This window comes from Drosophila pseudoobscura, chromosome 4, assembly GCF_009870125.1.
Source record: "Drosophila pseudoobscura strain MV-25-SWS-2005 chromosome 4, UCI_Dpse_MV25, whole genome shotgun sequence".
Taxonomy (NCBI): domain Eukaryota; kingdom Metazoa; phylum Arthropoda; class Insecta; order Diptera; family Drosophilidae; genus Drosophila; species Drosophila pseudoobscura.
This window is the reverse complement of record NC_046681.1, coordinates 3,263,373-3,496,306: the sequence shown is the minus strand read 5'-3', so window position 1 is coordinate 3,496,306 and position 232,934 is coordinate 3,263,373. Positions and strand designations below refer to the sequence as shown.

Sequence of the window (232,934 nt, the reverse complement as noted above, 5' to 3'; positions counted from 1 at the left end):
CAAAACTCGGCAAATTGGTTAGGACTATTCGTGTAAATTTGTATATGAAATATTCAGTGTCAATTTTCCAAGTTATTAAATATAAAAGCCTTTGCTATTGTTTGTTATAGGTCCGGTTATGGGTGTTATAGTTCAATATACTAGACAGATTTGAGGAAAAACCTTCATCAAGAATAAATGTTATTTTAGAAGATAATAGTAAAGAAATAAATAGACTATACCGAAAAAGTGAAGTATTAAAGTTCATCAGTTAGCTCTCAATAAATTAATAAAATAAGTTCGCGACAAAAGTACATATATGGAAATGTGCTTTTATTGACTTTAAATATTTTTTCGCATGGTGGACATTTTGGCGGTTCAACAGGATATTAAACGTGCCCGATGATGCATAGGGTATCAAAAATATTCATTTTGTTGGGGAGGATGCCTTTGCCTTAGAATCGAAGCTTGAACTTTGAATCCAACATTCGGCCCACTGTGCAGGAGCATAATGTTCGGCTTGCTCTTTTTCTCTCATTTGGGTTTGGTTTCGTGTGTCCCCCGTCCCGCCTCCCTTCAGCGACTCCATCCGCATTCTCCCCTGCTGCTGCCCTGCCGATGCCTCTGGCTGGGGTCAATTTTGGTGGTGGAATAGCTGCGCTGTTGTGGGTCTGTTCTCTGAAGTAGGCGTTTTTGAATTGCCATGGAGCGCATAAAAAATGGCACACACACATATACAGTCGAGCTTACATAGATACATATACACATTATGCTGCCTCGGCTCCGCCCACTTGGCCATATCTACGAGTATCTATGTACATACATACTTATGTGTGAATGCTTGTACGTACCGTCTGGCCCTCTCTCTACACACACATTCCTACATAGCCGCTTCCGCTGGCCGTCGCCGCGACGGAGCGGAGCGTCATCGTTTCCAGTCCCATTTGGCTGGCCATCGTTTGGTTGGCGCTCAATTGGTCCGGACTGGAAGAGCCGAGGGGCTGTGGTCCCATCCATTGTTCCATTTTCCAGTGCATAAGTCAATGCGAGATGTTTTAGCCCTGATAAGTCGCTCGATTTGTTTTGGCTCGTATATAATACGCGTCTCTCTCTCTCTCTCTCTCTCTCTCTTTCTCCATGGATACACGTAATGTTGTGTGTGTGTGAGAGTATCTGTGTGTTTGTATATCTGTTTGCTCTGTGTAAAGGATTTCAGAGTGCACAGGTGCATTTACTTGCTGAGCCAGCAGAAATGGCCCCGGATACCTTACCAGCCTTCTTCTGTCCTTCTCCGCCCTCCGCCCTCCGCATCCGCATCCGCACCTCCATCCCCATCCTCCCATCCTCCCATCTTGGACATGAGTTTTTCATGTTTTATTTTAATTTGGACCTGTTTTTTTTTTGTTTTGTGCAAATGTTTTGTCTACGTTGGCCAAACAGATTTCCGTGATATAATATTGTTGTGAGATATGAGCTGGGATTGCGAGCTGGGATTCTCTTTTGTTTGTGCAACAAGTTCAATTTTGCTTGAAGGGCCGCCCGGAAGGAGCAGAAAGAGTGGACTTTCAAAAATGGTGGCTATTTAAGTCACGATACATTTTCGAAACGTTATTATACCCGATACTCAAAATGAGTATTGGGGTATATTAGATTTGTGGTAAAAGTGGATGTGTGTAACGTCCAGAAGGAATCGTTTCCGACCCCATAAAGTATATATATTCTTGATCAGCATCAATAGCCGAGTCGATTGAGCCCTGTCTGTCTGTCCGTCCGTCCGTCTGTCCGTCTGTCCGTCCCCTTCAGCGCCTAATGCTCAAAGACTATAAGAGCTAGAGCAACGATGTTTTGGATCCAGACTTCTGTGATATGTCACTGCTCCAAAAATATTTCAAAACTTTGCCCCGCCCACTTCCGCCCCCACAAAGGGCGAAAATCTGTGGCATCCACAATTTCGACGATACGAGAAAACTAAAAACGCAGAATCGTAGAAGATGACTATATCTTCTAGAGTGCAAAATCTGAACCAGATCGTATAATTATTACAGCCAGAATCACGAAAACAATTTCACTCTTTCTCGCTCTGTCTCACTCTAACACACAGGTTTCATGGTCGGTTTTGCCAATTGCAAAATATGAGTTCAAGGATCTCAGAACCTATAAGAGCCAGAGCAACCAAATTTGGTATCCACACTCCTGTGATATCGGACCTTGACCATTTCCTGTCCAAATTTCGCCACACCCCCTTCCGCCCCCGCAAAGGACGAAAATCTGAGGCAACCACAAATCTCAGAGACTATTAAGGCTAGAGTAACCAAATTTGGTGCACACACTCCTTCACTATAAAACGTATATCTCAGAATTTCGCCCCACCCCCATCCGCCCCCACAAAGGACGAAAATCTGTTGCATCCACAATATTGCAGATTTGAGAAAACTAAAAACGCAGAATCATAGATAATGACCATATCTATTAGATTGCTGAATCTGGATCAGATCAGATCATTTTTATAGCCAAAAGGAACAAATCAATTTGCAGTGGCTACGCAGCGCCCGACGTCTCGCTCAGACTGATTTTCTGTCTCTCTCGCACGCACTCTTTGTCGTGTCGTTTAATATTATCGGCGTCTGCCGGAGGAGAGCCATACTGACTTAGTATCGGGTATAACTGTAGAGTTGCGGTGTCCGCAGCAACTCACAACGTTCCCCCTCGTTTTATTATTATAAATATATACGATTTATTTAAGTATCAGGCAGATATGAACTTATTATTACCTCGAACGGATGTACGAAACTTAGTTAAAATATCGATATAAAACCATTTCCCATCAATTTACACATTTGAGATTTGGGGAAGCATCGAAAATCTCCCTTTCTTAAGGGACTAGGCGATTTCGCCTCTATCGTGATTCGAATTTCTCCATATACTGGACTCGAAATACCGGCCCATGATTTTCATAAATCAAATGTTCAACTGAAAACCTTTATACAAAATGTAACCGGTTATTATTTATGAGACTTGTTAACCCCGCACTTGTTAACTCTTTTTGCAACATAAATAAGCATACAATTTGCTGTAAACATTGCATTATAGAGAAATGCTTGAGACTGCATGTATTTGGTTAAGTCTTTCCGTACAACAAAATGTATACATTTAATAAAGACATTTCAGAAATCCCCACTTTATTTGATTTTTCTTTTTCTCGCATACGAATTTTCAATAACCGAAACTCATTTCCCCAAACGGGCCAAAAGCTTGAGAACTATTCTCGTATTTGGTTAACTTGTAAGCCACAAAAGTGACCACAAAAACTTTCATTTGGCTGCTTCTGTAACTGGGTTATCTTCCCCCTTCGGACCATCAGACCATCAGACCCGCAGCTTCTTATTCCCCCCTATCACACCCATTCTCCACGCAATTGTTGTGTCGAGAAAAAATTGGGAAAGGGCGGATGGGAAAGGAAGTAGGAGTGCGAGTGGGAGTGCGAGTGGGAGGGCAAGGAGGCATAAAACATGCTTCTCTTCTGCCAGCAGGAAAAACATAAAACAAAATCAAATCAAGTTTGGTGGGTGGGAGGTGGTTGAGTACTAGTCTTCACTGAAGCTTGTCAAAATTAAATTGAACACAATCGAATTATCCTCTGAATGCTCCATTTGGCTGTCTGCGCTGATTTCTGACGAAAACTGGGGTACGTATGAGCAGAACCACGAGGAAGACAGACCATACATATACATATTCATATAAGAAGAGATTTTTTCAGAGGGAGAGAAGGAGAAAAAGGCGGCTAGGACTACTCTTGCTCCTGCTCCTGCTCCTGCTTCTGCTCTGTGGCAGCACTTGGGCATATTAAAAAGGGTTAAAGGTGTGCAAATATTTATCTGAGGCCAATTAAAAATACTTTTAATAACCAACTCGGAGCGAGTCAGAGCAGTGCGCGGACGGAGTCAGCCACGTGCTAGCCAAGTTTTCTCCAATCTCCACTTTCCAATCTCCATCTCCCGCCACTATTTGCCTTTAACCCTCATGCGGGAAAGTATGCAATGATATATTTCCATCTCTGCTCATTTGCAATCGATTCGATTCCGCCGATTCGTGTTGCGGCGTTGTCGGTCCCTGGAATTCAAATCCAAGTGCAAATATTTGATTCCTTTCAATTGCATTTCAATTGTTGATGATGATTATGCGGACTCCCGCATCTCGTGTCCCGCTCACATGAGTCCCAGCACCAGGAACGCAATTGACAATGTTTATTACGGCGGATTAGGCAGCATTACTCGTACGACTTACAGAAAAAAGACGCTTATTCTTGGTCCTGATGTGATTGACTGTGCCAGGCGGTCTGGTTGTCCCTGCCACCCTGCCACCCTGCCACCATGCAGCATGTCTGCCCTGCCCACTGCACTGAGGAAATTGAATACAATATCTTTGATGATATTGGTACACATTGGTTTTTTGACCTCGTCCTGCACTTTGGGGGCTCCTCCGTCTTGTACAACCGCAATATTCCTATTCATAGAAATTACATTCCATGCATCCACATTTATAATCTACTTCCTACGATATAAAGACGATATTTTCTCCCAGTGTGTGGCGGCTGCGGTTTTAGATCATCGCTTGGAGTGCAGTGCACTTTAAGCATGAAGTAAAGTCGTGTTTTATCACAAATAATTTCCGGTAAATCAACAGAAAATCGATTGGAAATAAAACACCGTACAACACAAATGGGCAAAGCGTTGACATGTGCCTTGCCGCACTTCTCTTTCTCACCACTCTTAATATCCCTCGCCGCATACCCATATCGATGCCCCCTTTCGTTGCACTGCACATCTCTGCGTGAGTGCAGCCCGCCCTGGGGGTCGGTGCCAGGCAATGAAAAATTTCCTCTTCAACGGTCTTCGCTCGGGTTTAATGACATGTGCAAGAGCAGAAGGATCAGAGCCGCGCAGAACAGACCTTGTCTCTATGGGATACAAGTGTTTGAGGCCTATGCCTGCTAAAACATGCTGTCTACGTCCTAAAGGATGGTGTTTTCTTCAATAAATAAATATATTTCTAACTGTGCAGTACGGGTTCTGAACAGCCTGATGGCACCGTGTAATAAACACTTTTGAATATTGATGTAGATCCTACAAATTTCGAAAAGTGAAATGAACATGTGATTACTTTTTATCGTTGGAAAAGCAAAGCATTCATATTGGTCCATCGATTTACTCCACGAATTAAAGTTAAATCTTTCTCCAGTAGCTCCTTGTTTTTAACCATTGATAGAGAATCTCAAAGGATTTTCTATCTCTTATTTGTCAACATATCCAGATGTCTATCCCTCTTAATGTCTCAATTTTGGATAATCCACAATCCACAATGATTTTCTTGGTCACACACGGGTCAATGGCAGCAAGAGGAAAATAAATTTGCCATCCATTTATCAACTTGGGAGGTCGGGCCAGTCCTTCTCTGAGCAAACAGGCAGCGTTCGAGGTCGTGGGTGTCCTGTGATCTGTGGTAGTATCCGTGGTGTCTGCGGTAACCAGGGTCATAACGAGCCACCATTTATTCTGTTTACACCTTCACCTCAGGCGGAAAGACGCACGGAGTCAACAAATTGACAGCAAATATTTCAATTATTCTGCTCCGGACTTTATTTATGAAATCAAAAGGACCCGTTTATGTCTGTTTACAAATCGTTGGACATAATTTATTTGCCCCCATTGTTTTGGTCCGGCTTCGTGCCTGCCAATCGCTGAATGATAAACTGCTTTTGGTGATAAGCCACGATACCACGACCCAAGGCTACCCAAGGCAACCCAAGGCAACCCAAGGCATCTGGGGACTCAGGGGTGTGAGCGAGGGGTTGCTGCCCTTGCCAGATCATTAGGAAGCAATTATATGTTTAGGGTTGCGTTACACCCCTCTATTCGCCCTATCTCTCTCTCTCCCCCCCCCCCCCCCCCTCTCTCTCTCTCTCTCTCTCTCTCTCTGTCACTCTCTTGGACACACTTCGGGAAGAATTGAAGGTCAGGTACGCGTACGTTCTGTCAGATGTCAACGAATGTGAGTGCGACAGTGCAGTGGGCTGTTGACAGCTGCGGCAACGCCCACAAATGTGTTGTCTGAATAATATGGTTAATTTCGGAAGGGAAGTGTAAATTGTAATTGGCAAGTTCTTAAAGGGAACGAATCTCGTTGTTTATTATAGAACATAAAACATAAACCTATGCTATTTAAACGTCCATTATTAATATATACACATATATGTACATACGACAAAGATGTCGGTCTGTCGTTTTCGGATAAACAACAACAGAATAATAATTGACCTTCGCCTATAGGGTTTGGAGATCTTTTCTCAATCGGTACATGCATCTATTGAATTATCATTTATTGGGCAATTAAGTCATAGATAATGAAAGCACCTGCATAAGGCCTGTCTGTCTGCTGGTCATCATCTTTAGTGGTGAGCAGGTTGACCATCAGCGAAAGATATTTCTTTGTTATGACGTTGTTAGCGACTCGTATACGAGATATGTAATGATTAGCACTCTTGGAGATATGGCCATATGCATGCGAAAAGTGTATGTGCAGTGTCCCTTCAGAGTGCACTGTCGAAAGTCCTTCGGAAATATGTACACATTTATCGGCGTCCATCACTGCCAACCAGAGGTGTGTCCGTCCACTGTCCACATCCGTCTGTGGTGTGGTGCATCGTATAGTGACAGTTCTGTGTGCCATATGTTGTAGTTGAGGATTTCCTTAGGGCTCCGTCCCTCTCCACTTTCTTTATTTTTCAATAAAATTCGAATAAATTCAGTTTGCAAGCCATAAATTATGTCCAGTTCAGTCCTGACTCACATGTAAGGCGAGACACGGAGGGAGATACGCACACACACTCACACGTGTTACCAGAAGCCAACTAATAACGGGACATTGGTCGTGCCTCCCAAAATGTAGGCTATGGGATATGTGCTTTTTCTGTGTGTCTGTGTGTGTGTGGGTGGTCGTTCGTTTTTTCTTCCGACTGCTACTGTCCCCCCATAAATATTTGCGCAATAAATTTTTTAATCTTGTCGCTTTAATCGCACAAATGTCGCTGCCTTTTATACGCACAAACACACACCCACACACACACATACCGATTATGTACCCCTCAGCCCCCTCAGGCCTCTCTCCGCGTTAGCAGCAAAATCAATTTCACTATCATTGACCAAAGGGCAGGTCCGAACGAGTGAGGGAGAGCGAAACTTTTTTACTGTTTGTTTGTGAGCCCTGGCACAGACACAGACGGCAACAACTTCCTGTGGGGGTGTGTGGGTGTCAGCAGGGGTAGGGCAAGACAACGGGATTCAATAAAAAATATCAAACATATTTGTAACGGTCAGAGGAATCACACATACTTTCCCTTCTGCCCATCCCGTCCCCCTCACACACCCACAGCATGCCGCGGGTCCTGGCTACGAGTGCAAACATATTTATGGTCGCCGACTGCATTTTATGCGTTGTCCAACACTCAATTACCATAACGGGAACAGTCCACGCCAGCCAGCTGTCTCCTTCCCGCACCTACAGTGATTTTGCATAGAAAACACATAAAACGAACATGTCATCTGTGGCGTGGCGAGGCGTTGTATGGCGTGGCGTGGCGGGAACTGGAGCTGTAGCTGGAGTTGGAGCTTCCTTGACCGGAACAAATTCAGCTTGTGGGCTCGTTTGCTCATTTGATTTGGTTATGCCGGGCCAGATTGTTATTGTCATCGGCCTTTGATGTGACCACTCTACGATGTGGCCGGGTGTATTCTTGCGTTTGTGAGGCCGGCAAATGTGCGAAGCATTAAAATTTATGTCAGCTCCGACCTCAAATTGTTGTGTCCTCCACATAACCTCAAACGAGCTATGAAAGAGCTAGGAGATTTTATTTCGAGTTTTCATTCTTAAACTACAGGAAGGACTGAGAACTGAGAAAGCCTACATTATCCTTATTTTCAATATCCATGCTTCAATTTTCTGTATAGGTACAGACTCCAGCTGTAATAATATTAATAAGGAAACCATCATCATCGCGTCCTAGTCGAAAATAAAGCCCAACTGCTCCATATCCTTTTGCACACTGCTACCAGTGCATTGATCTTTCAGCATGTCCAACCAGAGCGTGTAAGAGTAATCGTCATGCAATCCACCATATCTAAGGGGCACACGAAAGAGACGTAAGAGCTATAGCCAAGAGTATCACGAGTTAAAGAAATTTAGGTAGACTTACCGCTTGGGCAGATGCTCGGGAGCGATGTGCTTGTGCAGGGATCTCATATCACTGCCATGGATGTAGAGCCGCTCTCTCATGGCAGAATTAAGGAAGGGCTTGAACATCTTGAACCCCGCATTGAAGACCCAATTCTGGTTCACAATATGCAGGGCAGAAGTACGAATTGGCATGGAGGTCTTCAATAACAACGAAAATAATTTCATATCATTCATTTATGGCCCCATTTATGGTCCTGATCTGGTTCTTACCACCAGCAGAGCAATCATCTTCTGTGCTACACTGGGACTCAGATGGAGTATATGTTCCAGGCCTAGATCCTTGAGATCAAAGATTCCCACTCCTCCCATAATCTGAGAGATTGGCTCTAGGCTACCCAGCTCCTGCAGGACAATGGTGGCCCTAAAAATATCATCGACCGTGACGCGATTGGGTCGCCAAATTCCGAATCGATAGATGAGTATGCGGTGGCCGTGCTGATCGCGATATGGCGTCACTGTCAGGATGTCTGAATCGCCCAAATGGCGCAGATCTAGGGGACGAACCTTCTCGTAGTAGCCTTTGTTGTGTTCACGAAATTTATAATAGCTGCAGAGCTGTAAAATATAATTTGGCTTAGATAATCATTCGTTAGATTTTTACTTAACAGTTAAACAACTTACCAATCGATAGCTATTTTCGATCTTCCAGTACCGTGCACGTAAAAACTTCTCCAGATATTGGTCATCGTTACGATGTGGCTGGCATTCGTTCCGCTCTGAAGGAAAATTGATTGCTTAGTCTAGAGGAGGAATCTGAGGAATCTGAGGGATCTGGACGTCGACCCACCCAAAATATAACTACGAAACTGTTCGATGGTTTGTTTCTTGGTCTTTGGGCACTCGCCCTGTTCGTTGGCAATGCGACGGATGTGCTCAGGAACCTCTTCCTCGGAGACGTTTAGTTTGTGCTCGACGGCAGGCATGGCTCGGGTTCTGGTACTGCTCGTCTAAAAAATAAGAAAGCGGCAAAGCGTAAAGCTTAATTCTAATTTAGCTATTAAATTGTCTCAAGGTCTCGAGACCTCTACAAGCAGTTTCCACACGGGAGTCACAACACCAGCAACAGAAACAAAAATTATACAAACGTCAAGCTCTGGCTTAGGCCACATAACATTGTATTTGAATGCAATTAGCCTCACGTGTCTCATGGTTAGCCACATATGGGAATTTTCAATCAACTTTGACATTTCAGCTCTTCGTCATACCCCATCCGAACTCCGAACTCCGAGCTCCCAACTTCAACTTCCCAACTATGATTCATTATTTTGTAAGAATTATGGGCGTGGGGTGGGCTTTTCCTTTACCATTTGAACGTTTGTTCTACCGCGATCCGCTCGACTTCAAGTTGGAAACTTGAATCAGGCCAAATGTTCCCAGTCTCATGCAAAGTGTTGTTTGTCGTTACACATGTATGGGGACCATTCCATTGAATATTAAGTATAAACAGTACACAGAGCCGAACAGAACAACAAAGAACACCCCAGAGCTGCGATAGCGGAAAAGAGACAGCAGAGCGACTGTCAAACGAGCGATTATCGCCGGATGGAGCTGCTCCGTTGCTCTGGTGCCCCTGTCCCCTGGAACTGAACCTCGAACCGAACGATTACGTTTTCCCCAATATATTCGACCAGGCCCTGATAAGCCGGCCAGCCCACCACTGTGTTTGCTAATCAGGTCGGTGGGGTCGGTGCAACGTCAACACGCCGATGACAGCGATGCGACCGACCCCAGCACGTACCCCACAGGTGATGATGCCACACCACAGAAATCTCAAAGTGCACACACATACATATGTATATGTATATATGTGAATGAATATCTGGAGATGTGCAAAGTATCCGTGCCAATATTTAAAAGATCATCAACAAATTGCAACTAATTACATGGCTCACATGCCTTTCAAGACGTCTACTAACATTAACACTAAAATGCCCCAGTGACACTTAACCCACTCCCACCAACGACAGCCCGTATGCAGTCGCCCCCATCTCACAGATCCGCGGTTCAAGTGTTAATGAACTCCTTTAGTTGGAGTCGGTAATTGGCTCCGCACTGGCAATTAATTACAGCAAATGCTCAACTCAACAGAGTGCTGGATAATATACACTTATACATAATTGTAAATAATCACTAGACTCTATTTATAATGGCCTCAGAGTCAACACCCGATTTATAACCACACGGTGTGGAATCTCCACTTTCATTACCAGGTAATGGAATATCTGATACACTTTTTTGTTATTATGTATGTACATATATGTACTATGCATACATATATGGCATGCACGTATGTATATTTGTACTTGTATTGTACTTCTGGTATTGCCGCTTATCACGCTTGCTTCTAGTGAGCTCAAGCCAAGTTCCAAGTGGAAACTGACCAAAAGATCGTTCAGAACAAAACGTTTTATGCCCCTCCGAACAGAACTCTCGATACAAAAAAAAAATATATATATATTAAAATTAAGAACCTGTATGTACGAGTGTGGAGCTGAACAAGAAAACGAAGCTGCCAGACCCTTGGCATGGGAATCTTCCATGAGATGACGTTCCGTTCCTCTAGGAGGGTGAATAATAAAGTCCATTTCGGTTTTAAGGTTGTGCTTATACAGAGAGAGGAGAGCGATGCTATGCAGTTAAAGGTTCCCTCTCATCGGATGGAGAGAGAGAAAGAGAGAGTGAGCGAGACCACATGCACTTTTCGCGAGATCTTCTGCTGGATAAGTTCAATGAGCTGCGGTGACGTCACAGAGGGGGAATTCAAAGCTACAGAATGTTCTTTGCTTTTGCAGCTAAACTGGTTTCAGATAACAGAGAAAAGTGCACCAGGAGCACGCGAAATTACGTTGATGACGTCTTGTCTTGTTGGGCAAGGTCAGTGCTAAACCAAACCTGTTCGATCGGCCATGGCTTTGGCTGTTACCTTCGACGAAGTTGGCTTTAATTGCCATTGATTGCAGTCTATCTAAATGCAATTCGCAGGTGGTCAATTGAAGGACAATTATAGGATAGTCAAAAAATATAATTGTTAAATAAACGTTGTGAGTTGCTGCGGGCACCGCAACTCTACATTTATACCCGATACTTAGTCAGTAGGGCTCTCCTCCGGCAGACGCCGCTAATATTAAACGACACGACAAAGAGTGCGTGCGAGAGAGACAGAAAATCAGTCTGAGCGTGACGTCGGGCGCTGCGTAGCGACTGATTTCCTACTTCTGGCTATAAGAATGATCCGATCTGATCCACATTTAGCAATCTGATAGATATGGTCATTATCTATGATTCTGCGTTTTTAGTTTTCTCGTATCCTCAATATTGTGGATGCAACAGATTTTCGTCCTTTGTGGGGGCGAAAGGGGGTGGGGCAAAATTCTAAGATATACGTTTCATAGTGAGATCTAACAGAAGTGCGGATACCAAATTTGGTTACTCTAGCCTTAATAGTCTCTGAGATTTGTGGATGCCCCAGATTTTCATCCTTTGCGGGTGCGGAAGGGGGTGCGGCGAAATTTGGACACAAAACGGTCAAGGTTGCTCTAGCTCTTATAGGTTCTGAGATCCTTGAACTCATATTTTGCAATTGGCAAAACCGACCAAACCGACGAATGAAATTGTTTTCTTGATTCTGGCTATAATAGTTATACGATCTGGTTCAGATGCACTCTAAAAGATATAGACATCCTCTACGATTCTGCGTTTTCTGTTTTCTCTATCTTTAAAATTGTGGATGCCACAGATTTTCGTCCTTTGTGGGGGCGGAAGTGGGCGGGGCGAAGTTTTGAAATATTTTTGTAGCAGTGACCTATTACAGAAGTCTGGATCCAAAACATCGTTGCGCTAGCTCTTATAGTCTTTGAGCACTGGGCACTGAAGGGGACGGACAGACGGACGGACGGACAGACAGACAGGGCTCCATCGACTCGGCTATTGATGCGGATCAAGAATATACATATATACTTTATGGGGCCGGGCCGGACGTTACACACATCCATTCTCACCACAAATCTAATATACCCCAATACTCATTTTGAGTATCGGGTATAAAAAGAATAATGAACTTCGAATTTTAAATCGAAAGGAGTGTGCCAAAATGATGTAGAAATAAACAATTTAATGACATGCATTTTGAATGTCTTACATAACTATTAATAAAGTAATAGAACTGTATTACCCAACAAAAAAACTAGTAAAAATTGCACGTTATATCGGCGGTAGGGGTGGGCGAGGTAGGATATCTCAGTTCTTATATACATACAATGTGGCCCAATGTGCTGTGGGACGATCATTCCATTCGTTGAGGAGAGTGAAGACTTGGCTGTGAACTACGACTAAATCATGTCTGAAGGGTAATTAAAACATTCTTCATTAATTACAGGACAGATTCTGCATGCTCTGAGACCAGCACTATGCACCATGCACCTTTTGGAAAAAATCATGCAGTGATAGTGTGTACCGCTTGAATCAGCCGAGAGAGCTAGTTCGCAGCGCCATCTAGTGGTCGGCACCGTAATGGCCGTGGCAGAGCATACACCCTCTATGGGCTAGGTTTGGGAGGTCACGAAAAGGGGCATAGGAAAGGGTGATAGATTTAACAGCCTAGATTGTCAACTTTCTCTGGCATTTCCCTTGTTCTATGAGAGGGCCCGGAGGTTCTAGCATGTTGAAGGGGCTTGGCTTCGGTCTCTTCCCGTTTTGGCGCTCGACCCGAGCATTCGTTTTCTTTTATCAGAAAAAAAATATATTTTAATCTAAGTGCTTCAGAAACGCGAAAGTCTTGAGTTAATCCGGCGTTAGTTTTTCCAAGCTAGGTAAGATGGAGAAGGGGGATAATTTCATCCGCATAGGACCGGCTATTGGCGCAGTGGATACGGCAAAAGAGGACCGCCGTGACGCCTTATTATACCCGATACTCAAAATGAGTATTGGGGTATATTAGATTTGTGGTGAAAGTAGATGTGTGTAACGTCCAGAAGGAATCGTTTCCGACCCCATAAAGTATATATATTCTTGATCAGCATCAATAGCCGAGTCGATTGAGCCATGTCTGTCTGTCCGTCTGTCCGTCTGTCCGTCTGTCCGTCCGTCCGTCTGTCCGTCCCCTTCAGCGCCTAATGCTCAAAGACTATAAGAGCTAGAGCAACAATGTTTTGGATCCAGACTTCTGTGATATGTCACTGCTCCAAAAATATTTCAAGACTTTGCCCCGCCCACTTCCGCCCCCACAAAGGGCGAAAATCTGTGGCATCCACAATTTTGACGATACGAGAAAACTAAAAACGCAGAATCGTAGAAGATGAATATATCTTACAGAGTGCAAAATCTGAACCAGATCGTATAATTATTATAGCCAGAATCACGAAAACAATTTCACTCTTTCTCGCTCTGTCTCACTCTAACACACAGGTTTCATGGTCGGTTTTGCCAATTCCAAAATATGAGTTCAAGGATCTCAGAACCCATAAGAGCTAGAGCAACCAAATTTGGTATCCACACTCCTGTGATATCGGACCTTGACCGTTTCGTGTCCAAATTTCTCCACACCCCCTTCCGCCCCCGCAAAGGACGAAAATCTGGGGCAACCACAAATCTCAGAGACTATTAAGGCTAGAGTAACCAAATTTGGTACACACACTCCTTTAAGATGTCACTATAAAACGTATATCTCAGAATTTCGCCCCACCCCCATCCGCCCCCACAAAGGACGAAAATCTGTGCCATCCACAATATTGCAGATTTGAGAAAACTAAAAACGCAGAATCATAGAGAATGACCATATCTATCCGGTCGCTGAATTTGGATCAGATCAGGTCATTTTTATAGCCAAAAGGAACAAACCAATTTTCACTGGCTATGCAGCGCCCGACGTCACGCTCAGACTGTTTTTTTGTCTCTCTCGCACACACTCTTTGTCGTGTCGCTTAATATGAGCGCCATCTGCCGGAGGAGAGCCATACTGACTTAGTATCGGGTATAACTGTAGAGTTGCGGTGTCCGCAGCAACTCACAACGTTCCCCCTCGTTTTTATTTCAAAACCGGCCCGGTTCAGCTTCACGGATCCAAAGACGCCGAGGCGTCGAGGAGATGGAGCGGCCGAGGGACGCAAAAGGGGTCCAGAGGAGCAGCCCAAGTACCCGGGCACCAACGACACGCTAGCGAGAGTTGAGTGGTTTTTGGAAGAAAAAAAAACTCAATCGTCTGGTTGGAGAGCGCATTGGACGGCTACCAGGACGACACGCAACCATCCCCCACGTGCGGCCAACCCGAAGGACGACCCCGAAGGAAGAGCCAGAAGAAAAACCCGCGCACCTACCAAACTTTCTACCTTTTAAGAACAATAAAAATAACTCTATCTCTTTTGTTACCTCTCAATCCCCGCCTTATTCTTGAACCACGAGACTCTCTTTCAGCTACCACACCAGGAGATCAAACAAATTTCTGTGGAACCCGGCGCGACGAGCAATACCCCGGCCGAAGCGCCATCACACTGTTGTTGTAGCTGTTGAAAGAAAGATTAGAAAGTTGAATAAAAGATCAACCTAAAAAGATTACTAACTTTGTCATTGCCATGAGAGGCAGCAGAGGAGGAAACCACCAGTTGCACGGGTTGGTTAATCGTTGATCTCCGCTTCGGCGATGGGCCATCCATGTGATTGGGCCGATGATGGTGATGGCGTTGCAAGGAGCTGACCTATTGAATGGATGTCGAAAATGGATTAGAAAGTTGAATAAAAGAGATTATTTGTGGATTACTTACATTGTCATAGAGAACTACGTGGCCATTGCGGAGGCATCCACTGGTACGCCGGTGGAGGATGCAGCGAGAGATCTATGGGTTGTCCCACACTATTCCCAGCTTCGTACGCAAATGCATGTCCGGGTTGTCCATTCTGTTGGCCCTTCGGACTTGCATACGCCATTTGGGCACGTCCGGGTTGTCCATTCTGTTGCCCCATTGGACTTGCATACGCCATTTGGAATAAACAAAAACCAACAAGTGGAAAGTGCTGGCCATCGCAGGATTCAATCTGGATGGCTCTAATTTCAGCTTTCTCCACATGAAAGTGGTAAGTTTATAAATATAATATAATAACAGGCCTTGGGAACGCATCAGGTGATGGGTGATAAACTATCGTTTATCGCAGGTGCTCGCCGAGATCCACCGACGCCGGTTGGATCGTAACCTGATGGCCGTCATCTCTGACTGCTGCCCAGGAGTTCCCAGTGCTCTGGGACGTGAATCATCTCCGGAGTAATCTGGCGCAATCCCATCGATTCATGGACAGAGTGCTGGGACCCCTGTACAACGGTCATTTCAATTCTTCAAATTGGCAGAACTTTGTGTACCCACCGGTACATAAAGATGTACAGGTGCGGATAGCACAAGAGGTAAAAGAAGTAAAAACGAGGGGGAACGTTGTGAGTTGCTGCGGACACCGCAACTCTACTGACTTAGGTCAGTATGAGTCTCCTCCGGCAGACGCCACAATTATGGTTACTCTAGCCTTAATAGTCTCTGAGATTTGTCAATATCCCCAGATTTGCATCCTTTGCGGGGGCGGAAGGGGGTGTGGCGAAATTTTGAAACAAACTCGTCTCGGTCCGATATATTAGGAGTGTGAATACCAAATTTGGTTGCTCTAGCTTTTATAGTCTCTGAGATCTAGGCGCCAATGTTTTACTCTAAGCAAAGCCAGCTATGCTTCTATGTGTATGAAAAAATGAAATTGTTTTCTTGATGCTGGCTATAATAATAATGCGATCCAATTCAGATTCTGCAGTCTAAAAGATATGGCCATTCTCTACGATTCTGCGATAATCGTATCTTTAAAATTGTGGATGCCACAGATTTTCGCCCTTTGTTGTGGCGGAAGTGGGCGGGGCGAAGTTTTGAAATATTTTTGTAGCAGTGACATATCACAGAAGTCTGGATCCAAAACATCGTTGCTCTAGCTCTTATAGTCTTTGAGCATTAGGCGCTGAAGGGGACGGACAGACGGACGGACGGACAGACAGACATGGCTCAATCGACTCGGCTATTGATGCTGATCAAGAATATATGTATATACTTTATGGGGTCGGAAGCGTTTCCTTCTGAGTATCGGGTATAAAAATACCATTTTAGCATAGGACTGCAAAACGAGAAATATATTTCGCTAGGGGCAAGGTGTAACAAGGATTGTAGCTCTGAAGGACGACAATCCATTCTTGCGAAACAAAAATTGCAATCAACACGTCTTTTATCTATTAAATTCCGCTTTGCTTGAGCGCGATTATTAAATTCACTATGTCGTCGACCCTGCCCATTCTTCATTTATTTTTTGGCGGTCAGATCTGTTTATCAGTTGAAGACTCAAACCAAAACCATAATCAAATTTTGGTTCCACCGTGAGAACGCGTGTGCTCCCATACATTTAAATATACTGGAGACACAACAGAAAACAGAATTCAAACCAGCATGAAAACTCTGAAAACGAAAAAGGCATACACTATATATTTCTGGCTGGCTATGGATGCCGAAGACCCTAGGATTCACTTTTTCTATGTTCGATGTGCGACATGTTCGTTGTATGAACAGGCACATCTATGTATTTACTGCTCGTCAATAGTTTAGACGCATCCTTGTATTAAAATTTTAATTATAACTTTTTATTTTTAAAGAATTTTATTTTATGATTCTTTAACTAAATTATTCAAAAAAGTAGAAAGTTTCTTCAAGCTGTGCTAAATAACGTACTAAAACTAATTATTTTTTTCAGATAAAAGTAACTTATATTAAAATTTAATTTTTAGATATTGTAAATCTTAGATTTATTAGAAAAAGAAAAAAAACAATTTCAGGAATGAGTACTGCCTCCCTTGTTTTTAACTTCATACATATATCCGATCCTTCATAGAACGATACAGGGTGTCCAGGTAGCTCGGGGAAATCTCGCTCCAAGCATGTTCAATTGTTGCAGTTAGTGTTTCCTTTTCTTCTTTCTAAATTTTTCAACAAACAAAGGTGAATAAAACAGATTATTTAAAAAAAAAATTCGGTGCCTCTGACCTATGACGCGCAATGTTACAGTACTATTTCTAAATATGTAGAAAATATGAGGTTACACGGCAGTACAATAATTAATTTAGTGGAAATTGTTGTTGACCTGAAATAAAACGGAGCACTAAAATAAGCCAATCTGTTAGGAAATTGATTGATTAATCGGATAAAACTATGTGGGCATGGCTAAATGCTTTATATAGCTAATAATATTTGACGGAACATCAAAATTGAGCAATATGATTTCCAATCCGTAACGGAGAACGATTAACCTATTATAAGCCAAAGGGGTATTGCAATTTTAAACCGCATATAATGAAAATTTAATGTTAGCGCAGTTCATGTGAAACATATATTTGTTTTTTTTTTTAAGTTCGGTTGAAAGATCGCCTGAATCTACAAGAAGAATTAACAATCGTTAATATTTTCCGCAATTTACCTCAAGTCGTTGAACTGCTTAAATAGAGGGGGCTTAAGTGGGCTAAGCTCGGTTTGTCATCATACGAGACGCTATATTGTTGTTAAGGAACCAAAATTGAGGCAAAAATATCAAAATCAAGTATCTAAAATAATCCAGTAGGGCTGGGCAGGGCTAAGAGATCTAGATAAGTAATATTCCACAGAATATACACACAAAATCGAATATAGAGCTTGAATTCGTCAGTATATATACGGTATATTTTTAAAATGAGACGGTATATTTTGGTATATTTCTGAGGATCGGAGGTATGCTTTATAGATAAATCCGCGGTTACACTGCCTTCAACAAAAAGGTGTTTTTTTCCCTGCTCGTCGTCTGGTTGTGTGTTTGGAGTGTTTAAAGGCTTTTAAATGTTTTAATATAATTAATAAGTTCGATCTGAAAATAGCTTCCAGGGCAGTAGAGGCTAGGCCGCGCACGGAAAACGAAAATTGTAGCGCGTCGTCTTCTACTTTGTGTAAAAGAGGCGATTTCGACGAGAATTTTTTTTCGACGGCAGCAACTGAATATACTTAAAACCTCGCAACCAATTAACAAGGTAAGCCGGGTCATAGATAGTTGAATATATAGCTGCGATTAAATTTGTATAGCGAAAACAGGCAGATATTTCCCTATGTGATTCACATTATTCGTGTAGAATTAAATTTTTCCGTGCGCGTCGTTTGTTTTTTGCTCGCAAATTAAAAATGGCGCTGCCGGTATAGACATCAAGAACTGCATTGCGCTGTACAAAAATGTCCCCGTCCCCACTCACCGCAATACAAGTAAATGTATGCACGCTTGCTGTCTAGTGCTATTTATTGAAAAAAAAAAATAAATGGGTGTCAATCGATTCGGTATAACTAAGTTCTGCTTAATTCGGCGAATGCCGGCAAAGACCGATTTACACACAGCACAGGCACGGCGGTACTTTTTCACGAACACACACAAATGCCGCCAAAGCCAGGGTTGTTAGACGCGTTAGACGCCCGCCAGTACAGTAGCAACAATCTTTTATTCAGATATGCATTCATGTGCATATTATATATGCCTTCGATTTTATTTTCATGCATTGTGATATTATAGTTTCCAAACTTTCGACTGCTCACCGTTTCGTGCTTAGGTCTGGTGCAGTCGCAGACTCGTAGGAACCCGAGCGCGAGCTCGTCTGGGCAAGAATGTTCGGCATTGTCCCAATCCACGCGTGATTAATGGCTGTTTAGCGGAGCGTAGGACTTCTACTGGGTACAGTAACCTTGGTTAGATGTTAGATTATAGACGGCACTCAACTCAACAATTCATAATGAACAATTTATTTTAATACAAACAGCTCAACCACACCAGAAGCAGCAGCACGAGCACGAGCAGAATCATGGAGAACGGAAACGCTTTGTCCATCGAGCAGATGTACCAGAAGAAGTCGCAGCTGGAGCACATTCTGCTGCGGCCCGACTCGTACATCGGCTCCGTGGAGTTCACCAAGGAGCTGATGTGGGTCTACGACTTTGAGAAGGCGCGCATGATCCAGCGGGAGATCGCGTTCGTTCCGGGCCTGTACAAGATCTTCGACGAGATCCTGGTCAACGCCGCCGACAACAAGCAGCGCGACAAGTCAATGAACACCATTAAGATTGACATTGATGCCGAGAAAAATGTCGTGTCCATCTGGAACAACGGTCAGGGCATTCCAGTAACCATGCACAAGGAGCAGAAGATGTATGTGCCGACCATGATCTTTGGCCACCTGCTGACTTCGTCCAATTACAACGATGACGAGAAGAAGGTCACCGGCGGCCGCAACGGCTACGGAGCGAAGCTCTGCAACATATTCTCCACCAGCTTCACTGTGGAAACAGCCACCAAGCAGTACAAAAAGAACTTTAAGCAGACCTGGGGATCCAACATGTCCAAGGCTTCTGATGTGACGGTAAACTCCCCCAGCCGCTTATCCTTTATACATATATTCTATAACCTTCTCCTCCCGCCCGCCATACAGATTAAGGACTTCAATGGGACCGACTTTACCCGCATCACATTCAGCCCGGATCTGGCCAAGTTCAAGATGGAGAGGCTGGACGAGGACATCGTGGCCCTAATGTCGCGTCGTGCTTTCGATGTGGCTGCCTCCTCGAAGGGCGTCTCCGTCTTCCTCAATGGCAATAAACTGACGGTGAAGAATTTCAAGGACTACATCGATCTACACGTAAAGAACCAGGACGATGATTGCGGCCAGCCGATAAAGATAGTACACGAGGTGGCCAACGAGCGATGGGAGGTGGCCTGCTGTCCCTCCGACCGCGGCTTCCAGCAGGTGTCGTTTGTGAACTCCATAGCCACCACAAAGGGCGGCAGACATGTCGACCATGTTGTCGACAATGTAATCAAGCAGCTCATCGAGGTTCTGAAGAAGAAAAATAAAGGTAATGCCCGCCTACTAAGCACTAGGATGCTATCGAACTAAATTATCTAATGGTTACGTTTCCCCCGTTATTTCCCTCGGTTAGGCGGAATCAACATCAAACCGTTCCAGGTGCGCAACCATCTGTGGATCTTCGTGAACTGTCTGATCGAGAACCCCACCTTCGACTCGCAAACAAAGGAGAACATGACCCTGCAGGCGAAGGGCTTCGGCTCGAAGTGCACTCTGTCCGAAAAGTTTATATCCAGCTTGTCCAAGTCGGGCATTGTGGAGTCTGTGCTGGCATGGGCCAAATTCAAGGCCCAGAACGACATAGCCAAGACGGGGGGCAGGAAGTCGAGCAAGATCAAGGGCATACCCAAGCTGGAGGATGCCAACGAGGCCGGCGGCAAGAACTCGATCAATTGCACCCTCATCCTGACCGAGGGAGACTCGGCCAAGTCGCTGGCCGTCTCTGGCCTGGGCGTGATTGGGCGCAACTACTACGGGGTGTTCCCACTGCGCGGCAAGCTGCTCAATGTGCGCGAGGCCAACTTCAAACAGCTGTCTGAGAACGCCGAGATCAACAATCTGTGCAAGATCATCGGCCTCCAGTATAAGAAAAAGTATCTGACCGAGGACGATCTGAAGACGCTGCGCTACGGCAAGGTGATGATCATGACGGATCAGGATCAGGACGGCTCCCACATCAAGGGTCTGCTGATCAACTTTGTGCACACCAACTGGCCGGAGCTGTTGCGCCTGCCCTTCCTCGAGGAGTTCATCACGCCCATTGTGAAGGTCACCAAGAAGAACGAGGAGCTCTCTTTCTACTCGCTGCCCGAATTCGAGGAGTGGAAGATGGACACGCCCAATCACCACACGTACAACGTCAAGTACTACAAGGGTCTGGGTACTTCGACCTCTAAGGAGGCAAAGGAGTACTTCCAGGACATGGAGCGCCATCGCATCCTCTTCAAGTACGACGGACAGGTGGATGACGACAACATAATGATGGCCTTCTCCCGCAAGCATATCGAATCGCGAAAGGTCTGGCTCACCAACCACATGGACGAGGTGAAGCGCCGCAGGGAGATGGGTCTACCCGAGCGCTACCTCTACACCAAGGGCACCAAGCACATCAGCTACTCGGACTTCATCAATCTCGAGCTGGTACTCTTCTCCAACGCCGACAACGAGCGCTCCATCCCCAGCCTGGTGGATGGCCTGAAGCCGGGCCAGCGCAAGGTCATGTTCACTTGCTTCAAGCGCAACGACAAGCGCGAGGTAAAGGTGGCCCAGCTGTCTGGCTCCGTGGCGGAGATGTCGGCCTACCACCACGGCGAGGTCTCCCTCCAGATGACTATCGTGAATCTGGCCCAGAACTACGTTGGTTCGAACAACATAAACTTGCTGGAGCCGCGCGGTCAGTTCGGTACTCGGCTGACGGGCGGCAAGGACTGTGCCAGCGCTCGTTACATTTTCACACTGATGTCGCCGCTGACGCGCCTCATCTACCACCCCCTGGACGATCCGCTGCTGGAGTACCAGACCGACGATGGCCAGAGGATCGAGCCATTGTGGTATCTGCCCATCATACCGATGGTTCTGGTGAACGGAGCCGAGGGCATCGGCACTGGATGGTCCACTAAGATAGCAAACTACAATCCCCGCGAGATTACCAGGAATCTGAGGCGCATGATCAACGAGGAGGAGCCCTTGCCGATGCATCCGTGGTACAAAAACTTCACCGGACGCATGGAGTACATCTCAGACGGACGCTACGTGCATACTGGCAACATTCAGATCTTGCCCGGCGAACGAGTCGAGATCACGGAACTGCCCATCGGTGTATGGACGCAGAACTACAAGGAAAACGTCCTCGAAGCGCTCTCGAATGGCACGGAAAAGGTCAAGGCCATTGTGTCGGAATATCGTGAATACCACACGGACACCACAGTCCGATTCGTGATCAGCTTTGCCCCGGGCGAGTTCAGACGCATTCAGTCCGAGGACGGCGGATTCTATCGCGTGTTCAAGCTGAGCTCCACCCTGTCGATCAATCAGATGCACGCCTTCGATCAGAACAATTGCCTGAGGCGGTACGCCTCGTCCACGGACGTGCTGAAAGAGTTCTACCAGCTGCGCGTGGAGTACTACGGCCGCAGGAAGGAGTATTTAGTGGGCCAGCTGACGGCATTGGCGGACCGACTGAGCGATCAGGCTCGCTTTATTCTGGAAAAGTGCGAGAAAACGCTGGTGGTGGAGAACAAGCAGCGCAAGGCCATGTGCGACGAGCTGACGAAGCGCGGGTATCGTCCGGACCCAGTCAAGGAGTGGCAGCGCCGCATCAAGATGGAGGATGCCGAGCCGGAGAACGAGGAGGAGGAGGACGAAGAGGGCGAACAGGCGGCTCCGAGCAGCAGCAAGAAGGATGTCAAAAAGGAGGTCGACCCCGACAAAGCCTTTAAGAAGCTAACGGACGTTAAGAAGTTCGACTACCTCTTAGGCATGTCCATGTGGATGCTGACCGAGGAGAAGAAGAACGAGTTGCTCAAGCAGCGCGACTATAAGCTGAGCGAGCTGGACAACCTGCGCAAGCGGACTCCCCACCAGCTCTGGCTGGATGATCTCGATGCCCTGGAGCAGAAGTTGAACGAGGTTGAGGAGAAGGAGCGACTCGAAGAGCAGGGCGTCAATCTGAAGACAGCCAAGGCCATGAAGGGCCAGAAGACTACCACGGCCAAGGGTAGGAAGGTCAAAGGCGCGGCGGCGGCTCCCACCGGGGACGTATTCCCCGACCCAGATGGCGAGCGTGTCGAGTTCAAGGTAACCGATGAAATTGTCAAGAAGACAGCAGCGGCGGCCAAGCTAGCCACCAGAGCCAAGAAGGAGCCAACGGGCAAAGCAGTCAAATCTGAACCGGGTGAAACTAAGGTCGAGGAGGTGGACGAGTTCGATGCTTTGGTCGAGTCTGGACCAAAAATATCTCCAAAGGCCAAAAAGGCACCAGCCGTCAAAAAGGAGCCGGCCGCCAAGAAGGAACCGGCCGAGAAGAAGCCGCGCCAGAAGAAGGAGAATGGTGGCGCCTTGAAGCAGGGAAAGCTTGATTTCAGCAAGGCCAAGGTGAGCATAAGACATCGAATATAATTCTTATTTATTAATTAATTAAATGTTATATCGCTCCTAGGCCAAGAAAGGACATGGCAATGACAGCTCGGACGATGTCGAATGCGTGGAAGTCGCGGAAGTGGAGCCGCGAGCAGTGCGTCCTGGTCGCAGGGCGGCAAGCAAGAAAATCGATTACAGCGCTCTCATCTCCGATGAAGAGGAATCCGCTGCCGCGGCATCTGATGGGAAGACAAGCGGCGGCGAGGATGATGACGGCGATTCTCCCATTAAACGACCGGTCAAGCGCACACGCGACGAGGACAGCAGTAGCGGATCCAAGAAGAAATCCCAGCCAAAGAAGAAGCGCGCCGTTATCGAGAGCGATGAGGACGATGTAAATGATGATGATGATGATTCCGATTTCGATTTCTGAGGGAAACGAAACGCACAAGAAAATCGTTTCAAGGTCTCCTGTTTCGCATAATTCTATGAAAAGTATTTGGCAAGCATCTCGGAGACTGTCCTGTCCTGTCCCATTGGCAACAATCCGATGGCTTGATTGTTTATACTACCCATTGTCCGCTGAGTCTCCTGCTCCTGCTACCCCCCGATCATCAATCAATGTTTATTTTTGGTATTTTAATTTGTATTTTAGGAAACCACTTCATTACATTCGTCTACTGTAGCTGTTCTCAGTCGGATAGCAGCGAATAATCCACCAGCAGAAATACGCATACACATACTATCGATGTATTAACATGTTTTATAAACATAGTTTTTAGAGTCGTACAATTTTTTCATGTAAATAAATAATTTTACCCAATTCGAGCGCGACTCCTCTCTTTCCATCAGCCAAAGCCATGATGGCACGTCTGAGGACTGCGTGAACGGCCAGGCGCAAGCCGTTCATCTCAGCAGATCTCATTAGAACTAATTGAGTTCTCCTAGTCGCTAGTTGATCGATCTCGCGCTGATGGATTTGGTTATTTCTCTAGGTAAAAACAAAGTGCTAACCATATCAAAAGATTATGACCACATTAAAGGAAAAACAAAAAGTGTAGTCGCATTTTTGACGATTGAAGATACTTTCCGGGGATTGGATTGGGTATTATAATTGTGGCGTGTGATTCAAAAGGTTCATGTCGGAGCGTTGTTTGATCTAGTGTAGTATTGGCCGGAAAGTGCGGTTTTCAGTGTTTTCCTTTGGGCAGAGCATGGTTTTATTCAAACTGTCGGGTGCCGAAATTAAAATAACTATAAATAAGTCATACGCATGTATTTTCTCCAACAAAGGGGAATTTGATCAAATTTAAACTGATTTTGAGTCATAATTTGGGACCAGTTTATGCATCGACTTTATCCAGAAATAGCTTAAATGTATTTTTGATGTTGTCATTGGCGAACTGCGGTTTTTGCAGAGCCTCGCGAAGGGCGTAGCGGCAACTCTTCACATCGTACTCTGTCTTGAACGCCTCTTCGCAGCGCAATAGGCCCAACTGCTTCAGGACATAGTTCACGACACGAGTCTCCTGCTTGGTTTTTACGGCATAGTCGAAGGTGGCCTGGAAGAGCGAAACGGCGAGCTCTAGAGCCGGCTGAGATAACTGCGACAAATGCGCGCACTTCAGTGTGGTGAAGACGAGGAGCAGCAAATGGTTGTCATCGGTGAATTGCTGTGCAAGAAAATAGAGAAGTGAAAGAAAGGCGTGTCAGCGGTGTGGTGAGGCATGTGGGACAAAGGCCAACTCACATTTATAATCGCCTGTAGGGCCTGCAGCTTATTCTCGTCGTCGAGGGACTCGAACTGTTGAAGGGAGCAGGGCGTCTGGCTCAGGCAGAACTGTTCGGGGTTACAGCTCTTGCTGTCGCTGGCTTTGGGGTTTATCGACTCGTTGAACAACTGAATAGATAGATGGGTTACAGGAGAATCATTCGCTTCGGTGCATTGTCGCGGTAACAAACCTTTGTGGTGTATGCAGTGGTGGTCACATAGGCGGTCTCTTCGGCGTACTCCTCGTCATCTTCGTCTGCCTCTTCGGTCGTGTCATTGGCGTGCTCGTGCTCGTCGTACTCGTCGTTTCCTTCATCGTACTCGTCGCCATTTTCCTCCTCTTCCTCCTCCTCCTCCTCAATAGACTCTTCGCCCTCCATCTCACCCTCGTCATTCTCTAAAGGTTGCAGAGCAACAGCATTCGGATACATGGACATCTGCTCGATGATCTGCGCGCAGCCCTCCTCTCCGAAGCAATTGCTATCAATGTTGAGCACACGCAGCTTGGGCTTGTTCTGGATGGCCGTAACCAGCACCAGACCGCCATCAGAGTTGATCTCATTGGAGCTTAGGTCAATCACCTCCAAATCATAATTCGAGTTCTCCAAGGCCTCGGCGATTTGGTAGGCGCCATTCGTGCCTATAAGGCAGTCGCCAAAGTTGATCTCCCGAAGCCTGTGTGGCATAAGTTGCAGGGGGAATAAGTAATTTCATTAGAAAGGATTCCATACAGTACTATACTTACATTGTTAGGCTTTTAATAACTTCGGCGATCTCATCAGCTCCCTTGGACTTCAGGGTGTTGTCGTACATATTAAGCACTCGCAGGTGTGGATTCGCCTTAAAGGAATCAGCCAGAGCTTTAACCCCTTCCAAGTATATAGAGTTCTGTAGCAGGACAATCTCCTGGAACGTTTTCAGAGTGGCAAAGGCGTTGGCCATTGCCTTCGCGCCGGCATCCTCTAGGCGATTACGTCCGCCCATAAAGAGACGGAGCTGGAGCGGCGTTCCCGCCTTTTTCGCATTAGCATGAAGATCGATGAGAGCCCTGGACAACATGGCACCGCCCTCGGAGCCAAGGCCACAGTTGTAGAGGTGCAGCTCCTGAAGCGAGTAACAGACTGGCGAGCGCAGAAACGCTTCCAGTCCACGCATGCCATTGGGGCCGAGGGCATTGTCGCTCAGATCCAAAACCGTCAGTTTTGCTTTTGCTTCAATGAGACCAGCTCCAAGGTGCTTTAAAGCGTCTGGAATTTCATTTTTAAGACGGCTCGTAAACATATTCTTCCACAGCGCCTTGCGGAACTCCGGATGACGCTTCAGGGCCTCCCCAATGGCAACGGCTGCCTCCACTCCCAGCGTGTTGCCATCAAGGATCAGGAAATGAACCTTGGCTTGGTTGTTGAGAGCATCCACCACGTCCTGAACTGTGCAACAGCATAAAGAGCGTAAATTTCAGTCTGCAATGTTTGGCGTCGTTCGCCACTCACCATCCGATGCAGAGTTCCAGGTTTTGCCCTTGTCCTGGAATGATATGCCCTGTTCTTCGGTAATTTGGGCCGCCATGCTCGCAAAGTTGAAGGTAGACATCGACATGATTTAACAATTTTAATATTACTAATTTAATGACACTGTACTTAATGGACGCTTGGGACGCCGGCTGCAAAATTCGTTTTAACCTCGCAAAAAATAGGCGCTAGAATTGGCATTATATACCGTAAATATACCGTCAAATAAACGGCTTCAAATTTGACCTAAAAAATACCTAAAAGTACTAAAAATACCGTACTAAAAGTACGTACTAAAAAATAACGCTTTTCCGGTATTTTCCGGTATTTTGCAGTTCGGCGCAATTCGCTTTGGCAACAATGAGTCTCATTCCATACACAAAAGTTGCGGCAACATTTACTTGAAAACCGTTTTTTGGTCAAAATAAAATACATAAAGGTAATTAAAAGAAGCAATCTTGTAGAAAATGCATTTATCTATGGGATAATGCTAAGTGGGCAAATCTATATAGCTTGAAATATAGGCAATACCCGATTCGGCACAGTTTCGCTATTGCAACAATGAGTCCCATTCCATACACAAACATGTTGCTAATTCCATGCACCATACCCTGGGGCAAATGGATGTTATAGAATTGTGAATACGTTTGTCTTCCAAGGCTTAGTAGGTATCAGGATCGACATAAATATACACAGGATACTAATAATGTACTTGAATATGTCTAAAGAATATCAATTTGAGAAAAGGTCTTAATAAATTTCGTTTGATCTTCATATAAAATTAGCGAAATAGGGTGTACAAAGGGCTATACACGCATCACGTCTTTAAATACCAGCAACATTGCGACTCTTTTTTGTTGAACTTTTTCGTTTAAACCTTTTTTTACAATAAATACAATAAAAGCAAGGATTAAGAATACACCAGTTAAATAGAAAATTGATTCATCAATCGTATAAAATTATGTGGGCATGGCTAAATGTTCTATATAGCTAGTAATATTCGTCGGAATAAAGAATTGAGCAATTGGAATGATACTCGTTTGATTATGCTACTGTTGTATGAACATAAGTGCCTTGTGCGTCTGCCTACAGTGGCTTCAAATGACAGTAAGTCCTGATGTCACAGGGCACTCCCAAAAACAGCCGCTGTTCCACGGCTATTCCGTGCTTTCCACCTTCTTCGCATTTACCCGCCCGCATTTATGCGCCCTTTGGCGCAGTTGTGGCCCACTACTCCCTGCCTCAGCCACCAGAAGACGAATTTCATAGGAAAACAATTGAAAAAGGAGGAAAAAGAACAGACCCTGGACGGCATCTGGACACCGGGTTCTTCAGGATTCTGGCGTCTGGTGCGATGGAAAGACGTGGGGAATGGGGCCTGTTCTCGCGTCGGTCCGATGCGGAGGCTCATCTCATCGAGATCACCCGCGTGGATGGCAGCCGTCGTGCTTTGTGGAAGGGGGGTGGAGAAGCCGCGTTCCCTCGTCCTCGAGACGCGTCGCGGGTGCATGTACTTGAACAGAGTCGCCTCGGACTCCATAAGCCGCGCCACGATGGACGAATCCGAGCTGCAACCATAACCGGGAGCTCATATTCCTCTACTGGATGGCTAGGACTACTGGAGCGACTGGAGCACCGGGGACTTTGATCAAGACTGGCCAGAGTCGCAACCTCGCTAAGGACGTGGCCTGCATCCCTCCCAGCTACGACAGACTGCCCGAATTAGCTGGTGCCGGTGTCCGGCAAGATTATCCGTGCCCAGGTGGAGCTCTCTCTCCCTATTCAGCTGTGTTCTAAAACGTTGCCTCTTATAGCTTCCTGGGCGAACTCGCCGAAGCCTCGAAGCGTCTGCTCTTCTGGACAAATGTCAGCAGCCATCAGGCCATCATTCGGGCCCGAGTCGATGGCAATGAGCATGTGGACCTGGAAGAAGTCACGACTCTGGCCTTAGACCAACAGTCCGATATCCCATGCGTATCGATGTTAGTAAGCAACCAATATTGGACACCTTTGGACACTTGTAATCTCCTGTTCCCCCTTTACAGAAAAATCCGTGCTTGCATGCACATCTCGCAGGTCTCTGCCTTCGGGAGATTTGTGTCGGACGATAAGACCGGACTGGAGAGGAGCGCAATCACACGCAATCACACGCAATCTGCACAGTCGCACAAAGTGTTTCCACATCTGCATGGCCAGCGCAGTATTCACGACGTATGCTCGTGCCAGATTCTGATGCTCTGATGCTACTGGAGGGCAAGGAGAAGTACGGCGTCTATCCGGACAGATAATTTTAAGTGGCGGGAGTAGTGACATAAAGAACGACTGTATATCCGCCTTCTGGCGCTGTGACGAAAGGACTGCCCGGCGGATCAGTTCAGCTGGCAGTCAACCGAGGGCAGAGACAAGACTCTGATCTGCGATGGTACCACCAGTGACAGCTGTGACAATGTCCACGATGAGGCCGACTGCTGCAAGCGACCTGAGAGTTTCAGTGTCCCATCAACCAGGTGAGTGGAAAGACACGATATCTGCCCAAATTCTTAAACTAACAATATTCTACTCCACCTTCCCACAGCTTTGCATCGGCCGCCCTGCTCTGCGATGGCCGTGCCTCGGATATTTTCGCGCACCGAACCAAAAATCGAGCTTTAATGGCTCCATCGAAGAAATTAAGTAACTAGACTTAAGACCGCTAGACCGCTTAGAAATTAAAGACTTTAAAAATGCAATAGAGAACCTGCCGGCTATGCCATATGAGGTGCAACGCGACCAAGCTGCGGATGAAGATGGAGCGAAAGACTATGGATGAGTATGCCAGGCTACTACTACCACAATGCTTTCTACAAGGACCCAAGGTCCGAAGGCGACACCAGTTTAAGGTACGCGCTTGTCCCCAACGAACGAAGGACAAGTTGCTCAGTATGCCAAAAGCGGAAGAGGATGATTCGCCCGAAGAGTTTCAGCATGAATAGGCAAAGTAAGTATAAGTACCACCAATTGTATGACACATTTTTGGCTAATTCTCGACCATTGACAGATTGGGAAAGTTATTTTCTCCGGTAACCTTCTACGCCTTTGCAAAGTACGCGGACAAGGAAACAAAACCGAAACAAATAAGCACGGAAGAAGTCAAGCCTTCTACATATATTCCCTGAGGCAAATCCTGCTTTTATGGCGAAGTTGCTAGCATCTGGCTATCCCGTTAACGAAACAGCAGTCAAGTTTTTAGCGGAGTATGGTCGGAGAGGCATAGGGATCCGTGTACGTCGGACCAGATAGAGCTACGTCGGAGCTCAGTTAAAGGTTGAGCTGGCCAACGCTTTCAGCAATCATGCGGGACCGGATTTATTTATTTATGGTAATAAACTCATTCCACACCACCCAAGAGGTCGAGTTTTTGGCGCTTTTTTTTTTTAAGTGGTATCCCCAATAGGCCTAATCCACTATATTTACTTTTATGGCGGGGCATTGATCGTCGGGGTGTCTGAAAGTATGAAGTTATTAACAATAAATGTAATATTAATCGTCGAATTTGTACTTCGACAGGACCTAGGGCTTCCAGCCAACTTGCAAATTAAGTAAAACGTTGAAAAAGAGATTTTCTACGCGGTTCCTTGAGCTAATAGAGCTAGAGTGCCGACTAAGCGGGCTATAAAATAGAGAGCATCCTCTTGAAATTCATTAGGCTGGCTAATGTGGGATGCATAATCTACAATGTCCGCCGCAAGCCTTTTAATGATGAAACCCATTGCTTCGAGCTTATTGTAATTTATGTCCCTTAGCTCCAATGGGGTTGCGCGCGGAACCAAAAAAAATTTGTCAACCATCATTCTGATGTTGAATAGCTCTGTTGTATAATAATCATGATACTCCGTGGGGACTATTGGGTGATAATCTGGCAAATTATCAAAGACGTCCCTCCAATTCGTTGGCGTGAAGCTCGAATTGTATAAATTTCTAAGAATGATATCGGAGAAGGGCGCTTTTTTGCTGTTGTAAAAAATCATATCTAGATGGGGGAAATCCCACAAAGCTGGAAAATTCCAATTGGCATTTGAGACGGGGGGTTTGGCAACTTAAAGGGAAGGATAGGATGGATCTATAAGAATTTACAATCGTTAATATATTCCGCCATTTACCTCGTGTAGTTGAACTATTTAAATATAGGGGGCTTAAGTGGGCTAAGCTCGGTTTTCCATCATACGAGTCGCTATATTGTTGTTGAGAAACCAAAATTGAGGCAAAAACAAGCAAAGCCAAGTATTTAATGTGCCAGTTAAGTAGAAAATTGATTCATTAATCGGATAAAATTATGTGGGCATGGCTGGGCGTTCTTTCTAGCTAGTAATATTCGACGGAATATCAAAATCAAGGAATATCTAAAATAGAGCTTGAATTCGTTAGTATATTTACGGTATACTTTTAAAATGAAATGGTATATTTTGGTATATTTCTAAGTTTCACAAGAAATCCGCGGTCACACTGGTGCCAAATGTTTAAATAAAAAAATCAAACAAAACATGCAAAACAGCATAGAATTAAGCTGAAATACAGGCTGAAAATGTGCTGCAGCGACACCCATTAGAGAAATTCGGCCGGCGGCTTATCTAGGAAAGTGCTCAATATGTTGATTCTTCTGCGTCCTACACACTGGCTAGTACTCATCGCCCTTTGCATTCTGACCTGTGCTGGCTATTGGTTGCTCTGGTCTGAAATACGCCTGGAAAATGGTTCGTTGTTGTTCTGTTTCCCCCTTATCTGCGATCTTCATCTTACTAAATTGATTGTTTGAGCAGCCTTCAAGCCGTTGACCAAGGTGACGGAGGGTGGCAGTGCGCTGGAACAATCATTGTCTGCTCCTGTGGCGACCGCCGCTGTGGACAGCTTCGACTACGAGGAACAGCTGGTGGTGCTCTATAACCGTGTGCCAAAGACGGGCTCGACCAGCTTCGTCAACATAGCTTACGATCTGTGCAAGCTCAACAAATACCATGTTTTGCACATTAACGTAACTGCCAATATGCACGTTCTGTCGCTTCCAAATCAAATCGCCTTTGTGCGAAATGTCTCCAAGTGGCATGAGATGAAGCCGGCGCTCTACCACGGCCACATGGCGTTTTTGGATTTCTCCAAGTAGGATCAGTATCATATGTCATGAAACCTCTACTTAAGTGTAATTTTTCAGATTCCAAATAGCCCACAAACCCATCTATATAAACCTAGTGCGCAAGCCCCTTGACAGACTTGTCTCCTACTACTACTTCCTACGTTTTGGCGACAACTATCGACCGAATTTAGTGCGGAAGAAGGCGGGCAATAAAATTGTGAGTACTTAACGGGCATCCATCCACAATCACATCCACATTACTTCTCTCGATTCTGTACATAGACGTTCGACGAGTGCGTAGTGCAGAAGCAACCCGACTGTGATCCCAAGAACATGTGGCTGCAGATTCCCTTCTTTTGTGGCCACGCTGCCGAGTGCTGGGAACCCGGCAGCGATTGGGCCCTCGACCAGGCCAAGCGTAATCTGGTCAACGAATACTTTCTAGTCGGAGTCACAGAGCAAATGTATGAATTTGTAGATCTGCTGGAGAGATCGCTACCCAGGTAACGCTGCCCTTTTATCGCTTTGAATCCAAATCACATTGTAAATGCAACTCTCTGACTTCAAGAATCTTCCATGGCTTTCGTGAGCATTATCAAACCTCTAATAAATCTCATTTACGCGTGACGTCCTCAAAGCTTCCGCCCAGCGAATCCACGATCAAAAGCATACAGAAGACCAAGATCTGGCAAATGGAGAACGACCTCTACGAGTTCGCGCTGGCTCAGTTCGAGTTCAACAAGAAGAAACTGATGCAGCCGGACAACAAGCATCTGCAGAAGTTCATGTACGAGAAGATTCGACCAAAATGATTGCGTAGGCGCAGCAGGAGTCGCAGGCGAATCAAGCCGGCTTCCGTTGTGTAGAGTTGCGTTGTGTCCACTCCCCTCCACTCTCCGATGCTTTTGCTGTAAATATCCAAATTAGATTTGATCTGTACTTAATAGCAAGTGAAACGACTTTGTGAAAGACACTAAAGACTTAAGCATTGAATATCGTTGGCATATAAATCGAACATTTTGTATGTATGTAGTCTAAGCCTCAAAACCCCGCTGTGTAACACTCAAGAGCAGAGCGCTTTTCTAGTTGATCGTAAGCAATATCTAGCAACAATTGAATGCACAATATCCTTTGTTTAGTAAAATGTACTCTTTTATACTCGACAATACAAAGATAATTCGTAGTTGGAACCATTGATCTACAGTGTATCGATTTTCCGTAGTTTTCCATAAGTGTAACGATATTTATTGATATTGGACTTGGCCGTAACGTAAGAAACTCTCTCATTAATTGTAACTCTCTCTGTAATCTAACTTAAGCTAAAGACTATTTGAGGGTCTCTCTCTCTCTCATCGAATTTGACTTTCAAATTAAATGCATGTAAATAATTGATAACAATTGAATGTCTATTGTTCTGCTCTGCGTATCAGCAGCTGTCGGCCAGATCGCGTGTTTGTTAATTGATTAATGCCATCATTGGGTTACTTTCAACTTTCAGCAACATGTTGTACTTTGCATAAGCTAATTGCAATTGGTTGCCTGGCGAAATCCCGCTGGACTTTAAGAGCTGACGTAGCTGTACCTCCCGAATGAAGGTGACTGACTGGCTGATAGACTGACTGACAATAAGACGGACTAGCGGTGGCTCAGGTGGGTCGGACAGTACAGAATAGGCTCAGCTCAGGCAAGTGCAAGAAAATGAAATTGAAATACATTTGGAAACAACACAACAACACAGCGAAATACTTAATTAATTGCTCGAGCTTGAAACCAAAGGCAAATGAGTTTGCGTTGCTCGTCACCCGTCAGTTGTTCATTTCATCGTGGATCGCGGGCACGCAGGTCTACATCTGATCGCCACTAGACTTCGGCACGTCTCGCTTACTATATCCAAGACTTGAGAGATCTGGAGGTCTTGAACCAGCAATCCCAGTAGTTGAAATTAATCGCGCGCTGGCCTTTGATTACTAAAGTATTAACTACACTACAGCTGACCGACCGACCGTTTAAGCGACCCGTAAGAGAGATTTATAACAAGTTTTACAAAGATACCCGTACATATACCACATCTATGTATGTATAAGAGTAGGAGTACAAGTACTCATATATGGCAGCCGTACTTACTGGTGATTAGTCTCTAAACTCGTTCTGTTTTCTGAGCGCGTTCAAAAGTTCAAGTCTAATTGCGTTTATGTCGCGTATGTTATGTAAAAAGCCACCAGTAGAAGATGAACAACACTGCGAGAAACTGCCATTAAATTATATTATGTCATATATATGTATTATGTACATATAACAGCCTAGAATGTTAACAGCAAAATGTTAAGTGAAGTGCATATCAGACTACGGAAATTGTAGTACTTTGTACATATGTATACATATATATCTATTATATGGAACGTGTAAGAAAATACCCCACTTCTTCTATTGCATATTTAAGCTATCTTCGATTAGGAAAAGTGACCAAAAAGAAGATTGATTGAATACATTTCTCACGATCAAATCAAATATCAATGATATAACGTGTAGTTGTGGCACAGATCTTATTATTTCAAGACTAGAAATTGCTTTGAAATACTTAAAATGTTGGACTTTTCTGTATGCCTTTTATGTCGTTCAACCATTTTTCGAAATAAGAAATGAGAAAAAAGTGCGTGTAACATGTACATATATGTATATATAAAATGCTTGTTCAGTGCTTTCCGACCCAAGCACACGCGCGACTTTTGAACTTGATTTATGAAAAGAAAACCCAAGACAAGGCAATCGGTAGTTCGTAACCGTGCTCTTTGCCACTGCCACTTTCCTCTCCCTCCGGCTACTTTTAATGGCCTATTAAATGTGGCTTAATATGACAGACTATTCTGACTGGACTGGCGCTCGTTTCTTGATAATTTTGATATAACATACATACATACATATATGTATGTACGAGTACGTGTAATGAGCGTTATTCATAGGCCGGTGGGGTATAAAATGATTTGACAAGCTGCTTTATATTTCCAGTCTATAAACGCGATCCGAGCTAGATATACAATCTGCACCGAGCCCAAGAAGGATCTCTGTACAAACACTTGGATCCCCTACATTTGGATTAGCTGAGCCTTAATTACCTTTCGGTGAGTTTGAGTCTCAACTTATGCACATATCTCACGCTTTCATTACCTCTCTCTGTGGTTTCTTTTGTTCGCTTCGGGCTGTTTTGCTGCTCTTTGAGCTTGAACAATTAGAAATTCAATGTCCGTCTGAGAATAACATAACAATACTCATCCCTCACTTGAGCTTTGTCCGCTAAGCCCCTCTACAGGGTATCACAGCTCAAGCCAGATGTTTGTAACGAACAGCAATGAGATATGTACATACATATGTATGTATATCTAAACAGTGTAACATAGTAAGAGTATCTCAAAGTGAAGCTTTCAAAGTACTATCTCACAGAGCTCCTTTAAAAAAACTAATATTAGTACACCAATTCGGGTACATTAACTTTTGGTGGTCCGCGAAGTGCACGGGTATCGTATCGTATAAACGTCGGTGCTTCAGCTTTCGTGCATTCGTGCATTCGTTCTCCTTTCCTTTTTCATTTCGTTTTTTTGCGAGCATTCCTCCATCCCCCAGCCGGTGCTGTGCTGGTAGATGGTGGCTGGTCGCTGGCGACTGGTTCGCTGTCCGCTCGAGAATCTCATGTAAGGTTCAGTAACTTACTGGCATTGACCCATTTCGAGTGTGCTCGAGCTCGAAGTGACCGGCGCAGCGGTGCAGCGACTTGTACTGCTTAAAATATTTAATTTATTTGCATTCCTAATATCGCAAGTTGCTGGTGCATCGCGTGTTCGTGAGTGGTCCTATAGCCGACGAGCATATCGCATTTGACTGGCATCAGCATGACAATGCTGAGCACTGCAGCCGCAGTCCGCGGCCTGCCCCAACAGCAAACGTCAGCGGCGGTGGCTCTGTCTCGTGTGGCGGCTTTCGATTCGGGTGAGAAACAGTGAAGCCTCGCATGGCGTACAAATTTATACTACCTATACATATATCTTATGCATCTTTACTATGTGCACATACATATACATATGTATGTTTGCATGTGTACGCTGCTTCTACACACCTTCCTACTTGCATGTGTATGTGTACTGTTACCGCATTCCTGCTCTATTGATTTTATTTTTTGGTTAACAACACCCGCTACGCTACTCGTGTACGACTTGGTTTCCGATTTCCCGATTTCCCGACTTTCCATGAAAATACATACATATGTACTATACACAGTTCTCAGAACGAGTACTCATTATACTCGAATGGCATTTCCATCGGGTAAAGTGACGGGACGGTGACGTGAGTCAGTGCTCAAGAAATGCGCCCGACTAGCGGGTATTCCATAGTCGGCAGTACCTTTAACAGGTTATTGTGAATTTCACAGCCAAAAAAACTCGTACTTGTACATATGTATGTACATACATTAATATGTACATATGTACCTTTTGACAGTTTTTTGCAGAGTAAGGTCAAAGCACTTTTTACATTGGAACTGCCCTTGCCATTGCCAGGTCTTAAAACTCCAGTATCTTCCTTTATTTTATGTCTTTTGTTTTTGCCACTTCAAGGAAGGGCATTGCATTCGGTCTTAACCCCAGTCCAGCGTCTCTCTGGTGCTTTGGGAACTCTTTACGTCAGTCACACTATTCTCGGTTTTATGGCAGCCAGCTTGTGGCCGTCTCTCCGTCGCCAGCACAGCTCAGATAAACCAAAAATAGACCAAAAACGAAAACGAGAGTATAACGAAGCGTGAAACCATGAATGGGACTCAAGTCTCTGCACGTGCGATCGTGCGATTGTGCGATTGAGCGATTGACCGACTTGCCCAAAAGCAGGCGAGGCGCCCAGAGATCATGTCTACGGCGTTAGGTGAGGTGAGGTGATGGTCTAGGCTGCGGCTTGGAGACGTGCTAATTATACAAAATATGCCTCGAATATGATTGCTGGACAGGTGTAAGCACTAATTGGCATAGAGCGTAGCGCATCAGCATTGAAACCGGATAGTACAACGTGTTCAGGGTCAACGTCAATTCATGGGAAAGGCCTACCAGCCACTACAGACTACAGACTACAGACTACAGACTGCTCTGCTGTGCTCCACAATTACACTCGAAGAAAACCGAATACGAGTACGAATAGTGGTAGGTCCATGAAATATGCCAGCAGCAGCACAGCATCAGCAGCTGAGAAAACGTTGAAACTGAAATCGAAACCGGCTTTTGCTGGCAATATTTCCCAATGGTGATGCACCCAACTTAGCCCCGTCGGTCTCTCTTTCTGACTGGCACACGTGAATGTCATGCTCAAGTTCAGGCCAGACCGAGCTTCGCTCTCCCAGCTCCAGCTGTAGCTCCGGCTGCGACTCTCTTCCGAATCCAGTTTCGATTCTTGGCCTGGCATAAAATCTCCGCAGCGCGCTTTTGGCCACAACAGTTTCATCTGCGCTTTCGGCCCCGTTGCACGCGTTTCTCCTAGCCCCCTTTTTGTGGCCGCCTTTGGCCAAAATCGCGGTTGTCGAAGTCGCTTACCAAACAAGTTTCCATTTGTGTTGTGCTCTGTGCGTACTACTTAAATTATTCGACTAAACTCTGTATTTCCCAGCCCCAGACACCCATGCACCCATAAGCTATGCATAATTATGTGATATCTGCGAATTGTTTTGATTCGCCAAGCTCCACCTCCGTATGAAAGATCTCGAAGGTATCACCTGGCGGCCCATCTAATCAAAGTGATTCAATGTCAGGCACAGGCGCAGGCACATGCCTCTGATGCTAATTTCCAAGTCTTTTGTTTTGGTTCATGAAGATGTTGGATCTGCGCCACAAGCTGAACAGATTATGGTGTTTGTTCCAATTGTTCCATTTCATTTGAAATATATACATACTATGGTATACACCATACCATACAGATAGATACTTATGTATACGTAATCGAGTACTTGCTTGCACTCGTAATTTAAAACTTGTTCCACCAGAATCTACCCAAGTAGAACTTGTCAAGAGATTCAGCTTTGAATTCCGTTCAAGGTGTTTCGCATTTCGTCTGATCAAAGATCACCTGAGGCCGAGCCTGAGTCGGAGATTAGCAAGAATTGCATTGCGGATATAACCCTCAACGGGAGTCCATGGCTTCCGATGCTGCAAAATCTTTGATCCGCTTTGCTTTGCTTCAATTCAGCTTCCGATACCCATGCGAATGTCAAGGTGAAGGTGAAGGTGAAGGTGGCTGGCCAGGTGATCAATAACGCGATCAATAAGTGGGGAAGTCTTCGATGCAGTTTCCAAGCCGGTTCCGATTCGTTTGTCTAATTAATGAATACAAATTCTCTCTCCTCCTACCTATAAATAGAGTGCACAATTTGTCACAAGGCAAACAGAGATTATTGTGTTCGACACAGCACAGCTATTGAATATTATTACAAAAGAATTTTAGCAGAGAAAAGTAGAGAGCAAATTGCAAAATGAGTAAGTAATTGAAGCGTCATTACACAAATATGGCTAACTAATTGCCAACGTTGCTAATAAATAGTCACTTACTTGGTAGCTTGAAGTTTCAGAGGGGCTTAGACCCTAAACACACACTTCAGAGCTCAAAGTACAGAAGCTTTCGCTTGTTGCATACTAACAGAATTTATTCTCCCTTGCACCTGGTGCGATGTTCTTCCAGGAGTGCCCACAATGCTGTCGGATATCGATCAGCTGCCCTCGATCCAGCTGGGAGAGTACACGCTCCAGTTCGAGCTGGGCGAGCCCACGGCCATGGGCAAGGAGGTGGCCATCAAGGAGCTGCGCGAGAGTCCAGAGCGCCAGAAGGAGGCCGTCAAGGAACTCGCTCGTTTGTTGGAGGGTGAGTGCTGATCAGGAGTTCAATCTGATCTATCTTATTCTGGGGTTTCTGTGATTTCTGAGATGATAGGAGTAATAATAATATTTTCGAAACCTCATTGCCTGACAATCTCATGCCACTAATCACAGGTTATATATTCGAAGGTTATAGTATTGTTGTCTAGCGGTTGCTGTCATGTAATGTTAAGTTCTACGATCTGTGATCGACGATCGTTAGATCTTCATAATTATATATGTACATCGAGAACTTAATCAGCTTAATGTTAGTTTTGGAATTTTATATTTTTGTTACCTTAGAGTTCAAAGTTCAGGGGTGCTAAGTGGCACTGTAGTTTGTAGACTGTAGACCTAGTGATAATGTATCTCCTGAAATACTAATCTGAGCATTCATTGCAGCGGAGACCGATCTGCACTATCCCAAGGACAACGAGGAATGGCTAATACGATTCCTGCGTCCGTGCAAGTATTATCCAGAGAGTGCACGCGATCTGGTAGGAATAAATAAATAATGAATAGCTAAATGAACGATCCTCAATGAACTTTGACTCTTTTGGCAGATCAAACGCTACTACTCCTTCAAGGTAAAGCACTCGGACGTGTACAACAACCTGAAGCCCTCGGGCGAGGCCAACATCTTCAAGAACAACATACTGACCGTTTTTCCCAATCGCGACCAGTGTGGACGCCGCATCCTGGTACTGGAGCTGGGCAGTAAGTGGCACGAGGCTCCCCAGCCTTCGTGGACCTCGGCTATGTAGATTATAATCTCTCGTTGTCCTTGACAGAACGCTGGAAGCACAAGCAGGTGTCACTCGATGAGGTATTCAAGGGAGCGGTCATCTTCCTGGAGGCGGCCATGCTGGAGCCAGAGACGCAGATTCACGGTGCCGTCGTCATCTTCGACATGGATGGCCTGAGTCTGCAGCAGACGTGGCAGTTCACGCCGCCCTTCGCCAAGCGCATAGTCGACTGGTTGCAGGATTCGGTGCCGCTACGCATCAAGGCCATCCACATCGTAAACCAGCCGAAGATGTTCAACGTGGTCTTCGCCCTCTTCAAACCATTCCTTCGCGAGAAGCTGCGCGGGCGCATCATCTTCCACGGCACTGATCGCGACTCCCTGCACAAGTATATGTCGCCCAAGTGCCTGCCCCCTGCCTACGGCGGCATTCTGGAACTCAAGCGCGTGGAAAGCGATCAGTGGTACCAGCTCCTTCTTAAGTGCGACACCGAGTTCGATGCCATTAACTCGTATGGCTACAAAAAAAAGTAACGTGATTGCTCGGTGTGCCTTCCGGGTCTGCAGCAAGTGATAATTTCCTTTCCTTTCCCCAATATGCCCCACAATGCCCGCTCCACTCCACTGCACACTCAAAGTCACGCAAGTTAGGCATATAATAGTTAAGCACTCAGTCTGTTTTACGCTTGTCCCGTTAGCGACAGCGCCTAGAGTTTGCCGTAGTCTTAATCGATCCGATTCCAATCCAGCGAAGTGTTATACATGCTCGTACATATTATATTTAATCCGGGGTAAGCGTATTTATATTGTGTTAATACTTATTATACATGTTAAACAAATCGTTGAAATATAAACACACATCCATATAAAGCATTTTTTTTTGTATACTGTTTATGGAATCAAAGGGATTCAATGTACCATCCGTACACTTTGGTACAGTGTACATGTCCTGGACAGAGACCGTGCATATAACAAAAAATACACTCCGTCATGCTTCTGTTTAAGGCACTTAAAATAAATACAAAATCTATTTTCCTTGTTGTAAGTGGCTTTTCCTCCAAGTGGCTTTTTGTACGAATTAATTTTCATCTATTTATAATAAATGACTGGTTTCTTAGTCGTTATTCGAATGGTTTTTGTATCAGCGGAATACAAAATGCAAAATAGTAGTTCAACCATTTCCGAGGTTGAAGTTATAGACGACAACTAATGGACAGTCATATTTTTTTCTCAAACCGCTATATTGGATAACAAATGTCTGCTATGGTATCTAATAGCTACATGCAGTGTAACATATGATTGGACTGTTCCGCAGTCCAGTCTGTTGTCTTCTCTTACATTAAATTTAATAGTATCAAAAATAATATCAGATTGTTTTTGTTATACCAAACATTGTGCGTACACCACATGAGAATCAATCAATACAAGCAATCTGCATCTCTTATGTTTGCATTGTAGAGGCGGTCAGCGCTTAAACCTAACATTTATGCCTTAGCTTCATTTAGAATCAATCGATTTTTTCCGTACATTTCATACAATTGTACGTTATATCGATTTAATTTTTGGTCTGTGCTTTGACGACTCCTTGTCTCCTCCGTTCCTTGCGGTTGGAATGAATAGCGTGTATAGGAGCCGACCCTAGCCACCCTAGTGGTTAAATTAAGCGTAAATTCACTGACAGCTTCAGTGCTCATAGCCGGTAATTGGTCGCTGGCGCCTTCGGTGCACTGCGCTTCTGTCCGAACAGTTTCTTGGATGGGGTGCGCATGGCGGCGTCATACCCATCCCCATCCCCATTCCCGTCCTTATCGAGGTCCCCGGCGCCACCACCTCCTGTGCAGCAGAGCCGCCGCTGCACGAGCCGTATGGGTCGTGTCAAGTCGATGGTGTCGCCGTTGTGGCGGAGCTCGGCCTCGGCCACGCACTCCATGTGCTTCCACTGGCGCAGGCCGAGCACAAAGGCGTCGCTCACATTCGTCGCCGCCTTCGAGGAGGTCTCGATGTGGGAGACAATCTTCTGCTCCGCGCACCACTGCTGGACACTCTCGTAGCTGACCTGGCGCTTTTGCGGCAGGATGTCGTTCTGCACGTGAGAAGACATTACTGGGGGTTATTGTTTAAGATCGTATTTGGCCTCTTCCACTCACCTTGTTGCCCACCACAATGAAAGGAAACTTATCCGCCTCCACGTCGGCATAGGTCAGAAACTCGTTCCGCCAGAGACCCAGTCCCCTCAAACTATCCCGGTCGTCCAGGGCATAGCAGAGCAGGCAAATGTCCGATCCCCGATAGAAGGGCGTGCGTAGGGCCCGGAATCGTTCCTGGCCAGCCGTGTCCCAAATCTAGATTGTTCGAAAACAAAGAAATTCGTCAATTGTTGTACCTTCAGTGGGCATTCTATTGATATTTGCATCATTGTTCCGTAACTCGTGCGGCATTCAGTGTTCTGAATGTGCTCCCAATTCCCAAGGCATTCAAGAACTACGAGTATGTACCTTGCCAGATATCAGAGTCTCTAGTGACTCATATCATGCCATATTATTTGCTCTACAAATATTCAGTCTCAGAGGTAGTCAGTGCCACCAAATCCAACCCAAAGGACTGATAACGAAGCTTCAGTGATAAGCAAATAAACCAAACAAAATAACTTGAAGCAAATTCAGCCTGTAGTGTGGTTCCAAACGACAACAAATAATGATTTTTCTGAGCATATGTCTTATGCAGTTCGAGAGCGGAATCTACATTAACTAACACGTCATGGAAGGTTCTGTCGGTTCTTAGAAAAAACACTCGTTAAGCAAGTACAGCCCGAAACGTCATAGGGGGGAACCCATTCCACCCATAGTCGGAGAGGATTTCCTGTTTGGTAGTTTCCCTCTGACATGAGAATCGTCGGATTCCCGGTTCTTGTCGGGGTCCAGAATAAGCGAACCGTGAACCGGCATCATTTTCTAGAGCTTACCACAAAAAACACCTCAAATATGTGACATTTCCCGAGCATTACTCATACGAGCTGACATTCTTATGCTTTCCAAAGCGCTTGGTCGGGTCGGGCATCGATTGCATCCATTATAATAATCATTATTCCATTCCGATGCCATTTGCAGCACTTTGCTTACTCACTGAGACGCACTCAATATTCATAAGTTTCCAGAGCTTGACGGTCTGTGTTGTGTGTTTTGGTTCTTCTAATTTCGATGTATCCATGACAGCATAAGGGAAAAACGAACTCGGAGCAGGAAAGGTGGCGGGTGCGACGAATGATGAAATACTCTGATGTCGAGCAAAGGAACTGTTTCCATTATTTCTCATTCTTTTTTTGCAATGCTAAACTGTACGTTAATTGACAACGAATTTGATGTGTGTTTGCGTGTGTGTGTGTGTATGGGGGCAGATGAAACAGATACAACTACAAACACAAGTACTGTGGATGGCACAGAGGGGAAAACAATGCTCGATCGTTGTTCAACTTTTAAACGCTTGCACTGACCAACGAAAACGTTGACTATGTGTGTAATAGTTACGTTACAGTCTCTCCACTGGAAGCTGTCTATACTACTTCCGAAGGGAATATCTTAACTGTTGTTACATCATGATGGATCGAAACAAATAGCTTCAAGTGAACGAAATATGTATGTATACATATGTACATATATAGCTTAGCGATTTCTTCAGCCTGGAATCACTCAACTGTGGCGCAGATTACGAAATATTCTAGGGCAGAGAGACCAGACCAGCCCCACAACCAGACCCACCTGCAGGGTGTATTGCTCCCCGTCGACCACAATATCCTTGTTCATGAACTCGACACCAATCGTATGGAAATTGTTCTCCTCGTAGCGGTTCGATACGAAGCGGGTGAGCAGTGCAGACTTGCCCACGCCCCCATCGCCCAGTATGACGACCTTCAGCAGCTTGGATTTCTGCGGTGGGCGCATGTTTGCCATTTTGTTTGTTTTTCTTCCACACTTAAGCCCGGCAACGGTGCGTAGGATTTGGTCGAACTTTTTTACAATTGCGCAGCTAGCAAAGCCCTCCGGTCTGACTTTGCAATTTGTTCGATTAACTCACGATTTCGCATCGATTTTCTATCACTTGGCCAGATGCATCGAATCTGCACTTTGCCAAATACAAAGTTACGTGAATCGAGTCAAATTTAAATGAAACAAATGCGAAACCGAAAACCGCGCTGTGGGACAAGTCAAATTCGGTTGTGGCGGGCGGTGGGCAATGGGGCTGTCAGCTGACAACTAACAGAGCGGGAAGCACGAAAGAGCGTGGCAGCATGGTCGAATTGCTCGAAAGGTACCTTGGTAGCCTAAGTTGTTTTCCACCCTCTTTTTCTGGCTCTGTCTCCATTGCCCACAAATGCCACTTCCACTAATATTAAAATGAAGCCAGTAGCGATTTAACTGAAATCGTTTTAGATAATTAAGGGAACAAACGTTTGATTCGCAGCCACACGTGCCGCGATCCATATGTAATCTTATGATTTAAGTAACTCATTCCTGTCATATATATTATCTTTCCACCTAATAAGCAATATTCTATCTGATCTGTATCCATACTCTCTTCCTCACTGTACGAGAAACTGATATAGAGGAGCCATCCAATGGCATTTTTTGTTGAATTCTCGTTAACAAGACGTGCTTCTGCGAGATATGGCCATTCTCTACGACTCTACGATCAATGCGGACGGACAGACTGCAGGCAAAACGAACAAAAAATTTAATGTATCTCAGATACTCAATGAAGAGTCCGCTGGCTTAGTGGTTAGCACCTTTAGATTATCCTACCATGCGTGTGTGGGCCAGCAGCCGTGCTGCCAACTTTTTATAAAAAAAAAACTGTTTCTAATTTAAAAAAGCGAAAAAAGCTGAACGATTTCAATAAAATCCAAGAAAAAGCGCAAATAATGGTGTTAACAATTTTGTATTAAAGTGATATTTAATATGTATTTTATAGAATATTCATTAACTCATCCAGCTCTGTGGGGCTAGTTTCTGTTTCGCATTCGTACGACATGGTCGTACCAATAGTAATATCCTTGCACTGACAATACAACCTTACCTTAAGCACAGGACTCAGAATTGGCCATGCTTAGTTTCATGGAATTCATTAGTTTTGTCCTACCCAGAGTAGTGCCCGCTTAAAAGTCTCACTTCAAAACCTAGCTGATATCTTCTCTCTTTAATTAATGAATATATGTAGCTATATTCGCATTTAATTTCTGAATATTTTTAACTTTACTCAAAAATTTTGCTAACTCCAATTTTCTAAGCACACAAGATTTTGTTGACGGAAAAAAGTCAACCTGTTTTAGAATTTCTAAATTATCTGAACATAATGATGAACCGGCAAAATTTGTTTCCACTTTTTATGTAACCGGGGGCAACAGAAAAAAAGCCAAGCACAATAATAAAAAGTCCAGAATTCCCTCTTAATTCACAAATTTTTGCCGCATTTGGTCTTCAAAGTGAGCAGACAGTGCTCCAGTTCTGGGAATATTCAACATTGAAGCTAATAGGGTTCTTTCTCCTTTAAATTTAAATCATCCTCGATTTAATCACAAACATAAATATCTTACGAGTACAGACGCTGTCAGCCCTTAATGACTGCTATTGGTCGCATTTTGATGCACTTCTTGCTAATACCCGCCGCGTGACAGGTGTCAACAACATCGGTTACATCTTTGTACGACTCTGGAGCCTCCTCCATGACTAGCTTGGGTGAGGCTACGCGTATGGCAATGCCGATTTGCTCCAGCTTGTCCAGCACCTCCTTGTAGTCGAGATTACGCCGAGATTTGGCACGTGACAAGGCCCGACCCTAGCAGAAGTCGGAATGGGATGAGATGAGAAAGAACAAAAATCTTTGAGATTGAAAGATAACTTACAGCTCCGTGGCAGGTGCTGCCGAAGGTCTCCTGCATGCCCTGCTCTGTGCCAGTCAGCACGTAGCTGCAGGTGCCCATGGTGCCGCCCACGAGAACGGGCTGGCCAGTCAGCTGATAGTCCACTGGGATCAGTGGATGGTGGGGAGGAAACGCGCGCGTGGAACCCTTGCGGTGCACGAGCAGCTTGCGCTCCTTGCCGTCCACAATGTGGTTCTCCACTTTGGCGATGTTGTGCGAAACATCGTAGATGACGTGCATGTCGAGATCGTCCGGAGTGGTGTTGAACATCTTGGCGAACGCCTGGCGGGTGAGGAAGGTCATGGAGCTGCGATTGACCCAGGCGAAGTTGGCCGCCGCCGCCATGGCCTTCAGGTAGTCCTGTCCCTCAACAGAGTTGATGCGGGCGCAGGCCAGCTGCCGATCGTTGGTCTCAATCTTGTCCCGTTTCATGGCCTTTTCCATTTGCACCAGCGCGTCGGTGGCGACCTGGTGACCAAAGCCGCGGCTTCCAGAGTGTATCATGACGACCACCTGGCCCTTCTCCTCGATGCCCATCTTGGAGGCGCTCCACTTGTCGTAGATTTCGTCCACCACCTGGATTTCGGCGTAGTGGTTGCCCGCGCCCAGTGTTCCAAGCTGCGGCAGCCCACGCTTCTTGGCCCGCATGCTCACTTTGGCGGGATCGGCGTTCAACATGCGGCCGTACTCCTCGCAGTGCTCCTTGTCCTCGGCCCAGACGTAGCCCTCGCGCAGCGACCAGTCCATTCCCATTTCCAGGGCCTCCTCCAGGTCGCGGGCGTTCATCGGAATGATGCCTTTTGAGCCCACGCCGACGGGTATGTGGTCGAACAGAGACTGGGCCAGCTGCTCCTTCACCGGCTGCACGTCCTTCTCGAACAGATTGGTGCGCAGCAGGCGAACCCCGCAATTGATGTCGAAGCCCACGCCACCAGGGCTCACTATCGACAGCGGGTTATCCATGTCGAATGCGGCCATATTGCCGATGGCGAATCCATAGCCTGAGTGTATGTCGGGCAGGCCAATTGAGCGACCCACAATACCGGGAAGGGCGGCCACATTTGCGATTTGCTTGACGCCGGGCAGGAAACCACCGACTGCTCCGGGACGGCACGAATTCTTCAGTTCCTCCAGCATGAGCCGCTCCAGCCGGCTGTTCACATAGAAGCATCCCTCGACGTTCATGTTCGGCTGGAAGCCCTTTTTGATCTTCCAGCAGTGGTCGTTGATCTTCTCAAGATACCCGAGCTCATCATTGTAAGAGCGAACCACCATTGTGAAATCAATTAACTTGACTTTACTGGACGTTGTTTTTATTTAGTTCTCCCTCAACAACAATATGATGAAAAACCGAACTTAGCCCACTTCAGCCCCCTCTATTTAAGCAGTTCAACGACTTGAGGTAAATTGCGGAAAATATTAACGATTGTTAATTCTTCTTGAAGATTCAGGCCATCTTTCCACTGAACCTAAAAAAAAAAACACTATATCATTCACCTGAACTGCGCTAACATTAAATTTTCATTATATGCGGTTTAAAATTGCAATACCCCTTTGGCTTATAATAGGTTAATCGTTCTCCGTTACTGATTGGAAATCATATTGTTCAATTTTGATATTCCGTCGAATATTATAAGCTAGATAGAACATTTAGTTATGTCCACATAATTTTATCCAATCAATAAACCTATTTTCTAATTGACTGGCTTATTTTAAATACTTGGCTTTGATTGTTTTTGCCTAAATGTTTGTTCTTCAACAAAGATATGGCGTTTCGTATGATGAAAAACGAATTTAACCCACTTAAGCCCCCTTTATTTAAACAGTTCAACGACTTGACTTCTTTCTCTTTACTTAAAAAATAAAAAAAGCCAAGAAATCTTTCACCTGAACTGAGCTTAAATTCTTGAAGATTCAAGATTTGAATAACCACTGATCGAGAAATCGGGTCAATTGTTCTCTGTCCATGACTAGAAGACATATTCCTCGTTTTTAATATTCGGTTTAATTTTACGAGCTAGCCAGGACTATTGGGTGATTTGAAATACTCGATATTACGAATTATAAACAAAAAAAACTACCCAGCACAATCGAACTGTTTCAGCGTGAAATGTTTTATTTTGAGATCATTTAAAATGTTACTTAGTAATCCTCAGGGGGTCTTAAAATATTCATGGTAATATTTATAGTAGTCTTGTAAGTAAGCTGGTGGTCCGTAGATTTTGAATTCTCTGTTGATCAAGTCGCTAATCAGGAAGCTAAGATGTGGACACTGCTGGGACAGCTCTTCAGGTGAAAACGGCAAGATTCCGAGGATTGTTATATGGATGAGTTTTAGAGCTGGCACCCTGTTGAGTACATTGTGTTGCAGATAAGAGTCTCCCGTCTGATTGTGCACATGCAGCAGAGCCAGAGCCTCCATCTTATCCGTCGATTCCAAGAGCCGTGTTATCTGATAATCCCGCACATCGCAGTGACGCATGTCCAAGAAGAGCAGGGAACGTGCCACCTTACAGACAGCATTCACGATGTCAGGCGACCACTTGGCATGATCCAATTTGAGGGCCCGAAGGCGCAGGCTCTCCGACGCCCCTTGGCACAGGGGATTCAGATATCGAAGGAAATCTTTGTCGCTGGTCGAGTAACCTACCGTTATGTGCAGGCTGTTCAAATGGCGACCCAGCAACAGCATGAAGCCCTCATGAAAGGGAGGAGGATGCCGCATACTGAACTGCAAATCGCGAAACCGGTGCAGCTGACGTTCAATGGCCTCATCGAAACGTGTATGGAGTTCATTAAACAGCGGCAGTATCTCGTCGAAGCCAAAATGAAGTAAAATATTGTCCAGACAGTCGTCGTGGAGTTCCAAGAAGTTCATCTTAGGTTCTTCTGAAATGGAGCAGGACTATTAGTAATAATGGTATGGGAAACGCATGCGCTGAGAGTGGGATGCATGAAGATATAAATTAAGCCAACAAACAAAACTAATCATAAAACATTGCCAAAATCTAAGACCAACAGAAATTTAATCGAGAGCTTTTAGAGGTCTTCGGCTCTGGGAGCTGTCGCAGCTTGGTACCTTTGCGTTTTCTGAACTGGCACATACGTATGGTTAGTGGCGCGAACGAGTCAGTAGTTCGGTTCGCGAAAGCAGCTGTTACTCTCCCCCATGTATGTGAGTGTGTGCGAGTGTTGATGTTGTATTGTTTATGGCCGCGCCGCTCCAAAATTAGTGATTCATATAAAACTCGTCTCCAACTCGCGGCGAAACTCACGTATCACGTATAGTCGCTCTGCCTCGACAGAAATTTGTTTCGATTCCAAGAGCAGAGTCAAACTCCACGAATCGCGGCGGCGGAGTGCAAATAAAAAGTGTTTGCGTGGATTAAAATTTTCGTTTTGGCTTAGCTTTTACCATCAATCAAAATCAATTAGGTACTCGTGTGCTGGTACCGAATTCCCTGGGTTGACTGTGCGACGAAATTGGAGCAGAAAGCGCTATCCACACACATACACTAGCAAACACAATGGATGACTTAGGTGAGTGAAACAAAACTTCCTGCAACATTCCAGCAGTGCAAGCCACAAACTTATGCTGCGGCTCAAGGTCAACAGTTAATTAGCATTCCGTGCGGGCCCGACAACGGCCGCCAAGTGGCGAATGAATAATTTTGGACAATGGATTCTTATCGTGTTAATCAAGCCAAGTGATAACCAATCAGCCTACTTTTCTTATTCACATTTACTAGCCGGAGTGCCTATTTACATTTGCATTCCGGGCTCTGTTCATTCCTGGAAATTGCACACAAAACGATATCGTCGTGCGAGGGTGTGGTTCTTCCCGATTGCCGAACACGAACGCGAACGCAACGAACCCTTGATTTGCTAATGATCTGGACGAACATCCGACTTAATGTGTTCTTATTTGTCTTTCGTTTTTTCCCTCCTTCCATTTCGATTCTCTGGAACGACCGACACTCCGCGCACACTTTTAGTCATCATCAGCAAAAAAAGTTGTCGTCTCATAAGTGTATCTGGAAGCTTACTTTATTTTCATTATGACACAATTCTTTGCTGTTTTCCAGTTCCTCTGTGTGTTTGTGTGTGTGTGAGCTTGTTTCTGGCTGATCAGACATTCTTGAGAAATGAGTAAAGTAAAGAAAGGCCAGGTCACACACACGCACACACAAGCACGCGCATGCAGCTCCAAAATTCCAGCTGACTGACAATCCACCTACGCACAGTGGGTCGCATACAATTGAAAATTGCAGAGTGCCATCACCAGATCGCGTACATTAAACTGATGCTTCTGCTCCTCGTCTTCTCCGCATTGTGCCACACTTGCATCAATTTCGCAGCCATTAGTGAGCGCGCAGCCACTTCATTGATGGAGCCGTCTACCCACTCGACACGCAATGTCTGCCCAGTCCAGATCTGTTCGTGTTGCGTGTGCGCACTGTAAGAGCTGTTGACTGTGCAGCTGTCTGGTATGATCTTTTGAGATCGGGTTTGTCTGGCTTTAAGGGTCGCTGGCGTTGGGTAGCGAGTGCCACTCTCTAGCTTGGGAGCCCAGCAGCCGCACACTGGTACAAAACGCGATATAAAATGCAACCCTAGACCCCTAAATACCGTCTTTGTCTACCCCACAGGTCATGGAGACCTACAGGGTGGTTCATCAAGAGACAACGAGAATGAACGAATGATTGTTTTGTAATCAACCACTATAACCGCAGCACTCCTCATACCCCGCCAATGCAAATGAATTGACTTACGATTTCCTCTATCCATTTACGGACTGTGGCTTCCTTTCCAAATAACTGTTGGCACACTGTGCACACGCACAAACAACAACCGTACGACAATCTTTGTCTCCGCTTTGGTTTCCTTTTCCGTGTGCCTCCCACTTGCGGTCTGGTCGAGTCGATGCTTCGGCAGCCGCAGGCCCCACGAAACAAAATGAAAAGCGACTGACTCCGAAGGCAAAATGAAAATCGGCTGGCTCTCAGAGCGCTAGAAGATTGTTAACCTCTCTCTCTCTCTCTCTCTCTCTCTGTCTGAAGGGGCTCTCAGAGAGCGGACTATTTCTAATGGAGCCCCCATTTGATGGGGTCGGTTCCATTTCGGTTTTAGTCGCTCGCGACGCCTTTAACTCAATAGAGAGCGCGGTGCGCGCGCGTATCATCGGTTCTAACAAAATATTAGAGACAACAAACTGTCAAAGTGCATTGAAAAGTGCGGAAAAGTGCAATCGTGAGGAAAAACAATAAAAACCAGCAAAAGCCATCCATCAGTCAAGTGTTCAATGCTCGCAGACGCGTAACGAAGCAACAAAAAAGTCAACACAAATTGATGAAAAATCATTGGAACTCGGTTGGTGATATTGCGGCAGGTGGTAGCGTGGGAAATTGTTTACTTTGCTCGGAGGAAAACATCAGAGTAGCAAAGTAAGACAAATAGCAGATAAAAAAAACGAAAAGCAGTGATAAAAGATAAAAGATAGGCGAGGAATGTCGCCAGTAGCTAAAAATCGCATTGGGGATTTGGGATCTACTCAGATTAACGGACAATGTTTTGCTTTCCTTCAAACATCTTAATTTGCACTAATTATGGATCCAATTAGAAAGCTACAAGACATCCAGATAGATGAGGCATTTGCCCCCTTGTGGCAGCGCATAGAGATTTGGTGGCCGTCATTAATTTTGTGGGGGACCGACCGACTGAACGGATTAGATCGTAGGCGTTGAGATGGAAATTTGTTTTGGGTATTTCTGGAGGGGAAATGCTTGAAAAGAAATACAAAATACCAAACACAAAACACAAAACCAATTAAATTGTGCCCACTTAATCTATTAAAATTATGACATATTTCACATATTTTAAGCACTCGAAATGCAGAGAGCAGTGGGGAGGGAGCGAAGGAAGCGTAGCGTTTCCTAGGGGAAAAATTACAAAAGTATCTCGGGTTACGAAAGCAAATGGAAACGCCTGACAAAGTGCTCACAAATAAACATTTCGTTGTTGTTGTGGTGTTCAATCGAATGCACTCATGAGAATCCCCTTTCGGACTGCCCTGGCCTGCCCCTGCCCCTGCCCACCCACGTAAAGCACTTTCTTTGGCCCTGCTGTATCTCTCGAATCTCTCGGATGCGACCGAAGCAGAGCTGATGCCACTGTCTGGCCTGAAGCAAGATCTGTCGATAACTTCCGTTTGAAGCTCCTCTCTCTCGGCTCAGTCCACGCCTAATCTGCCACTACTTAGCACCTCTCCTCAGCTTATTCTTAGTGCAATGAGTTCATCGCTGTTCGAATGTCGAATTTCGATTGCTGCTCAGCAGGTTCCTATTCCTATTCCCTCCATCTCTGCCGATCGCTCTCCGGCCCATTTAACACAATGATTCTTATCTCTAAGCCATTCAATTTCAATTAGTGTTTGTTTCTGTTGCTTCAGAGGGGGGACTTGTTGGCACATTCCTTATGTATTTTCCTTGTAGCTCACTCGTAGCTCACTTTAAAGAGCATTCAAAGCAGGGAAAACTCCAGGAAAATCCCTTGTTAAATACTTGTGTACTTTCTGTAGCAATCCACACCACCATCCACTTCTGTAACGCAAAAGCCCCACTTATCTTATCACCACGCCAGATTCCAGAAGGGTACTCCATGGACAATCCGTTGGGGAATGTACGCCATAAATTGGGCTGGTTTATCGGCAGAAAGGCCGAAAGATATGCCCAGAGATCGGTTAATATATCTGCCCGAAGATCACGAGTCTCGCCGAGTGTTCTCCCTCCTGCTTTTGTTGGGCCCGCTCTCTGTTCTTTTCACCTTCTTGCGCCTTCAGCAAGGTCAACACTCGCAACCCGCATTCACGCACACATTTTATCTACTCGCTAATAAAATATTTATATTGAGATCGCACCGATCTCATGGAATTTCCTTTCGTGCCTTTGACTTTTAGACACGGAGACTCGTAGTAGAAGGCAGACCCCAGACCCCAGACCTCAGACCTCAGATCGTTGGCCGAAACAATTGCCAACGAACGTCATTGCCCATCATCCATCCGCACGGAGTAATGTAATGCCTCCCCTCCCCTCCCCACCCCTCCCCACCACTCCCCATAGGTGTTTCTGTCGGTCGGAGGGAAACTTATTTGTTTATAAAATAGCCTGGAACGTGGATAGTGAGTTTCGCAGGTTTCTTTCACCTTTCTATCTTTCTTTTTTTTTGGCAAGGCTCTGCGGAAATCTATTGCCGCATTTTCAATTAATTCTCCCCCATTCTCCCCAGCTTGGGTCTCCCTTCGTTAGTCACGGGCTCGTTCTGATGCCAGAGAGGAGATCCAAAGACGACGACCGAGACGTCGCCTTTGATTTGCCAGAAATTGTAGTTGTTTTTTGGCTTTGGTTGTATTTTTAGTTGCCAATCATTGGTGTTGACGTAATTGGGCAACCTTGATTCCCCCCTCCCCTGCCTTTCCTTTCCTTTTCTTTCCCTTTCTATCCCATCCCGTTGACGGGTATTTTTGGTATCGCTTTGTTTTTAGTTTCAGAATTTATATTTATTATTTTTTACCTTTTCCAATGTGTCGTCGCTGCGTGTTTTGTTTGAAACAAACGCGAAACGAAACAAAATGTGTGGCCGGGATGTTCGTTTGGGTATTTTTATGATTCCATAAATCTGTCTTTATGGATCGTTTGGCGCTCAACTTGATCTGCGCATAGGTCTAGTATATGTACTATGTATCCGCAGTTGATCGTAAATTCTGTTGGATCCATAGATCATCTATTGAGACTCACCCACCCACCCACGCACGCACCTTCCTTAGCTGATTTATAGATCGTGCTATATGGCTTTTGATCTGGTGATCACATAGATTAAGAGACCTCACCTCACTCCTCCAGGTTCAGTTTATTGGTCTAAGGGATCCCCAGGTAATCTTCTGTCTGCAGATTGTCTGGGGAGAATTTCTTAGGCTGATGAGATATTCCTTTCATCTCAAATCATTCACTGATTGATTACTTCTGATCTCAAACGCTCGCTGGGGATTAATGGTCAATCAGCTGCAGTGATTTTCCATCCAAAATATACCTTTCGTCGCTTCATTCTCTCAAATGCACTCCGAAGGCACACTCCCCAGACAACCATTTGTTGGAGCAGGGAATGGGGCGCCTACAATAGTTTCTTCGTGTATGCTCGGGGGCAAAGCTCTGTCGACAACGACAACAACGACCCATCGACGAAATCCACAAAATCCACACTGACAGGCAGAACTCAATGCAAACAAAACGACAAATCCGTCGTCGAGCCCCGAAAGGCCAAAAATAAAAATGCGCTTATAAATAATTCAAATGAAACTTTTAGCTGCCGTTAGATGAGAGCCAGCCACAAAAGCAGGCAAAATAAAAGAAACACAAACCTCAGATACAAAATAAAAATGTCATTAGACAGTTCCTTGGTTATTTATTGACTTCCCCGCAAAAAAGAACCAGTGAGCTGAAAGCGAATCCCTCCATCGGAACAATGGATAGAACAATGTACGGAAAAATCGACCCAGGAGCACGACAGCCATATCGTACAGCTCGGAGCAAGGGCATCCTGCCTGGCTGTAAGTATCCACAAAAGTATTCCCAATTCCAATTCCCAAGTCCTCTGGCAGGATAGATCTGTTGTCTAGGTGGACGGAAGCGAAAGATGTAGATGACGATGGAGGTTGGAGGACACGATCTATCCACGTAACAGATACAGTACATATCTCCCGGTTTAAATAAAAGAGAAATTGATATGCAATTCTTTCCAATCTTCCCGCTTTGCTCATCTTCCATTGAGATGGAGGATTAAGAAGCCACCCAGTTGTGCAGATCAGAGATCTGCGCGGCATGGTTTCACTCGCAACATACTCGTAATTCCAATAGAATGCACTCGAATCGATTTGAATTGGGCGAGTGCGAGGCATACGATTAAACGAGTTTATGTAAAAGGGATAGGGCATTCGGTTATATGCGCTAGAATGAAGGACGGAAACCGAAATGAAAGAAATCTCATATGGGCGCCACTTGCATTGCTTTTCTAAACTAGACCAGGGAAAAGATCCTTGTGTTTTTTGCTGCAAATATGTATGAAAATGCATTCGAAAAGCAATCGTAATTCTCACACATTCAATTCGTGCTACTTCTTTTAAATGTTGTGCGTCCGAGTCTTGTGTGAGCGCACTCATTCATTCAAACTCTATCTATATGTTATTTTGAATGCCGGTTTTTAGCCATTCTAGAAGACCTCTAGTTCCCACCACGCCAATACCAATAACTACCAGATGGCCAGCAAGACACCAGACACTTTTGTTGTCAAAAGCTAACTTTTGTTAACAAAAGTGAATGTTTGGTTTCTAATAAAAAGTTTAATCCAAAACCATATTTCACCCGTACAATAATTGTATACGAAATTCTTCACACTATTATCGAATTCGACCGATACTCCACCGATCTACTTCCACACAACAATCGATATTGTCTCCAGCTTCGGCGCCTCGCATATAAACCTGAACAGACTGTTTCCATCGTAGGCGCAGGGACGATCGTTCAGTTCGAATCCTTGGGAGTCCTTATATATGTAGCCCAAGTGAATGCAATGCTCTTTGTCGCCCGCGTTGTCGGGTTGTCCGTGAGCCCATCTCAGACTGTTGATCCGCTGGCCATTGGAGAACCACTTGTGGATTCCCGTCTTGCCCAGATCGTTCCCAGAGCTCCAGTAGTTGCCCCGATCTGCATTTGCCTTTAGATACCTGGCAATGGCGTCGAACTCCTCGTCTGTCTCGAAGGTAACCAGCTCGGCTTCCAGCTCCCGGCATTTCTCGTAGGCCACGTACCAGTTCACTGACTCCCTCCCAAAGAAGTAGTATCCATCGTCGATCTTGATGAATGGTGCCGATTTCAGAACAGCTCCAATGTGATTGCCTGTTCCCGCAGAAATTCGTTATTTCCTCCTCGGATTTGTACTTCACTTTTGAGCCTTACCATCATGTGTTTCAATGGTGAACCTTTCGCGGCCCCAGCCTTCCTTTGCGCTGGACACCAACGCGAGGAACAGAACCGTATACTTCAGCATTTCTTTGCCCACTGACTGCTTTGACTGCCTTGACTGCGACTCGAGGCACTACGTGCACGAATTTCTGTTGTATTTCACTTTTGTTTCGTTTTAATTACATTTCGTAATCATTTCACTGAAATACTGATTGTGTTCCTTTTGCTCGATGCGATTTTAAAACAAACAAAGTTCAGAAAGGTTCACTAGAAATAAAGCAATCGAATGTATTGGGAAAGATCGTTATTCATCGTTATTTTCTATTTGTATTTTGTTAATGAGAGCCGAAGGGATGTTCTGTTGGAATTCGGATTAAAGTAGATGGACTCACGGAAAGCATGGACACTAAAGAGAGCACTCGGAATACGTGTGCACACATCCACTCAAATATCAGAAATAGCTGAACAGAATGGCAGGACGAAGAAGAGATGGGACTCGACTCTGCAGCCGAGCAGATTCTAGACATCCAAGCATCACATTCCACGGGGGGAACTCTTTAATTTGTATTTGGGCTCTTTTTGCAAAGCTTCAGGTTTTGGTTTTCCTGCAAGCCAGGGACTTTTTGTATTCATATGTGCAGCGCGTCATCCGGCAGAGCCCCTCGGTCGGGATGTTTCTGACTAGGAGCCGCCTAATTGTGTTAGTATTTTAAGGAGAGGAAGGTAGTTAGTAGTGGATCGGACATTACATTCGTTTGCTGGACACATACATGAGTATTCGGGAGTTTGTTTCACCGAAGGCAGGTCGTTTAAAAAAGTGCGAGAAGCAAGGGTCTAGGAGGTCAATAAAGTTCTTGAAAGGTAAGTTTCCTGGACCAGGGGTGCCTTGAAATCCAGCTTCTTAGATTGGGCGTGGCTGCGGGCACAAGGACCAAGGCTCGTATAAAATTTCCCGTGTGAGATAAGTTTGAATGAAAACAAAATGAACTGCAGTGCTTGTTCAAGTATGTGGGGCATACTTTTGGGGCTTTAAGCAGAAACCATTTCGGTGTAGAACTCATGTGAAAATCGTGTGCAATTCACATTTTGGGGAGTGTCCCAAGCACATAAACGTACGTACTCCTGATCTCCACCAAAATGCGGTCTCGCAACAAAAAGAGGACAGTTTTGATGCAAAATCGTAGTCGTGTAAAGAAGGAGACATGTAGTTGGGATGTAGATAATTGTAGGGAATAAATGTAGCAAACTGTCGAATTTTCATCAGGCATTGCCATTATCATAATAAAATTCCCTGAATTAGACTCTGAAGAGGGTGATGAGATTAGACATCAGACATTAGTCCGCAAAGGAATGGTATTTTCCGTTCTAGCGCTGCTCAACGTACTTGCAGCCGGAATGTCGCAAATCTACGGAGTAAATCGTTAGTCGGGACAGAGCGAGAGAGAGGCATTCAAGCTAACATCAGCCGACACGTCGGCTATGTAAACAAAACTCGCACACACACAGGGGGTGACGTAATTGTAACACAAACGATGCACATCGTCCGCCCCTCTTTTCCCTTGAATCGCCTGTCCGTGGTCTACCTTCCTGTGTTGTTCCTAAAGGTCTATGATAAGGTATGTGTTTGTTGGATCGTAGGACTCTTCTTAGTGTCTGTTTCGGTTGTTCTCAGTGTACTGTGGCCCTTCTTTACTTTATACCTTATAAACCATTTGCATTTAAACCATTTACTTTATACCCTTCTTTCAATTTGAAAGACTCGCTCAAAGAGAGTCGAAAGAGCGGGCTCCTTGATGTTTCCGAGTGCGAGAAAGCTCCATTGGCAGCACATTTACGTTCTCGGAAGACATTATTATTGTTCTACTCTCTATGCGAATGTGCCAGTTTGCTTATGGGAAATTTGTTCGACGCATCCACGTTTTATTCATCCATCGAGTCCCTAGGATCACCTCAACTAGAAGGGTTAAAAGCTTTCGGCTACCTGAAGTTTGCCGCCTCTGAGAGGCTTGGCCATGGAATGCTGCCTGTGCGACTGCTATACTGTTGGCCCACACGCTGGGAGTACTGTTAATTACCCAAAGACGAGCAGCCCCTCGACTGCTTGCCAAGTGAATTCTCCAGCTGTCGGAGCTTCATTTGAATACTTCCAATTCAGTTTGCACTGCGTCGCCGTGCAGTCCTCATCGCATCGTCTGTCTCGTCGGGTCTCTCAACTGCAGCAGAAACAGTCAGAAAAGTGAATCAATTGAAATGAGAATCGGTAAGCGGAGTCTGCTGTGGGCTATGAAGGTGTGGGGCTCACTCGCATTACTATCTGGTATCTGGTAGTCGACGACCTTACTACGCGACTCATTCATTAGATCATTAGATCATTGTTCCCATTGAGGCGACAGCAAAACCAATTCTTGGCAGTGGGCGTTAGTGGTTTCCATTCGAACACTGTTCTATTTATTGCCAGGCACGACACTCTGTTCGCACACATTGTCTGTATGTATTGTATGGACATCCATATGCCTGTAGTGTATAGGTAGCGCGTTTCGAAAGTATCAGACAGGCAAATCCCCCGAAACAATATAAGGCATTAGTGAAATGATGTTAAAAATACACTGAGAATTTAGTATGAATTTAAATATTTATCTTTTCTGTTTTTGAAGTTTTCTGAAGCTTTTAGAGCAAGAGAAACCATCCTGTCCCTCCTGGATATCGCGTAATCTAGTGGCATCCCGAATTTGAAAGATTTATCCGAAATGAAGATTGACAGGTAGAATTACCCCTCCTCCCTGTCAATCTATTTACATATCTCTCCCAATGTGGCTTAGCACGTGTTTTCTGTCGACAATATTCCGTCTGGTTCCAGTTTATGTCCCTAATTATTACTGAGTAAATGAATTGCAAAGCAAGCTCTCCTTTAATTACAATCCCCGCTCATTTGGTCGGATGGTCTTGTAACGCACTGTATATTGGATTCAGTATATACGAGTATTGTGCACCTGTGTAGGGGGATTACGAAAGATATTCTACAATAATTGCTGTGGTGATCGCCTCCGGGCACCGGTTCTGAGCCGCGATTGATTGATTACATTGATATTGATGGGTGATATGATCCCATAAATTAGAGGTCTTACAGTCCCAGTGCGGAAGTCGACTTGGATAAAAGCTCAGAAAACAATGAGTTAAAAAAACACGTCAAGAGCTTATCGGTAATGCAGAACCAGTTCTCATGGTTGACACGGGTAGGTGGGCCTTCGGGCTCTTCTTTTTGATAATCTCGCGCCCATTGTGGAATCCGAGCTGTGGAATCTATGTACGCTGTTAACCTTTGATCCACAAGATCAATTGAGCCAAATCGCGATCAAAACAAAACAGAAGGAATAAAAGCAATTTCAATTTGTTGCTATTTGCTCATTTTCTGTTTTCTGTTTTCTGTGTTCTGCTTTTGTTGTTTTACTAATTTTAGTTTTCGTTTCAAAGTCAAGTGATTCATCTACCGAAAAAAAAAATCACTCAAAACACCAAAAGATCAGAGTGAAAATGAGACACAGAGAAAGAGAGTGAGAGAGATCTCTGTGTCTTATGTTGTCCATTGCTGTGGAAACTGTAAACTGCTCATACCCGGGACTCGTAGAGATCAAGGGTATATGGTGTTGATAGCTATCAGTGTAACACCCAGAATGAAGAGTTTCCCAGAGACCTGTGGAGCTACAGCCACCAATTTTTGGGTGTGCGTCTAGTATGACATCAGATTAGATCAAGTTTTTTTTAGCATATACGGGGACTCGAGCTTGTGGACTCATAAATAGTGCTGTCATCGCTATCGTGTAATTAATGCAGTCAGAATTAGGCTCCCTGGCGACGCTGGCACTCCCGCTCTCCTAGAGCCTGGATAACTATTCAAAAAGTGGTTGGCCACCGAACACTGTGCTTGCAGAAAGTGCATACATATAGTACCCACAATGGCCTCCACTGAGTGCGAGATATCCCGCGGGTCGAGACACTCGACAACATAGCCACGCGAGGCGAGTGAGTTTTCCGTTTGAGTTGGCTATGCTTTGAGTTATTCAGCATCGGCGCCGTTTGTTGTCGGTCGTCGTTTTTACAGTTTGTTCAGTTGCTTTCAAGATTTTGCCGAGCGACTTTGCTTTGACTCGAGAGTCCGCGAATGAGTTCCGCGAGTGCATGAGTGTGCGTGTGTCTGAGAGTGTGGGAGTTTAATTAAACCGTACGCAATCGATCAGCAATTAAAACAACAACAACGGCAACAAACCGAAACCGAAATCGAAACAGAAAGCAAATGAAAACGAAAGTGCCAAAAAAAGGAGCCGCATAAAACACACCAATGCAGAAATACAGAGAAGAGTCGTGGTCGTGGTCGGGGCGTGTGTAAAGTGTGTGGAAGCGAGAAGAGGCAGAACAACAACATTGCTTCACCTGCTCACCCACGCTCTCTCCCTGCATCCACGTCTCTCTCGCTCTCTCCCTCAGTGCACAGCATATTGTGCATGTAGTGGTGCCCTCTCTCTTACTGCAGCATTGTGCAAGCAAGCTGTCATTGCCATCTCAACAGCTGCTGTATGTCATGTGCTCTGCCTCTCCCCTCCTCTCCTCTCCTCTCCGACGCCTTGATTGAGTGAAACTCTGCCCAGCCATCGCTTTCAATTGGTTTTAATTGCAATCGTTCCATTGCATTCCATATAAATAATATTCCGAGTGTCTTTTAAATTCAGTTACATTGGCCCGTCTCCACCGCATAGAATATTCATACAAATGTACATAAATGTTGTGTACATGTACGTATGTACGTGTGTGTCCCCGTCTTCATATTCGACGGTGACCCACTGTTGCGTGACGTTCTGATAACCCTGCCCTGTCCTATTTTTAGACCCCCTTCCCAGACCCAGACACATCCCAGAAAATCGAAAGCCATCTGGGACCCGACCGCCCGACCGCCCGACTGCCCGACCTCCCGACGTACAGACCATACCCACATATGGCGGAATGAGTGATTTCCCCGTCAACCACATGTTCGATCTTCCATTTGATACTATTTATAAGCATATTGCGAAATAAATTGCTCGATCTCGCTTCCCAATATTCCCCCTCGCGCCCTCCCTCCCAGAGGCCCCCTGCTCCCCCACTTTGGATGCTTTTATTATATCCGTTATAGATGTGGCTGCCAAAAAATAATATAAATCGCGTCACACCTTATTTTCCTTTATATAACTCAAAATCGTTTCATTCAATTGAGCGAGTGGGAAATATGTTTACTCTCGGGCTCCCATCCGTTCGCTCTCGCTCTCTGTTTGGCCTACAGGTGTGATGCTGTGTGCTCCCTCTAGAGTCGGACCATCAACTTTTGAACCTTAAGAATTTTGTTAGATTTATCCAAGATTTATTTGATGCCCTAAGCGCCTGCTGTCATGTTTCCCCGCTTTCCCCTCTTTCCCCCTGCTGGTGGATAGTGACTTTGTTGGTGTGTTTGTCTTCGGTGTTGTAGGTGGGTCAAACGGATTGGATGTGTTGGAGTGCGATGAGATGACAGCTGCTTCAAGGTGACGGCTACCCCTGAGAGTTCGTGAGAGCGACTATAAACATACAGCCAACGGAGATATTTCTGTAGAGCTTTCATAGAGTCATCGATGTTTTTTTGCTCTGCATTGCGTTGAAAGGGTATACCCTATCCTGTTCTACAAGTATGATGGAGCCCCACACCCTATCCGAAAACAACATGTTCATGTTTCATAGCCATTTGCCGCCATTTGCCGCCATTTGCCGCCATTTCCTCGGCCATTTGCCCCTTCTCAGCCAAATTATAAGCGAAAAGAATGCAAACAACATTAATTTGATCAAATATGTGTATAGCGTCCATAAGGAATCCACATATTCACAGCCACAGCCACACCAGTGCCAGTACCCATACGCATCAACCAACACACAAGCTCGTAGTATTACGGCATCGCGTAGATTTCGCGATATTTCTAGACTTGGTGCGACTTTTAGCCCGTTCGACAAGTTCGACCCACGAAAACTGAATCAAACAAATATTGTGTGTAGACAGCCGTCGGTGTCCCGTGTCCCGTGTCCGGTGTCCCGTGTCCCTCTCTTGCTGTCTCCGTCGTTGGCCAGTTTTCGGTGTGGCTGCAGTGTGGGTGTCTTTTCGGCTTGACTTTGTTTGGCTTGGTCCAGCTCTGGACCAACTCTTCGAGTTGATTGAGTTTTCAGTGATCACATTTGCTCGGATGGCAACTGAACTCTCGGTTGTTGCTGCCGTTTCTGTTTCTGTGTCTGTGTCTGATTTTGTTGCTGTTTCTGTTGCTGTTGTGCTGCGACTAAACGCATACCGTTTATAGTGGTCCAGTGGAAGTCCGAAGCGGAATTTAGCATACGGCAAAGGCAACAAAGTGCGAATCGAATAAGAGGAATATTTCAACGTCTTCGCTTCTGGCCATATTCGTTAGCTGTTAACTGTGTTTCTGTGTACCTCCTGGCCCGCCCGCGATGCCTGCCAAACTGATATCATCGTCGTTCCACAGTACGCCCCTCAACGACTGCTTCAAAGTGGGCGCGTTTGAGAGACGTTTGGGTAAGTTCGTCGCTCGTGACGTGACTGTTTGTTCGATTCGATGCTGTGGGTGTTAATGTGGGGCTAATGATAAAGTCATTCATGCCCTTTTGCGGGGGCCAACCCGCTCAGTGGCCGTGGGGTCAAGTTCGACAAACAGGCCTACGTCTGCAGCAAGCACGAATGATTAGCTGTAGCTTAAGACTCCAACAAATACTGTATTACAAAACAAGTTAGTTCCTATCAAATTGAAGCTTTATTGCAACTGCAGTTTGCCTAGGATTCTTGACAAACCAAAATGCAATCCATTGATTGGCACGGTTGGCACGTCCTTTCTCCCAGCAGCTCTAATCGCCCTCGTCGCTCCTATAAGACGCGGCACAGTGATGCTCGAGTGATCCTATCTGCGACCATCTCTGGTCATCTGCCGCACTTATGGGGCAAGCTTTCAGTTCCCGCCCTCGCCATTAGCCAAGACACACACCACAGGCGAGAGCTGTGGAAAGGTCCCAAGTTCTTAGCGCTAGTTGGAAAGAAGAGAGAAAACAAACAAACGGAACGTTGCCGATAAGCAACTTTTGTCCGAAGATACTGCCAGGCAGCAACAACAGTCGAGTGAATGGATTCTCCGTTCAGTTATCAAAGAGCTATGCGTCAGAGGCGCAGTGCCAGGTGCTTGGAATTGGGGAGTTAAGCAGAAGTTACGAGAGTTCCCGGAAAGAGTGAATTCACAGTTTCATATGGGCCATGGCCAACTATGGCGATTACGACAATCTTGGTAGCCCCTAAGCCCCTTTCTTTCTATTGCCAAGACCAACTACTTACGAAGTGATTTCCCTCTTTGCAGATGCCCTTCTAGCCGACCTGCAGAACAGTGTTCCGGGTCAACCCCAACAGCCTCAGCCCCAGTATGGAACCGTGCAACCGAAGCAGCAGCAGCAGCAGCAGTTCGTGGACAATACACCAGGCTATGGCAGCCTCAGGGGCAAGGCCCAACCGCAGGTGGTGAGTACAGCGGAGGAGACCCGCGCTACCTTCGCCTAAAGCCACGTCTCTAACCGATCTCCCTTCAGTACCAGGAGCACTATAGCGCAGAGACGCGCTCCCCCACAGTAGGCGACTTCAATGGCTCCTCCTCCATTCCGAGCAACGGCTACCCGAGCCAGGGCGTGGGCTCCCTGCCACGCAAGCCCGCAGCCTCGGCGGTGGGGCAGAACAACTCGGGGTTGTCGGAGCTGGACTCGCTGCTGCAGGATCTGCAGAATGCCCGCTACAACAACGGAGGAGCGGACAAGGGACTGAAGGGTGAGGCCCGACACAACTTAGACTCCATCGAAGGCAATATATGACTCGTATCCTTCTATTCCTCGCAGAAATCGATGTGCCAGCCAACTACAGCACGCCAGTCTCTAAGTACAACACGTTCAACAGCTATGCCACAGTCGAGGAGCGCCCCACCATGGACAGCCTGCTCAACGAGCTGGACAACGCCCACATCTACGCCGTGCCCAATGGGTAAGCAGATCAGACCAGAGCAGAACGAACGGCCACTAAGTCAATTGTTCTCTATTCGCACGCAGATCTGGACACAAGTCCCCAACGCCCGGACGCCATGTCACCATCACAGTGCGCGAAACAAAGACGGAGAAGCTGACAGGACCCGACGGTCCAGGTATTTACCTTGTAATCCCACGGCCGATCAGTCTTAACCCTGCTAATGTGTGTTCTCTCATGTTTGCAGTTGGCTCGCTGGAGGAGCAGATTGTGCAGCAGAAAGATTCGTACACACAGAACAGTGTCGCACCGCGACCTCAGCACCAGCAGCAGCACCAGCAGCAGCAGCAGCAGCAGCACCAGGAATACACATCGCAGGCCACCAAGGAACTGGACGACCTGATGGCATCGCTATCCGACTTTAAGGTGAGTGGCCGGCGACTAGAGACCAGCCAGAGGACGCGTGATTGTTGCAGGAGTAGAACTTTAGTGCGGAATTATGTTTGATCAGAAAAGAACCTAAATGCAAGAAAGAAGAGCACGCACACGCACTCCACAGTAAAAGATAATGAGGAATACCATTGAGACAATGGTTCTATATTAGCATAGCACGAGGAGATAAGATTAAGATAAGAACAAAGCAAAAGTTACTCGGAGGAATGTGGCATCGGATAGACGCAAGATGGCCAGGAAGAAGCGTGGAATGCGATTAACTTGATCTCAGATACCAGTCTAGTTAAATGGAATAGTAGTCTCCCATTTAAGAATTCTAGAACATAGATTCCACTGGGCAATGCCCTTCATTAAATTTAACGAAGCTTACCGATCACAAAATACGTATAAACCAGTCGGAGCAAACCCACGCCAGATGTCCACCGGTAGGTGGAGGGAGAGACCACAAAGCGCACACTTTACTGCTAAGTCACACTGGGAGAGAGTTTTGGCTATGCAATCCGATCCGATCGCAGCGTTTTTTGAGTATCCAGTAGATAGGATCACTCTTATCAATCATCCTTTACTCTCAGTATCCAAAGTTCATTGTGGCATCTAGAGATACCGATCTAGAGGTAGTTTATTGGAGTGCATTTAAATAAACGAATTAGTATCCCAAAGCAATATTCCTTCCATTCTCCTTGAAGCCCAAAAATTGTCTAATGAAATTTGCTGTTAGTTTGTTGCAATCCGAACAAATGTTTTCACTTTTCTCACCTGTCGGAGGGGTGTTCCGCTCACTTTGAACAGCGTCAAAACAAATTGCATATGGCCGGAGAGGGAGGCGGAGGCGGAGTCTCTGCTCCTCTTCAACCGACTCTTTCTCTCGCCCTCAAATAGGTGGATATTAGATATTTTTAGCCCACAACAACACGCCCAATGCTCTGTTGGCGGTAATAAAAACCATAAAACGAACAGATTTATCATCGCAACTCGTGTGACGCAGGCCAACCAAGCGAACCCAATGGACACCGCGGGCCGGTACCCCGACCCAATCCAATCCCACCCCACCCCATCGCAGTCAAGCGCCCTTAGTCGGATGCCACCTCGTCCACATCGTCCTCGTGCCATCGGCAGATGGTTCTTGACTTTGACATCCACAGAAGGTGGATATGATCTTTTTATGGAATACATAAATTGATCTAGCTAATGAGGTCCGATTACTATGATGGCAGGCTTGTTCACTATATTCTTGATTCCCAGAAGCTAAGAAATATCCTCACCATCCATCCACAGTAAATCCACCACCATCCTGATTGGACAGTAAGGGCCACAGGTGGCCATGTATCGACAGGGGTTTACTTTGAATAGCTTGTGCCCGCTCCAATGGGAATCTGTGCAGGGGTACCCCATAGATCCCATCGTTCTTGCTTGTTTATACAGTGTATCTGCAATTCTAATTAAGCCATCAATCAGTTCGAGTAAACAAACCATTCGCTTTATTATTTCTGCGTTGCACATCTTCAAATATGTGTATCCAAAAGATACACAGCCTTCACGCGGATTAGAATATTTTCTTTTTGTACTTCGACGTTCGTTTGTAGAACACAACGTGTACACAACATCTTGAAGATGATGTATCTTAACAGATGTCTTCCGAATTTTATTCGGACATTTTTAAAAATATATTTTTTTTACTGCTGCCCGCTGGCTCCTTTCCTCTTCCTCTCGAAATGGTGCAGTTTTTGGGTCAGGGCTGGAGGGAGGCGTCCTTAGCGTGGATATAGTACGTATTTGATGTATTTATATATAAATATATGTACTTTATGGGGTTGGAGATTTGTATGCCCTTAACATACTCGTAGCCCTGGCACGTCGAAGTCCAGAGACTTTAATTCCCAACTCCATAGCAGATCGATTCTTCCTGAATATCTGTATCTGTATCTTTATAGCCAAATTGCCATATCAAACGCACATATTTGAAAGATTTTGATCCGCCGCAGACCAGCGGACCATTTGATTTATGAAAAATGTTTTATTTTATGTTGATTTTGATAATATTTAAAATGTCAAATGGCTTGTGGTTTATTTGACACTCAAAGTGGTGGCTGTCTTTTAATAGAACTAGATAGCTAGATAGATCCCCTTTCAGAGGGTATAATGATCTGGAGCAGATGTTTGCATCCCACAGAAGGAAGTACATAAGTATCTTCGATGCTGAAAAGTATAAATGTGTACATATTTTCGATCGATTATGTTTGTTGTTTTGTTCCTTTCAAACCGGTCGACCTTTGAAGTGCTAAATAGGATTGGAACAAGTAAACCTCTAAATTCTTCGATTCCAAGCTGCTCTTAGAAGTGATAGCTCTCGAGACTAAACCAGTTAACGTCGAATGGAAGGAGCTTCAGGATAGGATTGGCACTCGTTTTCGACAAATGTCCGGCGTCTCCGAGGCCCTGAGAGGCCCTGGCTCTCTTCCAGGGTATCCCATCTAAAGGATTCTGAAGAGTATCCACTCTTATAGTCCGCACTCTTGTTAACGCTTGAAGACAGTTCTCAGTATTCTGGATGGCGAGAGCCCTTCTGGGAAGGGTAAATCCCTCCTCCGACGGCCTTCGCACTCGTGTGTTCCTTCCAAGCACTTAGCGAGAGGTATGCAGAAGGTATTATCGCTCTGTCGCTTAGTTATTCGAATCGCATTCATTAATAATTAATTATCAAGTGAAATGTATATATTCTTCATTCTTTTGGCAATCGATGCGATGCCGCGCAGCAACAGAATTAGCAGAATCTTGGCTGCAATCAAGCAGACACCGATTGGGGCGAGTGAATGTGTCTGATGTGGAATGGGGGGCAGGGGACAGGGGGCAGGGGGATCTGTGATCTGTGGATCCGAGTAAATTGCAATTCAATGTCATTGACGAGAGAAGACATGTATGTACATATATGTATATATATATATACATATATATGTACATGTGTATATGTAGAGGAGGTCGTGTCTGTTAATTATTTAATATCATTTTCAATTTTCTGCCACACGGCCCCACGGGACTGGTGGGTGCGGGAAGGACAAGGCAAGGCAAGGCGTGTCCGTGACTTTTGTTGATATGATAAATATGAAAATGAAATAGGCTCTCCCTCCATCTCTCTCTCTCTCTATGTGTGCGTGTGTGTGGGGGTGTGTGTGTGGAAAGCGCAAAAAAGAACAAGAAAAACATAAAAATATATTCGGATATAAACAATATTGCACACGGCCCGTGTACATTTTCCGCATTGGATATTCTCGTGGTCCGTTTGGTTCCCCGGCGGAGTGCTGGGTAGAGGGGGGTGAGGGGTCGCCCACACACAACTTTGGTCAGACACAAACGGACAGTTAGTCGGCCGCACTTCCTCCTGCCTCCGCCTGTCCCCCCTGCCACCCCCCCTGCCACCAACCTGCTCCTTCCTGGCCGCTGTCAACACAGAGATTTTCCACAGCGCCGCTTTGCTTTAGTTTTTCATTGCAAATCATTTGCATGGCTATTTTTGAATAGGTCTCTCTTTTTCTATAACCAAATATCCATATAATTATGCGATCTACATACACATGCACACGTACCTGTGTGTTCGTGTGCGTGTGTGTGTTTGTATACGAAAATATATGTATAGATTTTTCTATATTTTAGTTGGCTTTTCATTGCCATCATCGTAATCATCATCAGCACTGCCAGAGTGCCCGAATTTGCATTTCCCCATCTGCTCTTCTCTCTGCTCTCTGCTTTCGCATTGATCGAGATTTCCTCTTCGGCTCCTTCCTGCCATCCTTCCGCCCTTCCGCCCTTCCACCATCCACCATCCTCCCTCTACCCACCACTCGCTAGCGATTGTTTACCGCTTCCATCGTGTTTGGCTGTGGCACACGCCCATGCGCTTTTTATGGGGAAATCCTGTTGGCCAGCCGGTCGGCGTTCATTTTTATTGTCCGCGCCAAGCGACGATTTCGGCTTCTACTTTTGTCTATTTTGTATACGATTTGGGCTTTAAAATAGCACAACGAAATATTGAAAAACGAACAACCCGCCAACGCCATCGCCATCGCCATCGCTATCGCCCAACCCAATGGCAATTGCTTTGGCGACGGTACAGGAGCGGGGCGAGCCCGTTTGCGGGTTGGGCCCCAAAAATGAGACAACAAGACATCTGCCTACACGGTGGATGCCATTGTGGATATTATCGTTATCCAATTACCTGTATTCTATTCCGTTCCACTAGGGAAACTGCAATCTATTCGCTGGACAAATTTCCCATAAGCGAAAGGGGACAATTCGCCACGAGCGATTTCAGATTTTAAAAGGTGAAATCCCGAAATGCACCGATGTTGAGTTAGAAAAAGAGAAATAGTTTCCAAATTGTTCCAACGAATATACGAAAATGCAACTATACGTAGTAGAAGGAGCGAGGGATTTTTTGTTGATTAAACGGACAATCGCCTGTCCCGTTTAAGCGCGGATGCAACATCCCAGTGGAATCAACAGCAGTGTGGACAGGGGCATTTGTGATATTGATCAAATTTGATCTCTTCGCGAGCGCCCAACTGCCCTTCGGGGCCTGTTCCGCACCTGTCGGAAGCAGCATACGCTCAATTAGGCGTCTACTTATGTTGTTAAAAAGAGGCGACACCAACAGCACACTAAATGAAAATGCAAAGTTTATGAAAGAAAAATGAACATTGAAATGGAAACTCGCACAACGACAGACAAGATCCACTTATACACACACACACACACACACATGTACAGACAGAAACACAGATATACAGATGGAAGAAGGCACCTCCCCGCCACCCACCCAAGACCAACCCCGTCCCCGCCCCCACCACAAAGTGTTCGTATTTTTGGCAATGAACAGAATGAAAACTACGTCAACGTGCAAGAAAAATGCTTTTCATATGAGGAGAGCGTCGTGCGCAACGAGATCCACACACAAACACAGACAGAGTTACACGAATACACAGATACAGATACAGATACAGACACAGATACACATACTCATGTAAAGAAATCAGGCAGGAGAATCTATGGAAAGAGGAAGAGAAGAATTATTTTTGATATTTTTTGTGGCTGCGGCTAAAAGCAAAAGTTTTTGTGTTAGCGCTCGCACAAGATTTGATTCAGTCGAGGCAGGCACATCGACGCACGAGTAAGAGCGCAGCACGGCGACGGATGGGTCCAGGATACCGTCTGTCCATCCATGTCGTTTCAGTCATTTCAGTCATTTCAGTCGTTCAGGGGAAGATAGTACTAATTTGTCCACCCTTCCCGCCCCCCACAGGTCAGCGTCAACGGAGGAAGCAACGGAACGAACGGCGCCAGCGGACACTACCCGAACTCGAGCCAGCAGCAGCACTCTTCGACGGTGCAGCACCAGACGGTAACGGACTACGCCAGACCGAACAAGGGCAGCCAGCAGGCACATCTCACGCAGACCATCGAGGAGACGACCATCGTCGAGGACAGTCGCGAGGACCAGCTCGATTCTATGCTAGGGAACCTACAGGCCAACATGAGTCGCCAAGGAGTCAACACAGTGCAGAAGGGCTGCTGCAACGCGTGCGAGAAGCCGATCGTCGGCCAGGTGATCACCGCCCTGGGCAAGACCTGGCACCCGGAGCACTTCACGTGCAACCACTGCAGCCAGGAGCTGGGCACCCGCAACTTCTTCGAGCGCGACGGCTTCCCCTACTGCGAGACGGACTACCACAACCTGTTCAGCCCGCGCTGCGCCTACTGCAACGGCGCCATCCTGGACAAGTGCGTCACCGCCCTGGACAAGACCTGGCACACGGAGCACTTCTTCTGCGCCCAGTGTGGCCAGCAGTTCGGCGAGGAGGGCTTCCACGAGCGCGACGGCAAGCCCTACTGCCGCAACGACTACTTCGAGATGTTTGCCCCCAAGTGCAACGGCTGCAACCGGGCCATCATGGAGAACTACATCTCCGCCCTGAACTCGCAGTGGCATCCGGACTGCTTTGTCTGCCGGGTAAGTGCTGCAGTCATAGACCCTTGATGTCTATATCAAGATGTCCACATATTTACGAGAACATATTAATGTAATTATTCCGCATTCGCACGATCATCCGTCATCCGTCATGCATCCATTATTCATTATCCAGGACTGCAAGAAGGCTGTGCGCGGCAAGTCCTTCTATGCCATGGAGGGCAAGCCCGTGTGTCCACAGTGCGTGGGCGTGGATGAGGAGGAATAGGGAGCCAGATACACACACGCACACACACATCAACAAGAAGCAAGAAGCAAGATACTGTTGTTGAAGTTCAGCAGCCAACAAAAATAGACCCAGAGCCAGATACAGATACGATACAGTCAGACACATTTTTGTACGAGTATGCGCGAGCTGCGTGCCACTTTTTGTGGCCGCTCGCTTTTTACTATCACCACCATCCCCGCTGGGGCAGCAGCTGCCCGCCGTCCGTCTCTGGCTATTTTCGGGTTGCGGGTCTAGGAGCAACTGCAACCACAACCAGAACCACAGCACCGCAGCACCACAGCACCACAGCACCGCAGTATTGGCAACATCCAGCATGCAAGAACCAACTGCGACCGAGCAAGCCCTTACCTGACCTCTATCTGTATCTGTATCTGTATCCCTCTCCAAGCTGGCCCGCTGCCACAGCAGGTGCCGCTGGAGGAACGTATACACACGGATACAGTAGCCACCCTCCATGATGGTCTCTGATTGCCCCTGACCCTGTCCCCCTCTTGACTTGTTGAACTTTTCTATGAAACTTTGGTAGGCTTAAGTCTTTAGGTACTTTTTAAATTTAATCGTTTATGAAGATGAGCAACAATATTGTAATTTGTTTTTGTAAATAAAATTTAAATAATTACATATTAAAACATAAAAAAGGCACAGAAACAACACCAAAGAGTGGTGAAAAGGGGAGAGCAGGGAAAAGTGGAAAAGCCTTTTCTGTTTTTCAAGGCGGAGGCTTCGACGCCCACCTTCCTCCTCCCCCACAGACGACAGACGACAGGCGGACGGACCTCGTGCCAAGGTCAGGGTCAGCGTGTGCTGACCTTGACATGTGTGTCTGCCAGTCGTCTGTCGCTTGTCGCCTCAGTTGTTGCTCTGTTGCTCTGTTGCTCTGCTGCTCTTGTTAAACAAATTACAATATTGTATGCCGTATATGTACTATATATTCGTAGATTTGGATCTTCTGGTCAGCGATCTCGACCTCCCAGCGGAAGCCCGGGGGAATAAATTACTTGTGGAAACTATTTTCGCTGCTTACGTACGAGTATCGTTCCGAGAATCATACGCTCTAGCCTCTGGTGCTCGGCCCTCGGCCGGATCCCATCCCATCCGAGACCCCATCCCTGTCTACTATAAGTGTAGGCGATGGGATTCGCACTGCTTATGGCCCCGATATAATGGGGATCTCGGGGTGTTGATCGAATTGATTGGCCAGACTAAAATCGGACGGATTCGTCCATTCTTGGCCGCTGGAGTGCAAAAGATTCTCAAAATATTTTCCAAAAATAGCCATTCAGAAGTGCAATCGTTAGGATATCACAGATATCATATTGTAGAAATCCCCCATTGACTCTCCCACACTTTGACTCTGGTATATTTCTGCTGTATATTCGGTGTATTCGGTATTGATTGTTTGTTTCGCTCTGTGGCCCACTTTCCAATAATCCACAGAGCACTTTTATGAGATGCCTCAAAGGAAACTGTTGCACCTGTTGTTTATGGAAATTTGATTGATTATAGAGAGAAAGAGAGAGAGGGAGAGGGCAGTGGAACCCGAAAATAGCTACCGAAGCGCTCTCCAATGCCCTCCCATCCATCCGGCTGAATCGGACTCGGCCGACAAAAGAACAGGTTCTTTTGTTCTCGCTCTTCCCATTTCTTTTTCTTTGGAAGTTGGCCAAAAGCGTGCGCAAAATGTTATTGTCTTAAGACTCCTGTTGTTGTTGCTGTTGCTGAAATGTTTTTCCAAAAGCCAAAGAAAATTAAACAAATGCCGGACTCAGAGATCCCATACTATGTGTGTATGAGATTTGTATATTTATCATATTTAAAGTTCATGCTGTCTTGTTTTCTCGTTCTGTTCACTTTTGTGTTGCCAATTAGCCATCCACTGGGGACAGTGGTGCCAGGGCCAGGGGCAGGGGCAGGGTAGGAGCCAGGCTGGGTACGAGTGCTGTCCATTCGAGAATATTTTACTTTGGCACATTTCTTGTCTGAATAAATTGTAATTAGGTTTTTCATGCCAGGCGTAAAAAGTGCCGAAAATATTATATGTACAGCTCGATCGGTTTGCTGGTGGTGGTCGGTCATGCATTATGCCAACTAATTTATGGTCGTAATTAGCCTCGGACGGCGGCTGCACCGCCACTTGGCCCACAATAGATCATCCAAAAAGGCTCTCCTTCTCGCCCAACCCCATCATAATCCTCATGTGCTCATCCTCTCATCTCATCAAGTGCCATTAGATTGTAGTTTCGTTTTTATGACGCAGTAACCATTTCTATTTGTCCGAAGCGGAAGACTTACTGAAATTTGCTTGCATTCTCTTGCAGGACTGTCGGCAACCCTTCCAGGGCGGATCGTTCTTCGACCACGAGGGCCTGCCCTACTGCGAGACGCACTACCACGCCAAGAGGGGATCGCTCTGCGCCGGCTGCTCGAAGCCCATCACCGGACGCTGCATCACGGCCATGTTCAAGAAGTTCCACCCGGAGCACTTCGTCTGCGCCTTCTGCCTCAAGCAGCTGAACAAGGGCACGTTCAAGGAGCAGAAGGACAAGCCCTACTGCCATGTCTGTTTCGATAAGATATTCGGTTGATAGTCGGTCGGACCGCAGCTGCCAAACTATACAATAGCTATGGATATAAACACATAATACTGTTTTTTATACGATTTACGACCTTGTCCCCGACCTCGACCCACACCCAACCCAAACCCAACCCAACCCACGCACTACCCACACACAAACTTGCAGTGCATCTAGAAGTGCTTTGTATAACCGAGTCAAATTAGTAATTTAATTAACGCAGACCGAGATGGAGGGACGAAACGATGGAATCGCCCTGCAATCGTGATCAATTAGCGCGGACACTAATCCCAATCAATTATGTCGGTCACTTAGATATTTCTACTCTTTCAACAAACATACAGAATGACCACAGAATGATAATAAACAAATGAGAAAACTAAGAAAGTCTCGGTCTATTTTATTTGCTCACTTCCACATTTCTAGTTGGGATCATAGTGGTTTTTTTCCTGAAACAGGACATCATCATGGAGCTTTCTCGATCTCGATTGCCTTCGCTATATGCCGATCGACTGCTTCGGGAAAGAGAGGAATACTCAATTTCAGAAGTGTTTAAAAAGCTAAGCTAAGCGGCTAATCCTGGATCTTACCTTAGAAAGTCCCTGGACGGTCCATGCGACATAATCTCTACCTATCGGGAAATCTTTTTAGAGTCCGTTGTATAGTACCCGCAGACTTTCTTCCGTCTCTTCCATATATCATATAAGTTAAATAATCTAATGATTTTCCACACATATGCAATTACATATCGCCGTCACTATAATGCGGGAGCTACGGAGAGCAGAGAGGGGAAAGGAAAGTGTCGGAGGATTAAGGAGGCACAGCTACGCCCCATCACCCCACCAACAAACCACAGACTCAACTCTCAGAACTTGCTGTTAAATTTAATTTATGCACTAGTAGAAGAATAAAAGTAACCGAATGCAATGAACATATCCGAACAAAGCAGTTTTCAGGTTGTTGGTTGTATCCGGCCAAATGGGCATCAAACTACGAGTACACCCGAAAAGTTAATGCCGGATTTCTGTAACAGCGGTGTTTTGCTAATGCGAATCCCCTGAACAAATTTCCCATAAGCGAACCGACATCATTCTTATAAATGGCATGGAGACTAGGCCAAACGAACTTTGTTCTACAAGAGAAGTCCATAAACTAATCCACCATTTAAGGGCTTTACTGCTCTATGAGTTTTTTTGTGTGTACATATGTGTGGATACTGCATCCCAATGAAAGGGACTGTTCTGTGTTCTGTGACAACAAATAATAATATAGTATATTTGAAGCGCACACGTCCGACACGCCAAACCATTAACTTTTCTGCATGAAATCACTCTTTGGGTCTATTTAGATTATACTTCAATAGAGCCGGGTGCAACCCTGTGCGTGGAGCAGCTGACCCACGAAACAAATCTAAATTTAACCATAATCAGTTTCATGAATCCCCTTCATGCTCAGCCAGTCGGTTCAGCTCTGTGGTTTTGTGTATCTTTGTATCTGTATCTTTGCACGTTAACTCACACACACTGACGCTGCTCGACGCCGGCCGGTTTGTTTGCCGCCTCGCTCTCGCTCTCGCACCAGCCACTTGACATTGGGGCAGAATGAAGCGTGGTTCCCCACGAGCATGTGTGCGTGAGGTGCGCCCCTATAAAACGCTGTAGCGCTGTAGGGTTCCCAGCACGTCCGTTTGTTATGAATCAGCAGTCATTCGGAAAGAATCCATCGTCCGGGTCGGTTGCCAGTTTCCAGCGTCGCTCTTCGCCCATCGCTCATCGCTCGTCGTCCGTCGTCCGTCGGTCGTGTGCCGCCTTCTAGTTGTATTTTAGTTATTTTTGTGCCTTTTTTAATTCCGCGTGGGCGTGTTCTGTGAGCTCGTACGAACGTGCGTACTCGACGTCGCATCGTTTGCTTAATTAGCCGTCAGCCAGCCAGCCCAGTGTGTCGTGAGCTCAGCCGGTGCCGGCAGAGACAGCTCCATCGGAAAAGAGCGGGCAGCCAGCATCAAGTGACTCCGGAAGAAGAAGAAGCGCTACAGGTTGGTGGTAGTGGTAGTGTTTGTGCTTGTGTGTGTGTATGTGTGTGTTGGTGTTGGTGTTGGTGTGACCTGTACTCCTCAGGCCTAAAAGAATAAACACAGATACTCACAGACACATCTGTGCGATTATCGAGAATATTTTCCTCAGCCTCTCTCCCTCTCCCACGCTCTCTCTCTGTTGCTCTTACTGCTCGCCAAGGCGTTTCGTTTGCTACCTACTTGTTGTTTTCGCAGTGATGTAATAGCAGTAGGAATAGGAGCCCTTGATAATCCGAGTCCTTAACCAAACATGTAGTAGTCATCGTTGTCCTCATGATATCACTACACCTGACCTGGTCTGGTCTGGCCAAGCCCTGAATCATTGCTGGACAATGGGGAGCAGCGACGGCAATTGGCAATTGGCAATTGGGTGTATTGTGCTCCCAATAGATGGCCCTGCTCCTCCCCCCATATCTGTATCTGTATCTGTATCTGAATCTGTGTGAGAGGGTGGTGATTGTGTGCTAATTTGTCAGCGGTGTGGTGTGTAAATAAAAGTGAAATTAGCAGTGCAGTAGTTATTGTCGCCAGTTGGAAGGCAAATTGCATTATAATTCGTTTAACGGGCCTTCAGTGTTCGTTTCGGGTTCGGACTCGGACTCGGAGTCGGGTCCCGCCTCTCAATTAACGGGGCGAACGAGTAAAAATAAGTTTTGCACTTATTTTCATGTTCAAGGCTAATGGCCACCCCCTCCACCCCTCCCCAGGAGGGGAGGGGAGGGTCCAACGATTTGTGACAATTTCCAACAGCACGCAACAGCTTCGCTCCTCAAGTGGGCCAGCGGAAGGGGTCCGAGGTCTGGTGTACACTATTTTGTTCATTATTTTACATGCAATCTCCACCTGGCCGGCGCTTTAGAGTCGCGCATGTCAGAGTTTCCCCTGGCCCGTGGCCGGGGCCCCTCCTCCCAGAGTGTCACGTAAGGCAGCAGTTTAGCTGGTAGTTGGGGTCTGGGGGCTGCCGAGAGCAACGCTTTCCGGAGCTTATCAGTTATTTTCGGTTCTTTCTGCAGATGTTTGCAAGCAACGATCGAATCGCCCTTGGTGGAGAAGTAACCGTTTCAGACTCTACAAAGTGCTCGCTCAGCTCCAGAGCTTTCGTTGTTGTTTACATATTTATTTGCTTGCTTCTCGTTTGTACCAATTCCCGCCCCTATCTTGGGTTTTCTATTTCAATTAATTCATAAACCAATCCGAGTTTCCTGGAAAATATTTCCGCCATGACTCCCCATCGCATCGGGTAAAGGCAAACAATCGAGCGACTCGAGTGATTCGAGCGTCTTTCCAATGTACTCAAGACTGCGCGTTGCCGGTCCCCGAGTGCATATCTGAGATTACGAACCGCGTCGAGCAATTTAAATGAACCAGTAAACATTCCCAGAAACCCATAAACCTTAACGACTTATGGATGGTTACTTGACAGTCTTCTCGCTCGGGGCCCGAACCTAGACAATGTGCTGTTATCACGGCCATGGCTTAGCTCCGAGCGAGTGCCCGTCACCATTCATTGGGCCATATCATATCTGTTAGTGTTGCATATCATAATTGGCATACTTATAGCTAATTGTCGATCAATCGGTTGGCTTTTGTTCCACCCAGCTGGTGAGTCGGTCCCCAAAACTAGATTTTTCATATTTTTAGGAGCGTCATAACCTGCCTGATCTGTCGCCAAGCTATTCTCGCCCAATTCTTTGTGTGTAAGTTTGTGTGTACAACAGACATATTTTTATTGCCATATTGTCAAAGTACAAAGATTGAGCCCGTAAGAGTAAGTTAAAGGAAAAATTATAAGATTGGCTCGGCAAACTGTGATCATAGCACTATTTTTGCACACTTCTTTGCACTCACTTATCTCACGCGCCTTATCATACTATTTAGCCCGTTTCTTGGAATCCGCTTCTGGAATACCTTACAAACTCACTTGACGATTCTTACAGCTGAGATTGCTTCGGGACCAGCTATCCACCAATCCCATACAGAGGCCCATCTTATCAATTTCGCTGAGCAGTTTCGGTCTCTCTATCGATTTCCCCCCCTATCTGGCCTTGACCATCAATGTTTTTATACCCGATACTCAAAATTAGTATTGGGGTATATTAGATTTGTGGTAAAAGTGGATGTGTGTAACGTCCAGAAGGAATCGTTTCCGACCCCATAAAGTATATATATTCTTGATCAGCATCAATAGCCGAGTCGATTGAGCCATGTCTGTCTGTCCGTCTGTCCGTCCCCTTCAGCGCCTAGTGCTCAAAGACTATAAGAGCTAGATCAACGATGTTTTGGATCCAGACTTCTATGATATGTCACTGCTACAAGAATATTTCAAAACTTTGCCCCGCCCACTTCCGCCCCCACAAAGGGCGAAAATCTGTGGCATCCACAATTTCGACGATACGAGAAAACTAAAAACGCAGAATCGTAGAAGATGACCATATCTTCTAGAGTGCAAAATCTGAACCAAATCGTATAATTATTATAGCCAGAATCAAGAAAGCAATTTCATTCTTTCTCGCTCTGTCTCTCTCTAACACACAGGTTTCATGGTCGGTTTTGCCAATTGCAAAATATGAGTTCAAGGATCTCAGAACCTATAAAATCCAGAGCAACCAAATTTGGTATCCTCACTCCTGTGATATCGGACCTTGACCATTTTGTGTCGAAATTTCGCCACACCCCCTTCCGCCCCCGCAAAGGGCGAAAATCTGAGGCATCCACAAATCTCAGAGACTATTAAGGCTAGAGTAACCAAATTTGGTACACACACTCCTTTAAGATGTCACTATAAAACGTATATCTCAAAATTTCGCCCCACCCCCTTCCGCCCCACAAAGGACGAAAATCGGTTGCATCCACAATATTGCAGATTCGAGAAAACTAAAAACGCAGAATCATAGATAACGACCATATCTATTAGATTGCTGAATCTGGATCAGATCAGATAATTTTTTTAGCCAAAAGGAACAAATCAATTTGCACTGGCTACGCAGCGCCCGACGTCACGCTCAGACTGATTTTCTGTCTCTCTCGCACGCACTCTTTGTCGTGTCGTTTAATATTAGCGGCGTCTGCCGGAGGAGAGCCATACTGACTTAGTATCGGGTATAACTGCAGAGTTGCGGTGTCCGCAGCAACTCACAACGTTCCCCCTCGTTAGACTTTGCACAGAGCTATACAGTTTTGGCCAGAAGTTTGCAGCCCACTGACGGAGTGAATGCACATCTATATAAATATCCTGATTCAGATCGATTAGTTAAAATTGTGGCATTATCAAAGCATGCAGGCGTGCATGATCAGTACATAAAGGCACTTCAAAGCCGTTGTTTTTCAATAAATAAAAATATGATATGCGGATGTGGGGAATATTCAATCATCGCCTTGATTAGCTTCGATACATTCAACATTTACGACCCCAATTGAAGGCACTTCAGTGGGAAGCCCCTAGAACATTCCATGGCTAGCCGTCTGCTCAGGCCGTGAAAAACAGCAGCCCCGCGAATGATTGCCGAAGCCTTTAATCATTACGCTTAGGAAAAACCAATAACAAATAGAATTTTCATGTCATGTCAGAGAAGTCGAAGAGAGTAGGGGAGCTCACACATCGCCCTCTTCCACCTTGAAGACCTTGCGGTCCAGGCCGGTGTAGGAGCTGTCGCTGGCGGGATCCTCCTTTTCCTCGTCGAGCAGGCAGTAGATGTCGTCGGTCTCCTGCTTGATGATCTCGCCCCCGAGCTTCTTCCAGAAAGGACGGCAGCGGTTCTTCCATTGGCGCAGGTTGAAGAAGGCGCAGTACTGCGAGGTGGAGGACTTGAGCATGGCCATGTACAGGGGAGTGATCTCGTCGGCCATCAGCTTGGCCAGAAGGTAGTTTGCCATCTTCAGGCTGTGGACGTCGTTGAAGTCGACGTAGATGCGTCTGGCCTGCTCGTAGCACTTTTTGGCAATGCTCGTCTTCTGCGTGTCCTTGGCGAATATTTTGCCCAGGTAGAGCAGGATCTCAGCCTCAGTGTCCTTGTGTGAGTACAGGCGGGATAGACGGAGAGCTTTCTTGTAGCTGGATATGGCCTTGTCCGGGTTCTCGAATCTGAATAGAGGCGAGAAATCGTCACAGCCCACTTTGAAGTGATTTACTCACATCTCGGCGCACTGTCCGTGGAAGAGGTAGTACTTGATGTTCAGCTTGACGAACTTGTAGTCTGTGCAGGCTATGATCTGGGGTCTGATCTGCTCCAGGCACTGCTGGGCGGCGTTGTAGTTGCCGCTCTCCATCAGAAAGAAGGCCCTCTCCAGGAAGGTGTCGCAGAAGATGTCCAGGTTCTTTTCCCTGCCAACTAAACGGGTTGGGATGGGATGGGGGGTGGGGATAGTCACGGACCAGGGTCGCAGAACAACTTACTTTCCGCAATGAGGACTGTGGCCTTGCGGGCTATGGCTATGGCCTCCTGCGGCTGCTGGCGAACAATCTGCTTGCCGTGGATGAGGAGCTGGCGCGCCAGGTCCTGTGCCACCAGTTCGTGGAGCGTCTGACTGCCGGCGCGCATGTCCACCTGGGCGGTCCACACGTGGCCCCGCACAAGATTCATGGCGATCTGGAAGTAGCTGATCGCGGAGGTGCGCTGGCCCAGGCGGACCAGGTACATGGCATAGGTGTGGTAAATGCGGGCGATCATTTCGGCGGCGTCCCGCTCCTGGCCGTCGATGTTGTGGCACAGCCCCACAATGTGCTCCAGCACCGCGGTCAGGGCGTAGCTGTACTTCTGGCGGTAGGGCTCCAGCAACACCATCGTCTGGTAGAACAGTGAGAAGCACTCCTTGAGGCCCTTCAGCTTGCGCTGGAGCACTGCCAGCTCGGCCTGCTTCAGATTTTCAATCAATGCGTAGAGCAGCGGGCGGTCGTCGGTGATTCGCTCCCGGATGTTAAGGCTGTCGAAGAGGCTCTGCTCCTTCGTGGCCAGGCAGCGCAAGAACTCCGGCAGCATACGGCAACCTGCGCAGCGCAGCTCATCCTCGAGAGCCTCGTAGATCGGACCCTTCACGCGGCGCGCCGCTTCGTATGTCAGTGGAGTGATGCTCTCGCGGATGACCTCCCGGTCGAAGGTGATTTCGCGGAAGGCGCGATGCGGGAATTTAGATTTTATTTGCCGCGAAAGGAGCATCATTTCCTTATGTCGTTGCGCCATGATGATGGTGGAGTAATGCACAAGCAAATTGTTTGACTAGGTATTTCTGTTGTAGCTCTGCTCTGTTGCTTGATTGCTTTATAGCAGGTAAACAGACTACTACTATATACCTATCTAAATACAATAGAACTATGCAAAGTCGAACCCTTACATAAAACTCACTTTTATGGGCATCGATTTTCTTGGAAAAATGTAAAAAACTGGTTCTTTCCATTTTTAACCTGAACTTTTGTTTACTCGTTGTTATATGCATTATATCCTATCCGCGTTCCAGTTAAATCCAGAGAGCCGTAACAACAACCACGTGCTGGCAACACCATCGACACCTTTGAATTTCGCGCTCACCGTCTACTGGACTTTTACGCGTACGCCCAAAAATATGCTACCAATCGGATGTAGTAGTATCGAATAGAATATCGATATGTTACCTGACGCAAGCTGGCCGCCATGAAACAGATAGCAACAAATTTTCAAAAGAGTTCGCGCGCCCAACGTTCATTTTAAATATGGAGAATAAATATTATTATTTTTAGTTTCACAATCCATTATACATATGTATATTTGTTGAAAATGAAAATTTTAATGGTTTAGCAATTTTTTGGCAATTTTCACAACATTTTGTAGGAAGTTTTCTTCACAAATCTAGCAATTTTAGCTTAGAAGATTCTGGCAGCACTGTATGACACAGATAAATAACAATATATATCCGTAATTTATTGAGTGTTCCCTTTCAATGTGGTGTATTACTGCTCACATTGCAGATTTCCTAATCTTTTTTACCGAAAGATTCTCCTTAAAAGCCAAATATCATAGGAAAAGTGACTGAATGGAAGTCGGAAAAGGGCTAATGTCCGCAAAGGTCATATTTGCTGGAAAGCCCCAGTAAAGCCTAGACTATTGCCGTTCCAATTGTTGCAACGGAAAGCACTTGCAATTGTTGCAACGGAAAGACACTGCTCTTGAGGTTGGGGCTTACTATGGCTTCGGCCCACTGCACGCTTGCAGATAATGCTCGACTGGAGTGCTTCCACTTGCGGGCGGGTCGTCGATAGTTAGAAAGATAGTCAGACAGATGTCTAGCGGCGTTGGGCAATTATTAAAGCCACTCGTGCTCGTAGAGCCGGTGAGGGCGCACTTGCTCAGTGATCGGGCAGCTGTCCAAAGTTCAACTCGACTCAACTCAGACAGATTTCGCTTTCTTCCAGCAAACAAAGCAACCACAGCAACCAAACCACAGAATGGCCAACGAGGACACCAGCTTTATTCCCGATCTGCCACCGGGCGGACCTCTATCGGTCTACCGCAAGCGGGCCAATTTTGACTGGAAACGATTGCGTCTGATCTTCGAGAAGGAGCAGGGACTGCGCATCAAGGTGAGTGCGGCGCTGATTCCGCTCAGAGCGAACCCCTGACTAAGCACATTCCCCTGCATTATCCCCTGAAATGCAGTACAAGGTATGGCGTCGCTTGGAGAGCGACCCCCTCTTCGCACATTCCTCGCGCACGCTCCCCATGGACGAGCAGAAGCGGCTGTGCGCCATGCAGGTGAACCGCATGAAGCAGCTGGACCTGGTGCCCAGGGAGATCGAGAGCCTGAGCTTCTCCGCAAAGACCAAGTACCTCATGTACATAAACGAGGCACTAGCCAGCTACTCTCCCAGTCTCTCCGTGAAGATCGCTCTGGGCGTGGGACTGTTCAACAACGCGATTCGGGCGATGGGAACGGAGAAGCACACCAAGTACATCGAGGCGGCCTGGAACCGCGAGGTGATCACCTGCCTGGCTATCACAGAGCTCTCGCACGGCAGCAACACGAAGAGCATCCGTACCACGGCCACCTACGATCCGAGCACACAGGAGTTTGTGATCAACACGCCTGACTTTGAGGCGGCCAAGTGTTGGGTGGGAAACCTAGGAAAGACGGCTACGGTAGCCATGACCTTCGCCAACCTGTATACGGCCGATGGCCAGAACCACGGACTGCACGGCTTCCTCATCCCCGTGCGCGATCCTAAGACACTTCTCTCCTATCCAGGCGTCCTGGTAGGCGACATCGGCGAGAAGTGCGGCCTAAACGGCATCGACAACGGCTTTATGGTCTTCAGTAACTACCGCATTCCACGCGACAACCTTCTCAACCGCACCGGCGACGTCACTCCCGAGGGCGTCTACGAGAGCGTCTTCGCAGAGCCAGGCAAGGCCCTTGGAGCCGCCCTTGAGAGCTTCTCCGCCGGTCGCATCGGCATTATGCAGGAGTCGGCCAACACCCTATGCAGTGCCGCTGTCATCGCCGTCCGCTATGCTGCGGTCCGCAAGCAGTTCGGCCCGGAGCGTCAGGGCGCAGAAATGGCCATCCTGGAGTACCAGTTGCACGTGAGTGGAGTCCTACATGTGTCCTGGGAGGCGTGTCTCATCTGTTTATCCTCTCTATGACCTTAGCAATACCGTATATTCCCGTACCTGGCTGCCGCCTGTGTGCAGAAGATTGCCGTCGAAGAGCTGACCATCACATATCTGGAGATCATAGCCCGCTCCCAGGCGGATTCCAATGGCTTTGATATACTGGTGAGTAACTTAATCCCTTATCCCTCATCCCCCATGTACGATAGTCAGCCCGCTGTAATAACGAATTTAACTCTGCTTTCCTTGCAGACCCAGAACGCTGCGGAGATTCATGCCCTGATCTCGGCATCCAAGCCGCGCATAACTTGGGCAGCACGGGATGCCATTCAGGAGGCGCGTGAAGCCTGCGGTGGCCACGGCTATTTGGCGGCTGCCAAGCTTGGTCAGATGCGGACCGATCACGATCCCCTGTGCACCTACGAGGGCGACAACAACGTGCTGGGCCAGCAGGCGTCGAACTGGCTGCTCCGTCAGTGGGCGGCCAAGGATCTGGAGACGCCAATTGGCAGCGTAAGGTTCCTGGAGCGACGGGAGCATCTCATGAGTCTCAGATACGCTCAACTGGTGGCTCAGAGTCCGCTTTCCAGCTGGGAGTGTGAGTGGAAGATCGCCTAGTCGGGTGTGCTGACTAATTCTTTGTTTCCTTGCAGTCTCGCTCAGGTGCTATGAGTGGCTGCTGTGCCACCTGATGGCCCACACCACGGCCCACATCGAGGGGGAGCTGGCGGCTGGAGGGACCAAGTTCGACGCCCGGAACAACTCCCAGGTGGCAGGAGCTCGCGAGCTTTCTCTCGCCTACGCCGAGTACTTTGCCCTGACCCGGTATGTGGAGCACGTGCGTCGGCTGCAGGTGGAGCCTGCGTATTGCAAGGTGTTGCGCCTGCTCTTCGACGTGTACGCCATGTGGCTGCTGGAGAAGCACATGACCACCTTCTATGTGGGCGGATTTGCCGAAGGAAAGGACTTTTCCGCGGCTGTGCGCAGGCTCCTGCTGGATAGCTGTTTACAGCTGAAGGACGTGGCCGTGAGCGTAGCCGACGCCATTGCCCCCCCCGACTTTGCCCTCAACTCGGTGATTGCCCGAGCCGACGGCCTGCTGTATGAGAATCTGCAAAACGAATTTATGACCAACGAGGGTGCCTTCCAGCGCTCATCTTGGTGGCGCGATGTCATCATACCCCAGCCCCAGCCCCAGGAGAAGTCCAAGCTCTGAAGAAAATCGATCGAGGTCGAGGTCGAGGTCAAGACCGAAACCAAGTGCCTGGTGGTTGTAGTAGTTATTGTTATTGGCTCTTTGGAAATCATGTATATTCCACATACACTACGCCGTACATTCGAGTATTTTAAGATCAAATCTGTTACTAATCGAATCGTAAGATTCAGCAAGTTAAATAAACATTAAATGATATCCCGCGAGGGCAATGGGGAAAGAGCAGCCTCTGTTGAACCACCTTCAAAAAATATTATTTATCATCCACTGTTTGTATTAATCGATGATGCATCAAATACATATATGTAAACTGAAAAGTACACTCGTTACTCCCCTTTTTTGAATCAAAGATGTGGCCATCGCTCCATTTGGAGGATTTTGGTCGGAGCGGTCTGACAATGTTTAAATTGGTAAACAATGCAAAAGCAACATAAAATATAAATAAATTTAAATTTTAGCTAGGATACACCACGGTACAAGTCTGTATACGGAAGGATAGTAAGCCACCAAATAGATACAAAATTCTAAAATGTTTTCTTTAAAGTATTGCTAGCTACTGACCATAAATTGCTATAAGCTTTTTGCCAAATGTAACCCTTTGGATCAAAGACAAGCAAAACAGACGAAACTTTTTTTTTTTTGTATTATAATTAGTCAGCCGTGGAATCGGAGTGAAGTTCCCCTCTCGCATTGATGCTTCCCAGCGAACGAGAAACCGAGTGTTTTTCTAGGCAGTCGCCGAACGACAGTGTCATCGCCGTCGTCATCACCGCCAGCGCAGCCACAGGTGTCGGCCTGGTTATAAGAGGACCTGGTCCCCGATCCGGCTCAGACGTTCCACGGTTGCGGCACAGTGAAGAAGCGCGAGAGAGCGGTCGAGAGAATCCGCCACCGAAATCCAAACTGAACCCGACAGAAAACTGGTCAAGAACCGAATCATAAGCACATCATTAAGTGAGTGGAGGCGAATCGGAGTGTCGGTGCTCGCAGCGTTTCGGGGCTGAGAATAGAACTGTACAGAAGTAACGCTCCCCGAATCGGACAGTCGAGCCGACTCGTCTCTTCCAGCGATCTCTATAGTACACTCGTAATGTTGTTGGTTTTGCCAATTTGTGGCGCAGTTTTTGTTTTGTAGTTGGCCAGTGTCGATTCAGTATGTATGTGGTGTGGTTGGTACTCGTAGAGTGTTCCGGTGCCTGGGTGCCTGGGTGCCTGGGTGCATGGGTGGGGCGGGCGATCGGTGCTTTATCAGCAGAGCGATTGACATGATGCTCTGCGAGTGTCCCAATCAAACAGTTCACTGAGCATCAATGTCATGGCATTGTAAAGGCCAAAGTAGCAGAACGTGTTCTTCTAAAGTGCGACGCGACTCAGTGCCGTTCCTTTGTTCCGACTGTGCTCCCGGCAAAACAGCTCAAGTTGTGCAAAAAGTTGTTAATTACAATTCATATGCAGCACTTAATGTCCGAAATTAGAAAAACCAAATTATAAATCATCTTGCGCGACCGGTTGTTGCCTACTCCAAAAGCCATTCAATTAGAACAGAGCACTTGGAGTACCAAAAAAGAGATACGGATAGAAATCCCCGTTCTCAAGACAACTTGTAGGAAGATCTTCTGTAAAAAACACCAATAAGAACATAAACAAATTCGAATATAAATTCCGCCTAAGGCCCCCAAAACAAACGCTGAACAAATTATTGAGAACCGGTTCGGTCCTCTCTCTGCGGCCGGACAAACAAATTGAGTCAATAATATACATAGTCATATGGAGATCCATTAATTTACATTTTGGGGATTTCCGTTTTCAATTTTGTGGGACTGTCTCTCCATTCTCTGTCTCTTCCCCCCTTCCCAGGCACAGAGTGTCGGTGATTTTTGCAATTTCATTATTGGAAAATCGTGTAAGGGCAATTAAATGCGATTTGGCTGCTGCAAATAGTTAATTATTGGTTACGAATAGGCATCGGGGCTGGGCTTGTCTACGGATGGATGGACCGGGAATGCACTGGGAAGCCAATGCCCTTTCAAGAATCCCCCTTAAGCCCCTGTAGACCCCTTCCCTTTCCATTACACTTGTGCAAGCAGATTTATAGCGTCCGCCTTGAGGGCTGCTAATGATAATGATGGGTGAGAGAGTGTCGGGAAACAATGAGCCCGTCCCAGCCTTTTTCAGATGTGTTTTTCTGCTTACATAAGCTTCCGCTTGGATCAATGTCGCATTTGCGTTTTACACACGCAGAATCCATCTTAAAAATATGCATCTAAGAGTGTAAACCGGTTCGTTTACACTAATTGTCGAACCAGTTTTTCACGACTCGTCTCTCTTTTTCTCTTTTTTCCCTTCAGATCAGACCCAAACCGAATTTCCGTGCGCCAATGCCAATGCGAGTTCAATAGAATGTGGAAGTATCTGTTGATTTGTGTGGTGATGAGTGCCCTCAACGGGGAATCGTCGGCGGGTAAGTCAGAAGTACAGTCCCAGCAGTCCTAGCAGGGCGGGCAACTAACTCTTCTTGTCCTCCTTCTGCAATCCCCACAGCTGGCCAGCAGCCCCGGAGACGTCGTGGATACGCCGGCGGGTATGCCGGGGGCTTTGCCAGCAGCGGAGGAGGAGCCGGTGGCTATACGGGCACCTACAACAGCGGCGGCGGAGGCGTGGGCCACAGCAGCTATGTGGGTACCGGCGGTGGCAGTGGGGGCTACTACGACTACGATGACTACGACGGCAACTCGCCGAACTTTGGCATCATCGACCCGTACCTGTTCCACCAGCAGCTGACCAACCACATCCTGGCCCAGAACTACGCGAACCAACAGTGAGCACTGATCCCGCCTTGGGGGATGATGTTATTTTTGGTAGTCTGTAGTGAGGGATGAGGGTCAACTTAACCGCTTGTTCATCTATTCTTGTAGAGCTATAACGGGTCTGGCCACGGCTGGCAATGCTTTCGCATCTGCGGATGCCTCTCTAGTCGACGACGACGACACGTAATTACTTCTAGCTAATCCTAACCAATCTACCACCTAACCAGAGCTCCAGATCTCCACTGACACTTGAGCAGAATACTAATATAGGTTTCCATATTGTTTTTACCAGTCGCATCCAGCAGCAGATTGCCGCACAGCAGGCCTACCACGACAATCTAGTGCGTCAGAACCGATACAGGGGATCGGGATCGGGATCGGGATCCTCCAGCGGCTCCTACAACTCGCATCGATATGCCCCCAGCTACGCCGCTGCCTCGGGCTCCATTGGACCCAACGGGCACCGCCAAACGGCCTACATCAGCCCCGCTAATCCGGTGAGAGGACAGCGGACCTTCCAGAGCAGCAGTTTTCCTTTAACCTTTTACTTATGAATATACCTTCCTCCCTTCCTCTACAGGCCTCGCCCAACATTGTGAATCGGTTCGGAGGCGGCTCGTCCTCAGGTGGCGGCTACAAAGGTGTCTCCGTCTCCTCCTACAGCCACAGCAATGGCGATGGGACCAGCCGTCGTGGCGCCCAGACCACTGTCAACGACAATGGCAAAGTCACCTCGTACTCAACGCACTCTTAGAGGGATTCGAGAGTCGAGAGTCTTCCCGACTCCTATTGGAAGCTGGCAGACGGCAGCTGGGCCTGGGCTAGCCTCGAATCCAGTCTAACAAAAGCTAACCAATGGCCGTTTTATTTGTATGACAGAAAATATATATTATGTGTATTTTATTATAAATACGATTATATTCGCGGACTTTCTTATCTGTGGGGTTTCCAATATGGAGCTTTCTTTTATTAGAAAGTTGCTCCCTCTCTTTCTATAGGCATGGCACACTCATACGTAACACATTCACATACAAATTCAAAATTCATACAAATGCAAATTTTGAGATGACCTTGATTTTGACTCAGCGGCTGGAAAGAGTCTTGTGTACTATGCTTTACACCTATTCGAGTTGTCGTATTTGTTTATATATATAATGTAGATTGTTTCGTTCTTCTGATTATATTCAAATTGGTTCGCGTTTAGCCCAAGGGTATGCTCGTATGGTGATTGCTTCGCTTTATGCGACTAGCAAGAGAATTTGGTCCCACTTCTTGCTCTTGCAAGTCCACCGGGATCTGTACATCCGTAGACAAGTCTTTTATGTTGGAGCTAATAATTTACTTTGCCATGAAATTCAGAAGAGTAAACGCAAGTGTGATGAACAGGTATCATTCAGTCGGAAAGACCAACTAAAACTCTCACTTGATTTTTTGTGTCCGTTTCTTTGGATTGGTGGGCCTTATCAGGGGTGACAGGAAATGATCTAATACCAAGGGGGCTTATTAAACCATATAAAGTGGCTAAACAGCAAGAAACAAATTTGTGCATTGTGTATTCATCACTAAGATGTCCATTAGTCCACGGGGGCTTCCTTGCGGCCTACGGGAGCTCTCACCACCTTTAGACGAGGTCTGTATTACAGGACGAATGAGAATAAGTATTCGATGATGACTGATTTTTCTTTGTTTAACTGTGCTGTTTTTATACATTTTTGATGGTTGAAATTGTTTACTGAGGTGTGCAATGGGTTTCGGATGCATTCCAATGTCCGTTGCATATTTATTGAGGTCCACCTCCACTATATATCTATTTATTGCGCTATCTATACGATCCTAGCGATAATGCTTAGTCGAAATGGTATTCATGATTATGTGTGAGCACATATCCAACAGACAAGTGTAGAAACACCTTTTTGCCTATTTAACTGTGAGAGTAGTTTCCGTAGAAGCACAACAAATAGACTATATCGGCCCGGCGCTTTGTGCTGATCAAGAATATATTTAACTTATGGGAGCGGGAGCATCGCCGAAAAATCTGAGCTATTCCATAGTTTTTTTCCAGGGTAGCGGCGGCATCTTCCAATCTGATTGAATTGATCGCTATCTCATCGAACCCCTACCGGAAGCTATAAAACTGTATCCAAGTTTGTTTACAAAACAATAACTACAGCCGCAGTCTAAATCGCTGAGAACGAAATTAGTACTTCCTCAAACTGGGCTCAAGGTTGTTTATATGTTTCTTCACCTTACTCTCAATTTTCTAAGTTCAAGCTCAAGCTAATTGCAATCATCTTCCACATACATATGTATACTCTTGCAAGCATACAGACAATCAATGATCTGCTCATTTCCACAATCATACATGGCAACTATATACTATGTAGGAGGCTGACCAAGGTTCTGCGAAACCAACCGGCACAAATGTAAAGTAAAGCATCTATATAGGGAGGTGATGTCGCAATTAACTTTCATCATTCAGCTTTCTGCACCAATTGCGAGCTCCGTTTTGAGGAATATAGTACACATTATCAGTGCCGCGGCCCAGAGTGGCATCCTCTCTAGGTCAAGAATCAATCGGTTCAAGTCTGAGTTGGTATATGGAGCTTATCAGTGATCGCGCCGTGTCTTCGCCGTCTGGGCTTTAAAGCGCGATTCCACTCGCTCGATTCATTAGTACACTTTCAAGCGCGAGCATCGAACGTTTTCCGTACTAAAATCAAATTCTACAAATATGAATAAGCTGCTTATACTGGCGCTTTGCCTGGGCGTGGCTGCTGCAGGTAGACATCTTTGAATATTGAAGGCATGAGAGTGTTGGGAAAAGTGACATTCTGATCCTGTGGTTGTGCATTTTCTTCCTTGGGCACGCTTTTCGTCTTTGCCTCTGCTGGATCCCAAGTGTTGTCATCGCGTATTTTCCCTCAATGAACTACGAGGATTTACACTACACCCTTCAGACCTGTGTAATTTGAGTGTTCGAAACACGTGGCGATAAGAGGCTTTTACGTCTTGTTTTCTAAAACAACTAATGCGGTATTTTGTCTCGATCTTTACAGATTTCCAGGGAGGGTAAGTTGGGCGATAATTACTGCTGAGCTTCGACTTACGATCTCTCTTTTATTCCACAACGATGACGTGTGGGTAGACGACTCAAACGAGACGACTTCCATAGTCGGTAAGTGCCGTGTGGCAATGTTGATGAAAAATACGCTTTTGTTTCCTTTTGAAAAAAATGGCAATTTTCCCATTGGCAAGCAACATGGTACTCCAAAATAGAAATCATTCGGCAGGAGATGTATTGCACCCCAATTTGATTTATCTAATATATCCTTTGCTCAAACTCTTTAGCCACTACACTGCCCACAACCAAGCCATCGCGACCGCCCGCAAGAATGCCTATGCATCCAGTGGTTCGGCCGGACTAGGGGCAGGCGTCGGTGGAGATGCCTCTTTAGCAGGCGGCAGTCTGGGTAACCTGGAGAGCTCCTACGATTCCGTGGGCGCCGTAGAGGCCGCTGAAGGCGCCTCCGGCCAGGGAAGTGCCAGCGAGACTTTTGGTGCTGGCTCTAACTTTGGTCACGAATCTGGTGTCAACTTTGCAGGTAGCAATTCCGCCGGGTTTGGTTCTCAGAACGCTGCTTCCTTCGGCGCCCAGAATGCTGCTTCCTTCGGCTCCCAGAACACGGCCCAGTTTGGGTCTTCGTTCGCTAGCAACGCCGCCTTCAAGACCAGCCACTCGTCCAACTTTGGAGCCTCGTCCGCCCACAACGTGGGCAGCAATGTGGAGTTTGCCGACAACTCGAATGCCGGCGCTGAGGTCAACTTTGGCGGCGCGAACACTTTGAACTCCGAGTCCCAGCTTGTCAATGGAGCCCAACAGACTGTCCATACGGTCCAGGCAGCCCCCGTAAGGAGCGGCGCTAACGTCGAGTACATTCGCCAGGAGAAGATTGTCTCGGCCCCCAGGCAGGTTTTCTACACCGCCCCCTCCGGCGGCACCGAGAAGTATGTCCAGCATGTGGAGCGCATTGTCGAGCAGCAGGCCCCAGTGCAGATCGTCCAGGCCCCAGCCAGCACCCAGCACTACTACCAGCGCAAGGTCACCACCACCGCATCGGCTCCCCAGGTTCTTGTGCAGCAGCAGCCCTCCAGCCGCCTATCCTATGGCTCCAACTATGGCTCCAACTTTGGCTCCAACGCAGCCTTCAGTTCAAACCTTGGCAGCTCCTTCGGCCATTCGGCAGGACTCAACGTCCAGCAAGCCAGCAACTCGCAGCTGCAGCAGCTACTCAACCAGGTACACCAGACCGCTAGACAGCAGGCAGCATCCAGCTCGGTGAGCACTGGTTCCGGACTATCCACGGCCGGCGGCTTCAACAGCGGCCTGACGAGTGGCAACCAAGTCGCGCAGACGCAGACGGGCAGCGGTTACGGCTCGAACGCTGGTTTCGGCTCCAACACCGCATTCAATTCGAACTCGGGCTTTGGCTTCAACTCTGCCAGCTCTCTGAACTCTGCCAGCTCCTTGAACTCTGCCAGCTCCTTGAACGCCGCCAGCTCCTTAAATGCCGGAACCAGCGGTTCTCTCCTGAGTGGCTCCCTACTGAGTGGTTCTCTGTTGGGCGGCAGCCAGGGCTCCCTTCTTGGCGGTCAGAGCAACTTCGGTGTCTCCGGCGGTCTTGCCAGCGGCCAACAGCAGCAGCAGGAGTCGGGTGCTGGTAACTTTGGGGCTAGTGGTGCCGGTTCCGGTGGCTACCAGACCAAGCAATGGGAGAAGCAGTCCAAATGGTCCTCCCAGTCTGAGGTGAGTAGTGCTCGACAGAAGATTTGAGCACATTTATAATCAACGCGGTTCTGTCTCCACAGTTCGACTCGACCGGCCACGTGAAGAACTACAAGGACCTGGCCACTGGTGAGAGCGAGAACTACAACATCAATGGAAAGCAGTTTGGCTACAACGCGGCCACCGCCTCTGTGGATGACAACGGCAAGGTCAGCACCTACAGTGTCCACTCCTAAGCAGTTTACTCTAAGGCAATAATGATTTTGTGAATCAGAGAATGTATAACGAAATGATTAAATGTCTCACATTTAAACCTACATACTTCAACTGACATAAACTTAAAGTGGCCCGTCTGACACGCGGATCCCACGAAAAAAGCAGCCCACCTTCCGCCCAACTGACCGAGGGGCGCTGCCGCATGGCGTGAGGTAACATGCAGGAAAGATAGCTGTTAGGTTATTATTTGAGGAAATCTAGAAACTTGCTAAAATAGCTAAGCATGCATTCAAAATAGAACTACTAATTCGAACTACGAGCAAGGTATGCTAATATTAGTGATTTAAGAAGTGGAAGGGATTTATATGTAGATATTATACGGTAGAGGTCATTATATTCCGAGCATAAGACCCTAAACAATTCATGCAGGAAATAATTCGATCTACAAAACGGAAGGGTCAACGGTATATATAGTTGCTAGAGGATTTAGCAGGAATCGTGAAGTTAATGCGGCTCAACAAGTCAGGTCTACTTCACCCTGGACCAAATTGTGCACATAAATCCCACCAAGCATGGGCTATGGTTTTCTTAAATGCACTTTGCGCAGAAGGTCCATCGTAGCCCCAGTGGCTGATCGACGTCAGGTTTTCTGGAAGACTACCAGGTCTTGAAGGTTGACTCCTGCTTAGCATCTCATATTTGGTATAAGGAAGGAATGTTGCAATATAGAATATTTCTCCTCTAACATTCCAAATGCATATTTTATTAACGACGCCTCCGATAAATGATCCGGAATTATATAACCACCTTGACCTCTATCAGAATACCATGCTTATATCGGCCTATCTTTCTGGTTACCACTAGGTTTTGTTGATGTGCGGAGTTACAATTTTCTCAAACATTTAATGAATAGCGGATAACTTAGATATACCACTAATTCTATGCGTCAAGTTCTACCTGTTCTATGAAGAGGAAATGTAAACTATTCCTTCCAGATCGAGGAAAGCATAAAGAATCAATGGATAGAATGAATAGTTTACCCAAGGGCTTCAGCACAGTACCTAAGTAACATACATAGCCAGGAACTCCGTCTGGACCTGCTGAAAACACCGCTTAGCTAGTCGAAGATTATGAAGCAGAGAGCGGTAATTTTTACAAGGGGCTGATGATGCCAGTGCAACTCGGTAAACCGTATGGGTACGGCTGACCGGAGTAGGATCCCTGAGAATAGGTGGTTTTGAAAAATTGGGCAAAAAGATCGGCGATTGCCTGATCATTAATTGCCGACGAATTAAGAAATTATAGCAAGGATGGGTGTGCGGACGTTTACGCTTACTGTTAACGAAGCTGAAAAACTGTTGAGCGTAATGAGAAAAGCGTAAGAAAAGTTAAACTCCTCCACCTTTGCGTTGTGGGGTCAGGAATCATCACCCACGTGGCTCGAAAACACAGTGCATTTTGCTAGCACTACGCAATCGCAGAGCCAGCAGGTGACACTCGGCTGATCATGGGTGATCTCCTTCTTGCTGGTTTTTGAGACAGCAAAAAACAGAAAATACCGTTATTAACATTTGTTAAAAGAAACCAATTCAAATCGATTTTGTATCAGAGTTAGTAAAAACTCAGAGGAGAGATGATTGCACAGGGTAGCACATACATATGTATTCCAATGATCGCATTTCTCGCGCCTAAGAGGTAAGGAACGACTTCTTTCACCTTACAAATTATGCAAATGATTGGCAATTTTCAATTTATAGCAAAAAATGGACGATTGTCGGTTGTTATATCCCAGTGGATCCAATATCATCCGCGAAGGATATAATATTTATCGTTGTGTCTCATAAAATCTCTCTAGTGCAGTCTACACAGGACTTGAAGTCTGTTGGAATACGACCCCTTGATGGATTCGAGGCATTGTACATTGGGCCAGACGGCCCATATTCTGGCATAAATTCAAGAAATGGCATGAACAAAAAACCGTCCTTTGAATGATTCGTTATCATAATGCATACCCTGGCTAGGAAAACTGCCTTTATATTTTTGATTTTACGTCAGCCCTGAAGTGCTTGCAGCCCTTCAAAGTCAGATGTTCGTACTGCTATGAGTTGGTGTTAAAAAAGCGTTAGCTTGAGTTTATAAGCTTGTAATTGTTCTAAATTTAAAGAACAAGTGAATGGATCGGAAAGGCCGTGGTATGAGAATGTTTATACAAAAAAGGTTTGTTGCCGTTGAAATATCAAACATTTAATTACATGCATTTCGAATGGCTATTGTCTTAAATAACCATTAATAGAAGAATTATATAAATACTCATCACATTATAATATCAATAATACTTTATAGCGCGTTATATGGGCGATAGAGGTGGGCGCGGTCGGATAGGTCTGATATTTATCTCAGTTCTTATATACACTGCCGATCAAGAGAATAGACTCAATATATATTCTATAGAAAAAACTCCTTTAGAAATCAAGATACGAATGAATTTGGAAAAAAAATATTTTTGTAATATTCAAGATTTCATGCATTAATAAAAAAGGTTTCTTTTAATATTTTGATTTGTTTTTGAACCTAAAAAAAGTTAACATTTTTATCGATCAATGGAATAGACTCAAGTTCTTAAAATTAATATATGTAAATGAAAAAGTTTTTCAGAATCTTAATGTTAAAGTGTATTTTTATGATATTTAAAGTCTGTTAATAATAGGTGTAGCCACCTTAATTAGAAATGACTTCGAAATTCGTTTTGGCATTAAATTATAGAGGGACTTAAAATAGTTCAGGGATATTTCGCTCCTGGCGTTTTTGATGGCATGTTTCAATGATTCAACATCTTCAAGGCCATCGTTCTCTATTATATTTAGATCAGGAGAGTAAGGGTGCCACTCCATTAATGCAACATTTTGGTCTTCAATCCACTTCTTTACTACTCTAGCAGTATGGATTGGGGCATTGTCCTGCTTTTATCTTACTCGAAACCAACTGGATTTCAAATGTTCCATAATAAGAGATGGCATCACAAGCCATTATACCCCCTCACGACTATGACGACGGGTCAAATGATGTCCTAACTTTCTTAAACCATGATAGTAATAATTAAACCAATCTGGTCCATCAAAGATAAAGTGTTTTTCATCAGATGAACAACCCATTCTATATTAAAATAATCGAAAAGTGCAAGAGGTATTTAAATGCCACATTTACCGTGTACAGCTTATCAGTAACTGAAACCGCAGCCTCTGAGTCTATTCTAATGATCGCCTAAAAGCCCCTTTTTCGGCATAGGGTAAAGCAGAGTTAAAATAAATCATAGCTGTGCAATTTTTCCACTCTCGGTCCACTTTTGCCAACTGTACTGCTCCAACAAACACAACAAAAATTTCGTCGAAAGCTGAACTCACAAAAATGCAATAAGTCTATTCTATTGATCGATGCAATCAACTGTACCCAAATTCAAGTCTCTAACCTAATTTTTCGATAATTTATGCCAAATTTTCGGTTGCTTGGCTTGAAGCGTCGATCCTAGCTCGTAATATAGATGCAGGAAAGTGAAATACCTAATAGTTTCGATACCAGAAACGCTAAGAGCATATTACTCATATAACTCGCCAAAGAAATAAACATAAAAGTGTGAGTTTTTATTCTGGGAAAAGGTGAAAAGAGAATAAAGTGACAGAATGCTTTATCAAGAGAATGGCCTTTCCAGCTTGCCATCGACCACCTGGACCACCCCACTGTTGATCACTCTCTTGGCTCCATTTCCTATTCCTATTCCTAGTTCCCGACTGGCCTTGCTGTCCCGCCGTCGCCGGTAATCGGTGGAGGACATGCAGTAGCAGGGCTTCCAGCTGGGCCTGCGGTAGATCTGGCTCTGCTCCTGGGGGGCGCGTTCTGTGGTCCAAACAGGAACGTAGTGCGTCCAGGTCTCTCCTGTGCGATGAATACTCCCTGAGTCAGATCCTCGACTGGTATATTCATGCTGAGGATAGTACTGCGGGTAGTACCCGTCTCGACTTCCTCCCTCATAGCCGCGGTGCTCGCTGGAGTAGTTCGGGTTCCACTGCGACTTTGGATCATGGGGCTTTGGGGTCTTGTGCTTTGAGTCGCTGCCCCCGCGGCCCTTGTAGATGGGCACACTGGCGTCCTCTGAAAGTCGAAGGTCCGAAATGGGTTAGACGAGGGCGAAAGTGACTGAGGACTCTCACTTTCTCACTCACCTTTCTCCCCATGGCTCTGGGCCGAACTGGTTTCGTTGCCCTCCCCCTCGGAGGTTATCTCGAACGTGATGTCCGTGTGGATGCCCACCCGCTTCTTGTGCTTGCCGAGGTCCGTAATTTCCACGCTCTCTTTGGACTCTAGATTTTTTGGGATTGCAATTTTTACTTTTACCATGTTCTTTTTTGCATTTCAAGCTTATGCTTTGGTGCGGATGTGGGTGTGGGCCAATCTAATTACCTTTCGTTTGCTGCTGTCCATCGCCCGTATCGACGGTTACCCGCACGCCGTGTATCTTGGGGCGATTGCTGCTGTTTCCGCCGCCGCCTCCTCTTTCATTGGCATTTCCCCTGTCTCCTTCTGCAAAGCCACGACCAGTGCCCTGGTCATAGCTTCCACTCCCGTTTCCACTCTGTCCCTGCATTCCGGGTTGCATCCCTGTCTGGTTGTTGTTGCTGTTGGAGATGCCATCGCTCTCATCGAAATCCAACTTGGATGACACTTTATTCGCCTGACCTGGTTGCACGCCACGTCGTCGTCGTTGTTTGTTTTCGGTTTAGCATAGAAATTAGATTTAGCAGAAATTTAATTAAAGTTATGCAAACACTTGCAACCATCTCCCGTCCCTGACAATCCTCAGCTTCTACTTTAATCAGGTGAATTGGAGCGTGTCCGCCACCGCCACAGCCACCGCCACAGCCACCGCCCGGTCGTCCGTGGCATATACTCGTAAGTGGTGCAATTAGCACACGCTGACTTATTTATGGATGCATCGCTCGTAACCAATCCGGCCGACTGAGCAGAGCAGAGTCGACTGCCTCGATTTGCCACTGCACTCGAATCCTCGTATACGCAAGCGGAATTATAATTATTGGATTTGTCCTAATCAAAATCGGATTAGCAACGGGGAGTGACCTCTATCCAGAGGCCAACCCCTGGGCTCTTGAATTTCATATTTTACGGCTTTCCCAGCCTCTTTCTAAACTGACGACTGAAGGGACGTCAATTATGTTTTAATTTAAAGTTTCGCTCAGTTAAATTACAGGAGCAGTTTTTTATGGTATCGTTTACTAGCAGCTTACTGACTCCCTAAATAATACTTTCGTGTAAAATGTACATGAATTGTACGGTATTTTAAAAACCTAGGTATCTGTTTGTCCTAAAAATAATACAGCATTCGCCATCACAAAGTATAGGCATTACCATACCCATTAGACGAAATAGTTTTGGATGCATCTATTAAAATATCCTTTTGGAAGCCTGGAGGTTCTTTGGGTTCGGCTCCAGATTTTGTGACTCTTTTCCTATACGATCGATGTTTATCGATGTCTAATCACTCATCTGTTAGCAATAATATTTTCGATTCGCAGTGTCGTAGTTCCCCCACGACTGGAATTACCCCCAATTGAAAGAGACACGCAACTATTGCCCTAAAAGTGATCAGATGATTCAGAGGGATCTGCCTGCCACCTGTCGTTTGATTGATTATTAACTACCAATTACTCGTAGCAACCTTGGACACCGCGATGAGTTAACAGAACGCTGCAGAACAACAGCAAGAGGAAGGCGGTGAAAGATCTTGGTATTGGCAGCATCTCGCCTTGGAGCAGAGAACCGAAATAAGTGCTGGCGCACGGGGTATTTTTATTAGGGGTTTTTCTAAGGAGTTTCGTAATAGACACTTGAACTTTGAGCGCGTTCCGTGTGCACACTTGAAAGCCGTCGACAAACAACTAAGCAAAGCGACCAGACTCGAGTCGAGACGAGACGAAACAAAACAAAACAAAACCGAGTCCGAATACCTACAGAGATTCATTAAAATTAACTGGCAAAGCTGGGGAGTAGAAAAAAGTTGCCTTTGCTTCCAATTCTAAGTGTTTCCATTTCAGTGGACTTTTGCTGTTTGCTGTTTCTGGCTCTGCTTCTGCTGTTTGAGCTTTGCAGATAAGATCTTGACTTGATCTTGGTCGCAGGTCTCTAAGTGAGTTGTTGCTGTTGCACTGGAGGCTGAGGCTACGGCAGTGGTGCAGGGGTGCAGGGGTGCAGGTGTAGGTGTGGGTGTAAGGCGGGAGGAGACTGTAGGCCCCGCCGCTCCGTCCAGTAATTGTCTCTAATCGGTTGGCTAGCATCTTTTGTGATTGTTTTGATGTAGTTTCCGTTGTATCTTAAAGATTCCATTCCATTGTGTATCGGGTGAACCTTTTTGTTCTGAGCTTAGTTTTATTTCGCTTCTGTGCTTTGGGTTTTTCATAATGCTCTCATCGTTAATCATGGGACGTGCGTTTATCTATGGGTATCGTCATTATATTCTGCGGCAATTTTGACAGCGCAAAACGATTATCATCATTAGCCACAGATGCGGCGGCAGCCTCCAAAGCGAATATGAAGTTCGGCTCGTCTCAAGTTCAAGTTGGGTCCGAGTCTAAATTGCGTTGTATCTGAAGGTTTATCTGGTTTAATTTTGTTCTTTCCTATCCGCATCTTGGGTTGCATTGTACTATCCTACCCTCGCCAATGTAATTCGACAGTTTCCTCAAGCCTAATGAAGCATTTTCCCATTTGTCAAACTACGCCCCCGAATCAACCACTTTCTCAAGAAAGGAAATTGCATTAGAAGTACCTAGATCTGCCAGGCCAAGCCAGTCCAACCCCCCATAACCGCACATGTTGGAATAATAATGTCAGGCAAAGCAAATGTATAGGCCATAAATTCATCCCCCCATTCAGGGGATCATCCTCCCAAGAACAGGAGTGGTCCAGGTCCAGAGCAATTAATTAGCAATTGCATTTGGTGCTGTCATTACGTGTGATAATTAAAAGGCCTCCCGGCTCTACTCCTCCCATAGAAGGAGCGAAAGAAATCCTGCCAAATGTATGACCATAAATTGTATGCCCTTTGGGCCTGGCTCTTACTGTGGGTGCGGTGCTCCTGGTCTCATTTCCGTTCAGTTCGGTGCGGTTCGGCTGCAAGTGCACTTTAATCTCGAATTTATCAAGCGTAATAGTGGGGTCTCTATGGGAGACCTTTTGTAATCTTAGGGATTAGACAGGCGCTCAGCACAGCATATAGTATGTGGACACGTGGGAGGCGGCGGATAGAAGCGAGTGGGTACTCACACTCGTTGTGTGGCCGAGCCCATTAAACAGATGGATTTCGTTGTCAACTTTTGTAATATACTTTTTGTGGACTCTCGGCTTGGCTGGACTGTAGGCCTGCCGCTGCCACTGCCTCTGACTCTGACTCTGCCTCTGCCTCCCACTCTGAATCGGTTCTGAATGTGCTTTGATATCTGCTCTCGACCTGGCTCTGACTGACAGCTTCTTGTTCTGTGTGTTCGTTGGCAGTGTTTTGCATAAAGTTCTGCCTCTGCTTACATCAACTTAATTTTCATTGTCTCTATGCATTTGTGCTGCACTCGGCGGACCAGAGACCAGAGACCAGCGACCAGATACCAGATACCAGAGAAGTTCAAGTGCGTTTCCAGCGAGTGGCTTGCATAATTCCATGGGTACTTCAAGACCAGAAAAACTTGGTTACTTGACAGAGGGAATTGCGGGGAGGAGAGGGACAGTGCGCCCCTTATAGCACAAAGTATGGTTTGAGCAAATGCAACAAAGGTTTGGGGAATTACTTGCCATTTAAATTTGTTAGTCCCATAAATAATAATTACTCAAATATACATATATTTATTTTAATAGCAGACAGTAGTCTGAATGGCTATTGAGAGCCGCACCGACAGCAACACCTACTCGTAGCAGTATCCAGCAGATGCAGATGCAGATGCTGATGCAGATACAAAGATACAACATGTTCGGCCAGCAAAAGACAATGGTGCCAGGACCTAAACCAGACAGTCGCCGGTCGGCGTTGGTTGGCCTTGTTAGCTTTGCACTGCCAACAATTAAAATGCCAAAATCAAAATCGAAATTTACAAATTTATGCGTCTAGCTGCCATTTACAGTTTCTACAATATGCCTATCCCATCCCCATCCCCATCCCCTATGCCCTCTGCCCGCTCTCCCAGAATAAATTGCGCAATTTTCCAGGGGCATCGCAGAACTAATGAAATAATGGGCCGGCGAATTAAATTATGGCCAAGGTATTCCCAGAGGCCCAGAAGGACCTCTAGACAATAACTAAATTTGCACTCACGATGGGATGGAGTTTTTCTTTTCTATTTTTTTTTTTTTTTGATTGCATTGTTGCCGTTTGATTTGCAACCACTTGAAACCCAGCAACCCAACAACCCACCAACCGAATCACCCACCAAGGGCCATCCGACACCTCGGCGGAACAACCCTCCCCGGCCGATCCCGGCGACCTCACCTCACCGCGATCCGAATCCGCTTCCGCATCCGAGTCCGCCCCCTCCCTCATTGCCTATTTTCACTCGTGTATTTCTATATCGCGCTCTATACGTGTTATTATTATTATTATTTCTATATATAAACTTTTTATTATTTGCTCGTTTACGGATTTTTCTCTCCCCCTCTCTGTCTGCCTGCTCTTTGGATTCGTCTGCTCGGGTTTATCGCTTCTCGTGTAGTGCGAAATTATCACAAAACTCATTGAATTTCCTTTTATTGTTGTCGGCTGCCAACCAGCGGGCTGGCACCCTCCCTTGCCCAAGTGGAAATCATCCGTGCAGCGCAGCGGAAGCCGAAGAGCGTCGGCTGCGTCTGTCGTCTTATCGTCTCCTTTGTTGTGTCGCGGTCGGGAACGTGTGACGGGGGAGGCAGGCACAGTGGGTACAATCCAACTTGAACTGCTCTAAAAATGCAAATATGCAAAAATGTACTGGAGAACCCCTCAATCTCTTGTTTAAATACTCGTACTATCTGAAACTCCGTTTTATCCACAGAACGAGTATCTCCGAGACCCCATTACCACTGCACAGACACATATTATATTCTGTCTGAAAATAATAAATCCTGGATTCAATCAGGAGCGAATTGCTCTATTTAATAGCCTCTATTGTTTCTGAAGATCCACTGAAGGCTTAAAATAGGGTGAGTAATCATATGGCTGAGTTAGGAACAATCAAGATGTAAACCCTATTTGGCTCCTGTATATACTTACAGTGGTAGTTTTCATATCGATATTGAATGGAATTAAAACTGCAGGTAATTTGGTACGAGTTTCAAAACGAAAAAAAGTTATAATTATGTTCCAAAATATACGGCTGTTTAAAGAGTACGAGTAATTCGAATTTGCATAACTATTCGTCCATGTCTGATGCGCTGTCCTCGTCGCAAAAGAGCAGCCTACTCTGCTCCTGCAGCGAGTAAGCCATCTCCAGAAGGTTCTGAATGTCGTGGTAAAACTCCGGGCGCTGGGCAAGGCGTCCTGACGAGAAGTGGACATTTGCTGCATCCTCCCAGCAACTGATTGCCGTACCCAGAGCATGCATTCCCATGACGCCAAGTTCCTGGATGTCTACAGGACGAGGAGCTTTGCACGGGTACTTCCTGCGGCGAAGCATAAAGTGCGAGAGTACCCCTAACACACCCATGCCGGCGGTCAATGAGATCACGATTTTCGTATTGGTGGAGATCGGAAACGGCAGGAGGCTACCAGGCATCTTCAAAACTTCGATGTGGATAATGAGAGCAATAGTACGGTCTGCCCTTTCGAGTCTGTTTGGATTCTAGTCTCTCGAAATAATTTAAGAATGCCTGTCATACTGACATCCTGATTGCTTTGGTTTTGTGCTTTTGCTGTAGAAGTGCATGGGGTCTATTTAAATTAATTTCAGAACAGCTTCTGTACTTTTGCTAATCTTTCCATTTCTAGTGCCAGTTTCTCCATGCGATGTCCCACTGTGCATGCAATGTTTCTCCCATGGTCACCTTCCCCCAAGAGCTGGCAGGTTGCTGGAGTGCAAAAAAGTTGGTTTAAGGTCCTTGAAAATGAAAATGTTCTCTGCCGCAGCCGACAACCTCGTTTCGAGGGCTGCCCCTTCCACTCCTGCCGCTGCGGCTTGGTGACCATCCGCCTTCACCCCTGCGCCTTCCACACCCCGGCACTTAGCTGACAATGAGCAGTGACAGCTACCAGGGGTGGAGCGGATAGGATTCCACCGCCGGGATGTTCTATTGAGAGCCGCTTGCGGTCGTGCCACAGACCCCAAACCCCAGGATTCAGACCCAGACCCAAACCCAGACCCAGACCGTCTGCACGTCTGTTGCATCTGTCGCATGCCGGAACTAAACGACAACAGAGGAACCCGACACAAGGGTAGTCGACTCAACCCCCATAGGGACGAGAATGCAGTCGATAATGATGCGTACGCAGGGGCGATTATGATGAGTTTGATAGAGACAAGAACTCGTCGACTTGACACGCATGATTTAGTGTCCTGTTGAACCTGCCCTGCCCTGCCCCTGCCGCTGGCCGGAGTCTCGTTTCGATTCCATTTCGCAAATTGCAAATAAGTCGTCCAGTGCTGCATGGGTCCCGGACCGTGTCGTGTGACAATTCTCGCAAATTATGTATTTTTTCCCAGCAGCAGCCGCCAACCTAATCCGATTATTGCTCCCGATCCGGGGGACAGGTCCAGGTCCAGGTCCCGCCGCTGTCGCGCTGCACTTTTGTGTATCTCGTTGCCAGCATATGGCGTGCATGGATAGTGGAGGTCGGCACTTACACTCATTGTCCGACGTGGAATCCGGGGTTACACTCGCCCTAGCCCACTTCCAATTCCAATCCCACTCCCACACCAACACGCCCCGCCCCGTAATTGGATTTCGATGACTGCAAATTGGTGATAATTTCGATTTGCTTCCGGGCAGCTTCCACGGAACGCAGCGCGCACGTGATTCGTGAAAATGCGACCAGCTGCGCCCTGCACTCTTTATGTCTGGTCGTGACCGGCTAAACAGGGATTGCAAATGGATGGAATGGCCTCTTTATGTCTGCTCAAACAACACCGATCACAGACAGTGTACTGTCAGTGTACTTAGGCCCGACCCCCCTCCCGGAATGGGGGAAATGGAACGACGAAGGAAAACTAAGCCCGAACCGAGAGAATTTCCTAATCACCCATTAGCTGATAAGACCATGCATATAAATTCGCCTGCATTGCTTCAAATGGACAGACGATAATCAGTACTCAGCCACCATGAAGGGCTTTCTTCAGCTACTCGTCCTGCAGCTAGCTCTCAAGTTCGTCCTAGCTCAGGATCTCAAGTGCTCGGTAGACTATGTCTCTTTGGGAGACAGCGCCTATAAAATAGAACGCGGCAAGGTACTACCATACTCCGTGCTCCAGATGGTACAATCACTGCAATGATAGCCTCCAATTTCAGTTCAACTGGTGGGATGCGGCCAGAAATTGCATGGCCCTGGGAACACAGTTGGCCACCATCGACAGCGAAGAGGAGCTCAATGCCATATCGAAATACCTCAATCAATTGGGTTTCGGTCCAGACGAAGCGGTGTGGTTCTCTGGCTTTGGCATCAAGTCCGGAGCCTGGATCTCGCTGGCGAACTCCAAGATCCAGACGTACTTCAAGTGGGCATCTGCCGAACCCAATGACTTGTACAGTGCGGAAAACTGTCTGGGCATCAAGGCCAACAGTGGTAATTGGTTCATGAATGACCTTAGTTGCTTCAAAGAATACTCATATCTATGCGAGGGTATTCCTAAGAAGACAGAGGACAACGAGTTGGCAGTGTAGAACTATCTTTGAAATGATTAATCGTAACATATCAAGAATGTACATAGATACATGTGTACAGTGTTCATACATGTCCACAACGTTAATTATCCTTAGTTTCCAATAAATTTGTTTGCAATGAAATTAAAATTACTTAAATCACTCTCGTTTATTTTTCCTATATAAGAACTGTGTTATTTTTAGCATTAGGTTTGGAAAACAAAGGATTATGCTTCTGATCGCTGAAAGCAGCCCCATACGTACTCCAATATTGCTTGTAGTAATTTCGTCGGTTAGTACATCCGAAAGAGACCATGAGCTCAATGCCTTTCCAGCAGAATGTATCATGCATCATGTTTTGAGTGCTGGTGAATGCTTACGACACATTCCTTACTATCGCGCCGTTGTAAATATAATCGGTTCTGAACCTATCGATATCAGCTTCGAAGCTTAGCGACTCACACCAAAACCACAAATTGGAATAATTCTTCGTAAAACTGAAGCATTGAGCTAAATTCATGGTTTCGTTTTTCTTTCTTCACGATTTAGTGTGTATTCTCTTCGATATGTCAGATACCGATAAAGACCATCAGCAATGCATCAAGAAAATATATCGTACTAGTTATACGCTCCATTTCTGAAAGATCTGATGCATGAATTTATGCATCATACCCACTATTCATGTGCTTTCACCAACGCTATCGTACGAAACACACGTGATCTTGCAACGACTTTAAAAGAATTCAAAACGATTTGCATTTCGGGATACCTTTATAATAATAGGTAACTTGCAGGACCTAGGGATCCCTCGCATCCCTCAATCAAATTCAAAGTAAATCTTTTAGCTCGAATATATATGTATATTTCCAAATCAGTTGATATACACTCTTGTCGAGTCGAGTTCACAGATGTACGAGAGCTTGACACGGCAGGAGTAATCGTTCATGAACCAGGGCTCCCCGATGCGATATAGGTTCATGCAGTTCTCGCTGTTCAGGTTGTCCGGCTGGCTGATGTACCATTTGGCATAGGGCAGGGGCCGGGCAGGACCAAACTGCAGCCAGCTGCCCTGCCGGCCAAAGCCCCCAATCCAGATCCAGTCGGCGCGATAGCCCATGCTCGTCAAGAAGTCGGTCAGCTCAGTGAACTTGTACTCGGAGTCAACGGTGGCCAGCTGGAGGCCCGACCGAATGCAGCGCTCGTTGGCATCGTACCAGGTGAGCTGGAGAGTTAACGAAAGGGAAGGAAGGGGTTGGGAGATTCCACGCCTATGTAACGGGTACTCACCTTATCCTTGCTCTCCACAAAGTAATGCTTCTCCCCTACTCTGGTCAATGGCAGCGTGCAGTTGAAACCCTCGACGCGAGACAAGCTCATAGCAGCCAGGCTGAGAAGAAGCCCCAAAGCCGAAGCAAATAGTTTCATCTCTTAGTGTGTGGATCGAGTGATGTTCTACTCAGGTAATTTTCTGATTTATATAGAAGACCAACGTTGGGCCTTCTTTGTTCTGCATATTTACTCGAGTCGCGGCATCGACTGATGGAAATTAGGGGCGGCCCCCAGTCCGCAGTCCCCAATCGATAAGACCTCGAGGTGGAGTGGGCAATACTTTCGTTTTCTGCGCTGATGTCTGAAATGCTGATTACATTGGATGGCCCGAATTGTGCCCGCGGGCGTTTCGTGTCAATTTATGCAACTCTCCTGCAATTTCCGGTATATTAAAGCAATTTCCAACCCACTGGCCACAGCGCACGGACACACTGCCACGAGTAAACCGACTCTGTCATGGGCTATGGGCACGACCTAATGGGGGAGTCCTGCATATGACTGCTCTCTATGGATGTGGATGTGTTCGAGCTGTGTGCGTGTGTGCGAAGGAAAAGCCCTCCTGGGCATCGATGTAACTAAAGTGTGGGCGAATTGACGAGCATCAGGAGAGTAAGGCTAGAGTGCATTATGGCAGCAGCGCAAAAATTGATATCACATTTGGATATGGTGCGAGAGAGAGGGGTCTACTTCGATATCTTAACAGGGATAAGTTCACCCAAATCTGGAACGGTCTCAAACTTATTTGACGGAGTCACTTAATGGATTCCTGTATCCAGTCCATCTGCAGCTTCAGGTCTCTTGAATTGTGGAGTTCATCATAACTCACATACAGCTAGAACCCTGATTCGGATGCTACCTGTTATCTATCTCAACCACTTTGGCTCTGTAACTCCAAAGTATTCAATTTTGGACTCTGAAAACTGGGCCTCGAATCTTATTATTTACCCATTTCGAAAGCAATCTTTTGAAAGGATTTACCATCTAAATCAAAGTTTGGGCGCCCTGCAGCGAACCGCTTTCCCAGACCATCCCCGTCCCCATCCCCATTCCCATCCCCGGTCGTGCCCTGCCATTATGGCGACTACTGTCAGTGTGTCTGGGGTCTCGAAGCAATAAAAACCGCTCCTCGAGAAGTGCGTATAAAATGTCAAAACGTTTTACCAGCATTTTGAAGCTGAAGCTGAAGCCGATCCACGGCCAAACAATAAAATGGAAAACTCGAAGCAAGCAAATGCAATTTAGCAAACAGGAGGGTCGTCAAGTGACGCTGCACCCAGGGGGACTGTTTGATTTACCGTCAACAGGAGATTAAAAAAAACGAAATAAAATCGGCAGCGGGGAAAAACACGCTACCAAAAAGTGAATTAAGAACTTGTGTGCTGGAACGACGCTACGCGACGCGACACGACGCGAAGCCAGCAGCCCAGAGGGGTGGCTGGTTTGGTCCGGGTGTGGGGCAAATTGAGTTGCAACACTTGGCAGGTTTTTATCTACGCACCACAATCTACCCACCGACCCACCGACCAACCCAGCAACCAAGCAGCCGAACAACCAGTCTGGAGGGGGGGTCCAGGGAGAGGTCGCAGCCCAGTGTGACCAGAGTGACCATCCATCCCACTATCCGCAAGGAGCAGAACAGAGAACGGACTCCGGACGACTGTTTCGTGTTGGTGCGCGTTGATAACAAGATTTGTTTTTCAAAAATTATGGAGGGTCGTCCTTAATTACGCTGAAAAGCGCAATGAGCAATTTCCAAATGGCAATAGCCAGGAGCTGCGAGATGGGAGAGATGGGAGAGCAACAGCAATAGCAATAGCCATGCCTAAACCACATCCACCCCAAGCAATTTAGGTAAATTAAATTTGGAGTGTACCCATCCTTCGATTTTCAGATGGTGGAGAGTGGGAGAGTACTCAAAAGTCAAAAGTGTGTGGCCCTTTGCTTGATTTTGGCCAGAGATAAGGTTCTGGGGACCAGGGCACAGGATAACGGAAGGCAGACACGGTGGCAGACACAGACACAGCCACGCAGGCAGGCTCGAACGCTGGCAGACGGAGGCCAGAACACCCTCCCGTTAGACAAATGTATCTGCCAGACAGTCAACACTCTACATGGATATTCCATTAAAAGTGCCGCAGTGCATTGAACAATTTCCACTTTATGATTTATGGTAATGAGCTTTTTATTTATGGCACGTTCCTTCAATTGGCTACAAAAAATAAGCATGTACTCACACTCCTACTGGAATCCATTGCAGCGTCTGCCCTTTGTTTTCTGAAAATTAAAAATTAATTAGGCATTTATCACTTGACTGTCTAACAGATGGCGGCTTTCCTGGTGGAGGGGCGGAAACTTGTTCGGGGTAAGTGGAGCGGAACACGAATACTCTGTCAGGCAAGGAGTCCCGTCCCAGTCGAGATCTATGTATCCCGAAAGACCTCACAGATCTTATGGAAATGAGTGTACAGAACAGGGTTTCCGGGAAAGTCTGGGACTAGTCCCAGCCCTCTCAGCTCATGGATTCAGCTTATTGAATGCATGTAACTATGGATTTAATGTACTCTGATTTTAAAATTCACAAAATTAACAATTTCGTTGGATTTTGTTTTAGTAATTCCCTGCCGAAAAACGAAACTTAATAAACTAAAATCGAAACCAAAACTTGATTAGATCGAGATGTCGAATTGATTACGATGGCGCCGGCATCTCGCAGCGGGGAAAGACGCTGCTCTCGTAGGTCGGCACCATGTACTTGATGTTGATAAAGGCGTTCGGACCGCCGCAGTACTCGAGCAGCTTCAGGGTGTCCTCGATGACATCGCCAATGCGCTTGCTGCGGTCCGGGTCGATGCCCGCGCCCAGATTCACGTTGATGTTCTTGTAAATGTTGCACACGGCCAGCAGCTGGCGATAGAACGGCACCAAGGCCTCTCCAACACAGGGACCTAGGGAGCAAGGAGCAAGGACCAAGGACCAAGGACCAAAAAGGGCTATAGATCTTTTTTAATTGGTTTACCAGCAGATCTTACCCAGTCGCACCATTAGCTGGACCACCTGAAGGGCGGAGATGATGATGCGCTTGTCGCGGGTCTGGAAGGCCCGTTTCAGCGGCAGAATCAGTTTTGGCAGCACGGGCAGTACCTTCTTGGGCGACCGAATGATCAGGTCGATGGCTCCGTTGATGGCCAGCAGCCGCGTGTCGCTGTTCATGTCCGCCAGCCCGTCTACGAAGATCGGCAGATAGTAGCAGTAGTCTAGCTCCTCTGGCACGCAGGTCCAGCGCACAGAGCGATCTTTGGTGGGGTCCTGCTTGCTGCTGCGACCGGCCAGGACGCACGGGATGTCCCCGCGACTGAAATAGATCTTAAAAACTGTCTCCTTCACGGGTCGTCGCTTGAAAATGTCGATCCTAAGTGGTGCAGTCGAAGGATCGAGTTCTATAGTCCCACTTCCCTTTCAGCTGTGTATTCGTACTCACTTTGGAGGAGGCTTTACCACAGTGTTCTTCTGCAGAGCCTGATAGGTGAAGGCGGGAACCACGCGATTGGGCTGTTCGAAGAGAAAATGAAATCAATCTGGGAATGCTGGGAACGTAAGAGACCGGTTCGGCCCCACTTTATAGAAATAGAATTCCCTAAAAAGGATATTGCGGTGCGAACATCTTCTCTGAGCTCTTCTTGTGTGGGATTAGCGGTTCAAACCAATTCTAATGCAGTATACTCACCCGCTTCGATCGCAAGTAGAGGAACTCTCGGCACACTCGCCCCGGCTCGTGGGCACGCGTTGCACGTTCCTGAGTATTCGAGCACATTTCACTTTCTTCTGAACAGCAGAAAATATAGAAATATCTGATTTTTTTGTAGAAAAGTATAAAAATCTGGACACTTTTGGAGCTGAAATTCAGATTTGAATTATTGGAAGACTATTTTCGGACTGGGGTTTTTTAGATTTGATATTGGAAATGTACAGCCAAGATGTGATATGAATGGGCTACTAGATACGAATGCCAGTGAGCCTGGCTCGAACTAGTCGAATATCGAAATTGGGGTTGACAGTGGAGTGGAGGATTGCCTCGGTACGGCTCTGGGGCCCCGAAGCACACATCCACATCCCCAAACAGGGCCGAAATTCAGGGCACCCTCAAGCAGCAGACACACATGCCGGAAAATGTAAATAAATTATTCGTATAAATATGAAAATATTTATGTAGCGACACCTTCTTATCAAGACGTCGACACGCCGAGGGTGCGACCCATACCTCCATCACCACTCGCATCCGAATCCGCATCCGCATCCCCAGACCTATACCCATTCCCTGCTCTAAACCAAACAATTTGGGCAGAATAATGCGTTGGGGGCTGTGCGGGCACTTGGGATGGGGATTCCCCCACACCCGCACCCACACACACCGACATCACACCCAAAACTGTTCGCGTCTCTAAAGAGTCATAAAGGGAAAGTGCAAACATTTGCGCACTTTATCATCTTTTCCATTTCCCTGTCAGCGGTGGGCCAGCGGTAAGTGTACGCGTACCGGTAAATATTTTGTAACGCCCGTCAATTAAGGCGTCTGGTGGGGATCGTATCCCTAGCCCTCAGACCCAGACACCGCCTCTCTATCTCTCCATCTCTGCATCACCCATCACAGCATTAACCTACTTGGAACAGGTAAGGCGGAGTGGGGTTGGGGCTGGGGTTGGGGTTGAGGTGCTATCAGTACCTCCATCTCGGCTCTGTTTCGTGTGCTCTGAATTAATTAAAATCCAGCATGCGAATTACATCTCTCCGCCCTTATCCGACTTAGTTTTCAGCCTCGACTTTTCCGGCTTTTCCCCCTCCTTCGCTCTCTAATTGCCCACGCACAGCTTTTCACTTTCATTCAACACATCGTTGCACGTCGCGACTTATCCGCGTTTTAATAATGTGCCCTGGCCTAAGTCAAGACTTGTTACCTCCCTATCCATTTCCCCATTTCCCCCTTTCCACATTTCCATTTCAATTTTTATGTAGCTTCTTGAGCTTTCTGGCATGTAAATTGAGTTGGGAGCATTTACCATTATGGAGCATAAGGACTGGAAGAGTCAAGAGCTGCCAACTCCCTCGCTAATTGCTGAAAAGCTTTTCGGATAATATTACCCTGGAAAATGCTCTCACAAGCCAGAAAATATTTATTGAATAGCCAAATATGAAACAAAGTGGACTGATTGCCGGTTAGAAATCTAGTGAGAGTAATAGATAGAAAGGCAATAATACCATTTATTTTAATTTTTAGTTTTTAACTGAAAAGAGAGCTTCATATAATACGAATAAACATGAATTTTCACGAATGCAAAACATTCGTATAAATTTAAGTACCAGCCAGAGGGAAGCTCCGTAAAGTATGCATACTCATACATATTCTTGATCGGCACCAATAGTCGATACAATAGGGCCACGTCTTCTCTCCGAGTAGGATCATTGTTAAAATTATTATAGCCAGCATGGGCAAAACTCCTGTCGTTTGGCTCTTTTAATACCTGCCATTCCAGCATAATTAGGCGCAATGCAATGCTAGAAAAACGTGCTATTGGGTGCATACTTTTAGGATCCATTGGCAGTGTTTGGTAGCATGGAAAATTTTAAAGACAAACTTTAGATCGGCCAATAGTTGGCATTATGTCATGTAGAAAATAATTATACAATTTTCTCCATTAGGCGCTCGGGCAAAATGGGAAAATGAAATGTTCCCTGAACAAACCAGACAACAATATCACAGGGGCTCCGAGCGCTTACAATGGCCACAGCGCAAATCAGCCAGATCATAATTTATTGGCCCGAAATGGAAGGCCTATAGAACACCAGCTCAAAATAGGCCGAAAGCCGACACAAAGGCTTGCCATGCCAGGATAATGGGTCTGGGGAGGGTTCCATGGGTTAGGTAAGGTGAGGTGAGGTGAGGTGAGGTGGGGTGATGTGATGTGATGTGAGGTGAGTGGATGGTTTGAGTGCGTTTGTCTAGCTGACACTTTCATTAACAAAAAGTCAGAGCGATGACAACGGGCGTCTGCCATCAGGGCGATTGTGTGTGTGTGTGTGTGTGAGTGTGTGTGCGTGTGTGTCTGTGGCCGGGTCTGTGTGTTTTTGCATTGTTACAAAGTGCAATTGTGGGATGGGGGTTCGGACGGGTATGGGTATGAGTATGAGTATGAATGGGTCCTGGGATCAGGACTGGGGGCAGCTGGTCTGTGGGTGTTGTCCATTCATCTGACATGGCTGCAGTGCGGCACGTAAATCTAAACAGCCACTGACAGCTTTCAACTGAAATTCACTCCCACATCCAGAGTCACTCCGACCGGCAACAGCTTTTTATGTGCTGCTCAAAATGGACAGTCGGCAGTCGACAGTCGGGAACAGGGCCCACCATCTTGAATGCCATATAAGCCATACACATATACATATACATATAAATATACATATATTGTATATATCAATATCCTGGTCATCTATCAATATGTACAATGTGCATACATACATACATGTATATGTATATATGTATGTAGATGCGCCTTCGTTGGGTTGTTTGTCTGAAATTGACATCCCATGCAGGAGCTCCCATTTTGGTCTTTATCATTGAACATGGCCGACAGAGTTGCCTTTTGTTTCGACCTGCTCCTCCTCATCGGCCATCGACTCATGGGATGGATGGACCCCGGACCGGACCCCGGGTAGGAGTAGGGCCGAGATTTTATGTTCGCATACATTTTGAGCGCTTTATTGTTTGTCCAATTTCGTGCAACGTCGCCTGTGCCCAAGCCCAGGCCCAGGCCTGGCCCAGCCTGAGAGAGAGTAATCGAGTATCCGTTGTCTGTCCCACGCTGAAGAGAGAGGAGCAGAGTCCTTTCCCTGGCCGCCCTATGGCAGATAGGTGTTAATCTAATAACTGTCAAATGCAGGATGTTGGTAGGGAAATTGCTGCTAACTAACTAACTCGTGTGCAGGGAATAACAAATTGTATTCAGATGTGATCAGCCCTCTGGGGGGCTCAGCTAAAGGGCTTGGGGACTGGCATAGCTGGTTATATTTCCATTATTTAGTTTTTCTAAGCTTATCACATTCATAGATCCCATATGCATGGGCTTTAACATGACTTAGATGCTACTTTAGATAGAGATTTGTTGCTAATTGCAATTGTAATTATAATCATATACAGCTCAAAGTCAAAGATGTATTGTACTGAGAATACAGTGATAGTGGAGCTGGGACGATAGAGGCCAATACGCCATCCAACCTAAGGGTCACTCCTCGGGCATCCATTCAAAGTTCAAGCTTCTTTCACCATTTATAATGGCTTTCACTATGTTTATTTGGTACAAATGCGCCGCCGGCAGCGTACGAATAATTTCTGCATCGCTAAAACCCCATAAAATCAACAACATTGAGACATACAGCTACAGCCCTGCCAACTGGCTTGCAGGAGCAGTCGAGCATTAAATGGCCGCAAGAGAGGCGACTATTGAGGAGCGGAGCAGCATATCTATCCCATGTGAATGGCGGATGGCTGATGGGGGATGGCTGATGGGGGATGGCGGATGGCGGATGGCGAATGGCGGCGACATATAAAAGTATCTCCTCTAACATTTTCATGAGTCGTAAATCGAAGCGATAAAAATCACAAAAAATAAGAAAAGCTAACATGAAAACAGCCCCAGCCTGCAAATACTTACGACCAGAGAGAGCGGTCAGTCAGTCTAGACTCTAGACTGGGCCAGAACGAACGATGGCCGGGCCTGGACCAGGCTGGGTTCCACGTCGTTTCTCTCATAAGTCACACGATAAATTCTGCAACATTGCGCTAATGACAACAGCAGTTCCAGGAAGTTCATTATTGTCAGTGATTAATGCGCGAGAGGCGCAGATGGATGCAACCCGGCACGAGCTCTGTCCAGGGATGATGGGGATCCGTGATGAAGCATCCATTTTAAAATTCATCAGATACCGATGTCGCTCACAAAGTCTACATCAATAAACATGTTAAAACTATCCTCAATTAAGATTGTGGTTGTTCCTGAGACATGGCGATCAGCGGCTCTCTAAAGTGTCTTCAAGTAAAGAAGTACGAATGAAAATTCGTGTATTATCTGTAAAAAAAACTGATATGGAGTGGAAACGACATTGATCGTTGGAAACAGTGCATTTTCTTGAAAACTCTCTTGACTGGATACAATTTTCATATATGTATGTGTTCGTGGTCCTGGTCTGTTCACAGAAATCCTGTCCATCGTATCCTGCTGAATATCGGCGTCTTCTTTGCCATCCCTAGCTCTGAAACGAGCTCTGGCCACATAAGTTAGCTGTTGCTGTCAGTTGGCCCAAACTGCCTTCGCCGGTGGCTGGGTGTAAAAATGGAGAAAAGTGCAGTAGGCAGAACTGCCACAGGCCCTAGCCCCAGCCCCAGCCTGGGACCGGACGACGAGTTGTTGGCATCCCGGAATGTCACTCAGTCCGTCAGTTAGCCAGTTCGGGAAGTGCACTGTCGGCTGCCAAAATGATTAGCGCGTTGATTGCCAAGCGATTGGAGCTCCAAGCCAGAATTTGTGCTTCCTCAACAGCGTTTGACTTGCCAACTCTCTCAGATCGAAAGCACCTCCCTTTAGTCCTTTTGTCCTTTTGTCTCTTCAGACATACATACATATGTATGCAGTGCTAAGCGGCATTGACAACGGCACGCACACATCGTTTGACAAAAGAGAAGTACGGCTCGGGGTTCGAGAAGACCCTTGTGATGGTTCAATGTACGACAACTGAAATTAATTTCAAACAATGCAGTAAACTGTGAAGACAACAAAACAGGAGCTCGGAAGAAAAAGAAGCTAAAGCCCCACGACAGCAAAAGCAAATTAAATAAAAATTCCAACATGAACGCTGATAGCAATAGCAGAGCCGGAACCAGAGAGCTTCCGGAGGAGCAAGTTTCGCTCTCCACATGACAGACTCAATCTACGTGCCCCGAGTCGATGAGTAAGCCAGGCCCAGGGCCAGGGCCAGGCTACCGCCGGGAGAAGGATACAGAGAACGAAAAAAAAGGCAAACCAAACTTGTCGAAAATTATTTCGTTTTAATTATGCCAAAGGGCGTTGTCAAAGGACGTGTCGAAATGTGTCGCCATTTTGCATGCACTCAAAATGAAATCACGTCAACGATTTCTCCCAGGACCAGCACCCCCACAAGCACCACCATCACCCGCTCCTGGAGAGGTTGCCTACAGCTTTTCGTTGTCATTATCAATTTGAGTTAATTGCCGCAGCCATCGTGGGCGGAATGGGCTCCATTGCCGGTCGTGTTGTCGTCACTTCCGGTTTGGGGCGGGACGGCCTTGCCTCTCCGGGCCTCCTGGAGCTCCCAGACGACACGACGACGCATTGTCTGTGACTGTTTAAAAGCGTTTAGTCGAAATTTATTTGTATTACAAGCCAGAACGGCAGACACTTCCAGCACTGCAGGCGTGCGACAGAGAAATCAGGAAGTATAGAGAGCGGAGATAGCCACAAGGAGAGGGAGGGGCCCGGAGGCAAAGAGTGAGAAACATTGAATTATTGAATTAAGTTCTTGTTTGATTATAGCACAAATTCTGTCCAACCGACAAAAGTTTCTCCAAAGGAAAGAGCGTGCTGGTCGAACAGGTGTTGGAGCACTAAGAATAGTGGAGTACAGTGCGTCTCAAAACTATTCGACACTTGGAGGATGTAGTTTCATCGGCAATATTTGGAATAAACAACAGTCCTTATGTATCAGCTATTAATCGAATAAATAATGAAGGTGTTGAGTTACGCACCTCGATGTTAGCAACGATCCATAGATTGTAGCCAGTGGTGAAGCAGTAAAGCAAATCCCTATTATTGTTTAATTTTTGCACTGCCCACTATACCACATTTTAGTGAAATTTAGTCTGGACCTAGCACTCTTTCACTTCTTTCACGTTTATTGGGAATAGCTCTTAAATCCGACACCGTTTTGAATCGAGCTAATGATCAAACAGACTCGTTGTGCTCTCGTCATAGTTTTCGCTATCCCTTCCGACTCTGTATCGCAGTATACATACATATGCCATCACTCAGTATAAACCGTATTAGACCGATCAGTCATCGACTTTTAATATATACAGATATAGATCGCAAAAATACTCTGCTGAGTAACTCAGCAGCTCAACAGAAGGAAAGTCCAGATTCTGTGTCAACTTCTTGCATACCCTTACAGATCCATCGTTTGAGATCTTCGAATGTAGGGACTATGGACTTGGTTATATGGTCTCAGCTGTTGACTCGGCTATCAATTAAATTATTTTTGTTATTTCCTGTGCTTTAGCAATCGTATACTTTTCAACGGCACCATCCAAGCTTGAGTGCAGAGTGAATTTGATTATTTCTTGCTAAAAACTTATCTTCATTCGCTTTGCGGTATTTATGGAAAACGGTTGAAAAGAAACGAATATAAATAGTTTTAATATTGCAATGTTTCTATACCCTTTCCCAACAATGATCCAATCATTTATGTAGAATATTATATGGGCGAATTTCGCTGAGTATAGTCATATAAAAACATTCTTTGTTCTGGCTGTAAGTAAATGTTATTGACGAGTGCATCCACAATCTACTGATAGTTGCAATGCGTAGCGATAACAAAATATATAATATAATATATATAATATGTGTACATATTTACATTATAACCAATGTATAAACTTAATAGAACCACCTATATACAGCTCTTCTAAGTTGATCGTCGATAAATTTGCAATGATGAGGTACTTCAGTAGGACTCGGAGCAAAGATATCCAACAGTTGGTTATCGTAATTAGTTGTTATTACTCAATAACCAGTCAACAATATACGAGCTTTTTTATACTGAACTTTATATTATAGCGACGAGCTCTATAGCACATACCATACGAGTACTTTGCTTAAAACGAGATAAACATTGCTCATTTTGGGGAACATGTTCACTTGTTCACCTAGATTGCTCAGTTGCTCATTGCTCACTTAGATTGCTCAGTTGCTCACTTGCTCACTGTTCACGCACAGATCACTAAGCACCACAGATTTCGACACAAATAAACTATGTTACATTTCAATTTTAATCAAACATTTAAAACTAAACGAGGGGGAACGTTGTGAGTTGCTGCGGACACCGCAACTCTACAGTTATACCCGATACTAAGGCTCTCCTCCGGCAGACGCCGCTAATATTAAATGACACGATAAAGAGTGCGAGAGAGACAGAAAATCCGTCTGAGCGAGACGTCGGGCGCTGCGTAGCCACTGCAAATTGATTTCTTGGTTTTGGCTTCAAAAATGATCCGATCTGATCCAGATTCAGCAACCGGATAGATATGGTCATTCTCTATGATTCTGCGAATCATACTCGAATCTGCAATATTGTGGATGCAACAGATTTTCGTCCTTTGTGCGGGCGGAAGGGGGTGGGGCGAAATTTTGAGATATACGTTTTATAGTGAGATCTAACAGAAGTGCGGATACCAAATTTGGTTACTCTAGCCTTAATAGTCTCTGAGATTTATGAATATCCCCAGGTTTTCATCCTTTACGGGGGCGGAAGGGGGTGTGGCGAAATTTTGAAACAAACTCGTCTCGGTCCGATATATTAGGAGTGTGGATACCAAATTTGGTTGCTCTAGCTTTTATAGTCTCTGAGATCTAGGCGCTAATGTTTTACTCTAAGCAAAGCCGCCTATGCTACGTGTGTGTTAGAGAGAGACAGGGCGAGAAAAAATGAAATTGTTTTCTTGATGCTGGCTATAATAATAATACGATTCAATCAGATTCTGCAGTCTACAAGATATGGTCATTCTCTACGATTCTGCGTTTATGGTTTTCTCGTATCTTTAAAATTGTGGATGCCACAGATTTTCGCCCTTTGTGGGGGCGGAAGTGGGCGGGGCAAAGTTTTGAAATATTTTTGTAGTAGTGACATATCACAGAAGTGTGGCTCAAAACATCGTTGCTCTAGCTCTTATAGTCTTTGACCATTAGGCGCTGAAGGGGACTTTCTTGAATGTATGGGGAAGTCCCTTTTTCGGAAATTTACTACTATTAGTATTCAACTGATTGAGCATCGGGTATGACGGCGTCTCATATCAGCCCTCGCTTTCAATTTAAACGATAGCCCTAATCTGCAGGAAATATCAATCTAAACTAAAAACGCAGAATCATAGATAACGACCATATCTATTAGTTTGCTGAATCTGGATCAGATCGGATAATTTTTGTAGCCAAAAGCAAGAAATCATTTTGAAGTGGCTACGCAGCGCGCGACGTCACGCTCAGACTGATTTTCTGTCTCTCTCGCACTCTTTGTCGTGTCATTTAATATTAGCGGCGTCTGCCGGAGGAGAGCCTTAGTATCGGGTATAACTGTAGAGTTGCGGTGTCCGCAGCAACTCACAACGTTCCCCCTCGTTTTTTTTTTTGATTAAACAATGTATTTGTATTATTTAAAACCTATTACGAACATGGCAACCATCAAATAAAGAAAAAGAAAATTGGTTTTTTCTGCTTTATTTATGAACATTTATGAATGTACATTGTGCGTCATACTGAATCTGCTGTTGACATGAGCTTTTCTTTGTCAGATACTTTTGCCTTCGCTCTTGTCTTTCGACTGCACAAAAATATCATGCAGCGAATGGAAATGAGCACTGAACCTGCCAGTACCATCCAGTTCGTAGTGCTCATTGATAGCCAAAGACGCAGAAGCGCTGGCTGATACTCGCAGATATAGTAGTTGTCGTACCCGAAAGATCTCCTCATATACAATGTCGAGTTGGACAGCACCAGACTGAGATAGCTTTTGGACAGCGGCTTTTCCGTACCGGGCATCCAGCGGGTGAAGGTCAGCGGCTGCTTGACGCCCTCCCAGGAGTAGGGTATTTCACTGTCGAAGCTGTGGCCTGACGTGGCAAAGGTGCTGCCATCGGCGAAGCCCTTGGACAGCGCGTAGTCCTCGAGCGCCTTTAACTCCTCGATCGTTTCCACGGACACTAGCTGGCTGTTGTGCTTCCAGCAGTCTCTTCTCGAATGAAACCAGTCACAGTTTCTTAAAGTCTGAAACGATTGAAACGATTTTAGGTGAAGCCTTTGAATTCCCTTTCCTATATTCCACTTACGCCATCTTCATTGCCTATATAGTAGAGCCCTTTGCCGACCAGATCGAACGTGGCCTCACTCTGCCAAACCGCCAACAGGCAAAGGCATAAAATTGAAAATATTCTCATTTTTTAAGTCATCCGACTGTCGGTTCACTTGCCACAGCGTGTGAGCAACTGATTTGATTTCACTCTCTCAAGGCGTCAACGAACCCCACTTCACAACGTTCCCTCTCGATTTGTTAGTGGTCTACTCTACCTCTCTCTTTTACTCCAGCGATAGCATTTTCCCAGTGAGACTCGTACACGAAAGTATGCAATAAGATCTTTAATATTTTGCAATATCTGATGCCTCGAGCCTAACTGTTATTTGAAACAATACTTATTTCATCGATTTCATGTAGTTGCACAGACCTTTTAAAAATGGAAGCAAGAGAATTTGGAAAGACTGATACTGCCACGCCTGTCTTCTATTAGTGAATAACCGTTCGCGACCCGCTTTCGGTGTTGAGCGTCTGCTCGCAGATATCGACGGCTCGGGTGTAGCACGACTCACTGCTCATGAACAGCTCTCCGGCCCGTAGCGTGAGAATCAGACAGTTACGGCCCATGAGGGGAGTGGGCTCTTCCGGAGCCCAGTTCGAGTAGTTAAGAGCCCGGGCGCGGCCGAAATAGTTCCAGTAGAAGCGCATGTCGCCGGGCCAGCGGTGGCCGGCGCTCCAGAACTGGGTGCCGTTCTGGAAGCCGATCTCGTAGAGGTGCCGCGCCAGGATTCGCATCTCTTCGTCGCTGTCTAGGCAGACGCGCGAAGTCTTTTTGTCCTGGTAGCAGAAGTTGTGGAACGAGGTGTGCTGCAGATCCCGCGAAAAGAGGCTGATATTCGACAAATCATATCGAAGTCCCTAGACGGACAACTGGACCACTACTCACCAGCGGCTCTTCGTCGGCTATGAAGTAGCAGTACTTCTCCTGCACCTTCTCGTAGGGCACCTTGCATCGCATCCCAGCCACTGCTCCCCACTGATCCAAGAAGAGTACCAGGAAGCCGAGCATCCCAAGAAGCAGGTTCTCTTTCTTCCGTGCATTCTGGCCTTTTGGCATTGTGGCTTCGGTAAAACTGTGAATGGGTTGATGTTGATCCACTAGCGCAATCGCCAGCGACCAGCCCATTCGGAGAGGCGTTATGAAACGATTGCTCTGTTTTAGATTCGGGCTTCGCTGATAAGAAGACTTCACCGAACTATTTGGTTCAAGGTCAGAGAATCTACGAATGCTATCAGAATTGAATGACGTCTCAGAGCCTCTCCACATACGCGGAACTGTCGCACAGAGTACAGGTTCAGTCAGATACAGGGCTCTGCTAGTCTGTCCTCCACTTACCACATCTCTTCTGATAGAATTGTGAGTACTACACATCTATGCATCTCATGCTCAATACCGTGCAAATCGTAGAAATCACTAGCTGCAGAAATTTTAGCTTTTGCACCGATCAAACTTTAATTTAATAATATAGTCTGTTGGACACACAGTTGATACAAAAATAGTGGATTATATTTTTATAATTGTTGGAAGCTGGCAGTCAATATACGCTAATGGCAAATACATTTCTACATTGGCACTATGAAAAAGCTGTACTTGCTCTTATTTACTTTTGAATAAGTACAGTAATGATAGAGTAATATCGATATTTTTGGATTAAAAAGAACATCATAATATTTTGAAACAACACAAAGGAGAACCAACACAAACTTTTGTCGCAATGCAATATACGGTGGCGAGGCCTTTTTTTAGTTTAAGCGTAAAATCTATAACCTGTAAAATCTTTAAAAATGAATCAATCCTTGTTTTTTCTTTTGCATAGATTCTTTAATGTAATGATAAAGAAAAAAACAAAATAATTTCAATTCAAAGAGATCGGTTTTCTTACGAAATTTTATTTTTTTCAAAAAAGTCCGTGTGTAAACTTTTGCACGTTTGGAATTTTTTTGCTTTAATCAATTTTTTTAACACATTGTCCAAAAAAATATCCAAACTAAATAAACAAACAATTTGTTTACGAACAAACATGTGCTATCACAAATACATTGTCAGCATGTTCCATCCCGTTGGCAACATTCATTCAGCAGCATGTGTTGCTTCAACAAGTTGCGTACAACAATAATCAAAATTTTGCTGAGAAATATTTTAAACATAAAGAATAGTTTATGTTTTAATTCTGTTTTAACATGAGTGTTTTGCTTTAAACATTGTCATCAAACTTTAAGCATTTTATCGAATATGTTTTGTCAGCATGCTGCAGAAACATGTTCAGTCAAGATTTTGAAGAAACATTTACTGCGGGTATAACAGTTTCATGGCGCCATCTTTACTTTCTAGCCAATCTGTTTTTACCCGATTGATTCTTCCGAATTTAAACCAAAGTAAAGCGAATCAGTTCGTCGAATTTCGCCGAAATCAGCTTTCCATTGTATTTATTTATTTATTTAACAAATATCTGCTAATAATGAAACTTAGTTACAAAAGAAGGAATGAAGAGAAGTTCAAATAGGAGTTATAGTTGTGGCATATACATATAAGCCTAAAAGGTATGGGTAAGCGGATTCTACCCAAGTCCCAGTTTAAGTTACGTTTAAGATTAAGTGCAAAAAATACACATTTCTTTTGAACTGATCCAATAACAACCAGCTGCTCTTTACACTGCGGGCTCCACACACAAGAACGTCTTGTTATCTTATAAACATCTTATATTCAAAGAGGACTCCGAGGTCATTTGAACTCGCTCCAGGAGATGATTTCCTAGAACGTAAGAGACAAAATGTGGGGCGCAACATTAAAATGTCATAAGTTTACATTTGGAAAGGTTCAGAAAAAGAACACCACCAGCTGAACACCACAATAGTAGCTCATTTAGATCCAGTTGAAGGCGTGTGTAGTAGTAGAGTATGTTATAACTTGAGGAAGGTCATTCACAAATAAAACAAACAGAAGCGCGCCCAGATGACTTCCCAGTGGCACTCCGTTAAAAATACTTCACAACACATTGGATCACATTGATCTGCTTCTTACAAGTTTTTTTTTTTGTCGCAGACCACAGCAAATTCCATTTTAAATATTTATTTATTTAAAAATTTGCAACGAAAATTTTAAAACAAATTAGTGTCAGACCAATGTGCCAGACAACGCTCACAGCGGAATTAGTGTAAAAAGAGAGCAGGGAGGAGAGAGGTTATAGCGAGAGCTACTAAGCAGAGAGCGCTATTGCTCAAAAAGTTTAAAGAGTTTAAAGTTTGGGTTTGGATAATGAGAGTGATAGCTAAAGCAAAGTTTACGGTATAAGAGCGGGCAAAACTTAGCGTGAGCTTACTTACGGATAGCAACACACAAACACACGAATAACCAACGCACAGAATAAATATCAAAGTTTTTATGAAAACAGTAGGCATGCACTCGCGTTAAAGAACAGATTTTTTTTATTGTACGTTAATTGGGATTTTACTAAAGGTTTATTTTGAAAAACGCCGGCTGTAACTGCAAAATAAAAGGAAACGAAGCGGAGCGCAAAACAGAAACACGTCTGGTCACTACGAAAGAGAACGAGCGATCGATAATCTCCGTTCATGACTTTCGTCACAGACTAGCACGCAATTAAGAAAAGAACGAGCGTCTTGGCAGTTCCGCCGCAGAAATGGAAATGGAAAAACGCGAGGCCATAAATGCAGAATATTAAATGAAGCGCAGCAGGCCCGCTTTTGCTTTCAAGAGAGAGTGTAGGCGATTGAAACACTGATGCGTGAGAACAGAGCACACCGAAGAAACGATGATCAAAAGCAGACTAGATAAGAGCAATATGATCTGATTGCTGAAAGCCACTGACTCCCTTTGTCTATCTCCTTAAGTGGCATCAATAAATATCATTATAATTATTATTATTATATTGTTAATTAATTATTACTTCACAGCACGTAAAGTAGCCAGACGGAAGTTTTCTTCGTTTTTTATACCCGATACTCAAAATGAGTATTGGGGTATATTAGATTTGTGGTAAAAGTGGATGTGTGTAACGTCCAGAAAGAATCGTTTCCGACCCCATAAAGTATATATATTCTTGATCAGCATCAATAGCCGAGTCGATTGAGCCATGTCTGTCTGTCCGTCTGTCCGTCTGTCCGTCTGTCCGTCCGTCCGTCTGTCCGTCCCCTTCAGCGCCTAATGCTCAAAGACTATAAGAGCTAGAGCAACGATGTTTTGGATCCAGACTTCTGTGATATGTCACTGCTCCAAAAATATTTCAAAACTTTGCCCCGCCCACTTCCGCCCCCACAAAGGGCGAAAATCTGTGGCATCCACAATTTTGACGATACGAGAAAACTAAAAACGCAGAATCGTAGAAGATGACTATATCTTCTAGAGTGCAAAATCTGAACCAGATCGTATAATTATTACAGCCAGAATCACGAAAACAATTTCACTCTTTCTCGCTCTGTCTCACTCTAACACACAGGTTTCATGGTCGGTTTTGCCAATTGCAAAATATGAGTTCAAGGATCTCAGAACCTATAAAAGCCAGAGCAACCAAATTTGGTATCCACACTCCTGTGATATCGGACCTTGACCGTTTCCTGTCCAAATTTCGCCACACCCCCTTCCGCCCCCGCAAAGGACGAAAATCTGAGGCAACCACAAATCTCAGAGACTATTAAGGCTAGAGTAACCAAATTTGGTACACACACTCCTTTAAGATGTCACTATAAAACGTATATCTCAGAATTTCGCTCCACCCCCATCCGCCCCCACAAAGGACGAAAATCTGTTGCATCCACAATATTGCAGATTTGAGAAAACTAAAAACGCAGAATCATAGATAATGACCATATCTATCAGGTTGCTGAATCTGGATCAGATCAGATCATTTTCATAGCCAAAAGGAACAAATCAATTTGCACTGGCTACGCAGCGCCTGACGTCACGCTCAGACTGATTTTCTGTCTCTCTCGCACGCACTCTTTGTCGTGTCGTTAAATATTCGCGGCGTCTGCAGGAGGAGAGCCATACTGACTTAGTATCGGGTATAACCGTAGAGTTGCGGTGTCCGCAGCAACTCACAACGTTCCCCCTCGTTTTTATAAATTCCGTGTATTTTAACCACATTTCCGTTCCGTTCCATTCGTATTACTTTTATTTTACGAATTATTATTACATTTTTCAATTATTATTTATTTTTTACAATAATAAACATTATGATGTCTTTCGAGCGTTTACTGTAATATTTGTATTATTATATTTATTATTGACGTATGAATAATATAAATAATACAACTTTTTTGCCCAATTGAAATAAAACAATTATTCAAATATTTTTAATAAACCCGCTTATTCCCCACCGTAATTTCGCTTAACAATGTTTTGCCCATTTTCGATCACTTATGAACCAATACACTTGAACAAAATCAGCAATCAGCTTGCTGAAAAAACAAACATGCTTGATCGATCAAACTAAGCTGAGCTGATTTCAGCTTTCAGCTCCGATTTCAGCTACAGTATGCGCGAGCCCTTACTCCCGCCAATATACCTGGCAGAACTGAAAAAGTATCTTCTTCTACTCAAAAGTGGTCAAAATTTCACTCAAGTTCAGTTACACTCTGGTTTCACTTATATTCTTTTTAACCGAATGAATGTTTAGATAATTGCTAAAACATTCAGTATGGAATATTATTATTAATTATTTTTATATTTTATATTATTTTATTGAATTGAATATAAGGAAATTGATCAAAAACCATTACTTTTACTCAAAAACTAAGTTTTATGGGCCTACAAGTATAAAAATTAAACGAAAAAAAATTAATATTGCGAAGAAATATAGAAAGTAGGAAAACAGAATACGAAATAAGATGAGAAAGAAGAAAATATACATATATATGTATATGTACATTGTAGATTGTATGTACATTGGTTCGAAAAGTTTCAACGCCTTGTAAACTAAAAAAATAGTTCGATTTTTTTGTAATACTATAATAATATGTAATAATAATAATATAATAATATTAGTCATTTTTGTCGTTTTGAAAACCGAAATTAGACTTTTTAATTCACAGCCGACCCACGGCACGATCACGGGCATCACGGATGAGCGAAAGTCTGATCAGGGGCAAGCGGACCTAATGAAAGTAAGAGAACGAAATAGAGCGATAGTAGGAGAGCGCTAGTTCAGCTCGGGTTACAGCTAAGCTAAGAACGAAAGATAGATGGCACGGGGGAGATCTGCAGGAACGAAGAAGAAGGGTAGGGAGGCGAAAGAACGGCAGCTGTCGCACGTAAGCTTATGCGGTAAAACAATGATTTGGTACAGTGGGCACTGCGAATAGCGAATAATATTGAAGGTTGCCACTCAAAAGATTCGTACCGGATTTTAAAGACGACCATTTGAAACATTTATCGAAAGTGATCAAAAACATGAATCAGATCGACAGTAATTGTGTAATTTTTAATAAAAGACCCCATCTTGAGAAGGCTTGTGGGCTCACTGATCTAGGAGATGATCTTTCGGCTAAGGACCGTATTGATCCACATGTAGCAACAAAAGCGGTCTCGTTTATGATGAGAGAAGGTCTCAATGTGAATTTATATTTGGAATTGCATTTACTTTCCCACACAAAAAAGGTGGAGAAATTGAACAAAATTATTAATAGATTATATGAAAGGTGTACCAAGGTGGGTCCCAACGTTCGTGGAATAATCGCCGAACGAAAATCAATAAGCCACAAACGCACATATTTGTAAAGCTATTTTCTGATACAGTAAGCTTTGCAATTAAAATCTATGCTGATGTGGGAGCATTTGAGCAATCCGCAGCGGCTATTGCCGCATCAAAGTTTGTAAAAGTAATTAGTGTTATACCAAATAGTCTCAAAAATACTTAGTGCCTCCTGTAATGTGAAATAGATGTATCTACAAATGGCCGAATTCATTCAAGTAGTTCCCACTAGTAGTTTATTGTTTCGAATGGACGAACCCCAATTCAAAGGTGTTCGTTCTGGCTGTACATTACAAAAAAGAGAAGTTGATCAATTCCTCCCTCGGTGCCCAGTGCCAGCTGTTTTTGATCCACAGCGGTTAGGCCTATCTTCAGTCCATTCAAAACGTGAATTTTGAATATTTTCCAGTTTTTCTGCATCATTGGCACGCTGGTGCAGGCTCGGTATATGCTGAGATCCACAAGATTCTTGTGTATCTTGTCCACGAGTCTGGCAACGGGCATGGCATCCCGGAACTGGTGACGAGTGCGGTAGTCGAGTTTGATGTCCCATGTCTGGAGATAATTGTCGAGCTTCCCGCGTTCCTCTGGGTACAATAAGTAAATGAAAAATATTTGACATGTTTGATCTGAAAAGTAAGCACCTAATAAAAATCGTGACAACTGAGTAAATGACCATATAGATAAAGGTATATTTTGGAAGTACTTTTGTTCCGTCTAACAGCAAGGTGTCACATGAGTCAACTCATGTTCACGGAAGCTGGCATAGGGATCAAATGGGTTTTCATCTGCCTGGAGAGTATTTTTTTTATTTTTTTCAAAAACAATAAAACCATTTTCGATGTTATACTGTTGCTCTCGTATTTAGACAGTCGGTCACTAAAGTATGCGTCTCTAGTTATCCTCTGTATTCAAGCTCGTTTTTGGTGGTTATTTTACAACGAATTCAATCGTTTTTCGATAGGATGGGGTAAACTAAATATTTATCTAACATAGTTTATCATTATTTTATTTAAATCTTAGTCACTTTATATTTTTTCATATAAAAACAAAAAAATCAACCAATGCCACAAAGATTCTTCTCTTCAGTATTCTGTTTTCTCTTTTTAGTATTTTGTAGGGGCAATCACTTTTTTTTTGGCAATGAGGGCAAATCCAATAAATATATTACTTAGTTGTTCGAACCAAGTGTTTCGACGATTAAGAGTGCCATTTCCCGACTCTTTCTCTTTCTTTAAAGGTAACATAAATTGTTGCTGTGCAAAAATGTGAAAATGAAGAAAAGGAAAATTCGCAGAGAGATTCTTCGAGATCGCCCGATTCTTGGAGAATTTCACCATATGTGAGCAGCCCAGAAGGTTCCCAATAAAGTTTGCCGAATACGCTAGAATGCAGGTGAAGACTTTCGATTACATTTTAAATACAATTGTAACGCTAATTCAAAAGCGGCAGACATTCTTTCGAGATCCAATTGGACCCAAAGAATGACTTTTTGTTACATTGAGGATCGCAAGGGAAGCTCTTTTTATACCCGATACTCAAAATGAGTATTGGGGTATATTAGATTTGTGGTGAAAGTGGATGTGTGTAACGTCCAGAAGGAATCGTTTCCGACCCCATAAAGTATATATAATCTTGATCAGCATCAATAGCCGAGTCGATTGAGCCATGTCTGTCTGTCCGTCTGTCCGTCCGTCCGTCTGTCCGTCTGTCCGTCCCCTTCAGCGCCTAGTGCTCAAAGACTATAAGAGCTAGAGCAACGATGTTTTGCATCCAGACTTCTGTGATATGTCACTGCTACAAAAATATTTCAAAACTTTGCCCCGCCCACTTCCGCCTCCACAAAGGGCGAAAATCGGTGGTATCTCTGGTATCGCCGAGAGGACTTAGGCAATCGCCGGACAGCACCTTCGGGACCCTGGGAACTACTGGGATCAGGCGGTGACACCAACATGCGTCACCGGGAGCGCTTAGACGATCGTCGGATAGCGGCCTAGGGACCCTGCGGGGTCACAAACTACTGGAGGGAATCATGCAGGGGGAACGCCGACAGGTGTCACCGAGAACGCCTAGGCAATCGCCGGACAGCGGCCTCAGGATCCCGTTGGGCTACGAACTACTGGAGGGAATCACGCGGGGCCCCGACGGGCATCCGAAGCGAATACGGATCACCATGTGGGTGCAGCCAAAGAGGGAGACTCGGGCAAGAGGCGTGAGGAAGGGCAGAGAAGGTGAAGACCCGGGCTTCCAGGTTCCCTAGTGTATAGATTGTTGGTGGTCTGTCTATGTTTTCGTTATATTCGTTACATTTCACTTTATTCTTTCTTGGTTCCCTAACTCTCGCACCGCTCAGCAGCCCGTATATACGTCTAGAGACTCGCTTACCCCTGAACTCCCACGCTTGTATTCGTCGAAAGCCTCCTCTTCCCCGTGAGTGCAGCGTCGATGCAGGATCCCCTCTCCGTTAGTGTGGTATCGATGCAGGATGCAGCCGGCGTTCTGCTGGCTCTGCCGATCCAGCGTCAGCGTGGGCGGCTAGCGTCGTCATCCTCGCTGCGGCAGAAGGCTGGCTTCGTTGTTTCCCCTCTCTTTCGGCGTCTGTAGCTGCGCTGTAGCTGCTGGTGCGTCGTTGCTGGATTTGATTGCTGTTCTCAGCGGTCCTCTCAACGGTACCCGTTGCTGCGTTGATGCTGTTATCTTATCTTTTCAGCGCTTCTCCTCTGCCGTTGCTGCGTCGGTGCCGGCGGCTCGCTGTTCTCGGCGTTTCTCTTCTGCCGCTGCCGCGTCGATGCCGGCGGCTCGCTGGATCCCGGTGTTTTCCTCGTGGGATTGACTGTCGTGAAATGGTAAGCGAAACGATATGGGGAAGCTGTCTCTTTATTGATGGTACATTTATCGTATGCATTCTCTGTTCTTAAGGCTAAGTAACGATATATTTAAGAGAAACTAGAGATATAAAAAGGGGATGCAGCGATGCAGCGCGCTGTGACGAACCTTCTTAAGGTTCGTTACAACTGGATGCATCAAATGGACCAATGGTCCAGTGCTTTTATCTCTCCTTCTTCCTCTACAAGGGACGAGATCGGGGCCCCTCCATCAGCTGGTCCAGTGACTCTATCTCTGTCTTTTCCTCTCCAAGAGACGACATCGGGGTCGCCTTCTTCAGCTGGTCCAATGATTGTACCTCCATTTCGTACAATATTTGATAATTTTGTATCGAAAAGGTAAGGTAAGATTTGATATTTGGAGGGCGTATCGTATCGCAACAAAATATCGATACTTTCACAAAGCAACCATACATGCTCCGTTTATTGATTTAACCCAAAACAAAAATTGAAGATGTATGCGAAATTTGGTAAAATCCGAGTGGACGGTTTGGACAGCAACTTTATGCACGATCTATTCGGGGCATATTGCGACCACCTGAATGGGAAACCCAAACGCAACCGCATATTACAAAGAAAAGCTAAAATGAGCGTGACATTTGGCACAATAAAAACCATTTACGAGGTTCGTCCAGCCGATGTGATGAAGTTCTATATTTCTTTCCTGAAGGAAAGTAGTAAAACTAAGTAAAATAACTTTATAAAATAATCTTCTCATAATGTATTGTATTCCAGTCGAGGCCGTTCAGGAACCCGAGTACATGGCTGAGCCGAAGGCCGTCCTGATGCCTGATGCTGCTGAGCCGGAGATCGACGACATGGCCGTCGTGGATGCTGCTGAGCCGGAGATCGACGAGCAGCAGGAGACGGACGAGGAATCGCTCACGTGTGAGTAAAGAAAAAAGTTAAAAAACTTCTATGTAATAATTTTATAATTTACTCACTTCTTTAAAGCCATGTGTATAACAAAGATCGAGAAGCTGCCAGACCCTGCTAATCCTACTCCTGCCAAAAGTACCAGTCCAATTGCGGAAAGTACTACAGTAATGCCGTCCCACAATGAACAGTCGATCGGTGTACAGTGCAAATTATGTAAAAAAGTGATCGCAAAGGCAAGCAATTTAGGCTCCCATATTTTGACGCAACACTACACCGCGCCTAAAGCAATGGTAGCGCAGGACTCGGAAACTATGACTCGGATAAATGAAGCCTTCGATACCAAAAAAATAAACAGTGTTTTAGCACTGTCATGTCAAACGAAGGTGCCGCTGGAATATATGTATGTATGCGGCCTATCATGATGTGCTGCAGCCAATTTAAGAAGGTTGGACGTAAATTGTGGGCCCGCAAGACTGTAGAGGAAATTCTGCTGGAAGAGACGAAAAAAATAAACTGAATTCAATTAAATTATATTTATATATACATATGTATATATATATAAATATATGTAAGATATTATTTAGAGTATTGTTTATTCGTATTATTATCGCGATGGCCTGGTATGTGTGCTTACAAAAGTTCTTAATGTTACGGCTTATTTCTGCTGATTTTCTGCTGCTGCTTGAGTCGCGTCCGTATGCTGCTGTTCTCTCCTTTTCACTGCTTCGCTCTGTTCCTCTTCTTCTCTGTCCGCTGTTGATCTGCTGCTGTTACTACTGCTGTTGCTGCTCATCAGCTGTTCCTCTGCTGCTGTTATTACTGCTGTTGCTGCTCCCCGCTGCCCCTTCAATAGGCCAGCTGGCCCACTCCTTCTTACATATATATAGTCTTACAGTTCGGTACGCGCGAGCCTTACGGGCTGAATGCAAAGCCGTAATGTAAATAACTTACCACACCATACCACATAAAACGTAACGTAATATATTATTATTAATTAATATTAATCAATTAATTATGATTAATAAATGTATTACGTTTATTTAAAAATTTAATAATATATAATATATATTTATTTTATAAAAATATTCTTTCCATACTATTGAATTTGTTTTGTCAATGATGGTTCTCTGAAGCATAGGCAAAAGATCCGTAATGTTACGGCGTTGGCCGCGGAAAAATTCAGGAACAAATGGTGCACCACGGACGGACGGAATTCAAATTTAAAATTTACTCAGGTCATTTTATTTAAATGGAACACCGGCGCGGATTCGGAAACCGATGCACGAACCGTATCGCCTACGGGAACACGACTACGGATAGCCTTCCCAAGTTACCAATTGCATAAACTATTCATCCTATACATTGATACTTCTTGCTCCTCCGATCTGGAAGGAATCGTTTCTGTCCATAAAAAAGGTAACAAGTCTGACGCAAAAAATTATAGAGATTTATCAAAGTAATCCGACATACATGAAATGTTTGAGAAAATTTTGACTCCACACCTGCAACATCTCTGCAAGGCACTGATATCTCCAACTCAGCATGGATTTATAAGGCGGCGATCAACAACCACGAACTTGTTAGAGTTTAACTCTTTAATTAATAAAGACTTTTACACCGACCTTAATAAAGCATTCGACTCTGTAAACCATTCCCTTTTAGCGCATAAACTTGAGCTTTTAGGGTTTCCGCCCAACCTCCTGAGATGGCTTCCCAGCTAAATTTGTTCCAGGTCTCAAAGAGTCCTCTTCAAAAACTCCCTCTCTTCACCAGTAAAGATTGTTGCCATCTAGGCCCCTTACTGTTGACACTCTTTATTAATGACTTGCCTTCGGTATTAACATACTATCGAGTACTTACGTATGCGAATGATGTTAAACTCTGTGTCCAGTATAAGGACATTTCATTTCATTCTCGCTTTCAATCCGATCTCAATAACTGTCAGTCATGGTGTTATGCAAACGTGTTACACCTTAATGCCTCGAAATGCAAAATAATGGCATCTCATCGTTCTAGCCCCTTGTTGGCTCCCTATAACCAATATGGTGGTTCTGTTGAGAGAATTACCCTGGTAGATGACCTTGGCCTTATATTAGACGCCAAGCTAAAGTTTTCTGCGGGTGTTAGACTGCCATCTTACTCTTGTAGACTGCTATTAGTAAACCTCCCATCCTTTGTTAAGCGTAGAAAAATGCTTAGTGCCCTGCTTAGCCCTGATCTGTTGATCTGCACAAACTTCACGATTCATATTAGATTCCCTAGAAACTATACACCGTTGTCTTTTCCACTTAGTTGATCGAATTATTCCTAGCATGAAAGGTTTAGGGTATCCACCACTAATTCCCTTCCTCTTATTCAATTACTAATACTCACATACCTTTCTCGTAATTAGTAATTGTGCTGGTATTTGTATTTTGAATGCATGCTTAGTTCGCCTAGAAATGTTTAGTTATAATTTTCGTCTCATATTAGTCTAGCAGCTATCTTTCCTGCATGTTCGCGTTCGGTTCGGTTAACGCGTCGCTCGTCATGCGGCAGCGCCCCTCGGTCGGTGAGCGGGAGGAGAGCTGCGTTTTGCCTGGGATCCGCGCGTAACAGCTTTCTGATGGTGTCACACGGGCCATTTGACGGTGCAGTAATGCCATTAGAAGGGTGGATTCAGGATTCAGAATGTTGTTCGGCAGAAATTGTCCTAGGATAGTACCATTCAGGCTGAGCCATTTTAATAGTCAAATGCTGGAGACATTCGGAGTTACTTTTAATATGTACATCACATAATATATCCATATAAACTTATTTTTCCATGTGTTTGGGTACCCTTTTCCACAGTTTCAAATATATCGTACATAACGGAACCAGTTTTAAAACGATTTTTGCTTTCGGCCAAAGAAAATTGTCCAAAATGTTCTTCAAACATGCTGCTTTAGCTAAATGTTCATACATGCATACTGTTGAAACATGGAAACATTCAATTATATGGGCCAGAATCATGTATCGAGAAAAGGAGCAGCATGTCCCGCAACATGGACAACATTCTGCATACCCTAGGGGAAAGGGTATTATGGATTTGCGGAAATGTTTGTCATCCCAGACTCTCATGAATGCATAAACTAGTCTCTGTTTAAAAGGTATTTCTCTTAAAGAGACCAAGAATAAGTTTCGGGATCAGGATATACAGGACACTAATGCATGAATACGTCTAAAACATATCATATTGAGAAAATCGTTTTTATTAATTACGTTTTAAAACAGTATCTTTATATCAAATTAACAAAATATGGTATACAAATTACTCCGGTTGACAAGTCTTTTAAATACCAACAATATTGACAAGACAACATTGCGACTGTTTTGTTGTTGAACTTTTTGGTTTAAACCTTGTTTTGGGCAAAATAAAATAAAAACGAGGGGGAACGTTGTGAGTTGCTGCGGACACCGCAACTCTACAATTGTACCCGATACTTAGTCAGTATGGCTCTCCTCCGGCAGAGGCCGCTAATATTAAGCGACACGACAAAGAGTGCGTGCGAGAGAGACAGAAAATCAGTCTGATCGTGACGTCGGGCGCTGCGTAGCCACTGCAAATTGATGTCTTGCATTTGGCTACAAAAATTATGATGCGTTTTTAGTTTTCTCGAATGTGCAATATTGTGGGTGCAACAGATTTTCGTCATTTGTGGGGGCGGAAGGGGGTGGGGCGAAATTCAGAAATATACATACGTTTTATATTGTTTTATATACAGAAGTACGGATACCAAATTTGGTTACTCTAGCTTTAATAGTCTCTGAGATTTGTGGTTGCCCCAGATTTTCGTCCTTTGCGGGGCGGAAGGAGGTGCGGCGAAATTTTGACACAAAATGGTCAAGATCCGATATCACAGGAGTGTGGATACCAAATTTGGTTGCTCTAGCTCTTATGGGTTCTGAGATCCTTGAACTCATATTTTGCAATTGGCAAAACCGACCATGAAACCTATGTGTTAGAGTGAGACAGAGCGAGAAGTGGGCGTGGCGAAGTTTTGAAATATTTTTGTAGCAGTGATATATCACAGAAGTCTGGATCCAAAACATCGTTGCTCTAGCTCTTATAGTCTTTGAGCACTAGGCGCTGAAGGGGACGGACAGACGGACGGACGGACGGACGGACGGACGGACGGACAGACAGACAGGGCTCAATCGACTCGGCTATTGGTGCTGATCAAGAATATATATACTTTATGGGGTCGGAAACGATTCCTTTCGTCTCATATTAGTCTAGCAGCTATCTTTCCTGCATGTTCGCGTTCGGTTCGGTTAACGCGTCGCTCGTCATGCGGCAGCGCCCCTCGGTCGGTGAGCGGGAGGAGAGCTGCGTTTTGCCTGGGATCCGCGCGTAACAGCTTTCTGATGGTGTCACACGGGCCATTTGACGGTGCAGTAATGCCATTAGAAGGGTGGATTCAGGATTCAGAATGTTGTTCGGCAGAAATTGTCCTAGGATAGTACCATTCAGGCTGAGCCATTTTAATAGTCAAATGCTGGAGACATTCGGAGTTACTTTTAATATGTACATCACATAATATATCCATATAAACTTATTTTTCCATGTGTTTGGGTACCCTTTTCCACAGTTTCAAATATATCGTACATAACGGAACCAGTTTTAAAACGATTTTTGCTTTCGGCCAAAGAAAATTGTCCAAAATGTTCTTCAAACATGCTGCTTTAGCTAAATGTTCATACATGCATACTGTTGAAACATGGAAACATTCAATTATATGGGCCAGAATCATGTATCGAGAAAAGGAGCAGCATGTCCCGCAACATGGACAACATTCTGCATACCCTAGGGGAAAGGGTATTATGGATTTGCGGAAATGTTTGTCATCCCAGACTCTCATGAATGCATAAACTAGTCTCTGTTTAAAAGGTATTTCTCTTAAAGAGACCAAGAATAAGTTTCGGGATCAGGATATACAGGACACTAATGCATGAATACGTCTAAAACATATCATATTGAGAAAATCGTTTTTATTAATTACGTTTTAAAACAGTATCTTTATATCAAATTAACAAAATATGGTATACAAATTACTCCGGTTGACAAGTCTTTTAAATACCAACAATATTGACAAGACAACATTGCGACTGTTTTGTTGTTGAACTTTTTGGTTTAAACCTTGTTTTGGGCAAAATAAAATAAAAACGAGGGGGAACGTTGTGAGTTGCTGCGGACACCGCAACTCTACAATTGTACCCGATACTTAGTCAGTATGGCTCTCCTCCGGCAGAGGCCGCTAATATTAAGCGACACGACAAAGAGTGCGTGCGAGAGAGACAGAAAATCAGTCTGATCGTGACGTCGGGCGCTGCGTAGCCACTGCAAATTGATGTCTTGCATTTGGCTACAAAAATTATGATGCGTTTTTAGTTTTCTCGAATGTGCAATATTGTGGGTGCAACAGATTTTCGTCATTTGTGGGGGCGGAAGGGGGTGGGGCGAAATTCAGAAATATACATACGTTTTATATTGTTTTATATACAGAAGTACGGATACCAAATTTGGTTACTCTAGCTTTAATAGTCTCTGAGATTTGTGGTTGCCCCAGATTTTCGTCCTTTGCGGGGCGGAAGGAGGTGCGGCGAAATTTTGACACAAAATGGTCAAGATCCGATATCACAGGAGTGTGGATACCAAATTTGGTTGCTCTAGCTCTTATGGGTTCTGAGATCCTTGAACTCATATTTTGCAATTGGCAAAACCGACCATGAAACCTATGTGTTAGAGTGAGACAGAGCGAGAAGTGGGCGTGGCGAAGTTTTGAAATATTTTTGTAGCAGTGATATATCACAGAAGTCTGGATCCAAAACATCGTTGCTCTAGCTCTTATAGTCTTTGAGCACTAGGCGCTGAAGGGGACGGACAGACGGACGGACGGACGGACGGACGGACGGACGGACAGACAGACAGGGCTCAATCGACTCGGCTATTGGTGCTGATCAAGAATATATATACTTTATGGGGTCGGAAACGATTCCTTCAGGACGTTACACACATCCACTTTTATCACAAATCTAATATACCCCAATACTCATTTGGAGTATCGGGTATAACAAGGACTCAAAACCAGCCAATCTTGTAGAAAATTTATTCATCAATGGGATAAAAATATGTGGGCAGAGCTAAGAGTCTTAGTTAGCCATAACTATTCAACGGAATATCAAAATTGAGTAATAGGAACGTTATTTCTCTTTCGTTTTTTGTTTGTCCTTTTTGGCCAAAGCCTCTTTTTAGAAAAAATCCAATAAAAGGAAGTATTTAAAATGAGCCAGTCAACTAGGAAATTAATTCATCAATCAGGTAAAATTATGTGTTCATTGCTGAGGGTTTTGCCTAGCTAGTTATGTTAAATGAAATATCAAAATCGACGAATTTGACTTCCGATCATGCTCAGAGAACAATTAACCCATTGTTGAGCAGTGGGTATTAAAATATTCTCCACGAATATGATGTCTCTAAAAAAAGTTTCCTCAGTTCAGGTGAAAGATATAGTGGTCTTTTTATTTTGTAAGTAAACTGACAGTATTTACAAGAAGAATTTACAAACAGTATTGTTTTCCGCGGCTTAACTCAAGCTGCACACCTGTTTAAATCAAAGGGGGGTTAAGTGGGTTAAATCTGTTTTTTCATCGGTGTAAATCCATCGATGCTTGGAGCTATCGATGTTTTTGACGGTAGCTTCGATGATTTTCCACCTCTATCGCAAACAACAACACAAGAAAAACAACAAGCGAACCGATCGATGCGTTGAACGAGCGGTGAAAATCGGTTTGACGGAAACGAATAGTTAACTAAATAGAAGTCCGTGAAAAAGTGATAAAAATACAAGATTGTGAAAGCTGGGGGAGAATGTTTTCGTTGCATTTCCGTTGCTAACGTTTGCGCACTCTCTTGCTCTCTCTCTCCCTGTCACTATTGTGCGCGTGCCTGTGTGAGTGCGTCTTGCAGTCAATTGTTTACAAATAAATTGTTGTTACAAACGTGCAAAAGAATTGCCGGAAAATCACGAATTTCCCCATGAATTCCACCGTTAAATGTCGCCCAACAGTGCTGTCGCTGTCGCTGCTGGCGCTGACTGCTCTGCTCCTGCTCCCGGGCAGTGGAGTGTCCGGGCATCTAAATGTCTTCCTGAATCCGGAGGAGGTGATGCGGTTGCTGGGTGAGTACATTGCACATTGAAACAACAGCAACAATGTGTGTCAACGAAGAGGAAACATTAAAGTTTTCATTCAACGTAGGAAGGCACGCTGCTTTTCCCCTGAAAAATTATGTGTACATATTTGTTTTAGCTTAATTTAGATTCCCTCTCTCTGTCTTGCGTCCCTTGAATGCCGTCTGTCTGCTCTCTGTCTCTCTCTCTTTCTATCTTACAGGTGTTGTTAAACAGTAAAATAAATAAACAAACGCAAACAAAAAAAACAACCATGCTGAAGAAATTTTACGCTTCGTAAATCAAAAGAAGAAGAAGCGAAACGAGAAGGAGATGCAAAGAGAGACACGCAAAAATAAGCATTACAATTTTGTATTTTTGAATATTTCTTGGAACTGAAATTCCTTGACTCTGGGGTCCCAGCCTCCACCCCCTTCGCCGGAAACGCGCGAACATGCTGCGAGAGGCAAAGGCAGAGCCAAAACGTGACTTTGTGCAGTGGCGGGAGGGGAATATGCAAGGGGTGGCAGTGGGGGCACGGCATGCAGTGTCAGCTGTGTGTGGGGTGGATGCAAAGGCACAGTGGAACGAATCGAAGGAACAAAGACATTTAACAAAGAGAATTTAAGCATAGTTACACCGTAAATCAGTTAAATATCGAACAATTCCCCCCGTGTTCGTGTTCCATCTTGTTTCATGCCCTCTATTTTTTTTGTACGAGCATCTTTAATACCATCTGCATCCTCTCGTATGCGCACGATAGTTTTGCCCACTGTGCCTGTCAGGGCTCAGCGCTTGTGTTGGGCTCTGCGCTCAGCAGTATTTTTGGCAGTCGTCGTCGCCTTTCGGATGACAAGCCCCTCCCCCGCTCACCCTTCCAGCCCTTCCACCCTTCCCCTGCAGTGATTGTCGTTTCGGTTGTGGCTCTTGTTGTTGCAGCTTTTGGCATGCAACGTGCTGCTGCCGTCCCGCCGCTGCTTGTTAAATCGAAGTTGCCTTTTTCTAGCCAAATGTGTGTGTGGGAGCACTTCTTCGCTCCTTCCGCCGAGCCCCAAACGCCGAACGCGGAACGCCGAACGCCGAACGCCAAGCGATAACTATGGCATGTGCATAATTTTGCGTATTTCGTTTCGGGGGCGTCGCATCAAATATGCAGAATACTCGAATACTCGTTCGAATTCGGATTTCTAACTGTGGCCTCTGTGAGCTCTGTGGGCTCTGTGGGCTCTGTGTGCACCGTGCACCGTGGGCTCAAAACACTCAACATGTGGAACGGGGGAAGGGGGAGGAAAACTTCTTCTGCGTGTGTGTGGGGGGGGGGGGGGGGGGACTGTGGACTGGGGGTATGTAATTAAGACAGAGCTGAAAAGTTTGCAGACCCGCCCGCCCGGAAAATGCGAGCGGTTTATACAATAAAGAAATGCAAACGCACTCCGCGGACTGCCATAAATCAATTAAGCTGCATAATTTGCATTTGATTTGTGTGCAGCGCAGCCGAGGAGCAGAAGAATGCCGGGCAGGGGCAGGGGCGGGGGCAGGGGCGGGGCGGGCGCAGTGCCAGAGAAGGGTTGCCGTTGCGGCAGTTGCCAAAGAAAAAAGGCTTAAATATATTTCATTTGCATTTAATTTATAGCCCGCAGATGATCGCACAGGAGACGAACACAGAGAACATCCAGCTCCTTCCCCTTCTCCATCCCCGTGCAATCCACGGGGGGTGTCTCCGCAAAAGCTCGATGGTAAAAACTTTGAGTCATAAAATCCGTGGGGCAAGGCATCCGACAGCGCAGCGCGACATGAAATACGATCCCCGTCTGATGGGTTGGCCGTACACGATCCACTCCATCCACACGATCCACAAGAGCATCCACTCCCTCCCCGCCGAGTGATTTCCACTTCGATTCCAATCATAAACACCCGAAATAATGCGCGTTGTCGCGTTTGCCGCTGCTGTGACACGCGCTACATTTTAAATACCCAAAAATGCATTCAATTCAAAGTTTAATTTAATTTTACTGCCTTTGGGGTCACTGAAACAATTTCCCCGTAGTTTTCCTCGCCTTTTAATGGCCCTCTTTGGGTGCTTTGGCTGTGCTTTGATTTTTGATGCCATGGAAATTAAACTTAGACTTCAATTAAAGGAAACTTGAAAGTAGACGATCTCCGGAGGAACGAAGTTCTCGGGCACGTTTCTTCACACTTGGCATGGCGTGGAATGGAGTGGAAGGGAATGGAATGGAATGGAATGTAACGCTGCGGTGCTAAAACGCTGCCACGCCCACCAATGGCAGTGCCATGATCGATTGGCGGCCAATCCAAGCCATAAATTAGCTCCCAAACAAACCGGCAATACATTTTGTAGCACAAGAGAAGAGGCAGAGTAGGAGGAGGAGACTCGGGTGCTCGAATGCTCGGATGTGTTAGATCTACCACCAACTGTGTTAAATAAATTGAGAGCTTCGAGTCGCTTGGAGGGGCTTTTGTTTAGGCCAATTTAAATATTTTCATATTTGCATAGGTATCCCCTCCGTCCCCCATTCCGCCAGGTATTGATGGGCTTCGTATTTGAAGTGAGCCGCGGCTAAGCGGCTTACACGGCAAACAAGCTGGCAAGTATCTGTATCTGGGAGATACACACAACGAGCGAGCGCTACTGTGGCAACTTTTAGCACCTATACTGCTGCTGCTGCTGTTGTTCGGAGTATCTGCCGGATGGCCATAACAAGCCACAGGCCCGGCTTGTACGCGTATCTCGTTTATGTTCGAGTCGCAAGAGTCGTGTTCTTGTCGAACGTTGTGCTCCCCGGCTCCTCTCTGCGGCCACTGTCTTGGCCAAGATCGGGCCAAGACGATAATTGGGAAGGAACGAGAGGCAGCCTGCCCCATCTTCCCCACCTTCCCCACTTTATCGTGCTAAAAGCCTTCCACAAACTGCCTCCGATCCCCCGCGAGGCTGCTCTCTCTCTCTCTCTCTCTCTGATATGATCAGGAGGCATGATCTATATTTTAATTGGAGCCTGCTGCAGTGACTCCTAGTGGCTCCTCCACATAATGAAGTGGCCATTAGCTAATGAAGCTGTCGCCCTGTCCCACCCCGAAAGCGGTTTATGAACATCGCGTCACCTTTTGCCACACGATGTGCCGGAGTTAACAGCTCTCCAGACACCCGACAGATCGTAAAGAGTGCTGCAAACAGCTGTCGCTGCTCAACAGATCGTCTATCGTTATCTCCTTGAACCATCAACGTTTCGCTGGAATGGTGCTGCTGATCGGATGATGTCTCCGTTCGTTTATGGCAACTTTGTACGAGTACAGTGAAACGGAAGCTTATCGAACATATTTCTGGATCTCAACTATCTTTACTCTCTCGTGGTGCAAAGTGATTCCACAAGACATCGACCGATTATCTCCGGCCTCCCCGATGATCTATCATCGACCTCTGATCACTTCCTCCGTTCAGTCGTTAGAGATCTTTATCTTTAAGGCTTAGGCCTTTCGTACGTGCCTTGCGCGTCGGCTGCCCAAATGTTTGTTCCCAAATAGATTTGATTTTCAATCAATTTTTAATCGTGTATCTCGGATCGCGGTTCACGGATCATGGATCATGGATCATGAATCGTGGAGGGTGGGGCTTCGGCCTCGTATCGGTTTCAAATCGATTTGATGGCCACTTGGCAGGTCGTAAAGTGGGACAAACCACACCACAGATCTCTGGAGATCTCTAATATCTCTCTCTGAGATTTCTTTCGACTGTGAAGTGTCGCATTACAGAGACATTTGGAATATGTCTTTCTGTATATGTGGCTGCGATGTGATTAGAGGAGGAGCAGAGGGGCGGGGCTGTCGGGCGCCATAAACTTGGCTAAGCCCGCGCTTAAAGCGAATGCCTTTTCCATTTTAATTTCCATTTCCATATGGATTTGCATGCAGAACTATTAATGGCAAAAGAGCGGCATTTAAATAAATGAAAATCGCATAAACCGATTGTGCAGCAATAAAAGCGACTGCCACACTGCCACACTGCCATCGCAAATAAACAAAAGGGTTTTCCGACGCACAGTGGGGGGCGAATGGGAGCGGGAGTGGGAGTGGGAGTGGAAGTGGGTCCAATGTGGGACTCCGCTCGTCAAAGGCTTACATTGAGAGGCGGTTCTGGGTTCTGGGCTGTGGGCTCTGGATTCTGGATTCTGGATTCTGGGGGCTGCGGTTATCACTGAGGAGCACTGACAGTAACTCTGATAACCCCGCCGCGGGGCATGCAGCAGTGGCAGCAACACGGAGCATGTCAATAATAAATATCATCCATTGTTTGCATCCTCTTCCCCTTCCAGTGCCCTCCCCTGCCCTCGTCCCATACGCCGCGTATTTGTACAATCTGTACACGCATCCATCCACAGAATACGAATACGAATACGAGCATACATGCATGTACATATATGCATATAGTATGGCAAAAAGGAATAATCATATTTACATTAAACAACAACAGAGAGGGGTGGTGGGGGGGGGGGGGGGATCCCCCTCTCTCTCTCTGGGACGCGGCTGGAGAGAGAGTTTATTTCCATGTCACATGGATGACATGGGTGCCATGATGGGGGCGTGGCGCTCCATCGAACTTTGTGCAACAGTAAAGATGCAGATGCACGTATCCACGTATCCGCGTATGTGTATATCTATCTGCCGCTCGTCTGTTTATTGAGTTGTACGGGTATGCTGTTTATTTGGGTTACGCGAGTCGCTGTGCCGCTGTGCCGCTGCGTCGCCGTGGGAGTTTTCCGCTGCAGAAAAGCGCCGCTTGCATGGGGCATGCTGCATGGGGAGGGGCAGTGCCACCGGCGGAAGGGCAACGGCACAATGGCAATGGAATGTACATGCATTTGGCCTGTATCTCTGCCACATGCTTCGTTAACTACGCGGCACAGTATCTGGGGGTATCTGTGGGCTGCATGTGAGGCTGCCAACACGATTCGCTTGACAGCCCACAGTTCCCACAATCGATGCGAAATTCGTGATCAAGTTTTGAAGTATTGGAATAGATTGCACTTGCAATGGCAGATACGGATCTCCCGAGATACGAATTTGTGTCTCAGTGTCACCATTTAATGGATGCAGATGCATCTTGGGTGCTCTGTTGCCTGCGGGACGCATTTCCATTCTCAAAAAGAAACAACTACCTTTGGAAGACGCACCGATGCTCGAGAATGGCGAAAACAACATTCATTGCATGTGCATGATTCTGGGACTCGAGTGCTGCTGCTTTCTGTGCTCTACAGATACATTTGCCAACGATACGAATAGATGTGTATCTTTAAATTTGGTGTCTGCTCGAGAGATACTTTTGTATCTTTCTCTGCCAAAGCTATGCCCCTATTCCCACAGACACTCTGCCACTCTGAGGCACAACCAGAAACCGTAAGCTTGTGTCTAATAATATGTTCCATGGCAATGCAGTGGATGTCCCAGTCCCAGTCCAAGTCCAATTATATCTTCACACCACACCACACCACACCACACCACACCACTCTTCGCTCTTGACCCGCATCATCTGCCGCATCTTTCTGACGGCCACTCAACACCGAGCGACAGCCCCCCCCCCCCCCAGACACAGATACGAAAAGCAGCCAAGAAATGACTAACGATTAAGGTTAATTACTATTGATTTTGGCCATTACAATAAGCCGAGCTGCCTAGCCGCCGAGCCGACGAGCCGCCGAATGGAGCGGCCATAACGCTTTTGTCAGCCTCAGCGGCGAGAAAACGTCAACTCGAAAATTTGAATGATTAATTTGAGCTAATTTTGAGAGCCACAGCTAAAGACAGAGCCAAAGCTAGAGCCAAAGACAGAGCCAGCGTCAGTGCCGGAAGGGAGAACGAAATCTGCGCCGCGTTAACTGTGCCAAATCGCTGAAGCTGGAGCTGGAGATGGAGATGGAGCTGGAAATGGCTAATTCCGTTGCCAACAAATTTGTTACAATCAAAAGCCGAAGCCCCAAGCCCGCGGCCGCGGCCGCTGCCGGGCAGGGATCGAGCGGCGCAGGGAGCCGCAGGGAGCGGGACAAAGGAGAGCGAATCAGGGGTATCATTTATCATAACGACGACGTGAGGCAACTGAGCAACGATTCGCAGATACGAGTAGTAGACACTAGATACGGATGCTGGGCAGGAGATGATGTGGCTCGAAAACATGTTAAATGTTGACATGTGGTGGGCGTCCCTGGGGGTGGAGTTGCAGGCCTGGAGGCGAGGTTGTTGTGGGTTGTGCGTGGAGAAGGGTGGGGGCGGGCGGGTCCTGGCAGGCGCCGATCATTTGTTTTATTTATTTTTCGATTTGGGCACAAACTGCACAAAAGAGTCCCAGCCTCAGACACGAAGGGGAGCTGGGGCTGGAGCCAAAGCCCAGGCCAGAGCCAATGCAGCAGCCAAAGTGACATATTAGCCATTAGATGGGGGTTAGAGATGGCGCTGGAGCTGAGGCTGGGTTCAATGCGGTTCACGGCGCAGATGGAGTCCCTGTACATCATTTATCATCTATTGCAATTTGGTCTTGGGTTGGTTATTGGATAAGAGATGAGAGCGGGAGAGAGGGAGAGCGGCAGAGGGTTCGTCGCCTGCCGCCACGCACGGGTTCGTCGTTTGCTGGGCCATCGCTTGAGGGTAGTCCCGGGATGAGCCTGGGATATTTGTCAAATCGGGAAGCTGGTGATAGCAGATACCTTATGCGAACGGATGGATACTTCGATGGCATCGAAGGAGTCATTAGGCCCAGAGGTGGGACACACTTTCCTGGCTTCCTTTCTCTTCTTGGGTATCTACTGGAGGGTTCAGTCCCGCAGACGATACTCGTACTACTCTCTATACATTTCGAGACTCGTTGCAATCGGATCAGTAATACAGACAGAATTGTGAAAACAAGTTTCCCGTCTCTCTCACAAAGTGGCTTAGCACTTAAGAGTGCCATCTCCGACTGGTTTCCGCTGTATCTGTTTGGTTCCCTTTGAATCTGTCTCCTCCCAGATATGTGCTGTATCTTTTGGTACATTTTGTATCTTGTGGTGCCACCAGAAGTGGAGAAGTGGAGGTTGTATCCACTCGCAGTCTTCCGCTTGCAATTCCAAAACACACACACACACACCCACACACACACACGTGTTTCCGCCACATGTTTCCCATTGCCCCACTCCCTGCCCCAGAAGTGCTCCAGAGTTATGAGAATGCTCAGCCGCTGACCCCTGGATGACCCCACAGAAGACTCTGGGCTGAGGCTGGGACTGGGACTGGGACTGGGAAAAATCAGCATAGGAAATCGGCGCTGCGGAAAGCACTTCACGAATTGCAACGCTAATTACATGAAAATGGAAACTAAACCGCAAACACTTTAACATTTTTTGAGTGTCTCCAGAGCTCCAGTTGCAGTTCCTTCTATCTGGTCTCTCGTCGCTCCCCTTCCCCTTCCCCATCCCCATCCCCATCCCAGTGGGGCACGGTGCAACAATGGTCACGACTCCACGCTGTGCAGATACACTCGTACCGCGGCAAGCGCAGTAGCCAGAGAGCTATTAAAAAAAGGTTGCAAAAAGTACTCGCAGCGACAGCGACAGACACAGCCACAGCCACAGCCACATCGACGGCGTCATGACTGCACGCTCTGAAAATTCGACATACGATATACTGGGAGAGAGATCCAAGCCCGACTCGAGGATAGACTCGACTCCTGCCACTGCCCCTGCCCCTGGCCGTGCCGCTCCTTCACGGACAACATGGCACGCCCAGAAAAGAGGCAGAAATACAACAGAGCCGAAGCCGAAGCCGGAGCCAGAGCCAGAGCCAGAGCCAGTTATGAACATGCCGGATAATGCCACATACAAAAGGTTAAAGAAGTTCAAGAGCCGACACATGCGCCGGGCACATGCAAGTGACATTTGCTCGTGACATGAGGCAGACGGAGGCAGCGACGGCGATGCCACTCGAAGACGCCTCGCCTCCTTGGCCCTTGGAGGCCCCTAAGCTCTCCGTTCACCTTCTCCTCGTACAAATGCAATAAAGCGAAACTTTCACATGAACCTGTGAACCCTCAGCCTCAGCCTCAGCCACAGCCACAGCTTCACCTTCAAGCTCCCAGCTCCAGCCCCATGTACCCGCGTGGAGGCAGGGGTCAATGGGAGTGTGCCCCGACGAGGCCTGGCCCGGGCCTGGAGACAGGACGCGTTGCATTTGATTAAGTCATGGGCGCTATTTTTAAAATGCTGGCGAGGAATGTGAACAGACTCGACAGACGACAACGTGCAACATGTTGCACGTTCGCGAGGCAGCCACAGCCAGGGCGCGTCTATATGCAGCAGTGCCTGACACAATTTATATGCCACCCAGTGGAGTCATTTGCCTAGGGGCAACCTCCACTGCCACTGCCACTGCCACTGCCACTGCCACTGCCACTGCCACTGCCACATCTACTCGTACGTCCCATTTCTGGTCTATGTCTGGCCGCTGATTTTTATTGTTATTGCCAGTTGTCAAAGGAGAAAGGAAGAAGGAAGTGCGCTCGTGCCTGCTTCTGCTGCAATTTTCGTAAATTATTTCCTGTGCCACAGTTTGCTGCAAGCCCCCACGGAGCTCCAATCAGGGAGGTGAATGCACTGGCAGGCGAGAAAGATGCGGAATAGGGAAACGAGAGTCCGTCAATCGCGGCTTCGATTCTCTTAAGGGCCTGTGTGTGGTCTTTGAAGGAAGGTCTACCTGCTGCCCCTGCCACTGCCACTGCCACTGCGTCATTATCATTAGCATAAGATATCATAACAAGCCAAATGAGTTGGCAATCGGTGGCAGACATATCCAAGCTGAAGCCGAGGCTCAAGGAAACCCAGCAGCAGAAGCCTCATTAACTCGAGACGGGAGACGCGAGACGCAAGACTCGAGACTGGAACCGGGTCAAACCGCAAAGAACAATATTTTAATAAACCAGAGACAGACAATCCAGGCGGACAATCTACAGATATAGGGATACAGATACAGATACAGATAGAGAGCGAAGAAATCTCAGTTTGTTTGTTCTGTTCTGTTCTGTTCTGTTCTGTACTGCCTCTTGTCTCGTTTTGTTTCTCCTGAAACCCGCTGTGCCACTGCCTGGGCCCGCGTCGTTCTACATAGATGTTCAGCTGCAGATACAGCTACAGGCACAGATAGAGATACGGATAAAACCGAAAATAGTTTCCAAGGAATTCCCTAAAATCTCCCCTCCTCTCCTCCGCACTCCACTCCACTCCCATGTTTATTTATTTATATAAAATGTTGCCAGCGACTGTCGGTGGGATCGGGTTGAGCAAACAAAACCCCAGAAAAGCAACCATGTATGTGTGTATCTTCGGGATAGTATCTCATTGCCGGGAGTGCATCTGCAAGATGGGGTTATGTACAGGCAAGCGGGATGGGAATGAGTATAATCAGGCCCCTGCGCACCCCACAATTAACTCCAGGCTCAAGTTACTTGTCCGATATAATAGTCAGTGGTTCCTAATCGATTGTCGACCTCCTCTTTCCGCAGGTGTATCCGCTGAGGTGTACTACGTGCGCGAGGGACTGATCAACAACTACGCCCTGAACTTCATTGTGCCAGTGCCCGCGAATGTGCGGGACATCAGCTTCACGTGGCAGTCGCTGGCCGGGCGGGGGCTGCCGTACAGCATCAACGTGGTCAGCTCCGACCAGGAGGTGCTGCCGCGGCCGTCGCTGAACGTGTCCCACAGCGGGGAGATCCCCACCTACATCCAGACGTGGGCCATCGAGCTGCGGTGCAGCGGAGTGCGGGCGGCGGAGGTGGACGTGACCGTCAGCCTGGAGGTGGTGCTCAACCGGTCGCTGAACAACGTGACCCATCTGGTGTTCCGGCGGAAAAAGATCTGCCTGCTCAACGATAGCGAGGGGGGGGACGAGGACCAGCAGCAGAGCGGGGCTGGGGAGGACGTGGACGATCCGCTGATGCTGGAGACTGTGCTGTCCCCGCCGACGGGCCTGATCACCCTCGTGGTGGGTGTGTCGGTGGCCATGGGCTCTGTGTGTTTCCTCCTGATGATCGCCTACTGCGTGCGGGGGGCGGCCAACAAGCGGCAGCAGCACCAGCACGGGGGCCAGCCCATGCGGACCTCGAGCTTCCAGCGGCTGAACACCCATCCCTCGATCCATCCCTGCCAGGCCTCCCTGGGCGGAGGCTCCGCCGCATACATGACGCCCTCTATGATTGCCCCCGTGCACGGGTCATCGCTACCGCGCAAGGTGGCGACTTCTGTGGAGCAGCAGCAGCATCCGGAGGAGCTGCATCGCCGCATCTCCGAGCTGACGGTGGAGCGGTGCCGCGTGCGCCTGTCCAGCCTGCTGCAGGAGGGCACCTTCGGGCGCGTCTACCGCGGCACCTACAACGACAACCAGGACGTCCTGGTCAAGACAGTGGCCCAGCACGCCAGCCAGATGCAGGTGCTGCTGCTCCTCCAGGAGGGCATGCTGCTCTACGGGGCCTCCCACCCGGGCATACTCTCGGTCCTGGGCGTCTCCATCGAGGACCACACCACTCCGTTCGTCCTGTACCCCGCCCTGAACAACACGCGCAATCTGAAGCTCTTCCTGCTGGACCCGGCCTGCGCACGCACCGTCACCACCATCCAGATCGTGATGATGGCCTCCCAGCTCTCGATGGCTCTGGACCATCTCCACAGCCATGGGGTGGTCCACAAGGACATTGCCACGAGGAACTGTGTGTAAGTACAGAACACGAACGAGAACGAGTCTTGAGTCTTCCGCTGGGGCCTATGCTGATGGAAATCGGGATCTCTTTTCAGGATCGACGACCAGCTGCGAGTCAAGCTGTCGGACAGCTCTCTGTCGCGCGACCTCTTCCCCTCGGACTACAATTGCCTGGGGGACAGCGAGAACCGGCCCGTCAAGTGGATGTCGCTCGAGGCCCTGCAGCACAAGCAGTTCTCGGAGGCCAGCGACTCGTGGGCCTTCGGGGTGCTCATGTGGGAGCTGTGCACCTCGGCCAAGCAGCCCTACGCCGAGGTGGATCCCTTCGAGATGGAGCACTATCTGAAGGATGGCTATCGCCTGGCCCAGCCCTTCAACTGTCCCGACGAGCTGTGAGTATCTGAATGCGCGCGAGGAGAGAGAGCACTTCCCTTGACTCCCCTCTCTTCCAACAGGTTCACCATCATGGCCTACTGCTGGGCCCTTCTGCCCGGAGAGCGTCCCACCTTCGCCCAGCTGCAGTCCTGCCTCTCCGACTTCTACTCACAGATCACGCGCTATGTCTAGGACGATCTGGAGGGTGTGCCCAAGGCCTGAACCTCTCCATCTGTCTATTTTTAGTTAGTCGAAGTCCTGCAGTCTAATTTAGTTTAGTTTAGTTTCGTTAGCTTTGTAACGATATCTGCCAAATCGAATGTTCGCCTGTATATATACATATATGTAGATTATGGATAGACCTACTCTAAGATCATCGAAGGAAAGACTCAACTTTTATCACACATAGAACGTACAGCATAAAACATTTAATACACATATAACGGTAGATTTCAGATACTTATTTACGTACATATGAACGGCCTCCAGCATCAATCCACTAGCTAAAGAACCTAAAGAACCTACAGAACCGAAAATCAAATATAGTGATATTTATCAATAGCATTTACGAGTAGAGAAACGGAACACGTATTTATCTGAAAAGTGCACATGGATGTGGATCGATAGCATGATCTGAATTTTGGTACATTTACCGTTTATACGAGAGATTAAAACATGATATACACAAATATATACACCACTGAGCCAAAAGACTCCCGCAAATAAGTGTTTTATTCGAGTTTTCGATTTTATTATGGTCTCATGGTTGAACTTTGCAGATCCCGCCCTTGCCCTCTGAACTCAGAGGTTTTCTCACACATTTCTTTCCACTTTTCCAGTGAAAATTGCCCAGCAAATGAGGGAAATTTACGACTCTGCTGGCCGCAGCGTAACTGGGAAATGGGTATGGAAATGCGACAAAAGACAAATGAAACGCAGGCACGTCCCTACTTGAAAAAAAGTGAGCAAGTAAAGGACAGGAAGGGACAGCCAACAAATTCACGTTCACGCACACAAATTAGCCATAAATTTTAATTTTACATGACAATGTTTTGCCAGCGCAGTGACGGAGGGACAGAGGGACAGAGGGAAACCCGAAGGACAGAAGCGCCTACGCCTACGCCTAAGAGGAGGCAGTAAGATGAATCAATTTTCCTGTGTGTGCCTCGTCCTTGGCTAAGTAATGGCCGCCACGGACGAGGTCGAATATATTGTTGCGGGTACTGGGATTGTATCCCGCAAATAGCATGTGCTACACATGTCCTGCGACGTCCTTGCCCGCCCTGGCTGCTGGCTGTTGGATCAGCTATTGTGTGTGCTGTGTGGGTGGTCCTTACGCTTTAGAAGCCAGGCGGCAAGCAGGCAGGCAGGCAGGCAGGCTGGCTGGCTGGCAGGCAAGGCCAGAGGATAGAGACCGGAGACGACGACATATCGTAAATATTTTGACAGAATCGCCTTTTGCTTTTGCTGTTGCTGTTGCTGTTGGCTTGGCGTTTCGGCCATTGTATTGCCAGCTTCTATACGTCTTATCCTTGGCATGAGGCACCTGCTGCCCGAAAGTGTACACAGACCAACAGCAACAGCAACAGCAACAACCACAGCAGGGAACAGTGAACAGTGAACAGCCTTGCAGTGGTAATCCCTGTGTTTGTGTGACTTGACCTGCTTCGTTTGGCCTGGCATTTCTGGTTATAGCCTTAAGCGGCTTTAAAGTTACGTTCGTGCTGCCGCTTTCCTGTTGCCGTTTGCCTGTTGCCTGCTGCCTGCTGCTTTGTGTGACTTGTTTTCAAAGAGCGATATGATACGAGTAGGAGTATGTGCGTGTGTATTCGCCGCATAAAACGACAGGACATTTGGAACCCCAAAGAGCAAACAGTTTGCTTAAGCTCATAGTTTGTTTATAGTTATTAGTGGATAATATGTGTGGCATGTGCAACTGCTCGTGCAATACGAGTGTCAGATGGGAGATTGACTGTCGTTTGCCGTGATATCTGACAGCTGCAGACAGTTGCCTCTTTTCTGTCGGATGTTGGACGTTTCCTCAACGAAAGGATGTCTCCCTAGTTCCCATCAAAAAGGACAGATATGCGGGTATATTATAGGTATAGGTAGCAATGAAGTGTTTAAAGCCCCATACACCACCAGTTTATACTGAATACTATAACAAATCCGCTTGGTTAACCCAAAACTGGATAATCCTGACCATTCAATGCCCAGATTGTATTAGTCATGTCCATTATACATGCATCCGTACGATGCGATTGCTTTGGGAATTTTGAGGATTGATGTCGCTGCCACATTATGATAGGCTTTTGTTTTGGATGGAAACAGTGTGAAATCCGAGATTAATCACAGCCCCAGAAGGTTAATCTCCAAGCACATCCCAGAAGATATTAGAGCCCAAAGAAGATGTTTTTACTGATGATCAAAAATTGGGTAGATCCGTGTGTCCATAAGGGACAAACACAAAGTATCTTTACAGCCGAAAATCTTCAATTTAATGGAATTCTGATGGAACCGTTTACGGAATGATTCGATGGGTGGTTGCATCCTCGAGTCTTCGAGTGCAGGGCATCTCATAGAAGACGCAGTTGTCTAAAGGAATATCCCTGTATATACCCTTGGAAATGGAATATTTTTACCCGATCTATTTATTATCTTCGATGAATAAAGTGCCAGCTATGTCAACTCGTAAATGGAGAACTACTCCCATGATCGCTTCCGATAGTTGTCCGTGTGCGTTTAACATTTCCTCCAATTCATCTGCAGTCCTCGCCGTTCTCTTCGACCTCTCGAAGCACGATGTAAACAAGCTTCCAGTGGATAAGTAAAATACTGTCTTGCGTTTCCGGCTTCAGATCGGGCGCCATCGCCGGAGAAGAGCAACAACGAAATCATTCACAGAGCTGGCGCTGCACTCCTCCTGCACCTCATCAGTGCCTCAGTGCCTCAGTGCATCAGTGCATCAGTGGGATGTATGTTTCGAACATTTCCAGGGAATTGGAAAAGGGGCTACTTGTGGACAGGGTAGGGCGGGGAGTGGGTTGCCACCGTTTCCATTTCAATTTCACATGGCCATGCGATTTCCATGTACATCGCATCGACAGAACGACAACGACTGCCTCAAGTGGCAGCCGCACCCAGCTCCAGCAACAGCTCCAGCTACAGCTACAGCTCCAGTCCCCCACCGACAGCGCTTCGGTGATAATTTCAAAAGTTTATATAGCCAAACTGCCACGGATTGCCGGGGCTGCTGCTGCTGCTGCTGCTGCTGTTTTTCTCCATTCTAATGACAACTTAAATAAACAACTACCGCGCCACACCACGCTACGGCATGGCGTGGCGTGGCGTGGCATGGAATGCCGGGGAAACTTCGGGGGGGAAAGTCCCAAGAAAAAACCAAGCGAACTGGGAAAGAAGTTCAAGTTTCCCATCGACGAGGGCGGGCCATTGTGTGGAAATATTTATTTTCTATAAATTATTTTCGATTATCGCTCCCCGTCCACCATCCACCATCTACCATCCGCTTCCCGAGAACTGAATAAATACTACACTGCACTGCAATTAAAGCTAAACAAAATTCAAAGTTCTGGTCATTTGTCGATAAGGCCCCCTCCTCAACTATATGTTATATAGGCATTATATAGGCAGATCGAATCCCCCTGCTGGCATCGTGGGGCTGTCGGGGGATGGGGCCACAAATTTATGTGCACCGCTTCCGCTAATGGAATTTTAATGTTTCATTTGAAATAGACGCATAAATTTTGCTTTTGGTCAGAAAAAACGAGAATCGGACCCTGTCGGGGGCCTATCGGGGGCCTGTCGGAGGCCTGTCGCGGCTGGAGAAAAACCTCATTGAGAGAGTTTCCAATAAATGTATATTTTTCCCATTCGATGGCTAACAAGTGAAATTGTTGTTATGAGTAAAAGAGTTGGCCCATTTAGTCCGTTGGCGCCGCAATTCCACAGAAATGGGGAAAAACACACAAGAGAAACGAGAAACATTTTTGAATTGGTTTTAATCGGAAGGCACCTGGCACGGGAGGGGGGAGGGGATATCGCAGACAGGTGGATGGGGAAGTGCCGATGCAACTCGTATAAACTATTCCCATTATGCAGAAGGAGGAGCAGAGCTCACTTCAGAGTTTCAGAACAGAACAACAGCTGTACTCAAATTAATTTACATTTAAAAAACTGTCGACAATCTTAAGTGCGAAGAAGAGGTCTAAGGTCCCGAATTCCCCTGTCAACCATTGGTCATATCCTATCTCATCGTATCTCTTTATTGATTTATTTATATTCCTATGCGAGATATGTTGTATCTGTTCAGATGTATTAGCCATTCCACTATTCCACTATCCAGCACGGTGCAGCATGCTCGGGGGTGTTCAGGTCCTATCCCTATCGACCCACCGAACGCGTGTTCTGTTTGGCATTTGTGTGGATAGCACTCGTTGGGCGAACTATTTGGCAGATGGAAAAGTGTAAGTCCTAACTGAGTTATTCACGCAAATCCTTTAATGCCATTTATCATACAAGGCGCACACATTGGAAATTCATGTAAAATACAACGCATCCTGGCACTGGCATTTCTTCGACCGGGTCGGGCGGGTCTGATCTCTGGCAAGCTGGCAAGCAAAAACAACATTAAATTGAAACAAATTGAACATAAAAAGCATTCAAAATAAAGCAAACACCTCGACGATGACGCACAGGAGCAGGCAAGGTGCCAGGAGCCAGGAGGCAGCAGCCCAGAGGCAGGAGCCAGGAGCCAGGAGCCAGGCCGAGGACCCAGACGAAGACGAAGACGAGCTGCTGCCAAAGTAAACACATATAGTACCAGAGCCAGGGACCGTCACCGTCACCGTCCCCGTCACCGACGACGACAACGACGACAGCGACAGCGACAGCGTCACCGAAAACTAGGAGAGAAAGTTCCTTTTCTAGTTGCGAGTCCTTTTTTTACTCTGAAAAATCAAGCAGAGCAAAGGTACACACAACAGAGCAGAGCAGAATGGAGCAGAACAGAACAGAAGAGAAGAGACAGGAGCACAGGCGGAGGATGAAAGGGAAACGGAAGTATTTTCTGTTGATACTGAACTCAATTTAGACGAAATCAAGTCAAACATGGCAGGAACCGAGCCAGAGATGCGGAGATGTGCAGATGGGGAGATGGGGAGATGGGGGGCCGACGAGAGCGGCCACAGGAAATGTTGTAGTAAATCATGTGGGAGCCGTGAGGCAAGAGTGGGAGGAGGAGAAGAGCGTGTGGAGCGGAGGACTTCGGATGTGGGCTGTGGCTGTGGGTGGATTTCCAAAGAAATGCGAGTGCTCAAGACGATGTCCCACACACTTCTTGCAAGAAGTTGACAAAAATACAAGCACCCAAAAAGAAAACCAAACCAAACTCGGGGCTTGATTGATGTTTGTGCTGTTAGTTGTTGTTTGGGCAGGGGTTGAACCTCCCCTGCCCCTGCCCCAGCCACTGCCACTGCCCCTGCCCCTGCCCAAGGAAGGGGCGGCCGCCTTAAAGTTTCGATTAAAGATCTCGACTTTAGGCTGACAGCAAATTGGTTTGTTCATTTGACAGTGGCCACTAATCAAACCCTGCCCAAATATTTATACGAGTATCTCCCAAGCCAGACCGGAGTGAAAGTCACGGAAAAACTAACGAAAAACATGGAAAAACAAAGGGACAACACAGCCACTGGAGCAATGTGCTGTCTTGTGCCACTTCGAGGCCACCAGAAACTCGTTTCGCAAGGACCTCCCTCCGACCGGGGCTCAGCCCGAGATTTAGAGCTAGAGTCGCCTCTCAGCATGTGGTGCAAGGGATTTGGTGTCCTTGCCCGACTCTCCCTCCGTCCCTCCGTCCCTTCGTCCCTCTGTGCCTGTGTCCCTTTGTCCCTGTGTCCGTCCGCACTTTCACTGCACTCCGCGCTCTATTTACAGTTTACGGGTCGGGGGTGTACGTGGACTCCTACTGCTACTCCGAGTACGACTACGACTACGAGTACGAGTATGTGGTGTGGCTGTGGCTGTGGCAAGGGACTAAGGATTTGCCGGAATTGTGTTTGGTAAACATTTTTCGGCTCTCTGTTGTTTTTAATAAGAAAATTGGCCAAAGGCCACACACACACGCTCACACACAATACAGAGCAGAGGAAGAGGGACGAAGGACTCTTCTTCCGGGCAGATTGCTTTTAAATTTTGGCTGGGCTGTTGTTTCTTTTGTTGGTTTGTTTTCTTTACTTTTCCGTTCCGTTCTGTTCTGTTCTGTTGCGTTCTTTATTTTGCTAGTGATTTATGTGTTTGTTTTGGGTCTCTCCGTGGGTCAAGCCGTGGATGAGTGGAACCGTTTATAGGAATTAGTCGGGTAGAAGCGGCGTGGCGGCTCAGCCGAGCTCAGCTCGGCCTCCGGCAGATATTGGCAGGATTTCCAGTGCTGGCTGGCTGAGTAAACAAAAGAAGGAAAGGAGAGCAAGCGAAATTATATTGAGTTGACAATTCCCGACCCTGCCAAGCCCCACTCCACCCCATCGTGTCCCAAAATATACATCGATTCTGATCTCAAAGGAGACTCCCCACCCACTGGAAATATGCATTGAATTTCCCCCGCATTAAAATGTAAATAAATATGGAAAATATGAAATATAAAATACATATCTCGTCCCCGAGAGCAGTCTGGTAGACATGTAGAACATCAAAAGCCAACAAGCGATACGAATCACAGTCGCAATCACAGGGGACTCTGCTCCGGCCTCAGATAGCATCTGTCTGGGGGGATGAGATGGAATGGGATGGGGGCCAACACTTATCTACACAATCTACAACCTACAATCGGCAGGGCCAAGGGGCAAGTCGGGTTAAATTCATTTTAAAACGTACACTAAAACAAAAACACCACGAAAAATGAGGCCTTTACAATTTTTCGCGGTTCCCCTTGCTAGTCTTGCTTTCCAAAATCCATTCTTCGTGGGTTCATATAAAAGTGTAACGAATTGAGAGCTTTTTAAAAAAACAGTTCCCAATAAAGGTAGAACGTATTCCTATCAATCGTATCTAAATATGGAACAACTGATGGACTGACCATGCCGTTTTGCCGTTCAGTTCGCTTTTGTATTATCGAATTACTTTGAATAGTTTCTTCGCTGTTTTTCTCAGTGCAGTCAGGGTCAGAGGCAAGCCGCACGGGTTCTGGGTGTAATCAATTAGGCCGCTCCGAAAAGGTAAACAATTCCCGAGCCATGCCTAGACTCGAAAACTGGTCGGCCATAATGATTGCTGATGATGATGCTGCTGTTGCCGGTGACAGAGGCTCCAGTCCTCCACGGAGGGCACCCTCTGTGGAGACTCCACGCCAAAAGAGAGTTCTAGACGAGACGGAAGGCCTTTCCAGACTCAATTCATTTATCGATAATCTCGGGCTGAGCCTCTTTAGGCCAACTGATTAATGTTGATTATTATTATCAGATCCGCGGCTGGAGGGGCTACTTTTCATTTGTTCCATTTGATTAATGAATGGCAATATGGAAAACCCCTTGTTCTCCCCTAAGACACTCGGCGAGCGTTGAAGGGGTTGGCATTTGGCATTCGGCATTCGGTATTCGGCGGGATAAGGGAGACAATACTCGCATGTAAGGGCTGACCAAACGAGAAAGTGAAAACGCTCAATTAATGACTTCTTATTTTTGGAACTGATTAAAGGGGTATTGGTAGGAAAAACCCAGCGAGAGTCTACACCGAGGAAGGGAGAAAGGACAGTGATGAATGCTTTCAAAATATTAAACTCTTGAGCATTGGGTGTACAAAAATCCAGAAACTCGTCAGAAAAAAGACAGAACCAGAATGTGAAAACGTATCAACAACTTCGGTTCAGCTATCGTGTATTTTTCTAGTCTTTCAACTAAGAGATAGGAAATTATTCCTATGTATGTAAACATAGTATATAATATGGTATGGTACATATGTACAATATAATAATATATTGCCGTTAGCAACTGCATCCCATAATCGAACAGTCCTCAGACTAGATCGGGTTTGTTCATGGTACACACGTTCTCGTACATAGAGATAAACTAATTTCCGTTTGGATAGTCCCACAACTACGAATAGATAATCTCCGACAATAAAGGATTCCATTTAAATCATAAGCAGCTCGCACTCGAAGCACCTTATTTGTCAACTGAGTTGCTCGAAAACATCTTTGACTTGGCATCTCAACCGCACCAGCTCTGCGCTGGGAAATAGCTGGAGAGGAGACGCCACCAACCGGCAGGACCTTCCCTCCAGGCTCGAGTAGAGCCAAACCAACTGACTAAATAAACGTATATTCATACAGTGCGTCTGAAAAGTGTACGAGAGCTGCAGGAAGGTCAGGAATAGGTCCGTGGTTCAGTTGGATCTGATAGCTGAAACAGCTTGACCTTTGGCAGATACAACGTATCTTGACGTTGGGAAAGCGGATTCAAATTAATGACCGCTTTTCCAGTTCTCCTCACACTTAACGCACTTCCAGGCGATCCTCTTTGCACAGTAGAGGCTGGGGAAACGTTCAACTGTGTGGCAGTTATGAAACGCACTGTCTCCAGTCCAAGACGCTGCATACAACTGTCAGCCATCAACGGCGAAAGTGTTGACAAAAGCAGCCGACAACATCAGACGTCAACAGATGCGGTCCACACGAAGAACCAGCCACTTCCTCTCGCCCACACCCACTTCCCCGCCTGCTCCTGCAGCTCCCGCAGCTCCTGCAGCTCCTGCAGCCCCTGCCAACACCCAGCATCCATCCGAACCTACCATCAGGCGGCAAATCCAAGGTATTTTGCAGCGGAAATAAAGTGCACACAGCACAAACTTTTGAGTCTTTATGGCAGCGCGGAAAATTGTCTAGGGGGGAGAGTACGAGTTGAATTTGCCCAAGTTTGTTGAACATATTAAAAAAGTGCAGGGAAAGCGAGAGAGAGGGAGAGAGAGAGAGATGTCTTGGGCGGATAGATAGTACGACTATGTGCTATATATAGAGAAGAGGAACTGTACAAATTCGCTGCACTGCCAGCGGAAATAAAATAAATACGAAAAAATAACTAGCATTAAAAAAAGGGAGGACTTTGAAGTTGGAGTCTCCTAGTTTTCCTTTATGGTTCAGAAGTTTTTTTGCATGCGTTTTTTTCTCTCTTTCTTGTTGCACATTTTCTTCTGTGCAGCTGCTTCAGAGGGTGGGGGGGCATGGCTCTGTGGCTTATTTAGTATTAGCTCTGGCCCGCCTCCCGTTTCGAGCCAGAGCCAGAGAACAAACTCCCAAACATGGCAAACTAATTCCGTATGCAAACTTGGCCCAGGCCGGGCCTTGCCGGCCTCTTCGGGTGGGTCAGAGCAGACCTCCCCAAAATGCTATTGAAATTTTGGAATTTGCAATCCTAGAAATCACGAGAACTAACTGAATTTTATGGCAAAATAATCATTGGCACTCATGTGGCCTATTGATTAGCATTTGCCCAATGCCGATTCCGAGTCCGATGCCTCCGATGCCTCTGATTCTATGATTCTCCCGGCTCCCTGCATCTCCTGCCTGGCCTTATGCAAATTCTCATGTTCATGTTGCAGGTGCAACGCGCTGGCATTTGCATGCAAATTAGTTGACAACTCTCAACACTAGGCTTCGATTGGGTTCGGTTCTGGGGTCGGCCCCACGTGGTGGGGGGCATTGAAGAGGGCTTTACAGGGGTAATACACACAGTTAGGCTTGGAGCCAAAGTTAGAGAATTTCTGTAAACAAACAGGAAATTATCATTTTACAATTGTTGGAACTCTTGACTTCATTTTTGAATAATGGCATATGAAGGTTGTGGTTGGTGATGAATTAATATTAAACAAATAGCCTCGAAAAGAATGAGATCAGAGGAACATTTTTCAATTCATTCAAATCAGAGAAGGTCTCATGAACAAAATATAATAGCTATGTACATGCATATATCTTATGGAAGGTCTATTGTATGGTAGTCTCAAGTAGAGTTTGAAGCTGGCTTGATACATATGTTTTATGTCGGTTTGATGATTTACGATAAGAGCTAGTAGACAAGTTGTTCTCTTCATACAGCTCTGCGGAAACTCCTAACGATTGGGGCTGAACGGAGAACTGTTCAATTATTGGGTCCTAAACACATTGCGTACTGTATGGTCAGTGACAATTGCGATCCGCCCTGCCCATATACTTTGCTTGCAGTAGCCTTAGCCTTTTTTAATTATTCTGGCTTTGGGTCGTGGGTGGTAGAGGGCTCTGATCTAAAGGGTTTTTTTTTTTCGTTTCTGAATATGTAGATGTGGAGTTCTATTCTAGGAGGCTGAGTCCCTAGTGCAGACACAAAACTTAAATCAAATCAAAGTCAAGGCGGGCATAAATGTAAATCTGAAATAAATTTGGGCATGCAAAAGATTTCCTGTTCTGTTTTTTGCTGTTTCTCCTGACGTTGTTGCAGTGCTACCCACGTTGTTGCTTCATTTGCATTGAAAAAGTCCCACACAGGGAAAACTGGGAGGGGAAATCTATGTGTGGCAAGTCCTCAATTTCGTATTCCGCTCGTCGTCTGCTGCCTACTGCAAAGCGCCTTGCAATTCCTTCTTTTTCCAGGCTCTCTCTCGCTCTTTTTTAATCAATTTCTGTCAGTTGGCTGTCAGTTTGGGGCAAAACCCTCTCGGCCTCTCCAAACAGAGCATACACACACACACACACACACACATACACTCGCATTTGCCCACATACCATTGGGTGTGTGTATAAATACATGTGAGGATGAGGACGTACAGGCAGAAATTATGCGCATAGATTTTCCACTTCGTGACACTGTCCGGCAGGAACGGGAAGGATTTGGTGGGTGAACTTGGTGATTTTTAATTATGATAAGTCGCCAGAGACATTTCCGTAGCCGATTAGGATCTAGAGCAAATTGTTGCAAAGAGCTGCAAACAGACAGCTGCAACAGATTTCGAATTCAGATCTATGAAGCCCGCCCTGTTCCGTAGTTGTTCCGTATTTGTCCGGCACGGCATTGAAAAGGTCCCCCGTCCCCGGGGGCACTCATGACTCGCGTTGATGCCACTGACCCAATGAGTTAGTTTTCAGTTTGTTCAACTCGATTGAATAGCAGAAGAGGTCAAGCAGCAGTCCCGGGGCATTCCTACAGGGTGTGCATGGCTTCGTCTTCTAAAAATATCCATTTATTGGAGCACCTTGTGTCAACCCTTTGCAAAGTTTTCTGGCAAAACAAATCTCTGGACCGACCAAATCGAGTGTCTTTTGTCCCGGTTTGCACGGTATGACAAACCCCCAACTAGGACCTCCCAACGGCAGGGGGAAACCGGAGTTCGGCGACTACTTAAGCACCTTAAAGTGCCCCACCGATTGCGTGGGCTGTGTCGGCGTCGGCGTCGGCGTCGGCACCTCCTTCAACTTTGCCTCGTGATCCGCCTTCTCCAACGCCAAAGCCAAATCCAAATACAAATCCAACCCCAACTCCTTCTCATCCTCCTCTACAGGCGTGCGTGACGCACTGCCTCGTTGGCATTATGTGGCTAACGATCGTGTTTGGGAGGCATCTCATCAGACGGGTCCCGTGTTCCGAGTGTGTGGTTGGATGTGGATCTGCCGCACAAGTACGTATGTATATCTGGCTGCCGTCGCAGCCGGAGCTTGTTCGTATCGCGTATCGCGTTACTTATGCAAATAATTTCAGTGGAAATGAGGAGACATGGAATCTTTGCCGCCTCCTCTGCTTCAGCTGCAGCTTCGGGTCCAACTCCAACTCCAACTCCAACTCCATCTTCATTTTTCTCTTGAATAATTTTTGTGTCTTTTTCAGTTTGTGGCCGGGTCCCCGTTGTTGTAATTTAATAACCAGGCAAGTCATATTTTCGCCTCCTGCTGCTTAAGGCCTGCGGCTCCGAAATGAATCGGAGCCCAGCCAGGAGTGGGAGGAGGTGGCGTAGGATGTTGTTGCTGCTGCTGCTGCTGCTGTGGCTTTTAAAGCACTTGTGCAATAAATTAAAAAGGCGATTTCGTGTCGCCGTTGTTGCTGTTTCTGTTTCTGTTGCTGTTGGTGTCTCTGCCTTCAGCTCCCCTGCCCCTGGGGCTGTAGCTGTGACTGTGGCTGGGGCAGCAGCCAGCAAGTGGTGGCAGACATGCAGATTTTTGACATACTTGTTTGCATTTTGCTGCCGTGGCGGCTGCTGCTCCTCCGCTGCTGCTGCTGCTGCAACATCAGCAACATGTCGCAGTCGCTGGCCGGCAGCAGCCTCAAGCTGTGGCGGACGGGGTAGAGGGTCGCACAAGGAAGAAGAAGATCCGTGATGGCCGAAGCTTGGATACCCTTGCCGAAGACAGCAAAGCATCTATCCATCGAGCTATCCCCCAAATGCGCAATTATCAAGAGAAATTTTTATATAAGATGGGCGAATATCTCTCTTTGTTCTCCAAAAGTGTGACAGAAAACGGCCCATGTTGATCAGAGTCGCGAAACTTACGTTGCCCCAGATAGGGTGTTGCTGTCCTCTGAAATGTGCTACGTCATTTCTGTTGAAGCGGTTTTTGCAATGGAGGCACTGAGAGAAATCGTTGCGAACTTGCAAGGACCACAAAGACCCTACCGACAGTTGTCTTTCCTCGCCTCTACGAAAGGCATAGTCCTCGGACCTTTTTACTTCATCCTTTAAAAGATTCCCATGTGATTCTCCTCGCTCTTCCATATACTTCGCTCAGTGTTTGGAGGATGCACGACCAGTGACATGCCACGCCCCACAACATTCCCACTATTGCAGACATGACATTGCGTTTGGTGCTCGTCATCATCATTATCATCATCGTCATCATCATCCTCATCCCCATCCTCGTTCTCATCATCATCCTCGCTGGCGTCTCTGACTCTGAATCCGAATCTGGACAGACGCTTAGTCCCGAGTGTTGGGTCCCCGCCTGGGTATCGTTTGTCAGCTTAGGCATGTCGCCGGCGCCGTCGCCGTCGCCGTTGCCGTTGCCGTCCCTGTTGCCCGTTGCCCGTGTCGTTCCCCCAGCGGGAGCGAGATGTTTAACATACCCGTAGAAAATTGTTTTTCAACTGCAGCGTCAGGATTTATGCGGTCCACGTCCAGTGGGGGTCGGGTCCACTCTCTGCTCCTCGCGTTGGCCATTTAGTGGCTGCCAGTCACGCTATGATTTGACCCACTTTTCGGGGAGACACTTTCCGGGCCGGGGGCCGGGCACCGACACATAAGCCGACACATAATGAGCCCGATGCTAAGCTGAAAAGTGACTACAGTCCACAGTCCTCTCCAGATCCGGAATGGGAGTCTGCACCTGCAGCTGCGATTCACGATGTGATTCTCGATCCACATTGGCACCTGTGGCGGCGGCGGTAACCGAGGGAGACCTTTTGTCCTGTCAGCCGACAATAAGCTTGCGATTCCCCTCTGCCTGCGTCTCGGAACCAACAAACATCCAAAATACAGCTTGGGCCAAAGTCACAGCAGGCCGTCGGATCGGACAAATTGTTGGGTAGTCTGTTGGGTAGTGCTGGGATGCACCCAACTGGAGGGGGGACCAGAGAAAGAAATGCAAAATTATGACAACTGCATTTGCAGTAAGCCAGCCTCGGACTCGGACTCGGACTCGGACTCAGACTCGGCAACAGTGGCAGCCTGGCGGGAGGTCTCCAGTCCGAGTCCCCGGCTCGACTCCCAGTTCTGAGCTCTGAGTTCCGAGCTCCGAGCTCCGAGCTCCAGTTGCAGTTGCAAGTGTCAAAGTTAACTCGAAATTATTGTTGGCTAAACTTTTGTGGCGCTTAGGTCTGCTGCCTCCTGGCTGCTGCTCCTGGCCCCTGCTCGTGACCCTCTGCTTCTACTCTGCACAGAATTTATTGTCTGTGGTGTTGGCCAATTGCAGTTTTTGTCTTGTGTCCCTGGCCCGGGCTTAATCAACTGCAATTGCTGCAGTTTTGCGGTGGTGCTGTCCTCAACAGTTTTGAATTTTCATTCAACTGGCGGGACAAATCTTTTATTCTCTCCGCTCCGTCCTCTTCCGCAATTTCAGGCCTGACTGCAGAAGCATTACAAAGTTTTGATTGTTGCTGCGACACGAACAAGAGAATGTTCTTAGTCCCCCCCCTCCCCCCATCACCTTCCCCCTTCCCCAGGATCCATTTAGTGGCTGCTGGCGAGGCAAGTTTTTATGGCTTTTGGTCTGGATAAATCTGTCACTGGACAGATCTGACCCTTGCAACCGAGGGCTTTGCTAAATCCAAGTCCATCTACCAGAAATCTGTCTTTGTGCCCTAGCAACGTACAGTTCAATCATTATATTCGTAATCATATTTTGATACGGATGCTGGGGTACCCTTGAAAAGGCAATCTTCCACTTAACCCAACGGTTGACCTCAATTAAACCGTATCTAATCCGATTTCCACACACAAACACAAACACAAAAACAAATACAGTCCACATCCCCTCCCAGGCACTCACTTTGTTTTAACCTAATCACCTTGGCAATCACCTTCGATGCTGTGCCCTTCGTCCCCTGCTTTTCTACCTGAGAGGGAAACATTCCAATTCCAATTTTCTATTTCAGAATCGTGACCTTTCATAAAGACAGCGTGACACTTTCAGCGGGCTGACAGGCACGCCCCTTTCGGGAGAATACGTACCAGTACATGGATGTGTGTATTTTTCAATTTTCGAGCTGTCAGCCCTGCTGAGAGGCAATCAGTGTCTGGGCTACGCCTAGGAATCCGACGCACATGCGGGAGGATCATCCGTGACACGGCTTTGTGGTTTCGTGAGCAGCAGCTGGAGGTCTTCTTCAAAGGTTTCCGTTGCTCTTTTAATGGAAATGGATTGGGATATCTCGTTCGGGGGAATCTCTTAACTCTTCCTTTAAGCACCCGTCCAGCCCAGCCCAGCCCGAAACCATTAAACAGAATGCAAAACTCTTTCAAGACGGCACATACGATAAACTCGCATAACATGCGCATAAAAATGCACAAAGTTGCAGGTCCACCGCCAGGACCGGGTCCAGGCCCAGCTCGCACTCAACTCAAACTTTGATAATAATGACGCTGCATAAATTGCATTTTAATGTCAACAAAGAGACAAATATTATAATATCCCCCTGGAGGCAATGGAGACGGGCCGTGAGTGCATCTCAGACCAGACCCGAAAGACCTCCGGTGCCGCGGCAGCCCCAGCCCCAGCCCCAGCCCCAGCCCCAGCCCCAGCCCCAGCTCCCAGCTCCCATCTCCGAGCCGAGCCGAGCCGAGCCCCCGCTCCAACCAGATGTCAAAGTGCGAACGCAAACGTGGAGAATTATTTGCGGTTGGCGAAAGATATTTCCTGTGGCTGGGACAACTTTCCATGCCGCATGCCACATGCAACTTGCCGCAATCTAATGGAAATTTATGTTGAAAGCATGCCTATCCAGCTGCTCTCCTCCCAGCCACCGCCTGCCCGTGCCCCTCCTCTGCATCTGACTAACAGTTGACTGTTGACTGGTTAGCGGACGGCACAGACAACGGCTGCAACAGCAACAGCCACAATTTGTAGGCATTTTCATATTGAACTGACCAAAAAGACAACCTCAGGAATTGCACTGTGCAACCGGCCACGCGGCTGGACTCGGAACTAAGCTAAAAACTGTGTCTTCTCTATTTGAGTATCACACTTTGTCCAGTTGGTAAAGCATCACGGTGCCCGTACTTACGATACGAGCATTCAACCTGTATTTCCTTTGAGGACAGGCTCTTCTGTCGATGCCGATTTTGCTGCTCAGTGTAAATTTCGATACGAGTCTCGGAGGCCGGCGGAAGAAGAGGGGAAATGTAATTTCGCAATTATTTGCTGGCCATGGCCATAACTCACAGACTTGTCAACAGGGGAGGGCTGGGAGGCAGGGAGGCAGGGAGCCCGGGGATGGGAGCGTGGGTGCCGTCACCAGACCTAACCCCGCTGACCCCGCCTTCTCCGCTCGGGCTGGCTGTCTCCCTTGTGGCCAGTGGATTTTTGCGGCCTGCACGTTTCCAATGCCTGAACTTTGACACACATTCTCCGCTTCTCCTCGGACTCCTCTGGCTTTGGCTCTGGCTCCGACTCTTACTCCTACTCTGAGTCCCGCCCAGCTCTTTGTGCAGCGCCCATTTAATTGATAATCGCAGACCAGAGACGGAGAGAAATATGCTCCACGTTGGAGCCTGTGCCTTTGGGGCGTGTGCCGTGAAAGTTTTCCTAGCTTTCGGTGGGAAGCAGGAACAGGGGAATAAGTCTGCCCTGCCTTGGATCTTGGTTTTGGGAAAGGAAAGGGTTTTGCCCATCGGGTGCATGGCATATGGAAGTGGTCTTACTACCTGTGTTCCCCTCCATTTTGTTTCTTTTTCCTCCCATGGCTCTCATGGCTATCTCATGACCCGGAGACCGTCTCCTGACACGATCAGCCTGTTCAGATAAGGATTATAAATCATTTCCACAGTATTTTCCACACAAACAAACACACACCAGACAATAAATCAAAGGGAGAAAACTGTCATTTGGCGCCAGCAACCACCGTAAAGACAATTTTTTGAGATATTCTCACATGTAAGCAGCTCCGAACAGATGATTAATGTAAACGCTACGCGTTTATGATAAACATTCAAAAAGTAATTTGCATAATTATGCGACAGGGCCCTTTGTCTTGGGGAGAATCAGGCAGCACAGGAGTTCGGGCTGGCTGCCGCTACCTTTTTACAATAATGCGCGTTGGCAGCTCCAGCTCCAGCAACGGCTCCAGCAAGGGCTCCAGCAAGGGCTCCAGCCCCCCCGAGTACTTGTAAATTGTCGATAAGCGCATCGATAGCTGCCCTGCACCTGACCATAAATCACGGTCTTTCTTTCGAAGCGCTCTTATCAGGAGCTGCCCTACATGCGCCCTACATGCGATAAGCGAAACGCACACAAAGAGGTAATCGCTGACCCGAAATCTCCTCGAATTGCTTCATTACAGGCCACAGTCCACCTCCTTTCCAGAGAACTTTTTGCCATCCACTCGTAAAAAGATAGCGAGCGGGTCGCTGGGACGAGGGACGCAGGGACGCAGGGACGCAAGGACGGAGAAAAGGTGCTGGCTGACTGCCTTTTTAATTGATTGCTCTCGGCCTCATCCAATGTCTTGCATTATTATCACAACAGGGCAATCTCGCTTTGGAATACAACAAGGGAACAACAGCAAACACGATAAATAACAGCTCGCAGCGGGTACCAGAGAGGCCGACTCGCGACCCTTTCTAGGGTCTGGTTCTGGGTAGGGGTATGGGCATCTTCTTGCTGCTTCGGTCCACACTACGTGCCCGGGCTGCCCAAGGTTTGGGCCATAAAGGCTGCCATAATGAACCCTTTCTCCCCTCGCCAGCCCGTCTCTGGACCGTCTCTGGATCGGGTGCGATAAACATCAAGCATCGTTAGTCTTTCACTCCGTCTTTGAGACCAGTCTCGAGCTCCAACTCAAGCCCCATCTCCATTTCCATCTGGGTTCTTGTTTTGATTGCCAGTCTTGCCTCTCTCTGTCTCAAGAGAGAAAGAGAAAGAGAGAGGGGCAGATCGGGGTGGATTCTCTGTGGGATAACGAGCTTGTACTTGGGCTATCGATTAAGCGATTCCAATCGCCTGGATCCGACCATTTTCACTTATCCACCGGCTCCAGCAGGAAGCGCGTTATTAAGTGTTTTATAATTTGCTCTACCAGACTCCTTCTGGTTGCTCCAAAAAGTTCATCAACTTAATTTTGTTTACAAATTACAGACACTTGGGGCATGGAAGGAAAGGAGGAAGAGATAAAACTGTCTTCTGCCTGCGGCTTAGTCAGCTGTCAGCACTTGATAGTTGGCTGAAGGCCCTGCCCCTGCCCCGCCCCTACCCAGAAACCAGATCGAGCCACACCCAGGGATGGAGCCACCAACATATGTGTCGTCATTCCCTTTCGTCGCTGGCATTATTTTGACAGTTCATTTGTCACATCTCTTGATTTGACGGAGCTGCGGTCGCGGTCGCGGTCTGGTCGGATCTGGTCTGGTTCTGGTTCTGGTGTTGGTGCAGAATAGGAGCAGGGTAGCATCCAACAGAACAATAAGCCCTTATCGCCCCTACCGCTCTTGCCAGATGTGTGAAAATCGCCAGTCACGTCACCATTTTTCTGCCACTTGAATGCAGGAAAAAGGCGTGTCGCGGCCCTTGATCACAAAGGAAATCTTAATTGAAGTTTAACAACAGTTCACGTCTTCATATGCCCCTGTGAAGGGACTTTTCCGTAAACGCATTTAATGCATTCCCCAAAATCGCAGCCACACTGCCAGTCCCTCTCATCCAATGACAATAGCTCATAAAAATTCTAATCAGCCAGAGGCTGGCTCGAACAGAGACCCGGTTAAATGGAAATTTATTGCCCCAACTGGTATTTGTTTACCCCGTCCTTTGTGCGTGCCCTGCCTCATAATCGATGACCCCATCGGTATCCACAGCGGTCTTGTTAGCAAAATCACCTGCAGTGCAGACGACCAACGGGCCAAGCGGGCCAAGCGGGCCAAGCGAAGGAATTAATAATTCTGGCTGGAGCCAGGCCAATGGCTTTGGTTTGGCTCCACACTTCATACTTTCGGATCGGCTGGGAGCTGGGCTGCCTGCAGTGCAATATGTCCGGCAGATTGTGAATGATGTATTCTGCTTACTTCGGGGCTTTTTCAGCTTATTGAAATACGGCAGAGAAGCTGGCCACAGTGTAAGTACTTGATGGAACGCTTTGGATGTGGAAAAAGATTTAAAGTAAACTGTGGCTAGTGGTAGCTAAGTATGACGCGACCCGAGTCAATGATTCAGAATCATTCGTTATAGTTATAGTTTGTATTCCTATGAATACATTCTACGAGAGAACACTTACTTTTAATTGAAACATCAATTCAGACTCAAATTTGAACAATAATCGTTAACTCTGTAATCCCTTTTTTAAGAATTTCCCAGCCATATCCATTGTTAGCTTTTGAAATCAAATCGAACTACATCGTTCGTTTTATGAGCCAAACAGCCCCAAACAGGCACAACACTCGATTTGGGTTCTGCCCCGAAAGAGCATGGAAAATTATGTAAATTTGTGCAGCCAGTGGGCCGGCAATGAGAAAACTGTAAACATGTCGCATAAATTTAATTAATTACAATTTCTTTATCCAATCGACCCAATTTCGTTGGGAGAGACATAGTCCGAGACCCCACTCCCCCAGGGGGGAACGATTGGTAAACGTTTTATGGCCGCACAGCAGCCGCCTACAGATCATCGGAGATTAGGACGAGGAGCTGTAGGACGGTCGACGGTGGACTGTGGACGGGGAGCGGGAGGGGTTACATGGCCAAGGGCCGAAATCACTTGATCACAGGTTCGAGACGTTGTCATCCAATCAAATGCTCTTCGATTGGCTTTCCACATCAGGCTGGGGCCATTTCTTATTCAAATTTGATTTAGTTTTCCATACCACTTGCAGGGGAGTTCATACCTGAATCTGAATCTGAATCTGAATGGCTCGAGCGGGACTGACCGCCTTTGGCAGCTCATTAAGAAAGTTGTTCCGCATTCATTTTTTATCGTCGTTGTTTATCGTGCCGCTTGATTATCTCCCTCTTATTTTTGTAGGCACTTTTCTCTCTTCATTTTGTCGCGCTTTTTATTGTCAGGCGTTTATTCTACCTAAATGTTTTGATAAGTTCCCCCAAAGTCTGCCGGCTCCGTCCCTCGGCCCTTCTGGGCAGGGGGACAATTTATGTGGCATCGTTTGTCATTTGGTTTATGGCTTGTTTAGGTGAGATGAGATGCGATATGGGGGCTTTATAGTTTCGGGATACTCCATATGATAGATTAGCCGCAGAACAATACATACGTACGTATAGCTGGGATCAAGGGTGTTCGGGTATCGTCTGTTGCACCCATATGCACATGTCCAAGTCCCATCAATACTGATTCCGTATCTTATCTACGGTGCGCATCTCTTTCTACTTTCAGCTTTCTCTTCTCTGATGCAAGCTTATCAAGGTTTACTTAATCTAATCTTTGAATTTGCAACGGACTATGTTCTGATCGAACTATCTGGATTGATCGTTACACGAATGCACCAGCTAGATATAAAAATAGGAATCGGAAATTGATCAATGCTCTCTTACATCGAATTGATTATTATTATAATCAGTATTTTATTATTAGCCAACAAATTATGAAAATGTTGTGTTAAAGAGACCCCTTGAAGTACATGGCTATGATTATCTTTGGCACTATTTGGAAGCTTAAAGAGAGGTAAACCAATGCTTATAGAGTCCACACTTCTCGCAGCAAATAAACTTTTCCAACCGAATCGAATAAATGGTTTTGTAAATCACGTCGCTACTTGAAGACACAATTCTTCCGCCGCCACACTCATCATATAATCATCGGGCATATAAACTATAATTTTTTTATGGCCAACATACCCAACCCCCTTGAGCTATAATTTAATCATGAATGCGCCATAAAGGTCTGTAAATTCTTTATTTTTACACATTTTTTATGGACGAATTACGTAAATTTTCATAAAAGAAAAGAATCGAAAGGAAAGTCACCGGAAAAGAGTCAGGCAAAGGAGATGAGAGCAAGGGCCGTGGCCGAGGCCGAGTCCCAAGGAAAATATTTTATTAACACTTCGTTCCAATGAAGATCAATATTTTTTGTAAACGTGAGACTTGCGGAGCGCCGGCTCCCTCCAGCTTCCTCTGAACGGGTTGCGGTGGTTGCTGGGGAGGATTATTGTGGCCCCGGGGTGGGGGCGGAGGCTGGCTGGTGTATTTCAACAGCGTCAAGGGGGAAATTAATTTCCATTTTCTGCCTCCGTACTTGTGGGATCCGATCCGTGCGGCTCTTACACGAGTGCTTTAATTGTGCCATAAACCCGTCAGCGGGCTGCACCGAAACTATTCTGGCGTTGTTTATTTTAATTTATATTTGTTGAAGTTTTTATTTATTTTTGTAGCTTTTTTGTTGCCCAAATCATAAACCGGGAGCGAATTCTAAGAGAGAGAATGAGTCAGTTTATAAACCCATGAATCACTCGGCAAGCGGAAACTTGTGGGCTCTCATTCTCCGCTCTCGCTCTCGCTCTCTCTCCCTCTCTCTTGGGGCAATCTGGAGTTTCTTCTTTCATTTCTGGCAGGGATGGCCAGCTATTAGCTCCATTGCCTCCCTGGCTGTGATGTGCGCCATTTCTCAGGGTCCCCGAACACTCCCCACCGATCCCCACCGCGGGCCCAGGCCCTCAGACTCCGCCTAGGTAATTACCGGTCATTAATAATATGCAGATGCGTCTCCTGCGTCCGGGTCTCCTCCTCATCAACTCGAATTTCACTTTGCCATTTCTTTACTCACAATTTTTCGGTTATGTTCTGTTTATGTTTTTATGTTTTTATGGGCATCGGCCTCTCAGAGTGTGTCTGAGGCACCCAAGTGCCACTTACGGGTGAAAATGGAACAGGATGAGTTCTTCCTTGTCTTTTTCTCATTTACATTTCTTGACCCCACGGGATAGGCAGCAACATTCGTTTTTATTGTGGGAATCTAGGGACCACATCTGCGTCGAGGTTGGAATATCGTGGGATATACTGGGAGGAAATATAAATCACATCCGATCAAAATATGTGGTCCAATTCAGTGGCTTACATCATCGATAACTATTTTCTGCATCTGCTTTCGCATCGTAGTATCTGCTCGGGTCGCCTAATGAATTGTCTCTGGAATAATGGAATAAAATTTGATTATACACAACGCTGCGGCAGCTGTTGCATGCCCCACCCAATGAATAAGTGTAAATTCTAATGAAAAAAGCGTTAAAAAATAGAAGAAAGGGGACGACATAGAGAGAGAGAGAGAAAGAGAGAGGGAGAGAGAACAATGAGAGCATCAAGTGCTGTAAAAGAATGCAAACTATGGCGAAAATTCAATTAAAAATGTAAAACAACTCAAAAGCGCGAAGCCAGAGAGGAAGGCAGAGAGCATTGGCAGCGGAAGACTCAGGATGGAGGATGGAGGATGGAGGCAGCTGATGGAGCGCACGAGAAGCGACAATGCAAACGAGAACCCACTACATGCAATTAGAGAAGGAGAATGAGAATGAGTGGTAGAGGTAGCGGTTGAGGGAGACCGGGAGGAGCAGCTGGCCGTAATAAAGGCGAGGAGCGGTGGATTGGGGCGGGGCGGGGCGGGTCGGGGATTGGAGCTGTAGCTGGAACACAGTTGGCTTTGATTGCTCAATATGCGTGTCCGGTGGGACGGTTGGTTTATTGTATCGTGGCTTTAGTGCGAATACAGAGGCTTCCTTCCTGCCCGGCTCCTACTCCCCCGAACACACATAATGCCCCATGGCATGGTCCATGGATGGACCAGGGCCGTAAAATTGACAAAGAACTTAGTTAAAGCGAACGCAACAACAGAAACAGCAGCCGCAGAGAGCAGCAAGCAGCACTAGGGCTCTGAATGGCTGTGTGGGCTCGGGGCCAAATCGGGATTAGGCACTGAATGGCTACTGCAAATGGCAACTGTGGCATGCTGTTCGGCAGGGCCTGGTCCTAGGAACTGTGAAACTAATATATATTACAGATACATGTGTTCCAGCTTGATTGGCTAAACGTTTTGAAGCATTCAGAAATTCTTTAAAACAAATTATACTTCAGTTTCGACGAAGATTCACCCCAAGACAAGGGCTTCAACGTATACTCCAACTTTTGCAACCCTAAATCCACCACAAGCCGGCTTTCGCAGATGGACAGGATAAGTAAGTATCTCTCTTCTAACATTTTCACTCAACTCAATTAAAGTCTTGGCTCGCGGAGTGGAAATCCCGCCCAGGCTTGAGTCCGGGGCCAACAAATCGCAGTCCTTGCACCCAAGACTTCCATTTATATTGCGGCTAAGGAGGAACAACTCTTTTGTAGCATCGACAAAGATTTATTTGCTGAGATTTGGGGTAGAGTTGTGGCCCCCGTCTCATTGGGTCCCAGCCGCGTGATTATTCAGTGCATTGAACGCGACCAGACATTAATTACCAGCAGCTGTTCGGAACGGAACGCAGCGGTAAGGGACGGGACGAGATCCTCTCCCACACTGCCCTCCCCCTCCGGGGATGCCTTGTCGGAAGGGGTGCAGTGGGGGCTGAGGTTGAGGTTGAGAAACCCAAGCCGCATATTTGCCTATTTATGAAAAATTATTCCACTGTCGTGAGATCGGGGAAAGGAATTTCCATGTCATATTTTGTCACTCCTCTCTCCGACAGAGATGAATTCTGTGTCTCTGTGCGTAGGTGTGGAACTGCTCGGATTTCCATAGTTGTTGTTCCCCAGCTCCAATTTTTAGTTGAAACATTCGTGTGGACTATGCCTTTGTTTATAGTATATAGTATATATATTCATGCTCTTTTCTCAGCTCTGTTCCTTCTGCCCACCCCGTTTAGGGGTGTGCGGTTTTATGGTGCTAAAGACATTAAAACTGTCATAGCATTGGGCACTTAATTTGATATTCGAGCGAGGGATAATTGGAGCAGACCGAGGCATGTGTGCGCGACTGTGGAAACGGGATACGTACGTACGGACGAGTGTACGGTGTACGGTGTACGGTGTACGGGGATCCACACTCTGCTCGTGTGGCTGTGGCTACGGGAAAATCATTTCTGACATATACTTGGCGGGTTCATGGGTGGCCCACACACACAGCACGCAGCAGGAGTATTCAAGGGGAGTTGGGGGGGCAATTTGCTCTATTTTGGGATGCCTGCGGCTGGGAGTTGGGTAAACATTAGCTGGGACACAGCCAGGGGCACTGGTGGCACTGGTGGCACTTGAAGGCACTAGTTTGTATCCGCAGTAATTGAGAAACAAAACAGTGTCATCCAAGAAGATCTCTTCTTTCTCGCATACCTTATAGCGGCAAATTATCCGGTTCATTATTGCTCGAGCATTACTATTCACAGCCAATATCCCGCAGCACATGGACGGAGAACGACTTTCCATCTTGTCGCATCGCTGGCACGTTACTATCGCGGATCTATCGCATAAATCAGAATAGCAGTCATCACTGGCTGTTTGCAATTGCCATGCCCATGGCGGCCCGGGGACTTTTCCCACGCCTTGGCATTGCCGGACGGCCTGCCACCCAGCAGCAGCAGCAGCAGCAGCAGGGGGAGGAGGAGGAGGCAATGGTGGGGTCGTAAACCACGCGTTGTCCCCGTAGGTGGGAAAGGAGGAAGGGAGAGCAGAGCAGCGCCATAAAAAAGGTCTCCTACCATACAATATAATAAACAATTTCCTGATAAATCGTGTAGAGTCGGGTATGGATAGGGCTGTGGGGTTTTGGCTATTTGGCATCGGATTGGGTTCTCTTGCTCATTGGCATGCCGCAAATGGCAGCGACGGCGACGGAGACGAAGACGATGTCGACGACGACGACGACGACGGAAAGGCCATCAAATTTATGGCAAACAAAAATTTATGTATTTTAAAATGCAAGTTAGCCCGGTTGAGAGAGGGAGGGAGATGTACGGGGAGGAAGGAGAGTACATGCGAGTACGTGTCTAATGTGCGAATGGGACGAGGCTCTAATGAGCCAAAGGGCCTGTGCTGCCTCCCCAGTCGCTCCTTGGACGATCTCCCCTTGTTGCATTGTTGCACAAATAACTCAAGTTGCAACTAATTACGACGCATTTCGTACTTAACAACTGTGGCAATAAATTCCGAGCGTGGCCCATGACACGACTGACGTCAACTGGCGGGACTGCGGCGACTGCGGCGACTGCTGGTCGCCATCGCCTGGCAGATTTCAGTCTCTGATTTTTCCTGCCCGTGCCACTGCTGGGGGAACATTTAGCACGCCTCGTCATCATATTCGGAAGCAATACATCATTCCGCAAAGGGCCGAGCCGAGTCGGGCGGCGGACAGGCGGGCAGGCAGGCATCCCATGTCCGCGGCATGTGTCACGATGGCAACCGAGTCACTTGCCGCAAATTGGTTTGCATTTCATCCCATCCTCCCATCTCGTTAGCTGGATACGCAAATGGCCCCCCACAGGAGGAGCAGTGGAGGCTGCATACTCGTAAGTCGGAGACTGCCCTGCGTCAGGTAGCTCGTAAGTTGTAAATGAGGTTGACACAGACGTCGACATGCATCAAGACTTGCACACTGGAGCACGGGCGTCTGGACAAGACGGGCGTGGTTCTCAGTAAAGTCACGAGTACGAAGAGTTAAAGATAAATCTAAATCCAATAGATTACACCTACAGGAGGGACTGTATATAATGGCATGGATAATGGGGATGGATTTTGCCATAGCACAGACGCCAGAAGCACTTATGGCGCCTGACCGCAACAACTGCAGCCTTCGTACTGTACCCCTTTCGCAAACCACCACCCACCACCTGCCACCCAGTGCCCAGCCAGGATAAGTGAATGGTGGTGCAGCTTACAGTGCACTATAAAACACACTGGATACAAATTTGCGACAAATTTGATAATGAGTTGTACATATGTATTCGCTTTTAATTGTAAGTCAAACATCGCAACAACTGCCGGTCACGCACCGCACAGACACCCAGCAGAAAAAGCCAAACCGAAGGCCCGCTCGCTGCCCACAGCTCCCAGCATGGGAGTACGTACGCGTGGGGCTGCATACAAATTGCAGCCACTGTCGCTGTGAGCAGCGGCCACGCCCACCTATCGCCTAATCAGGCAAACACATGGGCGCTCCATAATTACATCGCAGCTGTCTACGTGCCGGCCACCGAAACCCGAAATTAAGAGCAATACAACAACAACAACAACAACAACAACAACAACAACAACAACGACAGTGACAATGGTGGCAACACCAAAAACAACAGCAACTGCACATGCAACGTGAGCAGAAGCAGCAATGGACAACAACACAGCGATATCGTGCATTATTTTGTCGGAAATAACCTGCTCTGAGCCCACAGTGCAAAGGTGTCGCATAGTTGATTCCGTCGGAATGTATCGACGGCATTAGAGCTGGGAAGCGGATCACAGGTAGATCACGGGATCACGGGATGTTACGCATAAAAGACACAATAATTTGCTGTGAAAATGTTCTACTCGGCTATTCATAACTCAATCACCTTTTATATTTTTCACAAATTTAACTCGAGTTGCGATTGCCCTGTCTTTTAAGATTAAAGAGCTAAGTTAGTGATTTAATTTCATCTCCATCCCACTTATCGGAATCCCCCGAAATATAGCGACTGTTTAGTGAACAACCCAAGCCGTCGTTACCGCGTTCATAACTTTTGGCGCTCACTGCTAGATCCTAATCACTAGCTCCCTAATCTCGTTGATTGCGAAATCACCGGCTTTCCTCTAGGTACAGTCCCTCCCCTGGCCATGTCCCAGAACCTTTCTGTGCATCATTACTCGTGCTGCACTCATCACGTGCGAGTGGGAACAACAGCTACAACAATGCCAACAATCGTAGCAGCAACCGCACAATCAGTTGGCAGCCCCCTCCTAGCCCCTTCCGCACTCATTCGGTCGTCGCCGGGTATTGAAGTTTTATTGGGCACCGACGACGAGCGACGAGCGACGAACGACGGACGCCGGACTACGTCTACGTCTGCTGCGCTGCTGTTGGCAATGCCGCCGCCGCTGTCAGCGTTGTCGTCGTTTCCGTTTGACATTTTGTTAACAATTTCGACCACAATGCGTTTCATTGCAGCCAAAAGCCAAAGGGCGGAGCTGGCAGCTGCGTGAAGGGAGGGGGGGGAGTGGAGGGGTAGGCGTGCGTGTGAATGGTGAATGAATGCATGAATGAGCGCGAGCAGCAAAGCGCTGGGGACAGGGCGCGTGGGGCGTGCGGCGACAGAGTTATTGCCCAAGTGAAATCAAACGACAAATGTCATCGAGCTAATGAATTGAAACGTGTCGAAATTGGGCCCAATCCTCTGATAAAGATAATGAAGATGAGGCCCGCTGGTGTGGTACAATGAGGATGTACATTCATTTATACATATGTACGTAGTAGATGCATATAGATTTCCATAGTACCTGCTGTGTGCAGAAACTTCCAGCTATACCATAGCTATCCAACATGCAAAAGTAATAGGGTATAGTCCCTGAGCAGGTTTAGTTTATTTTACTTAGAAAAGGTCAAAGAATTTTCCCGAAATTTGGGCTACCCACAAACACTTTATCTACCGAAGCTTGTTTATTGTTTAGAGTTTGTAGTTTAACTATGATCAGTCAAACTGTGTAGAATGAAGAATGTACACATCATAAATTATCAACTACTGTTTGCTAACACAATTCAATACAGAAGAAAGTAAACTTAAATTATTCATTAAGGAAGATTTGACTTTGGAAGCACAAGTATCAAAGGAAAATAGATGGAAAAATTGATTGTATTCGCGGCAAAGGCTGCGGAAAGATTCATGGTCACAGTGGTTTAAAGCACAGAGAGGATGACGGAGAGGAAAGTGATGCCTAGTCGGGCGGGACGGGACAGCGATACTAATAAGGCTGCTGAGGGCCGTGGATTCAACCTCGCCAAGGAGAAGTTTATGGAGAAATAGAATTCCTTGACAAGTTCAAGAGAGTGCAAGTTAATAAGATGCAGCCGACTCTCATATGAAGGAAGATGTCTAGAAGGGTCCCACTTAAGACCGCGTAGGGCAAAGATATGGAATTGTTTTCGAACGGACTCAAGCAAAACTTCATATTTGTGTTAATATGGGGACCAGACACAGGAACCATATTCTAAGATAGGCCGTACAAGTGACACGTAGAGTAGTTTAGTGGTATGGGGGTCAGAAAATTCCTTAGGCCATCTTTTGACAGGACTTCTTTGGCCTTTCTCGAAATAGCGGATGTAAGAGAATTAAAACATATTACTAAAACTTTGGTGTTTTGATTATATAATTTATTTCAGAACGGTCTAATCTGCTACACTGATCGATCTGCAAGGATATTCGGTTCCTGCTTTGCTTTTCCACTGTTCTATTTCCAGGTGTGTGTTGCCTAAGGAAGTAACAGCTAATGTGTCCGGGCTGTCGCAAAGTCATTGAAATTGGAAAACTCATTAAAGCCCAACAAGAGGTGGCGTGGGGAGGAAGAAGGAAAAGGGCAAATCCTGCCCGGACTAAATAAATGTTAAAACGGAGCGAAGAAGTGTTAAAATATTCACCAACTTTGTAACTCTTTTTAACGAGCGATGCGTAGAAGAGGGCGCCCGGGCTTGGGCTGGGGCTGCGGCTGGGCGTGTGCCAGCCAAAATAAACACATTTAAAGCGGAACTTTATGCAGAGCCAAACTCATTTGCATGTTAAATATTTCCCCAAAACCGAAAGAGCGGGCGGGGGAAGGGTACAACATCTAGTAACCGGAAAATTGTCTCGGAAGTTCACACTTTAAAGCGGCAATGAGGAAAAAACGAGAGAGCGCGAATGCTTAACGAAAATTTTAATTAAAACTTGTCCAAGACGAGGGCGAGTGCGTAATGGAGCTGGCTGGGAAGGCGTGGCATGGAAGGCGTGGCCTCGAAAATGGTGCGTCTCTGGGAATTTCAATTAAATGCGCACATCCCGAAAAGGACACCCAAAGCCAGTTTGGGCCAAGCCACAGAAATCGGAAGGGAGCCGGGGGGAGTGGGGGATCCCATTGGGTTGAGTTCCATCGCGTAAGTGATATAGATAAACACTCGAGTATGGAAAAAGGATTTCTATATCGACTTTGGGTGTCTAAGCTGCTTTCGCGGGCGTGGCATGAAATGGAAATCAGGCAGGACTTTAAGCCAGTGCGACACTTGAGCGGAAAGCAAGCAGCCAGCAAGCAGGGACGACACCAGGCCCCGTCAAGGCTGCACCCACTCAGGAGCTTCTGTTGTCCGCCCGCTCCCACCCTATCTAGCTGTGGCCAAGAGCTGGGGGCTGACTGCAAGTCAACTGTCTACTTTGCGTGTGCCAGGACAACTGTCGGTGTCGTGTTGGGGGCGTCTCCTCTCCTCTCCATCTCCATCTTCATCTCCGTCCCCGACTCGGGGACTGTGACTGCGGCAGCTGGCAGCCACTCGACAGTGCTCAAGTGTTCCGCTGGCATGTTTAAGATTAAAGCTTTGCGCCTTGCAACAAAAGTTGCACTGACAATGGGCGGCCAGCCGTACGACGACGACGCTTACAAGTGGGCCCCAGGCTCCAGGCACGGGACCGGGTCCGGGTCCGGGTCCTGGTCCGGAAAGGAATGGAACCCCTCGTACAGCCCGCACCCACAACGAAAGTGCTTGAAACATTTGCAAAAAAGAATGGCAGGCGGAATTGCAATGTCAGTGCTCTGCTCCAGCAGCAAGCCGAGCTCACGTTGTTGCCACTGATGACGTGGGAGGGCGGCTGTGGGTGGATAAGTGAGTGCACGGCCTTGTCCTTGCTCAACCAGCTGGTGCAGGAAGACCTCTTCCGGACTAAGCCGGGAAATGTCTGACATAAGTAATTTAAGATATCTGCTAAACTAAAGTTGATGGTTACTAAAGTGGTGTGGACCCCATCAGAGGATGGTCTATGCCTGGTCCATGCAACAATATTTAACAGTAGATTTGTTTCTATAAGTATATCCATAATATACGAGTATATTTAAGAAGTTCCAAGCACATCCTAGTCTCTTAGTATTACCTCTAAAGGTAATAGGCTCTAAAACTATGTGTTAATGGAGTCATAACTGAGTGTACTTGCCCTAAGAGTTCAGCCACCTACCATTACAGATAGGTGCTTGCCATCTCCTCAGGAGTGCCCCACGCCCCAATCAATCTGCTTACACTACGTGCCTGTAGAGTGGTGTTTGCGTATCCAAAGCTGGCGCCGCATTGAGTCGAACTCCTAGCCCAACTCTAGTCAAGCATCTCCAGCTTGAAAACTTTTTGCATTAGCAGCTGCCACTAGTCCATCCCCCTCTGCCTCTCCTTTCCCGTCTCATTGTTTCTACCAGTGCTGATGCTGCTGCCGGACCTGATTGCAACTGGTGTCTGTGGCATAATTGATTCGCCAACCACTGAAGCCCAACTGGAGCTGCAGATGGAGCTTCAGCTTCAGCTTCTCCTGAAGTTCATGCTGGTCCTGGTGCTGCGCTGCTGCTGGTGTTGGTGGCTGCTGTTCGAGTATCTCTGCCAATGTGTACTTTGCCACTAAACGTTTTGCTGACAAGCAGCCACTTGTCTGGGCAAGTCACCATCTCTCGCCTCATCCCAGCCAGAGATGGGATGGCCTCCACATCGTCATCGTGTTAGTCAATCAGTGACTTTTCTTTGGCAACAAATTTTCTAAATGAAAATGCAACATCATTTATCAACATCAAAACAGCAAACGGCAGCACATTGGCCGCATCAACTAGGGGCAGCGAGGAAGGGGACAAGCACGGCAAAGGGCCGGCATGAGTTGGGCTTCCTTCTGATTCCTTCTGAAGTGGTATTGCACTCTCAGCAGCAGACTGAGGGGCTCGGGAGCTACAGCATCAACTCGGACCAGACTTGAGGTTGAGGCCCTGATGCCACACCTTTTCTGGCCGCAAACTTGAACTCATTAGAAGGCGCCGGGCTCTGCTTCAAGGGAGACTCACATCAAGGGATTTGCATGCACTTCATTAGCCGCCGTATTCCGACGCCCACATGGCAGCTTAGACCACTTCACACATCCATCCACGATTAGGCCCAGGCCCATGCCCAGGCCAAGGGCCATCTATCCATCTATCCATCTGTCCTCTGGCCACATCAATGACAATCCCAAATTGCAAGTTGTCGCTGCCTGTTTACTCTGTTTCTCCTCTTTCACTCTCCCCGTGGGCCGGGCTAAATCAACACTGTCCAAGTGGAAATAAATTACAGAGGACTTTGTCATGTTGTCCACTCTGCCAAGTCAGCCCTCTTAGCCTTCTTTCTCCCACTCTCCTCTGCCACCGTCATCGCCTCCATAGTTGGACGTTTTGGCTAAATAATTGCAATTTTTATCAGAGAACGCAATAAATGCCAGGCGGGAGCAGGCGACCCCTACTCGAGTGGAATTGCCCAACTATCCACTCACTATCCTGGTTATAATACTCATCGTCATTGGCATCGGAGACAACAATGATGTGTTCGTTTTCGGGGGGCTGGGGAGATACTGGGGATACTCTGCGATGGGGCTAGACGATTGTCATGCACGTTTTGAAAAGTGATATAAAACCAATTGAGAGTGTCTACTACTCTACTATCTAAATAGAACTATGAGATATTTATGTGATACCACATGTTCTCATAAATGTAATTTAGGTATCAGCTTCTCTGGGATTCTGGTTAGAGTATTTAAGCGTCGCGTTCGCCCAGCGCTTGTGTATTTTCTAGTTTCTTATTTGGCAAACTTTCTTGGAGAGACGTCTTGGCTCATATGCCTTGGCACTTAATTGGATTTCTGCTAAAATTGCGTTTATTACTGTGGTCTATCTCGCCAGCGCACATCGTTCGTCCTTATGAGGTGTGAAGGGGCCAATAATCATGGCCCTCCTATGCCCCACTCCTCCATTGCCCCACCCAATACTCATAAGTAGCTGCTGACCAGGCGGTAATTAAGTTTTTGGAATGCTCTCTGTCTATGCATAGCTTGTGGTTTCTGTGGTCTGTGGTCGGAACGGAGCGGAACGGAATGGAACGGATCAAGGTGGGAATAGGGTTGGAGGCGATGGGTGGGAGTGCTTAAAGTCATCTGACGACTAGCTTAAAGGAGACGAGTGGGAAAGTCGAAGAGATATAACACCCTTTGCGAGATGTTAGGTGACTGGCAATTTGTTTGGCTGTCAGTCCATCAGTCCATCACATTGACAACCGAAAAATCTCATGTCAATTGCAGGACATAAATCAGAAACTAGTTGAATTGAGTAGATGTAAATTGCAAGGACTCTGAATGGAGTCATGTTTATCCAGGGCAGGGCTGGGCAGGTCACGACAGAGCTTGACTTGCTGCCAAGGATCTTTTGGGTGCTCCACATCCACATCCACATCGTCTTCGTTTATCCGGCAAATGGCGACAATTTGTAAAAGGAAACGCCTGAATGGGGAGAGAGCTCCCAGGCGGATGTGCACTGTGTAAATACTTTTCACACATGGGGGGATACTTCCCTTTACTGCTCTGCTTTGCTTTGGCTTACCTTTGCTTGGCTTTTTTTATTTGCCTAACCCCGATTCTTTTGGGAGGATGAGTTGACTTGGGGCGACTTGATTACGGTTTTCTATGCGATCTGAATGGCGTTTTGATAGCTCCTAATGCAGCTATCTGGCATCGCGATGCAGTCCACTTAGTGCCAGTTAAGCTGAGTGCACACTCACTCGACCCTCTGGGGGCACTTTCACTTTCACTATCCTGTATTCCGGCTCCCAGCTCACTGCTCTAAGCTTCACTTCACTTCTCTGCAACTACGGCTCCGACACATCTCTGGTATGCAAATGGCAGCCAGTCCTTGAGCCGTGGCCAGCAGGAGCAGCAGCAGTAGCTCTGGCCACTCTTCCTCCTCCGCTGGACTGCCATAATGCACTTGATACGAGCATATATACTTTTGCAGGAACGACACTCAACGTTGTTTCGTTTCGTGACAAAGTGTCAGGAAGGGTCGTCTGTTCTGACATTCCAGCCATATCTCTCTGAGTTATATTAAAAATTACCGCCTATGCTAGCATTCCCGCTCTCTCTTTTTCTTTGCAAGAGGATGAGCACTTGAGATTTATGACCCTGTGATTATTGCTTCACTTGTCTGAAGATATAACAGAATCCATCTCATAAATCCTACGTCAGTTTGGATTGGTTTATTGGCTGTGGGGGCCAAAGCATTCAGAGGTGGCAGGGGAGGTGGAGGCCGGAGGCCGGAGGAGATTTAAACTTATACAACTTCCGGTTACGGTCCCTGACTCCCCCTGACAGACTTTATATTATTATATCTGTTCCATCACCCCCGCGGGCCATACATTTATACAATTAAGCACTTAATTGTCTGACAAGCAAATTGCTTTGTCAATATTTTCCCCAAGTCATACCCCTCATCCTCATCCTCATCCTTCTCCACCCCCACCCATCTGTCTCTATAGCACGCACTTCTGACAGCTTCAAGGAGCGAACTTCATTACCCACTCCAGCTCCCGAATCGAGGGCTCCACCGCCATCTCCGCTGCCAACCATCAAAGAGACTTTCAGGTCTGACCACAAGTGCTGTTGCTGTTGCTAGTGCTGGTGCTGGGTCTGGTGCTGATGGCGTTACCTAAAAAGCTTCCTTTTTCCTCGTCGAGGGGGTGTCTGCCTCGTGTCACTTATAAACTTCACTTTAAGCTGTCAATATTTATAAATATTTACACGCCACGAACGGTGGCAAGACCCGGCAGGATTGGAGCCCCAGCTCTATTGTGGCTTGGAGTGGCTCTTGGTGGTTGTCTATGTATCTAGGTGGATTGTATCAGTGACAGGACCCCCGCAAGTGGGAGAAAGGCCCAGATACGAGAAATCTTACGGGGAGCGGGATTCAAGTCTTATTTTGATGTGGGATACACCTGAAGGTACCTTTCTTTGTTTTTAGCAATTCAGTAAATTTCAAGTACTAATCATCGAAAAATAATAAAAATTTGTCCACATATTTTACACATTCAAAAAACGGCAGGAACGTTGTAAGAAGAGGCCGGTTATACCCGGTACTCAGTAAGGGAGCTTAGGATTTATATAATTTATGCAATATATTTAGTAAACAGGACGAATTGATTGGAAAGGAAAATTTTCAAATATCTAATCTGTTTCCATTTCTCCGATACTGTTTTGTATTCAGCTACATCTGCCTCTTTTTCTCTCTCTCTCACTCTCTACTCACACGAACACCAGCCGTTACGAGAAAGAGAGCGGGATAGCGAGTGATAGAGAGATAGAGAGAGAGAGAGAGGGAGAGGGAATGAGTAAGCGTATGGAAGGGATTTCGTAGCCACTCCAAATTAATTCGTTCATTCTCGCTATAATAATGATTCGATCTGATCCAGATTCGGCAACCTGATAGATAATAATTTTCTTTTATTCTGCGTTTTCGGTTAACTCGTATCTTCCGAAATTGTGGGTGTCACACATGGCAAAATTTTGGCATACACTTAATTAAGTGAGATGAGATGACAGGGATGACACGATCTTACACACAATCGTATAGTCTCTGCGAACTACATATGTGCCAAACAGGACGGATGGATGTACAGGCTTAAAAGGCTGTATAGACTCGGCTATTGATGCTGATCAAGATTATACATATGTATGTACTTTATGGGACTCCAATCGATTCCTTCTGGGTGTTACACACATCCACATCCACCACAATACTAATATCTAACTAAACTCTACCGGAGTCTACGACCTTTGTTTTTTCGATTTCAATACTCGTATTTTTCAATAAAATATGGAGACATACAATTATTGGTTTGTTCGAGATCTGGAATCATCCCTTAAGTTCTCGCAGTTCTCATAAACAGGGTTCAACTGGTGGCTTAAATTGCCTAACCCACATTTGACAATCATTAGGCATAATAAATTTCTCCTGTTATCCATCTTAACCCTTTTGACTGAGACTCCCAATCGCCTTTCGCCGGATAACAAAAGAAAACGAGAAACGACTTCAGGCCGCTTCCGTTTGGGTTCGATTCGATTCGGGGGCCATTAAACTCCAACATAATTCTCAGGGCCGTCAATCTGAATGATATTTTTATGCAAATTGTAATCAAGAGAGCAAAAGGCACACGCACGAGTATGTAAGGCTGTACGGACGGGCATATGCCGAGCACAATTCGGCTTAATAAAAAGCGAACAAATGCCTCCTGATAAGTGTAAAATTTACAATTCCAATTTCGATTTCAATTTTCAAACAGTTGTGCCAAAGTCTTTAAAATCGAACAATGAAATGAATGGTTCCATGGGCCTAGCTGAGGGCCTGACAACAATGGGATAGGGATTTGTGGAACAATGCCGCAGATGTTTAACACATATTTTGTCAACTATTTAAGCTGTTGATTTCAACGCTCAATCAAAAAAAATTAAAAAATTTAAACTCCCTTTCTTCCAGTGGTCCCATGTCTAGGGTTGTTCCTGGCCTCGCATCTCTAATGAAGTCGTTAAGGGTTGCTGGGTAGTTCTTAGCCCTCCTCGTCTTTGCATGTGTGCGGTTAACTTTTGGCAAACACACAGGACCCGAGCACAGAAGACGGGGGTCCATAAATGTTGGGGTTCTAGCCGGCAAATGAATAAATTATCAACTATGTGAGGTAGGAGAAGTCGTTGCGTTCTTCTAATGCTGTCGAGTAGTTAACTTCTGTGTACGACTGTACGAGAGTTCGAGTGTACGAGTGTGCTCTAATTGCAGGGCCTTGTCGTCAGGCTATTAGAAGTCGGCCCTAATGGGTCTCATTGGGCCCTGGGATGAGATGGAATGGCAGGGAAGGGAAGGGAAGGGAAGGGAACTTTAAGTTGGGAGAAGCCACAGCAACATTAGCGCATAAAAAAGGCATTTGTACGACATGAAAGGTACTCAGTCAGGGGCAGGTGGTTTCCTCTCCTTTCCAGCCCCTAATCCCCCAACAGCACAACACAGAAAAGGAAGACAAATCAATGCAGGTGTCACAAATGTCAGACGACTGCTTTCGGATCCGTCCTGCGAGCAGGAGGAGGATATTAATGTCACCAAGTGAATTGATGATGACGATTGTTGTTGTCCCAGGGCATAAGCCGATTTGCCATCTTATCACAGGCCCATGCCCATTCCCATCCCGCTATACGGCTTTTGATTCCTTCGCCGTCTCCGTCTCCGTCACCGTCTCCGTGTCCGCTTTTGACTGCGACTCCACCTCAGATTCTGATTCCGATTCCGATTCTGACTCCGATTTCAATCTCTGAAGCGAGCTTTCATAATGGGCTTCCTCCTCGTCGATTGACAGGCATAATAAATCATGTGTTATAGTATTAATCAACCGGCTGCCTGTCTTTTGCTCCTTCTCCTCTGGCTGTTCTCCTTGGCCACTGTTGCTGCTGGCGAGGTAATCGCTCGACATTTATTGCAGTTACCCCTGGGATCCCGAGGTAAAACTGGCTTTAAGTCCTCCAGAGTGGAGCGTTTGAAAGTGTCCCTTGATTTCGATTCGCCGGCCTGTTATCTTGTCTTGTCTTGTTGGCTGCTTGGCTGGTTGGCACTTGCTGTTCGTCTTCTGCTTTCCAGGCATTTACTTGCATTGTTTCTCTAATTGCCATTTGTCGCAGTGTCCTTCAGACCACCCCTCACACAGAAAATCTGTCTGGCCGTCACATTAAGAACTTGTAAAGTTAAATTAAGTGTTTCGCCCACTAGGCAGAAAAAAGAGCCACTGGCGGCGCAGCGGGGAGTAGTTGAAGAAGTTTTGAATGGAATAATTGGATAAGTATTCCTGTACTATGAACGCGTAGGTATTCCAAAAAAGATATTGCGGGGAATTTAATGGCAATTTCCGAACAACAACAACATCAAAACAGTCATTTGATGATTTTCTACGCGAAATAATCTGTATAATTCGTTTTATTTTGTTGTGAACTCAACTACATGTGTATTTTACCCATTAACAGTCTTAAAATGAACCAATTAAAGAAAACTCTGCTCCGAATTTCCGAATAATTTCTGAAACTGCCCACGCAGCTGCAGTTGCCTGAATTCACCTACAGAACGTGGCTAGTTATATTATTTAATTCGCAGACTGGTAATTGTAATGCAATTAAGAGATTAGCTGGGAATGCCATTAGGCTTTATTGTCCTCGCTGAGAGGGGAGAGGAGAGAAGAGGAGAGGTGAGGAGAGGAGAGGACAACAGCGGAGATGGTAGTTGTCATAGTTATCAGGAATTATCCTCTGAGTAGACCGTCTCCTGCTTATTTTCCTTAATTCGGAAGCACTTCAATCATGTATCTGCTAAAAAATCCAAGCCGAACAAGAATGGAATGTACTTTTCAATTATTTAAATGACATTCTACAAATCTTAAGTGTTTACACCATTTGCCTAAAAGAGAAAAGCAAAAGCCTGAGAGGGGGAACGGGAACGAGAACGAGAACTGCAATGAACAACTTAATGTAATTGCTGGCTCTTCGTCGAGTCTGGTCTGGAAGACCAAAAACCCCCCAAATCCGATACAGAAAAAATAAAAATAAGTCCTCCAGCGACCAGGGACCAGGGGGCGGGGGGACAGGACTACTTGTGGGCTGTCCACACGGTCCATTTAAATAAACCCAATGTTGACTTTGGCAAACTAGTTTGATTTCTTTTCGAGTATTTTTTGTTAAAAATAAATGTCCTTGCATTTTATTTTGCTTTCCATTTGATTTGATTTCCTGCCTAGGTCTATCCTCGACTCTTGTGCTCCTCTTGCTCGTGGGAGTTCCTTTTCCAGCTGATATCAGCAAAAATCGCAAATCAAATAAAGCAAATTGAATAAAAGACAAGTGCCACGCCTCTGAGCCTGAGCCAGGGCCAGAGCCAGAGCCAGAGCCAGAGACTGTGGATGCGGATGCGGACCATCCAAAGTTCGGAACGGAATGGCTGTTGAGAGAGCGGCTATGGGTACGGGCTCTGGGAATGGGAATAGGAATGCGAATGGGCGTGGGCGTGGCAACGGACCTATAGTATAAAATTAGTTGCTAGTTCCATTGGTCGGGGGCTGTAAATGCGAGGACAGAAATCAAAATGTTCGCATAAAAGAATTATCTGTGCTTAAGTTAGATTATCCCTGGGCCATAGAATCCAATTGGCAATTGAATGGAAAGATGTCGCAGATTCGATTTTGCAACTCCACTTTCCTGCCCATCTTTGCACATCCCCTCCACAGAAGTGGTTTCCCGTCCCACGAAGTCTACTGCCACTTGAGAAGTTGTCCAAGCGCTGTATCTGTCTTTGTATGCACTTCCCTTTTCTTTCATCCAGTTTCATTTGATTTTCCTTCGGCTTAGGCAAGTACCATTTCAATGTCTTTGTCTGGGTGCGGAAGCAAGCACACATATGCTGGAGGTTTGGGAGTGGCCAGGGTTTTGGGGTTAGACAAATTTTGTAGCGCTATCAACAGAAGGTGGGACTGAATGAAGGGTGTGCTGTATGTGCCCATTAACTTTGTTGGGATTGGGGATTAGGGTGGGGTAATGTTGAAAGGACGCCCCTTTGATCCTGAATGTTGTTAGCCAAAAAATCGTTTGGTATTTAACATACGAGTACCATTCTGTGAGGCGCTCAGATTGTTCTCCAGGAATTTATTGTTTTCGAACCTCTTTGAAAAATGTATTATATATGTTTTTCTCCTGGAACATAAATAGCAGATATTGGTAAGTACTCTAAAAAAATTGTTATGCACACGACTTGAATCACTACAAGATGGCTACCTCGTACACTTCTACACATTGATATATCTATTCTTTAAATCTGAATTGAGAATGGTATCTATTATCTAGTATCTAGTATCTTATTATACACCCTTGTTCTCTATTGCAAATTCTTTGATTGAGATTCTCAAATGCCCTCGATTCAATACATTAACTTCAAAGGATTTCAGAGAGTTGTCGCCACAAGTGGATCGGGACTATTTAGCATGAGATTAAATTAGATGAAAACTACTAGGACTTTGCTACTGATGATACTGAAACACTCATAGCTATATCCCTGCTCTTCAAGAATTTCCTTGAAGAATTAGCCTTTCAGTCAGATAAATTCCGTGTGCCTCTTTTCAGACGAGTCTTTATTCTTTGTTAATTTCTTTGTTTTTGTTAAACCTCCAAAAACCGAAACCGTTTTCATCTAGTCAAATCAATAATGTTTTTATTAATAGAATTCTTCGGTAACTAACAGAACAATTCATGAATGTAACCAACCGAACACTAATTACCACTCCGTTAACACAAAGGGCTCTTGCCGGCCTTAGACGAGGTGTCCATCTCCCGAAGAACATCGTTCCAGAGATCAACCTCATATTTGATAAAGTCTAGGATAAGGGGCATTTCATAACTTCGTAGACTGGGCTTTATGCCTGAGGAATAAATGCGGATCCTTCGTTGAACAACGGCCATGGCCGGGTTGATGACTACACTTACCGCGCCGCTTGCATATCATCTTATACAGGGTTAAGATGCATTCCATGGAACATTCCTTGTCCAGATTGTTATTGGCGATGACGTCCTTACAGGAGGTCAGAATCTTCTCCCACTTGAGGCACGTTTGACGCGCCTGGCTGTACGAGCGCTCCATCCTGCCCAGATCGTTCTTGAGGCCCAGCACAGTAAGGGCCGCCTCGTTGGTCATCAGGAGCATCCGGTTCCGCATATTCTCGATTTCCTCCAGCTTCTGCAACTGCAGCTGGCTGATTTCTACCTGGGCAAGCACTAAGCAGGAAACAACACTCTGATATAGAGACACATTGGATGACCCATGTCTGAGCGCTTACTCAATGCGTCGCAGCGATCGATGCAGTCCTTGGGTGACTCAAAGATATCGGACACTTTCACCACATCGTTGAGGACGCGCTCGTATGGCTGAAACTCGGCAACCGTGTGTTTAAGATCAGTGCGGAAGACCTCCAGTTCGGACAGGGAGCTCTTGAAGCGATGGATTCCCTTGTTCAGCTCTACATGCAGGGTCTTCTGCTCATGAATGATCTTGTCCGCCACCCGCTTCTTTTCCACACAGTCCTTGATGAAGCTGTTCACCTCGATGAACCGCTTGCGCAAGCGCTCCTGCATCTTGTACATCTTCCGAGTACGCTGGCTGTTGACCAGGGACTGGCGCTTTGCATCCTGCAGCAATTGCTTCTGCAGCGCCTTCATCGCATTGTTCTCGCGAAGATTTTCGATGTAGATTATCTCAATCGAGTCTCCAGCCGAGTCCCAGTTGGGAGGCTTTCTAAACCACCGCGAGGTATTCAGGTGTCGATGAGGATATTCAGTTAAAAGAGTAATACTTTAGTCAGCTTACACAAAGTACTGGTCCTGCTGGCGCGAGAGGCGGTAGTCGCCCACGGAGTGCTCGGGACGGAGATCCAAGTTCCCGACCACATCAATTGTGAGGGTGGGCTTGTGGCGCGGCATTTTATCGGTGTATATAAAACCTCTTATAAAATATGTATGATATTATTATATGTTAATATATTTGTCTATCTCTGTTGTAAGGAGAATATGTTCATTCTCTGTAAGTATTTTGATTACTGATAGACTGTAAGGACAACTCCTTTCCAGCCTACTGTTTTCCCTTTATTTCTCAAATTCTTGCAATTATTGTAGGACTAGTCCCCTGCTTCAATCTATGAAGATTCAATTTGAGCACTATTCTTGGTTTCATTTGGGAATTGTAGTACAAATGTATTACTAACACTCTGGAAGGGATACTCTTTCCCTTTCGTCATTTTCAAGCCCATGGCAACTATTGCCTTGGCGATTTTCGATCGCTCAGGCAACGAATGTTTTTCTTTTCACCCAAATAAAATCATGTTCCAAGTAGGTCTCGTAAAATTTGTTACAATAATAATACACAGCTTACAGCAAACAGAAACAGAAACAGAAACTCACAAGATTAGTATCCCACACATTTATTTGCTACATTTTGAAGTCAGGGGATTCGGTCAACAGCTCGAAGATGCCACGCGTTAAGCCCACCAAGAAGCTCGATGTCTTGGGCAACTTGGACTTGCGGCCCGAACATGCTGTTGGGGACTACCTTAACTCTAAGATGCAGGACAAGTTCTTTGTGTAAGTTCTGGAACATCACGTGGCCCCAAGATGATTAAAGATCGATTAACAGAAAACCGCCAAACTCCGACTCTGCCGGGGACTCCATCGAGCTGTTGTTCATTCAGAACCATCGCGAGCATGACGCCATGACCAAGCTGCAGAAGGAGATGCTGGCCAGTGCCAAAAGGCAGACGGAGCTGAACTCGTCCCGCGTGCGGAAGATGTACAAGATCCAGGAGCGACTCAGGAAGCGCTTCATCGAGGTTAACAGCTTCATCAAGGACTGCGTGGACAAGAAGCGGGCGGCGGACAAGACCATCGACGAAGAGATTGCCCTACACGGCGAACTGAGCGAGGGCATTGAGAACTTCAAGAGCTCCATAGACGAGCTGAAGGCCTTCCGGGAAGCCCTCAAGGCCACCGTTCAGGAGTTCCAGCCGTATGAGAAGGTTCTGGACGAGGTGGTCAAGGTCTGCGATATATTCGTCTCTCCCAAGGACTGCATGGACCGATGTGATGCCCTAAGTGAGCATGCGATGAGCTGAGCTCAAAAACAGCTCTCTGACACATTATTTTAGTGCTTGCACAGGTCGAAATCAATCAGTTGGAGCAGAAGAAACTCCAAGAAATCGAGGAAATGCGCAAGAGTATGGTGAAGGTCACCAATGAGGCTGCCCTGACGGTACTGGGCCTCAAAAACGATCTGGCCAAGCTCGAGCGCTCGTACAATGAGTCGAGGGTCTTGTGCCTAAAGTGGGAGAGCATCCTGGCCACCACCAAGGACACCATAACCAACAGCTACATGGACAATGAGCGTAGTTTGGATGGAGTCAACGTCTTGTACCGCACACTCTGCAAGCGACGTGGTGAGTTCCTGGTTCAGTACTGCTCCGATTCAAGCGGATAATCAGTCCTGCCAATCCTTTCACAGATCTACAGCCGGCTGCCTCTCGCAACGACGTTGAGAAACAGTTGGATTTCGTTAAGGCCGAGGTCGAGATACTGATGGGAGTCTTGAAAGCATCCCAAGGCGATACGACGTCGGATGAACATGCCGTTGGAGAAGGGACCCTCTGCTAGCCGGGCCAAATTTAAATGTTTTCGTTGGAAGTAAATTCAAAAGAATACTACAAGATATTCAGAAAAAAAAAATTCATTTAGTTTCCGTGATTGATATTGTATTTTCGCGTTACGTATGAGCATCAGATAATAAAATACCGATACACTCGGGCCTAATATCAGCATCGATAATAAACATGACTTTAAAATAGGTTCAGTTCCCCTACAGCACACAGATATTAATCATTCGATATATTTTTATCGGCCAAGCCCTCTGGATCCAAAAAACCTTTAGATGGCGAAAGCCATTGAAACTAGTTGACCCTTAACCCCATATTCTTTCATATTCCGCTCCTCTTTGCACTCTGCACTCCCACTCCCCGTTGCACATCTTTCTCTGTCTTTGGCTTTGACCCACGACTGCAGTTGGTAACTGTTATTAATTGTTCCGCGCTGCATTCGCTTGTTAATGCCACTTTCTAATTGCTTTTACCTCATAAATCTCTTGCCCCAAGTAGCCGCATGCTTTGTTTCTTCACTCGGTCCGAGCTGGGTCCGGGTCCGGGTCCGGGTCCGGTTTTTGTCGCCCGCTCTGCAGTCATCATAAGTCACCGAATCGTCGGACACTCAAGACAAATGTGACGCTGGCTTATTTAATTAGAAAGCTGCAGACAGGGCCAAGTCCGAGATCAGAGTGCAGCTAACGGCCCCGGTCTGTGCATCAATTGGACATTAAGCACAAACTGCGCCAACTTCGGTTGACGGCTTTTTAATTACGTCAGCCAGGATAATGTTTGCCCAGCCAGCTCCTGGGTCCCCCGTCCTGCGCTCGACAATTAGTGTCTTCCATCCCCCTATAGATGGCCAAAAAAGGGCATTGTCAATTGGTATTTTCATTCTATTTTTCGATTGGGAAAACTTTTTTAATTACCCCCGAAAAGAGACACTGAAAAAAAAACATTTCTGCCGTCGCGACGGCTCTGATTTTCAATTATATATTGACAGTCGACTCGATTCGTCGTTTAACCTGTCGACCCCTTGACATGAGCTGGCCTGGCCTGGCCCGTCCCGGCTCGGTTCAGCTCTCTCTCCCATTCGCTAAAAGTTCTCACCAAAAGTTTCGGGCTTAACACTTTTGCTGGCACGCAACTTTAATGGGCCGGATGGTGGCTCTTTTTTAATAATTGATGCGCTTTTCGGCTGGATGCTGCAGCTCTAAAAATGATACCATTTTGTGCATTATTTACTGGCGATTTAATTGCATTTTAATTATGCGCAAATGTCAAACAGATAAATGAAATGTGGCAAAAATATTTAAAAACATAATTTACACGCGCGCCAAAGACAGAGATTAGCGGGCTGACAAATGCCCGCGACCGAAAATAAATCCCAGATAACCAGAAACACACACGCAGTGATCTGGAAATTGTCCCCACACCCAACCCGTTCGGGGCTTGACATCTTTATGCCTGGTCGCGGCTTCTGGTCGTGTTTCGATACCCATTCTCCAAAGACATTTCCGCTCTGGCTGGTCCGGGATTGGGCGGGGATGGGTTGGGGACTGGTCGGGGAGGGCGATTGGGGTCTGCAGCAGAACGAACAGAACACAGAGGTGTTAGAACTCTGCCGTCTGTGGGTGATGTATGAAAACATTTTAATTAATGCTGACAGCTGAAAATGTCGCGGCCACCTTTTGTTGTGTAAATTCCATCGACTTCTTCCCGACGCGACCCGAGGCGTTGGACTCTATAATTATGATTGGATTTCGCTGCACGTTGACTGCTGACTGCTGCTTGAGCATTTTCCCTTTTTTCCATTTTTCCATTTTCTTCTCACTCTCTTTCTCTTTCTATTTTGAACTCGCCCCGGCTCGTTTTTCCATTGAGCAACACGTCAACAAATTAATCCGCTTAGCACTGGCGTACTCCTCCTGGGGGTTGACAGACTAGACAACAGCCAGACCCATCCACATCCACATCCACCTTCAAGCCCAAACCCTAACTATAACATAAACCCTAGCCCATACCCAATGATTCAGATCGGAAGACGGAGAAGGAGACGGAGACAGAGACAGAGACTGACCGCCGCCAGACGCGGGGTTTGCCCAGACGGTCAAGCGTTAATCCTTAATAGTTGTTGGCTCTCAAACTTTTCTAGGGCTTCCAGTCGGAGGGTGTTCTTTTTTAATTTTTAATGCCCGCGGGTGTCAAGGTGAATGAATGGGACAATTGTGTGTTGGGACTCCACTCCACTTGACTGGAGGGAAAATTAATGGATTCAATTGTTCAGCAAATGAACAGCAAATGAATTGAGATTAGCATTAGCTGAAGAATTCAATCAATAATTATTACATTCAATAGAGCTGCGCATGTTCAGTTCAGTATTTTTATAAGACTCGACACAAAATTTCGAGCATTTTCCAAAGCTGTCAATAGTAAATGGGAAAATTCCCACATTTAATCATTTTCTGACAAACAGCCAAGACTACAGCCAATTTTACGACTAATGCCAGTCCAAAGTATCGACCCTGCTGTATGGCCATGCTTCACATGCTATACTACAGGTGCCCAGCCACATACATAGCCTTTGGCTGGAGGGCAAAGTGCTCGGCGTCTGACCAGTCTGTGCAGAGGGACAACAGGAGCGATAGCCATTTTCATAGTAATAACAATATATAACACACAAATTTGAATAACAAATTAACTCACACACATTCATGTAGAGCTTGGCTGAACGCAGAACACGATGAGTGACATTCAGGAAGTCTTTGACTTTGCCCCTGCCCCTGCACTTTCCTCTGTCTCCGACTCCGTCTCCGACTCCGTCTCCGACTCCGACTCCGCCGTGTGGCGTGAGACTCGAAATTGCCATTCGACTTGGCACTCCTGGGCGAGCCACATATAACATACAACATACAACATAATTGAATGCCTGCAGGATATGCACATAGGAGCAACCATAGCAATAGCCACAAAATATTTGCTTATGTAGACCAGACCAGACGAAACGAGACCAGCGCCAGCACCAGCCCCGACCAGGCCCCAACCAGGCCCCAACAGCTCTCGACCAGAAACCAAATGTGACTTTGCAGCGTCAACGTCAATGTTGCATAAATCAACACAGCGACGATGGCGCTGCCAACTTTGTGGCACCACTGTATACGCCCTGCCCCTTCATCCACGCCCCCTCAAATCTGATTGAATATTTCAAGCTATGCATCTTTAATAATGCGCCACGATGTCGACGTCGACGTCGATGTCGATGTCGATGACGGTGCCCCAGGCCGTTTGTGGTAGCAGGCATGCAAATGCAAATGTGCAAAATGCAAAATGCACAGTAGCCCCGACTCTGTGCCGGCTCTCGCCCGGCGCGGCCCAGGGTGTGGAGGATGTAATTTGGACGCTTTTTTCCTGGCTAAACTGACCGATGTCTTAGCAGGGTTCCTCGTTCCTGGTTCCTGATTTCTGGTTCCGGGTCCCAAGCCGGCAACGCCTTCTAATCAAACTTTACTTGACTTTTCTTTGCTACGTGTTTGAATACCCGTCAATCGTAAATTCCATGGGTATATTGTGTTCGCATACGTGTATTCAGCACTCAGAGGAAATCATCCAAAACCTTCAACATTCGATCGCTTTTGCCACAACTGCAACGTTCTGGATACTCTTGGGAATATCTCCACTTTGAGATTGATACTCGATAGCGTTCACACTGAACACTATTTGAAAGAACCATGTAGCCCCAGAACCAGAATGATATCTCTTGGAAAATGTAATTTCTCACTACGGAGTAGTGACAGTCACAAAACTCGAATCTTGCTGGTATTCTTGCTGGTATTTTTTCTTGCCAGCCCAGAAAAAACTTTAAACTTTGAATCGAGACTTGGCTTAGGTTTCCTTTTCGGTTTCGGTCTGGCAACATCTAATTGAATCCGACCGCATCAAGATGAAGTTCGTCTTTGGCGACAGTTTTGTTTGGGGTTTCTGGCTTGAGCCAGAGCCAGAGCCAGGTCCCATGACCCATGCCCCTAGCCCCTAGCCCCATGCCTCCTTGCCTTCCAATTCCGTCTTCCTCTTCGGGCCCTATCTGCTTTGTGTGTGTTTAGTTGACCGCAGTCAAAAATAGCTTTGAAAAACTTTGACTGTGGACGAAAAGGTCTCCCTGCGGCCCTTCGCGCGGCTGATGAGGTGCTGTCTGAGAGATTGTTGGCTGCCGCTGCCGCTGCCTGGCATCTTTGTCGGAGTCAAAAGTTTGCCATAGTTCAAGTTAATGTTGTGTGACTTTTCGTAGTTTTCTTTTCGGTCAGGCAAATGAACCATGTTTCGGATGATGTACGAGTATTGATGTATCGGCCAACAAAGAGGAGAGAAACTTTTAATAAGTTTGTCAAGTGCTTATTACTCGTATAGATCGCCCGATGGCTAGGACAAAACTTTGCTGGCTAATAGAAAGAGCAAGGCCAGAGAGGAGCTTAGGCTGAGGAAGACCCTGAGACCCTGCTCAACTGTTCACAGCATCGCCTCTCATAAATAGAGCGTGGCCAGAAACAATGGTCTAACCCGCTTGGCCGAGTCGTCCGTCCAGTTAATTAAAATTTTGTATTAAAGTTAACTACTGCGGCAGATGGAGGTGAATGGTGGTGGTGCTCAACCTAAGCTGCGTATGCGATATGTTGCACCAGAACGAGACGCGAATTGTGGCAAATCAGCTTAGCGTGGCTGAGCCATACTACAGCCCCAAGATCCAACAATGGAGATTGTTTTGGTCTGGCTCTGGGGTTGAATTAAATGTAGCTTCTGCCTTATATTATCCACCGCTCGACTCCGTGCATAGGTGGACGAAGCAACAATGCGCAACATGAGGCGCATTACACATACGCAGGGTTGTCCGCCCAGGCCAAGGCACAGGCCCAGTGCCCCTTCACCCAAGTTGGGCCAAACCACAGGAGATTAATTTCGTGTCTGTGCATTCTTTTCACAACAAAATGCACGGTGAGTAAGCCAGACAACACGCCCTAATCCGGAGCAGAAAGCACAGAGCAGAGCAGGGTCAAAAGAGTGGCTTTAAGATCGAAAAGTTATGCTGAACATTAAGTTTACATATCAGAAATTTATCATGCAGCGGTTTGGCTCATACACATCGCTGGCAGTGCCGTTGATTGCGGCTCCACAATGACAATTACCCACATGCCCAGGCAATGGCAATGGCTGGGATCAGCCTGGCTGTAGAGATGGTCATTAAATAGCAATTAGTCATACGACCTGTTCCAGGGGCACTCTCGATTAGGACTGGGCGTGGCTCAAGTGGCACAACCAATCAAAATGACACCCTGTCAATATTATCAACACGCAGGATAAGCTCTCTCTTCCTCTTAGACCCCACACTCACACGCCCACTCGCCATCACACTTAAGGAGTTTGCTGCTGGTGGTGGTGCTGCTGCTGCTGCTGATGCTGATGCTGCTGCTGCCGATGATATCCTGCTGACACTTTGGACAAGCCGCAAGCCACCGACTTTGATGTGGGCAATAAGAGCAAGTCGGGGAGCGGTAGTGGTAGTGGGAGAGGGAGGGGGAGTGGCAATGGCAGTGGAATTGGAATTGGGAATGTGGATGGCAAAGGTGTCTGGTGTCTGTCCAGCAGCGGAAGCTGTGCATAATTGGAAAATAGATTGTAGGCATCGGACATTTCGGAGCCCCGCTGACAGGTTGGAGAGCCCCGGGTCGTTAAGTAGCTTAGCCCGGCCCAATAATTGGCCTGAAACTTGCCGCCTGCCTCAGCTACATACGCAGGAATTGACTCTGGGAATTAGGCAAGTAATAATTCGAATGAAACGGGGGAGAATGTGCATTATAACGAGGCATATTTTTGGAGCCACCCAGGCCCAACTTGAATATTCACTTTCCCATTAAGTAAAAGTTTCTTCCCCAATTTTCCATCTCTGCCAGTTGCTACTTGCCAACTTTGTGCCAGGAAAAAGTTTCCAGGCAGGCGTTGGCTCATAAATTTCAAATTTTGAGCCACGAACATAAGTTGTGCAGCTTCTACAGTTTTCGAAAAACTCCGCAAATCCAAAAACTCATTACGGTAATTAGACAAGGGGAGGAGGGCCGTCCTGGCAGGCCAGTCGGCCCGATAGGCCAGAAATTTATGGGAGGCCCGCTAAGTGCTCCTGTGGCCGGCCGACCGATGGAACATTTCAAATTTTCAATATTTGAAATTGATTTCTGCTTCCCGCCAACAAGCGCTATCATTTAGGCCAATTGGTGGATGCGGATCTGTGGCTGATTGGGGCATTGGGGGAGCTCTCCCACCCGTTCCCGTACCCGTACTCGTACCCAGCGTGGAGCATGCATATGCTTATCAACTGTCAGATGCACTTCCCGCTTCTGGGTCAGCGAGCTCAAATGGGATTGCCAATTGAGTGGAAGGGGGGGTTCGGGCGGAGCAGGAAGCGACCAGCCCCGACCCCATCCGCTGGCAATTTCCATTTCCCCGCACTGTGTAAACACTTCATAAATAATTTGTTGATAAATTTGCAGTTGTAGTTGTAGTTGCAGTTGTAGTTTCTGTTGTTCTGTGCAGTTGTGAAATATGGCAATAAGTGCATTGACAATGGCATCATAATTATGAATTTTACATCGATAAAAATTGCATTTAAATTCATTAATTTTTATCGCAATAATAGTTCGCACTCATTATATGCATTATATGGTTCATTATTGTCCTCGTCGTGGCCGGCTCTACGAGTTGCGTAGCTGGAGTTGTTAAGTCCTTTAATTCATTTTTGAACAACTGACATTACAGGCAATTCATTTTGCCATTTAATTGCCTGCTCGAATAGCCTGCCGGTCACTGCAATCGCAGGCCATTGAACCTGATTGAATATTGACACCATTTCAAAAGTGCTCGACGCCGGCCGCAAAGTCCCCTTCAAACGGAGCCGAGCGCTGCCCTCTCTATGCGCTTCTCATACACATTTCTCTGTCTGTTAGGTGTTTTCTCGTGTGCTGCAGCAATCAGCTTTGGTTCGCCTGTGCGTGCACTTTCCGACTTCCATTATGTTCATTTGGCTCTCAATGGACACGAGTGAGAGCCACAGCCACACAGCAACACTGCAAGCGAAAGGGACTCCCACTTTCCTCAGCCACTGCCTTTGTGCAAATACATACACATTTATCTACGAGTATATGCATGCATCCTATATAGCATATAACCGTTAAGGGAGAGAGGGAGAGCGGTTGTGTTGGTCTCTTTTGTCTCGGGCAACCGCATTGAAATTAACTTTAGTGCCATTTAAAGTTATGCGCTTCATAAATTTGCAAAAACAGTTTCAATTAAAATGCGGCCATCATAAAAAGGAAATGCTGTCGGCTCACATTGCTCCTGCAAATGCAATACAGTTGTTGTAGCTTCTCGTTGCAGTTGTAGTTGTTATGCAGAGAGAGAGAGAGAGAGAGAGAGAGAGAGGCGAACAAAAGGCGCTGCAGCATCCGACCACACGGCCAATAATGCCACTATCCAGGGGCGCACATGCCAGGGTATTTTCTTTTATTATTCTGTAATCAAGATTCATTAATCTAGTTTGATTTATTAAAAGTTCCTATTATGCACATCTCTATAGTGTTTAGTATTGTACCCCTATTCGATAATCTTCCACGCCTCTGTCTCAGTTCACAGTCCGTTCGTTTGCATGCGCCTGGACTACGTCCGGCATCTGCTCCCCCCTGCTACTCCCACGTCCACGTCCACGGCCATGGGCACGTCCTCGTCCACCACGACACGGCCATCATCATCAACATAATTTGAATGCAACGCATTTAATTGCAAACTTGCATTAATTATGATTGAACAATTTTAAAATGAAACTGTTTCCACACAAAAGACACTTCCTTGTCCTCTCTCGCATCCCTTTTCTGGGCCGTAAGCTAGCGGCGGCGCCTCTTATCTATCAGGATGTCTGCCAAGTCTGCCTTTGCCTACCTTATCTGCGACTCAGCTCCGCAAGTAATTCAAAGAACCTTGGGGCGACACGTGGAAACTCTCATTTTGCCCGTTCTCTTCTCTTTCCCCAATGCTTATCGGCCCCGAAATTCCATAGGCTCACCTTGCCATTTCCCTGCGGCACCTGGGATCGATAAGAGGCAACAAGGGTACGGGAAACTGGCCCAGTTATAGATGCTTCCATAAAATGAATCGAATTTGGAAATTGGCCCTAAATTGCCCGAGCAGACGAAAGTTTCCATGAAATTATGAAAGTTCATGGGGGAAAAATACGAGAGTCTTGACTTATGTTGTAGCTGAGAAGCAAAAAAGCACCGTTCCTCAAAGGTAACTTCTGGTGATTGCATATGTGGGACTAGCGCTCAATTAGCTTTTTGAATTATGTTCTACCAAGTCCTTTTCCACTTGTCAATCCAATTACCAGATTCCGCTCGACTCCCGAATGTTCAGCATTTAATCCAATCACATCGGGCGGTAATACTGGTGCATTCAGAATTCTGTTTATAAATATGACATATTTTTTTGACTTGATTGATTTACTTGCAATGAATTGGACGAGATTTCGTGTTGCCTTCCACGACGCTACCTGGTGCCTTCTTGATGATCGTTTGTAGACGTAACCTATCGATATTTTATCTTCTTTCTATTTAAATTGAATCTGAGACTAAATTGCCGATATTTTTAATACATTTAAGCATTATTAATAGACCTATCAAGACTGTAACAAAATCTCAAAACAAAGATGTGCATCCGTGAATGTGTTAACTTGTTCTGTTTGCTAATCACTTAAAGATTTGGCTAGAACAATTTTACATTTAAAAAATGAAATAGTCTGTTTTACCAACAAAAATCTTTAAACTATTGTTTATGTGGCAAAAGTAACGATTGAACTAAACGCATGTCCTTTCCTTTATTTTTATGAATTTTGTTATAAATACTCAAAGAACTAGAACATTAGAACTAAATCTTGCTTTTCGTCAAAATACAATTAATAAATAGATCTTAATTAAAAATAAAAATATATAAGTCTTCATCGAAATGGGTTTGTAAGCAGTGGGTGATAGAAAACTGACTTAATGGGGTAATGCTTAATCCTATTCCAGTGGCGAGGTTTGTTTGATAGAGAATTGCACCAAAACTAATCACGTAGGACTACCAAAATAAGGTTTATTTAAATTATTTGGTACAAACCAAGGAGCGGAAACCTCAAAAGCAGTTTCACGATAATTCAGCTTCATAGAATACGATAGTTTAAGGTTTTTTACTTATGGCGATGGTGTTATCTTGATCTACTTTTTGTCTGTTGAAATAAATCCTAACCCCAACAAAATATTCCTTTCCAAAATGCGCAGATTTTCCCATTAAAAGATAAGCCGCAGGTCTGCACATACACATACATATGTGCTCGTATCTCAGGGAATTCGAAGGTCGACGTTTATTTGGATGCATTGATTAAGCAGAGATTCGGGTGGAAAAAATTGAATTTACAGTTAATCAGACATGGCCACAAATGCGCTATGAGCAAACACAAGCGGCAACAGCCAACAGAGCCGGCGGCAGCAAAAAACCGGCTAACGATGGGAATACCGGCACAGCTCGGAGCGTGGATTGCAGCAGGGATCGCAACGGCGGCGTCCCATTACACACGTGTCGTTTTTTCCATTCAGCTTTGCCTCATTCCCTCGTCGTGATTCCTTCTCGCAGGCAGTATCCCTTGCCTGGTACGTATCATAATTGTTGAATACACCGACGACGATGACGATGATGCCGCCTATAAAATAAATCAAGGATAATGCTGAACGGAATTAAAAATTAAACGAAGTGCGCCATTTACTGCTTTTTTTATGCTGCGCCATGCCACAGCCACAGCCAGAAACACATACAGATACAGATGATGGTGCTGGTGCTGGTGCTGGTGCTGGTGCCTCCCGGTTGGATTGGAGTCCACGTTGTCTACGGGCATGGTATCCCTACATCCATATTGCATATCGTGTGTGCATAGCCGATTTTTATAGACGCTTTTTATTGCGCATTTTCCATTGATGTTGAAATTCTCGCCCATTTTTCTTTATTCCTCCCGGCTGCCTGCTCTTCCTTCTCCACTGTGCGCTGGTTTTATTTGAATGAAAATTGGTGAATTGTATGATAGACGTTGTCTACGTCTGGGCGTGGCTATGCGGGCGTGTCCTGGCCTGGCCTGGCGTGGCGTGGCGTGGCGTATGCGTAATATTTTACAGTGAAGCGAGGACTGCAAGAGAACATAAGAAGGAGGAGAAGAGGGGGCCCACTCCACTCCATTGAATATTGCGCTGAGGGTCGTGGCAGTGGGTGGTCAATGGGTGGACGAATGGTGGGCGCGTTTTGTTGGATGGGGTGGGGAAGGCGCTTGCTTGGCTGCACATCTGCTCAAGTAGCTGATTATATTTGGAGGGCAAACATTGTTAACTTTAAGAACTTTAAGTAGGAAATGTAGAGGGTTTTGTTCCCTTAAAACGGGGCTTGAGAAGTGGTGGAAGGAACACTCACTTCAAGCCGATATTCTTCAACGAGTCCTGGGATCAGCTTTAAAGGTCCTACAAAATGAAAGTACAAGTACTTGATTCGCAATATGTATTCTGTGATGCAAATATTTGTGTATGTATCTGTATAATGTAATTCGATCTATCAGCTTCAATTCAATCTAGATTCAATCAATTCAAAAACTTACATGTGAATATGTATCAAATCTAAATCTCTATTTAATAGCTCTTTGGTTACCATTCCACAAAATATTCTCCCATCTGCTTGTTTCGTCGTACTTTGTGTTTATCTAATTATGAGTAATCTTTCTCTCCGTTCATCTAAGTATATTTTGTATTTTTCCATCGTCCACACCGAACGAACCAGAACGAAATCGAATGGGCTCCCAACACCCACATAGCCCCATAAAATAATCAATTCTTGGCGACCCTTGTCTGCATCGCATATCGTGTGGCCCGCATTCAAGCCATTTATAAAAACGGCAACATTTTTTGGTGGCAACAAGAAAAATTTGTCAATGTAAGCAAACAAATAACTTAAAGGACTCGCCTACACTCGATCCCTTCCTCACGAGTTATGACCAAGCTCTGAGGCCTCTAAGGCCACCGTGGCGCCCGGTCCCAGTTCTAGTCCCAGTCCCTCACTTTGGGGCAGCTTCATTTATGTCAAATGACCCTCATTATTTGGACTTATTACCAGAATAAATTGAGTTTTGGCTTAAAATTCTGTTTGGTCGGGATCCAAGCATCCAAGGCGTGTCCTCATATGTAACCGGCCAGAATGAACAGTGAGGGACCGTTTGTGAAGCCCTGGGAAACCCCCGAAAGAATTTTTGAGCGAGCAAAATTAAATATTAACTTTGAGCTCCCTTTATTCGCCAAAATGTGGAGAAATTGAAATGAAAATTGAGTTTACCTGGGGTGCGAAGGCGAGAACTTGCCATCGTTGAATGTCCCACTGCTTCATTGAGAATCCATCACGGTAGCTGTCAAAAGACAGCTCTATCCCTGCTCCACTGCTCCAGTGCTCCCCTACTCGACACGAACTTTAATTGCTGTTGCCGTAGGCGCCTCCGTAAATGTGAGAAATGCCAAATCAAATATTGACAGAAAGTAACTAAGAGCCTGGGCTCCACTCCTCTCTGCTCCACCTCATCTTCCCGTCCATCAACAAAATGGTAAATTCGATTAAGTGCCACGCCTCTAGGCGCAGCATTGTGAAGCCATTAGCCCGGTTTCTGTTCCTGCTCGCGCCTCAGTCCAGCGAAATGGAATTAAAAATGCATCATAAAATGTACGTTGATTTGATTAGTGGCCTGCTTCCGAGCTCGGGACACTGGAAATGTAAAATTATGAGTGCCACCAAAATGGAATCACTCATACTCGTACAAGGTTCTCCTGATAAATGGCCGCTGAATCTTCGCAGAAAGGCATGTAACATCCCAACATTAAGTTTAGAGTCCTCATAAGCTAGAGATGTGCGTGATAAAAAGGATATAACGACCTAAGAGCTCAGTTAATTCGATCTGTGACTAATTCCACAGATCCACTACCACGCCATCACTTTTAAATATATTTTTAAATGTCGGACATTTAGTCATATTCTATTTTTTTTGTATTTCATTTTAAACATATATATATACCATAATCAATACTGCCATGTTAGGGGTATCGAATGAGTTTGTCGATCCTTTGTGTAATCTTTCATCGAATCAAAGTCATTGAAATCATATGACAAATATTCCCGGAAGTAACCTTATAAACCAGGGTATCGTTTCATGGAAAAACATTTCTAAGACCACATTCCATTAGCAGTACATTCATATCGGATTATTTTGGATCCATTTTCTGACTCAAAAAGTTCAAAAATTGTTTATTCTTTGATGGCAATTTTAATTTTAAAGCAATTTATCGCAAAAAATCCCAAACAGTTCGTGGAAAATGGTAAATGTGCTTGTCAATGTAATTCAATACAGTGAAATTTAGTTAAAGCACTCTACTATCTCTAGTCCTTTATCGTCTCAGAAAAACTTGCATTTCGTTAGACTGCGTTCATAGATACAAATATGTGTGTTTATATTTTGGCGTAACTCGTTCTCACGACTCAGTGCCATCTCGAAGCCATAATTCTGGCCCCAACAGGTCCTGCCATTCCGGGCCCAGGCTGTTAATGAAGCCATTTGAGTGCTCTGAAAACTTATAGAAACTTGAGAAGGTTCTGGCTCTGTCTGCTTACAAATTGGGCAAGGACGAGACACATAAATTAGAGGAGAACGAAAGTGTTCTAGGACAACTTTGGGCGAAATAAAGGATGCGGAGGATGAGGGGCGGGTGCTGCAGGACGAGGCAGGAGGATGAACCATAGCCAGTATCGTAAAAATCAACAGCCATATGGTGAGGTAACAAAAAATAACAAGCCATGGCACTTCACCGTTAGTCACCCTCGGGTGACACATTACCCCAACCCCAAACATCACTCCCCGGACTGTCGGGATGGGCCAGGACCCTTTAGAGCGGAGGAAGCGAGCGAACGTGCTTGGGGAGCGAAGAGTATAAAAGTATATTTCAATTAGTTTTGTTTTTTACGTAGTTTGAGTTCGTATGCCCAACCATAAAACGTTCGCGGAGCGGTTTCTAGTTCATTTCTGGTTCGACAGACTCGTAAATTATGCGCCGGCAAATCGTAAATAATTTTAGACTCCTAATAGGTTTTTACAGCTCCGCAGATGAACAGATGTTGTTGTCTGTTTTCATGGCCCATAAAGACACGAGCGGGTGCATACTAAGAAGGAGTTTGCCGCGGCACAATACCACACCGATTCCCTCTAGAAATATGATATGTTTGCCTGACTGATGTATGAAGTGTTTATGGGCTGAAGTGGGCAATGTTGGATGGAATGGGATTAGGGTGCGTACAGGATAAGGTGTCTCGTTTTCAGTCTTATTTCCATTGATTCCAAGTTTTCTTCTTAGACTTAAAGTTTTCGGATTTATTCCGATTTTTTCCAAGACTAATTTCGGAGACCTTTGAGTCGGTTAATAAATACGCCTCTTTATTCCCCTTGTGCTTAGGGATTTATAAATATATCGCGAAGAAGTCAGCTTCCTTATGCTAAACAAATTCCATTATTTTAGGGAGTTTCTTTTCCCCGCTTGGCCCTTTTCTGGACCTTAATCTGTGTGCCCTTCAGTCACCAACTTTTCCAGACACTTGCTTATCAAATCAAATTATTTCGCCTATTAGGCGCATTATCATTCCCAACCAGACATGCGTATGTACATATGTACATAAATAAATACATATGTATGTACAGTCCACAGCTGCGGGATGATTTGATTCAAGCTGACAGTCGAATGCAAAAAGGATGGTGCACCGCTTAAAACCGTCAAAGCAATGCAAATAAAATCAAATCGAATTAATGTTGGAGCATTTTCTCTCGGCCAGAAGGCAATTCAGTTTCAGTCCCTTTTCGGCCCCTGCTTGTGTGTGGACGATGGATGTTTGGATGTTACATCCAGTGTCCCGGTCGGATGTTTTGCTTTGTGTGCAATGGAAATTCGCAACGAATAAATTCAATTGGAATTTGACCGTTTAGGACACGAAAACCAACAAAAAATTCAACCGCATCCCAGTCGAAAAACCCCAAACCCCAAACCAACCCAACAACACACAGCACCAAAAACATTTTGATATGCCCAAACCCAAATTGAATTTCCCGCTGCCGTAAAAAGCGTTATAGTCGTCGGTATAGCGGTCCATCGTGGGTACTCCTCCCGGGCGCCATTGCTCACTATGGAATCTCGGTAGTTTTACTCGTTCTAGCCCGGCGTCTTATGCTCTTGGTAGCCATTCAAACTGGCTTAAGGAATTGAAAAACCAAATTTATTTTCCCCCGTATTCTGTTTTGTTCTTGCCTTCCATCTCCTCGTTGTTTTTCGTCTTTATGCCACACTTATATCATTATTTTCTCCGTGTTTGCCTGTGGTTTCACCGATAAGAGTAAATGGAACAACAGAAACATGGCAATAGACCCAACAGAAAAAAGAGACAGGGAAAACGATGAGCCATATAAACTTGGCCGCGCTGGGGCTTGCCTCTGTCTGGCCTCTACTGGACTGGGGGTTGGGAGCTGGGAGCTGGGCTGGAGATGTACGAAGAATATAATGTGCTTTTGTTGTCGTGGACTTGCACTGTGGAAAATTGGATAGTATGAACACAAGTACGGTGGTGTCCCAGGCAAGTTTTAAAAATCTTTGTGAATGCAAATTGACATTTCTTAAGTGATGTCCCAAACATACTAACATTGAATCATCGGTTGAGAATTCTGAGATAGTGAGAGTCCACTGTCCATATGAATTGCTTAAAGAAGGGAAAAAGATATGACTGTCGAACACATACATTAATAAGATATATACAAATCGCTATTTTTAAAAGTCTATTTGGATGCAGGAACTTATAATCTAGTCCTCGAATTTATCCTACTTCCTGAGTTTTAGCTTTGCTTATTGTTTTATTTGAAGCCAACTTTTTTTATTAGAACAAGCTAGCAGATAATTCAAATAACGTGGAATGGATTATTTAGATGGATATGCCCATGAATCACATATAATCCTACTTTTCAGTAATCCAAACGCACCATATCCATATCCTGCCAGCAGTCTTTCTTCTTATCGTTTCATCAAATTTCTCACTGGGGTCGCGGCATTCTCTGCAGTCGACAGTCGTATCCGTTGGAGGCAGTAGGCAATTTCAGTTACGACGACTGTCAGCAAAATGAAATCATTTCTTCGGCTCGTCCGGCTGTCCGTCTATCCGTCTATCCGTCTATTCTTCTGTACGTCTGTACATATGTATGTACGTCTGTGCGGGCCAAAGGAAAAACATCATAAAATACGTAACGAACGACGATTTGCCTGCCGTCTGCATGGGCCGTGCTCTGTATTTTTTCACCCGCCGCCTCCATTCCATACATATCCCGGCCGTAGTCGTAGTCCTGCATTTAGTTTCCTGTTCGCATTGCTTTTTGCATGCTCAGGCCGTTGGCAGATAGAATTTTCTGCCAGAGTTTTCTGTTTCTTTTTCTACGGGTTTTCCTAGCTAGCTGTACCCCTGCCCAGCGAAGCGCGTAAATGGCGATGACAATGGTGTGGGAGGGGAAAATTGGGTGTGGGTGTCGGGGTGGGAGTGGGAGTGGGAGATGGGGAGTAACGTCATATACAATGGGGAAATTCCATCTATCAACAAATCAGCTGCCGAATTCCTGTTGACGCGTGTATCCATTGACAACGCTTGTAGAGCCGCGCTCCTCCCTCGATCTGCAGTATCCCTATGTATCCCCATGTATCCCTATCCCCATATCTAGCCCCAGTCTCTATTTCGGCCCATCCCTTCCTCACAAATCACACAAACTGCTGACGCATGCGGCGGTAGCCGAAAGAAGACAAAGAGGGAAAAGCGAATCGCTGAAACAAATGCAAAAGAACGGCGACAAAATCAAATAAAATTGTTAAATTGAATAAAAATCGGCAGCTGGAAAATGGGAAAATATTTGCGCATTTAATGCAATTGCAGACATGGGAATCCCACCATAGCCGGTTGGCCAATTTGTAGTGCTCCCGGGCATCCTTCCATTCTTCCGTCCTTCCCCCTCTATCGCATACCCCATCAGCGGCAGCAGATGTCCCCCAACTCCTGGGGGATCGTATCTGTTCCCCTTCCCCTTCCCGTTCTGGGCTCCACCCGACCACCGAAGCGTGCCGTAATTAATGGCCCATCGCAGTCGGCATCGTTTTAATGGACAGATGCTGGGCCTCTCTCTGCATAAAGCGATAAGGTCTTCATTTGGCATTCTCATTGGTAACTCCATTAGCGCGGCCATTGAGTGTTCCACATTAAGCAAATGTAAATGGTAACAATCAAAGCGAACGGAACACACCAAAGGACAAGTACAAGTACATTAAAGAGCGTTAGACGGTTTCGCGAGTTGTAGGTAAAGCTGGACTGTAACAGACTCGGCCACAAAGTTCGTTTAAGTCTGAATTCGTTGTTGGAAGACACCTAAGAATAGACCAGAGCAGATAGTTTACAGGAAATTCCAACACCTACAGCTGGCATTTTTATTTCGTTTGTTTATCAAATCTGCAATATTGATGTTTGGTTTGAACTGACTAACTGCTTATCCTGGCGGGAATCATAAACCCCTTACATCGCTGCAAGCATTGGGAATCCCAGGACTCCAACCCCCACCTCCCCGTTCCGTTCTGGCCAAAGTACCTTTGTTCCCGATTTTCCTTGATTAATTAAGAGCTAACCACCAAATAGACAAAGCCTGTTGCCTGCTCAGAAGTAGGCAATACTTTTTGTTTACTTCTCGACTCGACAGGCAGCTCCTGTACAAATTGTGCTTACAGCTGCGACTGCAGCTGCTATTGCTGTTGCTGGTGCTGTGGATGTGCGTACTTCAAAGTTAGTTTCAAGTTCAGGCGCAATGCGCTCGACTCATTAAAGTTACACAAAGATGGCCAGCCAGCCAGCCAGCCAGCCAGCCAGCCGAAGGAGAAGAAGAAAAGCCGCAAAAGGAAAACTTGAAATGGCAGCTCAATCGGAGTGGCGCTCTCCGCTGCTACGGGTCCCAGAAGTGACCAAGCTGATGTCTCGACCAGTACAAGGGTTCTTTTTCTTGCTCTGCGTTGCTTACAAAACAAATGCCACAAGAAGGGATAGGGGGAACGGGATCTGTGCCCCTTCATCTGGGCAAACGAAATCGTCAAAAATCGCACTTATCGCCCGAGCTAAGAAGTCGTCGAGAGGGTCCAAAGGAGAGAAAGGAGAACTGAAGCTCTCTGAAAACTTAATTTCCGCTTTTCGGCTTGGTCTAAGGGGAGATGGGCTTTGAAAGTTTATGGCTGCTCGAGAGTCCCTGGAACAACAAAATAAAACTTAAAATAACAACAACTATTTGCTCGTAAACAAGAACATTTCTCTCAACGCCCCAAGACCCAACACTCCGCTCTCCATCCACGGAGATGGATGGATAGATGACTGGATGGAAGGTCCTGGCGAGGTCCTTTGAGCTGCATAGACGGCAGAAACTTGGAGCGGAAAAAACCGAAAAACCAAGCCAACGAACCAAACTCAGAATTTGTCTGCCGGAAGTCCGCAGGAAATCGTTGGATTCTCATCGAGAAGGGTTGATGCTGATGGGGAAAACGATTGAGAGACTGAATGAGGACTGAATGGGGGGACTGAACGGGAACCCCATCAAATTGTCTCGTCTTTAGTTTAATTTCTTGGCCTCGGCCTCACGTCCATCGCCTGGTAATTATTCCTACAGCAATTGAGGATTGGACTGCGGCCAATCGAGTTAATGTGGCAAACATTCAGCATTAGCATCCAGCAGCTGAACAATCGAGCAATCGAATAGTTGAACAGTTGAACAGTTGGCCCGGCCACATCGTCTAATCGTTTGACGTACAAATAATTTCCAATGAGTTTGCGGCTCATTGAGCCCGGGGACGTGAGCAGACCGAAACAGAGCAGGGCAGGGCAGACTGAGACTAGAACAGGACCTGGACCTGGTCCTGGGGAATGGGCAATGTGGCCGTGGGGAATGGCCAATCTGCTTTTGTCCAGAGTTATGTCCGAATGCGGCTGCTTGGACTAAATGCTTGGGTTGAATTCAAACTAACCCTGAAGTATGGTATGTTGGTCTGCAGGAGCGAGGAGGAAAGTCTGCTGCTTGGACCTGGACTGGCGAAGGTCTTGACATTCATGTGAAACAATTTGACATCAATTAATGCAAATAAATATCTTGCCATGAGAATGTGTGGATTCTTTGCCTTTAGATGGCTTTGCCATGACTCATGGCAGTTGGCTTTTGACATAATTCGGAGACAGCCCATCCATGAAGGAATTTTGCCAAGGAATGTAATATGCGGGTATTTATCGGGAAAGGGTTTGGATCCTAAATCAAGCTTAGAATATTTAATAAGTTCATCATTGGATAAAGGAATCTTCACAAATTACTTCCGAACGAAGCTCTTTATAGCCATGATTTGACTTGGCAGAGCTATCGGCACTTGTCAATTAAACCATCAACCATGGATACCCTCTCCTTGTCCTCTTCTTTTTCACAAAGCATACGTGAAACAGAATGCAACTAAGAGCTAAAGAAAATATTTATCGGGTAAAGCAAGCAAATCATCGTATAATTAGCCGCATTTTTAAATACATTTTAATTATTCAGTTCGATTCCAAATTCATACGGATCTTGCCCTCGACAGTGCCCTCTACATGTATGTATATTCGTCCATTTTCGTTAGGGAATCATTCTTTCAATTATAAGTAGTGCTCCACATTTGCACTCTCTCATCATGGCAATTTTCGACGGTCCCTCACAACGCATCAGCTTTTTGCGCTCTATCTCCCCCAACGACCCCTCCGGGCCGAACACTCACGTGGGTGCAATGGAAAACTGGCACTTTTCAAGTGGCCCAACACAAAGAGCAGCTGGAAAGAGTTTTGCATTCTCATAAATGCCGTGGCATAAAGCAAAGTTGTTGAAGCTGTTATTAAGTACATAATTTCTGTCGGGCAGAGGGGTGAGCGGGGAGCGGGGAACGGGGAACGGGGAGGACCTGCGGGCAAGGCAGATCCCCGCCCATGCAGACATTCGCCTTGCCTCGTTCAGTTCAGCTCTGTTCCGTTCCGTTCCGTTCCGTTCAACCTGACGATTCCCCGGTCTGCTCCTGCCCCTACCCCTGCAATGTGTTTCTATTTAATTTTTATGAAATTGCAACGCAACCAAAAATGCGAGAGGCAAAAGCAAAAAGGCAAGCGAGCAAGCCGGCAGCAACTTTTCGCCAGGGAGGTCGTTAACACGTTTACTGCTTGGTAGTACCGTACTTTCCTTACTCCTACCTACTCCTACTCTACCAGCCGCCACCCACACTCCACCACCCAAAGAGTTGGCCACGTTCTGAGGAGCGTTCTCGGAGGAGCAACAGTTAACGTGGCGTATGCGCAACGTATGCATTTAATTTAATTTCATTATATTTATGCGCATCTATAGAAATGTGGGCGGACATTTGTATGTACGTCCTAGGTATGTGTGTCGGTGTGTGGTGGTGTGCAACGGGGGGTGTGGCATGCAAATTGCAAAACTTTGTGCTCGGCCCCATTTTATGTTAAATAATTTATGTGGCAATGTGTGCCACCCACACCAACCACTCGAACGCTATGCTGCATTTATGAATTTAATATTAAAGTGTCATTTAATTGACATTTTTGATAAAATATATTGCACACATATCGTGTATAAGAGATGCGATGCTTGTGCACTTATTTTTTGCCGAATATACATTATTGAAATGGGGATGGAAAAATAATTCAATTAATTAGCAACAAGTATTTGGGCCTTTAAAATGGTTTCATTCGCAAATACCAAGCAAATTTTCAGCAATTTTCAGAATATACGAGTATCTCGTTGGAATTCAATTAGCCAGCCAACAGTCCTGTCCCCTCCAGTCGAGTCCCCTCCAGGTACTCCAGGGACTCCAGCGAGGGCCGAGCACAGAGCATCTGCTATTTAAATATTTTGTTAATTTGCATTTGCTTTCAGCTAAAACACCTCCGACTCCGACACTCCGACACTCACGGCCACCACTGTTCTGGCCGTTAATAGCCATCTATGTAGATAAATATGGCGTGGTGTTATTTGCAAGTGGAGTTTTGGCACTTGTTTCAACCCCCTTACCACCCATTTTCGGGTTGTTGTTTGGCGCGACAAAATTTCATAAATAAACATTCGGGAAAATTATGCGGATTTTCCCATTGAAAACGGTCGGGCAGGGAAGAGTCGGGGTGTCGATAGCGTTGCTTTTAACTAAGCACTCGGACAGTGCATTAATGCTGCTGCAATTTGAATTTTGAATTATGCTTTTGGGATACAAATTTGAAGGCGAGTGGGAGAGGTGGGAGAATACGAGCTGGAGAGGCTGCATTCGTTAGTTATGCAGATCCAGGCGGCGAGTAAAAAGGGGTTCGGCTCTGATATCAAAGGCAATTGCACCCAAAGTTTTTTTATAAGGTAATGAGGGAATCTCCGTGGCAGGGATTAAATTTGGTTCCGCAGAAAAATAATTTTTGAATATTTTATTATTTTTCTCCCTCTGTCTTTGTGAATGCAAATGCATTCTAAGTACTGTGTGCCTCGGATTGTGGCTCACATACTGGAACTCTCCAAGTACCAACACAAGTTACAAAGAGCGAGTCTCTCCCTTCTTGTTACGCTAATTTGTAATCCCCTCATGGTAGGCAATTCTTGAAAGCACTTTCACTCGTCGTCAACCCATTTGTGATTTATGGGTGGGGCCACCCAGCTGCTCCCGCCCCAGCTTCCCGACTAGCGAGGCTCTTTGACCAAGTTATTTACAAGCGAATTAACTTATTATCCATAAAGTAAACCCCATTTGGCGGAGCTCTAAATGCAACAAGCATGCTTCTGCTCTGCTTTGCCTTTCCTTACCTCTCTTTGTTTGAGTTACTTGCAGTCTGCAATTGTTGGGCCACAACTGAGCTCAGACCGGGCCACCGCCAGCTCGGGACCACCCCAGACCGCCACCCATCCTCATCCTCATCATCATCAACATCATCATCAACATCAACATGGTCCTGGCGATGGAGCCGTGGAAGTCAACCCAAGCGGAAATGCTGCTTTTAGCTCGTTTTCAGCAGAAATGTTCCACATTGTTTTTAGTATTTCGTTTCGTTTCGTTTCGTTTAGGTTACTTTTTTCGTCCTGCCCGTTGTTTTCTTGCCCAGTTAAGAGATTTTTGCACGACTAACACAGTTCCGCTCTTTATGTGCCATGCTCGTATTTTAGTTTAAGTTATACTTTTTGCGTATTCCTTTGTTCGGCTTCTCTATTATTTCTCTGTTCCAGTCTTTTGTTTTATAGATTCGTTAGTGGGGAGTGGAAGCTAATGCGAATCTGAATGATTTTTAAGTGCGCTTTTAGCCGGATTAAGCATACGACATGTGGTCTGCCGTGAGTGGGCCGGCGAATATGTAAAACGGGGCGGCTGGCCGCTTCAATCACCTTTGGCCGCCTAATCTCAGCATCTGCCAAGGAAATTGCTTCAGAAACCGCATTCACTAATCCTCGAAAAGCGCACAAAATGGCATGTTTCAAAGCTTCTGCTGATATTTTTTTTTTAAACGACTCGAAAGAGAGGCCTGCCCGAACAAACAGGAACAGAACAGAAAAAAATCATTCCTCGTAATTGAATTAGAGCTCCAGAGCTTTGTTTTCAACTTTAATTTGTTGTTCTCTTCGGGACCCAACAAAAGAAAGAAAACGAAATCTCAAAAACAAATACAGAAAAGCCATAAATGCGTCGGAAACTTTTTAATTACTTTATATGCGAATGAATTTCGCTACTGTTTTTTCTCCTATTCCCTGTTTTTGTTTATATAAATAATTCTTCCGTTTGCCCCATTTTTTTTTTTTTTGTTTTGTTATGAAAATATTATCATAAATTTGTGAGCTTTTCTCGTGTCCTCGTCCCTGCGTCGCTGCCCTCCCTGCCTTTCCACTAATTAGAAGTGTTTGTTCTGTGGGCGTGGCTCTATTGTGACCCTGTTTGGGTGTCTGTACGTGCCAGGGAAGTTTTCCATAAACTTTTCCGGCATTTTTGTTCGTTGATTGCTTTGACACTTTTAAGGCATTTTTTGTTGCTCCTGAAATCAAATTGAATTGTTTATTAAAATGAAACATGGATATGATGATTGCCAGGCATTGTTTTGTGGGTGAGACTTTGGGGAGTGGTGAGCAGAGGACGGGTATATATTTGGATGATGCCGTCGGTATATTTAGTGGCAATGATACGTATGTCAATTTTGAAAGGAAGTTCTCAAAGGTTTAATGTGGCCCCGTGAGGATTTTCGAATGATCCTAAGATATGTACCTTAATTATATACTCTGTGTTCCTTTAGACTGAAACGAGTATGGTGCAGCTAAATATTTGTTCTTTTTGGCGACTTTCTTCAAATATGTGATTGTGGTAGACTTTTCCCGGCAATATGTTATATGCGTCAAAAATGCGTCCCCCATACAGAGCCGTCCCAGATGTCTCATTAAAGAATAATTGGCTCAAGAATCACTCGCCATCCAATCTTCGTATAGCTTTCAGAGCAGCAAAAGCGCAACTGTTGAAATATTCCAAAGTTTACATTTCCAGCTCATTAACGGAACAAACTGTGAACATATCCCTGGTTCTGGTTCCCCAGCTTGACCTGGAAACAAGGCCACCAACAATGGCAATAACAGCAACAAATGGTTAAACTAAGACCATATATTAAGGGAAGGAGATGCCAACTCGTCCTAAACTGTTCCTCAAGCACCCCCAAATCACCCGACAAGTCACCCACAGCTCTGTCCCGAGCCCCGAGCCCCGAAACCCCACCCCCTCAGCTAGCACAGACACGCTTCTGAAACTTTCTAAACTGCACAGAAACTTGCACAGAGAAATTGATAAAATTTCTTAAAGTCGCCTGGGGGACACATTCCGAGGATCCAGAACGAGAACCGGCCCCAGAACCAGAAACAGAACCAGAAGTGGGACCTGGACCCGAATCTCGTGGTCTTTAAAGAACCGTGGCAAGCAAAGCGCATAATCATTTGCAAGTCTCATTTGTGCTAAGTAGGGGATGGAGCGGAGGAGAACGGAGGGAAGTTCATGATGGAATGTGGAGAAGTAGTGCTTAGGGGGATGCGTGGCACGCATAGCACGCGTTGCAGCTGCAAAATTTGCATTTAAAACTGTTGACGGCGTTTTATTAAGTTGAAGATAAAACCAGGAAAGCCACAAACTAAAAGTAAAACACGAAACTTTTCCCAAAAGCTGCCGACCGAAGCTGTGAACCTCCAACTACGAGGGGGTCGCCACCCAAGGGGGAAGTGTCGTGTCGGGCTGCTCCTGGCCGGGGCGGGGCAAGACGGAGTCGGCGCTGGGGCAGTGAGACGGCAAAACAGACAGGGAACCGCAAAAGGCAACGAATGTCGGCAGCGCACAGTGGGACTGATGATCATGAATAAGTTATGGGTAAAGAACAGAATGAATAACCCGTGAATAACCAACCGTTTTTTCACTATTCATTTACTAATCCATTACTAAGCTATTTCTTATTTGTAATCCGTTCTAAAAATGGATCTGTTCTAAAACGATTCTACAATCTTTTATTTTTTTGTTTTTTGGGAAGGAGGTGTTGATTTTTTCTAGACCTTTCTTTGGAATGTTTGTAAATGGAGTATGGTTCCTTAGATATTAAATATTGATTAAATATTTAATTAAATTTTCGCAGATATTATAATATAAATGTTATTCAGCTACTAAGGTCTTCACAAGCCCTCACAAATTGGCTCACTAATCAGATTTAGATCTAAGTCCTATTGAAAATCGATGGGATCTGCTAAAAATGCTCGCACTACGGCACACTTTGGGGACACTGTGCAGCATCGATGTCGGCGCTCCAGTTGTGAGTTGTGGATCCTACTGCGCCCCCGTCGTCTCCGTGGTCGGCGGTCGACTTTGTGTGTTAAAGGATATGTAACTTGTGGGCTGCCTTACATAACCCCATCCCCAGCCCCTCCATACGCCGCCCTGCACCCAGTTACCACCATGCCCCTTTCTAGTGGCAGGTTTGGTTCGAGAGTGTTTTTTTCTTTTTAGAGCAAAAAGTTGTATGTAAACGAAAGTGTTTACAGAATGAAGTTGCCACTTGAACGAGTAAACAAATGAATGAATTCATTGCTTCCTGCGGGCAGAGGCACGGAGGAGGCGGCGAGGTGCTGGCACGGCAGACAGTGCCGGAGGGCAGTCATCAGTTCCGCTTCGGTCTGGGATTCCCTATTCGGGGTCGGGCTATTTGCCCGACGTAGGTGTCAAAAGTTAAAGCATCGAAGCGCAAAAGTTGTACACATTTTAAATGCCTCGCCATTTATACTCGTACATTTGGCAACGGAACAACTTTTTCGGGTCAGAATGTGGCCTACCCCAGTGGCCGGATGGGTCGAGGGGTGGATGGGCGCCGGGTGCCCAAAGGGTCGTGTGGGTGGAGGATGTGGTCTGGCGTAGGGCTGTTGGGCGCGCGTGTGCCAAAGCAATTATTTTCGCTGGCAGCATTCTAAACCGAAGCTGCTAATAGAGCCGGAGATGGCCTAGTGCAAAGCTTAGTGGGGTCGCATTTGCCATAAGCTATGTCTCCGATTAAGCTGATCCGGCCCCAAGGGAGGCGACTAAAGGCGAGAATAAAGGCGGTCCTTAAACGGAGGAGAAGCATGAGGAGAAGTGCTGGCTGTGCCGAGGACTGCCTTATTTCCTTATATATTTTATATAATTTATTTGGCTGTCTTTTTATACCCATTGATGCGATTTAAACTATGTATAAGAGCTTGAGCTGCAGACTCTCTTCCAGTGATGCTTAGCAGTAAAGGACACATATGTATGTACATATATAAATATTCAAAGAAGGTGATTAAAGCTTGAAGCATTTCTCATTGTTCTGATATATTTTATTGGATTTTTTGCCAGGACTTATGATTTCTTTAAGGTATTTAAAGCCCATTCTGTCTGTATGTAAGCTACTTAGGATTTTCTTATCCTTCCACTCGCCACACAAAGTCTTAAGTGTGCATCTCTTGGTAAACTTCTCTTTCCAATTGCATTTATACTCTATAATCCACTTTCATGAATCCCATCCCAAACTGCCTGCTCGGAAAATTCCCCATTACCCCCGTTAAAGCCCCTCTCGACGACTACTAAACATTTTAAGCAAATGACCATTGCCCATAACTTATGCCATTTAGCAGATACAAAATGCTTTTCATATTTTCCACTCTCGCACTTCATGACCATAAACCATTTTCGCTTCCTTATACATCAAGGGCTAACGAATATTAGACCGAAAAGTTCCTCGTTCCCTGCTCTGCCCCCCAGTCCCTCCACAGTCCCATGGTGCTACAAAAACAAGACGACAACAGAACAAAACCCCAGAACAGGCAACTTGAACTTTCGCCCCGAAATTGCGCAACAAAATGCAAAAGTCAAAATTCTGCGGTGCCGCCCCTGGAGAGGGCGTTAGGGCGCAGGGCGCAGGGCGCTGGGCGTGGCTGGGAAATGAGCGTTGCCAAAAATTCTCTACTGTTGTGGAAACCTAATGCATGCATAATCAACTTTGTTTAAACTTGGGCGCCATTCTCGCAGTAGTTGCTGTTGCTGTTGCTGCTCTTTATGCTCCAATTGCTGTTATCCTTCTTGGCCCTGATAGCTCATGGTGTTGGAGTTGTTGGTGGTGGTGGTGCTGCTGCTGCTTCTGGCGCCTTATCTCTGGCTAAAAAGGCGCCAAGTTAAACTCAAGTTAAAGGTTCATTTCATTAATTTGCAAGTCGCATTTAGTGCGTCGATGTCGGCGGAAATTTGCATTTAAATCCCGTGGCAAAACGAGCAGAAAAGCGTCGAAAGGCGACGACGACGACGACGACGACGACGAGTACTAAGACTAGACGGTGGAAATGGAAAAGACGCTGGAATGCGGAGCAACATGGGATGCGGAATTCTGATGGTAGCGGGGCAGGAGGTGTGGGATGAGGCCGAAGCTGATGTCAGTCGTTGCCTGACAACTTATGGCACTGCCAGCTTGCTGGCTACCCCAAGAGGGTAAGCTAACTATCTAATAACACTTGACATTTGATCCCAGTACTTGTTTTGTATTTGTATGGAAAAATGCTGATCCCAGTTGCTGTTCGGGTCATACCTATACTATTGACTATTGCAAGAATAAAACAAGGTTATATGTAGGCATTTGTGTTAGTAGGGTACACGGGGATTCGAGCTTCTCTTCCGGGGTGAACTCATGCAAGTCGAAATTGTTTCGCAAATAAAATCTGCCACTTGAACCGCTGATAACTTTTCTTTAGGGGGACTGTAGGCGTGCTCCCTATCTTTTCATTAGCCATTAATAACTTGATATCGATGGGCAGAGTAGAGCGCCGTGGGCCTGAGGGCTGGGTGGAATGTTGGGGCGGCCGTGTCGGTTTCCACAATGGTTTCAGAGTGGCAGCCACAAGCCGACAGTTGGATAGGTTGCTGGGACAGCCGGATCCATTCCCCCCCATCCCCACCACTCGCCTGCGGTTGGACACAAAATTATGTTTGCTGCTAGGCATCCGAAATGCTGCTAATTGGCTGCCCATTTGCGGCCCGGTTTCAATTCCAATTCAAATTTAAGGCTTTAACACGGCCATGCCGCACCACGCATACGCCGCGTGGCCGCATTACAAGAGCAGCCTGGCAGCTCTCTCGGCACTCTATTGCTTGATGCGCACTACGTTCCTTTGCATAATCAGGAGTCTGGTCTTCCAGTCCCACGGCCAGCGAGACAGTCAGCTCCGTTCCGTTCCGTTCCCCATTAAGTGCTGCGTGGGAAGCAGAGCATCTGGGAAACTGCTCCACGGCGGACCGGAGGAGGACCGACCAGGACGAGTGCTTTGGGCTATAAGCATCGCCCTGTAGCTGTTAAAATAAACACAAATTATTTGTGTAAACTTTGCCGAGATCCCTCCCTCTCTCTGTCTCTCTCTCTGTCGGGCCATCCAATTTGAGTCTACTTTTTAGAATATGAATTGAGGGATTGCGATGCCTAAGTGGCTGATGCCTGAATCTCTCCCTCACTCCCCGTCACTCCTCGTCCCTTTGGCGCTTCCCAGCTCCATCCTGCGACTTTGATATGGGGGCAGGCAGGGATACATAGCAGTAGAAGTTGATTGATTGAAATTGATCGCTTTCGCCTTGAAAGAACTCCGGGAAGCAGGCACAAGGCACAACCCTTCTCCAACCTGTCATGTCGTCGGGCAATCGGAGATGGCGATGGAGATGGAGTTGCTGCTTTCGCCGGCCATGGCCATACCGTTCTGGGGTCAGGGATGGTTAGGTATGTGAAACATGCAAATCGATATGCATGTCAATTTGTCACGCTTTTCATTTGCGTTGGGTAAATAGCTCAAAATTGAAATAAACAACAATGGTGTTTGCTGTGGCAAGTTTTTCCATTATGGTGGAAGAGCTTCGGGAATTTGGGTAAGCCCAAATTTCAATTAAAATTTAAATCTATAAAAATATTTGCACATTTATTCAGCCGGTTCAATAATTTTCCTCAACTATCATAAGCTTCTCCCACTGAACCCACCAAAAGGGGTTCCAAAGGGTCGAAACTAGTAATAAACACTTAAAAATTCGGTGACTCTTTATAGTTCCACCACATAAGATATATATGGGAGGAGAGGAAGAGCCTCATCATATTTCTACGCGATTCTTTCAGAACAGAGTTGACATGCTCTCGAAAATGTTGTATTCCCGTTTATGCCTAATTCGGTTTATCGTTTCAACACCCACACAATGTCGAACGCTCATGGACTTTATAAACGACGACGACGCCTCCGACAAACACTGAACGCCCGTGTCATGTTCCATTCGAATAATTTCTGTGACGAGAAAAAATATGGGAGAGAGAGACGAGTCGAGACACCTAAATCGCAGACGAATGTCAACTTCTTGCCCCAACCTCTGTCAGGGGTCGGCGGTTCTTTAAACGTTGCCGCTACAATGCCACATATTGTTGTCATTAATTAAAACGTTTTATGGATTACATGGAGCGAGGCGGAGCGTTGTTTCCCTTTCTGTTTGTTGGAGTGTCGTGTATTTTCACCTTTCCAATGATTTTTCACCATTTTTCAGCTTGCCACTAAATCACTTTAATATTCAAATATTTTCAGACACATACACACGCAGGCCAAATCGAAAACGAAAACGAAAGAATGAAAGAAAAACTCGAACAATAAAACATAAAAATGTCAGAGATTCCGAGACCCCATCTCCATTCCCGTCCCCGTCCCCGTCCCCGTCACGACAGGAAACCAGAGAGGGAAAGCTCCCCTTTGCCTATTGATATTCCATGGAGGGTTCGAGCTCTAAGAAGGAGCGATACGAGCGATGGAGTAGTGGGGGTCCTACGGAGGAGCAAATACTCGCTATAAAAATGTCACATAAATACCAAAGTCGAAGATGAAACTTTCCTAGCAGTTCCCGTAGTTTTCGGAAATTCTGACCCAGTTTTCAAGGCGAAGGAATTTCAATTTAGCCTCAAGGCCTGCCTGTCTGTCCCTCTGTCCGCTTGTCGTTCTGTATGTCTGTTTGTCTGTCTGTCTGTCTGTCTGTCAGTCCCGTCCCGTCTCTGTTGGGGATGTGTCGATGGCATTGCCATTACCATTATCCGGCTGCCGGAAATTAAATGCAATGACAGCAAGCCCCGACAGGGCCAAAGAATAAACCGCATATTTTAACCCTTTGTTGACACGAACAGAAGCCCAGCTCACACACACACACACACACACACCACGCACACACCGCCCCACAGTAGCCGTGAAACACTTCCCTCCACATCACTCTGACGCCTCAGATGTCAGAGGCAAGAAACAGCTCCTTTCACCTGTCGTCCGTGTTTATGGATATGAAAAATGTCAAAGAGTTGCCACCTCTCTGGCTCTCTGGCTCCAGGAGCTCCTGCTACTGCTCCTTGTACTGCGTTGTCCTGCCAGCCGCACATCAAAGGTAATTCCCAAAGGAGCTCCTAGAGAGTTTTCGGGTGACTCTCGCCATTTACTTTTCCTCAGTCTGGGGAGATGGTGACACAAGCAAATGCAGCCAAAAGCAGTTTTTAATTTATTTTATGCAACTTGCTAAGCCAAAAAGAAAATTGTCAAAGGCACAACCCGAACACAAAGGATGAAATTCATAAAAGTTCGTGCCGGGGTGCCCGCTCGCGGTGCAGGGGTCGATGTGGGTTAAGAGCTTCAGCTGAAGAGCTGAGCATCTGAAGAGCTCTCCGACAAGTCAAAGAAGTGATAAGTAAAGGCGTTCAGCATTTGTTTTGCTTAATGGGATTAAGACAAATACTATATAGAAGTGTTTGCCGGAGAGAGCAGACTTGACCCTTAGAAGGAATATCTTTGAATACACGAAAAACATGGTACCATTGACGTTCGATATAGGAAGTGCGGAGGGTGAAAAGAACCTTCAAGCTCGTTTGAATTGAACTCAAGATTATATTCATTCCATACATTAGTGTTTTAGCCTAGTGTAGCAATAGATCCGGACATGCCATCGGCATAATAAGAGCTGTATATCAAATCCTTTCCTATCAATTTCATGGACCAACTTCCTTGACCAAACATCTTCCAAGTGCAGCAGATTCATTCGGCTAATGGCAGCTGTTCCGCAACGCAACTCATCCCGATCTCAGCCAATTGCATTAGCCATAAAAGCACTTCAGGCCCAGCCCTGCTATCCGTGCTATCCCTGCTATCAAAGCGAGTCCTTGGCTCCTGCTCTCCCCTTGGTCCTGCAGACGCGCCGAATGCAAGTGTCAAAAACTTAATTAAAAACGCGTTGCTTGAGCTGCTGCTGCTCTCGGCTAGAGTGGCGGGGCAAACAAACTTCAGCGTTGGCTACAACTACTCGTACTACTCGTACTACTCGTACTACTCGTACTTCTACTACTCACTGCGGCAGGCACTTAATTAGACGTTAAACACTTGTAAAACGCTCGGCGATAATGGATGCGTGGGCGAACTTGGCTCCCACACAGGAGGAGTGTAAGTAATTTTAATAGAAAGCGGAGAACAACGATCTCGCAGATACAATAAGTCGGAATAAAGTATATGATAGAGAGAATTTAAGTTATTTTAATTTATTTTAAAAATTGAATCCATGCGCCCTTGCCTTCGTCGGATACCCCCCACCAAATGCGCTAATTTTTCAAACATGTACCCTATATTTAGCCAATTAATTAGTTGTGCCCGTTTTGTGAATGCCTGAGTGCAGAGTTGCCGGCCGAGATCTCAGTTACCTATCCCAAACCCCATCCCGAACTACCTGGCCATGTTTCTGGCTCGGTCATTAGTTAATTCACTGTACAGTGCAGAGAAGTTGCCAACAAACTAACCATAAATTGGAGAGGGGAAAATGGGGCTCGAGACATTAGAACCAACTACAAGCACAGATACTGGTACCTGCGTCAAGGAGGGCAGAGAGTAAAGCGTAGAGAAAGGTGCGCGTTGCTGCCAAAGTGAAATCGTGTAAATTGGACCACACAGACCCCAGAAACCAGCCCGGACAGGACAGGACAGGCCAGACTCAGTGCCAGAGCCAGAGCCAGAGCCAGACCGAGCAAACCCAAACCCAAGCCCAAACTAAGTGTGAGCTCTGCTGACTGGGAAAGTTTTGCATGCGATTCAGAGACGAAGATGGAACGGGCGGAACTTTATGCATATCATGCATATGCGGTGGGTATTTCTGGTCTGCGCTGCTCGCTCTCCCCTCATACATAGCCGTATTTTGCATAAATTATTATCCAAGAGAGGCGGGCAGGTGGGAGCAGAGCAACAAACAAGATAATGCCACAGCGGTGCAACATCATTAAGGAAATTACTTGTAATACAAGCAGCAGGTACTTACTGCTCTCAGATACTGCTCACTGCTGACTGCTGACTACTGACTACCGACTACTGGTACTAGCAAGGAGTTGGCAATGGAAAATTATCATAACTGCTGCCAGGTCTGGGCGAACAAGCGTTCTCAATACTGCAGATGCAAAAATAATTAATGTGAGAAGCTTTGGCAGGTTGGTTGGATTTGGCTCTGGTTTCTGGCTCGCCGAGTCTCGCCCTGATTTGGATTTGGTTGTGGATTCATTCTGTGCGGCGGTCGGTCCCCCTGCAACGCCGTGCGACTTTTGCTGCTTAAATCGTGGTTCGTCTAATTAGTTCACCTGCACGTAGCTGCCATTCCGTGGAAAGGCTTACAAATTAAGCTATTTGCTGTAGTTGGCCGTTGATTGGCTCAGGGCAGACCCTGAACGCCTTAGGCAGCAACTGGAAGTGTCTTAATGTTAAGCTCAAGGAATATGTGTTACAAATATTTAAGGTCGCGTAAGTGGAGAATTGCTAGTTGTTAAAAGTAATGTATGTATACGTAGCTCAATCAAAATAAATAGCAGGCCAGGCCACGCATTGCTTGATTTTATCAATCCTTTGAATGATAAATCATTTTTTAGTTTTAACTTCTGCCCTACAGAATTGAATTAAAGTTTTACAAGCTTCGTGAAGCTTCGTCTAACTTGAAGATAAATATTTAATAATTTAGTAGTTTGCAACATCATTTTCAGATGAAGGATGGATGCAGGTTGAAAATTTAGAAAGACGAGTCAAGTAATATTTATAATTTAATTAAATAAAAAATGTTCTTTTGGTAAAAGTGCCCAAGAATTTCCGGTAACCACATGTCGTATCAACATCGGTTTGAGCTTTACTGGAAGTTCTTTTCGACACAAATACCATTTGGAGCGCCAAGGCTCCTTCCCTGGCCATTCCTGGCCATTCCCCCAAACACTTTCACTGGCCAATCCCCAACCCAACGCTGAAGTGAACCAGAATCCTTGCAAGGACGAGGCGTTTGGGATTCGTTCGCTTGAAGGTTGTTCTGCCGGTCGTACGGTCGGACGGCTGGTTTTGCTTTGCTAGTTACACGAAAATTCTGCTGCAAATTACACAAAAATTAAATGCATGAATAATTCGAATGGTTTCTGTGGTCAACAGCCCGAATCTCGGGGCGGGGTTCCTCCTCTAATCACGCAAGGGGGAACAGGAGCGGAGCTCAAATGGGAGGGAGCAGGAGGTTAGCTGCTTTGTATTTACCCTGCATTTTATCGCTTTAACACTCTGACACAATGAATATAAATATTTGGACAGCAAAAACAGCATCAGCAGGGGGAGGAGCAAGGGCAGCAGGGGGGGAGCAGCAGCAGCGTCATGTCCTGGCAGCAGAACACCAGCCCCTGATATGTCCGTGTGTGTGTGGACTTGACCTGCGCATAAATTTTAATACAAAATGAAATGCTGCCGGACGATTGCAGGAATGTTCGAGAGTTTCCAGCTGCACTGGCAAGTTTCGCTAGTATTTATCATGTTCATTTTCGCAAAATATTTATCATATTCACTCCAGACGATACATCGATGCATATGCATCGATCGATGGCGCCCAATAAATATAGTGTTCTGCCATTGGAAATGTATGAAAAAGTCGTACGTTTTATGTGCACTTTTAGTTAACTTTTTGCAGAGGAGTGGAAAACTCGATAGACCTATAAATTGAGTGCCAAACAAGAAGTCAAAGTTCCTTTAAAAGGAATACTCTCCGATCCGCTCACTTCCAGTTCCACTTGCCACAACCTTTTTGCCTGGCAAATTTGTCGCAGGAAATGTGCGTTATGTCCTCTGTCCTTTGGCCCTTTTAGCAGTATACCAGCAAGCAATACCATACCATACCATACCATACCAACAAGCTGCTGCTTCTTATGCTGCGCTCAAAGCGAAATCAATTTCCGCCATAGAAAACTGCCGCCGTCCTCGTACCGCTCCTCACCCCTCACCGGCGGCACAACTTTCTTCCTGTTGCACAAATAAATATTGTGCACCGGATGTTTGGGTCACAATTTTCCCTTCGACTCACCCGCTCTCTCAGATGTGTCCTCCCTTCAAAATTTGGCGCTTGAAATAGTTATGCCCTCAAGTATGGGAAACAATTGCATTTGATTTTGCAGAAAATTCAATTTCTGATTCCATTAAAGTTGGCCACGTTAGGAGCTCTCTAAAGTGGATTCAAGAGACTCACATGGTAGAGATTTCGCCTACGTACTGAATTAGAAAATCAGTTTTTCGTTTTTATTATTTATGCAGGTTTTATTTTTCATCTTTGATCGCCCTCCCCTCTATTTCCGTTTGATTTGTGCAATTATTTTCACAATAATATTAATCAATAAAATCGTGCATAATTTACTGAAAAACTAGTCACATATCGAGGAGCTCAATGCAGATTGTCAGATTGGCAGATGGCCTCTATCAAATAAAGGCAATCTATAGTCTATCATTCTATTAATTTTTCCCACTGACAATGTTTGATTTATTGAACTTTAGCTTCCTCTAATGTCACAAGAAAGCCCATCCCTTTATTTGAATTAAATTCACTCAATTAATTTTCCACAAATAATTATGTGATAATTGTTTCAGCATTAATTAGTGCAGGAAAATGAATCAATTCAATTAAACAATTGCAAAAAATCATGGCTGACTTAAAGTAGGCAAACAGAGATTTCCCAGTATTCAGGTGTTATCCCTGAGCACAGACTCTTGCAGAAACAGCTTCATTAGTTGCCCAGCACGACTTTGTCTACGTCTCGTCCAAGTCGCCTTCTCCTTGTCCTTTCTATCCCTATCTGAGCATTCGTCTAGCGTTCTGTCTGGGCAGAAGACCGCAAAAACTTTAAGGCACGCACTGCCCCAGCCCGTGGCCTCCATCGGCGAGAGCTGGCTCGCTGATTCAAAGTCACAGAAATGGGTGGCAAAGTTTCTCGAATTTATTTCTTTTCTTCCTCGTCCTGTTCGACGGCCGCAGGCAAAGTTTCGTTCCCATTGTTGGCCTTGGAATGTTGCTAAAAGTTATATTATGATTTTTCCTGCTCAGTTTGGTTTCTGTTTTCCTTTTTTGTGGCTGCTTTACTTTTTATTTTCGTCCTGTTTTGACTTTGTTGACAATTGAAATAGATTTTGCGGTCAGTCACAATGGGTGTTGATTTTCGAGAAATGGCTTGTACCACGAATAAAGAATCCACGCACTGCGTATACAATTTTAAATGGGTTTCACAATCAAACAAATTATTTGATATTTGGGCAAGATAACAATTCTATATCGAGTGCCAGACTTCATTAAATTCTCCCCTTCAAATAAACTGTAGCTCAAAACTCGATCATAAATAACAAATAAAACAAATAAAAACGATATTCAAACAAAATAAATCACGAACAAATATGGCGCATTAATTCAATACAACCTGAAGCCACATTCGAATCGGGTGAAGGAGAAGGAGCCGACTCGGACGAGGACGTGGACGGACGCGCAGGAAGATATGTGTGTATGTCCGACATAATTGACATTTTAATGCGCTGATAGTTGGGCAGCGATAAACCGATTTAATATTCTGATAATTGTCTCGCACAGCAACAATTACGCCAAGCTTAATCGAATTGTCAACTCACCGGCAACGAACATGGTTTAAGTGCTGCCCGGACGGATTCCGCTTCGTATGCGCAATGTTATGAGATAGAACTCGACAATTGCCCAAAGGAATACCAAAAATTAAACGAAAGGTAGAGAAAGGTAAGTGCATCTTGTCTTTAATAATATCCTAATCTACAAAAATTCATAAATATACCCACAAACTTTCACATGCATTTCCATGCATCATTATTTGGCTCATTAAATCTACATCTGTTCCATTCTCTCTTTCATTCTGGTCGTAGATCACAGCACGAGAGCGTCGCTCGATCGAGTTCTAATGCCTCGTTGCATTTATTTTCCGGCCACTGCCACGCCTCCCGTGAGGCTGTGATCGACAGTTTTCCTCTGTTTGTCACCCTTTCTCCATATTTGGTTGTCACACATGAATGGGACATGGCATGATTTCAAGAGGCGTGTTCAAAATATAATCAGCTGTGGTATTGAAAGCGCAGACGAAGCGCAGAAATTTCGATTAAGAAAGAAAAAGTGAGTACACTTTTGAAGTAAAGCAAATCTTGAACTCCATACATTGTCATGGTCGAATTATACCAACACAGCATTCGTAATAATGCCTGAAATACTTTTATATACAGATAATATACAGATATATATTTTATGGGTTTTAAGTGATAAGGTAGCTGGTTTGCTATATAAAGATTGAATTTATGAGTAATCCCTTGATTGAGAGATGGCCAGTTCTCCCGTCCCGTCCTTTGCCGAGGGGGCACACCTTAAGCAAATAGTGGGGAATAATGATTTCGTATGTTTTATTTGCCACTTTTTGTAGCCGGCACTAAATTTGAAATTGAAATGCCACAGACCGACCGCAGTACAGGGACCCGACCTGGCATCATCGTCTGCTCCTGATGATGATGACATGATGACACAGAACCAAGTACAGTGGTCACCAGCTAAAACTGCAGTCAGACCAATGCCAATAGCGCTGCGGGCCGTTCGAGCTGGGGCAATACGTTTCCTGTTGAAGACTGATGTGGCAGGAGTGGGTGTGGGTGTGGGTGTGGGCGTGTAAAACAAACGGAGTGGCGACAAGCGCATAGTTTCATTATCCTTCCTGGAATTGTCGGCCAGCCAGCCAGCCAGCCAGCCAGCGGAACAGGCACGGAGCTGACGCTACATGAGGAGCATTACAAATTTTCGAAATGAAACTGAAATCAAATAAAGGACAGAGCTCTGTCCACACACACATCAGTCAGTCAGTCAGTCAGGCAGTCGGCGGGAATGGGGGGACAGAGCGGAAATATGCATATGTATGTATGTATATGTGTATCTTTATATAAAGTATATAGCTGGTAAAATATCCAACAAAAGCAACGACAATGCAACGCAATTAAAAATGGCTGGGTCGAGCAGGGAAAAAGGAAAACGTAGTTGAAAAACAGAAAACAAACGAGGGGGAACGTTGTGAGTTGCTGCGGACACCGCAACTCTACGGTTATACCCGATACTAAGTCAGTATGGCTCTCCTCCGGCAGACGCCGCTAATATTTAACGACACGACAAAGAGTGCGTGCGAGAGAGACAGAAAATCAGTCTGAGCGTGACGTCGGGCGCTGCGTAGCCACTGCAAATTGATTTGTTCCTTTTGGCTATAAAAATGATCTGATCTGATCCAGATTCAGCAATCTAATAGATATGGTCATTATTTATGATTCTGCGTTTTTAGTTTTCTCAAATCTGCAATATTGTGGATGCAACAGATTTTCGTCCTTTGTGGGGGCGGATGGGGGTGGGGTGAAATTCTGAGATATACGTTTTATAGTGACATCTTAAAGGAGTGTGTGCACCAAATTTGGTTACTCTAGCCTTAATAGTCTCTGAGATTTGTGGTTGCCTCAGATTTTCGTCCTTTGCGGGGGCGGAAGGGGGTGTGGCGAAATTTGGACAGGAAACGGTCAAGGTCCGATATCACAGGAGTGTGGATACCAAATTTGGTTGCTCTGGCTTTTATAGGTTCTGAGATCCTTGAACTCATATTTTGCAATTGGCAAAACCGACCATGAAACCTGTGTGTTAGAGTGAGACAGAGCGAGAAAGAGTGAAATTGTTTTCGTGATTCTGGCTGTAATAATTATACGATCTGGTTCAGATTTTGCACTCTAGAAGATATAGTCATCTTCTACGATTCTGCGTTTTTAGTTTTCTCGTATCGTCGAAATTGTGGATGCCACAGATTTTCGTCCTTTGTGGGGGCGGAAGTGGGCGGGGCAAAGTTTTGAAATATTTTTGGAGCAGTGACATATCACAGAAGTCTGGATCCAAAACATCGTTGCTCTAGCTCTTATAGTCTTTGAGCATTAGGCGCTGAAGGGGACGGACAGACGGACAGACGGACAGACGGACGGACGGACAGACGGACAGACAGACAGGGCTCAATCGACTCGGCTATTGATGTTGATCAAGAATATATATACTTTATAGGGTCGGAAACGATTCCTTCTGGACGTTACACACATCCACTTTTACCACAAATCTAATATACCCCAATACTCATTTTGAGTATCGGGTATAAAAACAACCGAAAATTGGCAGCAGCAACAGCAGCAGCAACAGCAAAACTGTGGAATGACAAACATGCTGCGAATTTGTAATCCGTAATATGAATTCGAATTTTAAAGATACGAGTATTTCCATGCAGCGGTGCACGAGATGAAAACAATGTCAGCTATCCAGAGAACGGAAGTGGGTGTGGATGTGGATGTGGAAGCGGAAGCAGCACCAGAAACAGGTGAATATGATTGCAGTTCGATTTAATTGAGTTGCTGGAATGCAGGAGAAGGAACAAGCGGGCAGGCCAGATCCCACCCCGCACGGACATTAATATGTGGACATGTGCGGGCGCCTGTGTAAAAAAGGGATAAGCAAAGAAGATTGGCAACAATCCAATCAGCTATACTGTAATTGGCAAAATGCAAAATTGCGAATGAATGAATACTTTTTGCGGCCAATTGATTGAAAACTCGGAATTGGCAAAATGATGAAATGTAATGCAAATGCGGTTTCGCTTCAGTTTCGGTTTGGTTTGATTCGAGCTTCGTGGAGGTGCGGGGATGCGGGGGGGCGGTGGATACAGGGAAAAAGAAACCTGGGCGAAACGTGTATGCATGATATGATATGTGCTCTGAGATTAAGTGGAAAACTGAGGTAAAATCAGGGGGCTCTACCGTTTACGCGTGGATATAAGTCATACCTTCACTCAACAATTTGTTTCTTAGTCGAATGTCCATTCGGATAGTCATGCTTGATAGTAATTATGCGAATTTTAGATGCAAATTAGGTGGTGTACAGCTCCTTAACAGGAACAGGAATACGCATCACAATTAATCTTCCTTCGTCTGATTTGGCCTTGGCATAACCTATAGTTCATTTCACATATCTAATCCATCACTTTACCAATTATTTCATCCTTCGATGCCTGTCCACATTTACGAGTGTTTTGCGTTCTCCTCCAGCATTTGGCCTGTTTGCCAGCTTCCTGACTAGCTAGCTGACTGATTGCTTTGTCTTATCAGGGCGCAAACCGAATACAATTCAATTTGTCCGACTGCCACACCCACCCAGCCCTATTGCCCAATTTGTCGCTTTTCTGCTTCTTTTTGTTCTTTTTGGTTCGTTTTACCTCTGGCTGTTTTCTGCCGCTTCTAATCAGAATTTGTAACCAATTTTCAGTGTTCAGTATTCAGTGCTCGGTGTTCGGTGTTCGGTGCTCGGCGCTCGGTGCGTTCCTTTGACGCTCACGCAATCATCCAGAAACCATTTCGAGCCAGCTCAGAGTGAAGCATTTGATTTTGCGATTGAATCAAACAATCAATTATCTTGTCTTCTCTCGCTCTGCGCTTCCTTTTCCCATCTTTCTTCTCCTTTTTTTGTCGGGCTTTATTTTTGCTGTTTTTGCTGCCAGCTGCAATTTTCATTGGCCACATTTTTGTCAAATGGCCAAATGACAAAAGCCAAAGTGAATGGCGATGGCTGCACTCGGACAGAGAAAGCGAAGGAGGAAATATAACAGAAATGCAAATAGCTTACAATTGAGTAAGAAAATTTCGAGCAGCAACAACGTTTTAGGGGGGAAAACAGCCACGGGATGACACAGAAGGCGGAGCATAACACGGATTGAGGGCAGACTGGGTTCACGTAATGGATGTCACACCAAGCTCACTGCTTACTGCCACAGAAATAATCAATCCGATAGATTAGCCTACGGTTCAACTGAAATCTCCGAGAAGCACAGGTTCTTACCACAACATTGTATAAGGGTGCGAGAATATTGCAATAATACCATCTCTAAAAGTCCATTGAATAGGTAGTTCTTCTTCCATGGATTTCCTCAACAATTTGAAACCCGGAGACGATCCCGGATTATTAGTGGCTGATGCGCGTTTGTCGGCCATCTTCTGAGTCAACAGGAAGCCAAATATATGCACACTCACTGACACACACACACACACACACACACACACGAAAATACTCACACATATGGTTATGGTGAGACAAATACCAACATGTCCGCGGTAAAATGGCGAGCATAAATTTCCGCTTTGCCATCCGCCCGACTTTTTATGAGCATGGCAGCGGGAAGCGGGCGACGGGGTGACGTGGAGCGGGGAGCGGGGAGAAACTGAGTCAAAGATTGTTTATGGTGGGCAACAGTTGATTCATCGCATTTAATGGATAACGCCCGGGCATATTCAGCAGAAAAAGAATCAAATTCATGTGCACAGAGAGCGGAAGGGGGCGAAGGCGAAGGCGAGGCGATTGTCTGCCATTTTTATGCTGAATTTATGAATTTATTTTTGCACCCTACAAAGTGTGAGAATGTGCGAAGAGAGCCAGATATTGAGCAATAAATTTGCAAAAGGGACATGTTTCTATGCAGATGCCCTGAGGAGGCAGAAGCCTTGAAGTGAGAGCTCCTCCACGCCACACGCAGTTCCTTCCTTCATCCTTCCCTCTCCCCTTTATTTCTGAGACATCTCCTAGCCGAGTACTTGTTCACCGGAAGCCCCTCAATTACTGCTGATTGTTTCTGTCCTCATAGTCCAATTGTTTGACCAGATTTCGATGGCTTATCATTTAATGAACTACGGACTGCACAGGCCCAGGGGAAAAGCTTCAACTCAGTATATCTATTGGCCTTTTAGCAGTATAGCCAGTATCGCCCAGTGTTCACACAGGCCTTGCTTGGCTTTTATTTCCCTGCGACGAAGTCGGCGCTTATTTTTATTTGGGTCAACTTTTATATGCACATAATTACAAAACCCAACAATCGGAGGCCCTGTGTGTGTTGTCGGAGATAAAGCATTTAGGAAGAGACAGACATGTGGGGATTGCGCCCCATTGCCACAACCCCAACACCAACCCCAACCCCAACCCTAACCCCAACCCTAACCTCTTTCATCACACTTCCTGCGGGAGCCCAGTGTCTCCGAGTCCTTCCGAGTCTCACTTAATTTTGCTGCTCTAATAATAAGAAATAATGTCATTTGATGTCCTATTCCTACTTGTGCTATTGTTCGCTGTTTGGCTGCTGATGCCTGCTCGGGCGGTAGCCCCCTCGCTTTTAAGGCACAAGTAAAATATTTATGCGACAAAAGACAATTTTGGATTTATGTTTCTGTGTGTATTTTGTTCTCTTACTCGTACCTCCACACAACAGGCGGCAGTCGGCAGTCGGCACGGAAAAGAACAGCACTAGAAGTTGCTGAGTTCGGTTCAACCGTTCTCTTTTTGGCATTTTCGGAACGAGAATTTTTGGCTTTTTGCTGAACAGGAACTGCTCCATAAATAGCACAGCCATGGCAGGCTCTCTCGTGTGCGAATTTATGTGGCTATGGGCAGGAAATTGTATGGTGAGGAAGCCCAGATGGAAGGCTGGGCCTTCACTAACACTCCCCCGGTCTTGGCCTGGGCCTGAAACTGGGACAACAAATTAAAGTGCTCCGCATTAATTGAAGTTCCGTTTGATGGATGCGACAAAATGTCTTCTCCGCAGTTAGGAAAGCTACGAGAGCGACACAGTGGGCCATAGCCAAATGGTTGCCGTCTCCACAAAATGATAAGTTCCTTCAAAAGCAATCCATGACAATCCATACTGAAACCCTAAACGATTCCCAATATTCAGTCCAGTTATCCAAGCAATTTTCCACTTAGGCCAGGCACAAAATACTCGTACTTCTGACAGGACTCGACACTTGCTGAAAACATAAATTCTGGCACTCAGCAAACAAATCTTTAGCAGTTTACTCACACAGACCCCGAGCACGAGCACTGGGTGCTGGGTAATGGGTCCTGGGTCCTGGGTCCTGCGTCCAGGGCTAAGTCGAAGGGCACTTCATTTTCAATATCAAATTTCGGCAACATTTTTTAGCAGCCGCAAACACTTGAACATTTTCCCAGCGCTCAATTAAAGGCCATTAGCCAGGAGCGATATAACCATATCCATCCACCCAAAACTACCCGAAACCCCCCTTCCGATCCACTGCAATGTGTATGGCCAGGGGATATATGTACGTGGAACACGCATTGAGTTACGCAGACAAAAGACTCAAGCTTTTCAGAGAATGTCCCCCCCCAACCAATTTCCATATGCACATATTCACATCGCTCCACCCTGCCCCTTGGTCCTGAAGCTTGGTCGGGACCCAGGAGCCCATGCTTGCACGAATACTAGACCGAAAATGTTTCGGTCCTTGAGCTTGGAGTAATTAAAGTTTTGCACAAGTGTCAATAAATTATGCGGAAGACGCTGACGCTCTATGCAAATGGCTTACAACAATAAACCGAACCGAACAGCAGCTGCTAGGCCGGGCGGGACTTGACGGACTGACAAGCGGACGGACTGACATGTGGACTGAGCGACGCGACGGACAGTTGGACGTTCTTTTAGCTTTCGAATGACAGGCACTTCATCATCGTGTCCTTCGGCGAGTGTGTAATTCATCACGCGAACAACCGCAGCATCAGCCCCATGCCCGTCCCCAGTCTCAGTCTCAGTCCATGCCTTTGCTTGAGCCTCAGCCCCGGCCCCGGCCCCGGCCTCGGCCTTTGCCTGAGTTTGGGCGAGCAAAAGTGACATGACATGTTGAGCCTGCATTTTGTGAGATGGGATGGGGGTCAGGGATGGGGGACGGGGAATGGAGGGATGGTGGGATGGTAGGATCAAATCAGGGATGGGGGGCGTGACAGGAAATTACTGCCGCCTGTCTTGTGGCGGCCATGGGACATGGCAGGGGAAGGCTTTATGTTCTGCGAGCTGCTTTTCGTGATGAGGCAAAAGGAATGCTATTAAGCAAGTTGACATTAATCGCTCTGACTTTTCAAGATGCTGCCGGATAGGGCCAAGGACGGGTGAGGGGCACACGTGTGGGTCCTGTATGCTAATGAATCTCTGGTAGCTGTAATGGGAAAACAATTAAGTATGTAAAATGAAAATCTTGTCAAAATGTTCGTCATGCATATTAATAAGTCTTCCCTGTGGTGGCTGGGGCAGGGGCAGGGGCAGGAGCAGCCCATTAGTTCGTCTTGAATGGAAAAACCCAAGACGCCATATATCAGATGGGGAAATAACCAGATTTCTTTTATACGAATTCATATTCAATATGTATGCAGCTTTCATACTTGAGCTTGGAACCCTCGCAGCCGAGCCATGAATTCCACAGTACCAGAGACAATCGTCAGTGTGTTCCGAATAAATATCCATAACATTTAGCTGAGCACTGACTCTATCCATGCCCATGCCCATCCCTGTGTCTGGCTGTCTGAGAGTTTTACGAATTGGATTTGTGTGCTTTGCCGAGCCAACTGACCAAACCAGACCTCCCGCCCCCCCAATCGGCGGTTATGTACCTAGTTAAATCCTAATTTATGTTGTGGATTGGAAAATAGTTAGAGCTGAAATACGATGCATAATTTTGGGGATCCAATAAACAAGATTACGCATACGCCATGCTGCAGCTGGCTGCAGCACTCCCACTTCCGCCTCCTGCTGTCATTAGACAAACAGAAATTTTCGTAAGATTTACTATGCATATTTATGTTTGCACAATTAATGAACAACTAATGCGCTTGTTTACTACTCTGACCCGTCCCTGCCACCCTCTCGACTAATTTCCGGTTGCCCCAGGACCATCTCCAAAGTTCGAGAAGATGCATGGCTTCATGCAGATGCAAATGCAAATGCAGGCATTGCATTGTTTGTGGCATCCTGGTCATTAATGTTAATGCAATTATGAAACTCGAATCTTGTTCATTCACCAGCTGATAATTCCAGGGCTCTGACTTAAGATAAAGGCGTGCATGCCCATGCCCACTGGCAAGTACAGGTTGCATTTGGCATGTAAATATTATGACAGGGTGCTGTCAGGGGTGACACAGGCCAACAACCAGGGTTCAAAGTTGTTCAAAGATGTTCCAAGGCGTTCAACCAGTGTGTCTGGGCTATGAGAACCAACACGAAAAGCCTATGAACTCGAAGTTTACAGCGTTCATATGACTAGCCACATTTCCCCTAATTATCCTTTGAAATTTTCAATCATTCCACCCAAAACGTAATCCCAAACTAATTTATGTGGCTAAGCAGGACTAGCAGCACATTTCTACGTTTTCTCATTTCGTATCCGTTGACATCTCATCTCCTTGAAATTTATTGGTACATGTTTTATACTCCAAAGTTTAGTTTCTGTTTATGATTTATAATCATATGCGATGATGATACCCAACATAATCGAAAATCGCTTTCAACCAGTTTGGTTTCATTGAAATGAGCTTTCCATGAGTTTCCTCTAAACATCCCCTTGGGCTCCTCAATTTCAGTCTATCGTTTGCTTTCTTAAATAACGCTAATCATAAGAATGAAGTTTATGTGCCTTTACGAGCACTTTCGGCGTATGACGATGACGATTAGCATTAAACTTGCCCGAGAGCCGCACATAAAACCGTTTTATATCCTCCCATAAACAGGTGAGAAGGCGGAGCCGGAACAGGCTGGAGAACGGGCACAGGCACACAGGCACACAGGTGACGCCAAGTGCCCCCCCCTCTGCACCCAAAATACCCGTAATGCGCCAAATTTCGCTCAAATGTTTTGGCTTTTTATTGGGCGCGTGCCCCATCCGAGTGCCACCGCAGTTGACTTTTCCAAAATGGCCAACACATAAAAATTGTATTAAGCCATTAAATGGTGAGAGGCGAACTGTGGATGTAGAGTGCCGACTTGGGGGAAAAACAAGAGCTAAGAGAGTACATAGAACGATTTTATTTGCGGATGCAATTCAATTGACTTTGTCTTAGACAGCAGCGGTCAAAATAATAGTCATCCCTGGCCGAAAACATATAGTAAGACGACTAAAAAGAAACTAGCAAAATTCTGTTAAAAATTCCGCGATTTTTTCGCTCTCTAGTCAATCTATTAACATTAATAAACATTTAGAGACATCAGTTTTAGATTGCCTCTAGAATATTTCAACCGACAGATAAATATTTTTATTATACCAGCTACTAGGGCCCTACCACGTTTCGCTGTGGCGCACATTGTGGTTGCACGGATGGGAAATGGGTATTTTTCGTCTATGGAGAATAATATCTCGAGTTTGGAACTGATCTCAATTGCATATTCACCTACCCCAAATCAGCCCAGCCGTTCTCATTGATGATTTAATATTTTATTTATAGTATAACCGATAAAAGCCGAATGAATCCATTTTACTGGACGCATCCTGTAAATACATCTCTACAGAAAACACACAGAAATCAGAAATCACCAAATTTGAAATTCGATTCGTCTATTAAGCTCTATTGTTTCAGCAGGGTAAACTTCATTTAATATGAATGCATGTTTTCCATTTCTATTCGCATTTCCATTTCTTATTGGCTGAATCTCTCTGCTCTCTGCGAGTGTAAACATTCCTATAAGGGTCCAAAAAACTCCTCACAGTATGGGCACTGTGGGT

General features: G+C 46.0%; 23 protein-coding genes and 6 long non-coding RNA genes across 48 annotated transcripts; 14 read left to right on the top strand and 15 right to left on the bottom strand.

The window, feature by feature from the left end:
* Nucleotides 1–7,862: 7,862 nt before the first annotated feature.
* On the bottom strand, nucleotides 7,863–10,641 carry LOC4816594 (alpha-tocopherol transfer protein). 2 transcript variants are annotated; one of them, XM_015181341.2, is made up of 6 exons: nucleotides 10,476–10,641; nucleotides 9,056–9,215; nucleotides 8,890–8,984; nucleotides 8,479–8,823; nucleotides 8,228–8,406; nucleotides 7,863–8,152 (listed from the first exon to the last, which is right to left on the bottom strand). In XM_015181341.2, exons 1-6 carry the CDS (start codon nucleotides 10,536–10,538, stop codon nucleotides 8,035–8,037), a joined length of 960 nt encoding a protein of 319 aa, XP_015036827.2. In that variant the 5' UTR covers nucleotides 10,539–10,641; the 3' UTR covers nucleotides 7,863–8,034. The 2 variants fall into 2 exon arrangements, with proteins under 2 accessions (XP_015036827.2, XP_015036826.2); XM_015181340.2 differs by lacking the exon at nucleotides 10,476–10,641 and adding an exon at nucleotides 9,573–9,730.
* Nucleotides 10,642–18,030: 7,389 nt separating this feature from the next.
* Nucleotides 18,031–24,098, top strand: Top2 (topoisomerase 2). The gene is made up of 5 exons (XM_015181342.2): nucleotides 18,031–18,325; nucleotides 19,097–19,693; nucleotides 19,763–20,186; nucleotides 20,271–23,290; nucleotides 23,355–24,098. The coding sequence occupies exons 2-5, from the start codon at nucleotides 19,139–19,141 to the stop codon at nucleotides 23,706–23,708; spliced, it is 4,353 nt and encodes a 1,450-aa protein (XP_015036828.1). The 5' UTR covers nucleotides 18,031–18,325; nucleotides 19,097–19,138; the 3' UTR covers nucleotides 23,709–24,098.
* A 373-nt stretch (nucleotides 24,099–24,471) lies between these two features.
* On the bottom strand, nucleotides 24,472–26,740 carry RanGAP (Ran GTPase activating protein). The gene is made up of 5 exons (XM_001356227.4): nucleotides 26,537–26,740; nucleotides 25,792–26,473; nucleotides 25,238–25,721; nucleotides 25,026–25,175; nucleotides 24,472–24,948 (listed from the first exon to the last, which is right to left on the bottom strand). Exons 1-5 carry the CDS (start codon nucleotides 26,640–26,642, stop codon nucleotides 24,619–24,621), a joined length of 1,752 nt encoding a protein of 583 aa, XP_001356263.2. The 5' UTR covers nucleotides 26,643–26,740; the 3' UTR covers nucleotides 24,472–24,618.
* Nucleotides 26,741–27,743: 1,003 nt separating this feature from the next.
* LOC6901218 (uncharacterized) lies at nucleotides 27,744–29,653 on the top strand. Of its 2 annotated transcripts, XR_004469362.1 has the most exons (6): nucleotides 27,744–28,316; nucleotides 28,369–28,536; nucleotides 28,600–29,061; nucleotides 29,130–29,227; nucleotides 29,287–29,531; nucleotides 29,592–29,653. It is a non-coding gene; the product is annotated as an uncharacterized lncRNA (long non-coding RNA). The 2 variants fall into 2 exon arrangements; XR_004469361.1 differs by having other exon boundaries at nucleotides 29,130–29,531.
* A 1,363-nt stretch (nucleotides 29,654–31,016) lies between these two features.
* Hs2st (Heparan sulfate 2-O-sulfotransferase) lies at nucleotides 31,017–33,021 on the top strand. Its single transcript, XM_001356228.4, has 5 exons — nucleotides 31,017–31,284; nucleotides 31,351–31,687; nucleotides 31,740–31,878; nucleotides 31,944–32,164; nucleotides 32,230–33,021. The coding sequence occupies exons 1-5, from the start codon at nucleotides 31,179–31,181 to the stop codon at nucleotides 32,471–32,473; spliced, it is 1,047 nt and encodes a 348-aa protein (XP_001356264.2). The 5' UTR covers nucleotides 31,017–31,178; the 3' UTR covers nucleotides 32,474–33,021.
* A 497-nt stretch (nucleotides 33,022–33,518) lies between these two features.
* On the top strand, nucleotides 33,519–40,151 carry LOC4816363 (alpha-tocopherol transfer protein-like). Of its 3 annotated transcripts, none has more exons than XM_015181344.2 (6): nucleotides 33,519–33,678; nucleotides 34,668–34,780; nucleotides 38,364–38,543; nucleotides 38,939–39,033; nucleotides 39,100–39,253; nucleotides 39,328–40,151. In XM_015181344.2, the coding sequence occupies exons 3-6, from the start codon at nucleotides 38,375–38,377 to the stop codon at nucleotides 39,813–39,815; spliced, it is 906 nt and encodes a 301-aa protein (XP_015036830.1). In that variant the 5' UTR covers nucleotides 33,519–33,678; nucleotides 34,668–34,780; nucleotides 38,364–38,374; the 3' UTR covers nucleotides 39,816–40,151. The 3 variants fall into 3 exon arrangements, with proteins under 3 accessions (XP_015036830.1, XP_001356265.2, XP_015036831.1); XM_015181345.2 differs by lacking the exons at nucleotides 33,519–33,678; nucleotides 34,668–34,780 and adding exons at nucleotides 37,113–37,254; nucleotides 38,046–38,161; XM_001356229.4 differs by lacking the exons at nucleotides 33,519–33,678; nucleotides 34,668–34,780 and adding an exon at nucleotides 35,360–35,642.
* LOC117183937 (uncharacterized) lies at nucleotides 37,868–38,365 on the bottom strand. The gene is made up of 2 exons (XR_004469075.1): nucleotides 38,234–38,365; nucleotides 37,868–38,035 (listed from the first exon to the last, which is right to left on the bottom strand). It is a non-coding gene; the product is annotated as an uncharacterized lncRNA (long non-coding RNA).
* On the bottom strand, nucleotides 40,148–43,536 carry Rab9 (RAS oncogene family member Rab9). 2 transcript variants are annotated; one of them, XM_001356230.4, is made up of 3 exons: nucleotides 43,037–43,536; nucleotides 41,429–41,623; nucleotides 40,148–41,364 (listed from the first exon to the last, which is right to left on the bottom strand). In XM_001356230.4, exons 1-3 carry the CDS (start codon nucleotides 43,226–43,228, stop codon nucleotides 40,972–40,974), a joined length of 780 nt encoding a protein of 259 aa, XP_001356266.1. In that variant the 5' UTR covers nucleotides 43,229–43,536; the 3' UTR covers nucleotides 40,148–40,971. The 2 variants fall into 2 exon arrangements, with proteins under 2 accessions (XP_001356266.1, XP_015036832.1); XM_015181346.2 differs by lacking the exon at nucleotides 43,037–43,536 and adding an exon at nucleotides 42,244–42,718.
* A 970-nt stretch (nucleotides 43,537–44,506) lies between these two features.
* On the bottom strand, nucleotides 44,507–46,557 carry RtcB (RtcB RNA ligase). The gene is made up of 2 exons (XM_001356231.4): nucleotides 45,178–46,557; nucleotides 44,507–45,110 (listed from the first exon to the last, which is right to left on the bottom strand). Exons 1-2 carry the CDS (start codon nucleotides 46,468–46,470, stop codon nucleotides 44,883–44,885), a joined length of 1,521 nt encoding a protein of 506 aa, XP_001356267.1. The 5' UTR covers nucleotides 46,471–46,557; the 3' UTR covers nucleotides 44,507–44,882.
* A 723-nt stretch (nucleotides 46,558–47,280) lies between these two features.
* Nucleotides 47,281–50,147, bottom strand: LOC4816388 (uncharacterized). Of its 3 annotated transcripts, none has more exons than XM_015181347.2 (2): nucleotides 49,968–50,147; nucleotides 47,281–48,081 (listed from the first exon to the last, which is right to left on the bottom strand). In XM_015181347.2, exons 1-2 carry the CDS (start codon nucleotides 49,981–49,983, stop codon nucleotides 47,348–47,350), a joined length of 750 nt encoding a protein of 249 aa, XP_015036833.2. In that variant the 5' UTR covers nucleotides 49,984–50,147; the 3' UTR covers nucleotides 47,281–47,347. The 3 variants fall into 3 exon arrangements, with proteins under 3 accessions (XP_015036833.2, XP_015036834.2, XP_015036835.2); XM_015181348.2 differs by having other exon boundaries at nucleotides 47,281–48,084; nucleotides 49,968–50,146; XM_015181349.2 differs by lacking the exon at nucleotides 49,968–50,147 and adding an exon at nucleotides 48,275–48,361 and having other exon boundaries at nucleotides 47,281–48,084.
* Pax (paxillin) lies at nucleotides 48,599–72,922 on the top strand. 6 transcript variants are annotated; one of them, XM_001356234.4, is made up of 9 exons: nucleotides 59,284–59,427; nucleotides 61,556–61,788; nucleotides 62,615–62,772; nucleotides 62,841–63,072; nucleotides 63,141–63,282; nucleotides 63,348–63,439; nucleotides 63,509–63,687; nucleotides 69,008–69,715; nucleotides 72,281–72,922. In XM_001356234.4, the coding sequence occupies exons 2-9, from the start codon at nucleotides 61,704–61,706 to the stop codon at nucleotides 72,545–72,547; spliced, it is 1,863 nt and encodes a 620-aa protein (XP_001356270.4). In that variant the 5' UTR covers nucleotides 59,284–59,427; nucleotides 61,556–61,703; the 3' UTR covers nucleotides 72,548–72,922. The 6 variants fall into 6 exon arrangements, with proteins under 6 accessions (XP_015036839.2, XP_015036837.2, XP_015036838.2 ...); XM_015181355.2 differs by lacking the exon at nucleotides 72,281–72,922 and adding an exon at nucleotides 69,849–70,581 and having other exon boundaries at nucleotides 59,287–59,427; XM_015181353.2 differs by lacking the exons at nucleotides 59,284–59,427; nucleotides 61,556–61,788 and adding an exon at nucleotides 48,599–48,735.
* LOC4816599 (C-type lectin 37Da-like) lies at nucleotides 54,567–55,339 on the bottom strand. Its single transcript, XM_001356233.4, has 2 exons — nucleotides 55,203–55,339; nucleotides 54,567–55,142 (listed from the first exon to the last, which is right to left on the bottom strand). The coding sequence occupies exons 1-2, from the start codon at nucleotides 55,291–55,293 to the stop codon at nucleotides 54,673–54,675; spliced, it is 561 nt and encodes a 186-aa protein (XP_001356269.1). The 5' UTR covers nucleotides 55,294–55,339; the 3' UTR covers nucleotides 54,567–54,672.
* LOC117184250 (uncharacterized) lies at nucleotides 65,166–66,319 on the bottom strand. Its single transcript, XR_004469549.1, has 2 exons — nucleotides 65,517–66,319; nucleotides 65,166–65,464 (listed from the first exon to the last, which is right to left on the bottom strand). It is a non-coding gene; the product is annotated as an uncharacterized lncRNA (long non-coding RNA).
* A 1,261-nt stretch (nucleotides 72,923–74,183) lies between the features above and the next one.
* LOC4816597 (peroxisomal acyl-coenzyme A oxidase 3) lies at nucleotides 74,184–83,719 on the top strand. Of its 2 annotated transcripts, XM_015181356.2 has the most exons (6): nucleotides 74,184–74,570; nucleotides 80,992–81,159; nucleotides 81,236–82,159; nucleotides 82,226–82,351; nucleotides 82,439–82,784; nucleotides 82,840–83,719. In XM_015181356.2, exons 2-6 carry the CDS (start codon nucleotides 81,025–81,027, stop codon nucleotides 83,400–83,402), a joined length of 2,094 nt encoding a protein of 697 aa, XP_015036842.1. In that variant the 5' UTR covers nucleotides 74,184–74,570; nucleotides 80,992–81,024; the 3' UTR covers nucleotides 83,403–83,719. The 2 variants fall into 2 exon arrangements, with proteins under 2 accessions (XP_015036842.1, XP_033236812.1); XM_033380921.1 differs by lacking the exon at nucleotides 74,184–74,570 and having other exon boundaries at nucleotides 80,975–81,159.
* On the bottom strand, nucleotides 78,104–79,889 carry LOC4816469 (uncharacterized). Its single transcript, XM_001356235.4, has 3 exons — nucleotides 79,003–79,889; nucleotides 78,742–78,937; nucleotides 78,104–78,690 (listed from the first exon to the last, which is right to left on the bottom strand). Exons 1-3 carry the CDS (start codon nucleotides 79,784–79,786, stop codon nucleotides 78,201–78,203), a joined length of 1,470 nt encoding a protein of 489 aa, XP_001356271.3. The 5' UTR covers nucleotides 79,787–79,889; the 3' UTR covers nucleotides 78,104–78,200.
* Nucleotides 83,720–84,207: 488 nt separating the features above from the next.
* On the top strand, nucleotides 84,208–87,054 carry LOC4816615 (heterogeneous nuclear ribonucleoprotein A3). Of its 2 annotated transcripts, XM_015181359.2 has the most exons (6): nucleotides 84,208–84,353; nucleotides 85,748–85,860; nucleotides 85,941–86,217; nucleotides 86,315–86,389; nucleotides 86,499–86,703; nucleotides 86,787–87,054. In XM_015181359.2, the coding sequence occupies exons 2-6, from the start codon at nucleotides 85,800–85,802 to the stop codon at nucleotides 86,958–86,960; spliced, it is 792 nt and encodes a 263-aa protein (XP_015036845.2). In that variant the 5' UTR covers nucleotides 84,208–84,353; nucleotides 85,748–85,799; the 3' UTR covers nucleotides 86,961–87,054. The 2 variants fall into 2 exon arrangements, with proteins under 2 accessions (XP_015036845.2, XP_033236813.1); XM_033380922.1 differs by lacking the exon at nucleotides 86,315–86,389.
* A 1,785-nt stretch (nucleotides 87,055–88,839) lies between these two features.
* Nucleotides 88,840–91,303, top strand: fon (fondue). 2 transcript variants are annotated; one of them, XM_001356238.4, is made up of 5 exons: nucleotides 88,841–88,986; nucleotides 89,263–89,275; nucleotides 89,352–89,381; nucleotides 89,555–91,010; nucleotides 91,073–91,303. In XM_001356238.4, exons 1-5 carry the CDS (start codon nucleotides 88,938–88,940, stop codon nucleotides 91,223–91,225), a joined length of 1,701 nt encoding a protein of 566 aa, XP_001356274.1. In that variant the 5' UTR covers nucleotides 88,841–88,937; the 3' UTR covers nucleotides 91,226–91,303. The 2 variants fall into 2 exon arrangements, with proteins under 2 accessions (XP_015036846.1, XP_001356274.1); XM_015181360.2 differs by lacking the exon at nucleotides 89,352–89,381 and having other exon boundaries at nucleotides 88,840–88,986.
* A 3,519-nt stretch (nucleotides 91,304–94,822) lies between these two features.
* On the bottom strand, nucleotides 94,823–97,170 carry LOC4816758 (uncharacterized). The gene is made up of 4 exons (XM_001356239.4): nucleotides 96,934–97,170; nucleotides 95,661–95,936; nucleotides 95,423–95,560; nucleotides 94,823–95,351 (listed from the first exon to the last, which is right to left on the bottom strand). Exons 1-4 carry the CDS (start codon nucleotides 97,013–97,015, stop codon nucleotides 94,891–94,893), a joined length of 957 nt encoding a protein of 318 aa, XP_001356275.3. The 5' UTR covers nucleotides 97,016–97,170; the 3' UTR covers nucleotides 94,823–94,890.
* A 5,316-nt stretch (nucleotides 97,171–102,486) lies between these two features.
* Nucleotides 102,487–103,243, top strand: LOC6902730 (C-type lectin 37Db). Its single transcript, XM_002133208.3, has 2 exons — nucleotides 102,487–102,667; nucleotides 102,729–103,243. The coding sequence occupies exons 1-2, from the start codon at nucleotides 102,542–102,544 to the stop codon at nucleotides 103,098–103,100; spliced, it is 498 nt and encodes a 165-aa protein (XP_002133244.1). The 5' UTR covers nucleotides 102,487–102,541; the 3' UTR covers nucleotides 103,101–103,243.
* A 588-nt stretch (nucleotides 103,244–103,831) lies between these two features.
* LOC6902731 (C-type lectin 37Db-like) lies at nucleotides 103,832–105,401 on the bottom strand. Its single transcript, XM_002133209.3, has 2 exons — nucleotides 104,367–105,401; nucleotides 103,832–104,301 (listed from the first exon to the last, which is right to left on the bottom strand). Exons 1-2 carry the CDS (start codon nucleotides 104,502–104,504, stop codon nucleotides 103,951–103,953), a joined length of 489 nt encoding a protein of 162 aa, XP_002133245.3. The 5' UTR covers nucleotides 104,505–105,401; the 3' UTR covers nucleotides 103,832–103,950.
* Nucleotides 105,402–106,938: 1,537 nt separating this feature from the next.
* Nucleotides 106,939–108,411, bottom strand: LOC4816593 (parkin coregulated gene protein homolog). Its single transcript, XM_001356240.4, has 4 exons — nucleotides 108,133–108,411; nucleotides 107,887–107,957; nucleotides 107,438–107,817; nucleotides 106,939–107,353 (listed from the first exon to the last, which is right to left on the bottom strand). The coding sequence occupies exons 1-4, from the start codon at nucleotides 108,217–108,219 to the stop codon at nucleotides 107,097–107,099; spliced, it is 795 nt and encodes a 264-aa protein (XP_001356276.2). The 5' UTR covers nucleotides 108,220–108,411; the 3' UTR covers nucleotides 106,939–107,096.
* Nucleotides 108,412–116,943: 8,532 nt separating this feature from the next.
* LOC4816380 (uncharacterized) lies at nucleotides 116,944–119,351 on the bottom strand. Its single transcript, XM_015181363.2, has 3 exons — nucleotides 118,477–119,351; nucleotides 117,568–118,397; nucleotides 116,944–117,505 (listed from the first exon to the last, which is right to left on the bottom strand). The coding sequence occupies exons 1-2, from the start codon at nucleotides 118,960–118,962 to the stop codon at nucleotides 118,020–118,022; spliced, it is 864 nt and encodes a 287-aa protein (XP_015036849.2). The 5' UTR covers nucleotides 118,963–119,351; the 3' UTR covers nucleotides 116,944–117,505; nucleotides 117,568–118,019.
* LOC6902734 (uncharacterized) lies at nucleotides 118,860–128,613 on the top strand. Of its 5 annotated transcripts, XR_004469187.1 has the most exons (6): nucleotides 118,860–118,947; nucleotides 127,011–127,146; nucleotides 127,220–127,524; nucleotides 127,640–127,810; nucleotides 127,921–128,073; nucleotides 128,140–128,612. XR_004469187.1 is itself a non-coding variant. In XM_033380037.1 (3 exons), the coding sequence occupies exons 2-3, from the start codon at nucleotides 127,905–127,907 to the stop codon at nucleotides 128,484–128,486; spliced, it is 516 nt and encodes a 171-aa protein (XP_033235928.1). In that variant the 5' UTR covers nucleotides 127,192–127,524; nucleotides 127,640–127,904; the 3' UTR covers nucleotides 128,487–128,610. The 5 variants fall into 5 exon arrangements, 1 of the variants encoding a protein (XP_033235928.1); XR_004469186.1 differs by having other exon boundaries at nucleotides 127,640–128,073; nucleotides 128,140–128,613; XR_004469188.1 differs by lacking the exon at nucleotides 127,640–127,810.
* Nucleotides 128,614–134,780: 6,167 nt separating this feature from the next.
* On the top strand, nucleotides 134,781–147,083 carry dnt (tyrosine-protein kinase Dnt). Its single transcript, XM_001356242.4, has 4 exons — nucleotides 134,781–135,263; nucleotides 144,790–145,996; nucleotides 146,078–146,374; nucleotides 146,438–147,083. The coding sequence occupies exons 1-4, from the start codon at nucleotides 135,122–135,124 to the stop codon at nucleotides 146,547–146,549; spliced, it is 1,758 nt and encodes a 585-aa protein (XP_001356278.3). The 5' UTR covers nucleotides 134,781–135,121; the 3' UTR covers nucleotides 146,550–147,083.
* Nucleotides 147,084–150,526: 3,443 nt separating this feature from the next.
* Nucleotides 150,527–151,125, bottom strand: LOC117184143 (uncharacterized). The gene is made up of 2 exons (XR_004469376.1): nucleotides 151,055–151,125; nucleotides 150,527–150,985 (listed from the first exon to the last, which is right to left on the bottom strand). It is a non-coding gene; the product is annotated as an uncharacterized lncRNA (long non-coding RNA).
* Nucleotides 151,126–162,838: 11,713 nt separating this feature from the next.
* Nucleotides 162,839–164,939, top strand: LOC117184184 (uncharacterized). Its single transcript, XR_004469426.1, has 3 exons — nucleotides 162,839–162,969; nucleotides 163,056–163,333; nucleotides 163,399–164,939. It is a non-coding gene; the product is annotated as an uncharacterized lncRNA (long non-coding RNA).
* A 20,301-nt stretch (nucleotides 164,940–185,240) lies between these two features.
* On the bottom strand, nucleotides 185,241–186,639 carry LOC4816383 (uncharacterized). Its single transcript, XM_001356243.4, has 4 exons — nucleotides 186,412–186,639; nucleotides 185,885–186,339; nucleotides 185,535–185,822; nucleotides 185,241–185,470 (listed from the first exon to the last, which is right to left on the bottom strand). Exons 1-4 carry the CDS (start codon nucleotides 186,522–186,524, stop codon nucleotides 185,337–185,339), a joined length of 990 nt encoding a protein of 329 aa, XP_001356279.1. The 5' UTR covers nucleotides 186,525–186,639; the 3' UTR covers nucleotides 185,241–185,336.
* Nucleotides 186,640–186,949: 310 nt separating this feature from the next.
* Nucleotides 186,950–188,414, top strand: LOC4816727 (uncharacterized). The gene is made up of 4 exons (XM_001356244.4): nucleotides 186,950–187,181; nucleotides 187,234–187,688; nucleotides 187,742–188,029; nucleotides 188,095–188,414. Exons 1-4 carry the CDS (start codon nucleotides 187,069–187,071, stop codon nucleotides 188,241–188,243), a joined length of 1,005 nt encoding a protein of 334 aa, XP_001356280.3. The 5' UTR covers nucleotides 186,950–187,068; the 3' UTR covers nucleotides 188,244–188,414.
* Nucleotides 188,415–222,647: 34,233 nt separating this feature from the next.
* LOC117184146 (uncharacterized) lies at nucleotides 222,648–223,512 on the top strand. Its single transcript, XR_004469381.1, has 3 exons — nucleotides 222,648–222,823; nucleotides 222,910–223,068; nucleotides 223,212–223,512. It is a non-coding gene; the product is annotated as an uncharacterized lncRNA (long non-coding RNA).
* Nucleotides 223,513–232,934: the final 9,422 nt, after the last annotated feature.

What these genes read in the sequence shown, in the direction of transcription:
- LOC4816594 (XM_015181341.2), bottom strand. Translation starts at nt 10,538, where the DNA reads ATGCATAGTACATATATGTACATACATAATAACAAAAAAGTGTATCAG. An exon ending in GTTTCGTAGTTATATTTTGG is followed by an intron (nt 8,985 to 9,055) that starts GTGGGTCGACGT and finishes ATTTTCCTTCAG; the next exon opens with AGCGGAACGAATGCCAGCCA. An exon ending in TCGAAAATAGCTATCGATTG is followed by an intron (nt 8,824 to 8,889) that starts GTAAGTTGTTTA and finishes TATATTTTACAG; the next exon opens with CTCTGCAGCTATTATAAATT.
- Top2 (XM_015181342.2), top strand. Translation starts at nt 19,139, where the DNA reads ATGGAGAACGGAAACGCTTTGTCCATCGAGCAGATGTACCAGAAGAAG. An exon ending in CCAAGGCTTCTGATGTGACG is followed by an intron (nt 19,694 to 19,762) that starts GTAAACTCCCCC and finishes CCCGCCATACAG; the next exon opens with ATTAAGGACTTCAATGGGAC. An exon ending in TCTGAAGAAGAAAAATAAAG is followed by an intron (nt 20,187 to 20,270) that starts GTAATGCCCGCC and finishes TCCCTCGGTTAG; the next exon opens with GCGGAATCAACATCAAACCG.
- RanGAP (XM_001356227.4), bottom strand. Translation starts at nt 26,642, where the DNA reads ATGTCGATGTCTACCTTCAACTTTGCGAGCATGGCGGCCCAAATTACC. An exon ending in CCACTGCATACACCACAAAG is followed by an intron (nt 25,176 to 25,237) that starts GTTTGTTACCGC and finishes CTATCTATTCAG; the next exon opens with TTGTTCAACGAGTCGATAAA. An exon ending in CCCTACAGGCGATTATAAAT is followed by an intron (nt 24,949 to 25,025) that starts GTGAGTTGGCCT and finishes TTTCTTGCACAG; the next exon opens with CAATTCACCGATGACAACCA.
- Hs2st (XM_001356228.4), top strand. Translation starts at nt 31,179, where the DNA reads ATGTTGATTCTTCTGCGTCCTACACACTGGCTAGTACTCATCGCCCTT. An exon ending in GCGTTTTTGGATTTCTCCAA is followed by an intron (nt 31,688 to 31,739) that starts GTAGGATCAGTA and finishes GTAATTTTTCAG; the next exon opens with ATTCCAAATAGCCCACAAAC. An exon ending in CTGGAGAGATCGCTACCCAG is followed by an intron (nt 32,165 to 32,229) that starts GTAACGCTGCCC and finishes TCTGACTTCAAG; the next exon opens with AATCTTCCATGGCTTTCGTG.
- LOC4816363 (XM_001356229.4), top strand. Translation starts at nt 35,546, where the DNA reads ATGACAATGCTGAGCACTGCAGCCGCAGTCCGCGGCCTGCCCCAACAG. An exon ending in TGTGGCGGCTTTCGATTCGG is followed by an intron (nt 35,643 to 38,363) that starts GTGAGAAACAGT and finishes ATGTTCTTCCAG; the next exon opens with GAGTGCCCACAATGCTGTCG. An exon ending in CAGAGAGTGCACGCGATCTG is followed by an intron (nt 39,034 to 39,099) that starts GTAGGAATAAAT and finishes CTCTTTTGGCAG; the next exon opens with ATCAAACGCTACTACTCCTT.
- Rab9 (XM_001356230.4), bottom strand. Translation starts at nt 43,228, where the DNA reads ATGGCAAACATGCGCCCACCGCAGAAATCCAAGCTGCTGAAGGTCGTC. An exon ending in GGGAGCAATACACCCTGCAG is followed by an intron (nt 41,624 to 43,036) that starts GTGGGTCTGGTT and finishes CGAACAATCTAG; the next exon opens with ATTTGGGACACGGCTGGCCA. An exon ending in TCATTGTGGTGGGCAACAAG is followed by an intron (nt 41,365 to 41,428) that starts GTGAGTGGAAGA and finishes TCTCACGTGCAG; the next exon opens with AACGACATCCTGCCGCAAAA.
- RtcB (XM_001356231.4), bottom strand. Translation starts at nt 46,470, where the DNA reads ATGGTGGTTCGCTCTTACAATGATGAGCTCGGGTATCTTGAGAAGATC. An exon ending in GCAGCACCTGCCACGGAGCT is followed by an intron (nt 45,111 to 45,177) that starts GTAAGTTATCTT and finishes GACTTCTGCTAG; the next exon opens with GGTCGGGCCTTGTCACGTGC.
- LOC4816388 (XM_015181349.2), bottom strand. Translation starts at nt 48,299, where the DNA reads ATGTGCCAGTTCAGAAAACGCAAAG. An exon ending in CCAGTTCAGAAAACGCAAAG is followed by an intron (nt 48,085 to 48,274) that starts GTACCAAGCTGC and finishes GCTCCATTTCAG; the next exon opens with AAGAACCTAAGATGAACTTC.
- Pax (XM_015181351.2), top strand. Translation starts at nt 53,713, where the DNA reads ATGGATAGAACAATGTACGGAAAAATCGACCCAGGAGCACGACAGCCA. An exon ending in ATCTACGCCGTGCCCAATGG is followed by an intron (nt 63,283 to 63,347) that starts GTAAGCAGATCA and finishes ATTCGCACGCAG; the next exon opens with ATCTGGACACAAGTCCCCAA. An exon ending in GACAGGACCCGACGGTCCAG is followed by an intron (nt 63,440 to 63,508) that starts GTATTTACCTTG and finishes TCATGTTTGCAG; the next exon opens with TTGGCTCGCTGGAGGAGCAG.
- LOC4816599 (XM_001356233.4), bottom strand. Translation starts at nt 55,293, where the DNA reads ATGCTGAAGTATACGGTTCTGTTCCTCGCGTTGGTGTCCAGCGCAAAG. An exon ending in CACCATTGAAACACATGATG is followed by an intron (nt 55,143 to 55,202) that starts GTAAGGCTCAAA and finishes CTGCGGGAACAG; the next exon opens with GCAATCACATTGGAGCTGTT.
- LOC4816469 (XM_001356235.4), bottom strand. Translation starts at nt 79,786, where the DNA reads ATGGCGCAACGACATAAGGAAATGATGCTCCTTTCGCGGCAAATAAAA. An exon ending in CACAGTCCTCATTGCGGAAA is followed by an intron (nt 78,938 to 79,002) that starts GTAAGTTGTTCT and finishes CAACCCGTTTAG; the next exon opens with TTGGCAGGGAAAAGAACCTG. An exon ending in CACGGACAGTGCGCCGAGAT is followed by an intron (nt 78,691 to 78,741) that starts GTGAGTAAATCA and finishes GCCTCTATTCAG; the next exon opens with ATTCGAGAACCCGGACAAGG.
- LOC4816597 (XM_015181356.2), top strand. Translation starts at nt 81,025, where the DNA reads ATGGCCAACGAGGACACCAGCTTTATTCCCGATCTGCCACCGGGCGGA. An exon ending in AGCAGGGACTGCGCATCAAG is followed by an intron (nt 81,160 to 81,235) that starts GTGAGTGCGGCG and finishes CCTGAAATGCAG; the next exon opens with TACAAGGTATGGCGTCGCTT. An exon ending in TCCTGGAGTACCAGTTGCAC is followed by an intron (nt 82,160 to 82,225) that starts GTGAGTGGAGTC and finishes CTATGACCTTAG; the next exon opens with CAATACCGTATATTCCCGTA.
- LOC4816615 (XM_015181359.2), top strand. Translation starts at nt 85,800, where the DNA reads ATGTGGAAGTATCTGTTGATTTGTGTGGTGATGAGTGCCCTCAACGGG. An exon ending in CAACGGGGAATCGTCGGCGG is followed by an intron (nt 85,861 to 85,940) that starts GTAAGTCAGAAG and finishes CAATCCCCACAG; the next exon opens with CTGGCCAGCAGCCCCGGAGA. An exon ending in CAGAACTACGCGAACCAACA is followed by an intron (nt 86,218 to 86,314) that starts GTGAGCACTGAT and finishes CTATTCTTGTAG; the next exon opens with AGCTATAACGGGTCTGGCCA.
- fon (XM_001356238.4), top strand. Translation starts at nt 88,938, where the DNA reads ATGAATAAGCTGCTTATACTGGCGCTTTGCCTGGGCGTGGCTGCTGCA. An exon ending in CGAGACGACTTCCATAGTCG is followed by an intron (nt 89,382 to 89,554) that starts GTAAGTGCCGTG and finishes CAAACTCTTTAG; the next exon opens with CCACTACACTGCCCACAACC. An exon ending in AATGGTCCTCCCAGTCTGAG is followed by an intron (nt 91,011 to 91,072) that starts GTGAGTAGTGCT and finishes CTGTCTCCACAG; the next exon opens with TTCGACTCGACCGGCCACGT.
- LOC4816758 (XM_001356239.4), bottom strand. Translation starts at nt 97,015, where the DNA reads ATGCTGCCAATACCAAGATCTTTCACCGCCTTCCTCTTGCTGTTGTTC. An exon ending in TGGACAGCAGCAAACGAAAG is followed by an intron (nt 95,561 to 95,660) that starts GTAATTAGATTG and finishes CAAAAAATCTAG; the next exon opens with AGTCCAAAGAGAGCGTGGAA. An exon ending in CCAGAGCCATGGGGAGAAAG is followed by an intron (nt 95,352 to 95,422) that starts GTGAGTGAGAAA and finishes TTCGACTTTCAG; the next exon opens with AGGACGCCAGTGTGCCCATC.
- LOC6902730 (XM_002133208.3), top strand. Translation starts at nt 102,542, where the DNA reads ATGAAGGGCTTTCTTCAGCTACTCGTCCTGCAGCTAGCTCTCAAGTTC. An exon ending in ATAAAATAGAACGCGGCAAG is followed by an intron (nt 102,668 to 102,728) that starts GTACTACCATAC and finishes CTCCAATTTCAG; the next exon opens with TTCAACTGGTGGGATGCGGC.
- LOC6902731 (XM_002133209.3), bottom strand. Translation starts at nt 104,504, where the DNA reads ATGAAACTATTTGCTTCGGCTTTGGGGCTTCTTCTCAGCCTGGCTGCT. An exon ending in TTGTGGAGAGCAAGGATAAG is followed by an intron (nt 104,302 to 104,366) that starts GTGAGTACCCGT and finishes TTAACTCTCCAG; the next exon opens with CTCACCTGGTACGATGCCAA.
- LOC4816593 (XM_001356240.4), bottom strand. Translation starts at nt 108,219, where the DNA reads ATGTGCTCGAATACTCAGGAACGTGCAACGCGTGCCCACGAGCCGGGG. An exon ending in TCTACTTGCGATCGAAGCGG is followed by an intron (nt 107,958 to 108,132) that starts GTGAGTATACTG and finishes CTCTTCGAACAG; the next exon opens with CCCAATCGCGTGGTTCCCGC. An exon ending in CCAGCTAATGGTGCGACTGG is followed by an intron (nt 107,354 to 107,437) that starts GTAAGATCTGCT and finishes CTTGCTCCCTAG; the next exon opens with GTCCCTGTGTTGGAGAGGCC.
- LOC4816380 (XM_015181363.2), bottom strand. Translation starts at nt 118,962, where the DNA reads ATGTGTAGTACTCACAATTCTATCAGAAGAGATGTGGTAAGTGGAGGA. An exon ending in TAGCCGACGAAGAGCCGCTG is followed by an intron (nt 118,398 to 118,476) that starts GTGAGTAGTGGT and finishes CGGGATCTGCAG; the next exon opens with CACACCTCGTTCCACAACTT.
- LOC6902734 (XM_033380037.1), top strand. Translation starts at nt 127,905, where the DNA reads ATGTATTGTATTCCAGTCGAGGCCGTTCAGGAACCCGAGTACATGGCT. An exon ending in GGACGAGGAATCGCTCACGT is followed by an intron (nt 128,074 to 128,139) that starts GTGAGTAAAGAA and finishes ACTTCTTTAAAG; the next exon opens with CCATGTGTATAACAAAGATC.
- dnt (XM_001356242.4), top strand. Translation starts at nt 135,122, where the DNA reads ATGAATTCCACCGTTAAATGTCGCCCAACAGTGCTGTCGCTGTCGCTG. An exon ending in ATTGCCACGAGGAACTGTGT is followed by an intron (nt 145,997 to 146,077) that starts GTAAGTACAGAA and finishes ATCTCTTTTCAG; the next exon opens with GATCGACGACCAGCTGCGAG. An exon ending in TTCAACTGTCCCGACGAGCT is followed by an intron (nt 146,375 to 146,437) that starts GTGAGTATCTGA and finishes CTCTTCCAACAG; the next exon opens with GTTCACCATCATGGCCTACT.
- LOC4816383 (XM_001356243.4), bottom strand. Translation starts at nt 186,524, where the DNA reads ATGCCGCGCCACAAGCCCACCCTCACAATTGATGTGGTCGGGAACTTG. An exon ending in CAGCAGGACCAGTACTTTGT is followed by an intron (nt 186,340 to 186,411) that starts GTAAGCTGACTA and finishes GCGGTGGTTTAG; the next exon opens with AAAGCCTCCCAACTGGGACT. An exon ending in CGATCGCTGCGACGCATTGA is followed by an intron (nt 185,823 to 185,884) that starts GTAAGCGCTCAG and finishes TTTCCTGCTTAG; the next exon opens with TGCTTGCCCAGGTAGAAATC.
- LOC4816727 (XM_001356244.4), top strand. Translation starts at nt 187,069, where the DNA reads ATGCCACGCGTTAAGCCCACCAAGAAGCTCGATGTCTTGGGCAACTTG. An exon ending in GGACCGATGTGATGCCCTAA is followed by an intron (nt 187,689 to 187,741) that starts GTGAGCATGCGA and finishes ACATTATTTTAG; the next exon opens with TGCTTGCACAGGTCGAAATC. An exon ending in CACACTCTGCAAGCGACGTG is followed by an intron (nt 188,030 to 188,094) that starts GTGAGTTCCTGG and finishes ATCCTTTCACAG; the next exon opens with ATCTACAGCCGGCTGCCTCT.